At 43.5% G+C, this 283,996-nt stretch overlaps 5 protein-coding genes, 2 long non-coding RNA genes and 1 pseudogene across 7 annotated transcripts; 7 read left to right on the plus strand and 1 right to left on the minus strand.

The window, feature by feature from the left end:
* Window positions 1-62,158: 62,158 nt before the first annotated feature.
* On the minus strand, window positions 62,159-217,410 carry TMEM215 (transmembrane protein 215). Its single transcript, XM_009944411.2, has 2 exons — window positions 216,630-217,410; window positions 62,159-62,226 (listed from the first exon to the last, which is right to left on the minus strand). Exon 1 carries the CDS (start codon window positions 217,353-217,355, stop codon window positions 216,633-216,635), a length of 723 nt encoding a protein of 240 aa, XP_009942713.2. The 5' UTR covers window positions 217,356-217,410; the 3' UTR covers window positions 62,159-62,226; window positions 216,630-216,632.
* Window positions 166,934-205,786, plus strand: LOC104338373 (atrial natriuretic peptide receptor 2). Its single transcript, XM_009944410.1, has 23 exons — window positions 166,934-166,987; window positions 167,940-168,036; window positions 170,689-170,821; window positions 173,195-173,318; window positions 175,204-175,308; window positions 175,912-176,014; window positions 177,845-177,990; window positions 180,340-180,412; window positions 182,648-182,795; window positions 184,261-184,347; window positions 186,639-186,782; window positions 187,645-187,766; window positions 190,429-190,570; window positions 194,053-194,101; window positions 194,990-195,094; window positions 196,911-197,030; window positions 197,825-197,918; window positions 198,729-198,816; window positions 199,577-199,716; window positions 200,773-200,925; window positions 201,794-201,892; window positions 204,984-205,075; window positions 205,622-205,786. The coding sequence occupies exons 1-23, from the start codon at window positions 166,934-166,936 to the stop codon at window positions 205,784-205,786; spliced, it is 2,583 nt and encodes an 860-aa protein (XP_009942712.1).
* Window positions 217,411-228,627: 11,217 nt separating the features above from the next.
* LOC142358888 (uncharacterized) lies at window positions 228,628-229,070 on the plus strand. The gene is made up of 2 exons (XR_012761928.1): window positions 228,628-228,867; window positions 228,941-229,070. It is a non-coding gene; the product is annotated as an uncharacterized LOC142358888 (long non-coding RNA).
* Window positions 229,071-246,614: 17,544 nt separating this feature from the next.
* Window positions 246,615-251,613, plus strand: LOC142358887 (uncharacterized). The gene is made up of 4 exons (XR_012761927.1): window positions 246,615-247,101; window positions 248,093-248,242; window positions 249,564-249,752; window positions 251,251-251,613. It is a non-coding gene; the product is annotated as an uncharacterized LOC142358887 (long non-coding RNA).
* Window positions 251,614-254,487: 2,874 nt separating this feature from the next.
* LOC104337242 (E3 ubiquitin-protein ligase Topors-like) lies at window positions 254,488-260,239 on the plus strand (annotated as a pseudogene).
* Window positions 260,240-265,132: 4,893 nt separating this feature from the next.
* LOC142358935 (E3 ubiquitin-protein ligase Topors-like) lies at window positions 265,133-268,552 on the plus strand. Its single transcript, XM_075411683.1, has one exon. It carries the CDS (start codon window positions 265,156-265,158, stop codon window positions 268,153-268,155), a length of 3,000 nt encoding a protein of 999 aa, XP_075267798.1. The 5' UTR covers window positions 265,133-265,155; the 3' UTR covers window positions 268,156-268,552.
* Window positions 268,553-270,663: 2,111 nt separating this feature from the next.
* On the plus strand, window positions 270,664-274,083 carry LOC142358937 (E3 ubiquitin-protein ligase Topors-like). The gene has a single exon (XM_075411685.1). It carries the CDS (start codon window positions 270,687-270,689, stop codon window positions 273,684-273,686), a length of 3,000 nt encoding a protein of 999 aa, XP_075267800.1. The 5' UTR covers window positions 270,664-270,686; the 3' UTR covers window positions 273,687-274,083.
* A 2,111-nt stretch (window positions 274,084-276,194) lies between these two features.
* On the plus strand, window positions 276,195-279,707 carry LOC104338360 (E3 ubiquitin-protein ligase Topors). Its single transcript, XM_009944397.2, has one exon. It carries the CDS (start codon window positions 276,218-276,220, stop codon window positions 279,215-279,217), a length of 3,000 nt encoding a protein of 999 aa, XP_009942699.2. The 5' UTR covers window positions 276,195-276,217; the 3' UTR covers window positions 279,218-279,707.
* The last annotated feature ends 4,289 nt before the right edge of the window (window positions 279,708-283,996 follow it).

A 283,996-nucleotide genomic window follows, 5' to 3' on the forward strand; every position in this document is an offset into this window, starting at 1 on the left:
GAGCAGAGACTGGGTTTTGAGAGTCTCTAGCAGAGTGAAACATCAGTTTTGAGTGGAATCTGTGAGTATTATGGTAAAAAAAAAAAGGTGCAGTTGATACACTGCCACCCCATATATTTTGGGTATTTGGAAGCATGTGACTTCTGGCTTTGAGTTTCAAATGACATAAAAAGTACATTGGCATTGAGTATCGTTACTACTAACCACACGCCTTGCTACCTGCTCTTACTGATGCAAACGTCCTGGTTTCTCTTAAGATCTGTGTAAACTTGTGTTTCACTGCCATAATGTCACAGACATGAATCAGAGCTCCTTGATGACATCATAGCCATGAGACTCACCTTTGCTTAGCTAACTGGCGGTGGAAATGTCACGCCTGACTTTCAGCTATGCGCAAGACAGTATGTGTGGTGCGGGGGCACAGAAGAAGGGGGTGAAATACGGGCCTCTGTGACAAAAGGAGGCTGATCTCTAACAACAAAACGAAGCCCGTGCCGGGATTTTAAAACGATCATGTCACAGCTTGGAGCTGCTCTGTGAAAGCTCCACCCGCCGCTGTGCAATGGCAGACTTGATGGCTCGCGGGCGGCAGAACTGTAAAAAGCCAGGAAACCATCAAATAAGCACAGCTGTAACCCATAAAGTCCCCCTTCTACCCTGCAGCAAATCTGAAAACAGTCTAACTTTAAACGTCCCTCCTCCTGTTGTCCACAAACTGCATGAGATACGAATAACTTGGGTCTGGTGACTGGGAACACCAAAGATTCAAGCCCGGTTGTCAGACCCTCTGCTAACTCCACAGTCATTAGTTTGGCTGCTGCTGCTCAGAAAAACTTTGCTAAGGAGATGTGTTTGACTGAATTACACAGAGCGAAAAGACTGGGCATAGACCAGCAATCTTGGAAGGCTGTATAATCTTCTGAGATCATGAAGCAGAAATTGATAAAAAGACAGGAAGAAAACTGAACTTTGCAAAAAAAAAATACCTAGCATAATAAAATAATAATAGAAAGCCTTTTGTCTGCAATATCATCCCAAGGGTTTCATTGTTTCCTCTTGCAAACAATGTTATCTGGAGAACAGATAAAATTTCCATTTAGTCCAAGGGCTGTGGCTGTCTCCATTTTACAGTCATCTGTATGCTACAGGAATAAGGGGGCAGCACAGAGGAGTTGTATTTTTGTTTAATACAAATTTCCTTGGACCTGAAAACCTCCCCTAAGATGAATGCTTTAAAAGCAAGCGTATTTCTCTTTCATTTTGGTAGAGACTAGAGTCGTCAGTGATGTCATAAATTTGGAAAAGGACCCTCCATCTCTCCTGCCAGCAGTAAAAAACATGTTTTGTCCTATAACCACAACCGGTTTTAGGTTTCACATTAAGATTTGGTCAAAACATGTTTAGTGTATCTGAGCATTTCAGTGAAAAAAGGCAGCTGACAGTCAAAGATTGCAGTGACTGCTTGAAGCAGAAATGTACACACACAAGGACACACATTCATACCCCTCATTTGGGTCTCTTTCTTTCAAAGTACATATAGTCACTGACCTCCTTTGTCTCTTCATCTCTGTCTACTTAAAAATGTCAGTCAGTTTAGGCTGTGTAAAAGACTTCTATGCCAAGTCTAATGAACGTCTCTGTCGTACTGAATATCACCTGTAATAAGTTCTTCAGGGTGGTTTACAGACAAGATCACCTTCTTGTGGCTTTGAGAAGTGTGCCCAGGACAGAAGCAACTAGTACTGACCTTACTAGAATGGAGCATCATCAGCACATGTGGGAAAGCAATTATTCTTTTACAACAAATAAATGCACAAATAAAAACAAGCCTTAGCAATGTTAAAGGGTTTGTGGGTAGGTTGAAAAAAACACCAGGGAGTAATTGCACATCTCTGCTCTGTTGTTTAGTCTTAGGCTGTGTAGTACTTGCCTTGTGCTCGGTGAGCAATAGGTTGCATGAAAGCTCTTGTGACTCACGGCTACTCACGTGCTTGTCTCTTGCCCACCTCCTTGCTTACCCTTTACTGCATCCTAGTCCTTTACTGGTGGATCTAGAAACAATTTCTACTGCAGCAGCACCTCCTCCCTGCTGTCTCCCAGGCTCCACCCATGCGGATTAGGACTGTATTGTGCCAGATATGCATAAACTAGAACAGACACCCATAGTCTTTGTAGCTTGCAGTGTAAATAAGCAAGACCTGCAGAAAGCAGGAGGCAAGGAAGAGTTATATTCCCCGTTAAGAAATGAGGGATTTAGTGATTTGCTTAAAGTTGTGCATGTAATTGCTGTCAGAGCTAGGAACTGAAAACAGGACTCTGGAGCTCCCAAGTGCCAGAATGAGGAAACTAGGCTTGTGCAGCATTTGCTCAGCTCTGACAAAGGAAATAAAAACATACCTTAAAAAAGAAACCCAAGGGTTTTATGTTAGTTATATATAAAAAAATCACACACAAGTAAAATTCCTCCTTTCTCAAACCCAGATTCTGTGTACAGACACACACGAAAAGGAATTCAGAGTTTAAGTGGGTGAAGATTGGTTTATTCCCCTGGTGCTGTACCTATTTACATACAGCTGAACTAGAAGTATTATGTCTCTGACAATGTACACCATTAATATTTTTGTACATATGCATCTGCACCACAATCTCCAACTGTTGTCTATTAATCCATTTTTCAGTTATTTAAACTTTTCACCTTCCTGGTGAGTTCCTAATGGAACAGATTCCTAATGCTCTGGTTTCTGGTTTCTGGTGTGGTTGTTTTTTTGGTTTTTGGTTTTGTTTGTGTTTTTTTTGGTAAGGTTTGAACAGATTGTCCAGCACTTTGAGCAACAGCTTTAGGAATAATTATATATCAGTGGGACCAATCCTTTTGCCCTTCCTCATTCTGAGGTTCCTCTTTTCGTTTCAAGCACTGAATCTGCCAAGCAAGACACTACTCAGCACAAATACAGTTGGCAGGAGGAGCTGTTAAGCAGAAACAGGACTCCTGTCCTTCAGCCAGAAGGCGTTATGATTTCTGTGACAAAGAAGATCATGTTGCACTGTTGTTCCTACAGTTGCAGTAAGAGGAACACTCAGTTCTCAGAAATATGTGATTTTATTTTAAGCAATTTTGCATTGTAGAGAGAGGTGAGCTAACACTGCATCTAGGCTCCTGCAAAGAAAAAATCAGAAAAAACCCCGTGAGAGTCACATCCTCTTGCCCCTTTTGGTCTTTAAAAATACAGCTGGAGGGGGCTGGGAGTAGCACACCAGCCAGCTGTGACTGCTGGATTGTACCCACACAGGTCAGTCTGAAATTAACCACCAAAAACATCTCTACAGGACACAGCCATGGAAAATGCTGATTAGATGCTTGAAGTATCAACATTCAGGTTTATTCTAAGTTGCACCTTCTTGTTCCTACAAGAACAAGAAGTTCCTTCCAACTTCACTTGCTCGGTGCAGTGGCAAAGCAGGTGCTAGCAGATCTATACCGTGCTATCCAGCTCCTTAGATTGAATGTATGGACACACCTTTATGACCCCAACTTTTCTTCTGAAATAGGATCTAAATCTTCAGAGACCTGGGAAAAACATAATGGAAAATGCAGAGTAGATGCAGTAACATAAGGCAGAGCATGTACTACAAAAGAAAGACAGTGATGTGACAGCTCCTACTTTACTAAGAAATGGATTAGAGAAGAGGGTAACTGACATTATCCAGAGGCAACACAATTCCAGGTGCTTGTGGAACAACTGGATATTTATCCAGCGAGCAAGAACTGAAGAAGCTGAGAGATGTAGAAAACTTTTCAGGAAAGAAAAGCACCACAATGAAAACTCCTGCAAAGCTCGTGAAAAACTAGGGGGGGGAGGGGAAGTGTCCAAGGAAGCAGTCAGAGCAGGAAAAAACACTGCAAAAAAGGTAAATGAAGACCTAGTCATTGAAGCAGAAACTGCAGGAAAGTGGGCAAATGTAGAACCTTCTGCCAAGTGACAATCTGCAAAAGAAGAAGTTGGCCAATCAAAAGCAAAGATTGACAACATCCTCAGGTTTGGGTAGAACAACACAGAAAAGATACAAAGAAGTAAAAGGCATAGCACTTCCAAACTGAGTTAGTTCCACCTTCATACAACATCCAATGAAATATGGGAACTTCATCAAGATATCATTAATATCACTCCAATAGAAATGTCAGAAATACAAGCTGCAATTGAGAAGATGAAAAACAATAGAGCAGCAGTCAAAAAAGTCCTAGCGGTAATGCTAACAATATGTGACATCCACCACTTAAAAGAAACCATGGCAGAGCTTGGCAGCAATGCCTGAGAAAGAGAAGAGAACCCTCCAGCACACTGGAAACGTGAAATTGTTGTCAAAATATCACAAAATGGGACTGTAGGGACCATGATGTCTGGAAACGAGTGATCAGCTGTATTTATTCTGAAAAGTTTTCTGCAAGTGTTGCACCCCATGGGGTAAAAGCAGCAGTGGATGGAAAGTTTTAGGAACAGTCTGTATAGACTGTATAGACCTGATACATTGACTTAGCCCATAGTAGATCTGGGCAAAATGGATCACTGGCTTTCAACAAAATAGCTTGAAAAAATCTTTGCTGTGAGGTGTCTTTTGGTCCCAGAGAAGCTCAGCTGCTGTCGTTAGTAACAATAAGGAATAGAAAAGTGAATTGCTGTATCAGAGAAAGAGTAAACAGTGATCTGGCATGAACACTCCCACAAAACATGGCTGCGTTTCCCTTCCATTGATATTAGGACTTGCCGTGGATGGACCGTGCATGTGTGTACTGACAATAAAAATCATAGTGACTGTGGCTTGGCAATAGTTGCTGAGGTGACCAAGACTTCACTGCTGACATGCTCCTGAACAACACGTCCAAGGAGCGATGAATAAAAGTGGAACACCTGAAAAAGAAAAAAACAGGTTAAGCAAAGCTCAGATTCAATGATGTCAAAGGGATTATCCTTAAAAACTGGCTCCTCAGCAGACAATATCAAGAAGATAAAAATTCTGCCTGAGTAGTACTGTAACAGCTAACAGAAACCGAAAGAAAGATGTGAAATTAAGAACAGGGAAGATATCTGCAGTATTCACTCAGCTTAACATAGCAGTCTCCCAGCGGCACAAGGAAAGGAGAATGTGTAGGAGAAAGCTTTAAGAATTTTTCCCAGACAGGACAGATACCTGACCTCATCTGTAGAAGAGACAGAATGAGCAGGTAAGGAGAAAGCAAAGCTAAAGAGACAAGTTCCCACACCGAGCACTGTTGGGGTTGATGTAGCTTGACAGTTAGCATGACTAGGCCGCTTAAGCAAAACACTTAGCATAACTGAACAGGCTGCTGGAAAGGACAGCTAAGAATAGCCATTGAGAAAGTTCTGATAGTGCACATGATGTGGGTTAGCAAAAACAAGATGTGTTCAAGGACGTGGAGGCGGCCTGTTGCTATTAGCGTTAGTACATAGTTACCAATCATAAGGGAATACGGGGTGTGTGAACAGCGCGTGATTTATGTCTGTAGCCTATCCGAATAAGCGTGATCGCGTGTGCAGATATGAAAAATGTATATAACCACGCAAGCAGACCAATAAATCGAATCGACTGTGCATTGTATCAATGTGTGAGAGTCATTCCTGTCCCTGCATGGATGCTGAAACTCGGCAGAGCACCAATGTCGTTTAGGAGGACACACTGCCTCTCCACTTTTGATAGAACAGATGCCCCTAGGTGCAGCTCATTGCAACAACGTGTCACAGTGTCCAAGTTCTCAGGAGTTCTCAGAAAAAGAAACGAAGGGTAGAGGTTTTCATGGCTGATTAGAGTACATGCACCATACACAGATTATTCTTTGGAAGATGTAAAAATAACCATACTAAAATTTCCATCCTTTCTGTCCAGGTGATGGCAGACAGTTGTTCTACCATGGCTGTGACCTGCGATCACACCTATTTCATGTGTTCAACATATCTAGTAGTTCCTTGAAAGGTGTAAACCACTGTGCAACCTCAAGTTGACTGCAAAGCACATGTGCAGAACTAAGTTCCTAAATGCTTTGAAAGGCCTCTGGGAAAAGCTGGGGGCAGAGAACCACCAGAAGAACAAATGCAAGTTACTCCTTGCTGTGCTCTTGTTCTCTATGCGCTTGACAGCAGGCTGGCTGTATTTTTCCCATGGCAGCAGCACGATGCATGTTGCTACTTTTGTGGCGAGTCCTGTAACTCCTTGTTCACATGGCAGATAACAGATCCAAATGAGACTTAAATTGTAGCTATGTTAGTTGACTGTGTTGGCTGCGTTGCTCCACCAGAAACAATGTGAGTCTGCTGCTTGTCCTGGAGGACACTTCCATAAACACACCTTTAGTAAAAACATGCTCTCCTTCACTGCCTCTCAGCCAGCTAGGCTACAGAGCACTATTGGTATGGATGCAATGCTTTTGCATCCACCCAACTCCTTTTCCCATCCATTTTGCAAGGTGACTTTTCTGAGTGACTTTTTGGTAACTCCTCAGAGTAGATTTGGGATGTGTTTCTCAGCTTCTCATATCCATTTTGCGATCACTTCAGTGCACCAGGGTAGTTAACTCCTTGTCAACACACTAGCATTTGTAAAAAGGTCCATAGTTTTGGGGAAAGGTTATATCAACCCTTCTGCTGGTGCTGCTTACCGCTGGAGCTCTAAGTCAGTAGCAGGTGGAGATTCTTGCTGAGTTTGCATAGTTTGGCTCAAGGATATGAGACTCCACTGCCTCCTCCAATATGGACAGGAAGCATTTACAGATGGTCCCAGTAGAGTCTTCAAAGGGTGAAGCAGGAAAACACGTGGTGAACATGTGGACTTGAGGTGGGGGGTGGTTCTTCTGTGAAGGATGTTTTTTCTCTGTCAGCTTGTTGTGATACAGAGAGCAGACCTTGAGGGAATAGTGGGGCCATGCCTACGAGTGCAAGCTCTGCTTGCACTGAAGCAACAGGCAAAGCTGCCATTGCAACCATTTGCATTGCCAACAGCTATAAGCCACAGATCAGCTTTAGTGGGACAAACATGGTATCATAAGGAAAGGCAAGCAAGTTTTCTAATGAACATTCCTTTGGCCTCGAGTTTTGTTGCTTTGTGGAAGCTTATGCAGCAGAGGGAGGAAGAAAGGGAACTCCTCCTGCTTTGATTCACTGCTTTTTGCCAAGGGCTAATTAGCACTTATATATTGCAGTTGTATAATTGAATATCCCAAAGTTAATTAAATCCTTGCAATCCATAGAACTCCAAGCAGTTGGGTTGCCGTATTTAAACATTGTATTTAATCAGTCAGTAGCGAAAGGAAACTCTTGTTTAGAACAGAATGTTTTCTGAATCACTCAGCCTCTCCTTGTGTCTTCCAATACCCAGTTTCTTAAATGAGAAGCTCCTTCCAGTTTTCAAGCAGGAGTCATGTAAAGATTCCTTCTGCTTGTCCTTCGTGCAAACAGGACCACAGGATTCCACACTCTTTGCCACTCCTGACTCTGCACTGAACATAACATGTACATGGAATTAATTTACGTCTCTGGCTCATCCCATGCTCGAAGAAGCAAGCTATTCCTTTCTTTCTTCCCTGATCTTCAGCTCAAAGAGCAAAGCTTTGCCTACTGCATGTGTGCAGAACTATTTCTTATGTATTCACATGACTTCAGCTTCTTCTGCACAACCGGGTTTCACAAGGAAACTCTGTGCCATGTTGAACTGCAACAGGATTCCAAGACACCAGGAAAATGTGAAAACTGCCGAAGTGCCTTAGAAATATTTTCTATACTCAGTCAAAAACTGGGAAGGTTAGGAAGAGGCTGCAGTTGTTAGAATGAAGAACTGTTGTACCCAGCAGAGTGGTGAACATCCTTCTTTGTGACGTGTCATTTTCCTCCAGCAAAGAAACCATCCTTTTTTCTTCTTTTTGTCAGCTAAGGATAGTATTTTAAAGAGCATGTGCATTAGCCAAAATTGACTCAGTATTCTCAGAAGTGAGAAGAGGAAAACAAGCCCGAATATTTTCTTGTGCAGAAAAGTTAGAAGTCTGTTTCTCTGGATATTGTTTGTCTCAATGATGCAGTCACTTTGGTATGAATCTGATTAATTTCATGAGAAAAGTAACAAAATATTGGCTAATGTACACTACTTCTATTGTGCAGAAAAGTAGAGAAAATAATTGAAAATGGCTCCTCCTCAGTTACCCTGGGTGGCTCTTGAGTGTTGGCTAGAATGAAAGCCAACAAAAAATAATAATTTTGTCGCTAAAGCATCCAGACATGACTCTGAGTTCAGACCAGGAACAGAACAGGGAGGAAGGGAGATGGCACTTTTTTCATGCTCCAGAGCAAAGCCACACTCTGAGCAAAAAAATGGATGGGATGATCTTCAGATTCCGATTCTTTGGTAGGGAATAAGATGTCTTATAGGAACTGTAATATTCTGATATTTTGCTTGTGGTCAACAGAATTTTTGAAGTACTTGGAAAATCAGAGATACATGCAAGTAAAACACAGAGCAGAGAGGACTCATGCCACATGAGACAGTCATGACTAGAGTGAGCTGCACGCCTTCAGCACTGAATTATGAGCAGGTCAGAGGTAATGAGTGTAACAAATCACAGTTCCACAAGTGCTTTTCATGCCATTTAACATCCTGCTGCTGCATAGTTCAGTGAGGACATGGAGCAATTGCACAACAGGTGAATGCAGCAGGTTTCCCTCTGACTTCAGCACAGATTTATGTATGGCCTGGAGTCATCTGCAGCCTCAACACATTTGAGTTGTGTCTGGAAAAGCACTAAAGCATCCAGATGCTTAATGGATGCTTTAAGTCTGCGGATAGGGGCTAAGGATGATGCATACAAATCCTTGCTTCTCAGGCTTTTCTATAAGGCTAATTTGGCTGGAAGCACAAATTGCTTCTGTCTAATGGAAACAACTCCCTTCTTCTTCTTCATCACCCCATCTTGAAGTTACTCAAAAAAATTCAGAAAACCCTGGAAGAATTCCAGATTTCCAGTACTGGAGTTCTTTTCTTTGAGTACATTTATTTTCTTCTTTGTATTGGAAGTCCGAATCTCTCTTTAGTGCCCTGGGTCCTCTTTCTCCAAAATGAAGTTAAAGTCTTGCAGAGTCTGAGGTACGCTAGGAGCATGTAATTGCAGCCTCTTTCTAGGAAATGCTTCAGAGAGAGAGTGCTGAGAAAACTCTTAGTGTGAAAATAACAATCTCACCAATATACGCCCTCACAATCCACAACTGAGCAACTTTATGACTAATATATTCTAGAATCTTTATTTGATCCCCATTTAGCCCTAGAAGTTAATAGCCAGAGTTCCAGACACATCAGAAACTTTTGCAAAAACCGTTGCAAAAAACAAGATTTTTTTTTTTTTTAATAAAAGTCTGTTACATTCAAATTCTCTTTCCCAGTGTGTATGGCATAAACCTTTTCAACAGAAATAGATTCTACAAAACCAATCTCCCTTTGGACTAGTCTGAACTCAGGTGGATACGAGGGGCAAACTGTCAGGTTAACGTTTCCTCAAATTTGAGGTATGGCATTTTCTTCCTAATTTCTAGGTGGAAAATTTCCCTCTAAACCAAGAAAAAACGACTTTGAAGATCCAACTCACATTTCTCATGCACTCAAAAACAGAATAAATTTCAACAAAAAAAATTGAATTGTGCCAAATATAGGCATTATTTGAAAAGAATGGGTCAGTTTCATGATGCTGATGTTGATAAGGGCTAAAAACTTCCACTTTTTGCTGAAGTGAAAGAGTGAGAGAAAACAAAAGCTTCAAGAATTAAAAAAACTTGGGTTTTTAACCTTCTGTCTCACATGGTAAAAGATGTAATTGCTTGCAGGGTATTTGAGAATATGTAAATCCAGCAGAAAGTTAAGGTCTTTGCATGTTTGATACCAGTGCTTTCAAGATGGATTTCAATAAGTTGTTGCAGTCACACTACAATGAAGTGGTAGGGAAACAAGTACAGAGAAGTTCAAAGCCCACACCAAAACTTCTGGGTCAAAATAGAAGGCTGTATGAAAGAAGGCATGCTGGAATTTTTGGCCTGTCCAGGCTTCGCTCTGTTGAAAGATGAGCATACCAGTAGTTTCCACTCATACAAACCATAAGGTAGATGATGAATGTCTAAGCATTCCCATTCTCTAGTATACCAACAACTGTACTGAATGTTAGGTATATCTTAGTTTTCCTTTCATTTCACTTATAAAAATAACAAGGTCAGCTTGTGAAGAGGTGCAGCAGAACCTTCATGTCTTAACTAAATGCTAAGGCAAGGTAACCTTTTGCAGTCACAGACTGGCAGAGGCAACTGAAAGCATTTTGTTTTGCAGATTGCATGCAGACACATCATAACCAACTTAATCGTGTTTGCTTTGGAGTGGGAAGCAGCTTTAGGAAACTTAAAGCAAATACTAGAGCCAGGTCTTTTGGGAATTTTGCCATTTTCTTTTCCATGAACTTGTGCAGCGTTTTCCCAGTTTCACTAAGGGCAAGTTTTGTCCATGTGGAGTTAGGCACCGCCATCTATCTGACTTCAGTTTTAAAGTACTGCTTCAAGTCCTAGAACGGGGCTGTGTGGGGAGTTCTTTATAGGGGGCGCGGAGTGTGTCCTTGGGGTTCTCCACAGCAACGTGTCTGAGATGTTTTTAAAAAGAGAATTTTGCTGCTTTGTGGGTTTTTACTTTCCTGGATGTCTCATTGCAAGTAGTTCATTCTCAGACATACATACACCATCCTGAAAGCTGCCACAGCTTAACCTTGTGGCTTTCTTAGAATACCTTCTTTAATTTTTATAACTCAAATGGAAACTCAAATTCAAATCTATGATACCAAGAAACAACTTACTTTAAATGTGGTTTGAGGACTAGCCAGCAAAATGGGTTTGGCAGGGTTATTTCTTCTCTATTGATCACTTTTGCCTCTCATCTCAAACCCTCAACCTACGGGTCAGCTTTTTCTTTACATCCTTACTGTTGTTATTCTGCTTCTGCTCTAATATACCTGGACTAACCCTAGAATTAGACTTCACTCGGTGATACCCAATGGAACTTGTATTTCTGTTTCTTGGAATCTAAACCTACTGTCCTGAATTTACTGCTTGATCCTCATTGCCGCCATAGCTCTTTAGATCCCGCTGTACTAGGTCAAAAAATTAATCCCAAGCCATTGGCATGGGTTGAAGTGGTACCCTGCAGAACAAAGTTTCTAACTGTCCTACTTGAAGGACCTTTAGGCCAGAGGTCCTGGAGGACAGGAGAGGTGCCCGAGGACTGGAGAAAGGCCAATGTCACTCCAATCTTCAAAAAGGGCAAGAAGGAGGACCCAGGGAACTACAGGCCGGTCAGCCTCACCTCCATCCTGGGAAAGGTGATGGAGCAGCTTATCCTGGAGGCCATCATGAAGCAAGTGGAAGAAAAGAAGGTTATCAGGAGTAGTCAGCATGGATTCACCAAGGGGAAATCATGCCTGACCAATCTGACAGCTTTCTACGATGACATGACTGGCTGGGTAGAAGGGAGAGCCGTGGATGTTGTCTACCTGGACTTCAGCAAGGCTTTCGACACGGTCTCCCATGATATCCTCCTAGGGAAGCTGAGGAAGTGTGGGCTGGATGAGTGGTCGGTGAAGTGGATACAGAACTGGCTGAATGGCTGAACTCAGAGGGTTGTCATCAGCGGCGCTGAGTCTAGTTGGAGGCTGGTGACAAGTGGTGTCCCCCAGGGGTCAGTACTATGCCCAGTCTTGTTTAACTTCTTCATCAACGACCTGGATGAAGAGTTAGAATGTACCCTCAGCAAATTTGCTGATGACACCAAACTGGGAGGTGTGGTAGATACACCAGCAGGCTGTGCTGCCATTCAGCGTGACCTGGATAGGCTGGAAAGCTGGGCAGAGAGGAACCTGATGAGGTTCAACAAGGGCAAGTGCAGGGTCCTGCACCTGGGGAGGAAGAACCTCATGCACCAGTACAGGCTTGGGGTGGACCTGCTGGAGAGCAGCTCTGCGGAGAGGGACCTGGGTGTCCTGGTGGACGACAGGTTAACCATGAGCCAGCAGTGTGCCCTGGCTGCCAACAAAGCCAATGGGATCCTGGGGTGCATCAAGAAGAGTGTGGCTAGCAGGAGGAGGGAGGTTCTCCTTCCCCTCTACACTGCCCTGGTGAGGCCTCATCTGGAGTACTGTGTCCAGTTCTGGGCTCCCCAGTTCAAGAAAGATGAAGAGCTACTTGAGAGAGTCCAGCGGAGGGCTACGAGGATGGTGAGGGGACTGGAGCATCTCCCCTACGAGGAGAGGTTGAGGGAACTGGGCTTGTTCAGCCTGAAGAAGAGAAGGCTGCGAGGGGACCTTATAAATGCCTACAAATATCTGAAGGGTGGGTGTCAGGAGCATGGGGCCAAACTCTTTTCAGTGGTGCCCAGTGACAGGACAAGGGGCAATGGGCACAAACTGAGGCACAGGAAGTTCCGTCTGAACATGAGGAAGAACTTCTTCCCTCTGAGGGTGACGGAGCACTGGAACGGGCTGCCCAGGGAGGTTGTGGAGCCTCCTTCTCTGGAGATATTCAAGACCCGCCTGGACGGGGTCCTGTGCGGCCTGCTGTAGGTGACCCTGCTTTGGCAGGAGGGTTGGACTAGATGACCCACAGAGGTCCCTTCCAACCCCTACTATTCTGTGATTCTGTGATTCTGTGATTTACGGTGGCCTGTACTTGCAAATGCCACTCATCATTTACCCTTAGAGGTTAGACTTCTGTTTTCTTGCACTCTCATTTCAACCCTATCCTTGGGTCAAGAGTAGGTTTAGGAACCTTGTGGGGAAGGCATTCTTAATTTTTTAACTGAGAAGTCCGGTGGCTGCTGTCCCTTTCCTAAATGAATGTAGAGTCCACTTAACCCTGGCAAATCTTCCTCAAGCATGATCTCAAACCCCAACATCTTGTTTAGGGTCAGACTTGCCTCAGTGATACCCATAAAATGACATTCCTAATTTTATCACCAGCAAAGCAAGCAGCTGTTGGCCTAAATTTACTTTGGGCAGCTCAGAATGCCACAGTGAATACACCCCCTTGCTTCAGCTTCACTGAATATAACCCTTATCTGGACCCTTGCCCATATTCATGGACAGAAAACTATGAAAAGTTTCTAAGAAATTGTAGGAAAGAAATCTACTGTCTTAAATTTCTCTTTCACTTTGGCTTTAGGTAATAAGTTTTCTCACCCCAGGCAGACTGGTTGCCAGAGAGAGACTTAGTATTATTCCTAGTGATGCACTTCTACCATGGAAAAATACATCTGCTTACTTCCTGTTGTTTTTTCGGTTACATTCAGTAGGTTTTCATACAGCAAAACTTAAGCCCAAACTAGGCTAAGAAAAGAATTTAAGGAATATGCTACCAGTTTAGGCCAGTGTTTCACTTCACCCAGCTTTTGGTCTTGAACAGTGGCATAACTGGGGAAAACATGCAAGCTTGGCCCCTCTTTGCAGTCCATTCTGCTTATACTACTCTCCCAGCATATCCACTTGCATTGTGGATGGTCAGCAGCACTTCCCTGTGTCTCATAGAGCTCACTGACAGGCCTGTCATCCGAAAATTTGCCCTAATCCCTTTTTGAAACTCTTCTGTTGTTCTCATTTATGGAACCTTTCAATTTTTTAAATGCCTGTGTTTTCGTTTTGAAGGGTCCTTAATTTCTATGGACTGTGAACTATGAAGGGCTTGGTTTGCTCTATTTTCTTTTTGAGTTGTGCCACACAATTTACTTTGGCTTCTAACACACTACTTTTCAAAAGCTCCCTGGCTGCTTGTAGGTTTCTTATTTTTTTCTGCCTTAGATGTTTTCATTTGCTTTACCATTTGCTCCATTTTCTGCAGTTCCTTTCTGGAAATTGAGCAGTTTTGTGCTACATTTATTTGGCACAACTCGTCTGCTATAAGGCTAACCTTAATGCTGAACCTTTCAAATGGAGTTCCTACTATGGCTCCTAATTTTGTTATTATAAGACCTAAGAGTTACTCTCCTGAACTTGTTCTGTGCAGTGTCCTGACTGGCATGCTGATTGCTGCTTCCTGAACTCTGTTCCTGAATCTATGCTTGTTCTAGAGCCAGAGGTACAGTATGGAACAAAATTTTAAACATTTTCATTGAAAAATGTAGTGGCTGCTTTCATGAACTGAATGTGGATCTGCTTTGCAGTGGCACACTTCTTGTTGCTCTACAGCTCCAACCTTCACAAACTGCAAACTAATCTAAATTCCAGCCATATCCTAAGTAATAACATCATCGCTATTTCGCTGAGAAGTCTAATGTCATTTGCCCCCAAAATACTTTGTGATTCACTCTAAAGAATTGATTTTGAGAGATCTTTACTGAAAAAGATAATTGGGGAACGCAGCAGAATGAATACAGTTATTGAATACTAATATTTTATAAAAAAATAACCAGGAAATATAATTTTATATACAGAAGGAAAAGAATCTTAGTAACTAAATTCATAGAATGTTTTGTATATCAAGAATGATAATTAGTATTTTTAAAGCTCTGTCTTTCCCTTTTGCTGAAGCAGACGTCTCAGTGTACCTGCTGGTGAGAGGGTGAACATGCAGTGAGCCAGATGACAGAATAGGTTTTTCATGGTCTAATCACTGTTATTGATTTGTGTTATCATAAGTGGCTGTACTTAATTTATTACTCTCTTTTTGTCTGGGTAAGACAGATCTATGTTTACCCCCATTTCTTGTGTTTTGTGCTTATCCTCACCAATGTCATTTTGTTTTGTGGTCAATTATAGATGGTCAGCTCTTCTCATTCTTCTGTCTGCGAGCCTCAACCTCCCCAGTGCTATCTACATACCCTGTGAAACAATAATCCTCATTTTCTCCCTGAGAAACCTCATAGATACATTCCTCAATACCCCTGAAGTCCATTATTCAATTGCACTCTAATTCTCACTGAATAGCTTCTACTTTACTAAACTATAAAGATCTTGCTTTATCCATAAACACTTGTCTTGTGGAGAAAACACATGGAACAGGTTTTCTAAATTTTCTTGTTAAAAACTTCAGGGATTACTATGCCTAAAACTACATTTGGATTTGCTTTCCCACTGACCTCTTACTTTGATCCAGACCTGCCACGCTTTGGTGGCATCATTCTTATGGGTCATGGCCATTCCTGTTGCGACTCTCACATTGCATTTCCACTGCTACAGCACCTAAGCATCTAATGGATTTATTCCCCTGCACTCTTACAAGATCCTACACTGCTGCCTTGAGACTTGAGTTGATTTTCCATGGTTACAAAGGAAATTTGTGCCAGCGCAAGTAACTGTTCCTTATCTTCTAGATCTAAGTGCCTCCTGTTTCAGACAACTTAACTCATTTGAGTGACTTTCATGAAGAGTTAGAATGTACCCTCAGCAAGTTTGCTGATGACACCAAGCTGGGAGGTGTGGTAGATACACCAGAAGGCTGTGCTGCCATTCAGCGAGACCTGGATAGGCTGGAAAGTTGGGCAGAGAGGAACCTGATGAGGTTCAACAAAGGCAAATGCAGGGTCCTGCACCTGGGGAGGAACAACCCCCTGTATCAGTACAGGCTTGGGATGGACCTGCTGGAGAGCAGCTCTGTGGAGAGAGACCTGGGTGACCTGGTGGACGACGGGTTGACTATGAGCCAGCATTGTGCCCTGGCTGCCAAGAAGGCCAATGGGATCCTGGGAAGCATTAAGAGGAGTGTGGCCAGCAGGTTCCCTCTACAATGCCCTAGTGAGACCATAGCTGGAGTACTGTGCCCAGTTCTGGGCTCCCCACTTCAAGAAAGATGAGGAGCTACTGGAGAGAGTCCAGCGGAGGGCTACAAGGCTGGTGAGGGGACTGGAGCATCTCTCCTATGAGGAGAGGCTGAGGGAGTTGGGCTTGTTCAGCCTGAAGAAGAGAAGGCTGCGAGGGGACCTAATAAATGTTTATAAATATCTGAAGGGTGGGTGTCAAGAGGATGGGGCCAAACTCTTTTCAGTGGTGCCCAGTGACAGGACAAGGGGCAATGGGCACAAACTGAAGCACAGGAAGTTCTGTCTGAACATGAGGAAGAACTTCTTCCCTCTGAGGGTGACGGAGCCCTGGAACAGGCTGCCCAGGGAGGTTGTGGAGCCTCCTTCTCTGGAGATATTCAAGACCCGCCTGGACGAGGTCCTATGTAGCCTGCTGTAGGTGACCCTGCTTCAGTAGGAGGGTTGGACTAGATGACCCACAGAGGTCCCTTCCAACCCCTACCATTCTGTGATTCTGTGATTCTGTGACACCTAGGAGAAGGGACCCTGGTAGAACTGTGCCCTTGTTTTGTGACCAGGCATGGAGGAAGGACCCTAGAAGGATAATATCTCTATGTAATTAATAGCCTCAAGTTGCATCAAAGGAGGTTTAGATTACATATTAGGAAAAATTTCTTTGCTGAAGGAGTGGTCAGGCATTGGAACAGGCTGCCCAGGCAAGTGGTGGAGTCACCATCCCTCGAGGTGTTCAAAACACATGTAGATACGGCACTTGGGAACTTGGTTTAGCAGGCATGGTGGTGTTGGGGTGACAGTTGGATTTGATGATCTTAGGGGTCTTTTCCAACCCATGATTATATGATTCTATGATTCTAATTTTGTTGCTTTTTACTCAATGCTGTCCTTTGGCAATGCACCCATTGACTGCTGCAGGAGCCTGTTCTGTAGTCAGCTCCCTGCACCCAGTGAACCATTATCATGAGCACCGCAAAGATGTCTCTGGAGTCGACTGTGACTGTGCCTTCATTTGATGGTCTCACTCTGTACCAGATTGCTATGGCTAAAATCAGCACTATCAAGTGGTGAAACCTTCAAGTGAGTTTGTCTTTGGGTTTTTTAGCAGTGGTTGGTGTTCAGTTAACACAGTAATTTAACCACATTATATTGACTGAAGCATTACCAACATGGGAAACAGAAAACTGCATGCAGTCAACTTCAGTTATCTTTTCCTGTTTGACATTCAGTACTATTGGGCTCAGAGAGGCAACTAGCTGCTCAGTGCTGTGCTGTGCCAAATAATGCTTTGAAAGAGCATAAGCTAACACAACCCCTGACACCTCTGTTGACTTTTCCAGTAGCACTTTGGGAAGTAAAATTGCCTAAATGTGAAGTGAAAGTAACTCAGTACTGCCAGGAAACAAATGCTCCGGTATCACTGTTACATTTACATGCTGTCTTCTAAACAGGGTTACTGGGAAGTGGGCTAGGACCCACCAGCTCTTCTGGAGAAGTCACAGTGTTCCTGGGAACACGAGTCTATTCCTGAATGCACACATGTGTACCTCTGTGCACAGGCAGGGCATTCACAACCTCCACATTCAAACAAAACAAAAACATAACCAACATTCATACAGTGAGATTCCCATGGATTTACGACTCTGAGCTAGGAAGCGATGTCACATGTTGCTTTGTCCCCAGCTTTTTAAGTAGGTATATGACTTTTGATACTGCACATATCTAAGTAAATTGCAGCTATTCATGTACTTATCCCTTCCAGTGTCTATGAGACAAGATTTCCCTTAAGATTTTCAGCTCAGCTCATCTGACTGAAGCACTGTGACCCCTCTCGAAAGAGCAGCTGAGTGCTTTTGTGCCTGTAATTTAACTCATCTCACAACCCCTCATGCACCAGAGCAGTACCGCAGCCCCTTTTGCACAGGCAAGAGCAGGAGTGCTGGGGGGTAAAAGCCCTGCCTGACAAGTCCGTGACATAGGTGAGCACCTTGCCCATGTACCAACCGTGTGCCATCTTCTCTAGGTACTGCATAGAGACTCAGGACAACTGCAACAGCATGCGGTGACCAAGCATGTGTCAGGTGAGGTTTTGATGCAGTAGCCAAGCCTGGGCTGGGCTGAGCTGCAGTAGTATTTTGCTGAAAAATTGTCAAAGGGCTGTTAGATACTTCTTTATGTCTTCTTTCCAGGTACATGGATGAGGTATGAAAAAACTGTGTGCTGGCAAGTCTGGCTTTGGGGATAGAAGAGGTGACCTTTGCAGTTCAAGACCAATAAAAACTCCTTATCCCTGATTGCTTTCTTATTTTTATAAAACACTGGGCTACTTAAAGGGTTCATGAACCAAATTTCCTCCTGCTATGATATATCTTGTCCATCACAGTTTCAAGATATTCTTCACAATAAAATGCTTAAAGACAGTTAGATGTCTTTCCAGATAACACGACAGCTGCCAGAGGCAAAGTCCCAGACTGTCTAACTCCAGTGTGAGCTTTCAGAATGAGCCTCTTCTGCTCCTTGAAGCTCTGGGTTCCCCCAGTGTCAGGTTTGGAGCATCCAGAACTTATTTAGAAGACAAGAGAGTTTAGCCCTGAACAAGCAAGCCGTAACATATTTACACAGTCAGATGCAACAGCCATGACTGAAAGGTTGGAAACCCCTACAGCGAGGGAGCTGATTGGTGCTTTCAACACATTATTTAAAAACAACCTTTGTTGGTTTTGTAGCTTTTGGATACACATACAGAAGAAGACCAGTTAAAAAAATAAAATTAAATAAAATCTGAAAAATTTCTGATGAGGCTTAGGCTCTTTCGCCTCCATGCTTTACTCCTGACTAACAGGACTCACTCACAAAGCATTTGATATCCTTGCTGCTCTGGACACCAAGAGCTATTTCAGTGTCCATCTGTCCCTGGAGATTTCTCTAGGTCTTCTGACACATCACCATAGTTGTTCTGCTAATACAATAAGCCTAATTTGTGCCAGACTGGGATGTTCTTCTTAATCCTACTAACTGACTTTCTACTTCTCTTCTTGTCATTACTGTACTCAGAAATCTTCAGGTGTGCAGTAGTAGGGCCTCTTTCCTCATAACATCTTAGCATTTCTTTGGCAACATGAAACGTGGATGTTATTTCATCTGCCTCCTTCAGTATAATAAATGCTGCTGAAATCCCACGGAAACCCTTCAAGAACACCTGATAAAACAGAAAAAAAAAAAAAATCACAGAAATGTAGAATCATAGAAACATACAGTGGTTTGGGTTGGAAGGGACCTTATATCTATAAGTCTCATATCATTTAGTTCCAACCCCTGCCATGGGCGAGGAGGACACCTTTCACTAGACCAGATTGCTCAAAGCCTCAGCCAGCCTGGACTTGAACACTTCCAGGGAGGGAACAGCCAAAATTTCTCCGGGCAATCTGTGCCAGTGCCTCACCACCCTTATCATAAGGAATTTCTTTCTTGCATCTAATCTAAATTTAGCCTCTTTTAGCTTGAAGCCATTGCCCCTTGTCCTGCCACTCCATGCCCTTGTAGAAAGTCCCTCTCCAGCTTTCTTGTAGGCCCCTCCAGGTACTGGAAGACTGCTGTAAGGTCTCCCTGGCACCTTCTTTTCTTCAGGCTGAAAAACACCAGCTCTCTCAGCCTTTCTGTGTAGGAGAGGTGTTCCAGCCTCTATCATTTTTGTGGCCTACTCTGGACCCGCTCCAAGAGGTCCATGTCTTTCCTGCGCGGAGGGCTCTAGATATGGAGGCAGGACTCCAGGTAGGTCTTACCAGAGTGGAGCAGAGGGGCAGAATTCCCTCCCTCACTCTGCTGGCCATGGTGCTTTTGATGCAGCCCAGGATCAGTTGGCCTTCTGGGCTGTGAGCGCATATTGCTGGGTCATGCTGAGGTTCTCGTCAACCAGGATGTCCAAGTCCTTCTCCTTAGGGGTGGTCGATGGAGTCGATGGATGGCATGAAGGAGACCAGGAGGGCAAAATCCCTCCAGCTGTAAGTGAAGACCAGGTTCGGGACCTCCTGAGAAACCTAAACGTACAGAAGTCCATGGGACCTAATGAGATGCATCCCAGAGTCCTGAGGGAACTGGCTGATGTAGTTGCCAAGCTACTCTCCATGACATTTGAAAAGTCATGGCAGTCAGGGGAAGTTCCCAGTGACTGGAAAAAGGGAAACATTGTGCCCCTTTTCAAAAAGGGTAGAAAGGGAGACCCTGGGAACTACCAACCTGTCAGCCTCACCTCTGTGCCTGGGAAGATCATGGAACAGATACTCCTAGAAGACATGATAAGGCACATGGAGGCCAGGGAGATGATTCGAGACAGCCAGCATGGCTTCACCAAGGGCAAGTCCTGCCTCACCAACCTAGTGGCTTCCTATGATGGTGTAACAACAAGAGTGGACAAGGGAAAACCAATGGACGTCACCTATCTGGATTTTTGTAAAGCCTTTGACACAGTCCCCCACAACATCCTTCTCTCTAAATTGCAGAGCCATGGATTTGATGGGTGGACCGTTCAGTGCATAAGGAATTGGTTGGATGGTCGCAGCCAAAGGGTAATGGTCAATGGCTCAATGTCCAGATGGAGACCACTGATGAGTGGAGTCCCTCAGGGGTCCATACTGGGACCGGTGCTGTTCAATATATTTATCAATGACATGGACAGCAACATTGAGTGTACCCTCAGCAAGTTTGCAGGTGACACCAAGCTGAGTGGTATGGTTGATACAGCAGAAGGACGGGATGTCATCCAGAGGGACCTGGACAAGCTGGAGAGGTGGGCCTGTGTGAACCTCATGAGGTTCAACACGGCCAAGTGCAAGGTCCTACACCTGGGTCGGGGTAATCCCCAGTATCAATACAGGCTGGGGGATGAAAGGATCGACAGCAGCCCTGCTGAGAGAGACTTGGGGGTACTGATAGAAGAAAGGCTGGACATGAGCCGGCAACGTGCGCTGGCAGCCCAGAGGGCCAACCGTGTCCTGGGCTGCATCAAGAGGAGCGTGGCCAGCAGGTCGAGAGAGGTGATTCTGCCCCTCTACTCTGCTCTGGTGAGACCTCACCTGGAGTACTGCGTTCAGCTCTGGAGCCCTCAGCACAAGAAGGACATGGAACTGTTGGAGCGGGTCCAAAGGAAGGCTACAAAAATGATCCGAGGGCTGGAGCACCTCTCCTATGAGGACAGGCTGAGAGAGTTGGGCTTGTTCAGCCTGGAGAAAAGAAGGCTGCAGGGAGACCTGATTGCAGCCTTTCAGTACTTAAAGGGAGCCTATAGGAAAGATGGGGACAATCTTTTTAGTAGAGACAGCAGTGACAGGACGAGGGGTAATGGTTTTAAACTAAAACAGGGTAGGTTTAGGCTGGATATAAGGAAGAAATTCTTTACAATGAGGGTGGTGAAACACTGGAACGGGTTGCCCAGAGAGGTAGTGGAGGCCCCATCCCTGGAAACATTCAAGGTCAGGTTGGACAGGGCTCTGAGCAACCTGATCTAGTTAGTGGTGTCCCTTCTCGCTGTGGGTGGGTTGTACTAGATGACCTATAGGGGTCCCTTCCGACCCAAAACTTTCTATGATTCTATGATTCTATGGTCTCAGTCCATTCTCTGCCTGGCTTGTATTTGTGCTTGGGATTTCCTTGACCCATGTGCAGGCCCTTGCACTTGGCCTTGTTGAATTTCAGAAGCAAAAGAAAGATAATAAATAAATAAATATCTGTTATAGGATCCAACAAAATGATGAGAGAAAAAGCAGCTTCTGTGTTTTTTTTTAAACAAAGACTTGTAGATGTCTACTCCAGCAGTTACTTTCCACTGGCTGTTTGGTGGTGAGGTAGAAATCCACTTACTCAGACAGAAAACAATACAGGAAATCGCATGTATTAAGCACAATACCATTCTGTGGTTATTTTTGTCTATTCTATCAGGTGTTATTCGGTAGGTGTTATATGGTGGCATTTTGGCTTTTTATGCTGTGGGGTACTTTAATAATCTGTTATTCTGCAGAGCTGTTCTGTCAGTTTATACACTTGTAAATGTGTTTCTGAAATGGTGGAGAGCTAGCTAAAATTAAAATCATATGTCTTTCCAGTTGTAGCCAGTAAATGAGGATAAAGGCATTCCTGAACCCCATTAGGAGATCCCTGTGGTATTTCAGACTTCTTGAAATTGCTGTCATCAAGCCTGTCCCTACTAAAGATCACTGTAAGCTCACTCTTACAATTGTCATTACTGCAGTACAAATTGTATTAGGAGGTGTGTGGTCACAAAGAAAGTGAGTGCTCTCTCTTGCTTCTGCAACTCTGAAGCAACAGGCTGCCCTCCTGTAAATAACCTGTGCTGTCAGACTCCTAGAGCCAGGTAGGCAGCCCATGGGTATGGGAGAAAATGCCGATGGAGTCCTTGCTCAGGTGGAGGCTGCTATGGACTCAGACCTGTGTTCAGGAGAAAGCGCAGAGGCTGGGTGGAATATATCAGCAGGGACAGAGAAGCAAGGGGAGCAGGCAGCAGAACTCTGGTGTGACTTTTGGACGTTAAGCACATGTAATGTATTCACAGTCACCACAAGAGCAAGGAAGTAAGACTATGAGTCCAATAGAGATACATAACGTCATGCAACTGTCTCATTTGGCCACATCACATAAATTTTGTACATTTTTGCAGACTCTGTAAGATATATCAAGTTTACAAAAGTCCCAGCATCATCTGGTAAATCACCCATCATCACATTTGTTACTTACACCAGAGAACAGAAATAGCTTTCATTTTCAAAATGAGTATGACCAAGCAATTACTTGTGGTTATTGCAAGGTCACTGTGGACTTCCCACACACAGAGCTACACTGTAGCGTGACTTTGAACCACACAAGGCAACTTTGTGCATCTGAATTCCCAAGGGCTCGGGTCACGTTAGCTATCAGTTCCTGTATGAGTGCTGCTACTATGGTCCCTACCTACAGGGCAGGCACCCTTGCAGCTTCAACCTTTAACCCTTGTTCTCAACTGTGCAGACCAGTAGAATAAGAAAGGTTAGTCAAAGTGGGCGAAGTGTTCCTCCCCACTCCCCTCTAACTGCTTGAGCTGGTGGGAGGGGAAGCAGTTTTCCTGGTAAACCTGGAGGCTGTAGATGCTGAGAGCTATAAGCCGTGGGTAAGGATGGAGGGTGTGGGGTGTAAGGGAGGAGTGCCTTCCCTGCCTCTCTGTGCATTGCCCTTTTCAAAAGGCAGCTGTTCCCAGGGCGACAGGTCTGAAAAATATTTGAGGTAGTCCTCAGCCTGCACCCCACTGCCAATCAAGCTTGTCAGATATAAGCTTTTGTCTGTGGAAACACAACTGAAGGACAACCTCTGTCCTAATCTTCTTTTCAAGGTGTCTTGTTGAACCACAGTTCTCCTCTTTATATATGAGGGTAATGGCTGCTATTGATACTCAATACAGTGAATAGCTGTATGCATGCAAGTAACAAAAAGCTATTGTAAATATAAAGAAATAAGAATTTTTATTGAAGGGTGTGATGCTTTCTCCTTCTTTTCCCCGGGGAACCTAGTGTATATTCTGGAACAGAATAATGATCCTTTCCTTCATTTTTTTAGACACTAAGCTACATTTTAGTGTTTTTTGATTCTTACTGACTGAAGACATTTTCTTGCTTGGGCTGTTAAAAGTATTCATCTAATGGTTTTCTCATTAGCCACCATTACCACAACTAAATGGATGCAGTTAAGACTTTCACCATATTAAAATTGCAAAGTAAATGCATTGGTTAGTCTTTCATCCCATATGTTGCCAAGCTTAAACAAGAGATTGTTCTTGTGAAAGAAAGCCTGCAAGGCTGAGATCACAGGAAAGGTAAAACCAAGGGCCACAGGGACTCTAGATTACACACAATATTAAGAACAACAACCAAACTTTTAGAAAATGATTATAATCTTTAGGAATATAAATTAGTTACAGAATTGTGCTTCATGAGGTGCCCCTTTGTGCATGTTTTCAATCAGAGTATAGCAGAAGTGTTCTTCAGGGGAAAGGGTGAAAGAATTATCTACCTTATGAAGATCTTGGGCCTCTCTGAGGCTATCAGTTAGTCCTGGGATGTAGGAATACCATCTTCTGTGGGGCTTTTTTATCATTCTGGTGAAAGGCTGAAAGGGTGAGCGTTGGCAGGCAGGATATTGTGTCAAAGATACATAGCAAAAAGATCCCATGAAGCAAGGGCAGGAAAAACAGAGGTTTCAAAATACAGCTCATTCCCAAACTACAGTTTCTCACATACATGTTGTAACTTCACTTTCTGGGAGGTGTTCTTTGCATGAAAATTGTTTGTGCCCCTGTATCACCTGCTTTGTACAGACGCTGCTTTCCAAAACACAATTCCTTCTTCAATTTCTAAGTCTTGCTGTGGTCTAAATGCTATCAATACCATAGCCCTCAAAGGTGGCATTGAACAGTGTTCTGTGCAGACCATACAATGGCATTAAGTCTAAGAAATTAAAAGTACGTTAAGCATAATCAGAACTGTGCTTTTAAAAAGAATGACTTTTCACATCTCTGCAAACAAGAAACCATACAGGTGTGAGGCACTTGAATGACAGCTGTCAAGTTCAAACTGAGGCCTCAATATATGCTTGGGGGTACTGATGTATGAAAAGCTGGACATGACCCAGCGATGTGAGCCCAGAGACCAGAAAGCCAACTGTATTCTGGGCTGCATCAAAAGCAGCTTGGTCAGCAGGTACAGGGAGAGGAGCTCTGGAGCCCTCAGCACAGGAATGATATCGACCTGTTGGAGCAGGTACAGAGGAGGGCCACAAAAATGATAGGGGGGCTGGAACACCTCTCCTGTGAGGAAAGCAGCCTTCCAGTATCTGCAGGGGCCGACAAGAAAGATGGGGATAGGCTTCTTAGCAGAACCTGTTGTGATAGCACAAGGCGTAATGGTTTTAAACTAAAAGAGGGTAGATTTGGACTGGATATAAGGAAGAAATTTTTCACAGTGAAGGTGGTGAGGCACTGGAATGCTTTGCCCAGAGTGGTGGTAGATGCCCCATCCCTGGAAACATTCAAGGTCAGGTTGGATGGGGCTTTGAGCAACCTGACCTAGTGGAAGAGGTCCAGCTCATTGCAGGGGCTTTGGACTAAATCACCTTTAAAAGTCCCTTCCAACTGAAATCATTCTATGATTCCATGATTCTATATCCCCAAAGGCTGGTGGTGTTTGGGTGCAGAATTTTCCATTGGAGCATTGCTACTGCAATGAACTCTGAATTTAGCTTCGTATACAACACTGAACTCTCGTAAATCTCCTTTGGATGCAAACTCTTGGTCTGGGCCCATCCCTGTTGAGTGGTGCTGGCAAATCTCAAGTACATCAAATTTGTGCTTGGTGAACCTCATGTTGATTTCTACTGTTTACTGGAAATGAAGCCAGTGGCACTCATACAGTGACAGCAAACTGGCGTGGCAGTTGCTGTCGGTGACATCACTTATTTTCTGCTTTTGTGACTGCCAAACTGTTTCACCTGTAAAACCACTGTTTTGGGTGATGATACAGGAACTGAAATAGTCTGTGAAATTGTAAGTCTGAAGCACTCTTGCCAATACAGTGAAGATTTTAAGACCATGGGGAAAGAATGAAAAAAACCATCACACAATGCCATTTTTACATTCTGCGGTGCAGTGTAAGTTTGTTTCTTCTGGCCCTAAATAAGAGATGGGGCAGTTGCATGTGGGTCACTGAAGCAAGTACCTATCCTTTCCTACTGGGGTGGCATTCAGAGACAGCTATCACAGGCTTGCTGGTGACTGCCAGATCTCTTGTAAGTGATGATTATTATTAGAAGACTATACTGACTAGTGAGTGTGTTGGTCAGAATGGGAGACGGTGGTTTGAGAGCTCTGGTAAAAAAGGAAGTAAATCTGTTCAGGAAAAAATAAGTGTGCGAATGTAGACAAAATTATGAATGATGCTAGAAAGTTAGACAACATGAGTGAACGGGGCTGTTACAAAGAGAAGAATCATAGAATCATAGAATGCTTTGGGTTGGAAGGGACATTTAGAGGTCATCTAACCCAGCCCCCCTGTAGTGAGCAGGGACATCTTCAACTAGACCACGTTGCTCAGAGCGCCATCCAACCCGACCTTGAATGTTTCCAGGGATGGGGCCTCCACTACTTCTCTGGACAACTTGTGTCAGTGTTTCACCACCCTTATCGTAAAAAATTTCTTCCTTATATCTAGTCTAAATCTACCGTCTCTTAGTTTAAAGTCATTTTCCCTTGTCCTATCACAACAAACCCTGCTGAAAATATTTTCCCCGTCTTTCCTATAGGCTCCCTTCAGCTACTGAAAGGCTGCAATAAGGTCTCCCTGCAGCCTTCTTTTCTCCAGGCTGAACAGCCTCAACTCTCTCAGCCCTTCCTCACTGGAGAGGTGCTCCAGCCCTTGGATCATCTTTGTGGCCCTCCCCTGGACCCACTCCAATAGCTCCATGTCCTTCTTGTGCTGGGAGCTCCAGAGCTGGACACAGTACTCCAAGTGGGGTCTCACCAGAGTGGAGTAGAGGGGCAGAATCCCCTCTCTTGATCTGCTGGCCACGCTTCTCTTGATGCAGCCCAGGATACGGTTGGCCTTCTGGGCTGCGAGCGCACATTGGTGACTCATGTCAATCTTTTCATCCACCAGTACTGCGACTTCTCGGTAGGGCTGCTCTCAATCCCCTCATCCCCCAGCCTGTATTGATAGTGGGAAAAATCTTCTAGCAAAGTCCTTCAGGAGCATCACCACCGCAGGGTGAAGAGATCATCTATAGATGCAAAGCTGCAGGTGCTGGGAGATGCCTGCAACTCTCTCACTTGCCTTGTCTTATTTGTGAGGGTTTTCCCACTGCCACTCACATCGAAGTGCACAGGCAGAATTGGTCACAGGAATATCGAAGCAGGTGAGGCAAGCTACTAAAGTGCTATGACAGTGGTAGGTGGCTTATCTGGGGCTCACGCAGAGCATAGTGGAATGGAGTGAGGCATATTCTCTAACGAAGGACAAGAAAGCATTTTATGGTGCAATACATACTGGTAGCCAAAGTAAGAATCTCAATTCTCTTTCACGATTTTCCTGATTCCCCCTTCTCTTTGACCATTAAAGGACTTTGTATTGTGGGAAATCCAATTAGAATCTAATATTTACAATTCATGTTCTTACTTCTTCCTTTTTGTAGTTCTTGTCCACATGGACAGATGTGCCGGTATTGCTTAGTGAGTGTTTTTAAGTAAACAACGTTAAATCCGTTTAGATCCTTTGTGAATATCTAAATATGAAGGATGGAGAGCCTCTGATGTAAACTTTCTAATTCTCCCTTCACCACCTGGAATGGCCTCAACAGGACAGACAGGGCAAAACCCAGCACTTCTAGACTAAGATTTTGTGTTCGACTCTTGCTCACACTCTGTTCTTCTGCTTCGCTTTTCTTGTTGTGCCATTCTCCCCCAATAGGCTTAGGAAGTATCATACACTCAGAGCAAGAGTGTTTGATCCAAGAGAAAGCATTCACTGCAAGGAAAACCGTCCCTGTCTAAAGAACTGGTGTGTGAGTGAAGATATGTAATGCAGTTTCCTATTTAGCTTCAAATCAACATTATGGCTATTTACATATATGATACTGTTTGTCCTGATAAGAATGTAGCATGCTGCCAAACAGAAGAAAGTAGCATGGTTTTGTTTCTAAACGTCTAAGCTGCTATTTTTTTGGCTCTCTAGAGCCTTCGGGATTTCCTGTTCATTACTGTATCCTGCCTTGCACAAACTACAGATTTTTTCCATTTTGTTATTTAAAAAGAAACTCCACTCAGCCTGCTTTTCCTTTTTTGTGGCTCATCACACTTCTTTCTATGAGTCCTTGCAGAGGGGAATCCTCTTGCAGTGAGAATGAAGAATTTCAAAGCAATTAGGAGGTGCGTGGTTAATCTTCATGAAGCTTCACAACTGGTGTCTCTTAGCTCTACTCTAAACAGCTTCAGGGTAAAGCTTTCTGGTTTGGCTTCTGCTGCTTGTAGGTTTAAAGTCTTTGTAGGAAGCTTTAGGTTCCTGAGCTGGTAGCAGAATACATGTTCAAGCTGATGAGTACAATGAGCAGCGTTGTGGAAGTAGGCAGCAGGCAGGTTGTTGAGATGACTTGTGGAAAAACTTCAAGCCTGACAGAAACCCATGGCATACTTTCCAAAAACAAAACCCCAAGAAAACCTCGCTGGCTTCATGGTCTGACCTTTCTCCCTTTGCAAGCATCATGAAAAGCAGGGGAGAAGATGACTCTGCCTACCACTGGCTGCAGAGCTGCCCTAATGGTGGTGACAGGGAGGAGACATGGGTCTGAGTCATGCTCTGGTTTGTTTGCAAGCTGTGGTTCAGGGTGATCCTTGTGCATTGAAGCTTGACTTCAAGTGGCGTGCTCTCATCATTTGCAGTTGTGTCAAATGCCTTGCAAAGGCTGTAACTTTTTCCCTGTTCCCAGGGAGGGAGGGAAGTGACTGCACTACTACACCCAGACACAGCTTCACAACCTCTAATGAATGCAAATGAGAGGTCAGCCATAGTTTGCATGAAACTCCAGGGCGCTTTCTCCCTGTCCCCTCACTTTAGGGCACTGAGACCACACGCATGTTTCACAGACCTGTGTCCAAACCATTGGTCAGCAGTCACTCCCCTTCTCAAACTGCTAGGCATTTCTAGCTCATGGTCCCCCAACTTTAGCTGCTGCTCCATAAGTCCAGTGTTGACGCAAGTGTCAGCTTACCCCTGAAGAGGTGACACTGCCTTGTTTAACTTCAACTTCTTTCATTTTATCTAGAACAAGCATTTTCCTTGCCAGAGTTTATTTTTTTCCTCTTTTTCCACTCTTCACCCCATCCCAAAAAGGACTGGAGAGGGATTCATTTCCAGCTGTGCAGGAAAGGAAAGAGAGCAAAACAATTCACAGTGCAGCCAAATTTCAACTGAAAGATGACATTGCACTTACTGAGCTGTAAATGCAGACGAAATGCTGTTCTTTCACTAAGGAATGGGGAAAAGAAAAGCTTAACTCTGTCAGAACAAGTCAAGACAGCTGCAGTATCATTAATTTAACAGCATTCTGCGTCATAGTATGGAGAATACTTAGTCCAAGATTACAAGACAAAAGGGCTGCAGCAGGAGGAAATTGCCACCACTCCTGGGCAAGAGCTTCTTGTTTGCATTGGGGTTACAAGAAATGCAGTCTTACACAGATGGGATTCACACGACAATCAACCCGGAAACAGCAATGTCACAGCAGAAGGGAGCTAGTGGAAAGGTATATACTGTTCGTCAACCAGACATGAGGCAACACTGGGGAAAACTGATCTGCATTTACAGTTGTAATTTTGCTCTGAACAAATGTAGAGCTTAATTAATCCTGATTTACACTGAGATCTGCCTGACCTAAAAGTGTCTCTTTTTCTCTTTTTCCAAGTTTTAAACCATGAGAGCATCAGGAAAATCAAGACTACAGCAGGCCTTCATTTCCGCCAGGTCTTTCTATCCACTCCTTGGTTAGGCTCTACCTTAACAAAGGGGGTACTCGGCTCAGAGTTTACATACCGAGTGGGGATTTGACCACCTCTTGGAGCTCAGTTCCCAGTCTGTGGTTCAAGGTAATCTGCAGGAAATGGGGAGATATCTTTTCAGTCAAAGCCTTCCCTTCCTGTCCCTATAACTGGGCCCGTCATTCCTCACCTTCTTGGCTTTTGCCAGACTCCTCCTGTTGCTCCAGGTGCTTTGCAGGGACCACGTTGGTCAGCTGTGTGAGACATCTCCGTGACCCTGATGCAAGAAGCATTAATCATTTTTTATGTAGAGGTCGGTGTGCAAGTGCAGGCAGACCCAAATGACAGTGGCTTAGCCGAGGGCATAGGAGCCAGTGGATGGCCATGCCACAGCAGCTCTGAAGGCCACCCTGCTTTGGGCAGTAATCTCTCCTGCCTATGGGGACGTATCTACGGTTCTGCTTCCAGACCAACTTCCTTGCTTGTAAGACAGCATCAGTTCCCAGAAAACTGCACGTGGCTGTGGCTGAAATACCAAGAGTGTGATTCTGTCTCAGGGATTTGCTGCCTTCATGCTGCGCTCCAGCTGTGCTTTTATGGCAGATGACATCAGCAGCACTCCTCAAGCCCAGCATATAATATTCTCAAAGCAATACAGAAACTAATCAATTCCAAGTGTGCCCCTAATTTCCTGACACAGCTTGTATCTGCCGTTACTTTTGCACATTCAGGAACCAAGCCTTCTTCTTTCTCCTTATCCTAAGTGGTCTTGAAGTAAGCAGCATTAAATAAACATGCAAGGTTGTATATATTCCCTACAGACTGCATGGGGTTTTTGCAATGTGGATCTCATTAGGATCAAATGGACTAAGGGAATAGCAAACCTGGAACTGAGTAATAAAATAATCATGATAGTCCTCGTGTAAGTCAAAGCTTTCAGAGGAATTTACCACCAAATTCAACATTCCAAAAATTGTCCTTTGCATGTGCAACTAGAGCACTTTATCAGTTTCACAGCCTCACTGTCTCACACTGAAGACAAACTAACAGGGGCAGCAAAAATCAGGAGCCATCAGTCTCATGTCAGTCCTGCACTTACTTGATCAATACTGACCGTGTCGATAAGAAGCCTTTTCAGAAAATTCAGCAGTTGCTAGATCATATCCTAAAAAAGAATCCCAACCAAGACTACATCCTTTTTAGGGCTGATTTTAGATCCAAATCCATTTGAACCACTCTTAAGAAGAGTTAAATACCTTACAAAGATTTTATACCGGTTTTAACACAGTAAGAAATGGATTTGGTGAAATTGGTGTAATTTCACCAGAAGTATATTGTGGTACTATGACCCTGATCTGATTGCCCATCATCACAAAAGGCAGGTTAGCCACATTTTTTTGGAGCATGACACTCAGCTGTGAGCCTCTTTCTGCCAGTGAAGTTTTTTCTTGAACTCCAGAGACAGCTGTAGCACAAGATCATGTATTGCTGCTACCATTGTAGCCTTCACAATGATATGCAGCAGCAGGCAAAAGCGGTTAATAAACTTGCTCCAAAATTGAGATTGAAAATGGAAAGAGAAATATCAGTCCGACATGAATGTTGGGTTTTTTTTCTGTATTTGTTCTATCAAATAGCTACATTTCTCTTGCTCATGCTGTGTCCCATTCAGCTGTTTGCTTGAGGCTACACTGAATGAATGAACATGAATGAAGCTCCAGGAAATGTATTTTTCCAGAGTTTCTACTGTTCACAGTGGTGGAAAAAAGCTTAAAAATGTGAGTAAAGTGATTGCTACAGTGTTAGCAACTATAAAATAAAGGGAAGCCACTACATACAACAAAAAGTTGTTCAGAATGTTTTATCCTAAGCTGAATCCAGCCATCCTGAGGGTCTCACTCAGGATTTTAGGGTGTTTTGGAATGCTGACTGCTGCAGCAGATGGGGTGATGCTTGAAAAACCTGGGGAGACCAAAGGAACACATCAACCCATATCTGCTCTATTCGCCTTCCAGTGTCCCTGCCCATAGTCACTCAGAGTTAAGAGGGTGCTTTCCATGAGGCTATAATACATTCCTAAACAACCCACTCTGCACAATATATATTTGTGGGGTCAGTCTGCAAACATGCTTTAATTAATGTCACACAGCCTGAAGCCTGGAATTTTTCCTGCAATTTTGAGGGGTTCCTGATGTCATGATCTGGGGTCACTCTGCACCATGAAGTATTGATGCAGCCTTCTACATAAATCATGCTATTAAAGATTCCTTTACAGCTTTTGGATTCAAACATGGATCTTCCAGTCCCCGCAATCACAACACCTCCAGGCCAGCTGTGAATTCGGTGAATTACCTCAAGCTATTAGACGCAGCATTGTCTCCTTCCAAGTAACTAATGGGGAGGAGGAAATAGATGTTTTCCAGACTCCTGGTGTGAAGTAAGAGTTGGCTCCTCTCTGTTTCAGTGCAGAAATGGCTGGAGAGGTACTCGCCCACACGAACCTCGGTTAGGTGACGTGATGTGCAGGCTCCTGGCCAAGGGGGCAGCCTGTTGCACAATTTACCCCATGTCATTTCAGCACTAATGAAAGAAAAGGGTGTGGGGGTGTGGGGGTGTGAGACTGAGACCATGCAGCCACTAGCAAAGGTAGCATGACCTTTTGGCAGCCAGTGGCTCTTGCGGGGAAGGTGTGTGAAGAATAACCCCATCATCCAGCACTGGGCTCCGGTTGCGATGTACCAGCTTCTAGGAAACTGTTGCAACTTCATTGCATTTTTTTTAAAGTCCATTCCCGGGGTTTGCATCATGATGGGTAACATAATTTGTCAAGCGCTTGTTCCATGTCCACCATGGGTTGTGAGTACTCCTGGGCTGGGATTTTCATTCTGTCACAGTCACCAAAATGCCTTTGCTTGAGTGGGAAAATACCATTGACCACAGGGAGGTCTGATCCCCTGACTGAGACCATTCCTCATTAGAAAGATAAACAGTAACCCTGGACACACCAAAGGTTTCTGTGTGAGGAGGAGAAGGAAGTCTCTTTCCCTTTCACTGGATTTACCAATACCTTTGTGAAAAACACTGGCAGATGTTTTAACTACACAGGCACAGCCCAAAATCACATCCCTCATACCCACCTAGGTGATATAACACCTCTTGGCTTCACGAAGATCATGCATCAGCCCTGAGGAGAACACCACCCCTTTATCCCTTTACGAAACAGTGCATCCAAAGGGGTGATAAGAAGGACAAGTGGCATATGGATCTGGAAGTGTGACCTCCCTGCCAGTCACAAGGAAGTCAGCAGCAATGGTCTAAACCTGTGAGGGACACAAAAGCACAAGGCATAGGCAGGGGTTAAACTGGTAATAACGAGGAAAACATGGCAAATATTTCTGTGCACTTCAGGTACAGCAAGGCCTAAATTTGAAAAAGAATTCATTGCATTCTGTAGGTCAAGCACATACATAGCTGACCTCCAAGGTTTCGTCACTCTTCTACACTTACATTAATTTTTATTCCAAAATCACTATTTTATGAAACGCTTAAACAGTCATTACACACATTACATTGTCTTCTGTTCAGTCGTTCATGAATGCACTCAAGCCCTAGGCTACGCTGTATATTAAACCTTGGCTGGGCTTACTCACTCCTCCCTATACCTTTCCATTTTTTGCTGATGCTATAAGTTTTGGATTTCTTTCCCTGCAATCTTATTATTTTTAATCAAAATAAATAGTTTCAATGTATCCTTTCTCAAATAATGCAGACTATCTAAAGAATGCTAGACAAGTTATTTTAATTCACTTCCTTCTAAAACTTCCATTGTAGCTGGAGCGTGCTTTGAGCCACTTCTGAAATTCCTCCTAGTGCTTTTGACCTTGAATATTTTGCTCTATTTTATTCATTGTTTCCTTCCTCAAGAGCTACCAGTCAGACTTTTCAAGTTTGAGGTTAGCGCAGAGAAGACGTCTTCGTGTCTCTCAGGGGAGGACTGCTCATTAGCATCATTGTTCTGCCCTTGTGCTGGAGCACACCTGCAACATCAACAAGTACCCAAGGGATCTCCCATGGTGGGACAGGTCATCGAGGTGAGACCAGGCTTAAGACTTTTCCTGTCATTAATATACACATTCAGCATCAAAATGTTGCTGGCATAGATATTTCAGGTCACTAAAGATAGTCTCCTTATTTTCTTCAAAGGCAGAGATGTGCTGCAAGGCATCACAGACGATATACTGATACAGCCTATGTCAGTCAGGGTGGCAGAGACTTTCAATGATTTCATTAGGCATTACTCGTGTCCAGTCTCCCTTTTCTTGACGTTATCATTAATTCAGTAGTAACATGTGAGTCTCATGTCAGCATGTTCTGTCTTTTGGATCGCTGTTTCCAACAACCCATTTCTGGCTGTAAGCACTTTGCAAACCTCTGTATTCCATTTTGATATCATTGTCTATGGTTTCATGATCTGCTGCAGGGAAACTATGGACAGACCCCAGTGATGCTGAAAAGATATTTGGGCCATCTAGCAAGGACAGTAATTGATTTGATTCATTCCATGCTTAGACTGCAGATAATGTTTGCACGTCTTTGCCATTCCATACCTAAATAATCTTTTGCCTTTTTAATAAATATGAAATTATTATATCAATGCATGCACAGTTTTTATCTGTGCTAAACAACCCCCACCCTACATGTGAAACACACCAAAGCAACAGAGAAGTTCTAAAACATTACACAGTTCATTTGAAGAGTGATATAAAACTGTGCAATCTAGGTAAGTAAGTAATGTTTAAGGGAAGACCAGAGAAAAAACAAAAACATCCCAACTTTGGGCTGCCACTGAATCTAAAATTCATGAATGCTTTTGCTGAACTTCAAAAGCAGCATCTGACTTGGGTTGAACACAGGCCTGTTGTTGAAGACATAGCGCATGCTCTTTTCAAAGCACAAGCTCCTGCTTGCATTGCTGAGATGAAAAAAAAAAAAAAAGGTGTGGTTCAGTGTTTACAAAGATTTCCCATGGGATTTTGTGCTTGTCTAAAGCTGAATTTGGGGTACAACTGTTAAGAACCCTGTCCAGGTAGGAGGTCATAAGGCTGAAGTAATTGCTGATTGCAACTTGGTGAAAATGCCAAGGACAAAGATTTATGAATCTCTTAGCAACAACATTCAATTCAATTATAAATCGTCATCTCTGAAAGTTTTGTCTGTGAGTTTCCTGAGATTTCTGAATAGATGTTATAACATTAAGGACTCTGATTATATAGTATGTTTTTAAAGAAATCTGTACATTAGTGATGCTTCTTCATTAAAAAGTGGAATTGCTTGTAAAGACACAATGTAAACAACTAGAAAACAAAGGTGGCCACTACAGTAAGCTACTCATTGATGCGACCAGTCACCTTCACAGAGTGCTTGGCAGGATGCAACCCAAGCAACAGCCCAAATCTGGAAAATCTCACAGTTTATACTATGGACAACTGCAAGTGTTTCATGATACTAACCACAACTTTGTGACCTCAGAGGCAGACAGCTTGGAGACAAGGGTGGGCAAGCGAAAACCCATGGATGTCATCTATCTGGATTTTTGTAAAGCCTTTGACATGGTCCCCCACAACATCCTTCTCTCTAAATTGCAGAGCCATGGATTTGACGGGTGGACCGTTCGGTGGATAAGGAATTGGTTGGATGGTCGCAGCCAAAGCATAATGGTCAATGGCTCAATGTCCAGATGGAGACCAGTGACGAGTGGAGTCCCTCAGGGGTCCGTACTGGGACCGGTGCTGTTCAATATATTTATCAATGACATGGACAGCAACATTGAGTGTACCCTCAGCAAGTTTGCAGGTGACACCAAGCTGAGTGGTATGGTTGATACAGCAGAAGGACGGGATGTCATCCAGAGGGACCTGGACAAGCTGGAGAGGTGGGCCTGTGTGAACCTCATGAGGTTCAACACGGCCAAGTGCAAGGTCCTACACCTGGGTCGGGGCAATCCCCAGTATCAATACAGGCTGGGGGATGAAAGGATCGACAGCAGCCCTGCTGAGAGGGACTTGGGGGTACTGATAGACGAAAGGCTGGACATGAGCCGGCAATGTGCGCTGGCAGCCCAGAGGGCCAACCGTATCCTGGGCTGCATCAAGAGGAGCGTGGCCAGCAGGTCGAGAGAGGTGATTCTGCCCCTCTACTCTGCTCTGGTGAGACCTCACCTGGAGTACTGTGTTCAGCTCTGGAGCCCTCAGCACAAGAAGGACATGGAACTGTTGGAGCGGGTCCAAAGGAAGGCTACAAAAATGATCCGAGGGCTGGAGCACCTCTCCTATGAGGACAGGCTGAGAGAGTTGGGCTTGTTCAGCCTGGAGAAAAGAAGGCTGCAGGGAGACCTGATTGCAGCCTTTCAGTACTTAAAGGGAGCCTATAGGAAAGATGGGGACAATCTTTTTAGTAGAGACAGCAGTGACAGGACGAGGGGTAATGGTTTTAAACTAAAACAGGGTAGGTTTAGGCTGGATATAAGGAAGAAATTCTTTACAATGAGGGTGGTGAAACACTGGAACGGGTTGCCCAGAGAGGTAGTGGAGGCCCCATCCCTGGAAACATTCAAGACCAGGTTGGACAGGGCTCTGAGCAACCTGATCTAGTTAGTGGTGTCCCTTCTCGCTGTGGGTGGGTTGTACTAGATGAACTATAGGGGTCCCTTCCAACCCAAAACTGTCTATGATTCTATGATTCTATGAATCTATAGGTTCTTACTCCAGCCCTGACCAACAGGGACCCAGCCTGGTGTTCAAGAGCTGCTTGGGGCTCACTGTGCTCTCCTCTGTACAGAGAAGACAATGCTGGCCACCTCTCCCTCCCAGCTGCTTCCTACCTGCAGCTCAAGTTGTTGCACTTCTCTTCAGCATTTCTTCCCACTCCCCTCAGACCCTGGATTTCTCCACACCCTTCTAAAATGTACGTTTTCAGTCCAGTTAACTGCATTGTCACTTGCTCTAATCCACTGACCCTTTGTATGACCCTCTGCGAGAGCCAAGAAGTCACAGCAGGGAAGTACCACAGCAGCATGACAGTTCCTTTCTTAGGAAGCAGTGAAACCACAGTTTGCTTCCTATTGCCTCCGAGAATCCCTCCATTGGCTTTGCTAGGTCCCCTGTTCCATCTCCTGGGGAGGGCTTAATCTCTTGAGTTTTTGTATGAAAATTAAAATTGTTTCCTCCCATCGCACTCCTTACCACAGGCACAAACCTACTGATTGTTGTACTGTTTGTAACCTGTTTGCAGGTTTATGTGCCATTGCACCTTCTCCTCTCTAAATTCAGCACCACTAGTTGTCTGCAGGAGAATCCAGGTAATATTTTCTAATTATCCTGGGGCTTTTGTTTGGCTCTGTCTTTCAAAAAGTGAAGAGGCCAACGCATGTTCCTGCCAAGGCCTCCTAAGTTCCAGGTAAAATTTGAGGCATTTGACCCTCAACTGAATCTGTTTACTTGTAAGTGTCTTCTCTCACTATTAACACCTCCTTCAAGCTCTCCTAAAAACACTGGCATAAAATCAGTCCTCTGACAGTGCAGTTCAACTGGTTTGCTTTTCTGGAGTGAAAAAAGCCATTGCTGTTTGTCAAAAAGTGCTTAAATGCACTTGCACTTCACAGAAATAGGACCACTAGACCTTGTAGATGCCTAGGAAAAAAAAATGCAGTAGTTTTAATGACAAATGGGAGGTAAATGGTGCTGGCAAAGCGATCCCCATCTCTAAACGCATGTCTCCTCTGGCTGCAAAAATCTACCTTTCACGACATTTTCCTTCTGTCCTTTTTTTTGTAGGCAAGCAGCTGGTTCCAATTAGCCTGCAGGAATGTCATCCCCAAGCAGGTGCAGAAGAAAATGTGCCATATGAAACCTGCAGCCTGCAAGATGAAGAGAAAGGAGTATCCTGCAAAGATCATCAAATAATGATGAGTAATGATCCATTTCCTACTTACATGATCTATCCAGAGACATTATCTGATTAACTTGTGTTTTTTCAGCTTGCTTTTCAAAACAAATGTGTTTTAGAGCACAGAAGCCACTGGACTGACACAGGGAGAATGTGTGTTACACTGTTTTTCTTCTTAAAGTGATATTATCAACAAAATACAGTCTTCCCCAATTCAGAAATAACTGTCTAGCGGCAAAAGCTAATTCTTTCTCTTGCTGTGTCCCCTCCGAGGTATTAAAAGTCCTATAACCTTGTTGGCATTGCCCTGTGCCACAGACACAAAACATCTTTAATTATGAAAATGGGATAATTGAATTAATTTCCACAGACATTTAGCTTCCAGTCTGTTGTTACTCTTTCAGACATACAAAAGGGCCTGTGTGCCTGTCATCCAATCTGGTTTTTGGTCAATACTCGATCATTTTCTCTAATAAGAGGTAACATCCCTCCCAGTAAACCTTGCATTGTTAATCATCAGCAAAGTCACGCTAAGGTAACACATACTTAACAGCAGTGGATCCAAACGCACTTCATTTTGTGAAAGAGAGCTGAGCAGTGGGACATGCCACATATATGTTTAATATATATGGGAATGTACTGAACAGACAAAAGGAAGTCTGTTCCTTTTATTTTGTATCACTTATGAAAATGTAGATCTTTCAGACATAAGATACAGATTTTATGGACGGCTAGCTTGAATTAAACATTGGAGAGGTAGAGTGAGCAGAGGATGGGAGAATCCATTTTCAAAACTGAATGAGTTAAAAAAATTCCTTAAATATTATTTCACAGAATCACAGAATCACAGAATGGTAGGGTTTGGAAGGGACCTCTGTGGATCATCTAGTCCAACCCTCCTGCCGAAGCAGGGTCACCTACAGCAGGCTGCACAGGACCTTGTCCAGGCGGGTCTTGAATATCTCCAGAGAAGAAGACTCCACAACCTCCCTGGGAAGCCTGTTCCAGTGCTCCATCACCCTCAGAGTGAAGAAGCTCTTCCTTATGTTCAGATGGAACTTCCTATGCTTCAGTTTGTGCCCGTTGCCCCTTGTCCTGTCACTGGGCACCACGGAAAAGAGCTTGGCCCCATCCTCTTGACACCCACCCTTAAGATATTTATGAGCATTTCTAAGGTCCCCTCGCAGCCTTCTCTTCTTCAGGCTAAACAAGCCCAACTCCCTCAGCCTTTCCTCATAGGAGAGATGTTCCAGCCCCCTCATCATCTTTGTAGCCCTCCGCTGGACTCTCTCCAGTAGCTCCTCCTCTTTCTTGAACTGGGGAGCCCAGAACTGGATACAGTACTCCAGATGGGGCCTCATTAGGCCAGAGTAGAGGGGAAGGAGAACCTCCTTCGACCTGCTGGCCACATTCCTCTTGATGCACTCCAGGATCCCATTGGCCTTCTTGGCATTTCCAGAATGGAAAATCATAATGGCTATTTTCTGCCTATGTGTTCAACTTTCATGTATTATTTCTCATGTTTGAAATAGGCAGTTTTCAGAACAGAGGTGTGCATACCAATTTTAATTGTCCACAGGCATAAAAACTGCCAAGTCTAAGAGTGAAAAAGACAGGAGAAAAAAAGAGCAGGAGAATTTGTAAGATAAGAAAAATAAGCATAAAGGAAGTTTTCTTCCCTTGCAGATGGTAAATAAGCTAAAGAACAGCTGAGAAATAACAATCTTTTCTTCTGATTTCACAAAACTTTGATATTTTTCCCCCTGGAAGCTCCAGATGTCTTGGGAGCTCCCGACAGCCTCCCCAGGGCATGGATCGGTCAGGCTCAAGTGTCTGAGCTCTGCAAACATGCCCACATCCATCTCTCCCTTGTAAGAGACTTCAGTGGGAGATCAGAGATCACATACAAGCCTAATAAACAGACAGGCATACTTTATGCATCATCATTATTCTGCAGCTTCAGGAAACCCGGCTTGGAAAGTCATGCTGAATCTCCCCAAAGACAGCTTTTCTGTTTGTGTGAGTAAACCGTCCTGCTAACAGAAGTGTAATCTAGACATGGGCCAGAGTCCTAAATGTAAACTGGCTCTAGGAAAGGTACGCAGTTAACATATTGGTTTCAGTGTGTTTCTCAGGGTTAAACACTGACTGCCCTGTGAAAGAAGTTACGGGGAGTGTCTTGTCAGATAACCATTTGATTTCTATTTTGAGCCATGGCATTTTGTCAGCTGCCCAAGGATTTATGCAAAATGTCAGACAAATGCTATCAGACCCAAACAACTGATGATAAACCTTTTTCCAGACCACTTTTGGAAGAAGACCCTAAAACTCACAATCATTCTCAGAATCATGCTCTGGGGACCAAAGGACAAACTGCAGACTAAAAGATTTTTCTCCAATCTCCTCCTAAATAGGCTGCATTTTGTCTGGGGTGGTTGTCCATGACCATTGCTTGAACACATGAGGATACCTGCAGTTCTGAGCTTCCATTGCCTGCATGATGTCCAGACTTACAGCAGTAACAAATAGTTGCTTGCTTTCAGACCCTGTACATTGTAAGTTGCAAACCGCTTAGACATTACTGTCGGATCCTGCTGCTGTTCCTATTAATTTCACTACTTTTCTCTGTGACAGCAAAATCTGCCTGGAAATGTGCTTATTTCAGATACACCTGGACACACAGGATTTATCCCTAGGTTGAAGAGATAGACACTTCTACAGTGGCATAGAGCTCATTATCTCAGAGAACACATTCACAAACAACAAAAACGAGAAGAGAAACAAACAAGTACGTTTTACATTTTCTACTTGTAAAGCATTTTCTTTTCCTAAATGGAGGTTTGATCATCTTTCCATTGACATCAATAGCATGTTTGCTATTGTTTCAAGATGCATGTAGTCAGGCCTCTGCTCTGAACAAAAAAAAAAGATGTATGTGATGTGAAATGTTTGGGCACAGGTCTTCTGCCTTGCCAAAGTATTTTAGCTATGTTCATGAGACTGTTTTAGTCTCATATAAGGTAATACTGTCTTTTTCTCCAAGAATCTATTGCTGTGTTTTAGCTACACATCCGGTCTTTCAATAACCAACACAGGAACTACAAGGCAACCTGCACAACTGCTCCCAAGAAAAGTCATGCCCTGTATGTAACCCTTTGAATACTTACACACTGGGGTCAGCAGTTGTGCTTAATACCCGTGAGATATTCCACAATGACATTTAAGGTCGTATGTATTTTCCTGCTTAGAAGCTAATCCTGTTACCAGATTTCTAAGAAATACACAAGCACTTCCTCCAGGATCCTCCATTCTTAGAAAACAAGTTATTGTTGGCTATTATTTGTCAGCAGGAGAAGATGACCCCTGTCATAGATGCTGCAGATAAGGAAAAGCTTCTCTTGGGAGAAGGAGTAGCTGTGGGACAGTCCGTCCAACAAGAGGAACCTTTAAACATTTGAGTAATGAACACTGAGGCTGTCCAAAGCCCAGTTTTGCAAAACAGGAATGGAGTAGCAAAAGCAAGGAGTGTGTGATTTTCTCAAGGCTGCACACAACTGTGGCAAAGCCAGAGAAGTGGTCTGCCCGACAAAGCAGGACGATAGCAGGTATACCTCAGGCATGCAGTGGCATCGCCTCACTGCTTGTTTCTCCCTCCAAAATCTCTAAGGGAGAGATAGAAGGGAGGGTAGGCCAGCCCTGTCCAAGGCTTTTTCCCTCCAGACTTCTGCCTAGTAAAGAAAAGTTGTGAAATAATTATCAATGAGAAAATAAAATGTCTAGTATTATCACCCAGCCCCAGCTGTCCAAATAATACAGGAATATTAGAGATATTATTAAAAACGCTGACTTGAGTTCATTCCTGGCGTAGCTTCACCATGACCAATGGAGGCAGAGCTGCAGTAGCTGAAACTAACTTATTATGTTCAAAAACCAGAGCTAATAAGGTATACAAAGTGTCATACTACATGGATCTCACAGTTAGAATGGATGTCCTTAGCTTATAAAAGAACAAATAAATCTGATAGATAGGGTGAAGGCCAAAATCTTTAGTGCAACTAAAATGGCACTCAAAGCAGACTATTACTCCATTGGTCAGGCTGAAATCCCTGCTCAGCATCAGCTTCACCTGGCTGGAGGAGCTCTGGCCCACGCTCTTCCAGCAGGAGTGACACTAAACTGATGGTAATAGTTTGTCTGCTTATCAGATAATGCCAATGAAGGTTTTTACATGCACTCTTTGGATCTAAGCTTCAGTTTTCCCGCAGCTGAATCTCTCTTTGAAATTACACAAACAACCTCTCAAATTTCAGATTAATTCTGTATGTGGTTGTGATCTGGCCCATGTTCATCTGAAACAGCCAGCTCTGGCTCTCCAGAACATACTCATGATGGAGACCTTGTCAGTGTGCTCCCTCGCTAGTCCCAGCAGCTAGGGTGCAGTGCCACAAAACGGAAGAAGGAATCACTTGTGACCTTGACTGTTTCTAGCTGGTATTCCTGTTCCACTTGTGCTGCAGAAGGGACAATGACCAGGCAGAAAATAAGCGAGGATTTAGTGCTGTGCGACAGGCACACAACTAGCTTCACAAAGGCTCTGGATTGCTGCTCTTAAAAGTAACGTTGTGAAGTTATTCACAATCAGCACAGAGGCTTCATATAACAGTTCAGAGCAAGGCAGAATGGCTGAGAGAGTTGGAGATGTTCAGCCTGGAGAAGAGAAGGTTGTGGGGAGACCATATAGCAGCCTTCCAGTACCTGAAGGTGCCTATAGGAAAGCCAGAGAAGGACTTTTTACAAGGACATGTAGGGGAAGGATAAGGGGTAATGCATTTAAACTGAAAGGGGTTACATTTAGATTAGATATAAGAAATAAATTCTTTGCTATAAGGGTGGTGAAACACTGGCACAGGTTTCCCAGAGAGGTGGTAAATGCCCCATCCCTGGAAACACTCAAGGTCAGGTTGGACAGGGCTCTGAGCAATGTGATCTAGTTGAAGATGTCCCTGCTCATTGCAGGGGGTTGGACTAGGTGACCTTTTAAGGTCCCTTCCAACCCAAACTGTTCTGTGATTCTATGACTCTATGCCCTCAGCCTGGCTGAGGTGGGAAAACCAGTGCCAGTCCTGCTGCCCAGACCCAATGCTCCCACAACACCTCTGGTCTCACTGTCTCCTGCTGCAGGATGACAGCAACCCAAAGTGGAAAGCAAAAGCTTTCGTATTGGTTTCACATTTCTATTTGGTTAACATTCTCCGCAAAATCTAGTGAAATCTGGATCCATACACAGGATTGGTGGGGCTGCCCCTGCCTCAAGGTTGTTCCTCAACCCCGAAGTGAGAACTCCCAGGTGTGGCTCAGGACAACCTCTGTCTTGCCACACTTCTCCCCTTCTGCCCACTGTGAGGCACTTCCCTACTCTCCCGGCACCACTTGCAGCCAAATTGCTGGGTTTTGCCCTGTTATCGGGGAATTGTCATGGTGTAAACTTTCACTTTTTAACAGAAATATTCCAACATCCTCATCGCAAGGTCGCGTTCCCTGTCTTCCTGAAAGATCAGCCTGACTCAGGGAATATCTCACCTTGCACCCGTTCCACCCCACTGAACCTGACAGGTTTTTCCTAAAAGGTGGCCAGAGTGCTGAGCTCGGGAAGGACGTGTAGTCCATGGAAGGGCAGAGCTGCTGGATGTCCTGAGTCAGAAGTCCTGGGCGCACATCAGCAGCTGGCCAGTTTGGCATCTGTTTTGAGTCAATGCTTATCTGCTCTCTGATCCCAGGGTTCAGTTCATCTTCGGCCCAGAAGATGAAAGGGAGAGATGTTGCAGGACAAAAATAATATTCTGTGTAAAATGCAGTTGCTTTTCCACATACAGCTTAGCTGGAACAGAATGGAGTTAGGTGTCATAAGAAACATCTGCTTGTGTTGGAAACAAACTGTCACGCTGAAGGATAGTACTTCAGTATTTCACAGAAGTGTCACAGGATATGTTTGTATATACTAACTTCATTCTTACTGCTTGGTACCACAGTTTCTGGGGTGTGGGGGATGGGTTAATTTATTTTCTTTTTTCTTTTTTTCTTTTTTTTCCTTTTTTCCTTTTCTTCTTTTTCCACCTTTTTATTTTTTCCCCTTTTTTCTTTCTTTCCTTTTTTTTTCTCTTTTTTTTTATTTTGTCATGGATGGAGCTTTAAAAACCTCATTGTGATGGCAGGAAAATCCTGGCTTTGGCAAGCCCAATGGCTTGACAGGGCAACACACGTGACCTAATTTTACACACAGCTTTGTGTCTCTTGTTTAACAGCTTGCAAATGAGTGCACATGAAGAAAAACAGCAGCCAGTGGAGTATGAGTAATCCAGATGGGGATGCAGTTTGTCATGGGGATGAAGAGAGCCTGCTCGCAGCATGCACCACACACGGCAGCAGCCCACAGCGTGGGACTCCCCTGTTGGAAGTGGATGTGAGCTGGCCGTCACACAGGGGCCAGTGGTGGACACACCGATTTTGTTGGGTGGGAGTGGGAGCAAGGGGCATAGAGGCTGAATACCTCCCTGCTGCCAGGTCCTGCTCCTTCCCTTCAGCTCCTGCACCTCCTCTTGTGGTGCATCTTGTCTTGGCTTTTTCAGTTGCTTTTTCCCCATTTGAGGGCTTAGAATCTTCCTTGGGAAATGACAATGGCTGTTGGCATTTCATCCATCTTGAGTATCAGGCACCCACAATCAGATGTGATCCTCCCCTTGTGCCACTTGTTAGAAAAAGAAATCTCACTCTTCACAGCCTTTCTGCACTTGAAGTCTCCTCTCATGTTGCAAGTCCCAGCCTTGCCCCTCTGGCTTTCTACAACCATACAAGTTTATTATCCTAGATAGGCTTTGTCCTGGGATCCAGCTTGTCATTTCAAAGAAAATATAACTTAGGCTAAGCTCTTTTAAGCAGCAAACAACCCCAAACTAAAGAAGAGATGTGGTGAATACAGAAATGCAGTGTTACAAGAAAAGAATGACCAAGAGTATCCCAAAACTACTCCACAATATCTGTCAGTAGTGGTCCATTAGTACATGCTTTTGGAGTGCCACGCAGGGGACATGAGTAAAGAGGAATATTTCAACATATTTTCAGACTTAACCTCTTACAAGTTAATGCCAGCGGCAATATTAGTCCATTATTAGTCTCTGTCACCAAAGACACAGACTAGTTTTCTACTGTGAGGATGCAGTATTAGATAACTCGCCAAGGCACATGTGCGCTGACCTCTTTTGCTGCCAAACCCATCCATACCCAGGACCTGCTCTCAGCCACCCTGATCTTCTGCAGGACCTACATGACTCCTACAGAGGCTCAGAGCTCTCCAGGATGTGGATGAGCTTTTCTCCGGTCACCAGCTGTTGGCTGTGGGCCCTATACCACACTTTCGTGTTCTCAGGGGTGTCTAAATATAAGCTGAGAAATAGATCCTCCTTACCAGAAATTTCCAAATTATGTTACCTGTACACTGCAACACCCACCATATAATGAAATTGATGGCTGTTTGCAAAACAGGTGTATGTATTTACTAATTTTTAAACTTAGCATTTCTAGAGATCATTAGAATGTGGGAGATAAAACAAAAGACTTAGATTAAGGTTCTGTTTTTCAGAAACCATTATACTGAAAAGAAATACAAATACTATAGCGGGGGCTGATTCCAACAAGAGTGCTTGCAGTACTTTAACCTTTCTGTTTTCTTATATTATGAGATTCAGATAAGGGCTGTTGTTTCCACAAAGCATGAGGATGTTAAAGAGGAAAATTTTTGACTGATCACAACATAGGTCTCATGACATTTGTCATTCATTTGGCAAATCTTGGATCCACCACCCTTCAGTCTCTAGTGGGTTTCTGATTAGGAGTGATGGGCCACCAGGCACAGTGGGGTGCTTTTCCCAGCATTGGTTTTAATCCCTTTTTACATATTGATTGCTTTGTTTATGTTAAATTAACTCCGGAGTTCAGAATGTTGCTCTGCTTATTAAAAGACTCTGGCAATGAAAATGTGGTAAGTGGTCCACAACGAGAATTTGAGGACTGATGTCCAAATGTCTCTTTGTTGTATTTTTAGGCCTAAGACACCCAGCTGTCCTGAGACTAAAGCTATATCTAGGGATAGTAAGAGAGTTATGTGTTGGTTTAAGACTGTGATAAAAAAAAATCTCAAGCATCATTAGTATCATTTCTAAACGCCATTTAATTAAATTAAAAGCTGCTTCAGCACTTGTCTTTGGGTCTTTTTAAATATATTTAAATTAATGTTGGGCTAGCTAATTTACAGCTAGGGTCAGAAAATAAAATAAAGTGTTAAGCTGGAGTTAGAAGCAGACAATACATCATTAAGCTGAATTGAGGAATAGTGCAAGAGCTGGTCCCCTTACTACTTTCAGTCCACTAATATTTGGGGATCAAGAGGCTCATTTAACATTTGGGTTATGGTTGAGGCCATAGGGTTATGGGAAAGAGTGGAGAGAATCACAAAGCACATGCACTGCAAGCTGCTACCTACACGAGGCCGTGGTGCAAGACCAGCTTTCTGGCTCCCCAAGGGTCTCCAGGCACAGCAGGGCAAAACTAAACTGAGGGTTAGGAGGCGCTTACTGTCAGGCCCAAAAGAGACCCATAAGCTATGTTTATAAGTGGGTTCAGCAGGCATGCCATCCTACCTTGTGGTTAACTTCTGATGTGGGTTCATTTATTGCTTTCAGGCCAGATACTTATAAGGGTAACTTGGTTATGTTTAAGATTGAGGGCTAGCAGCAGGGTCCAGACTTGCGGGGTGCACTAGTAAGGAGTATATTCAGAACAGACAGCCACTCTAAAAGCACAGTTGGTTCCAGTATTCACCCCCAACTTACTTTTAGCCATTGGAGTCGGTGGGTGTTAGCGAAACTGGAGTTAGAAATATGGCTAGGATTTGCACGGAGATAAACTGAAGCTCTGGAGAAGCCACCAGAGAAGCCAGTGCTGCCAACGCAACTTTTGGACAGTAGAGGCCCATCTCAAGGCATGCTTTGAGCTGCAGTTGATCATGACCCCAGACTCATCCCTGCTTTTGGGAAGGCATGCGACTCTGGTACAACTCCTCTTCCCTGGCTCCCCTACGCCAGCTCCTCAGCAGAACTGCCTGGGCCACTGGAACCAGGAAAGAGTCAGAAAGAGCCATGAGGCTACTGGGAGGGTGGTGGGTGCTCAAGGTCAGGCTCCAGAGCAGGAGAATGCAACAAGAAAAGCCATCAGCCCAGGTTCAAGCACTGTCCACAAGCTGCTCAACTTTGTCTCTTTGTGTTTTCTGATTTTGGCTTTTGCCACCCTCACCTTCCCTCTTTCCTTTTCCTAACAGAGTATCACCAGTAATCTAGAACACAGCCTCACCCACCCCATAAACCTAGATCTAAAAATATGCAGCGATTCACATAAGGTCCTAACTTCGGCTACCAGGGTTTTCTCAGCCTTTTTTTTTTTTTCCCCATTTTTTTCTCCCAGTCTTAATTACAGCCCTTGTTTTAGCTACAGTTTTAGATCTGGTCTGGTGACCTCTGTGAAACCCAAGCCTCAACACTATCCTATGTTGAGGATTTTTAGAAACTGAAACTCTAGTTCAGTGACATTAAAGAAGAACTTCACATTTCCTCCCTGGTTTCTTCCTTCAAATATCACAATGCTGCTAATTCCAACACTATCAATACTCTAAATCTGAACCCTAGGCCATTGATACCTGTGAACCTCAGGTGAAAATAGCTTGGGAATAATGGTAATACTAACCTTCAACATACCTGGTGACCTATTTTGAATTTCTTCCTCTATCTAATTATTTGCCTGAACAAACACCTAACGCTGTTCTCAATTTAAGCCATGCAACATCCATGAAAAGCAGATTTAAAAGTAATTGTGGGACCAGGTGTTACTGCTGCCAGTCCTAGAGCAAGATTGTCTGTGAATTTTAAATCCTTTTTTTTCTTTAACTTTTTAGTGTCCCTTTCTTGACCCTAATCCCACTATATACATGAAAAACAAAAAAGTAACTGGGGGATTACTCTAAACACTGCTGTCACCTCAGTCCTTCAATTTTTTGAAGTCTGAATCCTAATTATAACCCCCAGACTTAGCTTATGGACCACCTAAAAATGGAAGACCTAAAAGTATCCCTGTAACTGATGCCTATTTCCTCTCAGCTTCATTTGGAAACCTGTCTCGAACATCCTCATCAGAGATGACCATTCATTTCTAGCTGCCTACATCCCATTCAGATGCTTGGTCATTGTCCTGTAACTGGTGATTTTCTGAATGAGAAAATGTGGACCCATGCTAATGCCAGTTCTCAGCACAGCACGGCTGATCCTTCCTGAAGTCCCTATTTCTCCATACCTCTTGTTTTTCCCCATTTTCCTAACTCCTAAAAGTAGCTCCAGGGAATTGTGAAAATACGAAATTCAAAATGTTAATGTACTCTTAGGACACATTCAAGCAACAGCCCCAAATGCAGTCTGCTCTCATGTCGTTCCTTCCCCTATGTCCCATCCATATTTCCGAGACTGAGCCCTCACCAGAGCTACAACCCTTGTCCTAGTTTTGGTCTTAACGCTAGGTCTCTGAGCCTTGTGAAATGTTCAGCCTAACATTCCCAGTTTGCACAAAGTAAAAAGTATTAGCACCCTTGTGAACATATTACCTTGTATTTCTTCACTGGTTTGCCTCCCTGAAACCCTAACACTGGTCCCAAATTCTACTCTGATGCTGGCCATAGTCCGGCATCACCTATAAATGTAAGGCATGTCTGCTTTCTTTGAGAAAAGTGACTAACCAGGTTCTCGCCCCTAGCCTCAGAATAAATCTCATGACATCTGAGACCCCCAAATCTAAGAGTTCAGCAATATATTTTTGGTCTATTATTTCTTGTCAATTGTTTTCCCACACTCGTACCTTCAATTCTCATTCAATGCCTTGCTTTTCATGCAACTGGGGCTCTATATAACATAATAATGTTTATGTTAACCATGTAAACAAATTATGTAAACCACTATACTCTTGGTGGGTGCTTCCTTACAGTACAGGAGCTTGCACAAAGTGAAAAGGGAAAGAAGGAAGGTTGAGGCATCCTAGTCGTACGGTTAGAACAAAGGGAAAGCTCTGCCGCATATCAGGAAGTCCTTCTGGTAAGAAATGGGGAAACATAAATTGCCCTTAGGTGGATATCACCAAAGAGAGAGATCCGCAGAGGTCCAGCACTGCTTTTTGGCTATCTGCCCCCTGGGAACCTGTGACCCTATGAACAAAGGGTTTAGTGTATGACCTTGACATAGTTAAACAGGCCACAACTCAAAAGAATTGAAAGTACACAGGGAGTGTTACTTTTGCAGTGCGTATGACAACTTAAAGTCACACAAAATGAGGTGTCAAATGTATTTTTAAACATATTGCAGGATAGAAAAAGCATTTTCTTCTCAAATTTTCAACCACGTGCTTGAAGAAGGATACGGTATTGAACTGTATTGAGTGGCCTTTACTTCCCTTGGCAAGAGTAAGACGGGAAATAGTTTAAAACTTAGGGATATCAGAAGGACTGATTTTGGAACTACTGTCCCAGCAAGCCATTTCATTTCTCTGAAATGCTGAAATATTTTGACTGGTCCCATCCAGCTACATGCAATACTCACCTAAAGCTTTTGTGAATCTGATACAGGTTACTTCATGGGGAAAAAGCAAATAAGCGTTTGCAGTGGATACTAAGAAAAGGTGGTCTTACAGAATTTCAGATCAGGCACCGGAGAGATGATGTAGTCCAGTACAGGAAATCTCTTTCAAATGTTCCTTCCCTCAGGACAGAAGAAAAATTGCTTCCTTTTCCTATGCCCTTGTCATCCAGAGGTCAGGGAGAAAGTTTAATGAAAGAAAGGCACCCCTGGTTTACTTGCATTTAGTACACTTAGCGTGCTCATGTTTGAATTTGGGCTGTGAAATATGTCTTCTCTAAGGTCAGTGCTAGAAAGGTCTCTATATTGTCTGGACAATAACATAAGCTTTTGCTTAGACAGATGTCTCATTGTGACGAGTAATTTGCAGCATATTTATACACTTTCACTTATTTCGTCAGTGAGGTACAGTTTACCAATCATTTTTAACCACAATGAAAACGTTGTGGTATTGCCCATGGCTGTTAAAAAATGTAGGTTTTTTATATCAAAAATGTCAATGATGACTGAGTTTTTGTCATTCTCTTCTGTTTGGAGGCTCTCTTGTAAATCGTATTCAGGAAAAAAGGCCTGTTTAAATTTTACATCTTGAAAAGATAAGCTGAAATTGAAAAGGAGAAGTTACCAAGTGTAGAGATACAGACACATAGGAACATACAGAACAGATACATAGGAAATTTAATTCTGAATCAGAACTAAGGGTGTCCTGTTGTGAGTCTTTACATAGGCTTGTTTGTTATAGAGAAACAAAACTTTGTCCGGCCTGTTCATTAATGTGAGGAAGAGCAGATCTTGTCTTTCCACTTGGGATGAAAATAACATCCCTCAGTGGAAGAGTCTTCTCCTGTTGTCATAGCATGTGGGAGAGTCTGCCTCCATTCTGGATAAGACTGTAAAATAAAGACCATTGCTGTTCCACATCTTTCTGTGAACTGGAGATTCAGGTTTCTGTGCAGGCCTGGAGGCAGCACCCTCTTGCACATGTTCAGCAGACATCTTCCTTCTAGGCTGGAAGTGGGTCTGCTGCAAGAATGACATTCTGCATTTAGGCTGATATCCATCAAGTAAACCTTGATGTCCAACTCCTAGGGGTTTCAATGGGAGATGGAGGCAGAAGCAGCTCCATGTTTTTGGACTTCATTCTGTACCTGAGTTTATACGAGTCTAAGCTTTTCCTCTGGGAAATTTTTTATTTCTGTTCCCAGTCACATCAATAGGATGACATCACTGCACCTACACAGCCTTTTCAGGCAGATGAAGACAGAAGATAAAATTTCTCTGAGGCACAGCCTTTCTCTTGTACACCTCAGTGCATCAGCTCCTATGTTACAGCAGTGTTGGTTTTAGTTCAGCTGGTCAGGTATCCAAGACCAAAAGTCAAACCTGGACAAAGACTGGGTTTTAAATAATTCTGCTGTTTGGGTGAATTGTGATACAAAATATTTATTTGAGTTTTATTTCTCTTTTTCTGTGCTGTGTTTACACACACACACTTCAAGAAGTTTCAGATGCCCAGGAACACAAAAGGCTTATTTCAAAAGTCATTGGATTCTCCTTCCTTGTTTCTTGTAACATTGTGTTTGTTTCCTGGTATCCAATGCAGCCAATAGATGGGCCAATACTACAATAAGACACGGTTCTTCCAGATTTGAAAGGAAATGTAGTCACTGCCAGCTTGGAGATATGTGCACATTTGCTAAAAGAAACATCCACCAAACCCATACATCTTTGTCATTTCAGTTAAATACTTTATAAGTCAGACATCTTGTCCTTACTGGATGTCTCTGCATAAGCTCTTTGTTCAGTGGGCCGAAATGGTCCCACGGCTGTTTGTAAGACTCTGCAGAGCAAGCCTTTTCTTCTCCATCTGGGACAAGAAAAACAGGCATGACCTGAGGATCCTTTCCCTAATGTCAAGCAACTCAACACACGGGATGTTTCTCTGAGATAATCTGTACATACCTTTCTTGTTTACACTACTATCCTCTCCAAGTAATATCATGCAAAGAAAATGGGAAAAACCTACTGAAAAGGCTTTCATGCAGGAATGGAAGCTTTTTTCCTAATGATCCCCAGAGTGGATTCAATGTCAGTGACTTTTCAGTGTTTTCAAGACAGAAACTAACAGTGATAAGGACAACAGACGTACTCCTCCAACTTACTGAAAGAACTATTTTGATTCAAAACACTTAGGCTGCATTTATAAACCACTTACTGGGGCTTGATTTCCGTTGCTTTGATGTCAATGTGCTTAGTTTGAAACTCAATGTAAATCAAGTCCCCTTTCAACCCCAGGAAACATGGGGAAGGTGCCAACAGTGGGAAGTTCCTTGTGGGCTTGTTGGGAAGAGTGGCAGCTATATCAGGACAAGTAGAGAACTGGCCTTTGCAGGTCTGGGTGGGTGGATGTGATGTCAGTAAGAGGGTCTCAGTATCTGAGCCAGGAGACCCAGAGGAAAGCTGAGACACCAAAACTTGCCTTTGAGAAGGTTGATGTATCCTGGGAATTGAACCTTGCTTTTCTCAACAAAAGAGGCCGATCTGAACTCCAGCCACAGCTTAGCCATCCCTATGAACCCTGATCATGAGTATATCCAGATTAACTTCATTAAGACCTGCCAAATACTATCCCCCCACTGACCTCTAGCAAGGTCTTCCCTGGGATGACAGCAGTGCCGAGGTTGATAGCTCCTTCCTGTCTTCTGCCAGGTCAAATACTTGGCCTTGTCCAAGCTGTTGTAAATGACCTTTAACAGCCAGAGTACCGTGACAGCTGAACTGAGTAACAAGATGTTCTTGCCCAGGCTGCTGATGTTTCACTGAAGAATTGTACATAGAGCAGGAGCATGTTTACCTTGAACAATTGCAACAAGCAGCCAGTCAGCACGGTGACCTACTGTGAACCGGCCCAAATCCCACTTCCCACGGGATGTGATGTATGTGAGAAGGAAAAGGGGCCGGCTGCATGAGATGTTTCAAGGAAGCAAGTGCATAGGCACACGTCTCCAAATATTTGATACAGAGGAGGTGGAGGTGAACACCTTAGACACCTCAACTCTGTGTCGGTCAGGACGAATTCCTTTATAAATATGTCATGCCATCCTGCTTTTGTAAGCCTACAGGTTAGAAGGGAAACTCAGCCAGAATGGAGGGAAATCAGAACATTCCCTGTAACGAGGATAGGACCTAAATTTACAAAACTCATGATCCCTTAGGGAGCTTGGTTTCACAGCAGTACACAAAGTCCCCTAACCTCAGTGAACTAAAACAGACTGTGGGGTCTGGAGCCCACTAGAAAATTCTGTCTCAGACCAACATGACAATATGAAAGCACTGGCGGCGAGGCTGTACTTACCCAGATCATCTGGCGTGCAGTTAGCCGGAGAGGGAGACCATTGTTTCTGCCAGGCTGTATTCCATGTATCACACGGGAGTCACGGCGCTCTGTTTCCCATCAGGAGTGCGGGTTTAGGCTGGGATATGTGCTTGTTATCGTGACAATACCATCCTGTCATTAGGAGATCTTCAGCAAACAGACGCTCTGATGGCTTCTTTACAAGCACGGAGGTGAAAACCACAGCAGTAATCTGCCACTCACTTCTGTTTGCTTAGATGCACTAGTGCTGATTATGCCTTCAGCAGGGCATAAATCCTTCTTCGCCCTTTTGTGTTTCCACATCCACAGAGGCAGAAACAAAGTTAACAGCGTCACGTTTTTGCTATTAGTCTTCGCTGCTGGCATGGAAGTACTTATAACTTTACATCTTAATGACCATGTTCAGACCCTAAGCCCCCAACTATGATGTCTGCCAGGTTTATTTGTACTATAGGAGCCCAGGAGCATCTACCACTTCGCAGCAATCTCCACCCACAAATCTGATCAAAAGCCCAGGGAAGTGATCACAGCAGTGGCCCCATGCTCTTAAATACGAATTAGTGGCTTTTCTGGCCAGGATGTCATCTCAGATTTTCAGGGCATACCCAATAGCAGCTAATTGCCTTTCAGCAGGTTGAGAGGTTTTGACAATTAGACAAAACGTCCAGAAATGAGTTGCTGGGGGAACTACATCAGTTTTCTATTCACTTGTCTTCTTCACAAGCTTGTGTGTTTGGGTGTACAATGGATATCCCCATTCCAGACCATTAGGTGACTTGTGACTATGTTTGGTCCAAACATTCAGGAAATGAAAGGTTTTACAAGCATTATATAAATTGCTTTATTATTTGCAGATGTTCTTGTGGCATAACAGATACTGTAAACATGGCAGTTATTTATTAACTATAGACTAATATATCAACTATACTAATTATAGACTACAGTCTATAAACCACAGACTAACTATTAACAATTAAATTCAGACTAATATATTAACTATATTAACAATTATCTATGATACATCAATTTCTATGTAATCTGATATACTGAACAGATAACACCTCAACAAGCTTGAAACCTCTCACAAGCTGCAGCATTTAACATTGTGCCCTTACAATCACTAGCAAAATTACAAAATAAGTGACAGAATAGCTATAAACCCAACCAAACAAAATCCCACATACATTAAAAATTAAAAATCCCACACCTCTGTGCATAGGTGCATGAAAAGCCTCTACAGCACTCCTGCACAAACTGTCCCCCAAATAATAAACCAATTCAAAGCTTAGATCTGATTCAGGTGCAATCTCTTTAAACCAGGTGTGGGCTGTAAAGAACTGTAGTTAGCACACTGACCTTGCTTGAAAATTCAAACCACTGATGACTAGTGTGGAGTGTGGGTGACCTTATTTTAAAGGCTCAGCAAGTTCATTTCCACTTGGAAAGCACCAGCAACACCTGTGGGTGAAATGTCATGAGAAGGAGGTGTCTTAGGTGAAGAAGTTTGACCTCTTGACCAAGTTGCCCTGGGATGGAATTAGGTCATCCGTATCAAAAGCACAGCTTGTTATCCTGACCAGTGTGGTCTTGCTGTTTTGCAGTCTGTCCCTGTTTGAGCCCATTTGTGGCTTCTTATCTCTTTTTTTATCTTTTGACCTTGATTTTTACTTTGTGCTTCATCCAGCATTGCGCATGGTGTGGATCTAGCCCATGAAAAAGACTCCAGGGCACTGGGTTTATACAAATAATCCCTGACAGCAGCAGAAGACTAACAACTCTGCTGACTGAAAATGCTGCCAAGCCCTGAAAAATCAGTGTCAGGCCAGAGGACCCCTCAGCTCTCCCCCCAGCACACACCTCTGCAATGGTTTCTTTCCTGATTGACGTAGGAGATGCAGGTTAATCAGGCCTTTAGCTTCACTGGTCTCTAGACGCTGACCCCATCTTAAATACTAGGATCAGTGAGGAAGTCTATGAGTTACCGCTTAAAAGTAAAAAAAAAAGCCAGCCAAATGAATGCAAATCATACAACAAAACCAGGTTTTGCACCAACAGGTATATTTTGATACTCCTGTGAATATTCCGAAGCTGGAAATTGCCTTTTTTCTGGCTCTTCAAACAGTTCCATTGCTGCATTGTGGTGGCAGCCCCTGAAAAATCTTCTGAAGTAGCAATACATTAACTCTTCCAGCACAGCTCACTAAAGACTGAGGAGCTCTGAAGAAAAAAATAGTATTTTTTCCTTTTTCTGGCTATGCTTTTTGCCAAACTCGTATTCCAAACAGGTAGTTAAATGTACTTCAACCAGACAAAGAGTCCCAACAAACACACACTCAGCTTTTACTTCCTGACATGCTCTGAATTGCTTTTAGTCCCATATTTCTGTACAAACACACCTAGTGGCTAAATTAGAGGATACGAGCTACAGCAAATTACAGAGCCTGTTTAGACTCACAGGCCCGCTCCGCATAGTTAGGGGGAGGTTTGCTTTGAAACAGTTCCAAGTTTTCCCTCCTTGGTCTGCATTTTCTTTTTCAAATGCCCTTTTTGCCTTTCTATTTATGCCTCCCTCTTCCCTTTCAGCACCTCAGCAGCCCCAGTTATGTTGCAGGAGACAGCACAGAACAAATGTCCTCCATCTGAAAAAACAAAATAAAAAGGTGTCCAGCTGACTTCCTGCACTGGTCTCTCCCTCTGTTCCCCAGCCTTCTCCGTCAGCCTCCCCACAACCTGCAGTTTTGCCCTTTTCTCCCAAAGCCTGTCTCCGCTGGTGCAGCAGCATTTTGCAGCCCGGCAGCCCAGTGCAGGTGTATGCGCAGTGTTTTCCGCATGTTTGGCAGACGGGAGGGCTCTGGCCACAGCTGCTGGACTTGGCTGGCACGTGCCACCACCAGACCCCTCAGCATTCGTGGTGGGACCTGCAGTGAGGAGGGACAGGAAGAGACTCACAGCCTCTTTGCTCCTGTCCGGACTCATGTTGCAACCACATGTTCAAGTGCAGCCCAGTGCAGGTCCCTTGGTGCATCCCTCAGCAGTGGTGCTTCCTCTGATTTGGAGAGCCATCCATCTGCTTTGTGTTCACTGCAAACACGAAACTGCTGGTACTTTTCTGAACACCTGGTAAAATCTACATAGCAAAAATACAGAAAATTGCACTGTAATTCCAAATTTGAGAAGCAGCTACTGGACATTATATGGAATTCTATTTACAGGATACAGTAAAAATAACTGGTTTAAGTGGTTGCAAGCCAGATTGACTTTACCAGAAATGCAATTTCTATTAAAAAAAAAGAACGTGCAGTCTTCATAGCTCATTCTTTTAAAATATTTTTCCCATGAAAATGTAGAATAAAGACATAGAAATAAATATCTTTATGCATATCGTAACCATGGGAACTTCTCTAGAAACAGCAGGCAAAAATATTCTTCTTGTAATTTTCAGTAGGCTGTGGGTCTGAGGCAAACTTTAAGTTACTTTTTCAGCAGGTTCTCAGCTATGCCAGAACACTAAATGCAGCTAGAAGTGTTCAAAGGCAATTTTCAGTATTGTCTCTTCCTAAGAGTATCAGTATCTGAGGTCTGAACCAGTCACAAGTTCATTTAGAACATCCCTAAGACAGCTCTAAGTCACAGTTGTTTGCACCCAGAAGTTTAAATATCAGAGACAGCCAGAAAATCCTCACATTTTGGAAAACTCTACTCCTATGACATTCTTTTCTGTCAACAGAAGAAGCTTTTTTCCTTGCCTTGTATCAAGGAGTTGCAAAGCAAGATGATTTGAGCAGAGAAGTCAAGCCCAAACTGGACCTCAGAAAAAATGTTGCTGAGCATTGTCATCAGTCCAAACAGAAAGACTCTTATTTTCCTTTTAGACCACGACTGCAAGAAAAGCCACGTGAGTCCAGTAACTACATGGAAGAACAACAAAAAAGAATCATTGACAGTCAAACATAAAGCTATGGTCTTGAAAACCAGATGAGAGAAACCCACGAAGAAATTAAGAAATAAGTAAGTGTGGTCAATTAATGTTAGTGGGGGCAATGGGTTTTGTCAAAACTGAAAGCAACAGCATTTTTCCAATAAATTATTTAAATCTGTCTGCAAGGGCTGCAATAAGCAGGGGCAACACAGAACAGAGTCTACACTTTACCAAATGTGAATGCCACCTTCATCATTTCAAAGAACCAAGGTGTGAAATTAACAAAGGGCTCCAAGAGTGGTTCCTAAAACAACAGATGTGCACTCATGCTTGTTAATAACAGGGTTTCCATAAGACAACTGCCAAATGGTAGCACTTCACATATATCTGCCAGCTCCACACCCACAAATTGACCCGCTACATGTCTAAGGGATACCATTCACTGAGCTTCAAACTCACATGGGTCAGCGGGCTGATGCGTAAGTGGTACCATCTGCATACACTTAAGAGTTGCAGGAGAAAAACAGCTGAGAAATTAATGATACAAATAAGCTAGACACAAGTAATTTATTAACCCTGTATCTGCAAGCACATGTCTCCCTCTTGAAAAGTAACCCCTTCCTCACCAGTGTGTCCCCTTGGATCCAGAGCTCCCAGGACACTTGCAGGTACTAGAAGGTCTGCAAGTGTTTGTGACGAAAAGAAACAAGGAAAGTACAGAATATACATGAAGGTGACTGATTGTTACTACATGTGTACATTCTTTGCATGAAAATAAAGGAGAAAAACCCCACTAAGCAGTGGGTATAGCCTTCTCACAGATCATCGCTTTTTTGGATTAGGATTTCATGTCACCAGTATCTTTGTCAATTGGATCTCATAATCATCTTCCTTTTTCTTCAAAAGTACTTAGTGTTCTCAGAAATAGCTATCAAATGAAATTATTTTCTAATTACATAACAGGGTCATAAACTGCCCATAATGATAGTTTGTTCTACGTTGCTTTCATAAGTACATAGGTAACTTTGCCATGTCACTGTGCCCCATTCAAGTATCTCACCCACGGCTGTTTGTACTTAGTTCACTGTCATGAAAAATGAGATTTCATTGCCATGAGTTTAGGGGCTCCTGCTAAATCAGACTCCCTGGTCACCTTGAATTTTACCATCGCAGGAAACAATCGTAGGTGAAACATGGTATTTTGCTCCACAGAACATTATATTCTTTCCAGGGCTACTAATTGCTAAGCATGAGAGAGTGGCAGACCTGCTAGTACTGCTCATGGACGTACAATCCAAACCCACTTGTCATTTTCTCAAGGACAGTGGGAGTATATACACGTTTGATAGGATTATGTAAAACCTGATGGACTTAGTTCAAGAGCCTTCTCCACCTGGATGAGGAAGAGTGAGAACAGAGCAGCAAACAAGTTGTGGTAGACGACCAGTTTGAGGAAGTGACTTCTTGATGTGCGTGGGAAGGACACGGGGCATTCGGTATTTTGGCACTCCCAGGCCCCTGCTCCAGTGGAGGTAGAAGGGACGGGCAGGGGGGCTGCACATCTGTGCTGTCCGCTTTCACACATCTGGGCAGGGACTCGTGAAGGGCCCTGTGTTCACTTCTTTGAAGCCGACTCAAATTGAAAACATGTAAGAAGCTGTGCCACTTTACCCATGAGAGAACGGAGGTCAGAATAAAATCGTGTGGGGGAGAGAAAAGTAAAAGGAAGGAGGGAAAGGTTTTCTCCTTTGACCCCCATCCCTCTTCTTCTTGGTTTTCAATGCTCTTTTCTCAATTTCTGCGAAAGGTGTATTAAAAATGGGGAAGGAACACAAGAACTGAGATGAAAAGCAGACTTTTCTTTGTTTTTTGAAAAGTTAAGAGAAAAGAAAAGTTACTTTTCTTTTTTTCTAAAATGGAAAAAAGGAATGTTTTCCTGAATTTGAAATGCTTTCACAAAACAGAGTTTTGGCAAAGCAGCATTTCTCAAAGATGTTTTCAGACAAAAAATATTCACAAGCTCTAACAGTGATAAAAACTTTCAACACCTGTAGCCAACAGTCTCTCCCGTGTGAGCTGTGGCAAGGACCGAAAAAGCAGGGGTTAATGAGCTGAACTCCGAGATGGACCCCTTGCAAAACCTGCTACTTATTGCAAAACATGGAACAACATCCTTGAATCAGAGAGAACACTGTGGGAGAGGGATGCTGATCTGCAGACTGGGTACCAAGTCTATGTCTCCGGCAAGCAGCCATGTGCACAGCCGCACGACCTGCCAGCAGCAGCATCTCCCTGAAAATAGAAGAACGCTGCACCTGTGTCCTCTCCTCTCTGCTGTAGAGGTAGGGTCATTCGGTAATTATTGACTGCTCTACATGCAACAGAGGAGCATGAATAGGTCCTGATTGTTTCTTTTCTTCTAGTTGCGGATAAAGCCTGCACTCTAGTGGATTGTCTATATAGGAAAGTGTAATCTATTTATTGATTTGTGAGGTAATAAAGACTGGATTTCCAGAAATGCTGGTGTCTGGTCTAGCTCCACCTCTTGAGGACTTTGAGGGCAGCAAAGTCCAGTGGACAATGAGTGCTTTTTAAAGTCTTACCCCCACCCCAACCCCAGGTTCTCCAGAGAACCTCAGAGATTATGGCTGTTCTAGTGTCCTGGGCTCTGCATTGGGGCCTGATTAGACGTAGCTAGCTGTCCATATTTACACACCAAAAGACAATTTTCTATTGATTCCTCGGCTAAGGAGGCTCAGGACTATAATTCATTCTAGCAGAAGTATTACACATAATAGACTAGTTCTTTGGCTATTCTGGTTATGAATAGCTCCTCTCAAGTTCACGGAGTCTGTCTGATAAAAAACAGATGAGGATCTGGTCCACCAGGCTCATTAAAACACACCCCTGATTAGACCCAGGCAAATCACTCATACTAAAATATTTGTCTGACACTTGCAATTTGCTTGTTGTGCAGTTTGAAATCTGCTCCTGGCAAATTTCCACACTGAAGTAGCATGGTTTGCTCTTTACGGGTCTGGTTTGAAACCAAGTATGTCAACGTAGCTCTTTCTGTTGACTCCACATGGCTTTGGAGCAAGTTCCAAGCCTCTCATTCATGGAGGGTTCATTCCCGTACTTAATGGTAAACATGTTAGGTTTAAAAAGCACTGAGGATACTAGGAAGTAAACATACCCTTTGCTTTAGGCTTGTCCCTAAGTCCTTTGCCATATCTGGGCTTAAAACATTTACTAATACAATGGGGAGCTGGAGACAGTCAAAGTGAATTTATTTTAAAATCTGAATACTTGGGGAACCTTTGTTATACTGTCCCCTCAGCTCTTACTGCTCCCTAAAACCACAATGTCAGGCATGCATAATGGGGCTCAAGAGCTAAGTGTTGTACTATTAAGTATCATAAGAAATGTTTCCCTGTGTGTTTCTCTGCACTTCACTTCCATTAAACAGTGGGCAGGAACAATATTGTTCCCATAGTGTGCAGGTATCACTGGCAGCGGTACCCCCCAGTTCCACCTTCCAACATTTCAGCCCTGGCACAAGTAAAAGGCATTTTCAACAACCAGTACCCTCTTTGTTTCCTTGTTTGTCTGAGTGTGTGCAGTCACATACTTGCCCTCTGTGCATGATGGGAAGACTTAGATGACTGTTTCTCTTCACCAGCACCTTTAAGGCCTGTCATCCATGCTCAGCTGAATTCAATAGAGCGTGTCTCTATACTCTTGCAAGTTGATGAAAAAAGGCATCAGGTAGAAGAAAAAAGCTGTATTAATTCCCTCTTTAAGAGAAAAGGAGCAACCCAGTTTGCTCCTTTGCCCTCATCCCTTGGACAGAGAGGAGTCATCAGCAAGCAGTTGTTCTGAGCATCCCACAGACCCAGAAAAACTAAGCAGAGGTCATGTTTTATTTGTCAAAGGTTCTTTGTCACCTGGAGTCTCATGTACCCGTCTAACAAGACTTCTGCTTAGTTTTAGGCTTCCCTGCAGACAGCTTGTGCAAAATACCTGTCTTCCATGTAGGTGTTAGTGTTTCACACAGGGTGAGCTGCGCAGTAGTTCTGATAGCATTTAGGCAAAAATTAAAAATTTGCAAAACAGAAATCACCTGAAAGGGGGGCTACTGGAGACTCATGTTACCTCAGAATGTAGATTCTGCACTAGAAAACAGCAGAAAGTTAAAACTTGAGACAAGTTGGACATGACTGGAAATAAAAATACTAAAAATGAGGTCAACATGAGTTACTGGAGATCACGCCACACAAAGTGTGCTGTTTATTAGCCAACTGGACTTTTCCTTACGGTGCTCCAGGTTTTGAAACTGCTCTTATTTCGAAGTTCTCTGCTGATATGCTAGAAAGTGTAGAATTCTTCCAAGCTCCAAGCAATCAATGGGTAACAAAAAATCACATCTTAGATGTCCCCATCTTGCTTTGTGATGTATAGACAGCTGGATTTTGGCAACTGTAATAATTAAAATGATGAGATTTTTGTATTTAAATCTGATAGATCTCTGACAACAGTAACACTACCAAAACTATAGTACCTACTGCTGAAAAAAGGAATTGCAGCGGAAATGTAAATGAAGGCAGCGTTTAACAGATAAGATGTTGCACTGACTACTTATGTCATCCTCAGACTAAATACAGCAGCCCGTCTTTTTTAATGATCTGGCCTCTTCTATTTAACAGAATTTGAATGTTCATTTGTTGTCGTAACCTGACCTCTCCAGTATTAATTTTCTCTCAGATCTGTGGAGCTAGGGAGAACCTCAGAATTGTGCTGTTGACAAGCGCTACCGTGGTCACTGCAGGGAGCCAGGAATTCAAGGAGCAAAGTCGATGTAATCTGCTTGTATCTGGCTCCATGCAATTTCCAGTTGCTTTATGCAAAGCCAGTCATTGTTTGCAATTCATCGACTACAAAAACAGGACTGAGAGGAACAGGCAGGTCAATGTCCCAAACAAGATGGACCGTGTTTTTAATCAGAAATGTTGAGCCCATTATCACTTATGCTGCAGGTTCTCACTCAGCTGATAACAGAATCAGCCACCAGTACACATTTTCTCAAACTTTGAATGACTGCCAGGCCCCATCAGGTAAATGTAACTGCTTGAGCAACTCTCTTTTTCCCCCAGACTAATGTTTCCTATCCTTGATCACTTGGCTCAAAACAGGTAATTAGAGATAATTTTTCCAAAGCTGGAAATATTCCTTTTCCTTTTCCTTCCATTCCTTTCTGTCAGATTACTCCAGCTGCTATTAAATGGCTTGCACATGGTGTACAGGGGCTCTTTAAAACACATCACCAAGCTGCAGGTAGACTTCAGGTATGTGGGCCAACTCGCCTTTTATCTTCATTCCTCTAATGTTGTGACATGATCTGATAACGCCATAGACTCTGGGATCTTCTACTGGGTAATGACTCCCCACCAGAAACCAGCAAGTTTTCCAGTGCCATTCTCAAGGATCCATCATTGGACCTAGGGTATCTTCAAAGAGGAAACACTCCTCTGAGCCCTCTTGGAGGCTGGATGCCAGCCAGCTTTGGAGACCGGCCGGTATTATTGTTGAGCAGAGGAAGCACCAGGGTGCTGGCCCCTGTTGACATGAGGCTGGCACATCTCACGCAGTAATCGACAGCAGATGGGGACATGCTGTGGCGGGCCCTTTGTGAGGCTGTCTGGAAGATCTGCTCCAGCGCGCGGCAAGGTTTGAACAAGGCAGGGCTGAGTGCTTCGTGCTCGGACTGAAGACACAGGGGCCAGCGGCGGAGGAGAAGGTCCGCTCTCATCACTCCTGTTCACACCGTCTCTTCCCTACAGACAGGCCATAAGCACCACCAGGGAATACGTTACTTGCAGATGGGTATTCTCTGAAAATTAACAGAGACAAGTTCATGTACAATTCTGAACACAGCCAAAGTTTTTAAAAAATTCTTACTTTTGTAAAAATTGTGTGCAATTACTTCCCCCTCTGCTGTCATAAACAGGAGAAAAATGAAATGTTTCACAAACCTTATTTTCAGTGAAACTAGTGCAGTTTTTGATTTGGATATTTCATTTTTACAATAAAACTTCAGCTGGGTTTTTTTTTGTTTTTTTAGAAACAAAACCAGAAAGCTGTTTCTTTCAACAGCTGTTTTCTCTCAAGGAAAATTATCAGAAGCTTCTGGTCATCTTGTGTTGTTGGTGGATTATATTATTCATAAAATTAATGATGTGGATTAGAAATCCTTATTGATACCATTCCTTGCAATTCTGCCCAAAATATCAGGTGAAACCATTGCTATCAGCATATTATAAGAAGAGTTTGCTGATCTCTAACCAATGCGTTTTGTCTTGTTTGTATGCAGGCTTTAAATACCACAGGGTAGTCTCTTCCCACCCGTGCAAACAATATAGTGAGGATCTTCTCTTGGCTGAGACTCCAAGTATTTCTGTAATATATTATAAATTGCTGTTATCATACATATAAGTTCTTTTCAACATGGGGAAAGCTTCCATCCACCTGGGAAGAGATGTGCTGCTCCGGTTGGAGGCTATCTCCAAACAATCCCATCTGATGAGGTGGGACTGCCCATGAGGGATGCTTCCTGGGCACTGGAACTGCAAGACAAGGACCAGCTACTAATTTCCCCAAACACAAGCTCACAGGCCCAGTGTGGCAGAAGGGGAGGACTGGAAATGGTATTTTAGTATTTGGGATATTTAACATGCTTTTTGTCAGTTCTCCAATTAATTATATAGGGCATACAAACACCCCACCAGCAGTCTTCTGACTGTTGTTTTGTTGTTTCAGCTCTCAAAATGGTTATTTTAAGCACAGAATAGTAGCCCATCAGTCTTGCTTTCTGGGCAAATCTTGCCTCATTCTTTAAGCTGATTTTTCCCTTCCTGGGGAGAAGAAACCCCATCCCAAAGAGCTAGCATAAAACCTGTGCATGCGTACCTTGCCAATTCTATCTTTAAACACAGCTTTTTGTTAGTCAGGAGTTAGGCATCCTGTGGGTCTTCCTGCGTAGCAGTGACTTCTGCAAACATGCAGAGGAGAGCAGGCTGTCTCTGGCAAACTCTCAAGCGGAGACTTCATGGGTACACATGAGATAATAAAGCAAAACTCTACAGGTATTAAAGAATTTTTGAAGATGTGAAGAAAGTGGTGTGTCCTGATGCTGCGGTGAAGCAAAATCCCTGTTCTTTGGGTGAGAAGGGCACTCATGCTCAGGGTCAGGGCTGAACTCCCAAATGAAGCCCATGCCAGTAGTCTGCAGGCAGGGGCTTAAACTCTCATGGCTCTTGGACTAAAGGATGGGAGGAGTAGATTGAAGAGATGCCACTGTTGCTATGGCCATACGTTTTTCTCCTGCTGCTGCTGGTCTCCTGTCCAGGAAGAAATGCCTAGTAAAGTTACATACAAGTTGCAGACTTAGAAGAATTGTTTATTGGTTACAGTCAGGGCCAACTGGAGATAATCAGCAGCTCCCGAAAACAGCCCTTTACTTCCCCTGTCAGCTCTCTCTGAGCTGCACACAAGCCACAGTTTGCAGTGGAGGGGGAGCAGGAGGAAGAGATAATCAGAAGCACATGTAGGCATTAACCACATATTTGCTGAACCTTTTTGTAGGCAGTGGTTCGGGGAGACTGCCTGGCTAGAGGAGAGAGTTGAGAAAAATAGCTCAGCATTGCTGAAGCTTAAGGACTTGCACTCTTCCCTCACACGCAGCAGTGTGGTACAATTTGCTACAAGGGGAGGGGCAAAGCCCAGCACCAGCCTTGGTCAGTGGCTTAGCATGGGCAGCTGCTGTGGGACCACCATATCAATTGTTTCTGGTGAAGAAGCCGACTCTGCTGATCACAGAATCACAGAATCACAGAATCACAGAATAGTAAGGGTTGGAAGGGACCTCTGTGGGTCATCTAGTCCAACTCTCCTGCCGAAGCAGGGTCACCTACAGCAGGCTGCACAGGACCCCGTCCAGGCGGGTCTTGAATATCTCCAGAGAAGGAGACTCCACCACCTCCCTGGGCAGCCTGTTCCAGTGCTCCGTCACCCTCAGAGGGAAGAAGTTCTTCCTCATGTTCAGACGGAACTTCCTGTGCCTCAGTTTGTGCCCATTGCCCCTTGTCCTGTCACTGGGCACCACTGAAAAGAGCTTGGCCCCATCCTCTTGACACCCACCCTTCAGATATTTGTAGGCATTTATAAGGTCCCCTCGCAGCCTTCTCTTCTTCAGGCTGAACAAGCCCAGTTCCCTCAACCTCTCCTCGTAGGGGAGATGCTCCAGTCCCCTCACCATCCTCGTAGCCCTCCCCTGGACGCTCTCCAGTAGCTCTTCATCTTTCTTGAACTGGGGAGCCCAGAACTGGACAGAGTACTCCAGATGAGGCCTCACCAGGGCAGTGTAGAGGGGAAGGAGAACCTCCCTCGACCTGCTGGCCACACTCTTCTTGATGCACCCCAGGATCCCATTGGCCTTCTTGGCAGCCAGGGCACACTGCTGGCTCATAGTTAACCTGTCGTCCACCAGGACACCCAGGTCCCTCTCCGCAGAGCTGCTCTCCAGCAGGTCCACCCCAAGCCTGTACTGGTGCATGAGGTTGTTCCTCCCCAGGTGCAGGACCCTGCACTTGCCCTTGTTGAACCTCATCAGGTTCCTCTCTGCCCAGCTTTCCAGCCTATCCAGGTCACGCTGAATGGCAGCAAAGCCTTCTGGTGTATGTACCACACCTCCTAGTTTGGTGTCGTCAGCAAACTTGCTGAGGGTACATTCTAACTCTTCATCCAGGTCGTTGATGAAGAAGTTAAACAAGACTGGGCCCAGTACTGACCCCTGGGGGACACCACTTGTCACCAGCCTCCAACTAGACTCAGCGCCGCTGATGACAACCCTCTGAGTTCAGCCATTCAGCCAGTTCTGTATCCACTTCACCGACCACTCATCCAGCCCACACTTCCTGAGCTTCCCTAGGAGGATATCATGGGAGACTGTGTCGAAATCCTTGCTGAAGTCAAGGTAGACAACATCCACGGCTCACCCTTCATCTACCCAGCCAGTCATGTCATCGTAGAAAGCTATCAGATTGGTCAGGCATGATTTCCCCTTGGTGAATCCATGCTGACTACTCCTGATAACCTTCTTTTCTTCCACTTGCTTCATGATGGCCTCCAGGATAAGCTGCTCCATCACCTTTCCCGGGATGGAGGTGAGGCTGACCGGCCTGTAGTTCCCTGGGTCCTCCTTCTTGCCCTTTTTGAAGATTGGAGTGACATTGGCCTTTCTCCAGTCCTCGGGCACCTCTCCTGTCCTCCAGGACCTCTCAAAGATGATGGAGAGTGGCTCAGCAATGACATCCGCCAGCTCCCTCAGCATCACTTCACAGTGGTCTTGCAGAGTAGTTTCCAGTCCAGCCTAATATGATATTTAGACTGGATTTACGCTTTTCTTTGTCTCACCACCTGCACAAAGTGACTGAGGGCACTAGTTAATCTCTGAGACATCAAGAGAGTTAGTCAGAGGATGGCAACTGGGAGAAAGCTCCTTCCCTCCCTTTGCTTTTAATTCTCATTCAGAACTAAAATCTCTGAACAGGGATTGTCTACCACCTTGTGCTGGCACAGAGCTTAACACAGCATCGCTTGGATTTCCACTGGGGAAATGCATTTTACACCTACAGTATAAACAGTCATTGAAAATTTCTGCTCCTTTTACTTCCACAGTCAAGCAAAGGCAAGGCAAGTATTTCCTCTCCCAGGCCTGCTAGTGAGAAAACACTTGGACCGCCACTGGTGACCCCCAACAGGAATGGTAAACACATCTCTCATCCTCTTTCAGGAGAAGTATTTGGTGACTGTGTTCACCAGCAGGTATTTGGACACCAATCTGCTAGGTATTTTGATACTGGTCCATCTGCTAAAGGAATATTTCTACCAATTCCCTTGGTTTTTAATGTAGAACATCTGTGTCTTCTTTCCTGAAATAGTTTGTCTTTTTTATTTCCTTAAAGTAAATCAATGAATGAAATGTCTGCTTTGCTCCTGAGTTTGCTTTGCTGCTGTCCAAAAGCTTTGCAGGCAGCTTAGCACACGCACAGCAAATAATCCCAGATTCTCACACACACAAACACACATGCAGACCCATGCATATGCACATAAAACCATTACAATTAATTTCATCTGAACAGAGTGTCTCATCTCGGACTTCAGTTTCAAGAAAATGACCCGATGAACTCTAGATTACCTGAGTCAGACAGCTTGTCTGACCTACTGCAAATAATTTTCCTGTGACTGAGAATGTCCTTGGGCCTCTGTGTCTTCTCATAGAATAAAACTGTTTCCATCTGCATGAAAATGTTGATTTTTGACAGATTTCTCCTTTGGACATTGTCTAAAGAAGACTGGTGAATATTTAGAGCATCCTGCATTCCTCACCTGCGGTAGTATGCTTCCAAAAGGGTCAAGTTGAAAAGTCTTGGTAAAAATCTTAAATTACCAAGAAAACCATCTTATATACTTTCCTTTACTGAACTGAAACCTGAATCCAGCAGTGAGGTTCAGTGGAAAATAGTCCTCTGACTGTTTGTTAAGGCTTTGGGGCATGCTTTGAGATGTTCTTTTAGGTGGTATTACAGGGGATATGAGATTGCCCATGAAAACAACAGGAAAAATGAGAGATGACTCAGTTGTGTGCTTTTTTAATTCTCCTTCTGGCTGACCCATTTAACTTGGGGAACTATTCTGGAGTACTCAAGAAGATGCAGGATTAAACCAAAAGAACTAACTAGTGCTTTCCTTTCAACTAAAGGAACAAAACTTCTTGTCTATTCTCAATTTTACCCAATCCTGGAAGATGAAGTCCCGATCTTTAAATTAAGAGGTCTTCTTCTCAGGAGGATGGGGCCAAACTCTTTTCAGTGGTGCCCAGTGACAGGACAAGGGGCATTGGGCACAAACTGAAGCACAGGAAGTTCCATCTGAACATGAGGAAGAATTTCTTCCCTCTGAGGGTGATGGAGCACTGGAACAGGCTGCCCAGGGAGGTTGTGGAGTCTCCTTCTCTGGAGATGTTCAAGACCCACCTGGACAAGGTCCTATGCAGCCTGCTGTAGGTGACCCTGCTTCGGCAGGAGGGTTGGACTAGATGACCCACAGAGGTCCCTTCCAACCCCTACCATTCTGTGATTCTGTGATTCTGTGATTCTGTGATTCTGTGATTCTGTGATTCTTCTCTTTGTTAGCCATTGTTTTTTTTACCTCAGCAGGCAAATTTTATAAATACAACCACTTCACAGAATGAAATATCACACATCCTGGAAACACAAATAACTTTCATATATCTAAGTCATGATAAGAAGTACTGTAAATGAAATTTTAACAAGATAACCAGTGTTTTGCTTTCCATTAATCCTTGAAGCACCTCCCTCTGGGATAGCTTTGGAACTGAAAATGCATTACTGCACATCTCATTAATACCATGTGCTTTCCCTCAGTAAAAAGAGCTTCTGTCCTATGAGTCTCTTGGCACAGGGATCCAAGCTGGGCAGCTGTAGTAAAAGCAGCCCATTTGTTTCCTTCTGTCTACCCTCAAGAACAACCCTGAAAGCACTGAGAGGGGATATTGCAGCATCAGGCTGGACACATCAGGAGATAGTTTTGTTACGTGGGTTCACACATAACCAAATATTGTTCACCTGAGAAGATAATGATAAATAATTAGAATTGACTTCACTGTAGAATCACTTGCTACAAAATACAGTTTAGAAATTCACAGATTTTGAAGGTCAAACAGGACCACATGCTCACCTTTATTGGTTTTCAACTTAATAGTAACCATGGTGCTTGATGGACGCTAACAGTAGACTAATAAGTTGGTTTTGAGAAAAACAATATTTTCCAGGATTAAACCCATCTTGAAGACATACAAAAGGTATAGCGCTAGTCTTCATTACTCATGCCTTCATTACACCCTGGCAATCAAGTGCTTTCTTTCTAGATTTATTACCTTTTAGCATGCCATACTAACTAGTGCCCGCCTGTAATTCACCAGTCCCTGTGCAGATTGTGAAAAAAGTGGAGGAAATTAAGAAGGTTCCACAGACACCGAAATTAGCAGGGGCACCCAAACTACTGTGCAGAGGAGTTATATGGCCAATTCATAATTTCCTGCACTAGTTTGGAATGGGTCCTGCAGACAAACAGCTGGGCTGTATTTCAGCAATTAAAGGAGCAGGGCATGATTAACCTTTACTGGCTCAGAAACTGATTCCCAAAGGCTTCAGTTGCTTGCCTCTGAAAGCAATAGCTTTGCACACCAAAGCATTGTGGGCCTGAGGGTATGTGTGTCAACATGTTTTTCAGCCCAGAGGCCAGATGCCCAGCAAATTTATGTCAGAAAAGTTCTCCTGAAGTCAATGCCACATTTCTCTCTGCGCTGTCATGTCTATTTTAAAATAAAAAGAGGATCTGGGGCACAACAAACCTTTTTTCCTAAACCCAAGCTACCTGGACTTTTCCTTGCAGGCTTATTGCTGTTTAGCTAATCTTAGGCTAAAAAGAGCATCACACACTGAACAGCAAAATGCTGGTTCCAACATTATGTCAAGTTCTCAGCAAAAAACTTCCTAACTGCTAAGTATTTCCTGGCAGATTCAAATAAACAGAAAGGTGGGCATTTGTAAAAAGCATTTTAGGCAAAGTATCCCATAGGCAGAGCAGATTTACAACATATGAGCTAGACAGTGGGGCAAGTTCCTGCCAGACATGGTTGCTGAGGCTTAGGACAAACTGCCTGCTGACTTCCGCAGAGTTTTCTAAGGCCTTACATCAAGTTCAAGCACTGTGAAGGCCAAGAAAGCACCCTTCAGATTTTGTACTTTCAAGTCTCCTTGTCAGATGTTGCTATTTCTGGCATTCCTTATGCAGTTTGTACACCACAAGAAACAAATACTTGGGGAAGTGTTGATGATTTGGCTAAAATTTTTCATATTTTTGAATGGAGAAAAGCTTAAAATTTGTATATCCAAACCTATACAGAGGCAGGCAATTTAGTAGTGCTTTTATTATGGCTGCCAATTTGTTGCAGAGAAGTTATGAAATTAAACTACAATAAGGTTAAGGATTTATACTTGGAAAGCAGAGTAGGTTTCGTGCAACCTGATGCACTTCCACTCTTTCCGTCTCTCCTGAGCGCAGACTCTGACACAGCTTGGAAGCTGGTTATAAATCAAATCTACAGCTGCTTCATGTATCACATGATGTCTGGACTAACTGGTACAAAGTGGTACTAATCGTGCTTCTGCTTATGTGAAGAGCATTAGCAGAGACAATTTTGTCATCTAAAACATCGCGATTACTGTAACAAAGAGTTGAAAAATCTGGATTAGGTTTTTGAGTGTTCGAGAGAAGGTTTCAAGAGAAGAATGCCAGGTTCATGTTCCAGTGAGTTAGAAAGGCTATGAAGCAAGTTTATCTGTCTCTTAGAAGTTTATGTGACTCCTAGATATTTATCTAACTCATAGAAACAAGCAAACAATACCAACATACAACATCTTTTTTTCAAAGTGAGACAGAATTCACATATAAGAATATAACCTGGAGGTATTTATGTGGCTGAAAAAAGTACCCACATACAGGACGTGAACCGACAACAAAGTAGTCTAGTATATGACTTATTGTGAGTAAGTTTATCAAGATTTGACCACAGCTGATAAACGATTTGCCTATGCATGTAAATAGATAGGAAAAAAAAAAACCAGAACAACCGCTTTACCACAAGAAAAATGTGTTATGATGGCAACTCTATGCTCGCTGTCCAGTGTTGTGCAAATCTCTTGTAATGTAACTCTGATGATTTGTGTATCTAAATACTTTGTGAGGGTTGCACTTATTTCTTTTGGTTTTCTGAGAGCAGAGTCCAATAAAACACTCATATGGAAGCTGAATAAGAAAACTGTGTTATTGGAAACACACAAGTGGAAATCTGAAAATAAATGTGCCTGTCAATACAGAAGCAAAATTTCCAAACTGGGTTCTTATTCACTGCTTTGTATATTATAATTCTTTTCATTATTGCTTGGGATGTTAATTAGATAACTTTGCACAGATGCATAAAATTCAACTGGTCATAGCTCTGGGTTTTTTTACTTTTCTCACTCATAATTCACAAACTTTAATGAAAACAAACGTAGTTATGCATGCATTTAATCAGAAAATACAAAAAAAGTATAGATGAAACCCCAAAACCTGATGTATGGCCCACAGATCTTTTGTAAAGGTCAAGAGCAACAGAATTCTGTTCCCTTACTCAGAAGAAGGGCCTCTCTGAGAGTGGGCAATGCCTGATGTGGCTTAGACAGGGGAAGTGTGTGCATGCCAAGGACCCTGAAGTCACTGCTTACTTCAAAGCTGTAACTTGAGCTTCCCCAGTGACTTTGCAATAAATCAAATAAAACAGCCTGAGGGAGCACGGGAGGCAGGCCAGGCAAGCAAAAGACATGGGGGAAAAAGAAAGTGCTGTGACAATGAAATGTCCAGGAGACAAAGCTGTCCTGCTACGGGTGCCCAGTCAACAAATGTGAAAGTATAGCAAATGGCTTGAATGGTGCTTGTTTTCTGCATTCAAAGAATTGAACTGTGGCATCCCCAAATATGGTTAACACTCACAGAGCTTAGCAGTAATGTGGGCCATGCTGTGTAAACTTCTTCATACATGATTTCTTCCGAGTCACACAGTCCTGATAATTTTATTTTTTTAAGTCATGCAAGCAGATGTCACACAGAGTCTAGCAAGTAACTTTTTATCAGCAACATTTATCTCAGCTTAGGTCTTCCGAAGTCAAACAACAGAAATGTACAGTGTAGGAGGACACAGGAGAAGCTGATCGAGCTATATGAATTTTGAAGATCATGAACCTCTCTTATTTAAGACCAGATCTTGGAGCCCTACTCACCTAGAAGCGAAGCATTGGACTTGGATTTACAGATGATTGCTGCAAACCAAGACAGTATACAAACTTACTGTGCTGGTAGGTTCATGTCAGCCATCTGACAGGATGCTCTTACCCTTCAATGAGCATGAGAAGAAAAGTGTCCTACCCGTGACTGAAGAAAGTCTACGCATACACACACTGCAGAATAAAAGCAGTTGCTCAGTGACAACTGAGGCCAAAAGATCTATTCAAACTGCTTTGTACATGTAGGTAATCAAATGCTCCAGGAAGATTCCTTATTTTGCTGTACTGAATAGAGTTCGTTGAGTAATCTAACACAGGTACTTACATGGCACATAAAAGCATCTATCAATTGTTTAAAGTATTTTGCCTCCCAAGCTTGCTGTGAGGTTGACAACTTGTATTATAGCCATTAAATTCATCAAGGATGACACTGATTTAGGAGGGACAGAAGGATCCCAGATCCACTGAAGTTAAAGAATGCTTTTGATCCAAGCAGAAGTTAAGAAGTTCCTTGAAGCAATGCAGAAAGCTAGAGGACAAAAAATGACTGCAACAACTTTTCTCACAAAGCAAGCTGTTGCCTCAATCACTGGGTATTTTTCCATGTCTAGAACTGTACTTAAAACTACATTTGTAAAATTCATCTGATGACACCATGAGGCCAATTTTTGGTCCATTTACATATACAGAAATATAATGATTTCTACTCATAAGAGTGTCCAGGATTAACATTTGTGAGCAAACAAGTTACTGTTATTCACTACTGGCCATTTGTCATTCCAATATATACAGAGTTTGTCAATTAGTCAGGAAACAGGCTTAGCTCCCTTTCGCTTATGTTGGCAGCAGCACACATAAAGACTCTTTGCATTAGCTCATATCATGTCTGATATGATTTGCAAAATGTGACTTCTTCAAAGAAGTCATTCTGGGGTGCATTAAGAAGAGCGTGGCCAATAGTTCAAGGGAGGTTCTCCTCCCCCTCCACTCTGCCCTAGAGAGGCCCCGTCTGGAGTACTGTGTCCAGTTCTGGGCTCCCCAGTTCAAGAAAGAGGAGGAGCTGCTGGAGAGAGTCCAGTGGAGGACTACAAAGGTGATGAGGGGGCTGGAGCATCTCTCTTATGAGGAAAAGCTGAGGGAGTTGGGCTTGTTTAACCTGAAGAAGAGAAGGCTGAGAGGGGACCTCATAAATGCCTACAAATACCTTTAGGGTGGGTGTCAAGAGGATGGGACCAGACTCTTTTCAGTGGTGCCCAGTGACAGGACAAGGGGCAACGGGCACAAATTGAGGCATAGGAAGTTCCAGCTGAACATGAGGAAGAACTTCCTCACTCTGAGGGTGATGGAGCACTGTAACAGGTTGCCCAGAGGGGTTGTGGATTCTTCTTCTCTGGAGATATTCAAGGCCCACCTGGACACAGCCCTGTGCAGCCTGCTGTAGGTGACCCTGGGGGGGGCTTGACTAGATGACCCACAGACGCCCCTTCCAACACCTAACATTCTGTGATTCTGTGATTCTGTGGATAACTGTTCGTAATGATTGGATTCAAAACAATACATTTTCTATATATTTTCTATAATCAAAGTGGGATGAATCTGCTCAACTATTATTAAATGTCAGCTGCACACCATTTGCAAGAAAACTGGGTTTCACCAGAATTTTGATACAATTTTCCTTTTCATAGCTTCTGTAGGAGCACTGGCAAAGCACATTTTCCTGACACAAAAATACTTTAATGGAGCAAAAATATTCTGGGCTCAATTCAACCGAAACGAACTTCCACAGTCTCTTCAGGGTTCACAATGAATGTCTCCTTGTTCAAGAGACAAGCTAAATGCTCTAGAGCATTCATGCCAAGCAGGCTTATTCATTACACATTCATCTTTTCCCTAGTGAATCTTAGCCTGGGTATCTACACTGCCTTGACACCCCAAAGGTAAGGCTATAACTGACAAAGCTGACCCATGTGAATTTACTTTGTTTTCTGAAAACGGAACCTTGAAGATCATCCAAGGGAACAGCTAGTTCAAGGGGAGTTAGTTTTGCAAGGAGACCAGCCTTATAGGCTTGACTGTTCTTTCCAACTGGAAGACATGATGAGAAAGGTTTAGTAACTTTAACTTATGTAAAAATTAATAAGGATGTTGGGGGAAGGAGAGTCTGGAGATCATAAATACTTCACTACTGAGTGTTAGGAAAAAAAAAAGAGTAATGAGTGGGTAGGCAGTAAATTATTAAGCTATCGTTCAGCAAATCTAGACAGGGGAATTAAGTAGGAAAAGAGTAAAATTCTTAAGAATTTATTTTATTGACTAGTTTCCAACTTAGAAGAAGGTTAGAACTTTCCCCTTAATTTGGGGGCAAAGGTTGTAGCTGGTTCTCTTCTTGTAAGGGATTGCTGATGTGTGTTATTAATCATCTTCTTCAGTGCTGTTACAAACCTTGGCAGACCTGCATAGCACGGTGATGACTGAAAAAGACCAGTAGCGCTTGATGACTGGCCAAAAACTCAGCATTACCTGCAGCTGCACAAGGTGATTACTGCTGATCTAGACATGAATAGCACAGGCATCAAGAGACACAGGATCCAGGGCACTACCAAGCACCGTCTCACATGAAAGAAGGAAAGCGGTACCATCAAAGAGAGTGAGCCCTGCCACCTCACGTGCTCTCCTAATCCCTGTTGCTGGCCAAAACACCTGCCCAAGATAAATGGTGTTGACTGGTTGCAGCCTGTGAGCTGCAGACCTACACCGAGAAGTCACTTGTGGTTACACCAGATGTGTCGCCTTTTAAAGATCAAAGGCGTTTCTGTGGGTGGAAGGAGACCATTTTCACTTCCTGTTCGTAAATGACAGTGGAAGCTCCCTCCCTGGCCACCAACAGCAAAATTTGGAAGCTGTCCAGAGAGTTGCAATGAATGCCCATCACACATTTCCCAGCTTCCTTGACTTACTTACCCCAGGTGGCCAAGATACTGTTTAGTGAGAAGGAGGCCTGGTGACTCAGTTTTCATAATAGTGACCCCTTTGCACTTCCACTGGTGCACATTCGCTGCCACAAGACAATGCCACGTTCACCAGTGCTTGTGTATGCACCTCCGTGAACCCTCACACTGATCTTGCTGGAGGTGCACCATCACTCATCTCTTCTAAATTCAGCAGGCAGGGTACATTTCTGGAAACATATTCATCCAACCAATGTCAGACACCCTGCAACAAGGTTAATGAATCCCGACAGTCAGCAAAAAAAAGGGCTGAGACACCCCACAGCTTGAACAGGAGACTGCTGAGAGCATCACAGCACAGCTTGAGATGAGCCCTGGCACACTGTGGCAAACCATGGTTCAGTCTTTAAGAGGTGACCTTTCCAACCAATGTCCTTTGCCTCTTCAGCACAGCTCACAGTCTTCATTCCTCCTTCACCACCCCACCATGCCAGTAGAAGGAAATTCAAGTCACGCTCTGAGCTTCTTTAGAACAAAATCTGGCATAGCAGTGAAAAACCATTTTTATGGGCTTTTTAAAATAAGACACTGGATTTTGTATTGAATTGGCTGAGACATGCATTCTTTTTTGCTGAGTGGACGCTAAATGCAGTAATTCCCAGCAGAGGAAGGGAGATGACAGTTCAGGGCAGTAACTTTTCAAACTTCTGCCTCAGTATGCCTCTGCTCTTATTTTTAGTACCTTGAGTTCTCACACTTGCCTGTTCTCTTTTTTTTTTAGTTTCCCTTTTTTCTTAGGTGGGTGGCATATTGCTTTCTTCTTATATGTACAAATATTTTTAAATGCCAACATGATTTAGAAGCTCTTGGAAACGATTCTCTGAGAGTGCATGGAATATTAGCTGCTAAGCAGCTATGCTCATTTTCAAAATTGGTCTGGGACTTTAAAGTCAGTGGTAACCATTTGGAGATGGTTCCATGAAACCATATATGCAAGTAAAATAATCTAAAGCTTCTGAAATAATCTGTGAAGAAAGAAATAACAAGTAACATATGTAATAACAAGGTAGGAACTAATGTTGAAATCAGCAGAAAGAAAAGGATATTTGGTCCAATTCCACCATTTCAGGACATGATTTTTAAATCTCAGCTCAATTTTTTGATCAAAGACAGTAGCAGGGAAGCCTGACATCAGTTGTTCTTAGATGCTTGACATTTTGATGGGAGCTTTTACACGGTACAGCAAACTCTATGAATCACAGTGCTGAAATAAAAGACAGAGAAAATACGAATTTACTAGTCAGTCTGAAGTTCTAAGTATTTTTTGATAGTATTGTTTCACTGATTTAAGTGTTATTATGCTGCTGAGATTCTTTGGCAGATCTACTTACTTCCCACTGGTCAAAGTTAAGATGAAGTCTACGCTTTTAGGAGGGAAAAATAAAAAAAAAAGAACTACTGTCTGATACTGCAGATAGAGTTTACAAATTTTCTCGAAAACATCTTCTCCCAAAAGAAAAAAGTAAAATGTTGAGATTCTTTCTGACATACAATAGAAGATAAATGGTTGAAAAAAATAACTTAATCTGAATCTTCATTTTTTGCTTTAAAGCCACTAAAAAAATTTAAAGCCAATTCTTAGTCAATTGAATTTAACTTATTACAGCTGAATTCATGATCTGTCAAAATACAGTGGGAACTCAGGAACCTGAGCCCTATTTTCAAAAACATCTGTAAGTCTCCACCCAAGTGATTTTCAATCTAACTTACGTACATGTAACAATTTTTTACAGAGGCTTAAATTTCAATGCTTCTCAGTGTAGTGGAAGCTTCTAATTTCTGAAAACCCAAGACTCTAAAAGCTGAAGTGGCCCAAAAGCCTTTAATGACTTCCAGCTTCAGGGTCTGACTTTACACGTGAGAATGGCTAGAATAGCTCCCACCACTTTCTTAAAGCTAGCCAGCTGCCCCAGAGAAGACACAGCTGCCTATGGAGCAGTCGATGCTCTGCCACGGTTTACAGGCCAGCACATGAAGGTAAATCAGAACTAGTTTCCACTCCCTTTAAAGGTCTGTGCTGTCATGGGTAGTGCAGCTGCTTGCACAAGCAGCTGATCTGCCTCAGCAGCGGGGTGGTGTGTGTGGATGGACAGCTGGGGCAGGAACTGCTGTAACCATCTCAGCGTAAGTCAATGCTGGTTGCAGATTTGAGGCTTCAGGCACGTAGGAAAATTTCTCCCAGCTTTTCCGGTTTGTATTAAAAAGAAAACAAAACATTTACTCTTAACTGTGATATTTCTACCCAATTCTGAATATCTACAGGCCGTGCTTACTCACATGCATCTCTAGGTATTCAAGGTGATAACAGACTTGATATCAGGCAGTAACAAAGACAGACAACAGCTACCAGTTTAGTTCTGTTTTTCTGTCCACTTCGTTAACTTACTGCAAAAATGAATCAAAGCACCATGGCTACACCAATGAAAAATGCCCTGTTCAAAACCATTTCTATGGAGAAGCAGGCTTTCTCATAAGTCTTTCAATGGGAAGTATGCAATCACTCATTCTTACACTGGGCAACGGCTTTGCTTTTGATCTTTGATCCTATTGTCCTCAGCTAATGAGAAGCCACATTCTGTTTGGAAAGCATGGCAAGGGTTTATGCCATTGTCTTGTCTTGCAAGTCCCATAAAGTTTTAAATCCTTAGCAGCCTGAAGAGTGGTGACACGTGTTCAGAGCAAGTTCTATGCTGTTTTTTGTTTTAGTGACTGGAGTTTCCCTTTCCGTTCTTGTACATAATTTTCTTTCAAAAGAATAGATCTAGAAAGGTTTGGTTTACACACAAAAAGCCCCTCTTTTAAGTACATATGTATGCACACAAATGAGCACATGCCAGTAGGCCCAGTCATCACCATAATCTTAGGACTGACATTTAAAAACTGGCCAAGAACTCCCACTGGCAATGACTGTCCTCAGCAATGTCCCAGGAGCCTGAAGCACTGGGCCTGGAGTGAATTGTGTCTTCTCCTTCACCTGGTCAGCCCCAAGCATGCAAGTCTGTCTCCACCCTGCATATCTCTTAAGCACTTCTTGAGTTTCCTGGCCCAGTAGTGAAAAACAGCTGCTGAATCCTACCTGAATTGGCATTGAGTCCTTTTGAGATGATGAATCTGACAAAGAACAGCCATCCAGGCTAGCTGTCCTCCTTGCCAGAGTGGATGAAGCATTGTGGCTCCCTGATACTATATTTTCCCTGGAATTCTTTTCTTTGGAAAATTCAGATTGCAAAGGCTGCTTGCAGACAAGTTTGCCCTGAGTTTTGACCACTTAGTTACACATGAATAAAAAAGAACCCGTATAAGCAGGGATTTAAGCAAATAATTTTTTCTGATGTTGCTGAGCAAAGAGGAAGTTTGGTATCTGAAGATGAATCTAACCACGAAACATGGTGCAAAACATCTGTCTCAGCTTTGATTGGAGCCTAGTAGACTCCACATCTAGAAAAGCCTTGACATCCAAAAAGGAGGCTGAGGCAACACAGACTTCGCACAGGACCGCTTATTACTATATTGTCCTAAAAAAGCAAGGACTCTCATGCCGTAAAAGGGACTTCGTGCCATCAAGAGAATTGAAGAAAACCTAATCTTTTGTATCATGTGTAAGTTACTTGTCTCAGAAGCTCGAGAAAGTGAGAGACTGTTACTGTTAGTCAGTTTTCAGTAAGCTGTGAGCATTTAGGTGCTCAGGGCTGTATAGATACCAGCACTATATCAAAATAAGCAGTCCCAGCAGGCTGCACCAGCTGGTGGTGATGGAGAAGGGCTTCACCATAATGACCTGCCTGAGTTCTGTGGTGAGTCAAAAAAGGTCTAAATGGGTGATTTTTCTCTTCTGTATCTTTTCATTCTCTTCTCAAAGTGTTGACTTGTTCCATGCTACTCAAATTTTCTATTGTGGTGCTTTTCTTTCCCTTTATATCTTTACCTCTTTCTCCAGCAGTGACAAGATTCCCACACTTTTAATGCCATCTTTCTCCCCCTTTGCTTTAAACTTCCCCCAAAACAAACCAAAAAACCTCCAAACACAACCAAACTCCAAAACCTCCCTATATAAATAACAGCTCCAATGTGATTTCATTTTTTTCTTCTCTTTTACCAGATTTTTTATTATTCATGTCTCTTTCCTGTTTCCAACACATTATTTGAAGTGAAAAGGCTGGCATAGGCTTTAGGAAAGACACAACAGATCAAAGCAAATTCTTTTGAGTCTATGCCTGTGCAACCAACAGAAGTAAACCAGCTTAAGTTAGTGCCTAAAATGAATTTGGAGAACTTGAATTTAGGATGGAAGAGGTTTTTCAGTGATAACAAAGCAGATATTGTATGGAGTTGGAGACATACAATAAAAAAATTGGCATTTCAAGCCAACATTTCTGCGGTGTTCCTTCTCAGCTTTAAATTGTGGCTTTACAAAATGCTCCTGAACTCTTAATAAATACTGTGAATACCTAGCACATATAAAATAATCAATCACATCTTTTTTCCTGCTTTTTCCTGACCCGAGATGTTAAAAAAGTCTTCCTTTAAGATGATATCTAGCAGTTTCTACCATCTTTATACCACCTTTCCTCTACAAGTAGATTCCTAAGTTCCCTAATCACCTGCCGCAGCTGTGACAGACTTTAAAGTTCACCTTCTTCTTTCCAGACACCTTCTAAATAATGGCTCAAGAATTTACTTGGGATGGGTCCCTCTCTCACACACCTTGCTTCAGGTGCCCATTCTACACCTGCCAGGAAGCCCAGCAGCTTCAGGCAGGTGGGTCAGTCTCACCAGTGTCCTCACGAATTTTGTGCTGCGCTTGCTCAAATTCCCTACCCCTCCATCCCTGAAGAAACAGTCAGCATGGCTCTGGCACCCCTGAGTGGCAAATGGGACTCACAAAGGTCGTGCTTGGGCTGTTATCTCTGCCCAAGCTCTCTTCATCTTTGAGATGAATCCAGTGTACACAGGACGGTTCAGGGATAGAGATGGTCTCTTAATGTGCAAGCAGAAAGCTCAGCCAACCAAGGATACTCATCAGCTCTAGTCCTTGCTGTGGCTTCACTTCCTACTGCTCACTGAGATGTCCAAAACACAAGTGTGTGTGTGTGTATATATATATGTACATATACACATACAGGTGTATAAATGTAAATCTGTATACCTAATACTACAAATCAAGGCAAACTCAGGAGTGTTTTTAAAAACTAAGTAATTTAAAGATAATGAGGTAGTAGATAAAATGTATAAGACTGTGCTATGCTGTCAGACAGGTGAATTAATGAGTGAGATTATGCTGTATTTGGATGACAGAAGAATAATACCTACTTTTGTGATGAGTTTGGTTTTGAAAAACCATGGGTATGATGTTCCTGGGCAAGGTTTCCCTGTAAATAATTTATTTGGTATAGACCTCTGTATGCAGGTTAACTTCAAACTTATGCACCCTCTAAACAGGGCTGTAAATCCTGACCATGCCCTGGCTATGATCCCCAGGGCTGAAATGAGATTCTCTTGCTTTGGTAGAAGTGCTTTTTTGACATCACTCTGTATTCTGCATATTGTGCATCTGCTAATGTACTGTAACAGACCTACCATCACACTGTGTTTTCAAAGGAGGGAAATATGAGTAAAGCAATGAATCCTGCATGCGAGAGAGGTTTGTACATTCTGGGTTGTATTTGTTTCCTCACGTTTCAACAAAGTTATTCAGCAAAGCTAACAGTGGCCATGTTTCTCTGGTCTGTGGGGAAAGATGGTCCTTCCAGAGGAACAGTCAGAGCCTGGGATAAAAATAAGTGACCCAGAAGCATTCTCTGTCGGGAGATATATCTTTCTTTAGCAGAGGAAACCCAGGGATATGATATCCGCCAGGCTAAAGTTTGCCTTTAGAAGTGCTCCAAGGATGAGAAACCTCTCACTGCTGGTGCTGATTGTATCCTCGAAAATATAATCCTTCCAAGCTGGAGGACTATGGAAAACAGAAAGTGTCATTTTCACAGATGTGTAACTATCTGACTCATGACACTGTGTATTGAAGAGTGTTTCCCTACTGGGATGTAGGTAGGTACGGTTCCTAAACAGAAAAACTGCAACATACCCTCATTAAACATGTTGCCTGCACTAGGGGCTCAGAAACATGCTCCTGCTATTGTAGCCTAACAGTCTCCATACAAGCAAACTCTTTTTTTGCCACCTCTCTGACAGACTACAGCTTAGACTTGCCCATTGCACTGTGGGTGAGGCAAGTGGATGCTTACTCAATGTAGATGCTCACGTAAGTGTGGAGCTGCCAGTCTCAGAAGAGTTACAGAAAGGGCCTAGCATTTAACTGCTTGTAAAAGGTGCATTTTGATTCATTGGTTATTTAAGCAGCAAACTCTTGCACAATGTTAAGACACTGAAAGTAGACAGTGTTAAGCTGCTGTAACAACAGGCATTAAGAAAGCAAGAGCTTTGTGCCTGTAGCTTAGTGACATCAGCAGAGTAACTTAGGGGAAAAAATATGTGCCTGAGATACTGGTGGGACAAGGTCAGTGCGGTCACCGAAGTCTCTAAGAAGAGGTTCTTAAACTGCTTGGAATATGCATTAGACACACTCTTGAGCCAAACAAAACCCAAAGAAAAAAAACAAGTAAAAATTAAAAAATTGTCTTCATTAATTCTGTTTGCTTGCTCGTAACTCAGGAAGTACCTCAAATCTTTTTTCCTGAGTTGCGATGTCCTGGGACAAAGTAAGCCACGACAAAAACACTCTCAAACCTTGGCCAGAACTATAGCATATGGAAGTCTCAGGAGTTTGTACTAAACACTGGGGTAAACAGCTGTACAAGAAAGCTGTACTTTTAGAAGAAGTCATTTTGGTCACCTATTGTAAAGGGAGGCTGGGTGTACTATGGGAAAAGAGCCCATAGAGTGTATAGAAACACAGATGGATTGCCACATACCTTCTTGCTGCTTTGGAGAAAGACAAATAGTCATACGCTCCTTTGGAGCTGCTAGGTCACTCTTCCTCTTTGCTCATTTTGAAGTAAGCTGGTGTTACTGATCCTCCGCTTCTATTCCTGCTGGTGTAATGAACAGTGTTAAAGACCCCTGCCAAAAATATCTTCCTTTTGGTCAGTTACTGCAGTTTAGATATCAATGCTGGCTTGATCTTCTCTGTAGAGATCATGACTTTATCTTGATAGATGGGAAGATGAACCATGCTGGAGGCAATACATTGCGTTGGGAAATGTAAGAGGAGGTACAGCACTGCCCCATTCATGCAGAGATGTGCACAGAAACACCCTGAGAAATCGTTATGTTAACTGGCCTGCTGGCTTATGTGCCACAAGGCTGAGCACTGCTCCAAGCCCTGCCTCATTTCTGGGTACTTCCCTTCTGGAGTCCATCCTCTGCTGATTCTTGAGTGTTTATTTCCCAAGATGAGCAGGGAAAATGGCACCTCCTCTCTCCAGCCTGTAGTGAGGAGAGCTCAGTCTCTCTGCCCAGCTCCACGTAGCGCAGAGAGGAGATGAGGATGCGGGTAAGGAAAGGTGGGTATTTGCTGTTTATATCCAGAAGCCTAAATGAAAGGTGGAAAAAGACTGTTGAGTGCTAACCCATTGGCTTTGGGACAGGAAGCCAGGGGAAGATAGCATGCACGTTAGGGAAAGGTGGAAGGATTGTCCCATTCTCAGCACCGGAGAAGATGGCTGAGAAAATAGTTCACAATTCCCTTAACGGACAAGGCGTTGGAAGCCCTAGAGGACTGAGAGTCTCTTCAGAGAGCATCCATCTGTGGGATGGTTGAAGTGATGAAGGAGCACAGAGAATTTTTTTTTAAATCTTGCAAATCTCCCTGGCTTATCAGGCTATGCAGAAACAGAGCAAAATCAATAATCTATCTAGTGGGCGAAGGTGGCAAGGAATGAGATCTGCATTCTCCAGTGTCCTGTAAGAAGTTTAATGGCCACAGAAGTGGGAACTCTGGGAAAAGTATGCGAGTCAAAGGATGGTGACAGCTACCACTGAAGGAGCATCAGATGCATGCCGGACTCTCTGATATACCACTGAATTGGAAGAGTTTGTGCTCTGTCACAAGTGCCTACCTTCAAACAGAGACAGAGACCACATCAGCAAAGAAATTAATGATGTGTCATCCATGGGTTTGCAATTGCCATGGAAAGCTCACTGCTAACGGTAAAGAAGTGCTGGAGTTCAGCGTTGCCGGAAAAGCAAAGAGATGTGAACACTACGAGTGTTACCTCCGACTGAGGGAGGGCAGTGCACCTGGGAGGAAAGCACGTTCAGGGAAACTTTTGGTTTTACTGAAGAGTTTTCATTTTTACAGCTGATATGCTTGAAAGTTCAAGAAACTGGTTTTAATGAAGTGGCAGGTGACAAAAGCCTATGAAAAAGAGAAGCAAATGTTAATGTTTTTGGTTGTAGACCATGATGTTTCAGAGATAGAGTCAGGGAAGTTTCCAGAAGTGCTGTGCTTCATGATTAGCTGAGGAACTTTAAAATAATGTGCACTCTTTAGGATATCTAAAGATATTATAGATATAATTTTCCAATGCTAAGGCTTTATTATTTGTTATTTTATTTCAGCTCAACATGATCAATGCGGCATATAACTGTTACAACAAGAAAATCCCATAAGGTAAAGATTAACGTACAAATGACGTGACAAATGGAAATATTATTAACATAATGTGCTACTAATATACATAAGATGCATGAATAACCCTTCAATAAATGATTATATTGTACTGAGTGAAGAAATTTTGTAAAGTTAACTACAACTGAAGTTTTGGCTTATACAGTAACTATCTTTTTTCTGCTAGATAGTATTAAATGTTAAGTGGGATATCTAGTGGTGCCTAGAGAAAGAAAAAAAATGAGAATGAAAATGCATAAAAGGAAATCTTTAAGAACCTTTCTTAAAGAAAAGTCTTAGAGCAAGAGTCCACAAAAGAGTATGTTATTCCATCAACTGGTAATGATCAAACTGGTAAACAAACTGGTAAAACAAACAACTTTCGTATGCATTCAGTGGCTTAAGATAGCCATAGTGCAAAAAAGAATCTGTGTTCTTATAGATAAAGAGAACTTGACATTTTTTCCTGAAAATATATTTTTAATAGTGTTTTTTTCTTTAAAACTGCGGAAACTCCCCCCTTTTCACCGGTTTCCTTATAGACCTCAGAAATTGAGTTCATATTAGGTGTTTGCCATCAAGCCAGCTCTAGTGTTTACTGATTCTTTAGTAATGTTTTTAATTCGAAAAGCAAAATACGGCAGAAAAAATAGTGATGTTTTCCTTAAGACAGGATAACACTTTCAGAAGACATGATGCCACATTGACATTGGAATGACACTGAAACAAGTTCACAGAATCACTCTAAACCCATTAGTATCCATACATTAGCACAAACGGTGTCAAAATCTCACTTACTATTTTCAGTGACAATCATATGTCTAGTTTTCACTTACAGTCACCACTACACAGCTATATCATGACACAAATGGTAATCCATGTTCACCCACTTCATAATACGAAACTTTTCCATTAGACAAAAATGGGACATTCAGTTGGCCACGGCTCTCACCGCTTAGTGCCTGTATGGCTATGATGGCTATTGGAGACACTGAGACTCAGCTACTTTTGCATAAAACAGGATTATTAATACTGCTAGAGAGTACGGCAATTATAGGAATTCCCTCTTTTTTTTTGGCCATTCTAATATTTCACTGACAACATACTGCTAAAGAGGGAACCAAGCACCAGAGAAAGCACACAATAAAAAAAAAAAATCTAGCAATGTGAGCATTAATATTAAATATCACTTGTGCAAAGTGTGTATGCTAACCACAAAGCAAGCACAAAATGCTTCTCATCAACAATGTATGTGACATTCAGTGATGACTTCCCATTTGGATGTACGAATTCAGGATCACCACAAGGCCCTGGGTAACTTCACTAAGTTCTGCAGCACAGAAAAACATGTCATGCTACACTGTCACCCCTTTGTTTGTGTGACAACTTCTGGTCACAGGCTGTGAACAAACTATGAATGTAAGGTGTCCTGCATGGGAGGCAGAAACCTCTACGTTGGAAGCTTCAAAAAGATGAACAAACTCTCAGCTGAAGTGACAGCACATGGCTGGCCGCTGGCAGGGTTACCCGTTGAGTGGAGGATCCTCGCTGTCAGTGCAGCTATATGTGAGGTTCAAAATCAGCAGCATGAAGGGGAATGGAAGCACTCACTGATGTCCTACACGGTATAGCTTTCTTCTTCAGCACAAACAAGGCCCTGCAGAGCATCCCACAGACAAAGCACCTCTTGTCTTTGTTTGTGCTAACCTTCTCTGCCATGGCCCCTGGCCATCACTCCCTCCCCCCCTCCTTTTTTTTTTGTTAGAGCATAAGATTTTTAAACCCTTTGAAACATGTCGTTTCCAGATGCAAGCTCCAAGTGCCCTGTCAATAGCTTCCTGCCCCGCTCCTAGGGCTGAGCAGCGGAAGGCACAGACACTTCCCCCCAAGAGCCCTCCATAGCTCACTGAAACTCTCCAGAAACTTCTCGCCTCCTGGCAGAAACCCTTCTGCACCCCCTTGCTTAACACGGTGAATCACCAGGTCACTAGGATCCCTGTTTTTCCACTGATTAGGTGTCTGGGACCGACATTTCCTGTGGTCTTTCTAATGAGCTGGTACTAGAGCTGTGTCTCCACTCCCCACCTGCAGCAGCACGTAACATGAGAAAAACATCACGGGTCTGAATGAAACACCGCATTACAACATGAATAAACTGTGTCTCGAGCACCAAAGGATGACAAGGTAATGTTAATTATTTCTGCACACTACGACAACTTAAAAGCACAAATGACAGCACCTTACATCAAGTACCTGTTAGGAGTCTTTGAAAGCATGCCAGACTTCTCACTAAGCCAGGCCAAAACAGATTAATAAAAGAAAACCAAACAATAGTTGCCTCCTGTGAGTTTAAAAGCAGAGAACCTTTTTTTTTTTAAAAAAACTGTATTAACCATCAGGTGTAATTACACCACACAAAAGGAAAAGCTTTAAAACATGTTACTTATGTACAGAAAATGAAAACCATAAAATGTTAGTTCAACCTTTTGTTCCCACTACTTCTTTTCTTTGGTGATGGAGGTTGTTTAAACATAAAAATTAAGTTAGAGCAAGGTTGGAAGGGTAAGTTAGTGATGAAGTTTCAGCTTAGTAGGATTTCAGAATAGCTTTCTGACATCCACAGGCCAGATGCATCATGCTTAGTCTGTGTGTACAGCTGAGCATCCTCACGCACACTGACCGCGAACGAGGTGCCCTGCATGGCACCCAAGGATCTTCACAACCTGTGAGCTTGACAGCACAGTCGAACCGAACCTCAGATGGGCTTCGTGCTCCAGGCTGTCATGTGGGTTTGTGCTCCAGGACTGCTGCCGTTTGATGCCTGGTGCTGGAGGATGGTAGGCTGGGCAGAAGCTATTGGCCAGCACAGCAATACTGGTGGCTCCATGGCACCCAGGGCAAAGCCAGTAACCATGCATGTTCTTTTGCTCAGACCATCTCTAACTTTTCTAAATGACTGGGGCAAACAGACTTTTTGCCTGTTCCTTACTCTTTGAGTGTGGGGGACCCTGCACGTAGGACGCAACGGCATCATGCAGTGGTCAAAATCAAATGTTGGTGGAAGAAAAACATCATTGCATGTAATCCGCAAATGCTAAGGACACGACACCTCTGTCAATAACTTCTGACTGTCTGATGTGAATTTCGTAATATTCTTGACATGCTTTGTCTATTGTATACCCAGGTACATGAGCTGTTTTGCAGCTTCTTCATCACATTCTGCCAGCAGTTACAATTACTTTAGCAGCATGTTCAATACAATAATCTCCATGGAGAGCGAAAAACCAACTGACCATGGTCCTATGCACTGCATAACATGAAGTAACAGTCATGCACTGGAACCAAACAACTTCCATCAGGACAGAGGCAAACAGTTTTGCCAGTGAGCAAAGTTATCTGTTCGCACAAATTTCTTCAGGGAAATAGCAGGTCACTCGTCTCTCAAAGACTTCTGTGGAAGGTGAGCAAGCTCAGTCAAACAGTGCAGTGGTGACTGGAGAACACTCTCTCCTGAGCTACACAGCAGGTCCAGCTGGCAGGTCTGGAGTGCAGGTTGGGTCTCCAGACCTGGTCGGGATGCCTACAGTTTGCCTTCGAGTGGGGTTATATTCTCCCTATAATCTGAAGCTGCAGCGCTTTTGAGTGAAGGTGAAATCACTGGCACATCTGCAACTGCTAGCTTCTGCAGCATCCCTCAAAAAATACCATGTGTGCCCACTGCACATTTAGGAATCAGTATAGAGAGCTGATGCAGAGTCTTTCTAATAATGGCTAATGAGGTGAAAAAATAACAGAAAGATGAAACAATGGGTTCTTACATAGGTACCGATACAGAACTAAAAAGCATGCAGATTTACATTTTCAAAATGGATTTTAAAAGCAGGAATAAGGGCTTGCCATTGCAGTTTCACACTTCTAGGCTTGCTGATCCAGAATGACTTCTATTTGTTCTCTACAAATTTATATATATAGAAAATATATTAATGTAATTAAAATATCTACATGAAGAGTTGAATACACATATGTTCCAGCTGCCATGGCCATCCAGAATTTCTGCTGAACTAATCCATGTGTAGTCAATGTTGATCTCTGAGGGTGAGCCAAGGACTTTATGGATGGCGTGAAAAAGACCCAAATAACGTTTGGAAAATTCCAGGTAATGCATAATCAGAGCAGTAAGTGGATATGGTGTGATGGCAGAAGCACCTCAATCACAGAAAAAATATGGCAAAGCCATATCTGTATTATGAAAAGCAGATTTAAGTAATCTAGGTTATACGGAAAAAGCATAGTTTAGCAGAAGGCTAAAGCCAGGGCTCCAGTTCAATATTACTAAATAATGCTCACTCTCACTTTACCCTAACACTAGCCAGAAATTTCTGTGACATGTCTTTCTTCATCTAGCAATGCATCTGTTTAATGAGCAGAGCAACCATGATGGCAGCAGCAGATTCTGTCACATAACTCGTGCCTGAAGGCCAATGTGTTCAGGTGTTGTGATCACAGCTAGATGCACACATCCCCTTTCTGGTTATTAGGTAAAAAGGATCTGAGATGCCTAATTATGCACGTGGGCATGTTTGCATGGTTGTGGGCATAGGCAGAAGAGTGGCAGGTTTGGGAACACAGCTCTGTTAGACTCAGTATGGGTCTCCTGCAGAACCTTGATAACTTTACACTAATAACTTTTACATGTCTGGGAATATCATTTGGACACTGGATTGTAAACCACAAAGCAGTGCTGGGACAATTCGTAAAAGTAAATAAAAGACACACAGGTCAACCTACACGACCCACAGTAAAGATGGCCCGGTTTGCTCTCCATGCAGAGGTCTGTTTCAAGGCCCTGCTATGCCACTGACTAGTGTTATCTTTTTTAGACAGAGGGTAACAGTGAACGCTTTGACAAGATGGAGCCAAAAGAAAAGACCTTACAAAAAGGACTCTGTTCAAAAATGGATTTCTTTTCCCCGGTTTCAAGAGAAACAATAGCTATTAGCTGTTATAGTAAATCACTAGTTGCTAATTTATGAAGGCTTTCAGACCCTTACAATTATCTGTGTGAGTGATGGATCCCATTGTGCAAGCTGCAAAGCATCCTGAGCCCACTCCAGTAAAGCTATTAAGCATGTGCTTCATATTAAGCATGCGAGGGAACACAGTAAGATCAACATATCCACATTAAGCCAGTGTTTAAGTGCTTTGCTGGACTAGGGTCAGAGTGCGTAGCAACTTGCAGGATGGACTTCTATGGGAATTTAAGTGCTTTTATCCGAAAACAACTGTCCACAATGGAGATTTGAAACTACAGTATATTCCCAGGCATATTAAGCTACCTTTCTGTGTACCTTTTGGTGAAAAACGTCTTCTAAATCAGCAGAACTACAACAATGTATCTACAGATAGAACCTGATGAATGGCAGTCTCCTGTTCAACTAATCGATCTACATCTGAACTGGAGTACCAAATAAAGAAATTCAATCCAACACACAGCACAATCTTCTTTTTCATTTGGGAAAGCCTTGGCATTATCCATCTATCACACCTAGATTTTATATGGCCTAATTGGTGTCTTGGCAGCCAGGAATCTAAATCCAGCTTCAGGAAGATGAGGGAAAAAACATACAATAAGAAAAGTGATAAAAGAATTATATTGTCACAGCCAGCTTATGATGCAGAGGAAGGGGACTGCAACTGTTCACTCCTCCCCTCTCCCTTCCAGCAGCCACACTGACAGATTTGTCTACACTATTTTTTTGAGTTTTTCCTCTTTCTTTTTTAATCATTTTAACATGACATCAGCAAATCTCTTACATTTCTGCAGGATTTTCATGACCTGTGGCAACTCACTTGCACTGAGGTTAGTAGATGGTGTGTCCGCAAGCACAAGATCTGAATCAAGCTGTCTTCTCTTTTAAAACCATAAACCCCTCTGAAGCCAATGTTGCTGTGCATATGCTAAGTAAGTGGAGAACTGACCCCACAGTATACATGCCAAAGAACGAGTGACTGAAGGGGGCAAGATAAAACTGCAGCTGGAAAAGAAAAGCAAACATATTGTAGGTGGAAAAACAGTGATGAGTGCAAGGTCCTAGCCAGCTTGCCCCCTTCTTCCTGACTCAGGAAAGAAAATAGTGTTGAAGTCGTAAGGTCACAGACAGAGGAGAAGAGAGGGCAAGAGCCAGATCTGGAGCTGAAGCACTTCCACACTTCAAGGGGTGCTGTGGCAAAAATACAACTGACAGACGATTGGGAGGGGAAATGAAGCACCACAAAGGGAAATTAATAAATCAAAGCAGGCAAATCTTTCCCTAATGGTACAATATTTCACAAGCTTTAGTCCACACATCATGGAGCGCAAACTTTTATTCATTCTTTGTTCTAGACACCTGCGGTAACATTGCCCTTCTTTAGCACAAAACTTGCTGTGAAGCTCAAGTTCTGTTCATCTACACATCGAAATGCTTTTTTCATCATGAAGTCTTCTGCATCTGGACATCTGGCTGTAATCTTTTGCTCTATGAATGCAAGGAGTACAGTGAGATGGTACTACCTGATCGTTCTTATAATTTGTAGGGCAAACCTATTACAAGCATAAATCAGTGTTACTCCTCTGAAGTGAATGAAACAAGGTAGAGTATCTATCTACAAGGAATAATGAATCTGTTTTAACGAGTATGTTTCATAGTGGAGGAATAAACCACATTTATTTTTCATTAATGGGATAGAAGCCCTCACTAAACATTACCTTCCCCTGTTTGCCTCTCATACTTCACCAGCTGTCCCTAATGAGTGTGATGCTTTGAAAATGTTCCTGCTGTTAGCCTTTGATTTCCCCCAGGCCCCTGACCCCTTGGTGAAAGAAGGCATGGAAACAGAGATGAAGCTGTATCTCTTCAGTCCTATGCAACTTGAGGAGTTAAAGATAAAAGCTGTCACACAGCCACAGAAATGAGGAAATAAGGAGTATTGACAGGAAGGATCTTGTTCCTCTGAATCTCCCTCCTACAAAAAACAGAGAACCCCTTGCAATTCCTCCTCTTCGATGCAGACCAGAATGCAGACCAGAATGCCTGCCTGCATCAAACGAGGTGGTCAGGGACCAAAAGACATAATCCAGGCAGACTAGTTACGAATGGGCACCAACACAGCCAACAGAAACAGCAAGCCTGAACTCCTGGTCAGCTTTTGTTGACATTTGAAGACAAATACACAAGCAGAAATGAAGCAGAAGTTTCAGAATGCCTTTTCAGGGGCGAAAAAATGTAGCAGTGTTGAGAGGAAGATGGGAAGGAACACTGGCCACTGACACCATACACATGAAGGAAAGAATTACCCAATGGGGAAAATATATTGGTATCAAGCACCGAAGTTTCATACACTGCAAAGAAATGTCAAGGTGCTGCAAGACAGTCCCAGGTCTGCTGGCTGTGCCCCATCGTCTCCCTGGGTCGTGAAACAGAGAGGTATGTCAGATGCCCACCTTAGTTGTGCACAAGGTAACCCCTGTCTGTGTGCCTAGGAATAATGCTCTACTCTCACCCTCTTTACTCCTCTCTCGGTACTGTGAGGTGTGACATCAAGTCACTTCCACATATACGCAACAGGGGAAGATGACGAGGTCAGCTCCTTGGTTGTTGAACTGTCACTAGAAGAGTTCACTTTCCCGTCTCCTGGTCATACTTAACATATTATGCATGCACAGATACACAGTAATGATCACTACTGTGTTGTTACTCTGGAGCATACTCTATCTAGGAATTTCAAAAGGTTTTCAAATGCGACAGACAAAACCATTCTTACTAAGGGTTTCAGTACATAGACAATGAGATGGAAGGGACTGTAAGGAGTCATCTAATGTATACAGCTGCCTGAAGGAAAGACCAATGATTCCCATCATTCCTGACAGCCTAAAGAATTTTTAAGTATTTTTTAAAGTATTGTTCTATTCCCTTTTACCATCCTTCTTCCAGACTAAATAATTCTTGTTTGTGTATCTTTCATCAGCTACATTTTCTAGTTTGTTCTCATTGGCCTCCTTCAAACTGTTCCCAAATGATCAACATCCTTTTCTAGACTCGTCCAACAATGTGACATAGACAAGGTGAAACTACGGGTTTTGACCGTGGAGCGGGGGAGTCAGTGTTATCTTTTACCTTAAGCAGTCAGAACACCTGATTTTTCTCCTCTGAGCTTTACTACTGATCTATTTGTTTGTGAAGCAAATAGCTTCACCATTGGGCATCTACAGCTGACTGTCCATCTTGTTTATCTGTGTTTATCTAGACTTTTAACTTTCCTGGAGAGGAGCTGTAGAATGCCTTTCAGTTCTTGGCTTAAACATCTCAAAATTATTTATAAAAAGAATTGGACGTGATACTGGTTGGCCTCTTTATTTTTCCAGCTTTCCCAGAAATGAATATCTAGGCCAGAATCTTCAAGACAGTGTGTCTCACATCAATGTAAATCATTCTTATCCATAAATAATGTTATTTTCAGGCTCTGGTAAAATCTCTTAAATTTTGTTTTCTCAACTGAGATCTCTATCTTCATATTAAGACAGAAGAAAATATGCAGGCAGGCAGTCGTAAGCTGTTCCATTAGCCATTCAGTTTGTAGTAGTACAACTATATAGGCTGAATTTTTATGTTTTCCTTTGAGAATTTGAATTGCATTTGCACTTGTATCCTAGACTCAAGTGCACAGATAGGTTACTGCACAAATGTATTATCTACAAACACGAAGCTGCTCTGTGGGGGTATAAGCAACAGTGCCACTCTCCCCACAACCTCTCTTCTTCTTTGTCCTTCAGGAAGCATAATTCTCCCCTCTGGACTGACAAATCTGCTGCTCCTGTCTCCCTCAGAGCTCTGCAGGGCTGCTACAGAATAGCTACTTTCATTCAGACAGGCTCTTCTCTTCTCCCTGAGAACTGATACGGCTGGCACTGCATCCGGGCTCTGCTGGACTTCCAGCCTGCCATGTCACCACTTAAGACCCCAGGATGTGAAGGAGCTGGCTGAAACCATCACTAATACTTTAAAAAAAAGTTTTGACACTGAACCCCTGTGGTATATCTGTCCCATTGTTCAACGTTTTGTCCACAGGTGAAACATTTTCAGTATTTGTGAGGAGCATTAAATCAACGAAGCCGAGTTTCACTCTGTTGAATCCAGTAGATGAGATGTAAAGTTGAACCTAGTAGGTGAGACATGAAAAACAAATTAAAGATTGTAAGATCTGTGATCAACTACTGGAAATATCATCTATTATCCCAAAAAACAAAGGCCATGTTTCAAAATGAAATCAAGCTGTATTTCAAGACATGACTTCACTTTTGTCTCGTTGAAGAGACATGAAACAGATAATCTCTTGTGTTTCATGCCATACCTACAGTTACGGTGCATTTTATGTCCGCAGCGAGGACTGGAATGAGATCCATGCATCTGGTAAGACCTGACCAAACTCAGACATTGCAAGCTTTTCTTACACTCTGCATCTGAATTCCACTCCTCTAAAGGAGTCAACAACATCACTACAGAACAGCTTTTTTAAAAGGGACCCAGTACTTTCCTCATTTTCTTCCAGATTAATATTGTTTGTCATCATATGAAAACATCTAGTGGTCCTAACCCACTGCACAAAAACAGGGGAATATCTAACTATCAAAAGAAAGTAACTATTTGTGTTTAAGATGTCTGTTTTCTTGCAAGATTTCACATTTCTTCCTAGCAACTTGCATTGAATATCATATGGGGTGGGCTAACAGATGTGTAATCACCTGGAAAAATATGCTGCCATTTAGTGCTTTTCAGCTTCTCTGCAGAAACAAATCTGGACTGTGAGAAGGACCAGAATGGGTCTAGGTCAGCCACAGCAACAAAGCAGGGACAAACCCTCGTGTCTGATAAGTCCAACATGGAGCTGCTCTCCCACTCTCCCACTTCTCCATTTAGAGTCAGGGCAATTTCACCAGGAAAGAGTCCTGGAAAACTCCGTCTTTTTATTTTTTTTTTTATTTTTTTTTTCCAGGATTATGCAGGGACAGCAAGGGGAAAATTCTAGAGAAAAAGCAACAGTGTGTGAGCCAATGGTCAGCTTTGCAGAAGGCACATGTAATTCTTTCCCTCTACTATTCACATACAGTAATTCCCCAGCCACAGGGTTATATTCGCTCACATCATCATGAGGAGAATGACTGTAACAGATTTCAACAGTCTAGTAGCCAACGGAGCGACTGACAGTACTGGGGAAAATGTAAGCTAAGAAGACAGACTAGCCAAGTAATGAAAAAAAAAGCAAGCTGTGAGATACATTACTGGAATCCAGACAAGAAAAATGTCTGTTCTGGCACCACTACAACCAAACAACAATAACAGGTTATGACCCATGCTGTACTTGGGGAATTAGGCACACAGCCTTTGCATTCAGCATTCTCACAGGGGTATGAGGTAAGGCCATGCCGTGCTGGTTCACAACCTTCTGTAACTCATCAGGTTATGAAATACAAATTGGCAGATGGAGAGGGAGAAAACGGGAAAGGAATGGAAACTTTGGCGAGGGCGTTCCCATCCATCCCTCTCATGCCCTGATAAAGCTCTTCAGCCACACACTGGGACATTCCTCATCTATTTTATTTCTGTAGAGAGTGTATTGTATGGTTTATATGTCATGTTTCATTGAAGCTGGTGGGGAGGGACTGGAACATCTGGAATTCTGGGCAGCTATTTTGCAACACTTGTTGTTTGAAGAGGGGGAAACGCTGTTATCAGTTACCTCTGCATCATCATGTCAGACCCTGGCATTTTTTAAACCCTCTTTCTTATATGTTGAGTGGAAAGATGTATGCTTTTCTTTCTTTCCACTGTTAATATTTACATTTATGCACATATATACAGAGAAAACATGCAGAATTTTTAAGGACCATTGGAAAGTTTTACCATCCCTCTTTTTTTGCAAAAGATGTATATTAGAATATTAATATAGCTGACAATTTTTCTTTTTTTTTTATTTTTTTCCACTGCTGGAAAACCAGTTGCTGGACCAGCTTCCATATTCCTAAACCTACGTTATTAATTTACTGTACAGGCATTTGATCACAGAGCCCTGTTTTTAAAGTGTGCTCCATTTTTTGTATGTAGTCTAAAACGTAGCTCTGCACAGTCAGCACGAGACACAGAGAAGGTTTACATTCTGCTCAAACCCAAAAACCAGGTAATGTTTAAGTAGAATACAGACATTATCCAAGCTCTCTGTAAAGGAGTTTTGAACTCACCTGCAAATCTGAATTTAACTTAGGCAGGAATCCAAGGTACTGAGGTATTATACCCTTAAACCACAATAGGGACAAGATGATACACAGGAAAATATATGGTAGCAATTTCACTATAAGTTGAAGATTTTTCAAACTGTCTTTCTAATAAATCACAGTCTGATCTCTGGCCTCCCCTCTCCGCACACACACACAGACACACACAGACACAAGCATCTTTTTGAGAGTGTTACTCATTTAGCAAGGATGGCTTATTTTTTTTCTCTCTGTTTTAACTTTTTCCTGAAAATCACAGCTTTTGGAAGCTCCTGTAATGCCACACATTTTCCAGAGCATACAGCTGGAGAGTGTCAGGAGGTGTAGCCTTCCACGAAACAGGCATCATGAGTGAAAAAAGAATGACGTTCCTTAATGTTGAAGCACTGGAGCTATGTGGTCCATACTATCATGGTTTCTTCTGCTACTCTGGCATCATGAAGCCCAGGCAGATAGAAATCTAACCACTTCTTCTTAATGGGAATTTTCTCTCTTAATAGATCCAAAAGACCAGCGCCAAATACTTCCCAACTGAATGCCTGCAGGTAAGCACTGCTAAGGTGAGCACACTGCCCACTGATGTAGCTCTGTCGACCTTACTCCCGTGCTTGAGAAATCATGCCCTTGTCACAGTCCAGACTTCAAACGCAGGACAGACTGCAATACATCCCTTCTCCTTGTACTGATCTGTACCCTACTTTACACTTCACTGAAACTATGAGCGCTCGTTAAAAAAGATCAATCAATTTCTATGGATTAGTCACATAAATAGCTCCTTATCCACTTACATTCTGATGCACAGCATATTGGCTCTGATCCAATAAACCCAGAAAATCTCAAATGCTTTAATTCATTCATCAGAATTTACCAGAGGGATGGATGAAAGGATCTGTGTGTATAAGGACGTTGCTGTAATATTCTTTCCACTTTAAACCAGTCTTAATATTTACCTGTATTTCTTGTTTCTTAGTGCATGTTACACCAGCGTGGGCTCTCTCTCCACACTCAAATCAAAGAGCAGGTTAGCTGTAGTGCCCTCTGCTTTACTGTAAAAAGGCTCTGGGACTTCAGTTATCTCATGTCTGTGAAATCTTCAAATTGCAAAAGAAAGAAGTAAAGCATGTGCTTTACTGATGAGTAACCACAAACATTATTTCTGAGGTACCCCAGATGAACTGACAACTTGGTCTGGGTGGTCCCAGGAGCATGTGAGTAAGGAAGGTCTTTCTTTTCCTCTTTCTTCTCCATCTCTCCTCTGTTGCGATTTGGCAGATGTCTCACACAAAACTGACCACAGGTGCTTAAGCATATCTGGAAACTGGCCTAAAACTTCAACATGAATATGTATTATTTCTTTGAACAGTTCAATGCTTATTACTATGTGTATCTAATTAATGGTAGATTTGGGATTTTCTTCTGCAAAGGCTATCTAGAAATTGGCCCTGAAAGAATCAAAAATGCAGGTTGCCAGAGTTCCCTTCTACCTTGATGCTGGTAGTCCTCCCACTCCTCTGTGAAACAGGACAGCTTCTGTGGATTCTCTCATTCAGCAAAGTGACTCTATTCAACATGGACAATAAAGGTCAGCTTAGTTTAAAAGCTCACCTGCATGTTCAGTATGAGACATGATTTGAAGTCCATAAAAAGATCAAGAAGATCTTGTTATGATCATGAAAGGATTCCCATCAGTTTTTGAATCAACCTTTAAAAAGGAACATTGCCTTAAAGAAAGCCCAAATTAAGCCTTTTGGATCAGTAAGATGATACCAAGAACAGCAGTAAGGCTGAAGCTTAGCCACAGGTAAGTATATCTTTACCTGCAAAAGACACTGAAAAACGTTCTCTACTCTATTCTTTTGAAATGACCACTTTGATTTTGAGATTACTTTTAAACCAACCAGTAGGTATTATCCACAATATCCAGACATCACAACAATGGTGCTGAAGAAAAATAACCTGTGGTCTTTCCTCAAAAGGAAAAAAAGGAAGGGAGCAATGGAAAATGGGTGGTTGTTCATCAAAGAGTAAAATAGCTGTTCCAGTTTATACCAGTGGGCTCCACATGACTTCTTACTCCCAGATCAGGGGGAAAAATGGGAGCAGGAGAGCATTATCTAAGGACTCTTGACTTGACTCTTTAGGAGAGAAAAGTAGTAAAAGAAATCCTAAAGCTGAAGGTAGAACTCTATTGGAGATACATAGTGAGAGAGACATTAAAAACCTGGCACTAGTATTTCATATAAATATATTACCATTTTCTGCGTTTGTATCAGTCACTGTCCAAAACATGAGTATGACTGGACTTGGCTAATATTCAAGTACAATGAGAAATTTTATTGCAGGTCCCCCAAAATTTTCATCTTTTGGTTTCTAAACTAACAGATGACAATCTGAGAAAAACAGTACTTCTGCTGTTAGTCACTGTGCAAACAGTTTTTAGTGTTTACTACATCGTCTTACATGGTTAACAAAAAATGACGTATCAGTAAAATTTACATGTGAAAGTAAATAAAGGGTTATATTCCCACCTGAAGTCACTCTGATTTAGGTTTTCAGAAATCTGTCTTGCAAGATGAACAAACTTTCTGCTATCCTTCCCTTTTATTTGCTTTATTTTTTTTTAATGCCTATAAATACTATTTCCTCTTTTCAACATCTTTCACTCAGTTTTACTGTTCTCCTGGTTTTATTCTCATTTCAAGCTGTCCTCTTTCCCTGCGTTTTCTCAGTCCCAACATGCCTATGGACTTGCAACCTTTCCCAGTGCAGTGTTGAATGCTCCATTTGTAAGCATTAGAACAACGCTAACAATTTTCATGTTGCTAATATCAGGCATGATAAGTAGCTGATATTTTAATGTTTGGAAATTGAAGACAAGAGAGGTGAAGTGACTTGCTGAAAGCCACATACAGAGCATAAGGCAGCACTGTGAATCCAGACGTCCCTGTTTTCTTGGTCGCAATTGTTCAAAGAGTTATTCAAGACACTTAATTTTGCAAAAGCCTCAAACTCAGTGGGATCACTGTGAGTGAAAATTGAAGTATGTATCTAAATAGGATCACGGTCATATTCTGTCTTAAAAATGTGTTTTCTTTGGGCATATGTACTTGGCTTGATTGGAACAGATTTAGGAAGGACTGGAGTAAAGTGCAAACAGAGGATGATATAATGGCTTGAAAACATTTAAGAAAATACAGCATTCAAAACGCATCAGTGCAAACTAACAAAAGCTGGGAAGACTCAGAAGCCATCCAGGCATGGATTTCATCCTGATCTGAAAGACAGCCAAAGGTTTCCTCTTGTTCCAATTTCCTTTCTATTTGTTTTATGGTGGACCAAAGTAAGAAACCTGTGGCTTGTAGGTTAAATGATGGAAGATCAAACATTTTTGAATAATTTTTGTTTAGCTTGGTCCTGCCTTGGTTTTCAAAAGATACAGTATGAGGGTATGGCATCCATGTAGGACAGGAGAAAACCCTATTCACCACTTATCAAAAATGCTTAGCTCTTCTCAAAAAAAAAAAAAAAAGAAAAAAGTGCAAGGTGTTCCAGTTTTTGCATTCCTCTGAAGTCCCTTCACCCCCGTCACCCGCTATGATATCCTTCGTGGCACCAGGGACTGCCTGCATTTTGGCTGAATCGGAGCACTGTGCGTACTGCATGGCTGTCCTTTGCACGTGTGCTCACTGCCAACCCCAGCTGCTGCCAGATGCTTTCTACCTGCCAGCCCACATCACTGGGTACCTCTTCAGTCAGCTGCCAGTTTCTCTAAGGCTGCGTGCCTCTATCTTGTCTTGCAAGTTTGGCTGAAATCAGCCTCCAAGCTCAAACACCATTTGTCTGCCTTGCCCCTTTCATCATCTTTCCAAAATAGACAGACAATGCGATTGCATAAGTCTTGTTTCCTTTGGAAGCATAACTAAAAAAGAAGCTCTGTGCAGAGTGGCTTACAGATACATAACCATAAGGTGAAATAAGCAAGCCAGCATTTTGGACAAACCTATTAGCATTTGAGAGGGACAAAACTAGTGGAATTCTATATATATTAGCCACTTTCAAATCTTTTCAAGCCATATTCTTACATGGTGTAAATCCAGACAGCTCTGTTAATTTCAATGTAATTTTAGCCGATGCTCCACATACCACAATTTAGCAACGACCCTTTTCCCTTATTTTTAAATTTTGTTGTGTAAAAATACCGAGGAAGGCAAGTTTTCTGACAAATATTTAAAGGTCGTAAAAAAGGGTTAAATTTTCAAGTCAGATTCTAAAGCTTTTCCATATGGAGGGCAAGCTGTTAAAGATCAAATCATAAAACAGCATCAACTTAGTTTTCAGAGGTTTTTCCTGTCTAAGCCAAAGTATAAAGCCAAGTCACAGCCCAACAGATTTTACTTTGTTTAGATTGTATTTTTTTTCCTGTGCCATATAACCTAGTCAGTGAAATGTGCCCTAGGAAATGCTTTGTACTCTCTTTAACTTCATGTTGCAGCAGAACCGCACCAGTTGATGTCAACAGAAATTCTGAAGCAAAGCATGATTTCTGACTGTGTGGTAGGAGTAGCCAGTGGTAAAAACATCTAAGTCCTCCAAACAAGATAGGGTTCAGACAAGACTGTTCTTTTTAACTTGACCTGGCTTCTCCAGTTCTTCCAAACAACACTTCTCAGTGCACTGTGTTGGGCATGGAGGTTTTATCACGGGATTAGGCTGACCAAGCTGGAAATGGGGTCTATACACTGGAGCCATTGCCTTGCTCCATAAGCTTTTGGGCAGGTGACATGGCCCACTGAAGGACTTGTTAGCACACAGCTCATTAATTGTCATGTTCAGATGCTAAACAGTAATGTGGAGTATCATACTCACTAATTGCATGTAGAGGTTCCACAGCAATGTTCTTGCATTTATATACACAAGACCCTTTATAAAACTAGGGCCAGTACATGGCCACTCCAGCAAAAAGCAGAGCCCACTCTAAAGAAAACCTTCAAACTAATTCTGATATCGATATTTAAAGACCATCCTTTCTCAATTTTCTTTTTTGTTATGTTTTATTCTTTAAGCTTTACCACGTGTGTTTTGTATTTATTGAACAGGATTTAGCATTAGTTAAGGATAACTACATTTATGAAATCTGGGGGCTTGTTTAGCTAGGATTTAAAAAATAATTAAGCAAATTTCATAGAAATATTGGCAGAAACACGTGTCTCAAACTTTTATTTTTGATATCTCATAAATCTTTTTAGACTTCTCACCTCAAAAAAATGCAAAGAAAAGAAAAAGCCTCAAAATTAGACTAAGTGGACTTATACTTGGAATGAATAGCTTTTTGGCTGGCATATAAATTTCTGCTGTGACTTTAGGACATGCAATATTTTAAACAGATTTCACAGTTGAGGATTTAGGCAGTAAAAAGAAAAGCAAAATCTTGGGAAACTAAAGAAGGAGTAAATTTTGACGCTACTAATGGCTGAATAACTTTTTTTTCCCATCAAGAAAGCAACTGCCAATTTATGTTCCTATAAAACTAAACAAACTGCTATTCAAGTACACAATACCAGGCATAAACAAGGGCATCAGTGATGAATGACTCCAGGATACCATTTATTGTCACAGAAACAGACGCGGGTGTAAAACCCAGTCTTTAGTCAGGTTTATTATGTATATTTCCTGATAGCCTGAGCAAGTGGACTAAAGCAGTAACAAAAAGTCTCCAGTGCATGAAAGCAATGTGTGTGTATACACATGTCGTATCTCACAAGCTCAAGCTGGAAAACATGACCCATCTGCAGACCGGTGGTTGAGAAAGCAAACGACTCAGGACATACTATTATTACAAGCTTTGTGATTTTAAGCCGGGTTTAGATTTGTGCAGGCCCTGAAACCTTCTGAGGCTGGCCAAAGTACAAAAAAGGTAGCTAACCCCAGCCAACTGGTACTGTTAGCCACATGCCCATAGTGCATTGCTCCATGCCCATTGCACAGAGCTGGGCAGAGGGAAACAGATATAACTGTCAGCAGCTCATGTCTGTTTTTCCAAAGATCTCTAGTCCCCAAAAGTCCATCAGCACCAGCAGACCCAAGCCTGCTCTGGCAGCTCTGCACAGATTTTGCTCCCTAAACAGCTTGTAGTAGGATGCTTCTTCAGCTTTCTGTTTTCTCCTCCTATATTCTGTGAAAAGAGAGAACTCCTTGTCCTCTTCTTTCCCAGCTTTCAAAGATCTCCACTATTTGGTGGAGATGCATGGGTCCTGCACTTGGGTCACAACAACCCCATGCAACGCTACAGGTTTAGGGAGGAATGGCTGGAAAGCTGCCTGGCGGAAAAGGACCTGGAGGTGTTGGTCGACAGCCAGCTGAACATGAGCCAGCAGTGTGCCCAGGTGGCCAAGAAAGACAACGGCATCCTGGCTTGTATCAGGAATGGTGTGGCCAGCAGGAGTGCCCCTGTACCCGGAACTGGTGAGGCCGCACCTGGAGTATTGTGTTCAGTTTTGGGTCCCTCACTACAAGAAGGACATTGAGCTACTGGAGTGTGTCCAGAGACGGGCAATGAGGCTGGTGAGGGGTCTAGAGAACAAATCTTACGAGGAGCGGCTGAGGGAACTGGGGTTGTTTAGTCTAGAGAAAAGGAAGCCGAGGGGGGTACCTTATTGTCCTCTACAACTAACTGAAAGGAGGTTGTAGTGAGGCAGGTGTTGGTCTCTTCTCCCAGGTAGCTAGTGATAGGAAGAGAGGCAATGGCCTCCAGTTGCACCAGGGGAGGTTTAGATTGGGTATTAGGAAAAATTTTTTTGCTGAAAGAGTGGTCAGGCATTGGAAGAGGCTGCCCAGGCAGGCGGAGGAGTCATCATCCCCGGAGATGTTTAAAAAACGTGTAGATGTGGCACTTTGGCATATAGTTTAGTAGGCATGCTGGCGTTGGGTGGATGTTTGGACTCCATGATTTTTGAGGTCTTTCCCAACCTATGATTCTGTGATTCTAACTACTGAATGTTTCTCTATGTCTGCACCCTTCAAGATGCATTGTATGCTGCTGGGATGCAATTTTTCCCTAACTCCCTCTACAACAACAGCTTTTTGGAGTTGATGCAGCTCTCCGTTTCATCCTAGATACTCTCAGTATTTGACTGAAATTATTAAGGAAGTGGACATGGGGCTGTGCTCTTGGGGCATCTACAGGGTCAATTGTTAAAATAGCAGTGGTGGTGCTAGTGGGAACACTGAAGGCAGAAGGCAATTTCCATCACACTTCATCTCAGTCCTGAACATACATGATTAAGTGGACTCTTAGGAGCGACAGCAAATGAACCAAGTGAAAATGTTGTGGTCTATTGAACAGACAGGCTACATTTCCTGTCACCTGCTGAAAGATGCCCACAGCTGCCAACTTTTAAGAGAAATAAAAAAACCTAACCCTAAAGCAAACAAAAATCCTCTAATAACATACCATGTGTGGGTGTCTTGCAGTCACATGCTGACTTTTTAAAGAGGCAGATTTGTCTGACAGCTACTTTCTCTCTCTGATTGTGGGCTGTGGTCTGGGGGGCCACGAGCATGATTAGAAAGTGATATCATTTTCTAGGGCCTGCCATTCTCCCCCACACTCTAATACAAAAGAAGCAAAGACCTTCTGCTTTACATCTGACCTTGACAAGGGTGTTTCTCATTTCCTCTCCACTTTTTCCCTCCTAATCCTTCCTGAAAACATGTGCCTGCTGAATAAATTCGATCCAGTGTTTTTAATTGGCATCTTCCTGATGTTTTTGCCTGTGGTTGAATTTTACACGTGTAAGGTTCTTTTATGATGAGGGAGAGATGATTTCTCCTTTGATAATGTACCAGCCATGATCTTTCCTCCTGTTACCATTCCCCATCCCCATGTTTGCCTGGAGTGTAGCTGCTCTGCCGGCTAGGATGGTGTGGTTTGATGAATGCCATACTTCAAACACATGCCAGCAAATCAATCTTCCTCAATGATGTGCTCAAAAACAGAGGTAAGAACATAATCCTGTTTAGGCAAGCATTTAACAAAGTCTCTTTTTTTTCTGCTTAGGTGGGTCATTTTGACTTGGAAATGAGATATAGGCAATCATTTATTCATAGAATTCTTCCACTTATATCTCAGAATAGCTAAATGACAAAAGAAAATCTGCACAGCTACAAGGAGAATTAGGTAATTTCAACAATCACGCAAATCAGACTTAGCACAGGGACAACGTCCTAGCAGTCTCCAGTAGTGCTGTATTAGGTTCCGTGCTGAAAACACAAATATCTTCCAAGTCTAGCAGGCCACTGCTTAGGAGTTTAAGTAACATCTTTGCCTGACCACTTTCCCTCCTGTTAATCAAACTAATTTTACACAATGACTGAAAGCAGAAGATAAAATATTTGTCTTTCCAGATGAAACTAGTCCTAAATTTCAGAACTACAGTGGTCTTCAGTAAAAGCTGGAGTATTTTTTGCTTGCTTTTCCCTTTAACTATTTGACTGTGTATTGGGACTGGCTCATATGGAATTAATTTTCCCCACAGCAGCCCTCATAGTGCTGTGTTTTGTATTAGCAGCTAGAAAGATGTTGATAACTCCAGTGTTTTGGTTACTGCTGAGCAGTGCTTGCACAGCATAAAAGCTGTCTCTCCAACATTCCCCTCTCACCAGAAGGCTGAGGGTGGGCAAGATCTTGGGAGGGGACATAGCCAGGGCAGCTGACCCAAACCGACCAAAGTGGTACTCCATACCATATGATGTCTGCTCAGCAATAAAAGCTAAGAGAAAGGAGCAGGAGGTAGGGTATTTGCTTTTATGAAGTTTGTCTTCTGGAGCAACTGCTACGTGTACTGAAGCCCTGCTTCGTGGGAAGTGACTGGACATCACCTGCTGATGGGAAGCAGAGAATAAATCTTTTGTTTTCCTTTGCTTCCATGTGTGGCCTTTGCTTTCACTTTATTAAACTGCCTTTATCTTGACCTATGATTTTTTTTCCATCTTACTTTCTCCCCTCCTCTTCCTGATGAGGATGGGAGTGATAGAGCGGCTTGGTGGGCACATGGTATCCAGCCAAGGTCAACCCACCACAGACTGCCACAAATCAACTAGTACTGAAATCCTGGAGAAACGACTTACTGACAGAAACTATCACAAAATGAAAGTGTACTCATTTTTAAAGTTGTAACTGTATGTTCGCTTCCTGATTCTTTTTAAACTGCTCTCTTTATGCATCCTCCACCAATAAAATGTCACTTCTCAGTAATGTGCACTGTTAAATGTCACATTAGCATCTGCTGACCTTCTTGTATTTTCAGGATATGGCTGAGTGCCTGCTGTGGGCAGCCTGCAGTGGGACACACACAGGGCACAAGTAAAAGACCACTTGAACAATGAAGACATTAAATGGTTCATAGAAGTTCACTTGTGGTTTGAGTAGGAAAGGTAGACCAGAATGATTGTGATACAGATGCAGTAGACAGCTCCCTTCCATAGAGGCACACTCCAGCACAGAGACTCCAGTTGCTGACCAGGAAAGCCAAGTCCTGCAAGACTAACACAGAGGAAGAAAAAATCATTTTGTCAAAAGATCAAGGAGACATTCTCAGTCATAACTCTCACTTAAAATATTTTCTTCAAAAGGTTTTGATCAGACTTGTTTTCCTTTCTAAAAGGTTTGTTCCAGGAAGTTTTCAACCATGGCAGGGGAGAATAATCAGGCTCTTCTATCAATAAAGAGACATTTTTCTGAGTAATACTACAGGGAAAGCAAGCATCACAATGCTTCACATTTTATTCACTGGAGCTGTAGACACAATTGGGGGGAAAAAAAAAACAAAACCAAGTCCAGCCCTCTATCAGGAAACCCTATGATATTATGAAAGGATAAAAAACCTGACAGAATTCAACAGGCTAATTTAATAAAAGGCTGTTAGAGGGAATTCTTTAGACTGGCTTAATAGTTGGTTTCCTAAGACTGCTGAAATTCCATTCTGTTGCAGTAACTTCCTACACGTAGAAGAAATCTTTATTCTTATGTAGTCTTATCAATTTCACTGTTTTCTCATTCTTTATTAACAGAACACTAAATGAAAACACCACAGCAAAACTGCTTGGGGAAAACAGCAGTTTCTAATCATTCCTGCTCCTTGTACCTCACCATATCACACAGAGAGAAAAGTAGCTTTCAGACAAATACGCCACATTAAAGAGCCAGCTTGTGTTTTTTTAAGATACTCAGAGGCTAAATTTTTAGGGATACGGAGTTGCTTCGGTGTGGGCTAAGCAGGGAAGAGAGGCATTGTGTTCCATTAAATTTGGCATAATCACAATGAAAAGGTGGCACTGGACCAAAATTTCAGAGAATCCAAAATTATCCTGCTGACTCCCCAGATCCTGATAATGCACTGAACTCTGCATTGCCAGGGTCATACAAAGAACAAAACTTTTGGAATCCAATCTGTGTACATCAATCCCTTAAATGTCAAACATTCAAATTCAGTATAGGCTACTCAGGACAGGGACTGACTGCCACAGAACTTCCACCTCAGCTAGAACCTCAGAAAGATACTTCTATTTGCTGTTAGCAACCAGGCTTCCAAAAATGGTGAACATGTCCACTTCATCCACTTTATGAAATCAAGCCTGTATTTCAGCATGGCTCCCAGAGGACTCTGAACAGTGCCAGCTGGCTCTCTGGTGCCACCCCACAAAGGCTCAAGATTTTGCCCAGTGAACTGAATGAATCACCCCAAAGGCTGCATGTCTGGAAACATTTGATCAGACTCATCCACAGACTAAGGAAAAAAAAAATTAAGAACCTGAATTGGATATCTGAAAAAGTAACTGAGTGGTTGGGTCTTCATTCTGGTCTTATGCTTGCCTCTCATTCCTACCTCATTTTTATTCTACTGCAGTGAGCCAACAACAACAAAAAATGTCAAGATCGTCATGACTAGATTCAGGCATGTCTCTGTTCATTGACAAGTTCATAAAGCAAAGTAAGAATGAAACAGCTGCAGCACTTATCAGAACAGAAAACTCTGTTTCAAGGAATGTATTCTCTTTTAGAAATACATTATCTCAAGTACATCTTAGAAAAAAAATGTGTAGATTTTATTCTGTAAAAAGCCAGTGCTCAGCTTCCATGTTTCAAAAATTTGGGGCCAGCACTGATCACCATGCACACTGTGAAACACTGAGTATAGACTCTTATTTTAGCATAGGGAAGAATGGTCCTTAAAAGGCAATATTGAAAAAGCAACAAGGGTAAGATTCATCCCTAGGAAGACAACCAGCATAAAATTAATCAACTCATCACAGACAAGTGACATCTATAATGCTAATCCTAATGCTGACCCTAGATATCTTAGTGCTTCTGAGTTTGGATTCTAACTCTGCAGACTCACAAAAGCAAGCCAAAATATCCTGATTGCTGGCTACCATGGGAAAAAAAACAAACCCACACAATAATACTTTGATGTATGACCAGTACCTTCAAATATGAGGAGGAAGCCACTGGTCTGTCACTGATGAGAGCAAAGGAGGTAACTGTGGTATACTCTGCATAAATCTATGAAAAAACTGAACACACTTCTCCACTTTGTGCTGGGAAGTAGAAGAAAAAAGTAGTTCCAAAAAGGCAAAGCAACATGCACTAACCTTCTTCTGCCTGCACAGTATCATGTATAACTCAATAAGGAAGAACTGGAGGGAGAAGTCAGCTATTACGCCTGAACATCAGACATGGGATCTCATGTCCACCATGGAGCTGACTTTCTGCAGAGATATGAATGAGTTAATGAATATCATATTGCATATAGTCAGGTTCTATTTTAGCTGCACACATTTATTCTTCATGACTAGAGTAACTGTCTTCATGTCAGGAATCTACCTGACAGAGTAACCTTTTAATAAGAAAAAAAAAAAAGAAAGAAAAAGGCAGAAAAGAAAATTGAATTTTTAGGCCCTTCAGGAACATAAATTTGGGCACTGAAGCCCTGTGAGTAGAGCCTGTGCAGCACACTGACTGCTGTGCTCCAAATGAGATCACCACTTCTCCTCGTCCTGGACGGGAGGCAAATGGGTGAGGTGAGCCAGAGGGCAGACAGATGTGAGCCTGCAGTGGAGAGGGGAAAGAGGAGACAAAGAAGAAATAGGCAAACGTGGAACATGCACAGAGGACTGAAGCACTGTAAATTATGCTCTTCAGCAATTTTTCTTCCCCCCCGACATCCCAGCACCTTCAGATTGGATTGGCCAAGGCTCATTACAATGTTGGCAAATGCACTCTGTTTTTTGAAAGAAAATTTGAGCAGCTGGAAGTCTTAAAACATCAAGGGACAGGAGAAAAAAAAAAAGAAAAAAAGCAAATCTAAAGTATCTGGATTTCAACAGAGGCTTGAATGTGATATTCACGAGGAATAAATGCCATGCTGTCACAACCAGTGAGTCAAACCTGCCATGCCTGACTTAACTGATGAACGCAGCCTGAACCTAAAGCTTCAGGACAGAATAAAGGCCTGCATTCAGCTGAGATTCTGCTCTTCGAAAGCTGAGACGTGGCTGCAGAAATCTGTCCTTCGGATCCTTGAGCAGGTCAGAAAGCTTGGCTGACCACAGACCAAATCACTTCTCCAGCTCATACGTTCAATATCAAGAACCTGTAAGATCGGGCAAGCATTAAAATCAGGCCTTTTGGGGAATGACAAAAATGGTCTTATCAAGAGTAAGACTATCAGAGTCCTTGTCAGACCAGTATTTCTTTGGTTTGGAACTTTGCACTGACTCTACCAGACACTCCCAAGAGATAGAATTCTTGTAACATTGTGAGATACCTTGCCCCCACTGGCAGTTTTCTTAACCAATGGCACATGTACATATTTGCACTCTCAGGCATGAAGAATGCTATCGTGGAGTTTTTATCCCATTTTGCATGATGATGCATGCTTCCTTTCTTTGTGGTAGTATCAGACCCTTCTCAAATCTGCTGTGCCTGCATACACAGTGATGTCTGTAGCAGTAAGATTCAAAGTAACTTCATGATAGGTTTCAAGGTTTCAGACTTGCAGTTTATGTCATTTTAACTGACCCCAACATTATGAGAATATTTAAATAGGACATCAGGGTGACCTACTTTACCACGTTCATTTTTACTTCATCTTCTATAACACCCCCTTTTCTCTTCCTCTGACCTAAGCAGTTCGGTCTTTTTCATCTTTTCATAAGGAACAGCTTGTTCTCTTCAGAAATAAACCATTGACTGTCAATATGAGAAGAAGTTGGGGCACGCTGAGAACATACTGCAAGGCTGAATGACATAATTACAATTGCTTTCACCTCCAGTTTCTTCCCAGTTCTTTATGTTCCTGTCCCTAATATTTTAATAAGATGCACTGAGCAGACATTTTCACCACTCTGTCTTTAACAATGTGGAAAAGGCTATGGTTGTGTTTGCTCAGCAGCAGTACAATGTCTGCATGGCTTTTGGGTGTAAAAATATTTTCTTGAAACACCAGAAGTTAGATAAAGCTACACTGTAGGACAGAACTTGTTTGCTGCTGTGTTAGAATGACCATCTGTACAAATCCTCTATTTCCTCCACACACCTAGTGCTGTGACTCACAGAGATGAAAGCAGAACAGTGTCCTTCTTCCAGGAAACCTCCTTGGCAAGAGATTTCAACCTCTGGCATAATATCACTACAAGGCAACCTATTAGCTTGCAAATCCAGAGGCTAGCACATCTGGATGACCTTATAGGCCACCTAAGTTGAAAAGATTTCCTAGAGGAAATGGCTGAGGTGCTGTCCAACATGCTGGTAAAGCTTCAAACTGAATGTCAGAGGCAACCCCAGTCTTGACAACCCCTCTCATACAGTCACCCAAAGGCTGTTCCCATTTTCAGTCTTTGCTTACTTAAAATAATCTCTGCACACCTGTGTTGCTCAGAGTCAGGACTCGTCAGGACTTACGGAAGTGGCCCCAGAAAAGCAGGGGTCATAATCAAACCTCAAAGTGTCCTTGAAGATATCTGCCTCTCCCAGAGCTGGTGGAGCACAAAGCCTCGTTGAGGCCTCGTGGCTGACCCACCAGTGGTCTGCTGTTGACACCCTGCCTGCCACTGCATGACCAGTCACATGAGGGAAGCAAATAGTCCCAAACCCTGGACACCAAAGAAGGATGGGCACAGACTTTCACGCGATCCGCTTGTGATGCCAGTGGAACTGTGTGGGTTGCTTGAAACTTAATGTGCCTGTCAGCATGTTGGTGGCTACAGATCACTTATTTTAGTGCAAATGTCACAGTGGCTCCATTGACAATAAATTATCACCCTGGATTTGCATTAAGGAGATGAAGGACAGAATTTGTGTATTTTCTGATTTTTAGTTTAAATTCTGGTTGCAGAACAAACTTACAAAATGCTCCTTGCTGAGCTGTAAAATACCATAGCAAAAAGTTTTCTTTTTCTCTTTTTGCATTATTTGTAGTTTCCTCATTTAAAAAAAGAAAGACCTTTTTTCCCTGCAAACACCTGATGTAACACAGGCTGCAACACAGGGAATAAATACATTCATTACTGCCATAGCTAGCTAAACACTGCTCACTTGCTCTTGTGCCATAAAGAAAACACAGTTATATTCATTCACAGAGAATGACCGCATTCATGGCACTTGGTACACTGCTATTTTTACTTCAACCCTATAGTTAGATTGTATATTTTCAACAGTAGAAAGCAGAGAAACTTTCTCAATGGAATCTGTTTCCTATTTCTAGGGACCACACAAAATTAAGGACACTGTCCAGCAATGATTTGAGAGAAATAGAAAATCATAGGATTAGAAACACAGCTTGTGTTTTACAAAAGGCTATTTGGTGCACTACAGATAGAATATTTATACAGCTAGTTCTTTTACGTTACTTGATTGGTTTCCTACAAAATGGACAACTCTATGTACTAGGTTAGTGCATTCTCACATGTTAATTAATACTCACTGCATGAGTGAACGAGGGTGACTACTACACTGGGCTACTTACCTTTTGAAATTAGACAAACCATGATGTACTAGGGCTGCTCTGACCTGTTTGGCAGATTTCGTCTTCAGCAACGAGACTTGAATTAGAAGTGCAAGTCTCATAAAGCTAAAGCAAACAAACTACGCAGTCCCCAGCTGGAGTCCTGCATCCAGCTCTGGAGCCTTCAGCACAGGACAGACATGGACTTGTCTGGTCGCTTTTTAAACAACACTTCTTCCATGCACAGGAGCAATGCATCCCCCTGAGAAAGAAATTTAGCAAAGGAGGCAGGAGACCTGCATGGTTAAACAAGGAGCTTCTAGCGGAGATCAGGCAGAAGAGAAAGGTGCATGGCATGTGGAAAGAGGGACAGGCCACTTGGGAAGAGTACAGAAACGTAGTGAGAGCATGCAGGGATGCGACGAGGAAGGCCAAGGCTCACCTGGAATTGAAGCTGGCAAGGGATGTCAAAAACAACAAGAAGGGCTTCTTCAACTACATCAGCAGCAAAAGGAAGGCTAGGGACAACGTGGGGCCGCTGCTGAATGAGGCGGGTGTCCTGGTGACGGAGGATGCGGAGAAGGCAGAGCTAATGAATGCCTTCTTTGCTTCAGTCTTCAGTGCTAAGACTGGCCCTCAGGAATCCCAGGCCCCGGAGGTAAGAGAAGAAGCCTACAGAGAGGACGACTTTCCCTTGGTCGAGGAGGACTGTGTGAGGGATCGCTTAAGCGATCTGGATGTCCACAAATCCATGGGCCCCGATGGAATGCACCCACGAGTGCTGAGGGAGCTGGCGGATGTCATTGCTGAGCCACTCTCCATCATCTTTGAGAGGTCCTGGAGGACAGGAGAGGTGCCCGAGGACTGGAGAAAGGCCAATGTCACTCCAATCTTCAAAAAGGGCAAGAAGGAGGACCCAGGGAACTACAGGCCGGTCAGCCTCACCTCCATCCCGGGAAAGGTGATGGAGCAGCTTATCCTGGAGGCCATCATGAAGCAAGTGGAAGAAAAGAAGGTTATCAGGAGTAGTCAGCATGGATTCACCAAGGGGAAATCATGCCTGACCAATCTGATAGCTTTCTACGATGACATGACTGGCTGGGTAGACGAAGGGAGAGCCACAGATGTTGTCTACCTTGACTTCAGCAAGGCTTTCGACACAGTCTCCCATGATATCCTCCTGGGGAAGCTGAGGAAGTGTGGGCTGGATGAGTGGTCGGTGAAGTGGATAGAGAACTGGCTGAATGGCAGAACTCAGAGGGTTGTCATCAGCGGCGCTGAGTCTAGTTGGAGGCTGGTGACAAGTGGTGTCCCTCAGGGGTCAGTACTGGGCCCAGTCTTGTTTAACTTCTTCATCAACGAGCTGGATGAAGAGTTAGAATGTACCCTCAGCAAGTTTGCTGACGACACCAAACTAGGAGGTGTGGTAGATACACCAGAAGGCTGTGCTGCCATTCAGCGTGACCTGGATAGGCTGGAGAGCTGGGTAGAGAGGAACCTGATGAGGTTCAACAAGGGCAAGTGCAGGGTCCTGCACCTGGGGAGGAAGAACCTCATGCACCAGTACAGGCTTGGGGTGGACCTGCTGGAGAGCAGCTCTGCGGAGAGGGACCTGGGTGTCCTGGTGGATGACAGGTTAACTATGAGCCAGCAGTGTGCCCTGGCTGCCAAGAAGGCCAATGGGATCCTGGGGTGCGTCAAGAAGAGTGTGGCCAGCAGGACAAGGGAGGTTCTCCTTCCCCTCTACACTGCCCTGGTGAGGCCTCATCTGGAGTACTGTGTCCAGTTCTGGGCTCCCCAGTTCAAGAAGGATGAAGAGCTACTGGAGAGAGTCCAGCGGAGGGCTACAAGGATGGTGAGGGGACTGGAGCATCTCCACTACGAGGAGAGGTTGAGGGAACTGGGCTTGTTCAGCCTGAAGAAGAGAAGGCTGCGAGGGGACCTTATAAATGCCTACAAATATCTGAAGGGTGGGTGTCAGGAGGATGGGGCCAAGCTCTTTTCAGTGGTGCCCAGTGACAGGACAAGGGGTAATGGGCACAAACTGAGGCACAGGAAGTTCCGTCTGAACATGAGGAGGAACTTCTTCTCTCTGAGGGTGACGGAGCACTGGAACAGGCTGCCCAGGGAGGTTGTGGAGTCTCCTTCTCTGGAGATATTCAAGACCCGCCTGGACAAGGTGCTGTGCAGCCTGCTGTAGGTGACCCTGCTTCGGCGGGGGGGTTGGACTAGATGACCCACAGAGGTCCCTTCCAACCCCTACTATTCTGTGATTCTGTGATTCTGTGATTGTTGGAGCAGGTCCAGAAGAGGCCATAAAAATGATCCGAGGGCTGAAGCAGCTCTCCTGTGAGGAAAGGCTGAGAGAGGTGGGGTTGTTCAGCCTGGAGAAGAGAAGGCTCCAGGCAGACCTCATTGCAGCCTTCCAGTATGTGAAGGGGGCCTACAAGAAAGCTGGAGAGGGACTTTCTACAAGGGTAAGGAGCATGGAGTGATAGGACAAGGGGCAGTGTCTTTACACTGAAAGAGGGTATATTTGAACTGGATATAAGAAAGTTATTTTTTACAATGAGGGTGGTGAGGCACTGGCACAGGTTGCCCAGAGAAGCTGTGGCTGCCCTCTCCCTGGAAGTGTTCAAGGCGAGGTTGGATCGAGCTCTGAGCAACCTGATCTAACTGAAAATGTTCCTGGTCACTGCAGGTGGTTTGGACTAGGTGACCTTCAAAGGTCACTTCGAACCCAAACTATTCTATCATTCTATGATTTGATGATTTCACTGTTTCTTTTTTTTACAGTGGCTCCTGAAGGAGTTAGGCTCATAACCTCAGGGTTAGGTTCATACCTTCAGGGTTCCCTTATGATTTTATTATGTTATTTATTTGTTTACTTATACCAAGCAATTACTGTGCAATTAATGAATGACAAAACATCAGGAGCTCTAACTCACTCTCAAATTATGCTGGTATAAATCCTTTTGCATTTAATCTCAAGGCAATTTTAGCAAAACCTTGATCTGTTCCAGGATGACAGAATACTGGGCCTTCATCCTTTGGATGGGACTGCATGAAAGCTGTGGTATGGTTGATGATGTTTTCAGTATGCTAGCCAGATTAGGTAACCACCCTGTAACTCCAGTGGCACAAGTTCTTCCATAGAAATACATAGGGCTTTTAGAAAATACTTATTTCAACATGAGGTGCAGAAATGAAGAAATCCCAGGTCTCAGTCACCAAGATATCTGTTATATCAGGTCTGAATACAACAGAGTGAAAACTTCGCCTCTGAAGAACTTGAAGATGTTTTCATCCGTCTGACAAGAACAAAACCAATCAAAAAATGAGTGCCACTTTGATATATATTATATAAAGTAGCATACTTTAGTGATGTATTTCTTAAACACATTTCAACATTTCAGAGAAGGGTAAACTGTTATTCAGAAGAACTAATTACAGGTTACAAAAGTAATTTTCTGGTAGCCTGAAAAGAATTTGTTAATATTTGTTCAAATACATGGGTTTTTGAATTGTAAAATGCATACTTGCCCTGTTTTTTTTCTAGTAGCACTCGTTATTCTAAATATGCTGTATATTTACATGCATGGTGGGAAATCATGTAGAACATGTCTTTGCTGTCATGTTGCAAAGAGAATATTTACTTGATTTTGTAAAGTAACTGGAGAAGAGAAGCAGGAAGTGTGTGGAAATTGAAATGAGCCTTTAGAAAAGAAATGACAATCCATTGGGACATCAAAAATATCTCAGGTGCACACCAATTTTTAGCTATGGGTGTAGATCACTGCAGGCTGATGTGAGCTAGCTGGCCTAGGGGTAAGAGTAAAGATTCTGCTGTCGTACTCTTGCAAATATAGGAAGTATGCTAAGTCAAGCAATGAATGCTCTTTTACAGAACTATTTCCTTGGTTTTACTAACCCCTAACAAATTAAAACTTTGATTCTATTGAAATCAGAGAGGAGCTAAGATTTCACCCAGTATCCCCACCAATCTGCAAGTTCAAAGGACCAGGAAGTTTGGGATCCCCTGGGTTTTTGGTCTTTGAATATGGAAATATAAAATAGTGAGCACCAGACTTGCTGCTTGCATCCCAGACAGTCTGTGACCCCAGTAGTCTTCTGGCAACCTCACCCACTCACCCTTACCCCAGCTTCTTTCATGTCTGTTGTATGGAGCAGAGCAGATACTTTTCCTACCAGGAAAAGCTTGCATGGCAGTACTGGCTTGTTCAGGTCCACCTAGTGAAAGAAGCTCCAAAGGACATATCTAGAGGAACAAACCCGTTTGCTGTGGCTGCTCTGCATTCCCCCTTTCTCCCCCTTCCTCTTCAAAAACTACGAAAATATTGAATCCCAGTGCTTTTTATTTTCAAAGAGGTGGAAAGAGTTGTGGGGGGAAGGGGAGCCTTGGCAGTCGGCAAAGCACCGCGCCATGCTCTGACGGGAAGTACTCATCCAGCAAGCAAGGACAATAGCTCATTTGTGCCGGGCCCTACCACATCACTGTCATACAGGAAGGGTATCTGAAGGTCACAAGGAGCAGACTACTGCCCAACTGTATTTTCACAGGGGGAGATGTAAACCTGAGGGATTGAAGGAACATTACACACTGGACCTTGCTGGGAGGCTGGTCATATACAATAACAAATTTGCAGTTAAAGAGCACAGGGGTTTAATGAGCTTCCCTTATTTCAAAGAAAGCCCTTCTCCTCACTCAAATTTGGGTTTTTTCTTTCTGACTCACTGCTAGAATACTACAGCACCTCAGTTATAATCTTAAATGAGCTTCACAACTAGCATAACAAATAATTATTCCATTGGACAATTATGAAACCCAATTAATTGGATTTCAAAGGAGAAAAAATAAACAACACCCGAATACTTGCTGTTCCAGCCTACAGAGTAATCTGAATGCAGGCTCACTGAGTATTTTCTAGGCCTCTAGAACAGAATTGACACCTTTGTGACGTTATTTCCTTCTCCCACTAGACTCCAGTTGCAGGACGTGCCATTTGCAATTACACAATCTTGTGGGCAGAACCACCTTCTCAAACTGTTTTCATCAGAATGACCTGTGGATGTCATGAGGAGAGAAAAAAACATTCTCTATGTTTCACAAGAATTTCAGAAGATATATGGGGAAGATATACAGTCAGCAGTACAGAAATACAGGTGTGAAAGGACTTGCCTGCTTGGGCAAGTTTCATTTCATGCAACCAACAAGAAACTGTGTGCTAGATGTTCCTTCTGGAAAGAGTCACAAGAGAAGTTCCCCATATTTCCTGCATACTAACAAGTCAAAAATGACACTCTCCCAACACAGATGGAAGACAGTAATACAGAACCAAAAGCCTCGAATCACACAGTGATATCATAAGGGGATTGGAACAAGAACAAAACCTTGGAAATCTGCAAGGACACAGAATTAATTAGGTGAACATGTGTAGAAACTGATGTGCAGGCCATACTGCAGAGGAAGGCAATTATCCCTCCCCCCTTACCTCTGAAAAACTGTCCCTCCTCTTTCGACCTTGGGGAATGTTTTGTTCTGACTAAACCTGACAGAGTAAGGCCAAGCAGCAGCAGACCATCCAGGTGCCTGAGAAACTTAGTATCAGCAGCAGCAGTGGCAAACCTGGCAAAGCACCAGTGTACCATCAGGCGCATATGCATACTGTGGCAGTGCCTCTGTCAGGCTTCTGATCCAGCATGCACAGTGTGCAACTACAGCACAAATCAGTCAAATGGTCTAAAGATGACAAACAGTTGCAGCCTCTCTTGACTAATTTATGCAGCTTCCTCCCAGAGTGCAAAACTTGGTGTCTTTCATAGTGGCTACCAAGTACTGCTACAAGGACTGACAACTTCTGCCTTTAACCATCCGCTCAACAAAAAAGAAACCACTTCAGCATAAACTGTACTTTTCAGTCCTGAAAAAGCAAAAGCTGACATTACTTCAGTGACAGGCTGTGGTTAAATGTATGCCTCTACAACATAATTGACACGGTACATGTGCAAAACAGAATAGGTAAACTCCATGACAGGTTTTTGGGAATACAAATGTGAAAACTCATGACAGCCTCCAAGCAAGGAAACAAACACAGGATTTTGTCAGATAGCTCTTGTTCAGTATCTTCCAGGCAGAAGCTCTAGGCAGCAGAGATGTCCTTTATGTATTCAAGGACAGACCATCGACAAGCTTCTGTTGTGCATGCAGAATTAAGTGCCTGGCTACGTCTGGCTGGTGACAGACATTCTATCTTGGTTTTCTTCCCAATATCAGATCAGCTCTCCCAGTGACAAATCAGGCCCAACAGGGATTTTGGAAGTAGGTTTCTTTCTCTTGTAGTTTGGCTGAATAGTCTCAGACAGCAAACATTTTTGCCTTTCTCCTCCTTCCTAACTTATTTCCACATAATCCCAGATATGAGGGGAAGGAAGCTCATCTTTTCATGTGACATTATTCTCCTCCTGAATTTGACTGAAGTCAAGAGGGCTCTCACTAGGCTTTGCCAAGGAGGTACAGAAGGGTGGCCTAGCACTTCTCCAGCCTCGCTTTTCTTGGGACAGCTCAGTAATACACAAAATAGCCTATTTACTTCACCCAGACCCTTACACTGGTTGCAGGGAGAGGTCACCTGATGGTTCAGGTCCCCATAGGGTTCTCTTTACTTGGCAACAGCCATCCAACAGTTCTCCTATTAACTTTAGGGCCCACTGCATCACCTGTATGGCAACACTAATGGAAGAGAGACTCTGCTTCTGAACAGCAACAGGCTGGTAAACAGTGTGATTTCATCATTAAATGAAACTCTGAGAATGCCTACAGTTCTTCAGGCTCTTTCTTATGTGTCTTCCCACTTTTCTTTGTAGAGGAATTAATTTTGTTTAGGAGTGTTTAATTTGTGGTACTTTCACTTGAGAGCTAAACATGATGCTCAATATTTCAAGTGACTATCACTTCCAGCATCTAAATCTATATACAGGCATGTCAAACAATTAGAATGTGTTTTTGGTGTTTCAGACTCCTAGAACTCATTCTGGCTCCCTTTCCATTCATTTTTGTTCTCTCCCCATAGATTTATAATTATAACCAGTACAGGAGAGTTTTGGTTACATTAAAACATTATAAAACATTAAAATATTATAAAACATTAAAACATTATAAAACATTAAAAAAATAGAGAAAATCAGATGGTGGGGAAACACAACCACCTGGCTTAGAACAGTCCTCTAAACCTCTACAGAAAAATATCCAGATCTCCGCTTTTTCATGTTGCAGATTTTGTTGATTCACAGTCATTACTATTCCCTCACTGGAATGAAGCTTCACCTCTAGTTTTGAATTTCTATAAAATCTGACTGGTATTCATGAATTATTAAAAGTAAAGACCAATTTAACGAATAATTTGCGATTATCTCAGCAAAAACATCTATATCAAGGACTGGAGGAGCTGGGAGGGAAGGATGGGTCCAAAAGGAAAAGTTTAGGTTTGACTTTGAAAGTAAGAGCCTTGCTCAAGCTCAACTGGCATGAGAATAATTTCACTATTAGCACTGTTGTCTTAAACTAGACATGAGAAGGTCACAGAAAACGTGAAGGCCTCAGCAATGACACCTCACAGAATACAAAATTTTTGAAGCATTCCTAAGACCCTACAACTACATTATTTTCTTCTTTTTTTTGGACTCTTCATACTGTTATCATTTGTTTGCATATTTCAACCTATAGTACTTGTTTTATAGCTGTCTGAAAAATCTTCCATTTCAGGTGTATTCAAATGAAAAGAATTAATAGTTCTCTGCACACACAACCATATTTTACTTATTTATTGAAGAAATTAAACTGGGAAACAAAAGCAAGAAGAGCAGTAGAGTACAATTAACTCCATGCAGTTTTACATAGGGTAGTACACCACTGAACAAGAACCTCTTCAAAAGCCTTCACTTACACTTACTTCACTTAATTTGAAGAAAATAAAGAGAAAATCTATTTCTACTAAGTTCTCAAGGAATTATTTTTCCATCCATTTTTTGTGTAGGAATTGAGAGAGGTAGAAAATTTCATGCAAGCTTTTCCGGATAAAAAAATGGCAGATGAGGAACTAATAGTACTGGTTCAACATAAGAGACTTCCTGGGAGGTTTTAAGTTACAGAGGAGAAAACTGGTCTTATTTTCTCAGCTTTTGGTGAACCTTGGCAGCATATTTAAAAATTTTTAGGTACAAATTAAAGAAAACTTGACAAGCACAGAAATCAAGTCCTCAGTAAAAGAATGTGAGATTTGGAAGAATGAAATTCTAGTATTTACATTTATTAATTATTAATGTTACTGTATCACACTACAGTCATAATCTCCAACTATTCTCTAAGTATACTCCACAGTTTTTTAAAACTTTGCCTAAAGCAGCTGCCAGTACCAAGGACATGATATGAGACGGGATGGCCCACTGGTCTGAATAATTTCTATGAACCAGTGCCAACTATACAACAAGAAATGCTAACCCCTTTAATTGCAAAGCTTTTAATTTACAACATATTTTGGTATCCTCATGCAACTTTATGGACTTCACTGTGGGAGGAACAAACCGCTGTCAGGGACAAACACCCTCTGAAATTGGCTGTTTAGACCAAGAGTAAAATTGGCCCATGTTATTGAGAAGCTATACTTCACTTTTAGCTGACTGGAGTATTCCTTTGAAATTTACTCTACCATGAAAGTTTTGAGGAGGGGATGAAAACTAATCACAATTGCATTGCAGTGAGATTACTGCATGACTTACTTGGGTGGCAACATGAAGCACACGGCCAGCAAGGGTGAACTTCATCTAGAAAGTTTAGAAGTTGGAAAATCTTCACAGTTATGGAAAACCACTGAAAAGAGCAATAGCATAATGTTATGGCTTATCTACAGCAACACGCTATCAGCAAAAGAATCACTAAATACCCAGTGTTCCACTTTATGATAGTCTCCGTATGCTCAGCTGAATTACACAGGCTTTGAAGGTATGCACTGCTTGAGATAGAAGGAAACAGAGTATTTTATTGCTTTGGGGTTAAACATTCTGTAATCCCTGCAGGTCATGGTTAACATTTAAAGTCTAAACCAAACCCTGCAGAAAACAAAGCAATTCACTCCGGGGCTGACAGTCTGCTAATCCAACAGCAGAATTCCAGAATTACTTGAATGTGCTTAACTTTGAACACGAAGACTTCTTCTGTGCAAGAGCACACTGTGATAGAATCATAGAATCACAGAATCGTAGAATCACAGAAATACAGAATCATAGAATCATTAAGGTTGGAAAAGACCTCTAAGATCATCAAGTCCAACTGTCAACCTAACACGACCATGCTTGTGAAACCATGTCCCGAAGCACAATATCTACACGTTTTTTGAATACCTCCAGGGATGGTGACTCCACCACCTCCCTGGGCAGCCTGTTTCAATGTTTGACCACTCTTTTAGTACAGAAATTTTTCCTAATATCCAATCTGAACCTTCCCTGATGCAACTTGAGGCCATTTCTTCTTGTCCTATTGCTAGTTACTTGGGAGAAGAGACCAACACCCACCTCACTACAACCTCCTTTCAGGTAGTTGTAGAGAGCCATAAGGTCTCCCCTCAGCCTCCTCTTCTCCAGACTAAACAGCCCCAGCTCCCTCAGTCACTCCTCTAAGACTTGTTCTCTAGACCCTTCACCAGCCTCATTGCTCTTCTGTCTGAGCAAAAGGATGGACTCAGAATTTTGTTGATAGATTGTTATCCCTTTAGATGACATATTATTGTCACAGGAAAGGGAGTTTGATGCAAGAACAACTGCAAGCTAGCTGGAAGTAGCGTGGTTCAGAAATACAGTACTGGTGAAGCACGACAACAGCATTTTTGAAACAAAATATTATTGCTTGGGGATATCCGTATTCCTCACAAAAAAAAAAAAGGGGGGAGAGAGAAGGTTTCCTCATACAGCAGTGATGACTTCCATTTTATCAAAGCCTGATTTTCTATGAAGACACATTTTGAAAGAAAAGTTTCAATCACCATAATCACTGATAACTAAGCACACATGTAAGTACTTCTCTGATCCAGAGACTAAATGAGACTTTCATTCAATTCTTTTCTTGTGTAGCATTACACATCAATACTAATGGTATACATTAGTCTAATAAGAATCAAAGGATAATCTGGTTTTTAAACGATCTTCTATCCAAAAAGAAAATCCCATCACACACTGTTTATCTTACTTAACTTTCAAACCCATCTATGAGGACTGTCTGGTTTAATCATCATTGGAATTAATTCAAAATGGAAAACAACTTCACAATAACTCAAGTAGATTCTTTTCTCTTACTCAGGTTAATTGTTAATTTTTAGAAAGCACCCAAAAAGTGTTCAAAACACAGCCCAAAGTACAGCAGTGTACATTTTTAGAGGGAAGACACTGAACTGCTGCTGGTATCCCAAGACAAACAGGAGCCAGACACCATGCAAACCTCTGTGAATCTGGGCATTCAGGTTTTACAGCTCGCTCAGGGTCAACCTCTTGAGAGAGAAAGAGGTCTAAAATCTGAGCATCTCATCTGCCTGTCCCAACATTTTCTTACGAGGAAAAAAATAAACCATGAAACCAAGGAAAATGTTAACTTGGGGGCCTGCAACTTTAATAAGTAGTGCCCCATCCCTCAACTAGACTTATGAAAACAAGTAATACTGAGCCGTATTTTGCTGTCTCTTCCTAGAATAAAGCACCGTTTTGCGTATCACAAAATTTGCACTCTAACTACTTTGTGATGAATCTGACTTAAATTACGGCTTCTCAACTGTATTTTGTTACCTGTGGCACTGAATTTGGGCATCTGTGAGTAAGACATCTTTATTTCTGAGCAGGTGATTGGGGACAGAATGACTTTTCGGTTCCTGGGAGGCTGAACTAGTGCAGGACGTGTTTCTGTATAGGTCATCAGCAACTGAATTCTCAGAGAGGAGGAAGAATAGTGATGAAGTGGTCAGCCCTTCTTGGGATGTTGTTGCTACCTCTGCAGTTCAAAGGCTCCAGATTCCCCCAGCCTTTGTGGAGTCTAACCCTTAACTTCAAAAAAAAAAAAAAAGCAAGGGAGGAAGATATCAACAAGACACCACATTGTGGAGGAGCCAGGATGCAACTCCTTACACCTACAGTGAAAATTCCCACCCTCACCATGATATGGGTGAACTGAGCAGGCAACTCTTAACAGCCTTTCTTCCTTTTCCATGCCTACCAGTTTTTCTAAAACATCTCACCTGAAACACACAGCAGTGCCAAGTTCACGGACAAGCAGCACTGCAAGTTCTTTCACAGGGTCACCAAGAGAGATGCAGGCAAACAGCAAGGCATTGAGATCTAGTTTCCAGTATTCCTGGAAAAAATACACTGGCTGCATTGTGTGTTCCCTGGTCGAGGCCGGCCAGCCTTGCCCAGATTTCTCTGCTTTCCAAGAAACGGCATTTAGATACTCAGTTTTATATACACCTTCTTCTCTGACTGACTCTACTATACACATCGGCATTCAGAAGCTGAAATGTCTCTCCCGACTGTCACCAAGGCAAGTGGACAGGACTTTATACTGTTCTTTCACATACTAAACCTACTTTGCTCTTTTGCAGATTTCTCATTTACTCTTAAGGTTGTAAGTTCAGACGGAGTCACCAAACACATACACAATGCGTATGAGATCAGATTAATGTCACGATGACATCCTTCAAAAGGATGTCAATGTAAGGCTTAATAGTAAACCAGCTTAAAATATAAATGGGAAGTTAAAAGTGAGAGCATCTAATTTCTGCTGTCACTTCTATAGTGTTTAGTTTCCCCACCTGTGTCTGTCAGCACTGCCACAGTATTTTTCAGTTTCAGAGACCATTTTCCCTCTTTTGGGTAGATCAGTCTTTTGGGACCCTTAGGTATGCACGAAGAGAGAGCTGAAGGAGACTGGGGACAGTTAGTTCAGGTGGGTTAGAAAGCAGATGGTGCTAGGGGTAAAAAGAACCAGCACAGACCATTACCAAATTTGTGCGCAAACCAGCACTGAATTAAACTTTTTCCAGTCAAGTTCACACCCAGCTGCCTACTTGGAATAGGCATTAGGTACTGAAAAAAAAAAAAGTTTTATAAAAGATACAAGGCAAGAGGAAGACCCTTCCAAAAACTAGACAGTTATCAACATGCACACATGGATGGGGCCTGCAGTCTGACAGCTTGTCCCGACCTAAGTGGCCACTATTGCATGTCTGTATTTGCACACATGTGGTTTGTGGCCGCTCTGCAGGGACATCCAGCAGACCACCCTTTGTAAAGCAGATGTCAGCATTTACTTGCGTCATTTGCTGAAGCTCTTGGAGGAAGTTTCCCGTGCAACTGTTCCAGTGTGTGCATCTGTGTGTCTTGGATGGGGTGCAAGTCATCTATTTTGCCCTGAGCATGTTTGCATGTCTCTGCGTACCAGCACTGCAAAGTGCTACACGGAGCTGTCTCGTGCAATCTGAAGCCTAGCTCATGCAGCGATCTCCCTGTGGGTGGTCTAGGACATATGTAGGGAGCCTGCTGAATATTTTGTGGCTCCACCCACACAGCACTTGTTGCTGTATTCAGTCTTAGGCTGGAAGGCAGATCAGGTTGTCCAATGCCAAAGTAAAGGGGCTTAAAATCGGGAATAAATCTATTTCGGCTCTGAAAAGAGTTTAGAGAACATTTCATATGCAACAAGAAATAGAGGCTAAGGGAAAGAAAAAATCATCTATTGCAGGAATCTGGAACTTCTTAGCACAAAAGGAGAATAACTGAGTTACTTCCAGAAAAACAAATGGCTTCTCATTATGCGATTTTGGGAATGTCTATAAAACCACAGTTTTTCTGAGGAGTGGCTCACCTCTTGCCTTTCAGAAATCTGGTTTTCCTCAGAAGGCCTCTGACACCAAGCCCCAGTGTTTAAAGGGAGGGTTTATGTGGCACAGAAAGCTTTATGGAATTCCCATATATTAAAATTCTCACTTGCCTATGTAGCTAGGAGCTAGAGTTTGCAATTATTTTTTTATGCCTTCCAAGCCGATAACATTTTCTCAAATTCACAAGACACCCATCCGTCTGCCACATGATCGCTAATAAGTTTAACAGATTGTTTACATTACAGGAACAAGTCACATCTGAAATATTGAAGCCACTTTCCTCTGACAGGTTAATTAGAGAGGGAATTTCTATACCCAGCTACTAAAATGTTTTTTTCAAAATATTGGAATCTTATTTCCTCTCGCCAAAAGTAGATCATCTAAAGCCCATAAATGGGGGTTTTAAGTACAAATTTACTTATTTTTCATTAAGAGGTTGAAGGTCTTCCAATATCGTGCTTTGTTTGATGGCAAAAAGCCAGGGGTGGTTGAATGGAAATGGTCTGTTCCCTGACACAAGAAGGTAAGGGAGTAATGAGAACAGAGAAAAGCAACACAGACAACAGTTCACTCTTCAGCTCAGTCCCAGACTGATGTGCCTTCCAAGCATCTCCTGTAACCTCAGGGAAGGTTACAAAAGGGAAGCCTTGCCTGAAATTATTTTATGTGCTAAACAGCAGTGGTCACTGCACTCACACAAAGATGAACAGATGAAGGGAATCAGAAAGGGAGAAAAAATCTCAGAAGGGAGAACTTCAGTTTCTCACTGAGCAAAACTGTAGTGGTAAAAGACTTGAAGTTTGATGGATATACAGTTGTTTGTACATTGCTTGTTAGGCTTCACATGAAAAGTATTTGATATTTCTATCAGATGTCTAAAAGCCACTAATGGCTGCAAATTAAGCAAAGTGAGAAGTTAATTATTAAAAGGGACTTTTAATAAACCACAAAAGCTGAAAGATGGAAGAGGCCATTTCAGCAAGCCCAGTGCTCATCCTGACAGTACATTTCCAGAGCTGTGCCCCATCCAGATTTAAATGACCAGACAATGAGATTGTCTCTGTTCTGTAAGTCACGCCAGAATACACAGATGTAACACCAACAGACGCACAGATGCTGTGGCAGCACAACGCCAAGCATGCAGAGAAGTTGGAAGAAAACTATCATCAGATGAGTGTGAGCAATGGAGAGAGGTTGGGACCCTTCTCAGGACTTGGGTGAACTGTAGGAAGAGAGCCACTATTCTGGCCTCTGCACAGAGGCTAGATTTGGAAAGAAACATTCTCACCCAGTTTTTACCCCATTAATACAGAGAGCAATGAGAGTGATAGAAATCAAGAGAACTCACAAGCAGCAGAGTATTTCACTTCCTGAATTTTCATCCCACCAGGATTTTTTTATTATCTGTACAGTGCACAGTTTTGCCAACCAGCAAGTACTCTAGGACATAAATCCCAAGCTGAAAAAAGAACTGAAGGTGGAGCTTGCTTGGAGGTCACCTTGTGTGGTGTAACAGTGCTGGGTCGGTCAAGATGCAGCTGATGCTTTCGTATCTGTGACTTAACAACCCATTTGTCAGAAGTTTCAGGGAATGTTTTTGTCCAGACTTTGTCCAGGCAGTTCGGACACAGCAGAACTTCTCTCAGTTTGTCTTTCAGTCTTGTCTAAGAAAAGGACAATGCCAACATTGGTTTTGTCAGTAGAAGCAAGTTCTGCAACTTCAACCAGACCACTATCTAGATGTCTCACACAGGCCAGAAAACATTCAACAGCTTCAAGACATTCCTACTGTTGATGCATTTACCTGTGTGTATGGCAGTTGTTTCTGGGAGTGTATACTGCAAATCCTCACTTGCAAACTGTAAGCTGCGTTACTATTCCTTCCCAGGAATAACATGGCTGTCATCTTACCAGTAAAAGGAAATGGTGGGAAGGCACTAGAGAAGTCAGAATTTAGGTGATTTTAGCTACATCTAGATGAGAAAGTTGCCATCAGAGACAGCTTGGCTTTACCCTAAACCCCCAAGAAGCTGGCTAACTCATTCTGAAGGTAGCAACTAAAGAAAAGGCAGCTTTCCATATGGTTGGAAGCAGTCTCAAGGAGAATATCCAGAACCTGCACTACCTTCAAAATGCAGATGAGAGCTCATGAGTCCCTGCTCACGGCAGGGGGGTTGGAACCAGATGATCTTTAAGGTCCCTTCCAACCCTTACCATTCAATGATTTTATGATTCTAAGAGGACTGCTTCCTGCCTTTGCAGTTCCTCCCAAGGCACCCACTGGGTGGTGTATGCTCTAGAATAACCCAGTCTACAGGGTTTATCCCAGCAGCTGAAGATCCCTTCATTCTACACATAACAACATCTCCTTTTCTGGTCTTTCTAGTGCACTCTCCCCACTTTTTGACTCTTTTCCTCTGCAGTGGAGTTGATTGCTGCTTGACTTGTACCATAGCATCAGCTAAAGCTATAAGGTTTCTTCATCCAGGAGCTCTGGAGAAGGCTGTTTGGAAGGGGTTCTTGCCCTCATTTCATGACAGCTTTTTATCCATATTAATACTTTGACCTTCAGGGAGCTGGAGGGAAAGGGAAGAAAGGGGAGTGTTCTTGTCAACTCAATTAGAGGTGCTCATTGTAACCCGGACCCAGCACAGTGCTGCTCTGCATTACTGCCACACAGATTTCACTTCAAATTAAAGAGAGAATCAGAGCTTCTCATGTCATTTCCAAATGAAAACCAGGTGTTTCAAACCCAGAAGTGCCATGCAAACACTGTATCATATTTTGTCTGAAAAGGTTAAAAAGCTACAAAACTCTCAAAAAAAATTGACTTGCTTACCAGTTTGTGAAACAAAGAACATAGAGAAATAAGGACCTTGTTTTTTATTCTTTGTAAATCAGCATCTGAGAGGACTCTCTGTCTAAGAAACTGACCTAATCTTTTCCCAGAGTCCTCAGTATCATCCTTCTCTGGGAAGTTTGTCTTAAAGCTGATTTCAGGCAATAAATGTTACAAAGCTCTGCAGAACTAACAGTTTTTTCAAGATGTTGCCCTGTACGCACATTAGATATACTGGACACCTATGCAACTGAAAGTAGTGTAAGCAAAATGCCTGCACACAATACGAAGGACACCAGCACAGAGCAAAGAAAGTCTGGGATCTTGTGCCTGTTCCCAGAGATGAGGCAAAAGGACTTGCAACACTGTGGCTTTGCTCTCTGAATAATACGGAAAATGGTATCAGGCCTCTTTAGCCATGTCCAGGGAAATAGTTAAATAGCCACAGCCCTTGGATGAAACAGAGAATGTGGGTATAGAACACAGAAACTGAGTTCTGATAGAGAAATTGGGTCCTTTAGAGCACACAGTGTCTCCCAAATACTGCAGCATGAAAACACAACAAAATTGCTGTTTTCTCACTATTAGAGTGGTATTTCTAGACACAAATATCCTCCTGAATGGCAATAAACTCTGATTAATCAAGTGCACATCATTAAAGCAGTCAGATTAAATAACAACGCAAAACGGAGTTTAAGGTCTTTAATAAACATTTGTTTGCGATCTAGTTACTTGGAGGATCAGAGTTCCATGACATTGCATACAGTACTGATGTTTCAGTGCCCCAGATGACATACTTTATCCGATATGCTAGAAAGCATAATCTTGGATCCTTGTAATTCATACAGGAAACTTAACAGCAACAGAATACTCACCTAATGCTGTACGTATGTAAGTCTATGAACATGAAATCGAACAACATGAACAATCGCTGAATAAAAGTTTTACCTGAGTACTGTCATTCCTACGCATTACTGGCTACACTTTTCTCTGAATGTTAGTACTTTCAGGGTGGCAGTGTTCTTCTGTTTTTGCAGTTTGAAGTCAGCATTAAGTAAGTCAGAGTGTGTTACTCTCCTCTGCTTTCTGGATTATAATTTCCTTCAGAGCAGTCCTGTAGAGAATTAAACAATTTCAAAGGAAGTGGAAATTAAACTGATTAGCAAAAGAACATGATCTTCAGAAGTGAATGTTATCCTCACTTCTCATCAATCTTGATTTATTCCCATTGTTCTTTTCCATTCCACAGTTATGCAAGTACCAAAGACTAGTATCCACATCCCAATCAGCTTTATTTAAAGGTGCACAAGCAATCAGCTAAATCGCTAAGGGATATTCACTATCACATCATTAATCAAATAATTATTTCAAATTAAGACAAAAGGAGCCCCTTGAAAGGGAGAAAATCATGGTATTCAGAACAAAGCAGAAGGGGTGCCTCAGTGTGCAGTGAAAACTGCTAATCCGTACGCTCCTATGCAATGCCACCATAAATGCATTTCTCTTTAAATCTTTAAAATAACTCCAATTCACTCAGGAAGTTGCAACATGACTTTCTAGAAATATTTTATTGTACAGATACCTGGAAGTTAAGGCAAGAAGCCTATTTTCTGAGTAAGCAGGACATATTTTCAGAAAGAAATATCAATATTCCTCCCAAATTAAAGTCTTATTTTAATACCAAGGAACAAAGACATTATACAAATGTTGCCCCATTTTAGCAAAAATCTTTGCCTTTTCCGACACTAAATCTGCTATTTTTTAGGTCAAATCAATATTTTCCACACCGAATAAATGCAAGCACTCTGTATAATGAATGCTGCTTGCTACCTCAACACTACGAAGGGTATCAAAAGCTTTTACATTGATTAAGTACTCTTAAAGGAGAAAAAAAAAATACATATGCCTCTTCCCCTTACCAAAGATTGCTGCTGAATGCTATTCAGCATCATGAAAGGGACCTAGCTGTACAGAGTCATTAATATAACCATTAAGAACTGCTCTAGAGTTTTCTAGCATTAATTTCCTTCTGTAATGACACAGCTGCCTTCTCAGTTACATGGTGAAAAGATAGAAAAGGACAGAAAAGCATGGAAATGTTAGGATTGATCCCTCTCTCAAATAAAGAAGTAAAGACACTGCACATTTGTCCCTACACTATTCCCCTTCCTTTCTCCCCCTTGAAATCTCTCTCAGAGACTTGTCCCTGTCAAACAAGCTCAGATCCAATCCTTTATAAAAATTCTGCTATGCTTTAAAAACAGCTAATTCATAAGCAAACATGTTGGACAATTCTCTGTATCCATCTATGAAACTTGCCTAGCCACAGCCACGAAGAGAAGCACAAAGAAGAACACAATTTCTGCAAAACCTAAAGTCATAACAAGTAAATTATTTTTATAACATGATCTCAGGCTGGTTTCTGGATGAGTTAGCAGAAAACAGATTATGAGGTAAAGTGAAAGCCTTTTAAATCTGCCTCAGTGCTGGCAACAGGTTGAATAAATTAAGTACTTTGAGTAAAGGCATGCCCCAATCTAGATCCTAAGTGCATTATCACTTAAGCCACGGGGCACTTCATGAGCCACACTGGAGTTTTACTTCAGTGTCTGGGAGCATTGCTTAAACCATCTTGGCTGTTTGCTGTGGTGGGTGGTTCAGATACATTTCTAGGAGAGGCTAGACATGCCTGCTTCTTGTAACAGTTGCGGCTCATTTGGAAAATTCTGCTCGTTTCTGTGCATCTCTGTGAGGGTCTGGCCTACAACACCTAATGGTGTCAAGAGGAAAACTTCTCTGACTTTAACAGTAAGGATTAAATCATACCAGCTGCCTGGGTTTTCCTTTTGCAACCACAGTACTGCCTTAGGTCTATTTCCATCACTGACAAAAGTTATTTTTCTTTGTACACCAAGGGTAAAGCATCAATCTATAACCATGTTACTGACTGTATGTACCAATAAACAATTATGCTTCATGCCAAGGATAAATGCCTAGTTTTCACAAGCACTCTCATGACTTGAAATTCTGCAGCAAACCCAAAAAGCAGGTTTTTGTTTGGTTTTTAATGGAGCCAGCTCTACCAGAAAAAAGCCAAAGCTGTCACCTATTTGGATAATCTTAAATTTCCAGGATAACATTATATGTTATGTAATAAGATAAAATATACTTGGCCCAAACCTGTACACATGCAGCCAGATAATCATCTTGGGTAAGTCGTGGCAGCAGTACTGAGTTCAAACGAGTGTTTTATTTTCATCATCTGCTGAACTGGTCCAAATAATGGTAGTTTTAAACATAGGCACGGTAAGGTTCAGGTTAAGACTGCCGGAAAACTCAAAGAGGCCATGGTTGTACTATCTGATTTGCTGATATCACAGACCCGAGCTAAGGGATGATTTCTGCTTTCTGGCATCTGTTGCAACCCATAAAGCCTAAAAAAGTGGTAAGCTGTACCCTCCAGACATCTGCCCTGCTTCCTGTTTACGTCCTGACTTTTCTCATCCTTCTGTCTTCTCCCTGAGGCAAAAAATAGTCCTGTTTCTCATCTTTGGCTAGCAAAGCTTTGTTCCCAAGGCTGAAAAGTCATCAGCTGGTTCTGATTAAGAATTACTCCATCAGGTGAGAGGACAGGTTTTCTCACTTGTATAATGTGGCAGAATAGCCTTGCTGAGAAGAAAATTTTGGGCACACTAAGCCAATGAGAGTTTTACCAGTTTTATTAGGATCAAGATTCAGCAATATGTGTCTGTTCTCCACGTCTAACCCTTAACTTAAAATGAATTTTTTGTAAGTGGCAAAATTGATGTTTCCTTCCACAGAAGGGAAAAAGTTCATACTATTTAAAATTGCATAAGATCTCATAGTTTGGACAACAAGGATAGCAGTGTTTTCTGGTATTTTCAAGCATTTGTGCTCAAACATGATCTTCAAGTGGTAGGGAAAAGTTCAATACAAAAATTACTGCATTCCATTAGCCAGAGCGAGCAGATTTGGAAAACTCACTTATTGACTGGGTTACACTTCCAGAACAGCCAAAACAATGTTAAACTAGCAGCCACTGAGAACTCCAAAATAATTGGTTTGGAGCTTTTCAAGGCTCATTTTCAAAAAAGTATTAAAATATTAACACTAGGGAGAATATTCAGAATTCTAACGGGAAATATGTAAAAATTAATTAAAATGCAAAGAACTTTGGAAATGCCAACTTCTGGAAATAGGGTAATTGCTAACTACAATGGTCTGGAAGAACTTTCTGCATAAGAGGTAATTCCATTAAAAAAAATTGTCTCTAAAATTCCTTTTCATATTGATCAATTTTGAGAATTGTTTGCTGCAGTGCATTAACCACAGTACAACTGTTCTTATTCTACAGTGAATCAGCATGAAATTTGCCATCAGGCTCAAGGGATAAGAAATGCTGAAGTTCACAGCCATACCAAAAAGCAAGTGATAGATATTTAAAAAGCAATTACACTATTTTTAGTGAATAGAATAGAATAGAATAGAATAGAATAGAATAGAATAGAATAGAATAGAATAGAATAGAATAGAATAGAATAGAATAGTTCCACCCGGAAGGGACATACAACAATCATCTAATCCAACTGCCTGACCCGTCAGGACTGACCAAAAGCTAAAGTCTGTTATTAAGAGCATTGCCCAGGTGCCTCTTGAACACTGACAGGCAGGAGGAATTGATGACCCCTCTAGGAAGCCTGTTCCCGTGTTTGACCACCATCTCGGCAAAGAAATGAATGCTTCCTAATGTCCAGTCTAAATCTCCCCCGATGCACCTTTGAACCATTCCCACACATTATGTCACAGGGCCCCAGTGCGAAGAGCTCAGCACCTCCCTCTCCACTTCCCCTCCTCAGGAAGCTGTAGAAAGCCATCAGGTCCCCCCTCAGCCTCTTCTTCTACAAACTAGACAAACCCAGAGTCCTTAGCAGCTCCTCACAGGACATGCAATATTAATTTGTATTTAGTGAAAGTTAGCTTAAAATTAATTCCTTTTCCCGGAAAATCATATACATGTTTTATAGACTAAAGTTCATTCTAAATTCAGATTAGTCACTTGCTACAAATTCCTCACTGCTGTCCCCAAATGACAGAATAAGCAATCTCAGTTAAATAGAGTTGCTACTGAAGTCTTTTATGAAGATGAAATTTCTCATAGAATCATAGAATCATAGAATTGTAAGGGTTGGAAAGGATGTTAAAGATCATCTGGTTCCACCCCCCCTGCCATGAGCAGGGACATCTTCCACTAGACCAGGTTGCTCAGAGCTCCATCCAGCCTGTCCTTGAACACTTCCAGGGAGGGGGCAGCCACAGCTTCTCTGGGCAACCTGTTCCAGTGTCTCACCACCCTTATGGTGAAGAATTTCTTCCTAATATCTAATCTAAATCTGCCCTCTTTTAGTTTACAGTCATTCCCCCTTGTCCTATCACTTCACACCCTTGTGAAAACTCCCTCTCCACCCTTCCTGTGGGCCCCCTTCAGGTACTGGAAGGTTGCTATAAGGTCACCCCACAGCTTTCTCTTCTCCAGGCTGAACAGCCCCAGCTCCCTCAACCTGTCCTCCTAGGACAGGTACTCCAGCCCTCGGATCACCTTCCTGGCCCTCCTCTGGACCAGCCCCAACACATCCATGTCCTTATGTTGGGGGGTCCAAAGCTGGATGCAGTACTCCAGGTAGGGTCACACAAGAGTGAAGTAAAGGGGCAAGAGCGGAGTAAAGGGGCAACTAGTTTGACTGATTTGAAGTCAGCTAATTTGACTTCAGCCTCGTGAGTCGGTCAGTCACCAGTGTGTCACCTTTTCAAATTCCAGGAAAAGTATCTTGCTGAGAAGTCAAATGACACATTTGGGAGCTTTCAACTTGAGGATGATGCTGCTACAAATTATAAAGACCTGTTTTTTCTGTAGACTTCGCTTCCTCGGGACTGCTAACCTGACTCAAACGTTCCAACACCTACAGCACGGAAAACACACCACATCTTTAAGGACTTAATTTCTGATAGGTGAAGAGTCCTCTCCCAGCCAGACAGCATGCAAGAATTTACATGCTGTGCTGCTGGGTCCAGCAGTCCCGCTCATTGGCACACTGTTGACGTCAACATCAACAGAGAGGTTTACAACCACACAAGAGCAAAGTTGGAACATTGTGTCCTCCAAAGTTCTACAGAAGTGCTCAAAACTCTCCTACACGCTTGAAATAACCCTTCTCCTGCTTCATCCTTTTCAAGAACACTAACACAAGAGAGATGACAACAGGGTTTTCTGCAGCCAAACAGTACCCTGCTTTGTAATGGCTGTGCCTTCTAGAAGTCAAGATCCTGCAGGTTAAAGTTTTATCTCATGACTTTTCAGCAGCACAGGATCTTTGCAATCACCATTATCTAAAGAAACATTTTCAAGACTTCTTAAGTCACTTGTGACTGCAGGCTGCAACAGGGCGTATGTGAGCCATTAGTACATTTGATAAAGAGTTTGAACAGCCAGCAGTTTCAGCCCTTCACTGACAGCACCCACAGGACACAGTACGAAGCCTCCCTCTCCACTGTTATCTTTAAAGGCAGAATGATGCAGATGCACCTGCCTTATGCAGAGAAACAGCTAAGGCACTACACACACTCAAGAGGACGTGGACAGATCAGGCCTGTACTACACTGTTTCACAGACAGTTGCTTAAAGAATGTCAGATTATTACAGTTTTTTCCACTGAAGAAATGTGTTAATTTATAAATCCCTCCCCTGCAAATCTCCAAGGAACACTGGGTCCAATTCTAGTACCCACTTATCTCCTTCATGTGCAACCCTTCATCCCAGATTCCAAACATGGAACAATGGGGGAAGAAAAGACAAGGCAGTTTTTCAGATGTCAGCCAAAAATTTGCACTTGTCAGAAAATGAGAAATACCACTTAGCTTTTCTAGTGAAACTTCCATCTTAAGGTGCACTAAGGGAGAAAAAAATAATTTTAAGCATAAGAATCTGAGAAATTCTTCAGAAACTTAAAATGAAGCAACTCCTTAAATAGTCAGCTGAATCATGACCACATGGGTTGGTGAATGGACTGAAAATTATTAGTTCAATGCAAGTGACTGTGAGTTCCTTGCTACCTCTGACCCTTCAGCTCAAAATTGCATCACTGCTTAACGTTCATTTATATGCCTGCCTGCTTTTTTCACACTTGGAATATCCTTTTGTCTCACAAAGAGTATTTCCTCCCAGCCTCACTGCACATCAGTGCAAGACAGAAAAACTAAGCAGACAATGGAACAGTGGAAAAATGCCTTTGTCACCTTGTGCTGCGTCACCCCTCAACTGAGATAGGAGAAAGCCTGCATTGTCACATGCACATGAGTTAAATGATGTGTCTTTGCCTCTCATGCTCAGAAAGCAGGAAGGCTAAAAGCTGGTGAGAAAATCACAAAGGTCAAGAAATGAGATCCAAAAATAACTTGTTATGGGGAAAGCCACCTACAGGGGACTCCATCATACATTTAGTCATGGACATAACAGACAGAATAAAAGAAAATCAGCTGACAAGCACTATGGCAGCAGAATAAGTATCCAGACAATAAGTTTTAATAAAATCAAACAGGACAATTCTCTTAATGCCATCTCACAAGTCTTTGTTGCATGTTCTTTTGAAGTTATCTTGCATGGTGTTCACTGAAAGTATTTCAGTAACCATCAGCACAAGTAACAAGCACCACAGCAGGATATTTAACTCCCATTCAACACGAAACTTTTAAAGTAGAATGATTTCTGCTTAATCAGTTCACGTTTGAGTCTGTGGTTTCTGCAACATGTCGCTCTAGGCCATCAACCGTAAGAAAATTCTTCACTCCTTGTTCTCTGGACTGTATTTTACCCAGAATGAAACCAGGTCTTCATACGATTGCCCAAGATATAAAGTTCTAGCAGTTCATGCAAAATAGGATGCATATGTCCCATACTATGTGAGGGGGAAGGTCCTCGTGATTCCAAGATGAAGTGATGAGAGGTTTGTGGGTTGCAAACGTAATGTACTATTTCATCCATCCAAGCCTTTTTCCACACATTTATCAATATTTTTCATGCCTTAAGGAAAGAGAGGCACAAAGAAGCAATTTCTCGTCTAGCAAGAGATATCCGAGTGGTGTCATCCACCCAAACCCAGCCCATCACAAGAAACCTTGCGAGCAGAACATACATGGGGGCAGGTAGGAGGGAGAAAGTGGGAATGGGACTCCTACAAATCACTACATCTGGCAAGATCCTGTCCTCCAGATGTCTAGGAAATGAGAAAGTGTTAGATGTCTTATCATGCATATTCCTTTCGCTAACTGAGCACAATTAGCAGAGTACCACACCAGCGGTTTGCACAACTTGCCACACTGTCTCTACTGAGTCCTCACATCCGCTCTCACCTATCCAAATTCATCGTTTCTTCTTGGGTCAATTCCAGTTTCTTCTCCTGCCAAGTCAAAGTCCTCCACCATTCAGATCTCCTCTTATTCCTTGTCATCTTGCAAAGACATTTTCAATGCAAAGCCCTATCTCTGGCCTTAGCACCTCCACTCCAAAACGTAGAATATTCATTTTGCCTCTCTCCTACTGTTATTTTCCCAGAGGGTCTCTCACTCTGGGCATCTAGTCCTTAGTAGTCTCCATACACACAGAACCTCAGCTGCTATAGCTTGATATTCAAAGCATCTTCCCTTTCTCTCTTTATAAACTGGTCTCAATAGCAGGATCATTGGGACCCAAGAGAAACTCCGTGAACACACCTTCCACAGCTCCAGGTGCAGTTGCTGGAGTCTGTTGAAGACAGAATGATTATGTTTCACTAATGGAACAGTATTAGGGCCTGGACCATCCCACCATCTCTTCTTTCAGTGAGAAAGCTTGCGTTAGCACTAAGGCCTCCATTCTATAAAAGTTAACTTCCTTCTCAAGGTCACAGCAGAGTCATTCCAAGGAAAAAGATGTGGCAGATGGATTTCTGACTTTTAACATGGATAAGACTTAGTATTTTCTCCTTTTATCCTCTACTTAAACTGTTGCTGTGCTACAGCTGAGGAAAAAGACACTTCCCTCTTGAAACAGGTCCAGCTCTTCTCTTTTCTCCAATGTCCCAAACTGCACTTCCTAACACCACCTTGTGTCCCAAACAAAATCTAAGCCTGGAGTTTATCTCAGAGCATTGCACCAAGCTGTCAGTTAGAGCAGTCTGCCAAATCTGTGGTCCGCCAGGGAAGAACACAGAAGGGACTTCACCAGTGGTCGAGTCACATGATTTGAGCCATGGGGATAAGGACGGAACAATATATTTTCCAGTATATTGGCCTCAGTATGCTGTGAGCTGTGAATACTTTTCAGTGCCTTGATTCACTGCAAATGCAGAGATTACTGAGAAAGCGGAAACAAGGCAAGCTGAGAGTTTTCCCATATGGTCACCCAATGAAGTCCTGTTGCTCTTTGGCCTTTAGGTGCCAGAAAGCAAATTAACTGCAAGTTTCTCTCTAAGTCTGAACTTCTTACTTTTTTATCATATGAAGGCAAACTCCAAGGATATATTTTGGAAATACTAGGAAAACAGGAAATTATAAACCATAAATTGCAAAGAAGAAAAGAAATGGGGGTTCTTGTAAATCTGAGACATTCCCAGAGACCGTAGATTACTGACACAATAACCCATATTGGCTATATCATCTGTGTCAATGGGAGTAGACATTCCTAGAAAACAAAGCAGTCTTTAGGTTTTAGCTAGAACAACTTTGATTCGATAATCATAAATGTTTGTGTGTTTTACGAGACAAAAGGAAAATCAAGACACACTTTTCACATCTGAAAAAGCAGGCAACTCCGTTTTGAGTAATTTGGGGATTAATAAATTATCGAGACAGTTCAGTGTAAAATACTAGCAGTGTTGAATAGTCAGAGGCGTGAAGAACCAAGCTGCTGTTTAACACAGATTCCAGCAGATACAGAGAGTAATATGTACATAAACACAGACCTGCAACATATGGCATGCGTCTCACAATAGTCCCTCCATATCTGATGAGAAAAATTATAGTGGCACAAAGCAGGCCTTAAGCCTTGGAAAATAGTTCCTTTTCTAAAGGGACAGCAGAAACCAGGGTTGGTTTCCTTCTGAAGACCAATTTACAAGCTTGGTCTAGGGGTAAAACTGCAGAGGGTAAGGCAGAGGTCAACCACAGCATACACTGCTGTGCAGATCTAGGAGATGGATTTTTAATCCTTGTCATGTACCTCTGTTACCCACACACATGTAAGAGGCAATCACAGTTCTCAGGCTTTGATCTTCAGTGAGCTCAGCAACAAGAGCAACAAGCTCCACAAGACGACCATGCGCTGTGCAGAAGTGGTTCTGGGTTCCAGTTTTAGAAATGCTGCTCTTTGGCATGTGGGCATGCCCCAGGCTGGCAGGCCTTGGCCAAATTCAGGAAAGTTATGCGCAGAAAAGCTTTTAAATGTCATCTGCTCCTCTCTCTTCCATACCTGTCTTGAATACACCAAGTATGTTCTACAGTTCCAGACAGCACTCAGATGTAGGTCTGGGCAAAGAGACATACAATCATATAGGCTTTCATTTTTCATCTAAGTCTTGCCCATTTTCACAGTCTAACCAGCCTCCTCTCCCAGGTTCTTGGTGCAAGAGGTTACTGGCTGTGCTGCACAGGGGCCACAACACCTTCACCCACTACCAGCATTTTTCAGTGGAACCAGTCCAGAAACTGCTATCTAGCAAGCAGCTCTTCTGATCAAGACAGATTTAAGGGCAAGTCCTGCGACCTCAGCAATCAGATTCTTTCAGGACACTTTGATCCAGTATCACCCATTCCAGAGCAACAAGCTATTGAACAGAGTAAAACCAGAAGCTATTGAACAGAGTAAAACCAGAAGACCGTCAGAGTTTCAAGCACTATGTATGAGCATATATTCAATGCTCTGCATTGATGTCCTGCAGTGGTAGGTCTAGATATAGCTACAGAAGTGCCTCTACTCTCAGAAAAGTCAGCGAGCTGGTAGAAGTTTAGGATCACAGCAGAATTCATATTTACAACAAATATCAGGGACAGGTGTAAGAGAAGTGGAAAGTAAGACTTCCTGTTAGGGACTTTAGCCAACAGAAAAGGCTAGCATAAAAAGCTGACCACACTTGCTGTATGAGATATTAGAAATAATAATTGTTTTCCTTCTTCCAGCTGACAAAATTCTGTAAAGCATAGTAACAAATAAAATACTGCTGAAAACTGAATTATATGGCCTTTGCACTAACGAGAATGAATGTCTCTTTCAGGGAAAAAAATCAATTAGGACATCAGTAACAACAATATACGCATCAGCGCTTACATTTCCCCAGATTCTTTACCTAATTTGTTCCCATTACCAAATTTACCAGATTGGAAACAGAACACTGAATTGCTGTAGAAATTGGAATGAATTTTCTTCCTCTGTTTGCCACTCATGTTGCTGCTGTCTTCTCACCTGATGGTCATAGGGTTGCTCTTTCAGACCTTGAGTGTTCTCTGGTCAGAATGCAAAGAGTAACATTTGCATATTCTCCAAAGGAATTTTAATATTAAGACCTGTGCAAATATACTTTCAGGCTGCTCTTCTTCCATTTATGCAGCAGGGTAAAAAAAGTCCTAATCTTTGTTTCCCGTCTATAAACGTATTCCCTGACCCTGTTTCACAACTGCTTATTCTTTTGCATTTGGACAACAACCACCACAGCTAAATCTAAAAATTCCCATTGGTTCCTGTGGACGTGAGATTAGGCTCTTGAAGATCATCTCCAAAACTGGTCTTCAGGTCTTTGCTGAGCCAGTGTTACTCTCTTGCTGTCAATGTCACACATAAGTTCAATTTTAAATGTTCTCTGGGTACACTTCAGCATGATCCCATGACTGGGGAGTTCTCTAACAACTTGACAGCGCTGCCTCTTTCACGGCAGCTCTGCGGAACACATTGAAAATGAACCCAGAGATCCCCCTCTTCCTCCAGGCTCATCCCGTCCCGCACAGGGCAGCAGCTGGGTGAGTGATCCGTCATGCCTCTGGCATAGCACTACAGCCTATGCCGCGGCTGCGGCGTGCCAGAGTGGGAAGCAGGTGCCACATTTCTACAGGAAGTGCCAGTGCCTTGGCATGAGCATCGCAGCCAGCAAGTCTGACCATCCCAAGCATGCGGCCGCATTTCCAGGCCCCCTCAGCATCGCCTGAAGAAGCTGTGCTATTCTTGCAGGTGCTCCTGGGCAACTGTTTGGAAAGCAAGTGTTCTGCTATATGGGGCCCTGGGCAGCGAGCCACCACTGAAGGTACGTTTGGCATGTAGGCCTGCTGCTAGAGAGGAGATTAAAGCATACTGCTACGAGTGGCGAAGGAAGATGAGACTCCCACGTGACATTACCCTCGCAGGCAAGTGGCGAGACGGCTTCAGATCTGACTTCCAAGACAAGGGCGGCAAGGCTGCTACACCACTAGAAACTGAATTATCATGTATGCGAGCCTGACAGGACATTACACCCAAAAGATGGCTCAGGGAGAGGGAAATGATTCAGCACAAACACTGAAAAGTCTGTGGTTCACCTTCCCTACAGGAATCCCCATGAAAACACTCTCTGTCCCTTCAGCTGTGTACAGGAGGCTACCAGTGTGGCTGAGAGGCAAAATGTCTGTAACACAGCTATGACACCAGATGAATTTAATAAAAAATTTCAGGGAAAACCAAAAAATCACAAACTATACTAATGAATAGTCTGTCCACAAATTTAAAAAAATGCAGTAGATTTCTTCATGAACTCCTTTACAGTAACAGTGCACATTATTACTCAGTTGCATCCTTGAGTGTGCTTGACTTAGACTATGCATTTGTCTCTCTGGTCACTCTTCACTAACTTCCTTCTAAATACACAAACTTTCTTCTGTAATGGCATAACTTAATTCACAATGGGAATTGCCTTCTTAAATTTTATCCAAAACAAGATTAGAAGTACATACCAAATAGCAAACAGTCACAGTGGAAAGACTATGAGCTGGAAATTCTATGCAGGAATGAGACTTCGAATATTTGTGAAATAGAAGAATTCAGCATAAGAGGGAGATAAATTAATTATTTATATTTACAGTCAGAAAAGCTGTGGTTCTAAAACAAAATTTTCTGGAAAAATTAAGCTCCGCATTGTGTGTTGCATTGCATAATGCTCCAGGAGAACACCTATCTTAATTAAACACCATGTTTTTTTGGTGTTCTATATAGATCTATATAAGGAATAAATTCTTTACTATGAGAGTGGTGAGGCACTGGAACAGGTTGCCCAAAGAAGCTGTGGATGTCCCATCCCTGGAAGTGTGCAGGGCCAGCTTGGACGGGGCTCTGAGCAACCTGGTCTGGTGGAAGGTGTCCCTGCCCCTGGCAGGGGGGTTGGAACCACATGATCTGTAAGGTCCCTTCCAACCCAAACCATTCTATGATCCTATGATTCTATTTCTAGGGGAAATTTAGTTAGGTCTAGCCACAGATTGGTTTGAGCTTTTGACGATTAATAAATAACCTGCTCACATTTCTGAAGTCACCGTATACATTAGTTACTGCTTGCTGTCTATGAGCAAAAAAACTGTCACTGATCCCTTAAATTCGCTGCCATTAATTAAATTAATTACCAGCCACAAAAGCAGGTATGCAGTTCCAATATGACATCTTTGATTACCCAGTTCAACTGTTTTCATTAAAACTTCCGCGTGCTCAATATCAACAATATAGTTAGGAAAGAATTCAATGAAACAGCATCCAAAAGAATGACACACAGACCAGCTAAACTGTGAGACAACAGAGCTATCTCACTGAATCCACTCCCCATGTTAACAGACTAGCAGAGCTGTTTCCTGGCAAGACTGACAGCATTTGGAAAAAAACAATACTGACTACAAACACTGCAACATTTAACCCTCATACTCAAGCCAGAGCCAAAGAGATGGTATCAACTTAATGCCACAGGAACTTCAGTTGTGGTACCATTTTACAGTCACTCTGTTGCATGTGTTTAAAAAAAATACACATCAATGTTTAACCATAAAAACATTTTGTACCATTATTTAGTACAAGCATTGAATCAGAAAGCTGCAGTAGGTGAGGAAGAAAGCAAACAGTAGGCAATGGCAAGTAACCCGAGTCTGTCTCTCAAGTCCCTCATAGCGGCCTGGGTGCAGCCAGCTAGGCGCTTTCCCTTGGAAACCGTCTGCTGAGGTCGTAGAGGGCCACGCTGACCACCCCACTCTGCCTGGCTGCAGGAATCCCCACCGCCAGCCAGGAGCATTGCTCTCCGGGTGTACAGCACAGGAAAGCAGCCCTTCAGGCATCAGCATTTATTAGCGATCCTTTGGGAAGCTAGTTATTAAGAAGACAGCATATAAACAGTGGGGTTGAAAACGGGACCTCCTGATGACTCCAGGTAAAGCAAAAATGACGGGACTCCCTATTCAGTATCACAAATCTGTTTCAGACACATGGGACAAACCACTATTTGGAAAGACTTGTGTCATTGCTAAGGGTAAACAGCAACAATTCATACAGGAGGGAAATGCAGTGAAATGATACTGCCATAAGACAATACTGGCACCCAGTGGTTCTTAGAAGAGGTCTGTTTTTTTGTGAATTTTTGCTCTGGGTTGATTTGGTTTTGGTTTTGTTTTTTATTCTGTAAAGAAGCATTTCCTTTTGAAACAGAATCTTGATGCATCTCCCACACTTTGTCAGCTAAGACCAGAGTATAGACTGTGACTTATCCCTAAACAAGAATGCAAAAGTTTTGTTTCAACTTTTCTTGATTCAGTTTTGGCACTCAATAAAATACTTTATTGCAACAAGAAATAAGAAGATGCATTAGTATTTCAGTCCAATATTTTATGCTCTACCAAGAGCTAGATAGAGCAGAGGCCTTCAATACCCTCTGATTCTATCCAGGTTCCCATACCAGGACACCTTGTTTTGTGCAATGATCTACCTCAAAGTTAGGGAATTAGTTAGTGCTAGTAGGCCTACACTTAACTCACACTAATGCCATGCCCCATCTTATTGTTTACCTAAGAAAGTATTCAACACAAGCCAACACAGTCCCCTAAACTTTTTTGTTGGTGCTATGCTAAGAGAACTGGATTATCTTTGGTCTATGCAAACGTTCTACTAACATTATAAGGAAAAACTCTGGAGTATGAGTGAGAATAGGAAAAATGCTTTTAGTCCATTATTTTTCACAGAACACATACTGTTGTGGCAAAATAATTTTTCTTAATCTGCAGTGGCTGACTTATGTGAACAACACCTGCACAGTCACAGAAAACAAGCAGTGAAACAAACTGAAAAAGAGATCCACACAGCAAGGGCAAAACATGGAAAATAAAGAGGGGAGTCGTTTTGTGGACATGGTGACAATCCAAGATTTTTTCCACTTCTTTGAAGCCTTGTGAGCCTGTAGATGTCACCTGAAAAACCTGCACTTATAGACACTCAAGGGAAAAGTCAAGAAAACGCTTGACATGCAACAGCTCCTTTGCATTCCAAGAAGCAATCCAAAGCCTGCCTCCCCTCAGACAGTGGAGTAGTCCAAAGGACAAGGAAAACAGATCTTGTGAGGGGACTAACAGGAGTGTGGTGGAGAGAAAAGAAGAGCACAGCCTTGTTTATGCAGGACTTAAACAACAGCAAAGGGAACACAGCTGGCCAAACCACATGGCTTTGCAGTGGAAATCCAGGAGTCAGTAGAATAACGTACGGATTGGGCACAGGAAAAGGCTCTTGAAGAAATATGCTAGCAACAGTAACAGGAAAGAGCTTTCCTTTGGTCTACACCGAACTTAGGCTGAATGGTCTGGGTCACGCACACACACGCTGCACAGAAGAATGAACTGCCTCTATTGTCCATGCTGCCACTCTGACCTAGGACTGTGGGAAAGCAGTTCATCCAAGGTTATGCTTTTGTCCTCTGGGGCATAGTGAGCAAGTGAGGTCGTAGATTCTTGAGTTTTGTGATAGGGACTTCTCCATCCAGCCACAGCATCATCTTTCGGTTGGTAGAGACCTGAGCTGGACTCCACGTATCAACAACATAGTTGTAAAACCTTCTGCAGACCATGACCAGCTTAATGGGCTTCTGCTATATTTCATTTTAACCATTTTGTACTCAAATTCTGGCTTTTTAGACATCTGTCTCAAAGTAAGTCTCCCAACAATGTATTGGTTTAAAATTCTAATCCCTCAATGCATGTAGGCTTATTTACAAATGTAAACACATGCTTCACTCAGCTGGAATCTTCACCGAAGCAGCAATGCAAATAAAATTACACAACTCACATAAATAAACACTGTAAACTTCACTGATGTTCCTGTATTTGCAACAGTTGTCAAATCCTGATATACCTGGGCCTTACGCCAAAACAGAGAAAAGACACATGTAATTATCACTTTATGCTGCTTGGCCAAACAGTGTAAAACTGGATGGTTCTGTTGATTTAGAGTATGATCAGAGAGCACAGTTTACAAGATGAGACTTGTCAGAGCTTGAAACATCCCCCTCTATCTACCTACTCAGAGTTTCCAAGGAAGCACTTGCACACTGGTTCACATTTGGCTCAGCTCAGCCACATACAGTTCCAATTTATTTCCGTGACAAAAGAAAGAATACGATAACCCCCAGGTGCATTGCAGGAAAATGGCTTAGACTTTGACCTCCATAACAGTAGATAATGCAGTTGCCACTGGGCAAAAGATTGTAAGGGCCACTTCATCAAGGTGTGTTGTATCTCTTCAGGTTTTTTCCTCAACCAGTCACACCTCCTTGGGAGAGAGATGAGTTTTTTATTTAACTGGAAAAACAATGGAATAAATACAATGGAATAAAGTAATTTTTTTTTCACATTTGACCAGTTTTCAGGATTATAAATTCCACTGCATTAAATATCATTCAAACACAAGACCAGATGTCTTCATGTTTACAACACATTCTTCTGGCACGGCTTGTCAAAACACTGTTGGAAAATCTGAATATGAATGTTTTCATGTAAGTGGCCTCCAGTGTCTTTGTTAGACCAGGCAGTTTGAAACCTTGTAGTGTTAAATTAAGAACCCAAGGGTCCGTTCTGACCACAACATCCTAATACACTCTTTAACTCAGATGCTAGTGTACCTTCTATCTCTCACTCTTTCTATACCCAGGAAAAATTAACTGCACTAGTTTAGGCAGGTGCTTAATGAAATGGATTAACTGATGTGCTGTTTTCACTTTTGTAGGGAGACAGGGCTGAGACAGTGGCAGTGAAAGAATGGTGGTATGTTCACGTCGGTAAGGGAAGAGCACTGCTAGAAAGCTTTCCAACTCCCAGCGTCAGACTGAAGGCAGTTCTGGGTGACAAGTGAATATGACACCATAACATGTCCCTCACTAAATGCTGGATTTCAGTTTCCAGAGGTGAGAAGGAGCCACAGCCCATGCTCACCCTGGCCTTTACTAAGGTCTCCAGTGTCCTTCAGAGAAAGCTCGAGGACCATTATCTCATTGCCTGATTGATCAGGCACTCACGCAGTTTTCATGCCTTTTTATGACAGCACAGGTACACTATCCCTCCTCACTTCCTCCAGATGAGTTTTGAAACAAATTCCAAATGACACAAAATAGGCAAAAATAAAATTCCTTATCTTAGAAGGGAAAAGAAACACAAATGGGGCTAGGAAAACTAGATTTTAACAGGATGTGCTTAGTGGCTTGAGTGGATGTGATAATTATAAACATAGGATTTTGCTTCATTCAGATACAGTTTGTCTTCTATACTTGCATATTTGTTGTAAAAGCTTGGAAAGGGATTTTCTTTTGTTAGAAAGATGCGGGTCAAAAAAAGAGATTAAAGAAACTAGTGTTTTCAAGGGAACACATGTCTTACTGCTGCCTCATGACGTGGCCATTAATAGCCAAAATGCCAGTACTTGAGGTAAATTTGCAAGGATTAACACAATGGAGAGCTGCTGCACATCTGAATTTAACGGACAACCTGTAATCTTACTGGAGCATTTATACTTCTACATAAGGCAAGTGATTAAACAGATGCCATGAGCTCCGAAGTCTCTGTTATTCATGCAGCTTTTTTCCCGAGAAATCTCTTAACTTTAACATGTATTTCTAATTATAGTCACAGCAATTACCAACACAGAAAGAATTCTGTAATGCATGGGTTGCTTTTATTGCTCATTCTATGATCAAGGCAGGTCGTCCTTGTTCAGTATTTGAAACTTGGCTTTATTACTGAAGCTTGTAAGGCCACAATTCAGAAGGCTACTGTTTAGAAAACCACGGCAGTTTCAGGAGCTCACTGTGAAATGCGTACTGAATGTGCTATCAGCAATAAGTGATGGAGCAGACATACTGAGCTGGAGAAGAAAGTATTACACGCTGAAAAAGTCATCAAAGGAAACCCACTTTCACAGAAACTGTTATGATAGCAGGGATTGGACTCAGTGACATGACAGTGATGACTTTATGTCAGGACCCTCAGTGGCCACAGCCTTGCTTCAGCCTGTGTTTTGTCCCCTTCATGCCCTAACTCCAAACTGAATCTTTCCGAAATCCAGTCCCTTTTTCTTGGAAACAATTTAATATACTGAATGCAAGTACTGCCTTGGTTCAGCAGGGTCACAATACAGGCAGTCAGTGCTTTCCACTCTCCAGGAAAGTGACAGCCCGTCGGGCAGTGCAGATGGGAGATCAAGGGAACAGCTCAGAGGGCTGATACTTTCTCCAGACGTCTTCCCAATGGGGCATAGCTGTGGGGCACCAAGTCAGGTGCAGAGAATGAGGACATCACACAACTAGCCAGAAACAAGAAGATCCTCACTTTTCTAAATTGAACAGTGGCCAGATCTGAGGGAAGGCATGGCTGAAATTGTCCTACAGTAAGTGGCCTGGCACAAACCTTGTGTGAACCCCAGACCACCTCCTGGCCTTTCTCATCTTTCTGGCCGTGTTTCTTCAACCCAGCTGTCTCTTCCAACCCAGATACTTCACAGCCCATGTATCCTGCAAGCCGTGGGCACAAAGGAGGAAAACAAATCTATCCTCGGAGTCACTCTTGTGCTCTTCAATGCAACTCTGCAGGAAAGGCAATCTGCTGGCAATTCAGTGAGCCTTGCAATGTCAGTTATCTCTGCCAAGCACTATGCCATAGACTTCAATTAAAGTTATGTGGTTCAGTCAAACATACTAACATGACGAAATAAAAAAGTTGACTGCATTTTAAAGTTCAAAATCAAAATCTGAGAGTTTCCAAGGCTGCCACATCCTGTAATGAAACAGAATTCAGATGATGTGCAAGACACAGAAGTTGGTTAAGCGCTATTCAAACAACTTACTGTACTGGTTTTATCTGTAAAAAACACCTCTGAACACTCCCTCTTTCAAAATAAACTATGAATTCTATATATTCAGAATGACTTTCTGGTAGCTGCTATTCAGTGCAAGGCTCACCAAAACTGAATATATCTGTTTTTTCCCGCAGTGCTAAACTCAGCACCCAAGAGAAATTCGAGAACCTTTGTTCTATCTATCATTTACTCATATCTGCTGCTTCAGACACCCTTCAAAGGCACATGACACATAGCATGTTCCACATGCCTACCAGTTCAAGATATTTTTTCTGTCCTGCCCTTCCTGGTAAAGGGTAGGAAAAGGAAGAGCAAGCGATGGGCGTAATGCAGAATGAAAGAGGATGCACATATAAATTTGTATCTGCACATATAAATATGTATCCACACACATAAAACACATAACCATGTGTGACTTCCCTTTGATGTGCGTAACGGTTCTGCTTGCAGAAGCTTGTAGTATCGATGCTAACCCACTGTTTAGTGTGACAAAATTGCCAAGCTGCGCACACCCAAGAAACTCGTTATATTGACCAAGTTTGGTTGATTTTTTTTAACTACACTTGGATGTACAAATCAAACAATTGTTCAGATATACTTCTGCGTGGACGCATGCATGTCTAATGCATGTAGGGAGTGGAAACATTTTCTAGACATAATCAACGGGGCAAATGAACATGAAACCTTAACTTTCCGAAAAAGTTTTTTGAACAGATTCAAAGCAGCATTTTAAGTTACGTTACTTTTGCCTTGTGACTTCTAAGGTGACAGGCTGCATCTGGCCTAGCTTGGCAGGAACTGAAAGCTGCCATTATCTAGCAGCTGCTTACCGGCCCATATGAAATGAACTGACACAGTTAACTTGACCCAAACAGGGCTAGAGTCAAGAGAACTGGAATACCTCTTATCCTTACATAGAGCACAAGGACAGGTGACCACCAAATGCTGTAATTCTGTTCTGAAGTGCAGTCAAGCATCAGTCATGCCTATCTAACAAAGGCATTTTAAAGTGTTTCATTGAAAGATTTCTGGAATATTTTGTCCAGTGCTGATTTTCACATTTTTTGAAGTGAGAAATCACAAACTAAATTTAGCTGAAATTCACATGTTTACAAATGACATCATAGGCAGCTACTGTCACATAATTAATTCTACCAAATGGTACAAGGAGAACTTTTGTACAAAGTTTAGTCACACTCATAACTGTTTTGCTTTATCCCAACAGAATCTATTAAGATACAGAAGCAATCTATTTCTCAACAGTTTCCTTCTCTTTTCACTAGCCGGGCAGACAGCAGGCTCTCTATACTCTAGGCATACTAACTGACTTTCAAGGAGAAGCTTAGTAATGTATGCATAATCCCATGCAGCACGCAGTTCTTTATATTTTACATTCTTCTTACATCTCCAGTGATCAGAGCTTGCCAAAAAAGAAATCAGGTTATAAGACAGACAATGAAATCTTTGCTTTAAACTGGCATAGAAAATCTATTACCTTTGTTCTCTTGGGATTAATACTGCTTAGCTTGCAAGTGCAATACAAGGAACACTACACACATCTGTACTTATCATTACTCATATTTGTCAAATCTCTTAAGTTATTTAACAACCCAAACCGTGTTATAATAAAATTCAAGCAATGCTGAAGGACTGTAAAGTCAGAAACCATTTGTTGTGCGGATGGCTAACAGAAATGTCAATACAGCAGCTGTGTTTCCCCAGATGCTTAAGTCTCTTTCTTTCTTTGACAATCTTCTGCTTCTCCAAAAGATATATCAGGACTTTATACCACCTATCAGTGAATAAGGAAAAGACTGTTTTCTTAGCACTTCTCTGAACATTAATCCATACTTTTCAGTGCACACCTAATCAGCATGTAACTTAGAAATTCCTATGAGTTTAAGAAGTATATTATCTATATAGAATTGAATGCTGCACTCAAAGAGTTGCAACAAAAGAGATGTCATCAAGGGCTTGATGTCCAAGTGGAGACCAGTGATGAGTGGTGTCAGTACTGGGACTGGTGCTGTTTAACATCTTTGTTGGCAACATGGACAGTGGGATTGAATTCACCCACAGTGAGTTTGCTGATGATACCGGGTGGTGCAGTCGACACACTGATAGGAAGGGATGCCATCCAGAGGGACCTGGACAGGCTTGAGAGGTGGGCCAGTGTGAACCTTATGAAGTTCAAGAAGGTGAACTGCAAGGTCTGGCACATGGATAGGGCCAATCCCAAGCAGAAACACAGGCTTAGCAGACAATGTATTGAGAATAGCCTGGCCAAGTGAGTGCTGGTTGATGAGAAGCTCAGAATGACTTGGCAGTGTGCGCTCACAGCCCAGAAGGCCAACCGCATCCCGGACTGCATCAAAAGCAGCGTGGTCAGCAGGTCAAGGGAGGGGATTCTGCCCCTCTGGTCTGGTCTGGTGAGACCCCAGCTGGAGTCCTGCATCCAGCTCTAGAGCCCTCAGCACAGGAAAGACATGGAAATGTTGGAGCGGGTCCAGAGGAGGCCACAGCAATGATCTAAGGGCTGGAACAGCTGTCCTGTGAGGAAAGGCTGAGAGACCTGGGGTTGTTCAGCCTGGAGAACAGAAGGCTCCGATGACACTTTACAGCAGCCTTCCAGTACCTGGAGGGGCCTACAGGAAAGCTGGAGAGGGACTTTTTACAAGGGCATGGAGTGGTAGGACAAGGTATAATGGCTTCAAGCTGAAAGAGGTTAGGTTTAAATGAGATATAAGGACGAAATTCTTTCCAGTAAGGGTGGTGAGGCACCAACACAGGTTGCCCAGAGAAGCTGTAGCTACCCCCTCCCTGGAAGTGTTCAAGGCTAAGTTGGGTGAGCCTCTGAGCAACCTGGTCTAGTGGAAGGTGTCCTCGCCCACGGCAGGGGCATTGGAGCTAGATGATCTATGAGGTCCCTTCCAACCCAAACCATTCTATGATTCTACGGAAGCACAGACTATGTGAATGTAGAAGACTGCATATTCAGAACAATGTATTAAACTTAGATCTAGTTAAGTATTCTCAAGTTACTAGAAAAGTTCTGCACTTTTATGCCGACCCCCCTGGAACTTCACGCAGTTGCTTTACATGAGTTTTACTTGCATCACACAACCAGCGGGGTACATGCAGCCATGAATTACAGACTCCCAATAGCTCTGCACAGCTATGAAATCCTGATGTACCACACGCACTGATCTTCTCCACTCTGTACCACAGCCTACAGCCCTGCCTCGAGAATGTCAAAGTTACTCTGGAACAGAAACAAGAGCGAGTAGAAGCATCTAAAGACAGTTACATGGCTGTTGCCTTTAACAATCCTGAGCAATCACTGCTACTGACTCATAAAGTGTCAGACAGATCACTGCTGCTAATGAATGACCATTCATTTTAATAAAAGTTTTCTGAGTTTCCCAGAGCAATATATTCACACTGCTTCAGCGTGGTAACGTTTTTCACATGTGAAACCCAGCTTTGCAATTTGTTCTCACAACACCAACACAGGAAAACACCAGACCTCATTTAAGGAAACCACATTCCCAGAGCAGCCCGGCTCACCCACAGGACAGCCGTGGAACACCGAAGCATGGCACAACCAGGGAGGCTTAAGAATTGTCATTGAGATCCTTGCTTTACTGAGCAATTCTTCCTCTTATTTGGGACATTTCTCTGGAAAAAGGACAGAAAATAGAGAGCCAAAGGACTCTCTAATAGTTGTGCTAGTAAAAAATGTGTTTACAAAGGAACTGGATAGAAGGCACTGCTGCTTCTGTCATGTCGCGTTCCTTCAGTTCAGCAATGCCATCTGGGATAAGTTACTGTATGTTTGGTATTGGACCTATATTTGTCTCCCGTGAAGTGCATGTTCCTGATTTAGTATTTTTTCCTATTTGGTTTAGTCTACTGGAACTGCCACAGCTGCTAATGCTCCAGAAATTCCAGGAAAAAAACCAGAACTTCTGAACCTATGGCCTTTCTTTTTCTCTGAAAAAACTCTCGCAAATTAGACCACACCACACAGTATACATTCTTTTGCATGAGGAAGTTTTACAGCATGATAATAAGCAGTATGCATCTGGTTCCTGTAAGCTCTATCAGCTTGTCTTTCAACAGCGTGAGCAAACAAAGAAAACAAAGATGTGTTTTTCACTTTTCTATCAGATACGGCCGCATAACATATGCGGCTATCTAATCTGAGCGCAGACTGACTTCTATGCTGTGAATTATGCTGCAAAGCACCAAAAAAACTGGGGAAATCAGGTCAGAGATCCAGGGTCTCTGCAGCTAGCCTTGAACCCCTCCTCAGACCTCAAGCAGCTTTGGCCGCTGGGGATGGTCAGGCATTTTCCACCGCAAGCATATGACTGGCAACCTTGGGCATGCCGCTGAGCACCAGACTTCAACAGAAGCAGAAGCAGAAGCTGTGGCGAGCACAAAGCATTCACAATGCCCGGGTATGATTTATTACCCTTTCTTCCTTCGCTGCGGCCCACCCAGCCCTTTACGACCAGAGGCAAACAGCACTTCTCTGCTGCACGTAGGTAGGGAAGAGGCGGCAACAGCAGTGGGGACCCGGCATATAAGGGCAGCACGGGAGGACAGGATGGAGGACAGCTGCCAGCAAGGCTGCCTGTAACTCAGACTCCCCAAAAGGGCAACTGCTGCCCGGGCAAGGAGGCCGTCAGGAAGGCGAAGGGAGAGAGTTTTGGAGGGCCCGCAGCAGCCACGTTGCAGGCAACTGGCAGACTGGCCCTGCAGCTGCCCCACACCATGTCGGGAGGGCCAGAGGTGGTAAACCCCTGAGGGGCTGCCCGCTGCCCAGCCTGCGGCCCCACGCGTGTCCCCCTGACCCGGCCTTCCCGCCATCGCCGGCCGCACGCCCTGCCTCCCTGAACCTCCCCTCGGGCCGGCCGCTGCCATCTTCCCGCGTCACCACAGGCCGCCATCTTCCTCCGGGCCTGAGGGAGCCCGCGGCAGCCGATACGTGATCCAAATCCGCCATCTGCTGGTGAGCGCGGGCTGAAGCGATGCTTCGTGAAGCCGTGCTGCCCTAGAAAATCCCGAAAGAGCACTGAATGCGAAAATGTGGGCTTTTAGTTTGTTTAGCTTTCGGACACTGTGATTTCTCCTACACGCAGCAACATGTCTTACAGATCCATGGGATTTGGCGTTTTTGGCAAAAGGGAGTATGCCACAGCTGCCGGGTTCCCTTTGGCAGCACTGCAGCCCACAGTGTCCAGACTCCCTGCCCGGCTGGGGAGCACAGAAGCTCTGCCAGGGGCTGTCACAGGGAAAAACCACACAGCAGCAGGGTCTACAGCGTGTGGCATGCCCCAAGGCCCGGGACATGGCCAGTGGGCAGCATAATGTCCCTGGGAGCCCCACAGGGATGGGGGTCTCACAGCCCTGGTGCTGCCTGGAGGACGCTGCACCTCCAACGACACCCCCCAACCCACCCCCCGACCCCCCGTGCTGGGGCTTCCACTGCCCACATTGTCTTCTCCTCTGGCTGTCACCATGCTGTCCGGGTGAGAAACATGAAGGCCGAGAGCAAGCCCTGTGGATCTGGGCAAGAACCTGTCACCTGATTGCAGGGCAGCTTGTTAAAATGGAAGTCAAAATCATTTTCAAGTACAGCAAAACAAACTGTTTGAAAAATGCTGGCTGGCTGGTACTCCCTTTCTTCTTTGCAGGAGGTTCCAAAGCTGAGATCCTAGCTTTTCAGCTTAATGGGAGCCCTTTGCACAAGCCATTCTCATTTTTAACCTGAAGAAATGCTGTAGCTCTGAGAAGGAAAGGAACTGTACTGATCAGATCTCTGTCTCTGGGCTGGAGCTCCCCTCTGCAGACCTGTAGCTCCAGGTATGCAGGTTGTTTGTGATGCTGACATTTCTCCATTAAAAGCAAAAGTGACTTCATCAGTAACAAATACAGTCTCGTTATTTCAAGTAATTGCATGTTAATTTGTACTGAATGAAATCCAATAGCTGAACAAAGAAACATCACCTATGATTATAGATGACTTTAAACTAGATCTTCTATGATGATTTGAGTTTGTAACCAGCAGATGGCCATTACAGATTGTTATAGCTGGGATGTACTTCTGGTAACAGGGAGTAGTAACTCAAAGTTCTGGCTCTCATATCAGATGTAGCTTCCATTGTTTACATTTGAGTATTTTAGTTATCATTCTGTCAGCAAAAAATGCTGCCAAGGAAACCAAGAAATCAGTCCTGGAAACCAGCTGATTTACCAGCCAGGACTGGTAAATTCTTGACAGATGTTTCTAGATTTTCACATGCAGTCCTTAGTCATTCCCTGGAAAGTCTGGCTGGTGCCATATAACTAGTTCAATGTCTTACATGTTTTTGAATGTTTTTCTTTGCTGCTATTTGTCGTCTAAGAATTAAGCAGATAAGAAGCTTTGAACTAGTTTGCAAGGAATAAGTTTGCCAGGAACTTTCTGCAGCACTTTGGAATTGGTCTGATTTGTTTGGCTTTGTTTTGACTGGACAAATCATTTGCTGCCTTCATTCTTTAATATCTAAATTTTGGTGTTGACACATCTCCTAATTTTGTTGGTACGTGGTATTTTCTTCAAGCCAGCACTGTAACTGAAAGACAAAAAGGCTATGTAACATGCATTTCCTTCCCAACCATGTAATTCAACATGCTACCACATCTCTAAGAAGCTCAGTGTTCTTAAGAATCTGTCGACATTGTATGAATGAAACAACATTTTCATCACAAATACTTTAAGGTGTTCCTACTGCCAATCTCCTAGGCATCACATTGATTAAAGAAGCAGTGAATTATACAAATTGCACTTTTGATGCAATACAAAGCTGATGTGTGTAATTTCTTAGATTTTTCACATGAGACTTCACAAGAGCTACACTTACTGAAAAGAACTGCATTTGTGTTTATGATAGCATGGTATTGTTTGTTCTGTTTTAATGGGCGTGTGGAATCTTGAGATGTTTGAGTCACCAAATTATGTTCCTTATACTTACTTTCACTTCTTCAGTATTTTGTATTTCACAGTTGCTACAGAAAAGGGTGTTTATTTCTTAGTGGTATGTTCTGGTTGTGTGTAAAAAAGCCCCAATGCATCTGCTTCTGTATCAACTTTTATATATGTCCAACAGAATTACATACTTCATGACTCCATGTTTATATTTTTTAATGAAATAATTTTTGTCTGATGATCTGCAATGGCTTAGTAGATAGTTGCTCTTACTACACCCCATGTGTAAATTTGAATTTCTTCCACTTTTCCCAATGAGTAACTCAAAGCATCAAGGGACTAGAAGAAGGTATTCAAATTTTAAACATATCAGCGAGAGCTGAAAGTGTGCTATTGTTTCACAATACCATATACCTTTTGTATGTGATTCCTTGTTGTGTCAGTTACTATTGAAAAATAAAATGGCAAGATGGAAAGTGAAGCTTTAATAGATAAAAAACAGGAAATGCCAAGAAAACTGGTGGACTTCTGTGGACTGAACCAAAAGACTAAACTTCCACATCTTCTGCTACTCAGCAGAATTCAAGCTATGCAGAATTCCAGTTGGTTTCAGTACAAGAAATGGCATGCTCGCCAAGGACTGAACTATGGCACTCACAAAGTATCCTTAGCCTGCACTGTGATCTCTAGCAAGTTACTGAACGTTTCCATGCCTTAATTTCCCATCTTTTAGCACAGACCTTAAAAAAGGGCAAATTTTATTAAGATTGTCCTTTAAAACATGTTAGGCTATTCTGAACTATATCACAGAGCCAGTTTTCAAGATTTTCTCAGAATGTTACCTCATGTATAGACTTGCAGAATATTAATAAATGTCTTAGGATGGACACAGACATCATCCACGTACTACAGTGGCTGAGCAGTGGTTAGCAGCCATGGCTTAAAGTAGTGGTATTGCCTTATAAAGTGGAAAGTATCCTGTTTGAAGGACAAACTCTATCTTGTGCACTGCTAAGTTGACTGCATACTCTAAAGAGTTATGATCTGAACCCACCAGATCATACCTATTATATATCTCTATATATCTATCTATTAAAATAGAAGGGATTATCAAAACAGTCACACCAGCCAAGAACTTGAAAGGCAGGATCAGTTGCCCTTAATGGATATTGTCAATTGTTTATGAATGAATTTCTGCCTGCTTCAAAATAGGTAACTGGGGCCTTGCTATTTTGTGTTTTTAAAGGAGACAGTGACACTAGAGTCATTATTAGAAGGCTGAAAATGGTTACAGGTAAAGCCCTATAAAACGCAAGGAAGAGAGTTTTTTCTTAATTCAGCACTGCTCACAAAGTATAATTTCTTCTTAAAAAGCAACAACTAGAAGTGATATGAAATTACTAAGAAAATACAACATCCTAAGGAAAGTAAGTTTTCAAACGAGGCTCTTGGAAAGTATCTAGGGCTGCAGCTTGCTTCCTTTTTGGGAAAAAAGGGGTGTTTCCCAGGAACTAAAAATTGGCTGCTAAGAAGGAGTGAAAATAGTTGAGAACAGACACATGATATCTGTGAGAATCATAGCCTAATTGGAAGCAGGAACACCTGAATAAAAACAATATTGGTATCCTAGAAGCTGAAAATTGTGTTCAGTATCTCTGGCATTTGAGATAATTTTTAGGAAAGAGGCCAAGCAGTTATACTGGATACTGAGTTTTATTTAATGTCAGCTTGCAACAACTGTCTGTAAACACATGTACACACACCTGTAAGGAGTCCAACTTATTCTTACTCTTGCTCTGTAGCATTACTAATTCATCATGTATTGTTACAAATAGTTTCTGGAGAGCCAATCAAGAGTCAAATACACAGCCATTTTTCACAATTCAAGTGGATTTCTTACCTGAACATTTTCCTGCAGGACTTATGTTGAATGCTAAAGTTTTCATATGAATTTTAAAAATTTCAGTGTGCAAATACTTGCTATAGTTATGTACCATATCTCAGCTTAGTTCAGAACTGAGGAGCCAGCACAGCTCAGCAGCAATCAATCTTTCACCTTTGTAAAGAATTTTTTCTGATCTCAAGGTTGCTATTCAGTCAGTTACTTGCAACCTAGTTTCAAAAATAGGAAGGATGAAGACCAGCAAAGTTCAACAACTTGCACTAACATGGAGCAGGTCTACCACAGAGTTTGAACCGTGTGTCGTGTCTGCTGGTCCACAATGTTATATTAGTACAATATCATCTACATTTTTGAGACAAAGTTATGGAAGTAGCCCACCAGACCATTCAAAATCTGTTCGTGTAAGATTATCAATCTTCTTTAACTTTTCACTGGCAATGGCATCCTTGGAACATTTTAGTTTCAGTCACCTGAGCCAGTGGTAGCAGCCTGTGGACTGATATGCCATTTCCCACCTCTGTTTCTTTCCTCTAAGGAGTTTTGGTCTGTCCACTATTAAAGACATCCCTTAATTATCAACTCTGACAGATCCCTCAACTGAGACTAGGCTATGAAATTTTTAAGACTCAAGCTTTTGAAATGGCAGCTCTAGGGATCAAAATACCTGGATCGTTTAGTTAAAGAGAAAAAGTCAAGCGTGTGTACACAGGAAAAAAAAAAAAAAACTTACTTTGCAAAAGCACTGAGTAGATCTCCTACTTGTGGTAAATCAGGATCCATTAATTACGAGGCATTTAAGAGTCCTGTTTTAAGAAACTGTCATTAAGTTTATGTTAAATATCTGCATGAGTGCTGTAAACGGCTTCCTTGGCATTGTCTTAGGAGGGATTCAGTAAAACTGTAGTGCTGTCACTCAGCTATGCTTGTAGAGAGGTGGAACACAGTTTCAATAGCAGCCAAATTATTTGCCCTCCAAGTACAGTTGTTTTCTGTAATTAAATGTGATGAGCCTGGGTGTGTTTTTTCCTCTGGGAGAAAGAGTCTTGTCTGTTTGTTTGTTTTCACTGATGCCGTAGGGTCTTCAAAGCAGATGGTACAAAATCACCACCTTCTTGCCTCTTGTAGTTACTGACCATGCCCTCAGTTTTTGAGGTACCCCAGTGTTTCCCGGGTCCCCTGTAAATCCAATTTCCGTTGAAGAGAAAGTCAGAAAAATATGTCCCTTCCACTAGTCCCCATGTCCTAGAACTCATTTTCCTCTTTTCTGCAGAAAATAGCTTTTAGAGTAAGTGCTGCTGACAATCTTTTAAGCAGGTGAAAAATATATCTCTATCGGTTTGTCTGTCTGTCTGTCTATCTATCTGTCTATCTCTTAGCTTTAAATGAAATGGTTAAAGAACAAGATACAAGTGAAATTCATAAGACCTAAGCTGAAAACTGAGGTCTTTTAAAAATATATGGCATTGTCCGAAGAAAAGACATTTAAGCTAGAGAGAGAAAAATACTGGCAAATTAATTTTACAAGTGTTTTTTTACTATATTTTAAATGAAGATAACAAAAATGCTGAGAAGAAAATTGAGTTAATCCTGGAAATTGAGATAAGCTTTATTTTCACCCTAATTTAGCAAAGTAATAAAGTCCAACTGCTAATAAAAAAAGAAGTTGGAAAGTCCTGAAATAATTATAGTGGCACAGCTCGGACAGCTTTGACAAAACTGATTGGCTCATGAAGCAGGAAACAATCCTGAAGTAAATTGCTTAAATTTTTTTTTGGTGTACTGAATGCCTAACGCAGTTTAGGGAGGGAGAAATTCAGTTTACAGTTCTTCAGTCAACACTAACTCAAGGCTTGTGAACCCAATAGAAAGATATGAAAACTTCCATTAAATGGAAGTTTCTTCATTATAATTTATCTGCATCTTAAATATCTACTGCTGTAATACAGATTTATTCCTTATATCTATTCCCTTTCATTCAATACTGTGACAAAGCCAGAATAGAAAACTTGTTTCTGAAGAATTCACCTTCTTGGTGGTGTTTCTCTGTGTGGCTCTAACCATCAGTATTGTTACCTCTAACAGGTGAGGCACAATTCACCAGTGAGGCAAAAGTGAGATTCTCCAGTAACAGTAAATGGATGTCACATATATAGAACTATGTTTTTGATTCCTGCTGTCCTAGGACCAAAGGAGTTAAATGCATGTATTCTTGAACTAAGTAAAAGTAAGTATTAATAGAAGAGAAACATCTTGGCTGATGAAAACACCGAAAAAAATGAATGTTAAGAATAGTAACATTTACCCTTGCTAAATCAAAGTTAGTGGGTTTTCGAAAAACTATTACAGAAAACTGATGAAGATGTATCTGTAAAACTGTTGCATGGACAGAGTTCCCCACTGTGACACCCTAATCATGCATGGTCATTATTGTCTTTAGTTACAATTTTGATTTTTCTTTACAAATCAGGTGGAAACTTACACTGATCTTTTGTTGTTGTGTCTAAATGTCCCTAGTGTGAACCTGGGTTTTTCTTCTCCATTCTAAAACCGAATCCCTTAGTAAGAATACAAGGCACAGGCAGGGTCAGGGATTTGTAAACACAGGTGAAAAATCTATGTTAAGTATGTGGCTAGAATTTCTTTTACCGATAAGAAAACATAATTTGCATGGCATTGCTTAAAACACATTAGAATAATAGAAGCTACTTGCTTGGATTCTGGCAGTTTGCCCTGAGTGCTGAGGCTTCTGTGGTATCAACAAGTGTCTTTTTCACTATTTCTTGTAGATCTCAGACAAGCCAATTCTTTCAGCACACCATGAAGAAAAATGGAGACTCTGCATTCACTACAAAAGAAAAGGCAGCAGCAACAAATATTGATGATAGTTCTCATGTGAGACAGAGAAGATGCCCTCAATGGCATCACAAGGTAAGTCCTGACATGCTTGGCTCTTGTCATTGTTATTTTCATACATCTAATGAAGAGTAAATATATATCGCACAATTCTGAATAGCACTTCCCAATTCCTCCCTAGCAACTGAGACTCATTCTTCCTTTAAGGTCCTTTTGTCCCTCTCAACTGAATCAGACCAAACTGGTATTGACACCCTTCATCAGGGAGGGCCAGTAAACCCTGCACCTCTACCTACTTCTTTGCTTGCCTGTCAAATGTCATTTTGCATGAATTCTCATTGCCATCTCCCAGTACTTATAAAATCCCAGGGCCATCTTGCAGTCTCTGCTGTACCACTGGCCAATATTCAGCAATTCTGTTGCCTCTCAGCTGATTTCATCAGCAATTAGGGTTTACAGTCAGGAGAAAGGGAATAGCATAATAGGGCAGTAGGAGTAAGTCTGCATCCCATCAAGATCACTTTCAGCCCAGAAATCCAGTGAAACACATTTGTTTAACACAGAGGTACACGCACTTCCCCACTGTGTGATGCCAGGCACCTGTAAACCTTTATCGTCACAGCTCTGGTCTTTGATCCTGCCTGCTACTCTTTCCTTTGCTTGCTATCCTGGATACTCCTTGCTCTGTGCCTTGCTCCTTTAATAACATACATTTTGGCTATTTAATTTCTCCACACAGTCCTATTGGTCATACAAGTCCAGGGGAACTCTGAAATAAATTTTGTTTCCCTCTTTCTTCTTCCCAGGCTTTAACATTTATTCCCAAAAGCTTTTGTTGGGCAGACTTACCAAAACTGTTTAACTCAGGCTTCTGTGCAGTTACAATACATACATTACAATACTGCATATATTGTGTGAATGTATTATGTGATTCTCTTATAGAAACATGACTTCTTTTTTAAATAAAAGCACCTCCCAAATACACAAGAATGGAGTGAGAAGTGTTGCTTCTTGAGAAAATCAGAGTCTGACCTGCTGGCTACATGCTGTGAACACAGAGTTATACAGTGAAATGGTGCTGCTAATGATAGGTTGTGTTCATTCCATGGCTGGAAGTAAGAGTGATCTCAGACTGCTTTTAAGAGAGAAGAGAATCCTCTTTGTGAGACCAGAAAGATCAGATTTTAAATACATCCTAGTGATAACACACACAGACATACCTGTTTCACAATAGCTTGCAAAGTCAGTTAGATTTGTGGTGGGATTTTGCAGCAGAACAAGGTGTAAATTGGTTTGAGAACCAAACTTATGCATTGGGTATTTGTCAAACCACTGGTACCTCAGAGCGAACAAAAATAACCACTGAGTTATTTAAGAGAATGATGTACTTGTGTTTAACCAAAGCCACACAAGTAATCATCTCTTCAGCTTTATGCTAGCCACAGGTCTCCAGTGGAATTTCAATTTATATCTCTTAAATAATCAAAGCACAATTTCAGGAGAGAATTTGACCCTGAGGGAGACAGGAGGACTGGAGAGACTTGCTAATAGTCATGTGGTAAAAATAGTCTTTTCATAAGCCCAGCATGAAGCACGGAGAGTGCCTTGAAACCTGCCCTAGCTAGTATCAGAAATAGACGAGCCAGAGATGAAAAGCATCCTTCTGCTCAAATGGAAAGGGAAAAAAAAACCCAAAATATCTTCTATAATGGTTCTCATGAGTCACTCCAATGTGCTAATGAGTTCATCACAAGCCACCATTTAAAATGGCATCCCTTTCTCACCAGTACAGAAGCACACCAGTTCCCTGGAAGTTCAGGTTCTCATGCACCCCTTCTCTCCTTAAACGCAGAGTATACTATCATCAGTCTTATTTGAGGGCCTGTAGAAACCAGTCCTCACAGTGCAGGTGTGTATTTGCTACAAGAAAAGCGAATAAGCCTCATGATCCCTGGGAAGCAGCACTTTCTCCAGGAGTTGGGAGAAGAGTGATTTCTTTCCTGGTTTTGCCTGTACAGCATATCTAGTTTCCCTGCCCCTTCTGCAGGCATCCTGGCTTTTTAATCCCCTGTTGTCTGACAGTGTAGGCGACTTGTCCTACTTCTTGCTTGGAGGGCTGAAGATTTTGTGTATCGTTCTTCCAAATGAATTACTTGCATCTCTAAACTTTCCCATTAGGCATGGAGCTGCTTATCCAGCTTCCATGGGATATAAAGAAGGCACTAATAAGGTGTTTTTTTTTCTTCTCACTGAAGTCTAGGGAATGAAATATATACAAGTCAAAACTCATCTCCTGTTAATGGGATAAACACCCATGGGTAATGGGCATGAGGAGAGGCCTATTTTTTTTTATGACTAGGGAAATAGTGATATTGTGAACCAATGCAACAATTTCTAGTGGTCAAGCATTAACAAAAAGCTATCATCCTCAAGAGACTGAAGTGCCTGTATAAATTTCATAAAAATTTCTAAAACCATAGCCAGTCTGAAACAGATATTTTGAAGTAGAAGTGTGCCTGGAAATCAAACTAAATCAGTGATAATACTGTTCATTTAAAAGTACCACAGAAACCCCAGAAAATCCAAAGATATCGATAATGTCTGTGTTTGAAGTTAACTAGGCACAGAATTCTGTCCTGATAATTACCAGCTTACTATGAAACCAATTTCTTGTTTGTTTGTAAAAAGTAAGTCCTTTACAATAATCCATACTTGCAATTAGAAACAGTTTAGAACAAGATTCTCTAGAGAGGTATCTCTACAAGGTTTTGAGCAAAGCATTTACATTTTCCTTTCTGGGTAGAATCTTGCTTTGTTGCATATTTACTCCTGCTATATTTTTTTCTGTTTTCTTACTGCAGCATTACAGCTAAGGTGTCCGCCAGCAGCAAAGGCAGACTGTTCCACAAGGGAGATCCAGCAGCCAAGGGTGACAGCAAGGCAGGCAGAGTAGTGTCACCCCAAGCAGGACTCAGGTCCACAGTGGCTGAAGAGGGCAAGCATGGCAGGTCTGGAGCTCATGAACAGGGTCAGCCAGAAGTGGAGACTGACAGATGAGTCCATGATGATGAGACAAGTGCAAGGTCAAGCCAGGAAGTCAAACCCATGTGTCAGGGTCAAGATTCAGATCAACAGGTGCCTGGCCAGGTACAGGCATAGGTGCAACGTAGCTCTGGCAGAAAACTTGTGTGACAGCCCAGCCTAAAAGCAGCTCCTAGAGAACAGTGGAGAGCCCCTGCAAGGCCTTCTCAGGCAGCTCTCCCTTACATGGCTTCAAGGTTGCAGAGCTGTACTATCAGCGTTGGCCCTGAGACCAGGCAGTGTAGCTTACAGGAGAGAGAGATATGCTCAGGGCCCTGATAGCCTGTGTCAGGATTGTGAGTGTTTCCTTTTATTCTCACTGTACGTAGACTTACACACAAAGGCAAAAAAAAAAAAAAAAACAACAAAGGAGATTTTTCCAAGAAGTTAGTGGCAGTAAACCATGGGGAGATTCAGTGGGCATCAGGCCTCTGGCTGCTCTTTATGACTTTGAGAATCTCCTACTTTTGGAAGTCTAAAACCCAAGAAATTATTATGTAGGAATCAAATTATAAGGGAAGTGAGGGGTCTAGAGGGAAGTGTAAGATGAGAAGACACAGCTCAAGTCCTAACATTTGTCAGAGCAGAGCAATGAAATACTTCATGGCAGATTTATACTGAAACCCCATGCTTCTTCTTAACTACACTGCACTAGACACCATTAAGGACAGCACTCTGGAGTGTGCTCTCTGAAGGGAGATGGATATCAAAAGGCAGAACAAAAAGCTAATTAGCTAGTAGCCCTAGGCAATACAAAAGTGAAATAGTAAAAAATAAAAATATTGTTTATAAATACTGACTTACTATGCCTACATTTCTCTTTGCAGTGTGTTCTCAAGTTCTCCATTGTGGGACTAGCATATAATTCGAAAAGCAAGGACATGTGTCAGGAATTTCAGTCAATGTAAATATGAGCCTTAAGTCAGATGATAGTTTCATGTGGCTATACAAAAGGATAACTTATTTTATCCCAACAGGTAAGTCACATCAGGTATTTGGGTTTCAAATTCAGAACAGGTTTATTTTCTATCTCTTCTTCCCTGTCAGCATTTGAGGAACTGTTGCTTGTGTCAAAGCTACAGTGCGAATGGTAGATTGATCTCTGTTTGGGCGCTAAATGTGGCAGGAAAAGAAGTTGCTGGCTCCCCAGTGCTTTCTGATGGAAGGAAGGCATGTCTGACTTCAGCAGAGAAAGTAATGTACCCAAAGAACCAGAGAATCCTGAATGGCAGAGGAACCTTTCCAGGTTCAGTAGCGTCTGAAAATCATCAGCTTCTCCCACTAGACTAGTTCTGACAACTAGTCAGTCACAAAACAGTCTACAAAATGGCATTATGCCAAACTGGACATTTACTAAGTTTACTCCACCTGAGGCACAGATTTTAAAAGCTCATCAACAGAAAGCCTCCATCAGCAGAAAGACTGGGATGTTAAACAAAGACTGTTTTTCACTTGTTGCTGGAAATGTGACATTTGTTTTAATTACACTATAAAAGTGGTCTCGTGATTATGATCCTGGGCTGCATTTGGGCTCACTTGTTTGCATCCAAAGATCCAAGGAGAAAGCGTTCATTCCTACTGTTGAAATACCTGTTCTGCTTAGAGTTATACATTTGCTTTAAACACTCTTTATTTCTATATTATGTACTGAAATTGGGATAATTTCTTTTCCCTGTGAAGAAATGTGAGAATACATTTGTGTAAGGCATCTTGATACATAGTAACTGGCAGAAGCCAGAATGGCAAAGACTCCAAGCATGTAAAAAGTATACAGAACATGCTAACTGTTGTCTGTGTAGCTGGGATAAGTACTGAGCTGAAATTATAGCAAGACAGAAGCAGGTGGGACCATCAAGAAAACTTTATAACAAGGAAGGGTAGTGAAGCATTGGACTACACCATGAATAAGGGATAGAGGCTCCACTACTAAGGTCATTAAAAATAGGTTAGGCAAACGTCTGTCTAGCCTGAAATATGCAGAAATAATCATGACTTGAGGAAAAGAAATAGTTTGGACCTCTGTTTCATTTTGGGGCTGGTCCAAAGAGGTGATCCAAAAGGTTAAGTGATCACTTACAAAAGGCCGAGAAACACCCTGTCTCAGTGACCTCTCAGTGTCTCTTAGGATTTCCTGATTGCGTGAGACCCCAGAAATGTGGAAGCAATTGTGGCTTATGAGGATGTCTTGGGCGGGAGGGGGAGGAAGTAAGGGAGTGTGCAATGTCAATGAACGTGCAGTGCTAATGTGCATAAAAATATGGGCAGAAAAAAAGAAACAGAAAACAGAAATGAGTCACGCAGTGAGAAGTGAGGAGGAGAGGAAAAACCCAGTAAGATAAAATGCAGATTTCACTTGCATGCTGCTAAAACCAGTGGAGTGACCAGTGGATCTTAGGAGCATGATGCAGATAAGAACAGAAATGCCCCTCAGCTGCCATCTGTTACTGACACCCAGATCCTCCACAGCAGATCCTAAGAGCAACCAAGTTTGCTCTTCTTAAGAGCTGCAGTCATCTATAACATTTCTGCCTGTGTGGGAGGACGGAAAGATGGGAGGCATTTGAGAACATCAATGATGTTCTGCTCAGTTTCTTCCCAAACAGAAAACTCAAATTGTTCTGTGTTGAATTGGGACCAACTCTTCTTAAGCCTTTCAGGCAGTCATCCTATCAAATTGAAATTCATTCTCACCTTCTCAGACTTGCTGAATGCCCTTTGAACAACTACAGCATTGACATGCTGCATTATAGTAACAGGAACCCGATGATTTATTCAGGCAAAACCCTTGACGCAGAAAACTCTTTTAAGTTATGTACTTAGGCTAGGATTTTCTAAAGATTAACCTGGATCACTTGGAAAGTGAAGTTCCTGGTGACTTCTCTGAGAATAGGAGTTCAATTTTCCTTATGCAGTCTCTTTAGAGATTTTCAGTCAGATGTTATATCAAATTATTAAGACCAACAGCACTTTCAGCTAGAGAGCAACACTGTTACCTGTTATTTTTCTAGCTGTGAGTATTCTTGCAGAATTCCAGATGTCATCATTCTTTCCACCATCTCTTTAGAAGCAGAAAAATTTCAGATTGCTTTACTTTATGAAAATCCTGGAAAGTTGGTTTTCTTACACAACAGCTCATGTACTGGTCAATCCTCTAAACAGAGAATAGTGTGTATTTTGTGACATATCCTAGATGACAGTCTTCATACAACCTGTAGGGAGTATACATGATACTTTTGGATACTTTTTGTTTCAAGTTTTGATGTGTTTTCTAACATTTTTGAAATTAATTAAATATTGAAGCTTATTTAGTGCTGCAGATCAAACCCAAAGTGCAGCAATAGAACAAGCTTTCCTGTGATGCCCCGTGAACTAGAGTGGACCCGAGGAATGCATGTATAAAAGCATAAATTTGTTAAGCATTCCCAGTAACTTGAGAGTCCAGTGAAGACTACCTGCCACCTTACCAATGAATACCATTTGCATTTTTGAGGTTTCTATGAGTTTGTGAGGTATATGTAACATCGTAGGTGGTAGTCAGAAGAAACAGTTTCATAGCTGTAGTTTTCAATGTCCCGAATTACCTTTTTACAAAACTTTTCCTCCAGTCTGTCATACTTTCATACTGCCCCCCAGCTCTGTTGCTTTGTGTAAACTATGTAACTGTTTGCTCCTTCTGCTGCAGTTGAGTTGAACTGTCATCAAAGATTAATCATCTAACATTAACCTTTCAGATCTTTAGTAACAAATATGTAATCACTTCTTTTTTATTTTATGATTACAATTCTTCTAGCCCAAGGCCTCTTTCTTTGGAATTCTCTCAAACTTCCAGTATTTGGGAGAGAGAAATTGAGAGATACTACAACATTAAGGGACAGTGTGTGTGTGCTTTATGCAAGGCCCAGAAGCTTGCTGTCTGCTCTTCAGCATTTCACCAGACCCACACCTGTTGTCTGTTCAGCACTCCCAGCAAACTGAGGCCACTCGGTACTTCTGAAGCTACTGATCTACTACAAAACTTCTGACAATGTTTAGTCTTTTCATTAAATTGCCAAGATTACTGGAGAAAATCAGTTGTTGTTTTTTTAATCTTGCTTATCCAGGCTGAGATGCGGTCTGAGTGTCACTGAACCACATGAACACACACGTGAGTTACTTGAATAAGAGTGTGTTTGCACGCAGAACAGATGAGAAAAGACAAAGCGGGGGAGGAATAAACCGATCCAGGTAAAACTAAGGCAGCAGAGTAATATTTAAAAAAAAAGAGCAGTTGTAACCAGATCAGACTTTTGATCTAATTGTCCAGTTCATCTCCTAAGCAGTGGTGAGCTTGGGGGACCAGCACCACAGGGAGAGCACACAAGAAGCCCACGCTGGAAGGCGTCTTTTGATGCATATGCTTGTTTGTGTCAATGTGGAATTACAAGAAAAGATCAACACCCTTTGTCTGCGGGGCTGCATTCCGTAGGACGGCAAAGCACTTTCTGCAGGCTAAAAATGTGTAAATAAAGGGTTACGGTGACCCAGCGGAGGTGTGATCTGTTGCTGTGCTGTGGTAACGTGACCATACGCCAAAGTCCTGGGAATTTCCTGCGGCTGCCCAGTCCATCACTGCTGTTGGGAAGGGGACGGGTAGAAGTCCACCAGTTGCTGCCACCAAACTCCCAGGTGCGAACCTGAGATCAGCAGGTTGTCCGCCACTCTGCTCCTCAGTGCTTTGTCCGTGGCAGCTGCGTGCCGAGAGGAGCCTGCCGTCAGCCGAGCTGCGCACCGCAGGCTCTGCCTGCCGCTGGTCTGCAACGGCACCAGTCGGGGGGAGTGTCAGAGTGCTCTGGCCGTGCCCGCTCACCACCTCTGCGGAAGCTGTGCAGGTCTTCTGTGTCCCGGCAAGAAAAACACTCGGAATCCATGCCATTTAAAATACTTTTTATTAGTGCTAACTCTATGAAAGGGAATATATTATCTTATACACTTTAGATGCTAGGAGCCGGGAGTGGTGTAACATTGAGCAGGATGCCACCCCATGCGCAGTGAAAATACTATGCGTAGGAGAGTTTTATGTTTCAAGAAGTTTTAACAGCTGTTTTCACAAATGACAGCACAGTTCTGATAAATGGTCTCTTTGGAATTCCATCATTTTGAAATTTCAAATAAGCCCTGGTAGTGATTTTTCGGGATTGTTTTTTGTTGAAGTGTCTTGCTAGAAAATTTAATCTAATTGAAAATGAGGTAGTTTTAACATCTCTATTTGAACTTTAGCTTGTTATCAAGACAAGAACCATCTGGAAAGTTTGAATGCCAGAATAAGTAAATATCTACAAGGCTATTTGAAGATTTCATCACAGTAATTTTTGTTTTGGTATATTGCTGGAATTTGTTTTCCTAAAACACTTGACAGCACATAATTAGCAAGTTTTATTCAGCAATATTTTAACCGTGATTATTATTGTCTACGAATATTGCGTATGTGTATTTTAGTTGTAAGATTATTATAAAAATATTCATACAAGTGCATGTTTTTACCAATATCTATAGTGATATTGCTCATAAAAATTTGAAATATCTTTATTTTCCCTCTGTTTGGTAGTAGAAGTTATTACTAAGTTAATGAATGAAATGAAAACCATGTAGCTTAAGGGACCATCTGAGCACAGGCAACACAGCAGAAATAAAATCCGTAAACATAAAGTTATTTGATAAACTTCATTTCAGTGAGTAGAAATTTCCTATTTTTTTCATATTAAGAGATCCTTCTAAGAGAAGAAGCCAAAGAACTGTGTTATTGCACTAAGCCAGTAAAGTGGCAGTAGGCAGAATTCAGTTAATCTGTGCTAAACTGAGTCTCACTGAGTTAATAAACTCATTTATAGTATGATGCAATATTAAGATGTTAATGCAAATTATGTGAATGCATATAACTTACAAACAGAAAAAGAAGCAAATGCAAAGCAAAGATTATTAGGTTTAAGTTGACCATCTTCATTCAAATCTGTGTCTGATTTCCTTTATATAACTAGAGATAGATAGAGCTAAAGAACTCACTAAGCTGTCAACCCTTTCTTTTTACCAAGGTCCACATAGCTATATTGCAAAACCTCACTGGTTTACTTTTTAAAATTTGCAGTGCTTAAATGCAGAGGTGGTAATGTCCTTCTCAAATAGCAGGGACAGATTGTTAAATCAGATAATCACCAGCTATTCTGATCCATCCATCTTTAATTCAGGATTCCCAGACCAGCTTTATGTACATGGCCACTCTCCAGGAATTCTGAACTTGGTGATAGACTAGTAGCTATAACGGTAATATATGATCTTTACAGTCCTTGAATCATGATACTAATGTCATGTGAATATTTGACAGTCCTATGAAAGAAAACAGGATCAGTCTGGTAATCTTTTGGCTGCGGTAGGGTCTAACAAGTTGTAATGCTTAGCTTCCCTGCCAGCAAATTCCTCATTAATCACACGATATCCTAAAACAAATCACCAGTAAAGCCACTCCAAGATGTTAATATATGTAGAGTTCTTTTAAGCAGATAATTCTAGTCAAAAAAGGCACTTCTTTTTCTACCATGTAGCCAAGCTGAAATACTCTAAAGGCTTCCATGTATTGAAACTTCTGATTTGGGTGAAAAGGTCATGAAATGTTGTGCCTTCCTGTGCACAGAAAGGCACAACATGAATGAGGTTTAGGATTTCACTACAAACATAAAATTCCAACCTAAAATGTTTGTATTCATTTATACAAATACCTCTTTTATGAGTGAATCCAAACAGATTTTTTAAATTGATCTACAACACCTTTCAAGATGAACTGGGCACACATTGCATTGTTTTAATGTAATTTTGATGCAATAAATAGCGAAGTCCAAGAATTTTGACTGAGATTCTTAATGTCAGTGTGGGCTGAGAGCCAGAATTCCAGAGAAGACATGGGAAAACATTCAGGAGAGATGAATCACAGCTGAAGTTCTGTGTTGGCAGTGACTTCGGCAAACAGAAATAGTCACGGACTTGTCTATGTCTTTACCGTACCTGCACAGCTAGAGAGAGGTCTGTTTAACCTGTGTATGTAGCAGGACACTTCTTAAGTAAAAGCTGTTGTGCACTTCCAGGGATGGAAAGACTGAAGTTACAGGGTCTAATACAATACAGGTTGGAAGGAACCTCAGGAGATCAGCTAGTCCAACTTCTAGTCTTACAGTTTATCTTACATAGGTGACATTTTCTTGCCTTGGAGTTTATAGACCTCTGCTCCACCAGGCCCAGCTGTGTCTCCATGTTTATTTCCACAGTATCGATTCATATGCCTAAGGGTCAGAAGGTGCCCGCGTTTGACAAGACAGTGAAATAAAATGCTCCCATTGCTATTCCAGTTTTGAGCTGACAGGGGCACCGACTTCAGTGGTCTGAAAGCAGGGCTGTCCCTAAGAAAAGTGATTATTTTTCAGAGAGGTCCAGCACATTTGCAGAGGAGTGTTTCCACCCTGCACTGAGAAGAAGTGGGGTAGAGGAGAAGAGGGAAGGAGGAGGCAGAACAGCTGCAACAGCTGGAGTCGTCAGGATCAGCTTGCCTAGCAACCCCCCTTCTTAGGCGAGGGCATTTAATCCAGTAACAACAGCAGCATCAGAAGCAGCCCTGACACTTGGTGAGCTGGGTGCATGTTAGGGAGCATGAGATCTGTCAACACACCAGCCTTAGGGCTCCGAAACCTCCTCAATTTATTGGTAGGTAAACGACATACATCTGCTTACCAGAACTTACAGCTATTAATACCAGGCAATTGTTGAATACTATTTTAGTCATGCAGAAAACAAGAGTAATAGAAGAATATATTGGAAAAATCAGTTGTATAATTCTGTCTTATTCCATAAATACTGTGATAAGTAATTGTATAACCTGGAAGATTATTATCCTCCAACAATATGTAGAAAAATAATAGCAGATTATATGAACAGAAACTGTGATCTTTTACTAGAAGTGGAATAAGACCAGCATGTGTTATCATAACATATTCTGTTTTGTGCATATATACCCTAAATTGTATACTTTAATACAGGATTAATATACCTATGATAATGCATAACATATATACAGGTATAATGTATATTCTGCTGCGGTTGCAATTCAATCTGTATGCTATTATGATGCTGTATTCTACCTGTAATAGGCTTTTGCAATCTTGTCTATAATTATATATTTTAACATTTACATAATGAACAGTTAAATTGTGTTATTAAAGGTACAACAAAAAATGACTCATTCAAAGAGTTTAGATCTAAAAGATTAAAAGAAACTGAGCGCTGTAGAGCAGGGGGTTGCCTTTTTAAAAACAAACAAAAAAACCTCTTTAAATAAATGTCTTTTTGCATCTGGTCCTAGAACCACCTGCCCTTTGTAGAGAAAACCTTTTACAAGAGAAGGATTAGTTAAGTCCTCTCATTGTTTCATGGCTAATTTCTGGATAGATCAAAATAATATACTGGTTGAGTTTGTATACCCCTAGAAAGCTGTCATTTTTTTCTCCAGAAACTGGAGAGTGTGAAATACGCCAGGCTACTTTTCTGCATTTGGTTAGATTTCTTTAGAAGAAATATAAACTTTGGAGATGAAACTTATCCTTCCCCTGTTCCCATACTTTCTTTTTTGGAGTTTGTTCATATGCTTTTTTTCTGGCAGGTGATATTCGTGGAGGGGTGGCATGATTTAGATAACAAAGACTATGACTGTTGGCCCCTGGAAAAACCAGATGAATATAACATGCTGGACTGTGGAGGTGAGTGAGTCCTAAAGCTGATCAAGAAAGATCATCTCTTGCTTGGGGAATGGTTGAAAACGCAAAATTGAAGTACTTAGAATAATATCTAGCTCATGATGAATGTTGTGCATGGTGGAAAGCATCTAGTCAGTGACAAGCACTCTTTCTAGAGAAATAAGTGGAAGAAAATGAGCAGAAGATACTTCAGAGCAATTATTTGTCCAATATTCATTGGTTCCAAAAGAAAAAGTAACAGCAACAGCTGAATCCCTTCCCCCAGAAAGAAACTGAAAACATTTTACTTCTCATTAGAAAACCAAATGCAACTTAATCCAAACAAAGCAGGCAGACAGCTCTGCATTGCAGCAAATTCTATTGAGTCATTGCTTAAATTTTGTAGTATCAGTTCCAAAGTCAACTGTGTTTAAACCCTCTAGCCAGTAAGCAAAATCACTGATTCTACACATTACGCTTTTCCACTTTGCTCAATCTGAGATCTTTAACCACTTAGTCCAGTCAGTTTCAAAAACGAATTCACATGATGAGATAGATAAAAATAGAATATTTTCTTATGTTGGAAGTTGGTTGTTTGAGATAGATTGAAAAATAATTGAAGAGCAACTGAAATAAGGGAAATTCAACTTAAATAAAAGAAAAATAATTTATACTGTAAAGGTGATCAAACAGTAGAACAGATTGCATGGAAAGGTTGTGGTTTCTTCATCCTTGCAGATTTTTCAAAACCGCACTAGACAAAATCTAGAGCAACCTGTTTTAAGTGTTCCTTGAGCAACACAGGGTTGGACCAGATGATTTCCAGAGGTGCCTTCCAATTAAATTGCTCTGTGATTTTGTGACTCTGTAACTGATAAATAACTGATGTAAAGGCACACTTTTGTTTATGTTGTAAAAGATAAGACCAGAGACAATGTGTTTCAATAGGGTTTTTGGAAAAAAAAAGAATACCTGAGAAACTAATACTGCTAAAACACTCCAGGAAATATACTGCTGGGTGACACTCTGAGCTCAATATTACAGTTAAACATTTTCCAAAGAGTTCCATTGGAACAGTGAAATTCAAACACTATCTAGATGATTGTCAGCTAAGACTTTTATCTCTATACGAATTTGTATTGCTTTAACATCAGAACAACTATTTATCAGAACAGATGACTTGTTTAAAGCTATTCTTACTAATATATACTTTCCCTTGCAGTACAAGGGAAACCAGTATGAGTAGGTGTCTTAACTAACATATACCGTTTACAACCAGTTTTAGAACAAACTCCAGGCTCTATCCTGCCTTTCTCTGTGGTGCTTTCTTGTCATCTTCTGGGCATTGCTAAAAGCAAAACAGGAGGCACATACTGTAGCCTTGTTGCTGTGGATTTAACACAAGATATTCAAAGCATTTAGATGTTGGAGTATCTGTTGTTGAAAGAAGAGTTTTGTTTATCTTTGTGAGACCTTTAAAGGGAAGTAGAAAGTAATTGAACTGAAATTTATGCTGACCTTTTGCCTTCGTTCTCTCACGTTCTCTGGAGCTCAGCTCTCTTTTAGTGCAAATCACACTAGCTTTCTTTGTAAATCTTTGTGTTGTAGTTTCTCTCCTAGAGTTAGCATTTATAATGAGTGTTTACTTTTCAAAGGAAATGTGAAATCAAGAGGTTATTTTGCAATTTGCTTCATTATAACTGCAAGGGAATTATGTTTAAAGAAAAAATAGCAGCTTCACCAACACCGCAGCTGAAGCATACACTTGTAAAAACAACTTCAGAATAATAAAAGAGTTGATATTTGAACAACAACAATAAAATCAGGATGTCTTGAAGGGCAGATTTACCCATCCTCTGCAGAAGGGATTTAAAACTTCTTCACAAACTGAGAGCTACACACTTGCATGATGTAAGTAATCTGAAATAGTGCAAATTAAAATCTTCATGCAACAATATGGAAAGAGGTAGATGAATGGAGTGGGAAGATTTTGATAGTGTTGTTTGAGAATATGGAATAAAAACTTCTCCTACCTCTTATCTCACTTCATCCTCAGGCTCAAAACAGGTAATAAAGTGTCCCAGGGACAAGAAAGATGACTAGGATAAATCATCTTTCCTATTAAGGGTGTGGAAGATGTCTGAGTAGCACACCTTCCACTGTCCTCTGTTCCAGATGTGATATGGTTTTATAAAATGAGAATGCTTTCTTATATATATAATTATTAGTATATAAAATTTATGTCTCATGAGGGTAAGAGTTTTGACTGAATTTCACGTGTGCTAGAGTTGTCTGTTCTTCCATACAGAGGTGTGTCTCTGAAAGCAGCCAAGAATGAAGAGCAATGTTTATTGCATGATCAAAGAGGAAAGCAAATATGTCAGGACAAGCAGCACTGCATTATACTGGGAGAAAAGTTACTTTAGATAAGATGATCAGATTTTTTGTCACGTTTCTCCAATTGCTTGATCTTTTCTAAGTGAGTGTCAGAATTGTTCAATTAATGTGCATTTGTGTTTACCGGTACAGCCACTAAAATGAGCAAATGTTTGGGGCTCATAAAAAGCAATAGCAACAACAGACAAAAATCAATACAGAGAAAGTTTTACATTTGTGAGTATCTGTAAAGTAGAAAAGTATAGCAAGTATGTTGGCGCATGATTGTGTTGTTTCTAGGTCTGGAGATGGCATGGGTGCAAAGGCCTCCAGAAAAGGCTGTGAGTGGGGAATTCTTCAATGTGACCTATGCAGTCTTTGCTTCAGATGGCTTCTATCAATATGCAGTGCAAAACGGAATCCTTTCTCACAGGTATTACCTCCTATAAAAATGCTCTCATGGTCATGAGTATGTGGATACATTTTCAGTAACATAATTGGAACACATACTCTGGGGCTCTTTGATAATTCCTTGCATCTCTTGAGGTCTCTTATAGCTCTGTTTGTCCTGATATCACTCCTCTGCAATGGCTTTGCTTTCAGACCAGCCATTGTAGCACGTTTGCCCGCATGGTCAAGGGTAGGGCATGTCATCCTTTATCTGCATTACTATCTCAGTGCAACACTGAACATTGCTCCTTGCCTTCTCTACACAAGGAATTTACAACTGAAGTTTAAGCACAAGTCCCAGACTAAGTGTGTCCTATATGCATTTTAATCATAAGCGTGTTTGAAATGTATAACATGGATAGGAAAAAGAGGCTGGCCCAACCCTGAACCTATTGAATTAATTTAGGAATTTCTTTTGCTTTTTGTGGGATTTAAATCAGTTCAAAAGCTTATATATCATCTCAGAGATTGTGTTGGTAACTGTAGACAACAGAAGTTAAATACGGAATACTTATGTGTACAACTTGAGATTACTAAAAGGCTAACACACCCTAATTTTACACTTTTGTCTGTACATAGCAGTTTTCCATCCACATGCAGCAATGTCTGGGACAGAGGCTGCAGCTGTATTTCCCCACTTTCTGTGCTGTACTTGGTTAGTGTAAGAGATCTTTGTGGAAAACCTCACATCTTTCTCTTCCAGTCTGAGTGTTCACATTGCAAAGTTCAGATTATAAAAGCTATTATCCCAAGAGATTTTTTTTCACATTGAAATATGATCTGTAATCCATTTGCAGTGACATAAAGTTGATATTGTATTTTGATTATCTGTGTACTGTGGTTACCCAGTTTTGTAAAATTTATCACATTTTCTGAAATTGATGGCTATTAATCATTCCAAGTACTTAACCATAAACCAGTTTTTTTCACTGCTTGGAAATGAATCTCTTTTTCTAGTCTTTCCAGGGAGACCCATTCCCTTAGATCAGTAAGGAATCTGGAAAATTCTTCTCTTTGTGTACTTACACCTTTGTGTATTTACACATAGCTTGCACATAGAGACAGATGGCAAATATTTAAAAAGAGAGAGATCTATGCTGCAGTTTTTCAAGCAGATCAAATTTGCACCTCATTTTAACTAGAAGACTAACTGGTTGGCTCTTAAGCTTATAGTGGCTGACCTAAATATGGCTAAAGCTGGCAAGTCAACATATGGGCGTCAGCATAACTGAGTGAAACCATGATGGAGATATTGAATGAAAAGTACAGAATACAGGATAAATTTTGAAAAGCAGCCATAAAGACAAATACGTGATGGAATTAGGCACCAACTTGCTCAAGTATTTTTTTTAACTCCCAGCATGGGCTCAAAGGCCAACAGATTTAATATTTTAGATGTTTAGATGTCTTGGAGATTGATAAATTTGCTATGTTTGTGTTTATTTCTTATAATACAGTCTTCTGTGTTAAGTCTACTCATTACTATCTAGTCCTTCTTTCATAAACACAAACTGAAAAATAAATCCTGGTGTTCTGGCATTGCTTTTTATATAGAGATCTATCACAAGTGCATAACATTTAAACTTGACCCTACAACTAAGTCTGGCTATGTCTACTGACTAAACCATGTTTGCAGAAAAGAATTTTATTTTAAAGCCAAATCAAATGAAAGCGTAACTGAGAAAAAAGTGGGGAAAAGTGTTGTGTCACACATTTCCAGGTTACTATGTTCATCTTTCAGGGATGAACTTTCAAAAGGCCCACCTAGTTTTACAGAACAGTCTATCCATAAAATCCACTCTTTGCTCTCAATTTTTGGTTTGGGGAATTTTATCTGCTATTATTGTCCAGTATAGTTGTTTTCCTTGGCTGTTTGGGTTGTGGAGCAAAATCTGGAACTGAATGATATGTATGAATCACATGCATAGATGAAGGTATATAACCGAAAACACTGAGAATGAAAGTAGCCAGGGACACATATTTCTGATAGTGGAAGCAGAGTAATGGTGTCTTCTTCTGTGCCAGATGTAGCAGTGCCAAGTAATCCCCTCTGGTCATGAAGTCAGTCTGGGGAGACAAGTGGAGGTTGGTACCTGCTTGCAGCATAGTGTCTGCCAGAAGTCCCTGCTGCATGGCAGTAGACAGTAGTCTTGTTGACAGCGATCTTTGTGGACCTCTTCAACCAGAAGCAAAATAAAAGAGAAAGAAATAGTGTAACAGTGTTTATTTCGCTGCATATGTCTCTGCTGCTATTTTTTCTGTGCAGAATAAAGAACAGGCTCTCATGTGCTTGTTGCATTTTTGGGGAATGAGGAATGAATATGAAAGTTTTTTTCTCTCTCTGCTGCTGGGCTAGCAATGCTACTGCTGCAAAGGAATTCTGTGAGGAGCAAGAATGCCCTGCCAGCTGGAAAGATGCAAATGGGGAGAACTGCTGTGTCCATCATGCCAACATTCACTCCTGTCCTTTGGCCTTCATGGTTAGTATAACGGTGCAGCATTATGTGCTCTGTTTTTGCTACTGGGCAAGACATTATTGTAATAATGACATTCAAGTTTATGAAGTCTTTCCGTGATTACAGTTAGAAAAAATCTGTAGTTCACTAAAACCACTGTGGTGATGTCTGTCAGCCTTACAATTTTTTGCACTGGATGCTGAGGCTGCAAAGCAAATGGCTGGATTTTGGTACAACACAGTATTCAGAATCTTTCATTGTGTTTAGCGGGGGCAGTTTCATCTCTTTCGGATTACTTGACTCAAATCTCTGTACAGTCAGTAGACGAAGAAAGACAGATGATTTCATTCTAAAGGAAGCAGGACAAATTGTCAGTTAGAGCTGTTACTATAACTGCAGCTTACAGAAGGACCCTGAATGATTTGCTTGAATTATTGAAGTTGAGTGGGGTGAGTATCACGGGCTGTGACTAGTAGAACTGAAGCCTGTATACACGTGTCCTGAGATGGACTGATTTTTCTGTACTAGATCAGAGCCAAAAAAGGAATGCAAAATCAAGAGAACAAAATTTGTTCGTGCAATGTAAACAGGATCCATTCTTAGCTTGTCTGCTTGGCTCATTATAAGAGCCTGTCCCTCTTTGAATGAATATTTAAAGTTCTGACTCTAGTAACACAATTTGGGACACCTTTTGTTTTTTTCTTTTTCTGTCTGTGGGGTAAGCCATACGCTGCATAATAACCTTCACGCAGTTGCCCAGTCTTTCAAGTTGATCTCCCTTCTGGCAATCTGACACATTCTTCATGATCAAAGATGGTGTAACAGAAAACCTAATCTATGTGTCTTGTGGCTATTTAATGTACCCTTGTGTGTGAAGGCTTAATGTTTCCACAAGAGCTCTAGCTTACTTCTTGCCAGTTCCTTCTGAAGGAGCTTTTTTATTAATGACTCGCGGGGGGCCTTAGCTGATACCAGGATTTTGGTTTAAAAGAGGAATCCCTGCAGGAACGATCACATCAAAACTTTTGTCTGGAACCATAGTAACAAACTTCAACATCCCATCAGTGTGGTGACTTCTCCATTACTTCTTACTTTCACAATTAATTTTGCTTGGAAGTAAGGTGTGGAAAAGGTGAAAGCATGAGGCCAACATGCATCATCTGGCTTCTTTGTAATACTGAAAGTATTTCAGTCCCTGCTTAGAAGAAGTCTGAGCAGGTTGGCTATCATACAGCAGGAAGCACATGAATATCATTGCGTGAGATTGTACATACACTTCAAGGCAAGCTTTTTCCATCATTCAAGAGGACATTTTGCTGGGGGGTTTTCTGCAGTGTCATGACTTTTAACATATTTTATCTTGGTTAACATGAACTCCATTTCTTTTGGTTTGGTCTGTGTCTTACAGTACATTGAAAAAAGCACCTGAAGAAATATCTAAAGTTAGGAGACAGACTTAGTCCCTTCAAACAAACAGAAAACATGCAAGATCTTCAGACAGCGAAAATAATCCTGTATGGTTGCAATTACTGGGAGGTTTACATCTTCACAGTTTTACTGAGAAATGCCTTGCAAACAGGCACAGAAGAAGTGCCTTCCTCCTCATTAAAGAAAAAAAAAGTTGCCATATCAAAAATGAAACTGCAATAGAACCCCTTTAGAAAAATATAAAAAGTGGGATATGAGTCTGTTTCTGGTTCTAATACAGCAAATCCTGAAAAAGTGTATTAGCTTCATAGAATTACTGCAGTTAAAGTTTGGGACTACATTTTGGATCATGTATTTTAAAAAATAATATTTGTTGTTTTTGCTGTTAGAGAACATAAGCCATTTTAAGAAAGTAAAAGAAGAAGAGCTAGGGTTTTCATTGTGTCATGGTTTACTGACATAATCAATATGTCTGTTAAAGGGTAGAGGAGGAATATGTGGTCCATGGATCCCAGATGACGGCCAGATATTTACTCACACTTTGTCTACAGCGGGCAAAATGAGCCAGAGAAACTGGACTGCCAAGGTAAGGTATATTTATTGCACACAGGATTTTACCTGGTTTGCTCTTTTCACAGGCTACTTGCTAGTAGTTTAGTGCAGTTTGTGTACATGTTCCTCATCTCATTTTTTTGTCAGTGTTATGTGTGTAAGTGATACATATGGATGAGTAACATCAATTCCCAACTGACTTGACTTGGAAGTAACAGCTACTCACACTACTGCTTCTTAGGTAGTTAGTAGAAACAATGAGGATGGAAGAGAATATCCTAATCTGGCCCTTTAAGGCCTACACTAACAATATATTGCACTACTGACTGGACTGTGTTGCAGGTTAATATGGTCGTTGGGGGACTTCTACCCAGCAGAAGTAACAAGGAAGCAAACATGGCAGAATGCATAGGCTTGGTGAAAAGAATACACACCAGGAGGGGAATCAGACCTGTCTTTCCCACAAGAATTGTCTCTCTTGCTTCTGTTTGTCTCCCCAAAGACACCTGTCCTTCCCAGTTCTGAGAAAATGCACACATTCTTTCACAGACACCACAACTGGACAATTGTTGTTATAATAGCCTACTGTATGCAAGTGAAGTTTTGATGCTTGCTGCTTTGTTCATTTGTTTTGCAGGTTGTTTTAGTTCACGTGGGTGTGACTTCTCTCATTGCACACATCAGAGTTGGGAGAATGCAAGTTGCTCTGGAAGCAAAAACCACAGTCCTTCCTGCAGTAGGTATGATACAGAATCATAGAACCGTTTGGGTTGAAAGGGACCTGATAGATCTAGTTCCAATCCCCCTCCTGTGAGCAAGGACACCTTCCACCAGACCAGGTTGCTCAAAGCCCCATCCAGGCTGGCCTTGAACACTGCCAGGGAGGTGGCAGCCACAGCTTCTCTGGGCAACCTATGCCAGTGCCTCACAACCCTCATCATAAGAAATTTCTTTCTTATATCTAGTCTAAATCTACCCTCTTTCAGTTTGAAGCCATTACCACTTGTAATTACCCCCTATAACATGAAGACATGAGAAAATTATTTACTGATGGCAAATCTCAATACTTTTATCATTTATGCATGGTTACCAAGAGTAAAAGGGACTCCTACCCTCCCTCACCACTGAAAATACACAAAAGTCTTCCCAAGATTCTTCTTCACATAACACTGAACATGTGAAATATGTTTGAGCTTCTAACCTGTGTATGAATCTAGAACAGTAGGAAGCCACTCCTGTCGAATAGGTAAGGTCAAATACCATGACCAACGGCTTCAGGTACTACAAGGCTTGTCGGCATTGGATGAGGATGTGAAAATATTCTTCCAGCTAGCATGTTGTGAGGATCTGTACAGTCTCCATCTGATGGAAGCAGACTAGCTTTGAGCATACAGCAAAGGTAGAAACCCATCTTGGTTCCCTCGTTGACATTAAAATTCAATTGCTTCCAAAGACATCAGTGTTCCATTCATTTTAGTACAGCTGTACGCAGAGAAGCAGAAATAACCATAACAATGCTCTTAGCAATGTAAAATTTTAAAGGTGGACTTTACTTACTAAATTAAACACACAATCTGAAGAAAAATATTGGGTAATGTAGGAATGTCATCACAGTACTCTTGTTAGCTACTGTTCTGGAAGTTTGTGAATATATTTCCCAATAGCATGAAAAAAAAAAAACCAAAGCAACCCCAGTGTGGATGGAAGTATTTAGCTATAGAATTTGCTATTCATTTCAAGACCGCTGCAGCTGAGTTTTCTAGGAAACATACAATTTATCAGAAAAGAAATTTTAAAAATGCAGCTCTAACCCTGAGGCAGAAAGTGACTTTTGTGATTATCTTGGTATTATACTGGAGTCAAATGGATTGAGGCAGAATTATTACTAAGCAGTGCTTTTTTTTTTTTGTTGAGGCTTTTTAAAAAAAATATATTACATAGTGATAGAATAATACCTTCAACTCGTCTCAGAAGGCTGAAGTATAGCATGATATTAGTTCAGGCGTAGAGGTAAAATTGAAACACCATTCAGGACATGGGAGAAGGAGTTTTGTCCTCAGGGCTTTTGTTTTAAATCCCAGCTGATACTGCTGATAATTTTTCCAAGACCTCGGAGAAAAAGAAATCCTTGACGTATGGGTTGCAGAGTTTCATTCTACAGTACCCAGTGTCTTCTGCAGCTGCTGGTGTGGGGTCAGTGGCTTCCGGGGATCTCAAGGGCTGGATAAAGTACAAAGCATACAAAAGATAATGCCGGCCTTGAGGAACCTTAAGTCTCAGAAAAAACAGATAGAGAATGAGAAACAGAGTAGTGATGAAGTGGTTTGTACACCAAACATGTCAAAGTCTCTGATGTCCTTAACACTTGAATCTGATCAAAGCATTCCTGTATCATTTTAAAAATTCAGATTATTCTTTCAGCTGCTGGGGTGCTATCTCTATTCTTCAAAATTCATTCTTTCTGGTACTCTGAGGTTTCTGAACTCATGAACCGTGTGTTCTGAATACAGTCTTGTGGTTGGATGAAATTGCCTTAAAATATTCTGATATGTGTTTCATTTTCTAATCAGTCTGTGGAGATGGCTTTTGTGAGGAAGAAGAAGGCTGCTCTATCTGTCCGGCAGACTGTGGGGAATGCCCACTGTCTGCTGATGCTAGGACAGCAATTGCCTTACCAATATGTTTAGTCTGCACTGGCTTCATTTTGACAGTCATGGTAAGTACCCTTTCTCTCCTCTTCTGTTTCCTTTCTCCTACTTCCACAATTGGGTTAGCTAGACTGGAGCTCTCTCTTAGTAGTGGGATAGATTTTTCTCTGCACCCAGAATCTGTGTGCTGTGGAAGAAAGCAGAAGAAAGGGAAACAATCTTTTTGTCTTCTTTATGAGGGGAGGCTCACTGGGCTAGCAATTTTCATCCAGTAAGAGAGGACTGAAGAGGAGTGTAACAGCAGGATGGATATATAAAGGTGAAGGAGGAAGAGGTTTTTCACAACACGGGAACTAGGTGGTCCCCGTAAAGTAAGACCACACTTCACATAGAATAAAACTCTGTTATGAAATTAACTGCTTCAAAACCCTATGGAATCTAGAAGTATAAATGAATGAAATCAAAACCTAATTAGGTAATCTCATAAAGGTATTAGCCCCAACAAAGGCCATTAAATCTGAGAGTCCAAATAGAATTTACAATGGAAAACATTCAACTTGGAATATTCTCAAAAGACATCATGAGAATAGGATCTTTCTTTTTTTTTTCTGTTTATTTGTTTTGGTTTTTTTAATAGACTCATTTTCTTAGTGTAACTGAATCAGTTTGGTTCAAAGCGATTAATTTTTGCATAATGGTTATCAATTATTATAACAGACTCAGGAAGGAAAAAAAAAAGAGAACGAGGAGAGAAGAGTGTATGAAAATCAGAGAAGTAATTTTGGATACCTTTGAAAGAAAACATCTGTAAAAAGAGAAGACAGCATGCTATAACTGCTTATTACTTCACAGTGCTTCTGGGAAAAAGGATCTGCATTCCTTATGTGTCTGCATCTTTACATCCTGTAAACTGGCAGGCTCAGGGATTCCTTCTTTTCCATCTTGTACTGCAGTTGCAGTGAGCATCTGCGGTAGGCAAGTGTGCTGAGAGGGAATAAGCAGAAGGCTGGTGGCCCACTAAGTCCACAGGGCAGTTGTAATGATGTTTTTATAGCAGGTGTCTTGTAAAATCATATGATTTGATAGAAATGTGTAACTGGACAGATAAGAATTTCAGACAGTTCTAAACAACTGGCATTTTAGAAAGAGCAATGGAGTTTCTTGGCCTTGCGTAGGTTTATCTAAAAAACCTTGTCGCAAAATTTATCTATTCTTTCTGGTATTTTTCTGTAGACTTTGAGGTTTATTTTTTTCTTCTTACATTTCTGCATACTTATTCCTGCTAACTTCTGCAGTAGCATCTTCTGGTTTTTTATCTTTTATTTAGGTGATAAGTAAACAAGATCTAGAAATAATCCTTTTTTCCAGTTTGGTAATTAATGTCATGTAAAAAGAACCATCTGGGAAGCTAATGTCTTTTTTAATCATTCAAGTAGAGGAGGGGACTCCTTTGATATCAGTGTCTGTAGCAAGCTTAGTGGCCACTTCCAGCTAAAATGTCTTTGTTCAGTGATACCTTTGCAAGATAAAATGTAGATGTCTTTTCGCAGAAACCTTTTGAAATAAATGGGATGACTTAATTTCGATTCAGTAATCTCTGTACTTGTCATCAGTTTCTACCGAAATATTGATACAATCTCCACACCATGTTCCTTGTGTATTACCTGGGCTTTGTTACCTGTTTCAGTGAATGCATAATTCCTAACATTAAATACCACCAGAAAATGGTATAATGATAGTAAAATACTGCTTTGGTTTGACATTTTGGCATTGACTGCAGCTATAACAGCTGTAAAATCTAATCTGCTGCTCTCTTTTTGAAATAGTGTTTATATTTTCTGTGTTAGATTTGCATGTCAGCTTTACAGAAAATTAGCTATTAGATCAATGCCTTCTTTACAAAGTAGGTGCAGAATCCCTAGCAAGTATTTTTTGTGCTAGAGTATTTGACAGAATATGACCTCATTTGTGGATTGGGGGCTAATTCTATCACAGGATGTAAGATTCAGTGCTCGTTATCTTGGGGTTGGTATGTAGTGCGTTATTGTCATGCACTTACATAGCATAGGACATTTCCATGACATCAGGTGATGTAAACTACTCATCTGATGTCCAGGCTGAGATGTAAAGGTAGTGCATAAGAAGTATTAAAAATCATGGAGAGTTTGTAGCCAATGCAAAATATGACATATAATTAGATTCTAGATACAGAATGTGCAGTTTTTAAGTTCAGATTCTAAGCCTGTTATTAATACTTTTGGTTCTAATGTTACTCACAAAATATATGTTGGATGCTGAAGCAACAGGTTTTTTTTTGGATACTTAGAAACTTTCGTATTTGAAAATAATAATCTCTGGTTTAATTCCTTCAAAGTCAGTACAGCTACAACAGGAATGAATTTGACTTACTTTTGTAGTGGTTTCAATATCAGAAACAAAAGATGTTGTGGGATGAAAGCTGGATTATAGACTTCGCCTGCATCAAACAAGGTTAGTAAGATGTCATTTTGATACTATGATCAGTTTCCTTATACAATTTTGAGAAATAATCTCAATTGTAGGTACATCTTCATGTTTTAAGGGTCTTACAAAAGGTGAAAATCGTATCCAAAGTTTCATCTGTGTAACCTCTGGGAACAGATCGCTGATATTTTTGTTTATAGAAATTTTATATGTCAAAGTTATCTGAAATAGTTTCCTTATTTTTTATGGTGATTTGTCAATTAAAAAAGACAGGCCTATCCCAAAATAAACAGATAACCTCTGGACTTGGACAAAATAAATTACAGTAACTTCAGTGGGTATATCATTCTGTGTAACTGGTCTCACTAAGTTGCCCTGGATTTGCACAGATATAATGAATGGGTATAATAAGATCTTAATTTTTCTCAGTGTATGCTATCTGTGACAGACTCACTTCAAAAAGTAGTTCATTGTGGCCAGAGTTTTATTTCATTTTACCTTCTGGATATAAAATATTATTTAATTGGTTCTAACTAACATGTTAAGTATAAAATCAGATGTTATTATATGCTTTACTATGCTGCATTTAAAACAGGTATAGGTTATTTACTTTGCTGTTCATTGTTTTAGCATTCAGAAGGAAAACAACGCCTAGACTTAGAAAGGGTAAATCCGTAGAAATCAGCTGAAGTTGATAGATCTGTGCTGATGTACACTCTCACTTTCTGTCTCTGTGAGGAACTGCTAGAAATATGTCTTCTTCATCTGTGTTACATCATTGTGTTGTTAGTAGAAGTGTCAAGCATTGTTGTATTAATATACAGTAGACGTACTTTCAGCCTTGGATGTGAATATCAATTTCTGTGTGGTTTTGATGTTATATACTCATTGCTGTAAAGAACAGATGATGGCTTAGAAATTAAATAATAAATAAAACCAAATTTCAATACATATTTTTGAAAACAGAAATGGAACACTCAAGGGAAAGTGTCTTTTAATGTAGCAAAAAGGAACATGAGCAAATTTTCAGCTGATAGTGAATTAGAAGAGGTCATAAACATCACAGGGGAGGAGAAACAATAGAAAGAGGCTGAGGGAAATTAGAAGCATGATCAAAAATAACGCATTAAAAATTAATTTGAAAAATCCAAGATGAAAACCAGAGTTTTCCTGAAGAGGAGCCTGCGAAGCAACAATACTGTTTAAGACCTTGGAGTGATAATTAACAACTTCAGAGTAATGAGAACTGATAATATGGTGAGATTTGGAAATAGACAGTATGTCTTCTCTGGACTGAGCCATCCAGGGATACCCATAGCTGCCTGAAATGTACAGTTGCCTAAATGGAAACAGATCAGTAGCGCTGTACCCAGGGTATGTAGCCTATACTGTGAAAAATTAGCTTTATTTTTTTAAGATAACTCCTTTTTTGATGCATTGCACCATGTATATATATCTCTACACACACACTCTTATTCTCATCCCTATCTCAGGGATGTCTAGTATATTTTTGAGTGGAATGCTGTAGAAAGATTCCAAATGTCAACACAATTTTGAACTGCATATGAATAGTACTATGGTGTGGGAACATGGCAGTCCTGATGCAAGGTGAGATGCTGAATTTCCTCAGCAACACTTCATAGGATACTGATACCAATGAGAGTTGAGAAGTTTCAGCAAATCTGAAACTAATTGGCTAAATCTGGGTTTTAACTGGAGATGATGAAATGATATGTAATTCATTAAATTTGTTTTTAAATCCATTTTGTTACCTTGAGCTGGTCAGCAGAGATTAAAAAACATACATTGAGATGACAGGTTTTTTCATCTGCTTGTATTGTTGCTCTTCTCTTTCCCTCTGGTGTCAGAATCACTTCCCACACCCCTGTACTTTACAGTCTTCTAGGAGATCCAAATAGACTTGTTAAACTATGCCACAGGGCTTGCTCTGCTTCCCTGGGTTCTGTCCTCAGCATCTAAGCAGCAGCAACAGCTAATGACCCCGAGAGCAGAGAAACAAAACTTGCATCAAATCCTGAGGATTAGTGGGAAAGACATCTAGCAATGAAGCACCTCTGGAACTTTTTAAACTTTTTAAGCAGCAGTCACATTCCAAGCAATGTATTTCTGTCTTAAGTATTAACAAGACCAGCCAAGATGCAAAGATTTGGAGAATTACCTATATTTGTCTGCCTCTGGACTCTCTACCTTGGCAATCATATGCACCTTCAGGTGCCTTTTCTCATCCAAAATCCCATTTAGATCGCCTAGTATGGAGAGTAACAGGAAGCATGATGAGTGCTCCCCCAGCACCCAGTGACTCCAATGCCAGCTGTATCACTGCTCTGAGCTCCTGCACAGCAACTGCTAACGTGTCCAGGAAACAGTACTTCACCCAGACTGGGAGATAGTAAGTCAACATATTAGTCATTTACTGCAGTACCTACTAGACAATAGTTTCACCTTGCTTTATGGTTCTTGCCACTTTACTGTTGATAGGTAGTACAAAAGCTTGCATTTCTGTTCTTAGGCGAAATTCAGTAAGTAAATATCATCATCTGACTTCTGTACCGCATACTGACTGTGGAATATCTTATATGCCAAGCCTGTGGTTTGGTTGTAATTTCTCCTTTTCTCTTGGTGAGTTGTTAAAAGGCTGTGACTGCATAACGTGTCTTGCACCTGCTAATGAATGACCATCACTTTTCAAATATTTTTGGAACCAAGGCTTTTATGCAGCTCTTTTTCTAAACTGCAGGCAGACACAGCTAGGTTCTTTGCACTAAAAAGTGGCATCCTATACAGTAGCAGATTGGAAATATTGTCCTTAAACCAGCTGATGTGACTGAAGATATAGAACATTTCACCTCTGCATCACGTTATAAAGGTGCATATCATATAACTATATGGGCAAACACTATAGCCATATCCTGCTATCCAGAAATCAATTTTTCCCATAAAAATGATATAGATAGAGGGCAGGGGCAGAACATGTGCAAAGATGGAAGTAATACCTACCATTTGAATACACAGGGCAGGATCTGTGCTTTGCAGGATAGAGGATCTTAGGATCATTGGCCAGTGGAGCACCTACCTTTTCAGCATAGATCACTGTTCTGGAAAATCACAGCCACTTCATTGGTGAGACACTGTGTCCAGCATAGATCTTTTACAGTAAGCATTTCTACTGCTTCTTTCTGAATGATGACATTTTCATCACCATCATCTTCCTCTGATGAATCAAGGTCAAAGACATTAATCTAGGGTAAAAGATGTAAGAATGGGGCATTCAGTCTCACTGGCGAAGGACCTACATCTGCTGTACTCTGTATTTATATGGTGGGTACCGCTTAAATTCCTGCATGTATTGTCACTGGATTCCTTTATTCTTCCAAGGAAAACTGCTTTGCTGTCTATCTAACTCAGCTGCTTTGTCTCTGAGAAAGCTTTGTCCCATGAGAACAAAATTATGTTAAATCTTGGTGATGGTTCTCCGTAACAGTAGACAGAAACAAGGGATAGCAGGCATGTTGCTGTATATGTTTCACTAGCTCTGACATTTCCTTTGCTGCTGCTCCATCATCCAGCCACTTCAACTGACTCTAACACTCTCACATTCCAAATGTTGTCCACAGATGAAGGACGCTTGATTATAATCACTGACACATCCCTTATCATAGAAACGGGGCCCTGTCACCTATCATGTACTCAGATTCAGATTCACATGCACATATGGACATGCTTCAATTCCGTGCCTCATCTCTAGAGATATGAAACTGCCCACTGTAGAAAAAACTATGAAGTCCATTTTTGTAGTCTGGCTGTCTTATGAAGTTGGCCTAAAACTCTATAAACAGCATTTCATTCTGTTTCAGCGATGGTAGAACAGTGGCCATAAAGAAAATAATGAAGAAGGCATTCACACTGTCCAAATCCATACGTAAAGAAGTCAAGCAAGTGAGGTAAGAAGTGAAACCTGAGAAGTGTATGTTGTTCCATTTTTACACTGGTTGTTTAGGGGCTACAGTCTGTCCAAATGTGACTGTAAATTCATATTCTTCTTTCTTTCAAATTTTGCTTTGACACCAGAACAAAATCTCCTTATGCCTGTTTTTTCTCTCTGCATTGTGAGAAAAAGCACTTGGTTTTCACACATGCAGAATCACACAGAATGTTAGGGGTTGGAAGGTACCTCTGTGGTCATCTAGTCCAAGCCCCCTGCCAAAGCAGGGTCATCTACAGCAGGCTGCACAGGACCATGTCCAGGTGGGTCTTGAATATCTCCAGAGAAGGAGACTCCAAAACTTCCCTGGGCAGCCTGCTCCAGGGCTCCGTCACCCTCAGAGGGAAGAAGTTCTTCCTCATGTTCAGACGGAACTTCCTATGCTTCCGTTTGTGCCCATTGCCCCTTGTCCTGTCGCTGGGCGCTACTGAAAAGAGTTTGGCTCCATCCTCATGACACCCACCCTTGAGGTATTTGTAAGCATTTATTAGGTCCCCTCTCAGCCTTCTCTTCTTCAGGCTGAACAACCCCAGCTCCCTCAGCCTTTCCTCATAGGACAGCTGCTCCAGTCCCCTTATCATCCTCGTAGCCCTCCGCTGGACTCTCTCCAGTAGCTCCTCATCTTTCTTGAACGGGGCAGCCCAGAACTGGACAGAGTATTCCAGAGAGGGCCTTACTATGGCAGTGTAGAGGAGAAGGAGAACCTCCCTCGACCTGCCGGCCACACTCCTCCTAATGCACCCCAGGATCCCATTGGCTTTCTTGGCAGCCAGGGCACACTGTTGGCTCACGGTCAACTTATCATCCACCAGCACTCCCAGGTCCCTCTCCACAGAGCTGCTCTCCAGCAGGTCTGCCCCAAGCCTGTACTGGTGCATGGGGTTGTTCCTCCCCAGGTGCAGGACCCTGCATTTGCCTTTGTTGAACCTCATCAGGTTTCTCTCTGCCCAACTTTCCAGCCTGTCCAGGTCTCAGCTGAATGGCAGCACGGCCTTGTGGTGTATCTATCACTCCTCCGAGTTTTGTGTTATCAACAAACTTGCTGAGGGTACATTCTAACTCTTCATCCAGGTCATTGATGAAGAAGTTAAACAAGACTGGGCCCAGTACTGACCCCTGAGGGACACCACTTGTCACCAGCCTCCAACTAGCCTCAGCGCCGCTGATGACAACCCTCTGAGTTCTGCCATTCAGCCAGTTCTCTATCCACTTCACCGACCACTCATCCAGCCCACTTCCTCAGCTTCCCTAGGAGGACATCATGGGAGACTGTGTCGAAAGCCTTGCTGAAGTCAAGGTAGACAACATCCACGGCTCTCCCTTCGTCTACCCAGCCAGTCATGTCATCGTAGAAAGCTATCAGATTGGTCAGGCATGATTTCCCCTTGGTGAATCCATGCTGACTACTCCTGATAACCTTCTTTTCCTCCACTTGCTTGTTGATGACCTCCAGGATGAGCAGCTCCATCATCTTTCCTGGGATGGAGATGAGGCTGACCATCCAGTAGTTCTCTGGGTCCTCCTTCTTTCCCTTTTTGAAGATTGGAGTGACATTGGCCTTTCTCCAGTCCTCGGGCACCTCTCCTGTCCTCCAGGACCTCTCAAAGATGATGGAGAGTGGCTCAGCAATGACATCTGCCAGCTCCCTCAGCACTCGTGGGTGCATTCCACTGGGGCCCATGGATTTGTGGGCGTCCAGATTGCTCAAGCGATCCCTCACACAGTCCTCCTCAACCAAGGGAAAGTCATCCTCTCTGTAGGCTTCTTCTCTTACCTCCAGGGCCTGGGATTCCTGAGGGCCTGCCTTGGCACTGAAGACAGAAGCAAAGAAGGCATTTGGTAGCTCTGCCTTCTCTGCATCCTCCGTCACCAGGACACTCACCTCATTCAGCAGTGGCCTCACATTGTCCCTAGTCTTCCGTTTGCTATTGACGTACTTGAAGAAGCGCTTCTTGTTTTTTTTGACATCCTTTGCTAGATTCAATTCCAGGTGGGCCTTGGCCTTCCTTGTCGCATCCCTGCATGCTCTGACCACATTCCTGTATTCTTCCCAAGTGGCCTGTCTGTCTTTCCACATTTCATGGACCTTTCTCTTCCATCTGAACTCCGCTAGAAGCTCCTTGTTCAATCATGCTGGTCTCCTGACCCCCTTTCTAGATTTCCTTTTCTAGTTTTCCAGTCACCCTACAAAAGCAGGAGGGATATCTGTGTAAATTGCTGGTGCACTGTGATTTCTGTTGATTTTCACAGGGAACTCGACCATCCCAATCTCTGCAAATTCATTGGAGGTTGTATAGAAGTGCCAAATGTTGCCATTGTGACAGAGTACTGCCCCAAAGGCAGCCTGAGTGATGTTCTGCTCAATGAAGATATTCCTTTGAACTGGGGCTTCAGGTAGAAAAAAACTTTTGAAATGCTAAATGACACAAGCTGTGCTATGTGCTGTTCAGGATAAGATGGTAATTTTAGACAAACTCTGAATAGATGGGCCTGCACTGTGATATGGAGAGAATGAAGAAGAAAGAAAGAAAGCGAATTCAAATATCCAGCCCAACTTGTCTTCTGGATTTTTGAGCAATCATATGTTTAGCACTCGTCATGCTAAACCAATAACTTTTCAACACACCTCTAGTTCTACCGGAAAACTGCTTTTGAACCATTTTCCCATGTAATTTAATTTTGCTCTCCAATATCTAGGACATCCCCATTTAATTGAAAATCACTGCATCTCTGTTTGTGAATAAATATTGGTGAAATTATTAGCATACCTACAAACACTGTATTATATTTACCAATAGAAAAAATGAGCTCACATTGTCAATGAAACTTCAGTGAAGGCAGCAACATTGCTTTTTGAGAATAATCTTGGGACACTCTTTCTACTTTTCCCTTACATTTGTCTTCAGCAAAGAAAAAGATTGTAAGGGAGGAAACACCCCCAAAAAAAGTGAGAAAGTTAATAAAAATTGTTTCTCTTGTAAACATTGAAAGCACTCTCAAGGACACAAAGGTACTGAGAATTTCTAGAAGAAACTCAACTGTCTTAAAAGAGGCTAAAGGCCTGTGGACTCAGACAACTGAGTGGGAGTTAAGGGCTTTCAGCAAACCACCTTAAGTGTGTTGGAAAAATGAGGATGGGGACACAAATTGAAAGATATTGCAGTGACAGAGAAGCTTTCTGTCAACTTCAGTGCTTTGGAGCCACTCTTGAGTGAAGGTTTCATGAAATACCAGATCATTGATTTTTGTCTTTCAGATTTTCTTTTGCAACTGATATTGCACAAGGAATGGCCTATCTTCACCACCACAAAATGTATCATGGACGGCTGAAGTCTAGTAACTGTGTGATAGATGACCGATGGGTTTGTAAAATTGCAGGTAAAGAGAAGATAAGAAACAAAATTTCAAAACTGTGCATCTAACCCAGTAAAGCATCTAGATTTAGGTATAGAGATCAGTGATGAGTGGTGTTCCTTAGGGGACAGTACAGGGACCAGTGCTGTTTTAACATCTTTGTCAGCAACAAGAACAGTGGGATTGAGTGCACCCTCAGCAAGTTTGCTTATGACACCAAACTGCATGGTACGGTCGACACACTGGAGGGGAGGGATGCCATGCAGAGGGACCTGGACAGGCTTGAGAAGTGGCCCTGTGTGAACCTCATGAAGTTCAACAAGGCCAAGTGCAACACCCTGCACATGGGTCGGGTCAGTCCCAAGCAGATATACAGGCTGGGCAGACAATGGATTGAGAACAGCCCTGCCAAGAAGGATTTGTGGATGCTGGTTGATGAGAAGCTCAACACAACCCGGCAGTGTGTGCTCACAGCCCAGAAGGCCAACCGCATCCTGGGCTACATCCCCAGCAGTGTGGGCAGCAGGTCAAGAGAGGGGATTCTGCCCCTCTGGTCCACTCTGGTGAGACCTCACCTGGAGTCCTGCGTCCAGCTCTGGAGCCCTCAGCACAGGAAAGACATGGACCTGTTGGAGCAGGGCCAGAGGAGGGCCACAAAGATGATCAGAGGGCTGCAACACCTCTCCTGTGAGGAAAGGCTGAGAGAGTTGAGGCTGTTCAGCCTGGAGAAGACAAGGCTCTGAGGACACCTTATAGCAGCCTTCCAGTACCTCAAGGGGGCTACAAGAAAGCTGGAGAGGGACTTTTTTTACAAGGGCATGTAGTGATAGGACAAGGGGTAATGGCTTCAAGCTGAAAGAGAGTAGATTTAGATAAGGTATAAGAAAGAAATTCCTTATGATGAGGGCTGTGAGGCACTGGCACATGTTGCCCAGAGAAGCTGTGGCTGCCCCCTCCCTGGAAGTGTTCAAGGCCAGGCTGGATGGGGCTTTGAGCAACCTGGTCTAGTAGAAGGTGTCCTGCCCAGGGAAGGGGGGTTGGAAGAAGGTGATGTATAAGGTCCCTTCCAACCCAAACCATTTTATGATTCCATGTTTTCACAGTCGACGCTCTTCCCAAGCACCTCCATGCTGACATTTCATGTGGAAATGATACTAAATGATACTATGTCAGCCTTCACTAGAAGTGCCCCATGCTGAAGCTAGTTTCATGTTACATTAACATGTCAAGTCATTTAACGCGTCATTGATGCACACATCATATCCCACAAATGATAGAGTCTATCAACATCAGTCTGAGTAGAAACTCTGTCTCATTCTCAGTTTCAATACAGAGAGAAAACCTGAGCCATGGACAGTGCTGTAAACGCATGGGATAATGCTGACTGATTGGTAAACAGAAGGTAGTTTCATGGAGAAAAGCAGACTCACTTCAGAGCTTTTCAGTCCTGTACACAAAACTGAATTGTATTCTCCCAGAGATGGAGCTATAGGTCTGGTCTAGTCTGGTACAGGAAGACAGCCTGTGGGGACAGGAAAACCACTGGAGAATCTAGTTTAGTTTGCAGCTTTCAAAGGGTATGAAAGCAATGATCATATCTTCTACTTCCTCCCCGAAGTAGTTATCACACTTTATAGCCTGCAATCATCTGAAAAACAGCAGCAGCAGATTTGTCTTTCAATGGTTCATCCTATGGCTAAGGCTCCTACACAGGACTGTGCCTGCTGCTCCAATGCTTTTAGTATCCTGCTGCCTTCAGAGCTGCCTACTTTGCTTAGAGATTGTTCTGGAGAAAAGCATAAAAAATGGAGGTAGTTGGATTACATCGACTACATCACTTTAGCACAGGTCCTCTGAATTAAATGGCATTTCTGTGAAGTTGTTCAGAAGTTAACTGGGAGCACTGTAGAGACTTCATGGTTTATCTGGATGTGGTAGTGTTAAACAAAACTCACAAATAACCAATGTGGGAGCTATTTGAAAAACTCCAGTGACCTCCAATACAAAGAATGGTGCTCTAGGACCATCTTAATTAGAGGACATTCCAGACAAAACCAGATATCTGCATCCTGCCTTCCCACAGACTCAGAAGAGTGCTGTTTATATCAGCAAGAAAAATGAGTCAGTTGGTTTTTGCTCCTCTCCGATGCTGAATCACATGTTGAGAATCTCTTCTGTGTTAGGCCAAAAGTATAGCTGCAAAGATGCTTCACATTTATTCTGCCTTATTTCTGAAGATAGAGGTGTGCAAGAAAGTAAAGCCCACCATCTGATTTTCAGTAGTTCTAGTCTGTCTAACTTGTAATTACTCTAACAACCTGCCACTATGGATAAGGATTGGGGAATGAGCAGAAAAGAAATCTGCATTTGCATGCTAACTCTTGCACTGAAGTGAGCCTGTTCTCTGAATACAGTTTTATAATATCATAGAATAAATCTGATTGGAAGGGGCCATGCAGTTCAGCTTTATTGATGTCATGCAGTTCTACCCAAATATTGGTTTCCAGATCCTGTATCTGCAATTGGTTTAGAGGGACACGACGAACAGATACACACTATTTTTAGACTGTGTATTTCAAACAGAGAAAATTAATTCCTTTAGACAAGTTGTGTTTCTCTCTACTAATGCATGTGTTTCAGAGAAGTACTCACTGCGTAGTTTGCTTCCTGTTTTCGTCCCTGTTAGATTATGGTTTGCAGTCATACAGAAAAGAAGATTCTCCTGAAGAGTCAAGCTCATACCAGCAGCATTTGATACAGATTTACACAGCTCCTGAAATCCATTCCCTTTCAGACTTTGAACCTAATTCTATGGCAGATGTCTACAGGTAGTTAACATTTCCTGTTTCTCGCACTTAATAATCTCAAATTGAGGAGTCTTTAATCACAATTAGGCTCAGTGTAATTCTGTGCTCACCCCAGGTATATGTTTGATTGTATTTTAAAAATGATTGATCCTGGAATGCAGAACAGCATAGATAGAACAGGATCTTCTTTCAAGGCAGATAACCAAATACTGAATTCACTGACCTTATATAAATGCAGAGTTGTTCTAATGATTTATAAGGAGTTACTCTGGACTGGTATTTTAAAAAGGTATAAAGAACTGCTATTATCTACTAATCCATTTTTTTTGCTCTTTCTTATGAAAAAAAGTAGATTATTTTCAATAATGGAAATACCTTAAAAGTTAATAGCATCAATTTTACAGGATGTCAAAATGCACATCTGTAAGTCATATTTCTATAATTAGTCTCAATACATTATTTTGCTGCATACACACAGTGACAATATTTGGTTTGCAGAGAAAAAATAGAGGTAGGAAAAGGAAATTAATGCACTAGTGAATAGCTCCATGCCTTTCCTTTCAAAAGCCTTCTAGCTTCTATCCAACCACTTTTCAGATAAACAGGATTACAACTGAACTCAGGATTTTAAAAAGTTACCCATATTTCCCAGTAATTTCTCCCATGAATTTTCTGTATTAAGTAAGAAAATTACTGTGTCCTTAGTGTATTCTGTTTCACAACAATGATACTTCCTCTGTCTGCTTATTTCCCATAGTTTGCTGAAAGCATTTGAAAGGACAAAATGCAGAAAGTTACCACATGCTACTACAAGATGTTTTGTGGCCTTTTTCTCTTACTTTTTCTTGCCACAGTCCCAGCCCAGCAGAAGTCATATATTTCCTGGTAACTTTGGTAGCTAGAAGAATGTAAAGAACTGGAATTCAATTAGAGATTGAAATGCTGATAGCGCCACACAGTTGAGCAGAAGGTAGCATGGTTGTTAGCACAGTTCATTGATGACATTTACCAAAGAGTAGCTATTAGTGCCTTTTATCAAAAGCTCTGAGTTTTACTCTGGCCTACACTAGGCCACAACAAATGCTTACTGCCTTAAGTGACTGTCGTGGGGCTTTTATTGAAAAATTAGTTGCAGAAACTGAAAATATTGTTTAAATCTTTCCCTTTTTTCAATTAGGATTCATCAAAAATGATATAGACAGAAGACATAATTTTATATATAAGATTTACTAGATTAATAAACATTATTCCCTTATAAAGAAATGTATGCATATACAATATGCTAGAACACTATTAATTGTTACCCATTCTATCAGATTGTGTAAGCAAGAATTTGACGTCTCAATAGTATTTATGTCTATAGGCTTAAACATGCCCTTAGAATTTGCTTTAAAATAGCTCAGCTAAAGGTAATTTGTCACTGTGTTTATAGTTCTGGCTGTTATTATTTGTCCTGTGTTGGTCTTTACTTTTTCAACATGGACTGCTCTGAGAAACTGCTATGCTCCAGCTAAGCAGTAATTTTAGGTTTGTCTTATGCATTGCAGTTTGTCATTGCCCTACAGCAAAAATGCATTCCAGAAAATGTTTTCTTGGTGTTTGCCTGGTTTACACATTGACCCTGCTCAGGTTAGATATCATTACTTGATTTTGACAGCAACCAGGCATCCTGAAGCCACTTCTTGCCAATGACTCCCCTTAAAATAGTGCTAAGACCTGATTTGTTCATATCGTAAATGACTACAATGAGCTTTTGACAGAATCAGTGAATGCTTGCTGAATCTGTTTTGCTGTCAGTCTCCGTGTCTGCAAAATCCAGCTCTTCTTTCGTTGTACTGCAGTTCATCCTTTCTTGGTAAAAACGAAAAACCAGTAAGAAACGAAATCAGAAAAAGGAGAAGAGCAACCTGCAGTCAAGGAAGAAAGATAGAGATGTGTCCTGTAGCATTAAAAAGGTTGTCTTTCTAACAGAGCTATTCTGTGCTTTAACACAACTTGTGATATGACAAGGTGCTAAGTTTCCTGATACATGTATGTGGGCTCACTGGCCAGGGAGCAGTGTCCCAGTCTTGAAATCCTCGGTTTTTATCTGTGTAAAAATTTCATTATTATTCCTGAAGGTATGGCCCAAATAAAAAATGAACAGAAACTGTAGAAGTGGGACTTGTAATTTTGTGTGCTCTTACACATGAATCACTTGCTTTTAAAGTTCTCCAGGGAATGTGTTGGTCAGATGGGAAAGCTAAAATGGAAATGAGAACAGGAGCATGAAAACAGCTCCTGTTTGAGCTGAAGAGGCTGTTTCCAGACACAGTTTCTCTTAGATAGGCTCCTCTTGATTTATAATCGTTATGTGAATTTCACTATCCACCATGTTAGGACTTTTCTGAGCAGTGCTGCTGAAGCTGAATGAAATCAATACTGCTTTATCAGAGGTACCATCATCTAATTACTCTCCTTGCAAATCTATTTCATCTTTGCTGTCTCACCAGGATTGCTGTTCCTTTCTGCTACCAAATCACCCCAAAATTAACATAAAAATCTCATCAGATTAATTTCTACATTATGTGGCATAGTTCATACGTATTATTTTATTTGCCAGTGTGGTCCTTGAGTGGACTGAAAGATAGGTAGACATGCCCCATTATACAACTAGAATGCCTTACAGAACAGAGCAACCATTAGCAATACAACAGATTGCAAACCAATATGCCCCATAAAAATAAATGTTATCAAGCAGGGATGCAAGAAGGCAGTTAATCATTACATAATTTCAGTACATAAAAAGGCAAAAGCATCTTTATCAGGATTGCTGGCTGGAGGCGGTACTGACTTCTGAGAGATCACTGTTCTGAAAGATCTCCAGTGAGCTGAATAAGGAGACTGAACACCTGGTTGTAAACCCATTTTTTCCATACCTCTGATGAACGTGTTTGACCTTGGTTCATCTGAGGAAGATGATAATGGTGAAAATATAATTCAGAAAGAACCACCAAAAATGCTTACTGTAAAAGATCTACTCTGGACACACTGTCTCATCATTGACTTTATGGAGATTTTCCAGAACGGTGATCTATGCTGAAAAGAAGCCACTCCTCCAGCTGATGAGCCTGATGAACCTGCTCTTTCCCCTTGATTACAGCACAAACTTGTCCTGTATATTTAATTGGTAGGTATCATGTAAGTGCTTGCCTATGTCCCCCCTGGATTCCCTTAATTCTTCCAGAGAAAATTGCTTTGCTGTCCGTCAAAATCAAATGTTCAGCAATCTGAGACTGATAACTGTGAGAGGACTGCTATGAAATCATCAGTGACAAATCACTGAAAACACAGAGTAGTAACAAGGAGTTACAAACAGTAAGCAGCACATTTGCCATCCTCTCTTTTGGGATGCTGGGCTTTCAGTCATAAAATGGGGAAGTATAAGAAATCATGGGAAGAGGAAACCACTGACTCCATTAACTGTTATTTCATTAAAAATTTGGTTTGTTTTTATTCTGCAGTTATGCCATCATTTTACTAGAAATTGCCACAAGAAGTGACCCTGTGCCAGTAAGTAAAGAATAACTTTGAAGTTTGACAATTTTGATTTGGTTTCTACTGAAGATACAAACCAAACTCTATGTGTAACTGCACTTTTGATTTATTTCTTGAGCATGCCTTTTCCTCTTGACTTTGTGGGTGCAAGCTCAGCTTCAACTCTTGCATCTACAGTCTTCCTTCTAGGACTTTGAAGAAGAGTGTATGACAAAAATAAGGCAGCTCCAAAACTGCCTATTGATTAGCTCTGTGAGGCTTAATGGCAGGGGAGTGGAGGAGGAAGGCATGCCATAACACCTTCCTTTTTCTCCCATTGTTCCTTTCCCTCTCCTGCTATGCACAGGCACTTTCAGTGGAGTCTTGCAGTGGTGAGAATATGCTAGAAGAGCAAATGAGCTGCACTCCATTAGGAAAATGCCTTCCTTGCATGTGTCGTGATCAGTGCTAAATGGCAAACACAAAAAATGCATCTGGAAGTTGAAACCAGATGTTCTGGATATATAAGCAAGTTCTATCTAAAATAACAAGAATTCTAACAACAAAGACCTGAAACTACCATTCTTCCATTTCGGACAATTTGTGCTAGTAAACCAATGTAGGCTTTGTGGTTTCTCAAAAGTTTCCCAATATCTTGCCAGATATTCATTTGATTAAAAAGTTGTTTACCTCATATAAACACTGAGATTAAAGTCTCTCAGCTCTGAAAAAGCTTTTAGAAAAGGCCACCCAGTTTAGACAGGTTATATCCTTTTTTTTCTTGTACTCTCGTATAAAAAAGATGATCTGGAAGCAATAGAGAAGACGTCATAAAAGTAATGATGACCACAGTAATATATTTCCAGTGGACAGTATGAAAAACACATCACTTGTTTCAACATTTTTTGATCCCTTTTTCTCTAGAAAGATGATATGCATTCACCTGAATATTCTTGGTGCCCACCTTTGGCAGAATTAATTTCAGGAAAGGCTGAGAATTCTTGCCCATGTCCCACAGATTACGTAGAGGTGAGTAAGATAAATATTGTTTACAAAAAATCTTTTTTGAAGTGAATTTAAGACGTCATGGAAATATTATGGCAATATCGTCTTTGATGAATGTAAACAACCCAAAAGTCCAGAAGTACATCTCAAACAAGGCACAATGAAATCACAGAATCACAGAATCACAGAATCGTAGGAGTTGGAAGGGACCTCTGTGGGTCATCTAGTCCAACCCTCCTGCCGAAGCAAGGGTCATCTACAGCAAGCTGCACAGGACCTTGTCCAGGCGGGTCTTGAATATCTGCAGAGAAGGAGACTCCACAACCTCCCTGGGCAGCCTGTTCCAGGGCTCCATCACCCTCAGAGGGAAGAAGTTCTTCCTCATGTTCAGATGGAACTTCCTGTGCCTCAGTTTGTGCCCGTTGCCCCTTGTCCTGTCACTGGGCACTGCTGAAAAGAGCTTGGCCCCATCCTCCTGACACCCACCCTTCAGATATTTGTAAGCATTTATAAGGTCCCCTCTCAGCCTTCTCTTCTTCAGGCTGAACAAGCCCAGTTCCCTCAGCCTCTCTTTGTAGGGGAGATGTTCCAGTCCCCTCATCATCCTCGTAACCCTTCGCTGGACTCTCTCCAGTAGCTCCTCATCTTTCTTGAACTGGGGAGCCCAGAACTGGACACAGTACTCTAGATGAGGCCTCACCAGGGCAGTGTAGAGGGGAAGGAGAACCTCCCTCGACCTGCTGACCACACTCTTCTTGATGCACCCCAGGATCCCATTGGCCTTCTTGGCAGCCAGGGCACACTGCTGGATCATGGTTAATCTGTCGTCCACCAGGACGCCCAGGTCCCTCTCCACAGAGCTGCTCTCCAGTAGGTCCACCCCAAGCCTGTACTGATGCATGAGGTTGTTCCTCCCCAGGTGCAGGACCGTGCATTTGCCTTTGTTGAACCTCATCAGGTTCCTCTCTGCCCAACTTTCCAGCCTATCCAGGTCACGCTGAATGGCAGTACAGCCTTCTGCTTTAATATTATTAATAAAAACCAGTCATTCTGACAAATTGAAAGTTTCAGTTGTCCCCTCAAATTGTCAGTGAAATAAATGACATTTTTAATATTCAACCACTGATTTTTGTGTATTTTCATTTTATTATAATGTGTTGAGTTCCATACATATTTTATATTAATAATATCTATTTTGCTTACTGGCAAAGGACTTTCAAATAGTGAAGTATGTGTCTCAAGCAACGTATTAGTTTGGTTTGCTTCTCATGCAGAAGTTCTATGTGTTCAGTAGCCTCAAACTGCCTAACAAAACAGAGTACACCCCCTCCCAGTTCAATTAAACCAGAACAACATTGTGGCATCCTTGTTTCGGCTTAAGAACTATGTAAGTCACCTTTGGTGGGTTTTAGTAACCTAAACGTAACAAACTTCTCATAAGCAGCACTGTATTTTAGCCAGAAGTTAATATTCTTAAGCAGTAGTTGAGTTTTTAATGTCTTGTGAATTTTGTGTACAAGTCCTCTGAAAACAGTATGTGACTCCAATGGCATAAGACTGTCTTCAAGCACAAGAGCTTAAGCAGTGCTTGGCAGAAGGAATGTGAGCACCCTATACATGATTCCCCCAGCACTATTTTCACAAGCTAACATTCTCCATTCTGTATAAATCTGTAGAACCCCGGAGACCTCAGAAAAGCTCTGCCTCTTTTCACCAGCTGCAGACAGGGCTTCACATGGACAGTTTGCACCGAGAAAATAGTGATATTAATTTGAAACACTGCCTGTGCTTGGAATGACAAAAGGCTGTTTGCTTTTCTCACTCTCTTTCCTTGCTGCAGTTAATCAGAAGGTGCAGAAAAAATAACCCAGCCCAAAGGCCTACATTTGAACAAGTCAAGAAAATGTTATACAAGATGAATCCTAATAAAGTTAGCCCTGTTGACATGATGATGACTCTGGTAAATTTAGTTTTTTAATCCAGTCCAAGTCAATCTGCTAACTTGCAATAGCTTTCACCTCTACCCTTCAGGTTTGTTTTTTGATCTCATACCCCTTGTTTGATGAGAAAGTCCACAGTCATTTCTTTCACATCTGGTGGGCTGATCGTAGCTGTGATTCTGCTTGAGACTCAGCTTTCCTTCTCATTCCATTTCTGTCAGTTTATCTTAATTTTCTCAGCTGCTTTGAGGCTGAAAACTTTTACTTCTTCAATGAAATGTTGTTTTGTTTTTAAAGCACTTGCAAGAAACTGTATTTCCTATTTCCAGTAGTGGTCAGTAGTGCTCTTAGGGTATTGGGGATAAAGAATCCCTGCAGGCCACAAATAACATCTTTTCAGATGCATTTTGAGCAGAGTATCTTAAACCCATCAGAAGAGAAAAGAGACTCCTGCCTCCACAGCCTGTTGCCTCACACAGAGCAAGGATGCAAAAAGCATAGCATAACATAGCATAGTATGATAGTCTATGCAACAGTGTTGTGAGCTTTTGATAAAAGATTGATATTTAGATACCTTCAGTTTACATGAGCTTATTGGCTTCTGCCGTCTTAAGAGTAAGTAAAAATCCCCAATCTAGAATCACGAATTTTCTTACGGAGAAATGTGATTTTTTTGTAAGAAAAAATTAGGTTTCTCAGACCTGAGCCTTTGCTTATCTGAATGTTTTCAAACCATTCAAATGCTTAAATCCTATCCAAGTATGACTCTGTTTCAGTAAAAGGATTATTTTATGCAATTCTCTATGTTATTTAGATGGAGAAATATAGCAAACATCTGGAGACACTTGTTTCTGAGAGAACCCAGGATTTAATGCATGAAAAGCAGAAGACTGATCGTCTGTTGTATAGTAAGTTATGTTGCAAAAATATTGCATATTCTTCTCAATATTCTTCTCAAATAACTGTGTATTTACAAACAGAAACCCTGCAATAGGTGACTATTTAATAGATAACATTTAGTTGGCAATGAATTAATGTACTTGTTCCTTGAAAAGCTGGAAAGATATTTAGCTATGTTTTATATTTTCCCCCTAAAAATCAGTGCTCTTATCTGAGAGCTATGACTCCAAAATCCATAGTGTTTTCAATTTGATCTTGCTTGGAAGTCATTCTGTATAGTTATAAATACTGGGGAATTGCTTTTGGACTGAGGTTACTTTTGATGGCAGCGTATCTTCTCGAATTCGGCAAGAAAAAGGGATAAGGAACAGGTATAACACATAGGAGAGAATAGGGAAAAAAAGGCTGTGAAAGTGCAAGATAGGAGAAATAATGAAGATCAAAAAAAAATGAGAGGAGATAGTAAACAAACCTAACACAGGAAGAAAACACTACCAAAGAGCTGACAAAGAAGGGGTTAGTAATATCCCAGGTCACACTATTAGAATCAAACCTTACACTTACTTGGAATATATAGATACTGGTTTGCTTGAACTGCAAGTTATGGGTCATCTGAACAATCTGGACTTGTTATCAGTGAGGTTTACTTTGAATTCTCATGTTACAGCAGAGCAGATTTTGATGCTAAAGAGTGCTTTCACCTTCAGAATATTTCACATTTACGAACATTGCTTTTATACCTTTAAACAAATGTGTTCTGTTTATTGTGTGCTATTATCCATGGCAAAGGAGTAACAACACTTTACTTTCTACAACAGGTATGTTGCCAAAGCAAGTGGCAGATGATCTCAGGCAGGGAAAACATGCACAAGCTCAAAGTTACTTAAGTGCCACCATCTTTTTCAGGTAAACAAAAGTGAAAGATAGGACTAGAACTGACTCCTACTGATGAAATTTCTAGGCTTCTAGTGGAGGTGCAGCTCCTAACTGCTACAGAATTTCTATCTAAACTGGCATTTGTCATACCAGGTAGCAACATTTAACTGTGCAAATGAGTGTCCTTCCAAATTCTCACACCCCTCCATTTTTCATTATCATTACTTAAATATCGAATGAGATTACCATGGAGCTCTAAGACACAGCAGCATGGCACTTTATGTATGTTACACACACACGCAAGTATGTTTCGTAAGATAAACTGAAGTAAAGGTTTCAGTATGCGTGAAGGAAACTTGTCTATCCCTAGAGTCTGCATGGATTTACAGTCTTTGACTTGTTATGTGTGCATGAAGCAACACATAAATTGCATGTCTTCACTTATCACAAATGGACAGATATTAAGTTCCCTTTTTTCACTTGTACATAACCAAGAACTGAACACTACTTAGTCTGTCACAGATTAAAGTCTAGCTGTAAAAAATGGTTTACTGCATTGGTAAGCAAAAAGGCTTAGGTTGGTCAGTCTTTTTAAATGGAAAGAGTCTGTTTTCAAGTTAACTAAATGTCTGAAGACAAAACTATTCTGTAAGATCCTTAGCGAAAGAAATGCTGAAATGGAGAAGGTTGAGGTAGTTCCACTGAGAAATTATTACTGTGTCTTTCGGATTGCCGATCTGCAATGGTTAAGACAGTGGATGAGTGTGTTCTTTTTGTTGTGTTTTAACAGTGACATTGTTGGCTTCACTCAGCTGTCCAGCAGTAGCACACCTTACCAAGTGGTAGATCTCTTGAACAAGCTTTATACCACTTTTGATGAAATCATAGATAACTATGATGTCTATAAGGTGGAGACAATAGGAGATGCCTGTAAGTTCCTTGAGCTGTGGACAGTGTTGGGGCATGGGTATTTCATCAGCATAGAGACTGATTTGATGCCAAGGAAGAACAGATGAAAGAGATTTGGAAAGTTTATTACCACTGTGAAAACCACAAAAAACAACTACAAGAAAAGTCCTAGCAGAGCCCTAGCAAACTTTAGGAACACTTTCCTGCATATCTTTCATCATTTCTACAGTTGATTAATGTTGTGGATGGGACAAATGAGTTCAGTAAACTACCACTGCTGTTTATTTGGTTCTTATGACCTGTTAAGTTCTGACACTAAACCACAGCAACAAATTAATGCCAGCTGGCAACTTCTGTTTCACAGGAACACAACTGAAAAATTTACCTTCTATGTGAGAATGTAAATGCCATTCCATTAGCTTTATTATCTCTCTTTTTTGCAAAGACCATGACAACCTTCTGTCTCCTAATACTCTGTGGAGGCTTGGCTGCCTCTTCTTTCTGGATTTTTAGGAAAATGGCTTTCTACTTGCTACCATGGGAATCTGCTGGGGTTTGAACTACCATTAAAACTAAGTTCCATCAAACACCTAGCAGAATCTAGCAGGATTTTTGGATGAGACATACAAGAAATCCTGTAAGAGATGTGGAAAAAACCCACCTGTCTCTTCCCATACACAGTAAGAGTCAGTGCAGGAAGCATAGGACAATGCCTGCTGGAATCATTGTCTCTCTTTATAATACCTGTCCAAAGACAAAAGGTATTGAGCAACCAGTTTCCCACTACCTCTCTCACGCCATGCATCCTCAATGAGGGGAGGGAGGAAGAAAGCATATGAGGGAATAAATCTTATGGAAAAGTAAGAAGGAAATCCAACATTTTTCAGAGCTATGTTAATTGCCCACATCAGCTGTTGCCCTATTCTTCATTTGTTTCTGGCTTTGTCTGCTCAGCAGGCACAACTGTGCTGTGGGATAGGAAGGAATAGGGCTTTATTTTTTTCTAACTTAGGCAGCATCCTTTGATAGATCTGTGTGTAATGCCAAAGGTTAACACAGTTGCATTGTTGTGTTAAGATATGGTGGTGTCGGGAGTACCCAAAGAGAATGGTATCCTTCATGCTGGTGAGATTGCAAGCATGGCTTTAGACCTTCTGGATGTCTGCAAGACTTTTAAGATCCCACACAAGCCCAACACCCTCTTAAAGATAAGAGCAGGAATCCATTCAGGTATGTTGCAAGGGCATAGCAAGAGTCCTCCTCTGGTTTAACAAATATTTCTGTAGTGGCATTTCCTCTTGTTTAAAAGTGAAGTTAATTTCTGATGTGGGATGGAGCACCTCATAGAGTTCATCCCAACAGAATAGATTATTGGATACTTGGGAACACAATGTGGAATGCAACATTGGCAAAACCACATGGTCCCAGTGCCTTTGCAGATGTGAGTGAGGACTGCCATTTTGTGTCTGTTATTTGTCCTTTTCTGCTCCTCTGTTCTCAAAACAGTGAGTTACTTCTTGACTCTTTGATCTAGCCTTCACTCTCAAGACTCCCAGCTCCCTGACCTAAGCTGTTGTGTGATTGCAGCTCCTTCTTGATAGACAGCTGTGGTTGGACATGTGCTGTGCAGCCTAGATCTACAAATTAAGCAGCTTACATTGTCTTAGCAAAAGATCATGTCTTCTATATTTTAAATTCCATGGGGCTGATATGAAGGAATCAAAATGCTCATTTTCTGCTTTCATGTGACTATTGAGTGATGCATAAACAACTCCAGCTGGTGGTATTCCTACCTCACTGCCTCTCAAAATATTCTGTTGTTGTGTTGAAACATGATTCTGCAGGTGCTTTAATTCACACATACTACCTGCATCCCATCATCACATTCCTCACTATTCTCCTTTGAAGCCCTTTTGCAATTCCCTCCATGGGTCTGGAAGGCATCTGTAAGTCAGATGTATAACCCATATAAGACAGTACTGATACTCAGTCTTGTTAATGATTGAGATATAAGGTAATGTAGGATGCAGCCATGAGGCTGTATGACTGATTATGTTATTTAAAACCAAAAAATATCTGGTTTTCTTTACTTTAACAGGGGCAGTTGTAGCTGGAGTTGTTGGGACCAAAATGCCACGGTATTGTTTATTTGGAGATACTGTGAATACAGCTTCCAGGATGGAATCTACCAGTGAAGGTAACAAGGAACAAACTGTGGATGTGGTTTTGACCACCCATTAATGAGTTCTGAAAAAATGTCATGCTGAGGTTTGAGTCCTGTCCTGTTTAAATGACTGCACACCCGGTAAGGACAGTGGTGATTTCTGGGTCCAGTCTGCCTGTGGGCAAATTATACCAGTGATATTCTCTACAGCGTTTGGAACAAGATCCCCTGTTCCTCAAGTCTCAAAGAGGGATTTTCATGGCTTTGATGCTCTTTACAATAAAAAAAGTGCAAGAATCAGAAAAAATGAGAGGTAAGTGGCTATGTCCACTGTGTCCATTCCTTCCTGGCACCCAGCTGAATTTATAGTAAAAATATGTTCATGGCTCCTCTTTTTTGCTAATAACTTCCTCTGTTGGAGAACACAAGAGATGGTATGACAACATGGGAGCTGTGTCTGTCCTTAACCAGTATAGAAGATTATGTATGTGTCCCCCAGCAAAGAGATTAGACAGAAATCTCTAGAGGTTAAGTCATGGAGGTATCCTCACTTCCGCTTCTTCCCAGGAGCTAACAGAGCTCCACATGTAGTTAGCAAGCTTCATCTTTAGCCAGTAAGAGCATTTGAACCTCAGTTTCTGAAATATTTTAGCCTAATCTACAAGAACTGAAAAAAAGAATGAGGGAATATTTCAAGGTCAAACAACCTTGATGGCTTGCTTTTGTTTCTTTCATTCATGAAATGAAGGTGAATAGTTTTATTGCTCACATTGCAATGCTTTTAAATGGATTTGAATTAAGCAAAATCCAAGGTATTTTCAAGTTTACTTTCATGATAAAAAGTGATGCCTTCAACGTCTATCACAATCCACTAAAAACAAGGCAGAAAGGCAGAGGAGTGTTCCAGCACGACAGCTTTGAAGGTTTAGCCTGGGGATTTGAGAATCAGCCAGAATCCATTCTGTCCTGGGTTCGGCCAGGACAGGGTTAATTTTCACCGGAATCCAGGAAGCGGCACAGCCGGGCGGGCTGACCCCACCTGGCCAAACAGAGCCGGGTATTCCACACCATGTGCCATCATGCTGGGTTCCGGTGGGGGGGAGCGGGGCGGTGGGAACTCACTCTAGGCAGCGGGCGGTGAGAGCGGCTCTCCCTGTGTTCTGTTTTGTTTTGTGTATTCCCGTTTTTTCTGTGTCGTTGTTGTTCCTGTTCCCTCTGTTTGCTGTTCTGTTAAACTGCCCTTATCCCGACCCACCAGTTTCTGCCTGTTTCTTTCCATTCTCCTCCGCACCCCGGCGGGGGGAGGGGCAGCCGCGTAGTGCTTTTGTTGCCGGCCGCAGCCAAACCATAACACATTCCTTCTCACCATTTTATACATTTTTTCAAAGCAAATGCTGTCCTGAGTGGAACACATATAACTTCATTTTCCTTCTGTCCGTCTCCCAGATAACTCCTTTCCTTCTCCTCCCCCTCCTCCTCCTTTCAAGCTCCTTGTGTCATCTCATCTGAACTGCTTTAAAACTAATGCCTTCAAAATCTGCATCCATCATTTCTCATATTTCAACTTTTGTTCTGTATGTGAGTCTATTTCTTACACGGTGCATCAACAATATAAACTGAAGTATAAAGACAGAACTTCTGATCTTTTAAGTCTCTCTTTTATGACCTTCCTTCTCTGGCCTTGTACATCTAGGATCTCAAATTACACGAACATGTTTTAACCCTAAGATGATCACTTTAAAATAGATTAATTAATTACTAGCAATGTAAATTAAAACTGCTATCAGCTGGAATCTGAGTGCTAGTGTCTTGTTCCCAAGCAGGATGCCCAGTTAAAATATCACGTATCTACTGGAAAGAGTATTTCAGAGAGAGGTATCTGGATACGTTGAAGGATAATATGCTACGGATAATTTGGGGAAAATCTTTTTAGCAAGGCCTGTTGTGTTAGGGCAATGATTAATGGCTTTAAACTAAGTGAGGGTAGATCTCGATTAGATATGAGAAAGAAATTTTTTACAATGAGGGTGGTGAAACACTGGCACAGGTTGCCCAGAGAGGTGGTGAATGCCCTATCCCTGGAAACATTCAAGGTCAGGTTGGACGGGTCTCTGAGCAATCTGATCTCGTCGAAGATGTCCCTGCTCATTGAAGGGGGGTTGAACTAGATGACCTTTAAAGGTCCCTTCCAACCTAAACCATTCTATAATTCTATGAATCTATGAAGCATAAATATCCTGGTTCACAAGGAGTGTTTTGTGTTTCAGGACTGTCAATAAAAAACTTTAAAAAAAGAAAAAAGGTATATATTACAAACCCATCATTTTCTGATACAAGAAAAATCAACAAGACAATCTTAGGCAGTCCTAATATCTCTGGGATCTTGTTCAGACAAAGAAGTGTAATGGTTTAGTCTGTGCTGCAGAACATTAAAGGCAAAAAAATCAAACCAGGGATTTTTTGGCAATTTTCCAAATTTTGGCAAAATTTTGATTTCTGGCAAACGTAGAAGTATTTAGAATTTGTTCTATATGTCCTCTTCTTTGGTTCTTCCTCCATCATCCGCAAAAGGCAGGCTAGCCAGGGTTTACATGAAAATAAGTTCTCAACTCAGGAAAAACCACATTGTTTAAAAAAAGATCGTGGAATTATTGTAATATTGTCTCTTCCCCATGTTTTTATTTACAGGTTTGGAGTTAAAGCAAGGATGGCAGTTTCTTTATGTTTAGACTTTGCTGAAAACTCTCTGTGCAAAGATAACGCTGGCTCTTTATTGACCAGGAGGTGGAACTATGTACGGTTTTCTTCACAAGATGAAAAGGGTACTCGTCAGTAACTCCAGCCAGGCAGCTCTTCAGAGTAGACAAATAATATTAGATGCAGGATGTGAAGAGTAGTGTTTGTTGACAGCCATGTATTTGTCCTGAAATGCCCTCTCAAAGTGGCCAGGATACTGGAGCTTGTATGTGAACTTTTCAAGTAACAGAGGAATGACAGCAAAGACATGGAAAAAGCAAGGGGCAGTTCGTTAATGAGTCTTGAAATCTTTGGCATGCAGAGGGGGACGGGGCTGTCCTAGACGCTTAAATTGTTATGATAATATGACAATTGTCTCTCTTTGCAGCTCTTAAAATACAGTGCAGTTCAAGTGCATACCAGCTGTTGGAGCAGATTGGAGAGTATGTGTTAGTATGCCGTGGGAATTTACAAGTCAAGGTGTGTATGCAACATTTATACTCAGTTTTTCAGAAAGGAAAGTGTGAAAGTACTCTGGAGTGTCTGAATTTTAACCCATGCAGTCCTCTATGTCTCAGAGTCCTTGGGTTAGACCATTTCCTGCCACTGAAGAAAGCAGGTTCAAGTTTTAAATCAGGACCAATTCCATGGGCTTGTTATGGGACAAACCGGATAATTCAGAGGTGAAGGACTTAGCCAAACTTGAAGTACCATGTGGCGTCACTTTGTCATAACCACTTGAAATCAACAAAAGGTCATTCAGAGATGTCATAAATCATCAGAAGAGTTCCATAAGAGGACTAGCATACTTCCAAACCCAGTTTTGGATGGACTTCAAACAATGGTTTTAATACACAGCACTGTGACTCTCTTTTAATGAAAAGTATTATGCCTCAGTCTTCGTGTGTGTAAAATGGCTGTCAGGCACATCCGTCTCTTTTTGGCACTTGCTTTCAGTTGTAATAAGAAGATTATTACACAAATAATGGGTAGTATTATAACCCCATGACTCATTTTCTTCCTTAGGGTAAAGGAGACATGGTAACATACTGGCTTGAAGGTAGGAAAGTCTCTGCCACCCAGAAGGCAGTCACCAGCACTTCTGTGACTCTTCAGGACTCCAACAGAGCTTCGTTTAGTATGATACCAGGTGTCCTTCCCAGTGATCTTCTCTCCAGTCCTGCTTACTAGCCACTCACTGACTCCAGCATCCATCCTGCTTTCAGTCCATTAGGCCATCCTGCTGAATTAGAAAGTAAGAAACGAGATAGCACACTCCTTTAGCCTAGTGAATGTATTAGCGCAGAACTTATTCACAGGTATCTCTCTCCCAGCAGTGGAGGAAAAACACAAAAAAGCAAAAACTCATCTGGAGGAGCTATAAATAAGACTGGCCCACCAGCTACTAAGACAGAAGTTAGCTCCCAGTGTTACTTGTTGGTTTGGTTTTGCTGGGTAATCCTCTGCCAGCAGCCTCCATCGCTTCAAAACCATCTGGCTGGACATTCCAGCCTGTAAGCTGGAAATGTCAGGAAAGAAGGAAACAGTGTAGTGTTTCTATCTAGTGGCATGATAAACCTTGTCGGTGTGATTGGTTTTGTGCTGTGAAAGGGAAAATTTAGGTTTGTATTGTGTTAGAAAGCAAAGCCCATTGAAAGTGGAGGATGAAGCACTGCAATCACAGTGGTTACAAATCGAAATGAGAATTTGTGCTCCTGCTTCTGTTTCAGCTCCATTGCCTGGAGCGTAGAAAGAAGAATTAAGCAGGAAGTCAGGGGTATTTCCATAGAGTCAACACTTAGTGATACCTGCCATCTTGGTACAGAGATCTGAAAATCCTGGGAGATAAATGAAAGACGTTGCATGCTGTTGTTAAACAGAAGAGCATGCATTACAGCTGCCCTTGTATTTGGCTGCTCTGGGATTTCTCCGAAAAACTGCTCTTAACATTAGCTCCTGTTATGGAGTTGGTTTGACTAAAGTGGTGGTGAACCTACTATTGCTGGCTAGCTGTCTGACTGAAACCAGGCAGCTCTCTGAGTCACTATGTAATTTAGGACACAGTTTTGAAAAGGTCATTCCCGAGCAAGCATTTCCTGTAAAGAGAGACCCATTACTACACGTAGAGTGATCTCTCGATGAGCGTGGTTCTGTAAACATTGCTGGTGTCAACTTTCTTTAAAGACAAAGCATATGTACAGTGGACCCTGTTTATACTTTTTAGGGTTTTATTTATGGCAATAAATTACCTCTCAGGGCTAATGTATTTTGAAAAGTTTAACCAGTCCAGTTGAGCTGATTAACAGTCTAACAAAATTAGATAGGTGAAACAGAGGAAGGAAAGATACCAAGAGTCACAGCAGTTCCATCATAATGTGAACTGGACTGGCCAAAGCTAACTTGGAGGAGGTGAAAAGAAAGGACTATGAGTGACGTAGCACCATTTACTCCTCCTTATTCTGCTCCCTTACCCTCCAGTCTGACCTGGATCAAGCACAAAAGCACACATGTAGGTGCACTTTTTCTGGTATAAATTTCTGTGGCTTAAACAAGCAGCTGACTTGTTGTCCATGTTCCCATGTAGCCAGCATACATCTAATGCTGAATATGTGCTGTGTGATAATAATAGGAGAGTCACACTATAGTCCTCCTTCAGCTTCTGTGGGAAGTAAACGCAGTGGTAATGTTAGATTCTTCAGAGATACCTAACAGAGGTAGAAAGCTAAATCCTCCGTAATTGTGGAAGACTTAGTTGCAATCCACAGAAAAATATAGAACATTCTGAGTGAAATTCTGTCTGAGAAGTCTGTGGGAATGCTGCCACTTGAAGGGTACCAGAATGTCAGCAAGGGACTTACTGAGCTGATCTTGTTACATGAGATTCCAATATAAAGTCCACCTAAATTTAAAAAAAATGAAGTTTTTAATTGGTGTCACATTTTTTTTCTAAACTTAAAAGATTCCTTTCTCTATGTTTGAATTTTATATTAGTACATGATAAAGTACAGTTACCTTATTTGTAATCTTAGCAAAATAAACATTTCCGTTATCCAGAGCCCAGAGATGTCCTTTAATATAACCATTTCCTTTACTCAAATGCTGCCTAGATATTGTGAAACTCTCTGCTTTATTATAGTGCTGCAAAATATATAATATAGTTTACACTATTCTTTTAAAGAGTTAGCATTTTTTACATTATTATTAGAAATGTGCATATCAGGGGGTCTTTTATTAAATGTGAATGTGAAAGCATGCGCTTTGTTATGTGTTCATCTGTAGCAGTACTACAGTTTTAACTCTTCTGCTTTATTATAGTATTGGTTTTAGAATTAAAAGATTTAAAATGAGTGTCTTCTGAGTTTAAAGTCTTCTAACTGGAAATGAGTGATGAGTGACCATTATCAAGCTTGTTGGATTGACAGCCTTCACTACTGACATGTCCTTAGGTAGCATTCAAATTCTGCTGAATATAGTAGGGAGACTCTCACTGACTCCAAGAGGCTTAGAATCTGGTGGTTATCTATGAAAGAGGTACAGCTTGACGAATACCAGTGTCAGCCTACTTCTCTGTTTTGTTGTTATCTCTTGATCCTCTCCTTGAATAGAGCATCTCCAGAATGAGAACTAGATTATTGTCTAAGGACCGTTGAATCTGTGGTATCCCTCCTGAGACTTCAAGCAGTAGTCCCTTACTAACGTCAGCTTGTCTGATGACTGTGATGATATGACTGTTCTTCCTCCAGAAGACAGAAGTACAGGGCAATGAACATTATAGATGCAAGTGGAAGTGTCCTCAGTCAACTAGCAAGTATAAAAGATTTATCTCAGGCATTTTGATAGATACAGTCAATGGCTACAGCCATATTTCATTGTCAACTAGCAAAGCAACAGGCAAGTTTCAGGAACATGAGCTCTATTTGGTTACACAGATATTTAGTAGAAGTTAGATACAATGCAGCAATCATTAGAGATTGCAAGACATAGACAATTCAGCAAAGGTGGCTGCAGCATAAAGCCTGTGAGATGTGCTTTGCTTTTACCTTCTGGGGATGGCATACTGCAGAGATCATTTTTTATCTGTATTGTAGTGGCCACACAGGCATACATACCTATATAACAATACATCTACGGAATATAGAGAGAATTACATGTTCATATTTATGTAAAAGATGTCTGTCTATAAATATAACTGTATAGGAAGAGGTTAGTGCAAATCTATACCAAGGACACAAAATTTTTGACAGTTGTTGCCCTAGGTTTGATTTCTGTAAGCATCTCAGTTTTTGAGCCCACCAAGGGAATACAGAGCCATGCTCCACACAGAACTTCATATACAAGGGCATGTGGTCTTTATAGCACCCGAAAACCAAAATGTTGTCCTATTTCATCACTCTAAATCTATATCCTTGTGTGGGGCAGCACTTGTGGCTGATGTTACAGTGAATTCAGATCTCCAGAGCATCCTGCTCTAGTTCCTGTCTAGGAAATGCATCAAGGAAGGTTGTTGTGGCTTACAATGTAGCTGCTGACTAAGGGCCTGATGACCTTGGCAAGGCAGAAAAGCATTTACCAGCTGGTAAAGTTGAAGTATGATAACCAGCACGGTGCTCATCTGTGACATGCTTTAAATCCACAGGGATTCACACCCCAGATGTGGAGTTAGTCAGATAATCTAGCAAGTATTCTTTTCTGAAATGGAACTCTATACAGATAAACATGTGATGTGTTCCTCCTTTCCTAGGAGATTACATCCCTACCAGAAAATGGGAAAGAAATTGTAATAATACAGCTAAAGAACTGAAGGTGATATGTACTGTATAGAACACTTCAGTTCTTCATTCAGTGCCCATTCATTGTCTACAGTCGGGGGAAATAATGCAGAGGATACTAATACTGCATTCATGATGTGATCCATGACTTTACGGAAAGATTGTGCATTTTTACTATTGTTTATTGCAGCTCCATCTACATACAGGTGAGGATGCAGGCAGGTACATTAAATAAATCACACAACACAAAAAGTGACTTATGAAAGTCTTTAATTAGATTCATAAACCTACACTATATTGTTTCAATTTGAATGTCGAGGAATAGATTGAATAACCACAATATTTAAAAAAATTCCAAGTGAAAAAAATGGTTAATGTATTTCCAGGTGTAAAACTTCCTAGATTTTATTCAGACCATTGGCACTGGAAAAAGACTGTGTCTTGCCACCAAAAAGTTAGTCTTTATCCCCTAGATTAGGTAGCAAACATCCTTTATTTAGGTTGTTATCAATATGTGCAGAGGGTGTCTAGTTCCATGGTTCATTTTGTGTAAACAGAAAAGCTACTTAGTTAAACCTGAATAATGAATTTATTTAAAGAAAAGTGGAATGAAGTCAGGTGTTCTTTGCAAACAGTGCAAGGGCATAGTATGAGTGTTTAGCCTGACTGTGAAGTCAGAGGATGCAGGGTCTGTTGAAGATCTATGTCTGAAGTACAGATAGGTATGAGGTTCCCCAGCGTGTAGAACATCTTTCTCTCCCACCACACTCAGACCCCCAAAAGTTATTAATAGCCCTTCTGTCTGAACTGACCTCAATAGTAAGAGTCTTCATTTTTTTACGAGTGTATTTCTGGGGCTGTCCTTTCAGACCAGCAAAAAGACAAGGCTATGAAAGATTATTCTGATTATTCTCCAGCTGGCTACCATCTGCTTTGCAGCTAATGAGTACTCAGTCCTCCTAATTTCTGTCTGAATTTTCCCCTGCTTCACACCAGTCAGTGTAAAACATTGGACTGTACATTACTGCATTCTAAATTGGAATTCAAAGATAAAATCATTTGCAATCCAACGTTCTCTCCAAAGAAAATAGGGGAAGATTCCCTCTTGTCCTAATTTACAGTTTACTAAAATGCACTTTCTGATGTCAAGATATAAAACAACCAGTCTGAAATGTGAGAGAGTGGATTTTGTAGAATTTGTTTTTGTGGGAACCCTAATGACTGAAACTTTCAATGAGCATGCATGAGCCTGCATGATGTTATTTAGTGTCCCTTGGTATACTAACCATGGTCCTCTGGTTCAGACAGGGAACCAAGCTACCCCATCTGTATTTGTACCTCACCTATCCACCACACGAGGTCTTATGCACATGTACATCCTTTTCAGAACTAACTTCTAATGCTGGATTTAAGTGTTTTCACACAAACAGTACTAAGTTTGACCTTTAAGCTCCACACTGAATTTTTACTGTTGCATCTTTGTGAATTTTGCCTTGGATTTCAATGGCAGTAGAATAGGTACTTCCTAGCCAGGGAACGCCAAATACAAAGCTGCTGTAGTAGCATCCTTATGTTCATGGCTGTGCATAATTGCTAGTGATTGTCACTGCATTTCGTAGTAAAATACAATGGTGTGCAAATAAGTGTTTTGATGAGATCTTAAAATGAATCAGCGTTCCTGGCATCAGATCACTACTACATACCAATTTTTTTCTGTAGCTCTTGCATCCTGCCTCCAGGCAGAAGAACACTCCCTGTCCCTACCTGAGGAGCCTGTTCAGAGTCAGCTGCCAAAAAGAAGCTACACATATGGAAGAATGCACTAAATATATTGCTTATGTGACCAGAATATAACACAGTTAATCTAACAAATTAATGAAATTCTGTCTGTGAAGCCTTTTTGGTCTCTTTTGTTTTCATGGATAATACCTGTTCTTCTGTTCTTGTCTCACTAGAACAAAGTACAGAGCCAGATTTTCAAAGTTTTTAACCCTTTTCCACTGCCTAAGTAATGAAACTGTAGACTGAAAAAGTAGTTGCCCTAAATCTGTCAGAACTGAGTAAGGGTTCAAGGGTTTTACCAGCAGTTTGAGGAGAAGTTGAATGCAAAGCACTGGAAAATTTGAACTTGTGATTGGTAACAGAACCAAGATTTCACTGGGGTTATAATGAAAGACAGTCCTGGGACATTTAAGCTTGGTGTATCCTGTTGGAAGAATGGTGTGTTGTTGAGACACAACTGAGCTCTTAGAAAAATTCTCTTCTAGAGGACAGCACGAATTTTAAATTGCAAAATAGGCTTGAGGCAGAACATTTGGGTGAGGTGTCAGAGAGACAGAGGAGTCCTCTGGGCAGATCTCAAATTAATATATTGCGATGCTTGTGCATTCCGTGACTTGCTATTGCAAAGAAACATGTAATGTTTGGTGCAGTGTTTGGAAGTAAAAAGATAAAGCATAAACACTTCCACACGCATCTGACAGTAGGATAGTCAGGGATAATCCTTGCAGCCATTCTGAACAGAAAATAATCTGTGATTTAAAAAACAATGGTAGCTGGATCTCCTTGCCTGGAAAAGACATACAGGGCTTGGAATTTGTCCACTGAAAGGACTGATAAACTAGAGGTAATGCTTACTGATGAAAGAGTGCCAAGGAGCATTAACAGTGAATTCTAGATCTGCTCTCTGTGTTGTTTCTAAAGACCAGACATAAAAGGGACCATCACACCAGAGAAGTAACAAACCTGTCAACAGTCATCCCAGTAGGGGTTGTGTGTTCAGACTGGCTGCAGCATAGGAATGGGCTCAACATGAGCTGCTTCGCAGCTGATGCCCCTTGCTGGGTGTGAAGAGTATGTCAAGAAAGCTCCTCTAGCCTACATATTAGGAAACTCCTCTGCAAGTTTTAATATGATTGATATTAGAAACTTACATAGGAACTTACCAAGACTCAGAAAATCTCCCATGTCAGAACTGCACTCTCTTGCAATATGGCTTTACTGGCAACGTGTTGAGATTCAAGTTTCTGAGTGCAAATTGTGCTCTGCCTATAAATAGACCAGTCCCTAAATGCTCATGAAAATCAGGGTGGAAGTGCCTTTGAGGCCTGACAGTCACCCATATCTAGCCCATCTCTAGAGCACCTTCAGTGTGAAAGGTACTACGCAGAGACGCAAAAACCCAGGCCTGTACTGCCAGAACCGACAACGTAGTTGGGTATCTCAACACAACAGCTTACATGGGATGGATGATGTAGGCTCAGATTCTGCCACGCTGGTCAAGAGCAGGAGCTCACTCTGCAAAGTCTGGAACGTACAGAAGAGCTGAGAGAGGGTCGTAGTGGCTGTTACTCTGCTAACTGCAACACAGTAAATAGTTCCTGCAGCCAGGACGGCAGAGAGGTTGGATCAGACGGCCAGGAACGGCCTGTGGAAGAGAACCACGTTCCTGCAGAATGCAGATTAAGAACACAACACTGGTCCTGAGGGACACGCACCCTGAGCACACTCACTGCCCACTCGTTCAGTTTCAGGCAGAAAGGAGCAACTATTGTTCCGTGCTCCAGGGGAGCAAACTGCACACTGAGTAAAACTCCAAATTTTCTGTTAAACCCTTTGTAATGATCAGCTTGTATGGCTGTAAAAAAGCTATTTATGACAAAAGAAATTTAAACAAAGCAACACAAAATTGCAGTGCATAGAGTTGATCTATGTATCACATTGTCTCTTAAGTGAAGGTAAACTCCACTGTAGCACTATGACAAATGCTACTCTAAAAATAAAATTTATATAGCTCAGGAACCTTCTCTGAATGTCCAAATCACTGGTTTTCTTCAAACGCTTATGTGTGCCCTGCCATCCTCCCTGTAGGACCAAGCAATATTTGGCAACTCACTTCAATAAGACCAGTTGTTAACTGCACAAACAGAGCTCCACTCCACTGCAACTGCATGCATTGTCAGGAGGACAGCATTGAGGAGACAAGTGTGATTTTGACCTAGACGTGTTCTAAAGGTAGCAAGGGCAGAAAGAAGCTCTCATCTCCAGCTCATCACACTCCAGGTCATGGTATCCTGAAGCCAAATTCAGACCCAGGACTAGAAGCTGCCTCTGAAAAGCAATGTGATTATCCCTGCTTGTTCCAAGATCAGCACTGGTCCTTGCAAGTTCTAATGGACCTCAGAAGAGAAAATATGAGCTGAATAAAAATACAGCCCCAGTAATCCTCTGGCCTGGGCATGGTATCTGTATGAAAAGCTTGAAGCTGCTGTCATGCCATCTTTGATCAAATACGCAGTAGATTTCTACTGGCAAAACTATAATGTATGAAAAAACTCACTTTGTTTAACAAGAACCCAAACAAATAAACCCCCTTTCATTTTTAAATAGTCGTATTCTTGTTTTTAAAATGGCTATATTAATCCACTTCCATTGCATTCTCTGCTTAAATAGCAGAAATGAAAGGAAAAATCGTAGAGACAGAAATTTCAGAGGCAGTAAAAATACATTCTTTAACTTCAAATTCCTACATGTTCAGTAAAAAACTTTAATGGATTATGGTGGATTAGCCTAGAAATATTGCTTAAACTTGTGTTTTTTTATGAAATCTCACCTCAGCTAAATTAATGGAGGAAGGACATTGCCTGTAAATATCATGTTTAAAACACACATTTTGTGTATCTCTCTTTCTATACTGTGGGAAATTTTCACTCCCATTAAACTTTCCTTTAATACAAACGTTTTCTCGTTTCTGCATGAAGAACAGAATAAAGCACGTCTCAGCTCTGTGTGGCTGTATCTCAAGTTATGTATTTACCATTCCATTTGTCACTGGAGTTTGCTAGCTTGCTTTGGAAAACCCCATATAACTTTTGACAGAGAACATCTAATCCGAGACAAAATGGAAAAACTTGACCTCTTCCTATACATATTTGCAGAACTGTACAAATCTAGGTTCCCAGCGGGCTGACGCTTTGCTCTCTTACGCAAGGCAAGCGATTGCTCACAACCCTGGCAGCTATTTGGTAGCCCGTTTTCTCATGGTGGGTCTGACCTTCAGGGATGCTGACACCCATGGGCACACGCTGAGACCCTCACCTGCTTCCCTTGGGAACAGAAAGTGATGGAAGATCCTATTCCTCGTCATGTATATCAGCAGTATTTTAGCTGTTGGCTTCAGAGGTCATGAAATAATACTTCCCAGTGCTACCAGAAAGCTGCTCTGTGCACTGCAGAATGCGGTCCTGCAGTGACTAAGCCTGCAGGAGGCAATCTGCCTGACAACAACAGAGTGCTTTTATGTAGAAGTCGGAGATGAACATGTCGGGGAGGGCGGTCTGTTTTTGTGGAATTCCTTTGCTCAGTGGATAAAACTTTTGCTGTACAGAGCACAAGTGTTTGTTTATTCCTACAGTGCTGTTGCTGCATGCCAGAGCAGCAAAGCTGCCTGTAATCACCTATCGAGAGGCTTTACCCGGTTCAAACCACTTAGTATTTTTTTTAATTTATCCTGATAGCATCCTGATGCCCCACCAAAGCCTGGCCACAGCGTTAACATAACACCGTATTTGGTCTGAAAGAAACCAAACTTGCTTTTGTAAACAGTCGTATTTCGTCCTTCTGGAAACGTGTTCAGAGACTCGTTACCTGTCATGGTTTGATGTAAGTTTCCAAACAAACTAGTGGATGCATGAAGTTTCCATTTACTTTCCAAACAATTCCATGGGCACTGAAGAACAGCTGATTTAGGTGGAAAATTCCTTACTACTTTCTGCACAACATCTCAGGGTGCTACAAAAGAAAGGCTGTTTTCCTTCTTTCCTATCCTGGTAATTCAATACATTTGTCTGGTACAACTTATGGTTGACAAAAACCAGCTAAGAACAGTTAAGACTTCCATCACAGAGGAACTTTTCAGAGTTGTGAGAGTTTAGTATTAGGAACTAGGATTTTGTGAGATGCTAGCAAATTACTCTGTGCTTCAGTAACCATTACCCTAAGAGTTTAACCCTTGCAGTAGCTGCTTAGCATGCACATTGTATCATACCACATCTCTATTACCTACATAGTAGAGGCCAGGTAAGATTTTTACATGCAGCATGGAACATGTAATTTACTGTTGAACAGAATGGCCAGGAACTGCGTTTCTGTATGCAAGCTGCAGGCTGAGATTCTGAATGGTTAATCCTCGTTACTCACTTTATATTTCTCTTGCTATGTATCCATAAGCTGTGAACAAAAATGTCTGTCAGACAGGTCCTCTGCTCCCTCCCCACAGCAAAGCATGGATTTGAGACCTCTGAGTGGACTGTAACCATTCATCACCCGCAGGGAAACATTTGGCATTTTAGAAAAGGCACATGAAAATTACCTTTTTTGAACAGTCAGACTCAGCTCTGAACACCACCTATAGAAGTCTATTCCGTAAGTGACTTTAGAGGTACTTGATCATACTTTTAAGACCCTGAGTCCACTGACATCTGCTCCTAGTCTCTGCAAGAACTGTGTCATGATCATGTTGTAATCTTCTTGTCGCGTATGCCAATAAAACGCAGAAGTGTTAGAAACATTCCAGTGAACTCAATAGCCATGGGGAATGAAGCTAAAACCTGTACCTTGCATGCTAATGATGATGGATTAGGCTTTGAAAACTCCCCTGAGCCTATCTGGCTCCTAGGAGACTCTCAGAAGAGCCCACAGTGTCAGCACATAGATTCCTTGAAGCAGAGGAAAATAAATTTTGCCAGGAAGAAGAAGGAAGAGCGACAAATCACTTCTACACTCCCTAACGTCACCCACCTATTGGAGTGCATGCTGACATCTCTCAGTCCCTCTCAAAACCAAGTGACACTGTTGCTAAGACCCGTTCAGCCATAGACCACCACATTCTTTCCTATGGACAGCTCCAGAGTTTTGATTCAGCTCTTGATCCCAGCTGACAGCTACTGCTGCCCCCCTGCCAATGTGTCTAGGGGCTCGGGTACAATAGGCAGCAGGAAAACAAAAGGGAGGGAAAGGGAGAGAACAACATTAACATGTAATTTCATTTTTCCAGAATGAAGAATTGAATTCTTTAACGTTTAAACATGCTTGTTTACTTACAGAAAGAGTATTTCAGGCACAAAAGGTTTGAGTATCAGTCACATACCAGGTTAAACTGTAATAGTATCAGGATTGTCCCATGCAGTGCAGTCAGCTATATTATCCCCTATGAAGACGCTGAAGTCGCAGTTTTTTGTATACATACATATATATAAAGTATGCACCTTTCACACTATGGTCTCCTGGTCCGAGTTGACTCCAGTAGGGTTTATGTAACAACAGTATTTGTCGTAAGGGCTGTTCTCCTTGTAAGAGCAGACAATGATACTGTCTTTAGGAGCAACAAAAATGTTGTCTTCGATGTCAGGGCAAGCAGCACTGTCCCTGGTGGGAGAAGAGCTCCTCTTCTCCAAGGCACTGTACACGCACCCATCTCCCACAAACACATTCCCCGGCATCTCTGGGTAACAGGTCTCCAGGTACCTCAGCATCTCCTCCTGCTCCACCTTTCTGATGAGGCTCTTGCACTCTCCCATGGTAGTGGTGGTGGTGGCAGTGGTGCAGATGGACACAGAGTCCTCACCACGCAGCGCTCTCCCGTCCTTCTGGTACGCTTTCTTGGCCAGCTCGTCGCAACTCCCCTTGCCGGACTCCAGGTCCGAGGGGGTCCTTAGCAGCTCCATGACATCCCGGTCCTTGACTTGCTTGCAGCAGGGGCACTTGTTCTTGGGCCATTTGGTGCAGCCGTCGGTCTTTCTGGTGAGGGCGATGGCGGCGATGCCCGGCAGGCAGATAGCCGGCCCGATGGCCAGCAGCGGGATGTCCCCCAGGGTCTCTCCCTTGATGCCGGACACGGTGAACATGAAGCCGAACACCAGGAAGACGCTGACCAGAGCCACCACCAGCCCCGTCCGGGGGTTGATGTCGTCGGGTCTCATGGTCCGCGCCATCCCGCCGCCGTGCGAGGGACCGCTCTCCCTCACCGGAGCGGGCCCTGGGGCCGGGGCGGCGGAAGGGGGGGGGGGGGTTGGGGGGGGCTGAGGTTTGCCGGACAGCGAAGCGCGGCGGCCCCCGACGGCTCGCACCGCTCGGCGGAGCCGCAGCCGCGGGGCGGGACGGGACGGGACGGGGCCGGGGCCGGGGCCGGGGCCGGGCGGGAGCCGTCCTGTCTCCTCCCTCCCCCGAGCCGCGCTCCGCCAGCCGGGAGCGGCCCCCCCCGCCGCGACCTCCCACGCGTGACGGCGGGCACGCGTGGGCACGGCCGAGCGGCCGCGTGCGCGGGGCTGGGAGGGAGGGAGGGAGGCAGGGAGGCCCAGGCGGCTTCTGGCACCCGGCGGCCGCGGGGGACAGCCGCCCTTCCTCCGCCTCCTCCTCCTCCTCCAGCCCCGCCGGAGCCCCGCAGCAGCCGTGAGTACGTGCACCGCCCACGGCTGCCGTGGCGCGGGGGGCTGCGGAGCCCGCGGGGGGGGGGGGGGGGGCGGGAGCGGGGAGGGCCGGGGGGTTCCCCCCACCTGATGGCCGCCCCGGGCAGGCTTCCCCGGCCAGGCGGAGGGGACCGGGTCTGGGAAGCCCGGGCCGCGCCCCCTCGACTGGCGTCCTTCCCCGGGGTGCCGCTACCGGCCCCCGCTTCGAAAGCCGGCTCCGACCTCCCTCCGCACGGGACCCCGCCGTCAGAGCCGCTGCCCTCAGAGCCCCCTCCCTCAGAGCCCCCGCCCTCAGAGCCTTTGCCTTCAGAGCCCCTGCCCTCATAGCCCCTTCCCTCAGAGCTCCCGCCCGCAGAGCCCCTGCCTTTGTGGGGCTGGGGCTAGTGGAGTCAATGCCCCTCCAGATGGAGCGCGGCCCTGCCCCAAAGTCTCCTTTCCCGAGTTAGGTGCAAGTGCAGAACTGGGCATTCGGAGATGCTGTGCTGCCGCTGAACTTCGTCCTGGGGGAAGCCCTCAGAGATACAGCCTCTCCCGGTGTTACCCCTTCCTGAGACCCCAAGAAGGAATCTAGCTGCTGGGAGGCATCTTGCAGGGCTTCCTTCCATGTCCAAGCCCTGCCGTCAGTCGGCTGTGATGTGCTGTCTCTATGGTTTGATGCACATGGGTGATGGCAATTCCAAGCCCCACCATCTGAATGAATGTACAAAAGGATCTGAAATGTGTGGGGATGTGGAAAGGCAGGCGGAGCGTTAAAAGCAGCAGCGTTGTCAGGCAGGTTATTCAACATTTAATGTGCCACGGACATAAAGGAATAGTAAGTGCTTTCACTTGGGGCACAGATACTGGGAGATGAAAAGGAGTGATACCAAAAAGTATCCAAGAAAATTAAGAGACTAAAAAAGGACATTCGGAACTAAATCGTGAAACTGTGGTTTCTTTAAGTTTTCCCATTAACATGATTCCCTTTCCTCATACTACGTACGCTTGGAAAGCTCAGAGAAGCCATTTTAGAAAACACCCAAACACCCCTCATCTATCAGCCATGAAAAGGCCGGAGTTGTACTTGCCCTCCCTACGGCCCGCATGAACAAAGCACCTCTGTGTTGTAGATTTCCAAGTTGCTTTGCAGTGAGCAAGCCAGAGAATATGCCTTCTTTAATGAGCACAACTCTTGCCTGACAGGACACTTTCTTCATAAATGGGGTGTCAAGTGGTAGCCTTTGCTGTCTTAATTTGAAGGAAGAGTAAGTGTGGAAGCAGAAGTACACAGACTGGGGAGAGGTGTTTCAGTCGGTGACAGTGGCCTGGTAAGTTTGTAATGGGCCATCATCATGGTTTGAACTTGTCCTCCAGAAAGCTGTCTAGTAATCCACGTTGAGCCTCTCACCTGTTGCTGAGTGGGCTGAAACAGCAATAATTTGGACTCTGTTAGGAATACCCTCTGTCTTGACTGAAAGACTTACAACCAAACCTTCAAGTCAGATTTCAGCACAATGTAACTTCTACTTTTGTCACTGTGGGGGATTTAGCAGGGTGAGAAACGACTGTAGGTTCTCAGCTTGTAGTTTCTGGAGTGAGAATTTGCTGCTTGTTTCCTTCTGCTGTTATTCAGATACACAGCTTTTATGTCCTCAGATATATGCCTTTTTTACCCCTCTGCTAAATTCTGGGTGAAGGGAAGTGATTAACCTTCAGCCAGTCTGTCCTACACAGCTAGAATGTTGTAATGGTTATGTTATGCAGTGTTCTGTTGGTAACTAATGCCGTGAAACTGACCATTCCTACTACCTGATATTCCTTCACCTCCCCTCGTACATTTCAATAGTCTATAAGATTTCCTGTTGGGTTGGAAGTTGATATTGACCAGTCTGATAGCTTTCTACGATGGCATGACTGGCTGGGTAGATGAGGGGAGAGCGGTGGATGTTGTCTACCTTCACTTCAGCAAGGCTTTTGACACAGTCTCCCATAACATCCTCCTAGGGCAGCTCAGGAATTGTGGACTGGATGAGTGATCAGTGAGGTGGATTGAGAACTGGCTGAATGGCAGAGCTCAGAGGGTTGTCATCAAGAGTGCAGGGTTTGGTTGGAAGCCTGTAACTAGTGGTGTTCCCCAGGGGTCAGTACTCAGCCCAGTCTTGTTCCACTTATTGTTCAACGATCTGGATGAAGACTTAGAATGTACCCTCAGCAAGTTTTCTGATGACACAAAACTGGGAGGAGTGGCTGATGCCTGGCAAGGCTGTGCTGCCATTCAGCGAGACCTGGACAGGCTGGAGACATGGGCAGAGAGGAACCTGATGAGGTTCAACAAGCGCAAGGGCAGGGTCCTGCACCTGGGGAGGAACAACCCCATGCACCAGTACAGGCTTGGGGTGCACCTGCTGGAGAGCAGCTCTGTGGAGAGGGACCTGGGAGTCCTGGTGGACGATAAGTTGACCATGATCCAGCAGTGTGCCCTGGCTGCCAAGAAGGCCAATGGGATCCTGGGGTGCATTAAGAAGAGTGTGGCCAGCAGGTCGAGGGAGGTTCTCCTCCCTCTCTACACTGCCCTAGTGAGGCCCCATCTGGAGTACTGTGTCTAGTTCCGGGGTCTCTGGTTCAAGAAAGATGAAGAGCAACTGGAGAGCGTCCAGCGGAGGGCTACAAGGATGGTGAGGGGACTGGAGCATCTCTCCTACAAGGAGAGGCTGAGGGAGCTGGGCTTGTTCAGCCTGAAGAAGAGAAGGCTGAGAGGGGACCTAATAAATGCTTATAAATACCTTGAGGGTGGGTATCAGGAGGATGGGGCCAGACTCTTTTCAGTGGTGCCCAGCAACAGGACAAGGAGCAACGGGCACAAACTGAAGCATAGGAAGTTCCAGCTGAACATGAGGAAGAACTTCTTCCCTCTGAGGGTGATGGAGCCCTGGAACAGGCTGCCCAGGGGGGTTGTGGAGTCTCCTTCTCTGGAGATATTCAAAACCCGCCTGGATGCAGTCATGTGCAACCTGCTCTCCGTGACCCTGCTTCGGCAGGGGGGTTGGACCAGATGACCCACAGAGGTCCCTTCCAACCCCTACCATTCTGTGATTCTGTGAGTCTGTGATTCTGTGATTTGCTGGAAAACAAAGGATGTTGCTTGGGAATAGCAATTAGCTGTAGCTGTATTCATCAACAGTCTTTCAAAGAAAGAAAAACTGCATCAGTATGTGACACAGAAATGTAAATATCATTAGTGGCATCAGTGGAGGGGAATAAATACCGTAAGAACTGCAGTACATGTCAGAATATTTAACAGGAATAAAAATGGCCCTTCAGATTTAAGTGACAGGGCTACTGAGATGAAAGAGGGACAATCTGCTTTTGAACGGAAAGCTGTTAGTGGGCAGAAAAATACTTACAGAAAATGTCAGGACAAAGGTGGAACTAAATGCCTTCAATTTGTCCTTTTGTGAGTGGTTTTCCAAGACAAACAGTACAAAAACTGTGTGCTTCCAGGGGGGGATAGAAAATGGCACCCAACCACCTTATTCCAGGAAAGCATGCTACTGTTGTTAGAATTGTCTTTCCAAGCTAGAAATTGAGAGATCAGCAAGTATCCACTTACACTACTGGGCAACAATGCAAATGGTGAATTTTTAGTAGGCATGTTGGTGTTGTGCGGATGGTTGGACTTCATTATCTTAGAGGTCTTTTCCAACCTATGATTCTATGATTTCTATCCTGTTCCTAACTAGAGAAAAAAATGACTCCTGTGACGTGAAGCATGGTTCTGCTGTGGTGACCTACACAAAAGGTTTGGATTAGCTAGTGCAATGACTGAAAATCCAAAGTATAAATTGAACAGATGATGATGGTGATTATCAATCTTTTATTGCTATTACCCATAACTCAGGCTGTTCACTCAAAACAAAATTGGAGCTGAATGTAGGGGAAAAAATGTGTTCTTGTAGTACACTGTGATTCTGTCAGCTCTTTTAGGACTGATCTAATTGGATTAATCTCTGAAAGAGACTTTTGGGAAGATCTAGGATTTATTAAGAGAAAGCTGTGAACGGATGTCCCTTACAAGGGCAAGCAGAATGCTGATATTGGACACGGGTCACGTGTCATGCTTCAGTAGGGATATTAAATGGTAAGCTGGTATGTTCTGGACTGGCCAATTTCAGCTTGCTCAACTTTAATTTTCCGTATGTACTCAGTCAGACGCAAAACCCTTTTCCTGTCCGACATAACAGTTTAGCGTAACTGATAATCAGGTAGTGTATGTATGTCGTCCTCTCAGTGTTTGAAACTCATAACTGAAAGCAGTGGCCACTGTTGGTAGAATACATAAACATTACTCAAGCTGAAAGCTGCTACAGAGGTGTCACCTACCCCAGCTCCTTATGGCTATAGTGTGAAGCTGGAAAACTGCAGATTAGAGCTGACTTCAAACTGAAAATAAAGAAAATAAAGAGCTAATTCAAAGTGCAGTGACTATTGTAGTGTTAATTGTGTCAAATATCGTGAGTGCCCAAAAGTGCTCAACCCACTTTTTTACCATCTTGATCCATCAAGTGTAAAATACGTACATTTGGATGGCTGCAAATGAGTGAAACGCTGTTGAGCACTAGCTAGGAAGGCGGGAACTTTAACTTGTCTAAGATCTGAGAGTCTTCAGCAGCCCTGGTCTCATGCATTGGTCTGAGCCAGTGCATCTTTATAGGAATAACTTACCCTTCCAAAAGGGTAGGATTCCTCTGGTAGGGATGACACCGTCTTTGTCTCCATTACTTTAGCACTTGCCACCTCAGCAATGTGTATGTCCTCCAGTCTGCATTTGCTGACCAGTTGTATTGATGCTCAAAGATCAAGAAGCAGTCAATCGGGTTGCTACTGTTTCAACTTTAAGTAATGTTTTGGCTCAATGGCAGGCTATTTCATAGAATCATACAATCATAGAATAGTTTTGGTTGCCATTCTTTTTCATCAGGGCGGGTGGGCTTTCTTTGACCTTTCTAAATTACCACGGAGCAACCAAATCAGGCGTCTAGATCAACAGCTTTGGACAGGCTACATCAATCCTCGTTTTATGTGGGTTTGATGGTATGCATCAGAAAAGAATCGACCAAGATGAATGTGGTGAAAAGGGTGCCAGCTGAGTGACACTTCAATAAATTTTCCTGTCAGTTCTTTCTTAAACTCTTCCTTGAACCTTTTGTTTTGCACATCTGATTGTCCACTTCAGTCAGTGGCCTTGTGTAAAATCAAAGCCTTTCTCTGACCAGGCAGTACTGTAAAACCCATGAAAAACTGTGTAGGATTTTTTTTGGCATCCTAGAGAGAGATAGATCTGGGAGGTGGAGTTTTGAATTAATAGGTCGCAACTGACAGATGGCCTATCTGTAGTATCTCAGCCATACTATACGAAGTCTCTACAACTCCTTAGTAATATCACAGGTAAAATTAGACTCTCCTTTCCACCTTCCAAGGCAATGCTAGAACTTGACACGACTTGATACTGCTTCTGAGTGTGGGATCATGTAAGTCCTATCTGTAATTTGGATATGAAATACATCTGACAAGTTCTGTGTGGATTGAGATGCTCAAGTTTCAAGCTTTTACAGCAATGCTCATGTGCACGCATTCGAGCCACAGCATTAGCTTGAGTAGACTATATCATCCTGCTGAGGTCACTGGTGCTTCAAAGCTGTTCAAAAGCTGGTTCACAAAGTCCTTCCACTTTGCTATCGACAGCAAGTACTCCTTGCTGAAGGTGGGTGCTGAATGCCACATCCATCTCCAAGCCTTCTTTAGCATTGTGTTTTCTTGGGCACACCCACAAAAGGAAATACTAATTTTTTTGTGCTGTGAAAACATGTGCTGTGATCCTCATACACCTCAATTTACAGATTGTTTTTTTCACATTTGAAAAAGCTTGTCATTCATCCAGCTGCTCATACCAAAGCTATGTTATTTATATTTCTTAGGGGGTCTGTCTAGCCAGACCCTATGGCTCTTCATTCCTCCTAACTGCTCTCAAAGCTCTAGACAGTTCTCTATCTCTTCATGTCCTCAAGCAGAAGTTCACCTGAGGGTGGATTTTTGGACTCTGGCTGTTGGCTGATGCCCCTGGGTCTTGATCTTTGCAGGCAATCATTTGTGCTTGACAGCTGCTTGCTGGCCAACTGGCCATAAGTCAGATGTGGAAGGACTCTGCTGACATGAGAGTCCGATCAAGAAACAAAAGGGAAGTAGCAGATGCTTGTGCTTTGTCATGGAGCCATCACACCAGAAGCGGGATTCAGAAGCCCTGGTTATGAGTCATGCACCAGTCTGGACGTGACCTCAGGGACTTCAGCAGGGTTGCTGTGGAACAGGTACAGGCTGTTGTATGAGTCACAGCATCAGGCAGTAAATTTGTACCATTGGAGCAAAACTCTGCCCATATAATTTAATGGGAACTTTGTCTTTCTGCATCATTCTGCCTGGCGTCCTTTTTCCCTTTAGGATACTTCTGATTACATATACTTTATTTCTTCTACCTAGAAGTACTCAAAGGATGCAATAATCTCAGGAGAGTCACCCACAAGTACTGTGTGTTATGCATAACAGTGAATAATAGTTATCTTGCTTTGTCCCGAAGAACACAGGAAACTGAAGCACACACTTCTTAAAAGAGGTCTCTAATTGGAGTCTCTTGTCTGTGGAGAGAGAGGGAGGGAAAATAACCCATGCCAGGTTGTCTTGACCTAACTCTACAGAAGCAGCTAATGATTTTGGATATGCTGAAACACCTTTAGAACAGTTTTAAGCATAATCATGTAGAAACGACCATATATTAGGGCACTTGAAATGACTAGTTCCCTCCAGGAAGCTTGCAGACACTTTTCCTGTCTGTTTAGGAAAAGTTTGTAAAAAACTAAGGGAACAGATCAAAAGAGTACCAGTATCTCATGTTACTTGCAGTCTCTAGAAGACTGGAACTTCCCAAGCCAACTAAACTTGAAGCAAATGAAAATGGGGATGGATATCATCAAGTCCTTCGTCTATAGCTCATTTAAACAATGAAAATAACTCTTTCTAAAAAATTATCCCATGCTGTGGATGAGAAAGAAACAGTGAAATCTTCTTCACAATAGTCCCGATTGCCTGCCCTGTGATTACTTTGTGCCACATCTGCATCTTTGCCAAGATGTAGCAGCTAATCCTGGAAAACATTTCCAGGCATATGAACGACAAGAAAATAATCAGGAACAATCAGCACAGATCCATGAAGAGGAAGTCATGCTGGACCAACTTGGTAACGTTCTACAGTGAAATGACTGGCCTGGTAGATGAGGGAAGAGCAGTGAATACTGTCTGCCTGGGCTTCAGTAGGGTCTTTGACACTGTCTCCCGTAAGATCCTCCTAGACAAGCTGTTGGTATATAGGTTGGATGAGCAGACAGCAAGGTGGATTGAAAACTGGCTGAATGGGCAGGCCCAATGGGTGGTGATCAGTGGCACAACATCTAGTTGGATGCCAGTGATGAGCAGTGTACCCCAGGGATCAATACTGGCTCTTTCAACACCTTCATTAATGGTCTGGATGAGTCAGAGCACACCCTCATGAATTTTGCAGATGACACAAGACTGGGAGGAGTGGGTGTCATCATGCTGCCATCCAGAGAGACCTTGACAGGCTGGAGAGATGGGCTGACTGGAATCTCATGAAATTCAGCAAGGGGAAGTGCAAAGTCTGCACCTGGAGAGAAACAACCCCAGACACCAATGTATATGCTGGGAGCTGTCCGTCTGGAAAGTAGCTTGGCAGAATAGGACCTGGGAGTCCTGGTGGACACCAAACTAAACATGAGCCAGCAGTGTGCTTTTGTGGCAAAGAAGGCGAGTGGTATTCTGGGCTGTATTAGAAGGAATGTTTCCAGCCAGTTGAGGGAGATGATCCTTCCCCTATTCTCAGAGCTGGTGAGGCCACACCTGGAGTATTGTGTCCAATGGTGAGCTCCTCAGTGCAACAGAGACATGGGCATACTGGAGAGAGTCTATTGAGAGGTCATTGAGATGATTCAGGGACTGGAGCTCCTCTCCTGTGAGGAAAGGCTGAGAGAGCTGGGACTGTTCAGCCTGAAGAAGAGGAGGCTCAGGGGGATCTCATCAATGTAGATAAAAACCTGCAGGGAGGGTGAAAAGAGAACAGAGCAAGGCTCTTTCCAGTGGTGCTCAGTGACTGGACCAGAGGCAGTGGACACAAACTGAAACACAGCAGCTTCCTCCTGAACTTCAGGGAACAGTTTTTCACTGTGAAGGTGACCAAGCACTGGCACAGGTTGCCAGAGAGGCTGTGGAGTCTCCATCCTTGGAGATATTCAGAAGATATCTGGACATGGTCCTGGGCAACCTGCTGTAGGTGACCCTGCTTAAGCAGGGTGGTTGGACCTCCAGAGGTCCCTTCCAACATGCACCAGTCTGTGATTCTGTAATGGCAGAGAAAATGATGAAGGAGTATGAGTGTGTGTGCGTGCATGGGCTGAGCATCGCTGTGTGCGGGGCACTGGGTGGAGGAGAAGGGCAAGGTATGCTTTGCTGGAGAAGAGGATGTAAGCAGCTCTCTTTGAAGGGAGTGAAAACTGCTCAGTGCACCAGGAGGTCTCTGGGGGAGGAGTGCAATGTGACACAAGGCACAGGGCAGCTGTGTCCTTGAATAATGTGAAATCTCATTTTTTCAGAAGGCAGCCTGTCTGATCCTTGTCAAACGCTGACGACTTCCCTCCCCCGTCTCCTCCACTGGGACTGCCATCACATGTCTGGAGGCACTGGAGCGGCTTGCTGCGGTCCCATGGCAGCTCCCCAGCTCTCGGGCACTTCCCTGGCAGCTCCCCTTCCTGCAGTCTTTGGGGATACCTGCCACTTCACCTGCTGCAGCCCCACCAGCCAAGTATCTCGGGGGGGGTTTCCTCCAGCAATGCCCTCCAGCAGTTGCGGGGCAACAGGGTCCCCTCAGAGGCCACGTCTCACCTCAGCCTGGCTAGCTGCTGGTGGTGGCCACCATGAAGAGCTTTCAGGACTTTTCTGCAGTGCCAGGGGAGAGTGATGTGGTACAAGACAGGCATCCGTCAGCTCTGCTCTCCCAGTAAGCTATATCCAAAGCAGGCAGTCAGGACAGCCAGGGATCAGACCAACAGCATGTTCGTGCTATGAGATTCACTTTCTTGTGTTTGGCCTTCAGGTGCACCAGAGACAGAGGTCAGGGAGTGACAGAAGTCTGTCCAGGGTTCTCTCCTACACTATGAGCTGCTGGTGACTGCATGCAGAGGAAACGCTGTTTGAGTTTGTACCCACAGGTACCAGTCGTTGAGGGGTTTTGGGGGAAGGAGGGGAGGAAATGGTTGTAAGGAAGGTGTTGCTGTTTTCCTCCATGGATATGCACCAAAGGGGTGGGAAGGGGTAGTAGTCTTAAGGTCTCTGTGATGGAGCGGGGAAAAGTCAGGAGATGTTCTGTTGTCCAAAGGAAAGTGCCTGTGCATCACCATGGCTCTTGCTTGCCACCGGCTGTCTGAAAATCAAGAGCTGTCTTGTACAGGCACCACTCATAAGAGCCCTCATTGCCTCAGTAGTGCCTAAACATGTACCTGATTGACCTTAGTGCCCACTGACTAACTGAGCAGTTATGGGTGCAGCTTCACTGGTTTTAGTATTTTTCTATGGACTCACTGCCTTTTCCTGAAGCTGCACCCACAGTACCAATTAACTAACTGAGGCGTCGCAGGTGGTAAGAAGACGACAACCACGAGCCAGTCATGCTACTGCTCTGTGTCTGGGAACAGTATTTAAAGGTAGGGTTATGCGTTCATTACGCTGGGACTGCAGCTTTGTGAATGCTTTAGGCATAAAATACATTATAGTATTTACTAGAAGAGGATATGTGTGACCACAAAGCGTGAAGGATGAGGATGGGGGAGGACTTTGCCAGTGTTACACACCTGTCAGTGTAATAGACTATTGTATTTCAAGGGCGTTCACTGCAGGAGCAGGTATTAAAAGTTTTTATTGCTGTACACTTGGACTGATTGCTGGTAAAAATGTTGGATGCTAATATCAGGTGGTATCAAATGGCTCCTGATTGCAGGCGTGGGTGTAAATACACTGCTAATTCACTCGCGTTCTGTAGAACAGACCTGTGTCTCTGAAGAAACAGGGAAGGATGCTGTAAAAACAGCCACATATTTTGTGGAGGAGGAGCAGAGCACAGGAAGGTGTCCAGCCAGCCCCTGAGAGTGAGGGGTTTGTGCAAACCAAGCCTCTGAGCCCAGGCTCAGCATGGCCAGACCTGGCCCCCTGCCCACACTCGCCTCCCATGCACTCTGCCTGGCACAGAGACAGCTTGGACAACCCGGGGCAGCTGCCTTCAGACAGGGATGTTGCTTACTGTCCCCACAGGTGGGCTTAAACTTGCCACTGGGTTTAGAGGCCACCAGTGAATATTTACTCATTGCGTTTATTGTTGCTGGCCCTTCCCTGCCCATCACAAGGTACCCACTTGTGAGGCCCCACCTCCACATGCAGCATCAGGCGTGAGGTGTCCTGTATCCTCCGTTGAGGAATCTCCAGCCCACAAAGAAGGTGTGTGGGCCACATGGTAGTCTCCCTGCTTGCTCTGCGGGCTGCTGCGAGGTATCGTGTAATGCATGTGTGCAAAATCTTTTAATTCACTTCTGCCAAAGAATACACCTTTCACTGACATGGTGATAAGGGAAGGCACGGTAACAGAAGTTTTGTAACAGGTTTTTTCTCTCTCCTGCAAAGCACAGGACTTTTCTACTGACTCGGGTGGTGTTTTGGATCCCCAGCGTACTGTGCATGTGAGCACTGTCTCTTCAGCTGGGCTTTGACATCCCTGCTGCCGGAAGCCCTATTACAGCAGGATATCTATCTGACATCCATCCCCAAGACCTGCAGTGCAGACGCAGCTAAAGGAGGAGCCAGTGTGCTCCCTGCTTCCTTGCGTGCCACACTGCGAGCAGACGGACGCAGCTTGTGCGGTGCCGCACTGACCCCCGTTAAGGACCCTTTGGTAGGCACTTCCTTGGGCTTCCAGTTGATCCCAAATGCCCACTTCCCAAGACTCATTTTCATTCTCCATTCAGGAAGCAACCTCCAGCTGAAGCCATGGGATGTGGGCAGCAAAGAATCTTCGACTAGACAGGTGGCCCATCCCAGGGACAGACGCTTGGCTTGGACACTCTCAGCCCACCTCCCTATGGAAAGTGAGTGCAGGTCAGTCCAGGACCCTTGTCTGCTGCTCTCATGATATCTGAAAAGAAGCAACCAGCCATTGATGTACACTGAGAAGTACCCAGTGCTTTGACAGCAAGCTGCAATGTGGCAAGATGAGTAATTAATTAGCCGCGTGCTGCCACAAGCATTTCCAGTCCCAGCTGACAACAGTCTAATTAAGAACCTCCCTGTGGTGTCTATTTTAGATAACCATTTACTTCAGTACAAGTTAACAAAGGCTTTTCTAATGGTTTATTTCACAGGCGACTCATTACATTAATTTACGGGGCAAATAGCAGGAACTTGAATAGACATTTTGAGTTCCCAGCCATCAAAAGCCCAGACAGTTTTGCTGAAGAGTGCTCTAATTTTATCAATGCAAAACACTTGCTTCCTTCTGTTTTTTTGTGTCGTGTCATGTCATTTGTTCTCAGACATTACCGTAGCCCAAGTCCAGAGGCTTTGAAAACTGAAGGTGACCTTGTAAGTGCGGGTTCTTAGGAACAGATTAATACCCTGGGACACTCATACATGAGTAGTCCAGCAGAGTCATTTGAGATGTTTGCAGAATGAGCACCGTGAGTGGTGAGTGCACCCCATTATCAGTGTCATCTGTTTTGGCATCTCAGTGGAGACTGAGGAACCAAACCTCATGCTACCCCTAAGGTCCCTGCATCTGTGGCCATGGGAAACACTGATGCGTGTGCAGCTCCAAGGGTTTAGCAGGATCCCCCACAAAATCTAAGAGAATCAGAAAAGGACCCTACATCCCTCAAATGGGAGACAGGAGCGTGCTTCCTTTCCACATTAGCTTTCAGATGTTAAGGTTGACCCTCCCTAACAACTATGCAAACATGGTTTGTCTTTGGGATGCTGCAGGAGTCTCGGATGTGGCCTGGACCAGGGTAGGGACACGGGTTAACACTGAACCCAGAGGCAACCTGGTTATCTCTGCTCCAGGATCTGTCCTAATGGGAAAACACGTGCAGGAGGATTTTACCATCCCTGACTGCCTCTGTACTGCCTCATGTTTACAAAGGGTAGCTGTGAAGGTGAAATATTTAAGTTTGACCCCAAATCAAGAGTGAGTGGATGAGAGCAAAAATGGCAGACTGGACCTTGTGTAGCAAGGGATCACGCAGCTTGGGAAGGAATGGGGGCTTTGAACAGGAGAGGAAAGCAAAGAACTCGAGCTGGAAAATCTCACTGGGGGAACAGGGCAGCACCGTGGCAGCAACAAAATTCTCTGGGTGGTTTTCAGCAGGGTACAGTTCTCCAGGTAACTGAGATCAGGTACTTCTGTCAGCACTAGAATTAATTGGGAAGGTCTCTTTGAAACGAATGTTTGAGCATCTCATATATTTTATTTTTCCTCTGTGGGGATACTAGCCAGTTCCCTATTTTCAAACACCGGTAGAAACTTAGATTAAAGCCTCAGAGATTAATTTTTCTTCCATGTTTTGTTGAAATTGCATTGTGGATTTCTTTGGAGAAATTGTTAAGGCTAGGGATGCCTCGCTACAAGTCATCTGTTTAGAGCCACCTGCTCAGAGGTTTACAGATCATCTTTGTTAATGAAGGGGAGTGTTTTCATGCTTTTCTTGCTACAACGCTGTCCCAAACTAGAATCCCTAGATTCTTGTCTAGGTTAACTCATAGGAAGTGAAAACTCAAAATCTTAGTGGGATTATCAATTTGCATTTCTCAGCACCTGGTTGTGTGTAATTTTTGCGTCACTCCCCCCTCATTCCCAGCAATTCTGCATGGGCAGAAATGGGAGCATTTCCCGTTTCATGGCAACAGAGCTGTGCAGTGGAGGCTCCACAAAGCCACATGCATTATGATTTTTATCCCCCGTTGCAGGCTGGTGGTAAGCTGCTTCTTCCCAGTCCTCTCTGACCCTTTTTGGATGCAAGCAGCTACAGTGAATATCAAACATGACTTTGTTTGCCGTAGCTATCTGTCCCCCCACCCTAGTCCTTAAGGCTGTTGGCAATTTCTCCGTTGGGGTGCTGGTGACCCAGTTCCCGAGTCTAAAGGCATCGTGGAGCATAGGGTAGCTGCAGTGCCCAGCAGCTCTGTTGAAGATGAGTGCTGACAGCCGGGAGGCAGCAAGGGTTGAACACAATTGCTTCTGAAATGCACACTGCGCACTTCTCCCCAGCAGATGCTTCTGCCATAGCTGTGTGACAAAGTGTGCTCTCGGCTCATGAGGCCAGACTCCTCGCAGGTGTAAACTGGCTCAGTGCTACTGGCTTCCATTTATTCCTGCCGAGGAGCTGTCCCTGCACTCTCTGCCAAAAGCCTCCAAGGACCCTATTAAGCGGCAGGCTTCTAGACCTTTTTTCTGAAGAGTAGCTTTATATAAGCAGCCTGTGCCACATTGATGCAATTTGCACTGTTGTCCTTTTCTGGCTGATCCTCTGAGCATTTCATTGTGGCCTCCTGAGGTCACCGGTGCTGCTGTGCTAGCTCCTACCTGGTGTGCTCCTCCCTCAGCTGAGCTCAGCCTGCCAGAATAGTAAATTTGTCTACCGGGGGCACTCATGCTGACTGCTGGGTGCAGCTGGCAGAGCTGCAATTGTCCCTCCTTTCAAAACCACCAGCTATTTGGTTTTCTTTTCTCAACTTTAAATACCTGTTTCCAAGAATACTGGGTGGTTACGAAGGATGCTGTGTGCAAAAGACCCCCAAGGATGTAAACTCTCATGTCCTTTGTGCTTTGGTGTGTTAGTGGATGGAGTACTTGGGCATGTCACAGTGCCTGAGAGTCTGTCTGGCCTCTGAAGCTTGACCCGCTGTCCGCTGCTGATTTTCCAGAGCAGAAAGTCTTCACAGGGCCATGAGTCTAGGCAAGGTCTTGTGGGTGAGCGAGGTCTAAACTCCAAGTGACCACAACCCTCTGTGCTACATATTTCACTGCACAGGCTTGCTCAGCCACAGCAGAAAAACTGAACAGTGCATTGTAGCTAAGTACGCAGCTTTGTCATCTTCAGACTCTCCCCAAATATGCGTCTTTGATTGCCAGGTATTGTCTTGCCTCTGGGTCCCAGATAGTTGCCTTCAGTTTGTCCCATACTCCTGGCTCCCTTCAGGGCAAGGCTATCTCAGGGTGCATGCAGTCTCCTGCTAAACATGCTGGAAAGAGGCTGTGGGCATCTAGTCCTTGGGCTTGAACTGGAGAGTATGATCCTATTTCTCTAGTAAGGGTACGGGTTCCTACTGCAAATCCCTGTCCTAAATCCCACCATATTCTGTCCAAGGGAAGCCACCAGCTGCCATGTCATCCCGTGGCTTGTTGCAGGGTCGCTGTCTTCAGCAAAGCACGTATCTAACGGTATTTGAGCATTCATTCAGACCCTGTCTCCCTGGCAGGGTCTTTTCCACAATTCCTACCCAGGTGCTAGCTGCAACAAGTGTAATCAGGCAGCGGGACAAAGACTTGATTAAAAATTCTCAGCAACATTTATTTGACACATCCATCCACTGTGATCAAAGTCCCTGTCCTAATCCTGTTGAATTTAATGGACATTTTGCTAATAAGGTCTCTCAGGAGACCAGGATCCGACTCTCCCTGATTTCTGGCAAGACCATTATAGCTTCGGGAGAAATTAAATCCCTTGCCCTACTCTTCCGGTGGGGAAAAAAGCCATGTATCATGCTTCCTCTTTGGGTGATGCCCATTTTCACAACTGGCAATTATCTGAGACAGTAGCTGATGCAGCATGTGTCAGAGGACTGTGGTGTTGCAGTTTCTCTCAGGATCGTATATTTAGCCCTGATTCTGGAAGACAGCTCATACTAGACAGAACTGAGCTAAGGTTACCTCCATGATTGTAGCCATCTGTTTCTAGTCCATGCAACCGCTGGTACTACAGAACCTGGCTTTGAACTTCCACTTCTTTTTATTTTTCACTAGCAGGCTTGGTAGAGAAAGGGGTGTTGAGATGATTTCTTTGTCTTCCCCAAAGATTTATATTTCTGGAATATGTCTCAAATGTACTTAGGGAAAAGGAATGAAATTCAGCAGTATGACTGCACCAGCTGAGCAAACGCTTTGCTGGTGGTAGCTCTTTCTCCCTTCATGTCAGCACTGAATTTGTTCTGGTATTGCTGAAATGCCTTTAAACACTTATTTGCTTCTTTAGAGTGAGCTGAGATGGTCACTTGTGTGAAAGTTAGCTTTGGGAAGAAGGCACTAAGCCTCTTACAGGAGCAAAGCTGTGCCTGTGTTTAGACTCATTCCATCACCCTCTGTGGCATTTGAGCCGATTCCTCTTTTTATGCCTATCACCTTCTCATTTCCTTTGGCTGGGATCCCTGTTTCTTACTGCTGAAATGTTTGGAGGGCAGGCAATTCTCTGGCTGCCTGCAGATGAAACGAGATCAGCTTTCGGCGTTGAGCTGTGTAACAGCTGCCCACTGTCACTACAGAGCCAGTTTTGGGACAGTGTCATCAGCTTTGTCAATCCATATGTCCCAGGGAGATTTTTACTGGATCAAAGCTTAAATGCACATTAACTGGATCAAATTCTTAAATGTGCATCTGAGATCTTAAGTGACAAACGGAATACCCATCTTTCATCAAACAAAACTAATTCATTGATGTAAGCTGAAAGTTTCCATGAATTCCAGCTATCCATAGGTACATGACGTCTGATAGGTTGTCCCATGCTCACTCTGGTCTGTATACGAATGTGTGTGAATGAGCAAGAAAAGTTTTAGTATTCTCTTTGCAAATTTAGCTTTGTTTTTTAATAAGGGTTATAATTGTCAGGTTTGTGCTTGTGAAAAGCATTTCACAAAAAGACCAGTATGAACAATATCAGGTCGGCAGAGCAAGCGTAAAAAGGCCTGGTAGAAGCTTGCAAAGGTGTATCATAGCTTTCTAATAATAAAAATGTCTCCCTCATCCTAGATGTGGGATGCTGCGTCCTGGAAGATGGCCTGTTGTTACCTAACAGCAGAGCCTCCTCCAGTGAGGGCGTGCCCTAAATTTCTTTTCACAATTGAATTCATTTCTGAACAGGGCGACAAGACACCAGGGCTGGTAGGTCAGCACCGCACAAGCTGCGTCAGGTCATGGGTGGCTTCTGCTAGGAGAATCAGCATCAGCCTGTCCTGTCTGCACGTGCCAAGTGGCTGATGGGCTGCTGAGCAGCATGTGGAGCTCAGACAGCTCATGATTTACATAAGTTTGCATAGACAGCAAGATAGATTAAACAGCATGTGCTTCCAATAAGTCATCCGCAGAGACCCTGCTCCTGAAAAGAAAGTCTCAGGGCTGAGTTTGGACATATTTCTCTGTGTCTAAACACAAAAGTATGATCAATTCAGCTTGCTTCTCTTAGCTGGTTTGCACTAGTTAAATTTTTGTATGATATTCTTCTTTCAGCCAAACGATGGCTTAACTTCATCCATTATCTTAATATTTCTTTAACTGACTCAATTTAAATAAGAAACTAACCACAGCTGGTGCAAAATTTGCTGAGTGATTGAGACGTGGGCCTGCTCAGTAGCTCATGGTCTGACATTAGCTCTAGGTCACTTCTCAATAGGCTTCTGAGGATCCACAACATGACAGCTGCCTTCAGGGTAGCCAAAGGAATGAAAAAATTAGTGCTTATTTATTTTATTTTAAATAACCTTCTCATGCTGTAATTAAACTAATAAGCATACCTTAGCCAGACGTGCAGCATTTATAAATCAGTATAAGTAGCTCTATTTCTCTGATAAAGTCAAGTGGTGTATATTGATTTGCATCTTCCACCAATCAGACTTGCCTGCATGAGAGTAATGCCTTGAAATTATCTTGTCTTTGAAAAGTGAATTTGGCTTATTTCTTTGCAGCACTAGGTAGCTTTTAATAGGAAATGTCAACCCAGCATTCTGGGTGCTTTTGGACCATGGGTTTCATTATGGAAGTTCCCATAATAATTTTTTCAAGGAATAAGCTGTTTTTTTCAGGCTGGATAAATTCCAGCTCAAGTAATTGCACTCAACCTTCCTCAGCTCCCCCAAAGGTCCAATTAATTCAGGAATTCTTAGCATAAAATTGTTACATGCTGCTACTGTACGTGGCTAAACAGCTGTTATACTTCCCCCCAATGACAAATCCATCTTAGTGGTACGTGAACTGATTCCCTTACACCCTCTGCTGTGGTGTGCCCAAACGATTCCAGTGTTCGCAGTGCTCCAAGAAAAAGCACATTGGTTATGCATACTTTTATCACGGTCTTCCTAGTCCTGCTAGCCTTGCTCGTCCTTCTTCACTGGCTTTCTCATTCAGATAAGAGAATGGGAAGAGGCGAAAAGTCCTGCTGGTTAAATTTGCTTCTGGATCTTGAACCGCCATAGGTGGGGAAGGTGTCAGAGCAAAGGGTGGCCTGTTGCCAGAGGTGCCAGGTGGACCGGGAGGCTTTGCTCACACGGCACATGTTGTTCTGAATACCTGAGAGGGCACGCGCTACTGAAGTAATTACTTACATCTGGGTTGCTTAGCAGACGCGTGACACCGGTGTGTTAGCTGTTGTCCCTCTATAGTGCAAGAGGGTTTTAAAAACCCAGAAAGTTAGTGGAGGTAAGAAGCCTACGACTGCAGTAGAGCCTGTTCTGCTTTTTCTGTTGAAAGCGTTTTTACCCCTGTGTTTTTCGCCAGGTCTCAGTGTGGTCATTGCAGCAGGAGTGCTCTGCTTTGATGCCCACCGGTTCCCAGCTCTAATGATCTCGTGCAGCTCCTCTGTTTTATGAAACCAGCTGCAGTGCTCACACCTTGCTAGCAGATGGGAGTCAGCTGTCCCACCAGGAGCTCACAGTTCATGAATGGAGGGCTTTACAGGCCTTGTCCAGCTTTGAAACACTTGCCCATGTCATAACCACTCTGGTAGCCGTTTCAGCATCAGGGTTGGAAGGCACAGCCTCTTGCTTTTGTAGTTTGAATAGCTGAAAAGCAGTGTGCTGCCCAAAGGTGGGACCTGTGCGCTACTGGGGCGGCAGCTTATGGCAGGAGGACTGGAACGAGAGAGGGTCTCAAGAAAATTAAGCCAACTATGAAAAGGATCAGAGGGGGGAAGTTTGCTGTTTGACCTTCAGGGATCCTATTGGGCATGCTGTAGGATTTCCAGTTGTGTGTGTCAACGCCCAGCGTCTGCACCCAGGTCTGCAAGATGCAGTGGGGACAATTCGTTTCGTGGTGATGCAGTAGGCCAGGATAATCCACACTTCTGTCCCTTCTGCGCCTGTGGATGCATTTATCTTTCAGCCCACGAGGGGCTCGGTTCACCTTCTTGCATTGCTCAAGGGATAGGATTTCAGCTGGCAGCTTCAGGGTCAGGCTGGCTTCGGCAGGCTGAGCAGCTCTGGGAGGGAGATGGTTCAGCACAGGGTGTCCTGCGTCGTTCTGTCTGGGGGGGTCTCACTCAGTGCCGGCTTACAGCTTCCTTCCTGCATGGCTGGCAGGGGTAGCTGTCATCCTACCGGACCCCTCTTCCGACAGTGACACCGGCGTCCTCTGGACACAGCAGCGGGGCTGTCGTGTGCCCGGCCACCGAAGAGCTTGCCTTTCCTGCGCGTGCTGCCAGCCTCAGCCAGCTCATGTTGTATCCAAGCTGGATCTGGAGAGGGTCACATTCATCACACATCCTTCCTGGGGAAAGGCTGTCAGCCCCAAGACTTTGCTTCCTCCAAGCCTGTTGACTTCCAAGACGTGACGTGGAGCAACTGACCCAAGGGTAGAGAACGAGCTAAAGCCATTAGGAAAACAGGTTTAATTGGGCAAATTGTCTCTCTCCGGAGTTCTTCACACATAAAAGTGGCATCATACCATCTTTTTCTTCATCTGTCCACCTTCATAAACACACCTGCAAGGCGCTTGGGTATGCTGATGTTGCAAAGCCAAAACATTTCCAATTTCTTGGCTCTAGGTATGTGGTCTGTTTGCTCTCGAAGAGCTTTGCGTCAGCACCCATGAGGTGTGAGATCAGCACTTCTCAGTGCCAGGAGCACTTTTTCCTGCCAAAAGGCAAGTTGGCCAAGCTGAAGTTTCGCTGGGTACACCCACGGACAGGTACTGGTCAGGTCCTTTGCTGATAGCAGTGGTTGTGAAGGAAGCTGGAATCAAAGACCTGCCCCTCCTTTCCCTGGGGAGATGCTTTGAAGCTGAGCCCTGCTTCTGGCCCCACACCGCATGTCTCTGCCCAGTCTCATACCTCCTGGATCCCAACTCTGACCCTGACCTCTGCCTCTGACCCCAGCGCTGACACACGCTTTCTGCTGTGCATCCTGGTGCCTGCTAGCAAGGTTCCTGCTTGCGCCTGCCCTGCTGTTGCACCCAGCTCCCTGCTCCCCCTGCTTTGCAGGGAGGCTGGCCTGCGATGCTCCCCGACTCTTTTTCTTCCCCACCTGATCCATAGGTTTAATTTCTCTCCATGGAGACTCGCAGAGCCTCATGGAAGTCTGTTGCTATGGGGGCAACCTGGTGACCGCTCAGCATCCTGAGACTTTTACCAGGTCTTTATGATGTGCCGTTGAGGTTTAACCGCAGCCAGCAACTAAGTACCCCACAGCCACTCACTCACCCCTCCCCGAGCGGAATGGGGAAGAGATTCGGAAGGGTAAAAGTGAGAAAACTCCTGGTCTGAGGTAAAGACAGTTTAATAGGTAAAGCAAAAGCTGTGTGTGCAAGCAAAGCAGAACAAGGAATTCATTCACTACATCCTGTGGGCAGGCAGGTGTTCAGCCATCTCCAGGGCTCCATCAGGCATAACAGTTACTTGGGAAGACAAACGCCATCACTCTGAACGTCCTCCCCTTCCTTCTATTTCCCCCCAGCTTTACATGCTGAGCATGACACCATATGGCACGGAATATAACTTTGGTCAGTGGGGGTCAGCTGTCCCAGCTGTGTCCCCTTCTCGTGCACCCCCATCCTACTCGCTGGTGGGGTGAGGTAAGAAGAAAACACCTTGACTCTGTGTAAGCACTGCTCAGCAGTAACTAAAACATCCCTGTGTTATCCACACTGTTTTCAGCACAAATCCAAAACATAGCCCTATACTAGCTACTATGGAGAAAATTAACTCTATCCCAGTCACAAGTAGCGCACAGGCTGTGCTCTTCACCTCACTATTAGATGCCTGCGTAAATGATGACAAAGTTCTGCACATAACCTCAAACCCTTCCAGAGGGGGTGTCTGGTCCTACCTCGTGCCTCCGTACGGATGAGCATCTGATTAGGGGCAGCAGCTGGCGTCTTCCTCTGTGAAGGAGAGGGGCTTAAGGAGCTGATGCTGCAGCACCCTGGTGCTGGGGGCTGATCCCAGGGACTGGCAGCTCTCAGGCCCCAGGAGGTGCCCAGAGCAGCTGCCAAAGGCTTTGGGTTATGGGCTCCTCAGCCAGAGCTTAATTTACTTTTTACCTCATGCCAGATAGGGAATCCCTGTGGGGAGCAGACACTGGAACCAGTCTTCCGCCCTGGGCCAAGGGTGTGAGCACATTAAACTTCTATTTTCAGAATGGCCTCTTGCCTCTGTGCAATAGTCACAAGAGTCCAGTGGAGATGCAGCTCCCCTCTTCCTCTTCCTCAGCTTCATCACTCTGTTATCTTGGTTTTCTTCGTCTCCCTGTCCTCTTCTCCTTTCTCCTTAGTGTCTGCATGACACAGATCCGTATGGCTTTAACAGAGTATCATTAACCTGAAGCACTACAGAAGGCTGATGCTTTCTTAAAGACGTGCCACTTTCTATTTTTACCTTCTCTGAACTACAGGCGCCTCAGACCAAGCTGAGGAGGTCTGACCCGCTGCTATGCTCTGATCTCGGCTGCTGCCTCCCTGTGCAAGTCTTATCCTGCCTTCAGAGATGGATTCAGTTCCAGGTAGTGTCTGTTCAGACTGTGGCCCCTTTACAAATCTGTAACAAAACTGCATCTAAAAATGGTAGGAGGAAACTTGCATTTTCAGATATACATGTGCAAATGAGGATGCGGGGAAATTTAAGGAAGAGTATGGGGTTTTGTTCTGTTTCTGTATTTCAGATTCCCTTCTTCCCCCACCCTCATCTATTTTTATTCCTACTTTCACAAGTGCTGCAACAAGTGAGATCACTTGCCTTACAACACTATGAATTTGATGTGGTACAACACGAGTGTGCTTGTACTCCCCTCCCAGCGCACTGTAAGTTTGTCTTGTTCTCATGGCTTTTTTAAGCAAGAGTCTGAAAATAATTTGTATCATAGGAAAAAAAAGGACTCTCCATTTTTTTCTCCCTCAATCTAGGTTGTATTTTCCTTATTTAATGTCTGGATAAGCAAATATTTACTGTTTTTATTTCATTTGGTAGCTTTTCTCCTCAATGATAGTGATATCCTTTTATGTAGTACTTTGGCATATAAATTTGGAGGGGGGTGTACTTTGCCTTACCTTGCAGGCTGATTGCAAACCTTGTCAGCATTTACCAGCCATTGTGCTGGCAGCCAGTTTAATCATGTGTCCATTGTAGGCACTGGAGGTCCAGCACTTCTAATGGGAAGCACATGGGGCTTCAAAGCTATTTGTAAGCTGCATCATTGCTATTTATATTTATAAATATTTGTTATTTACAAAAAATAAGTTATTCTGCCTGAGAATTAAAAAAATGTCAAACAATGTAGGATCCAGCTGGACACCCACCTTCCCAAACTCCAGGAATTCTAAAATTTAAATTTGAAATTAAATAAAAGTATAACTTCAAAATCTTCCTAAGTCCCCATGTTTCAGCTTGAAAGACCTTCTTAGCTTCTCAAATGTCTAAAGCTTAAAGCATGTGAATTATACTGGTGTGACTGAAAAACTAATTTTTTGCAGCAGTTTTTCACTTGGGTGTTCAAACTCTGAAGCAGAGGAACATAAGGCATAGAACCAGATTTGGGCATTTAGTATATTCTCCAGGGAAAACTTCTTACATAACCTAAACATATAAAATCAACATAGTTCACGCCTTGCAGCATCAGCCATGGCTGCAGAGTGTGTTGGCCCCTAAAAATGGGCAGGCAGTTCCAAACTGGCTGTATAGATGTCTAAAGTATATTTCCTTTTAAAAAAAACCAAACCAAGCCCCAAGAATTAATTGAACAGGAGGTAGATCTCTGCTGCTTACCTGGAAATACTCTGTGCTGATAGAAAGCTGCGATTGGAGTGGGACCTCATAATTTATTGCGATTTATTTCTTTCATGGCCTAACCATTCACAGATAGGTAAGAAAAAGAAGCCCTTTCTCCAGCTGCAAGGTAATGAAGTGACATGCACCAAAATCCTCATTTCCACTGTGTACAAGGAGCAGGGGGGAGCCCCAAAAGCCTTGCTGTGTGCAGGGCTTAGCTGTCGTGGAAGCAAGGCAGGACGCAAGTGACCACACGCCTTTCTTCTTCTCTCACCTGTGGTCTCTGCTGGACCTGGTGCATCCTCTTTATAAGAAGCTATTACGGTAGGGTGTCACTTCAATCCCTGTTTGCGGGTGTTATTTCACAGTCATTGGTTGGGGGTTTTTTTGCCATGAGATAATCAAGACATAAAGACAGATAATTTTAGGATGACTTTGTCTAAGGCTGCTGGTAAAATCATTGTGCCCTTTGCATTTCTGTACAAATTTCCAGGTAAATTCTTGAGTGCAGACTTCTGCTCTTATCTCAGGATATTACTGTGGTTCCTGACTTCCCAGGGATGGGATGCTTCTTCTGACTTCATCCCACCAGGCAAAGCATGGGTGTCTCAGCAGTGTTCACACCTGCCATGTAGCACCTATTCCAAGGCCCTGAGTTTCTGCACTTAGGGCAGTGTGCTCTGAACACATTGCATTCAAGCACCTGAGGCTGCCCAGGATCACACAGAGTGATGCCCTGTAAGTTTTGAAATGCCCTCCCAAAGGGCACCACAAGGAGCCGTGTAAGCACCATCCTGCTAGCATCGCTCTCTGAGGAAGAGGGAGTCATCGCTGATTTTATTCCTCTCCTTTTGAGGCATTAGGCACAGTCATTGTGTGGGTAGGCTGGAAGCTGAGATGTTGTGACCTAAAAGGACAATCTGCATGAAATTCTTGGAAGGTGAAAAGTTCTATATGCTTGGTTTTACCTGTTAGTGAGTGTGGAAGGTTTTCACTGCTGTCCTTGCCTGACTTTGAAAGCATGTGATTTAATTTCTTCCCCTTATCAGGATAGTTGCTCTCACTTTTTCTTCCTTGCCTTCCTGCTCTTGTGTATGGCTGCTGCTCCCGATGCGGCTTGTGTATACTTCGTACAACCCCTGCTGTCTTGCAATTCAAAACTGCCTTCGGTCTTGAGCAGAGCAGAACCAAAAGCAAAGCACATCATGGCCATGGAGCAACATTTCCTCATAGAGCAGCTTTGAAAGAACAACCTTGGTTTCTCACTTTGCTTAGCAGCTTTTGTTTCAGACCCTTTTGACCCATTTTTTTTTTTTCCAGGGCTTGAGAACTCATTGCCTTCTTTACTTAGTGTCTGTTGTATGGCTCGCTCTGTTCAGTGATTTCTGCTTGACCTTTCCAGTTTCTCTTGCTTCTTTCCGACCAGCCAGCCAAAGGCAGGTGTTGAACACGTTTAAGGCAGCAGGTTTCTAACGCGGGCACTGCTCAGCCAGCACATGTGCATCCCTGCAGCAGCATGAGGAATGATGGGAGGATGTACAGCTTGCTGGTAGAAGGCAGCTAATCTCAGAACCTGAAGGCTTTGCATAGGAGCGCCTGTGCCAGGGAATATTAAATATTACTCCACGTCCAGAAATAAAACTCTGCAGATACTATCCTGCTGAAAGGTATTTGTCTGTATCTTGCCTTCCAGTTGTTACCCGGAGAAGTCCTCAAGGCCAGCATGTAATTTTGCAAACATTTGATCACTTCTGTAAGTGACTGCATGCTGTACACATCTTGTCTTTTTTATTATGATGCTGTTCTATACTGTATATGTCCTTTCATGTCCAGGAGACTGAAACTGCTTAGAGAATAATAATTTTTGAACTTAAAGAACAGTTCTATTTTTAAATCAGTTTAATTTTATCCAGTTCCACCAAGAACCTGATGATTTTTAAAGGTAAAATATCTCACCAGATTCTAGGAACTGGGCAGCTTAAAGGAGCGGTTATGGAAGCTAAACCTTTACTGTCCAAGTTGCTGACTCAATTCCCATTCACATATTAGTGAGCAATGTTGCCATCTGACAGCTGCCTGCAGCTCACATCAAAATGAGATGGTGGTTCAAGTCCAGTCCTCGAGGCTGAAGGGAAACAGAAGGAAAGCAAAAAAAAAAAAAATGCCCTCTAATTTCTCCTGCAGTTTGGCACCCTGTGGGCACCCTTGGCTGCATGCCGAGAACAGAGATGGGAGATGCACACGTGGCGCGCTCTGCCGCACAGCCTCCCAGTCTCAGTGAGTACGGTCTCCCCGTCCTTCGTCCTTCACAGGTCAGGATGTGACTCATCTTCCAAGGTGCTTCTCAGCAGGGATGACCTAAATGGTAATCTTAAAATGTGGTGGGTGCTGGGTGCTTTTTTTTAGCTGAGGGATGTACACTTGGTGGCTCAATTTTATTTGAAAAGACTCATGTTGAAAGTCGTCTGTCATTTCTGCAAAAATGCATGCAGGTACTTTGGCATTCCTGAAAGTCCTTACATCTTCCAAGTGTAACACACTTCAGGGCTTTGCAGGAATAAGGAAATAAAACTCGACCTCTTAGATGAGTCAGCTCCTGTATTTGCAGAGGCAGTACCAGATTTGTAGATCGATACAGTGCTAACACGGTGCCATTGTAAGCCCACATGTGTTACCTTCAGAGCTTGCCTGTGATCAGAATATTGCTGATTTCATACCTTGATTTCAAGTTACTAAAAAGCTGCTTAGGCCCTCTGGGAGATAAGAAGATTGGAAACGAATGATTGGAATGGGCAACACAGGGAAAATAATCAAGGATGCCAGAGTTTCAGGAAACAGAAACTCCCTTGGGAAAATGTCTTTTCAATCACTGAGAGTTACAGCAGCCCACTGATAACCCCAGGGCCAGGATGAGACATTAGATTAAACCCATAAGGCGTGGTAGATGGCACAACCTGGCTGATTTAATGAGCTGCTTCAATAGGTATTATAACTGATGTGAATTAATCTCTTCACTGCATGACTGGATCTCATTGTTAGAAGTCAGACTGCCAGGTCTGGCAGACGGTGCAGCCTGGAAGATCAGCTCAGTAGGCAAGGCTAAGCCATTGGAAAGCATATTTTCTTAGGCAGAGATGTGGTTCTACCTGCTGCTTAAATACTGATCTGTTAACTCTAATTCGTGAGGTTGTTAGGGGTTGCTGCCCAGTCTTCAGAGACAAACAGAATTAGAGTTTGTTATGCAGTTGATCTCCTCTGGGTGAAAAAACAGAGCAGAAAACCCCACCTCACATGGAGTTTGCCCATCTCGTCACTCCCGTGTCCTCACAAGTTTTATTTAGAGATACACAATTCACATGCCAGCTGTCCCTTGCGAATGGTTAGTGGCAAATGCGACTCACCCCAGATAAGCACTCTTGATATTTCCTTCTTATGATAGCTCTGCCCTCACACAGGAGAAGCCAAACATGGCACCTCTCCTGCGCACAGGAGGATTTGGGAGCAGAGGGATCTGCAGTCAGTGTTGGAAAGGAGAGGTGTGGCATGAGACCAAGAAGTGAAGGACATGCCTTTTTATTCGACTTACAGTCCTACTATCACATCAACAGAGCATGATGAAAGGGTAAAAAAGGCAAGGGGGTTGATTTTTGCACTGTCATTTCAGACTGTTCAGGAAACTGAACATATTTTATAAAATACGTCTGTGTAGGCAGTTCAGCATGTTGGAATATGTTGGGCTTGGTGAGTGCTAAGAGAGACCTTCTTGATTCTTTGTTGCCTTTGTTCTCTTTATAAAGTAATTGATGAGCTTGTCTTTGAACAGTGAAGCTCACCTAACAATGTTGCAGCATTTAGACAGCTTTGTTGCCAGTTGCCTTTTTTCACGATAAATAGGAGGATATGAAGTAGATTGACTGATGCATAACGCTTAGGGTGAGGCACCAAAAGCAAGTCAAGAACGCAAACTGGAGACCTGAGTTGCTGATTATACTTCATATGTCAAATGTTCTTCTCAAAACCAACAGGCAGTAGACATGAACAGGAAAAATGTTTGTACTCTCGCACCATGCACAGGTTAAATTCTGTGTTGGTCTCTTCCTCTTCACATATTCTGTTTAATAAAGGCCATTGTTTAAGGTTAATTAGATTAGTTTCACACATCTTGGAAGCCATGGAAAGATGAACATCAGCAAACAGATGGGATGCTCAGGAGAACCTCACTTTCTATTTCTGGCTTTGAGGTTGCCCCATGCCAGTGATGTCTCTCTGTCTTATGTTCCATCTGAAAAAATCATTAATTAAAATCACTTTTTGGATAAAAGCTTTTGTCTCAGAAGACATAAGACCTCCACACTGTGTCTGTGCAAGGAGAAGTCGATGATCTTTGCCTGTCACAATATAACCCTGTTGCCCTACAGCTTCTGTACGTGCAATGCTGGGCAGAATCAGGGAGAAAAAGTACAGATGATGTCCCAGACTCAGACTGTGGTTAACACATATTTTCCCACCACTGCTTGAACTGAAATCATTGATAGATTTTGGACTTAGAATTGGTCTGGTGTAGCAAGATCCCCTTATAGCTCTTGCCCTTGGATGTCTGTATTCTCATGCCGCATAAATGCACTGATGGTTTATGTCTGATTCACATTTTTAAGGAACTCCCAAGAAATTAGAGAAGACAGCAGTAATTCATTGAGCTGCCTGCTGTAAGCCAGCTGAGGCTGGCCCAGGAGTGAAAATCAAGACAACTGACCATCCAGTAAAAATTAGATGGGCTGGGATGTGGTGGGAAACCTAGCCAGCCAATTTAAACTAAATACCTAACTCTTAGATGGCTTATGTTATGAGACACGAGGCCTGTCTTTGTTCTCATATGTTGGCCGAATCAGTTTCATACCAGCGTGATTCAACTTATCCATGCAAGTGTGCGAGGAGAATGAGGTCTTTAAATAGTTAAAGATTTGTAAACATGGAGCATAAAATAGGACCTGTCTTGTGGCTTTTAATTGCCATGTTAGTGCTGTGTGCTGCTTTTATGCCTCATTCAGGGCTTTTAATAGCAGTAAAATACAACATCAGCTCTGTTAAGAGTGAGGCTAAATATGATGACTGCTACACTGTAGACTAAGAGTTTGTGGCCTCCGTCCTTCTTACTTGCACTTCAAAACTTTTACTTTACTATTGTCAAAGGAACATTGTGTGAACTTAGCAAAAACCTGACTTCAATTTGAGTTTTTAAACTTGTGGCAAGGTGCGCTTAAACTTATTATAAATGCAGCAAAGTAAGGAACAGGATTTTTCTAATTCTTTTCAAAGACATGACTTTGTGTGCTGACCTGATCATGTCAGGAAAGAGAGTCAAACTTGAGCTGGTGTAGGTGGCCTCATTTTCTCACAGGCAAGTGGTTTCAGAAGTCTCTACTGGTGCACCTTGTCCCCCTGCAGGGACTGGAGACGTGCCTGAGTTGATGCTGACAGTTCTCTACATTCATATGCATACCTTCAGTCTTACTCTTTCTTTGTTTGGGCCTTTCACACAACACTAGCAGGGACAAGCATTTCTTTTACTGAAAAATGTGATCGTGAAAACATAAATTATCAGCAGGCTGCAGGCATAGCTTGCTTTAAAACGAATAATAGCTCACTTTTATTTAGCACTTGACATTGTCCATTTAATTAAGCACTGAAGTTTTATACAGGTTTCTAAATTGTCACAGTTTCATTGTCTGACTTCAACACCAAAAACCAACAGAGGTGAGCTATGTTTAACTCAAAAGAAGCAATAAAAGAACACAGGCTTGTTAAGCAATAATAGAGGAATCCTACCAAGCTATTTCTAAAATTGCTTCCTGAACTAGAAGTATGCATTCTTCAGATGAATATTGGGTACTGTTTTCCCAGAAGGAGCCAGTTAGTGTGTACTATCAACATTAATGTGGCTGAGAGAGATATGTTGGCCAATGACAGACTGCAGTGAGTGAAGTAATTTTGAGATGTAGCTGTGTATCTTTCTTCCTGTTGGATAAAGACTTCCTAATCTGAAATTATCTAAAGAAAAATTGACAGAGCAATCAAAATACTTATTCACAGACTAACTGTGAGTCAGTATTGCACAACCAGGTATTTAGATGAAAGTCTACTGAGATCTGTGTGAAGAAGTTGTGTTTTCCTGACCTTTTACTATTTTGAGAAAATTGAAAATTATATTTACTATCCATTCAAATAGAAAGTTAATGATGTGAGATACAACCACTTTATAAAGCATATTACGTTACATATTTGTATATACTTTGTGCTAATACATATTAATATGCATGTTGTATCTGGAAAAGTAATGAAATAGCTGTTTCTGAATTCTCAACTCTGTGCTAACATTTGTTGTAAAAACTTTCTTTTTATCCAGAAACAAAATTTCCTGTGCAGTATTTTTTTTTTTTTCCTGGAAGGAAGAATTAATGGACCATTCAGAAAGAAACAATCACTGCGAAGAAGGATGCAAATCAATCATCTGTGAGTGCCTGATGTCCCGGTGCAGTCACTTGTGCTGGGCAGCCTGCGGGGATGGAAGAATACCCCTCTCTGCCGACCTGCTTCGTCCCGAGGAAGGCAGTTTGCCATTGCCTGCCAGGAGGAGTGTCTCTCCTATCCCACCCCTCAGACCAGGATTATCCCTCTGTCCATCTTGCTCTCCAGCGTACGCCAGGTTCATGAAGAAAGACAAGGAAAATGTTAGAGGAGAGGACTCACCAGGGGTGGAGAAAGCACCTGGAGAGACCAGGGACTGACAGAAATGTCAATGGCTGTAATAACCACCTCACATTCACAGATGACTTAAAAGGAATGCAGAACAAGTATTTGCAAAAGACGAAATTTGCTCCTTTCTCCGTGAAGTGCAGGTGAGCTGGCAGTTCCAAAAAAAATCTACAGAAGTTCTGAAAGGAAATGAAAAATTTGTCAGTGGGTTTGAGAATATGGTTAGACTGGTCTTGGGACAGCAGGACGACTCTCCTGCTACAGACTGCTGGGGCAGGAGCAAGACCTGCATAAGCTGTGATAAGCTGACCCTGCTCCAATTCTATTGGGCCCACTCCTGTGAGAGCTGGATGGCATGATCATGAGCGGTTCTCTCCCAGACACATGTAATGCAAAGAGCTTCTCTGCAGAAAGAGGCAGATGACTGCAGATTTCAAGGGAACAAATTTATTTCTTTGCTATTCCAGCTTATTGTAGTGGTAGCCATTAAATAACTATGGCCTCAGGTTTTTAACCATCAGACTCATCACCTTTCAGTCTGGGGCAGTCCACTGTGATACTACAGGGTTTTTTTCTGTTAATCTCTTCACTCCTCCACTGTCATCCATTTGTAGCCCACCATTCCCATCACAGCTGTGGCTGTCTTTGCATAGTTTCAAAAATCTTTAGTAAAAAGTATACATTAGCTGTTTTTTCAAAGGCTCTTTAAAACCCTGTCTGGCCTGAAAAGTTGCCCTGGCCCAGGGCCCTCAGGAGGACTGCAGTCAGGTGCAGGCTCTCAGCTGGCTTGTGAGCACAGCCAACTTTCTTACCAGTTCTTCTCTCCTCAGCTCCTGCTCAGGGAATCAGGCACAACTGCATTTCCCTTCACTTGTTCTTTCTGCAGCAGTTCTGTGTAAGACTGTAAACTCCACTGGGAACAACTATCAAGGTCGTAGTGAGCTTAGTGTCTGCCACTGATCTGAAACCTACTGCAGATGTTTACACAGAGCATGATTTTTTACATAGCTTTCTTTCAATAACCTTAACAGGATTATTTGCCCCAAGTCACGGTAAGTGGTTTATATGGATCTGGGATTTAAGCTCCTAGTGGAGGTCTCCTTTTCAACTCCTTCCCCTTTTCCCGTGCTACAGATTTCTACCTGCTGTGACATGTATTGTCCACCCACAGTTACACCTGAAAAATGACAATAGAGAAGACAGAGTGTGTTGTCCTGTGCTTGAGAGCCTTTGTAGAAATGTGGAGTGACAGCAGGATGATTGCAGCTGATGAAAAATTATAAGGTATTGTTATCAGGCTGCATAGCTAGCAAATTATTTCTATACTTTGGGTTTAAATCTTCTTTCCTTTTGGGGTCTGTTGCTGACACTGAGCTTTTCGTTCATGATGAAAAACAGTATTTGGTCTTAAATACAGTTCACTTCATTATTTTAGTAATTTTGATTACTTTGCTACTAGAGTCAGCACAAGGATAGAGTCAAAATATTATTTGGAATAGAGGACTAAGAAAGTAACTCTACCAAAAAAATAGTATGTTCATTAAAAAATATATTGTGGTATTGACTGTAATCAGTAACACCCAAAGTGTGAAGGAAATAAACTCTGTGCCTGTCTGCTGGCAATTTTGTGCTTTCAGCTGCTGTTATCATTTCAAAATAATCCTCATCTGAGTGGAAGAGAATTCCTTCTGCTTTTCCTCGAAGTGACTGTTGTCCTCCTGTTCTTCAGTGTGATGTGTGCCACGGAGGAAGAAACTAAAGGAACTTACTGAATGCGTTTTCCCATTTTACCAAGTCCAGAAATCACTTTCAGAGCAATCCTGTATAGTCATGAAGCTGTACGGGGTTAAAAGATTATTGTGACATTATTATTAGAAATTGTTGCAGCAACAACTTGCCAAATGAACCGTTAAAAGCAAACCAGACTCACTGAACCACAATAAAATTCATTAAAGGCTGCTCGGGGCAAAATACAGTCTTTGAAGGTCTTTATCTTTTTAACCATTCATCTCTTCCAGTGTCTGTGGCAGAGCTCAGCACCCCTCTTTTTATCTCATTTAACTGTAAATAGCCATATCAAATACTGCAACTTCCTTTTTGTGACACGCTGGTTGGTGGTGTGTTAAATCGGACAATCTACTGACATGCAGAAACATGAATTGCGGGGGGGGTGTGTGTGCAAAAATGCCTTTTTACTGTTAAAGAAAAGGATATGTCCCTTCTGCTCTGGGAACTCTGCTTGCGTCACTTTGGCTGTTGCTTTCCTCCATGAACTCTGAGCACCTCTTTTGTGGTTGTTGACTGGAGGCTGAAGTTTCAGAGATGCTAAACCATTTTTAATTCAGATGACAAAAAAGGAGGTCCAAAACTGATTCCTGTATACGAGGACCCACAATTAGAGCCCACTGTGCAAAGTAGGAGCAGTAGCTTGCCCGTACCTTAGAGCATGTGCCAACACTGCCGTCTGGCTTCTGCAAAGGTTTTGTACGCTTTTGCTTTGCTTTAGCTGCTCGCGTTCATGCGTTATGCAGCTTTGTCAAGACCCCAGTGGCGAGCCAAGGTCCTGTAGCATTGACTTCTCAGGTATGTGTGTTCCCTTCCACAGGAACATTTGAAGTGGTCGCATCGTGGGAGGAGTGAGGGCAGACGGCTGCAGCAAACAGTAGAGGAGACCTGAAGTGGGAATGCAGCAAGAAAACTCCCAGCCGTTTCTGCAGACAGGGAACTAAAACCTGTCTGTCTAAACTCTTGGGGGATTTTTGGCAGCACCACAACTCAGACAAACTGGTCCAAGGTCTGTTCAGCATTTCTAATCACAAAGCACTGGTAATGTCCTTGGACAGGGTCATCTGACATGTCACCCTTCTTTGGGCTCAGTGTTGTCTTCCGCTTTTTTGCATCTCTCTCTTATGCTTCCATGTCTCATAGCATGCATACATCTCTTTTCCTCTTTCACCACAAAATTTGTAGCTTTTGGTTCTTGGTCTGTGGTGACCTGGGAGCTACTTGTAACCTGAAGTGCTGTCTTTAGGTTTACATGCATTTTATGTCTGGTCACCACTGGGATTTCAAGAGATTGTTAGGTTTCCATTTACCATGAACTTGTGTGTATTTAGCAAAATCTGTATTTATACAGCTTTTAGGTTACAGGTAGTATTTCATAAATACTAGAGAGGGTAATGAAAGTATATAATTATTATTAAGCAAGCAGAGGGCTCTATTAAACTATAGTTTGAACTTAAGTAATTCCTCCATTTTCAAACAGCATTTAATGCAGAATGAAGCAATTATGTTCCAGCTTCCTTGCTGGTGTAACTTGGGAGAAATTGATTATCATCAGTAAGTTAAAGTGGTTTAAAGCAGAATTTAGTTCACAGTTGCCTGGGTAATGATTTTGTTTCTGCTTTTGACTGTTTTCAATAGCCTTCGTTAAATAACTCAGCTACAACATTAGGTATCCTTAGATATTCTTACCAACCTTATAATTAACATGTATCCATGGGTACTGCCTCATGTTAGTGAGGCAAGGTCGTGTTTGAAGGAGAATCTTTTGTGTCTGTTGAAGCAGCTGTTAGTGTGGCTGCATACCTGGCTGAATCAATTAATCATTTCATTAAACAAAAGTCCTCTTAGCTATGCTAATCAAAAGCATGCTGATCACAATTTTTCCAAACAACCCCCTGAAACCTAAACAAACAAAACACTTCAAGACTAATAAACCAGGCATGCTCTGATAAATAAGCTATGCTTTATTAAAAAGGATTAAAATGGAAAACAAAGATCCGAGGGGGATTTCATCTGAATTATGAATATATTCCTTTAGGGTTGATAGCATTGGCAAAATAGCGATCTCTGGTGATCTCTCTGAATGGCTAATGCTGCCTAAACATTGTTATTTGCTGTGCCATTTGAATGTGACAGGAAACTCACACTTTCTGCTCTGCCCTGCATCTTTGTGGGCAAGGCGAGGGTGGTGGATGTTGAGCACTGTGAAAAAAAGACCTCGCGACACCCCAGAAGCAAGCTGAGGGGGTCTGCATGTGCTTCTTGACTCCCGCGAGCAAGCAGATGAGCACAAGCTGAACAGAGGGTTTGAGAAGGAAAAGGAGGTGGCACATGTAACATAGGTGACAACACTGTAAGTGAGCAGTTTCAGAAGCAGCATCTTCAGTGAGAGGTAGCTCAGTGTGTTACAAAATGAGAAACTGGCATCAAAACTGCATAGGAAGTAAATTTTTAATGCTGCTATTGACGATACACTGAGCTTGTATTTTCTTGTTTCTAATGACCAGGTATCTACTAAAGACCTTCTTAAACTACTTTCAGCCCGTGTCTGAGGAGCTTGATCCTGGACAATGATCCTTATCACCTTGTCTTCAAGACAATGCATAAAGTCGGGGCAGAAGAATCGGAGTGAAGATCTACTCCAATGTGGAAAACTGAGCTGAATCTAAACCTCAAGTTTCTGGGATTTCTCTGGTGACCTGGAGCTCTTTAGCATATGTTTTGTGATGATATGAGTGGCACAACACAGAGCCTTTTCTTGCTGAGGTGGCAGTTTCAAATCCTTGGGATGCACATGATTTTAATTCTTGCTTTCCTGAAAGAGCTACTCTTACTGGGCAAGTAGCAGAAGCAAGCAGAAAGGTGAGCTGCAGAGACAGAAACTGCAAGCTGTGTCCTCCCCACTAGACTTGAAGGAGGAATTTCCCAGCTTCTATGGGGTCTTTGATCCCGCTCCCATGTTACCTGGGATAAAAAAGCTTCTTCTTGCTGCTGCCATCATCCTGACATGGCTTCAGGCAAACGACAGGATGTGGAGCTGAGGATGCTTCCTAGATCCTTGACACTGACTCTGGCATGGTGCTGTGATAGCAGCACAGGAGAGAGAATAGGGAGAACAGACAGGGCAGGGCCGAGAAGAAAATGCTCTTGAGGCTCTCAGTTCTCTTAATACCTGCAGAAACATCACACAGCTTTTTCAGTTAGCTAAGGACCATGCCAGAAAAAGGGTGAGTTCTCTTTCTGCCTCCTTGCTGTCGCTGTGCATGGTCCTAGTCAGCAGCAGGGACATTCTCGGGCATTTTGTCTCTGTGGTGAGCCATCGTAGGCTCTGCCTTTGACTTCCAGGAACCAGAGACAACGGGCAAGTCTTGGTCCTCTGGGAGCTGTTGGAGAGGCACCCCTGAACACGCTGAGCAGCAGCTAACCTGAGGGGAAAGAAATTCAGCCAGTGCTGCCGCTTCCCCGCATCCTGGCACGGCCCCAGCCCGGGGCGCTTGGGTGCCTGGGGGCGATGCTGGAGGAGTCTTTTGCCATCTCGCAGCAGCTCACAGATAAACCAGCCCTGCGCAGTCACCAACACTCGTTACCCAGAAGGAACAAAGCCAGAATGGTGATTTCCTTCACGGTGGCTGCACAATGGTGCCTAGAAGGTTTGCAGCAGAGCAGGGCGACCCGAAGCCCTGCAGTGGCCGATACCTGCCCACTTGCATCTCCAGGTGTGTGCCAGTGGTGGCACCTGAAGCTGACGGTGAGAAGCCACAGCCTGGAGCAGGCCGGTGGTCAGAGCGGTTCTGACATGGCCGGCCAGCCCTGTGCCCCTCACTCCTGCTCACTGCTGGAGGTGCTGCCCAGCGGGCTGGGAGAAGGACAAGGTGACTGTGCCTGGCAATGTCTTGAACACAACCATGAAGACAGCAGCGCACCGAAGCTGAGCTCTTACTGCGTGGACAGCAGTAACAGCCACTCAGCTTTGGCTCAGAGAGAAAGTCGGTGGCGGGGCGGCAAGCCTCTCTGTCAGCACAGAAACCTTCGTAGGGGCACTGCCGGGGTCTGTGACAATTGTCGTGCATCTGCGGGGTGATGCAGCTAACACGGGAGGTGCTAAAACTCAGGAACTGAATGGTCTGAGGGTCCCACTGCCAACAGCGTGGGCATGGCCGGTGCCGTCGCTGCTGCTCAGGATGTGACGCTGAGGCCCCTCCACACTTCCGCTCCCACAAAGCTGTTGGTGGGGAAGAACCCTGTGGCTGGCCAAGGGACCCCAGAGGACCCGACGGCCCAGGACACAGGGCCAGGCCTCGCCAGGGGGAGGCTTCACCCCAGCTTCAAGAGGTCTGCGGGTGGGATCGGGTGCTGCTGGCCAGTGCGGGCCATGGGAGAGAAGCCACAAGACTTCTGCTCTTCCCAGTACCCCAGAACAGATCCATTTAACTTCCAGAGCAGCTGCTGCTTGGCTCGTAAGTGAAAATCCCTCTGTGAAGAGCTGGGGTCACCTTCCATCTCCTCATGTCGGTGCCTCCGGAAGCTCCAGAGATGGACTCTGGGAGTGGATCCCACCTCGCCCAAGAGCCAACACACCCACACAGCATTTAGGACAAGCAGCACCGTTATGGACATGGATCGCTGCTGTTGTGCCAGTGATGGGAGTGGGTCAGGGTCTTGGTGCTGGCAAAGGGCACAAGTGACAGTGTGGGACTCAGCCCCAGCCGCTGGGACAGGACCAGTATGTGTTCCCCCAGTGCAGCTACTGGGGGAGCCGGGGTGAGTAACGCGAGTGAGTCCTGGCACCAGCACGCGAAGCAGGGCTGCAGGCTACAGCCCATGAGCCTGGTGCTGCATGCTGGGGAGCCGGCATGGTTGCATCTCCCCCAGACACCAGGGAAAAGGCGAGGACGTCACTCCTGACACCTGGAGCTGGGCCAGGTGGCGAGCAGGGTACGGGGCACAGGCCCACGGCGGTGCCGGGGGAGCCCTGCGGGTGCGGAGCACCTGTTGGTAAGCGCGGCAGCGCATGGGTGTTCGCTCGAGGCTGGGCCCGCTGCCGCGCACGGGTGAGCGTGGTGAGAGCAGCCAGGCGGACAGCAGGGCCGCGCGGGCGCTCAGGCGCCCGGTGAAGGCACGTGGGCTTTCGCTCGCCAACGGCAGTCCGCGCCGGTTGCCGAGGAGCCAAGGCACCGTGCTCACGCTCGCTGCCTGTCCCGGGGTGCGACGCACGGCTGCTGCGGCGGGCGGCGCCTTCTCTGCGGCTTTCTGCCCCTCGCCGACGCCCGCTAGGACACATCAGCGAGAGAGATCCTCCTCCCAACGGCTGCTCACGCTTTATTTGCCTTCTCCTTCCTAAAGGCTACGCACGCTCCGTATGCCCAGCCGGCCACAGGGCTCCTCCGGCCTCCTGACGGACCCCGGCTGCCCTCGGAGGCGCGGCCGAGCTACCGCCGGCGTCCCGGGGGCTGTGCCGCGGCCTAGGGCAGCCCCCGGGCCGGGGCTCTCCAGCACCGCCGGCGGCCGCCCGTGGCCCGCGGAGGAAGAAACCCCAGCCAAGCAGCACCACGGAGGCCACCACCTGCGGGGCGAAGCGCATGGGCGGCGGCACCCCGAGCCCCTCCGCTCCCCGTCACCCGCCCGCGGGCCCGCCCTCCGGCCTCCCTCGGCCGCCCAGCCGACCCCTGCAGGCACCAGAAAGGACGCGACACCCTCCGCCCTCGCCCTCCTCCTCCCCCCGGCCTCTTCCGCCCGCCGCCAAGATGTCGCCGCCGCGAGCGGAAGTGACGCCATCCGGCGGCGCCCGCGCCTCGCTCCCGGCAGGCAGCGCGGCGTTCCGGCGCAGCCCCGCGGGTGGCAGGGGGAGACGGTTTCTGTGGCAGCGCCGCATCCCCGCCGCGTCCCCGCCGCCCATGGCGGAGCCGTCACGGCGGAGGGCGCTGGCCGCCGCCGCCCGCCGGGAGAGGAGCGGAGGGGGGCTCCCGGCGCCGGGCGCTGCCGGGCGCACCACCGGCTGAAGGTGGCCGCGGCCCCAGCGCGGACGGGCCCGGCGGCGGTGAGTGCGGGGGGGCGGGGGGTGATCCCCTCCCCGCCCTGCGCGCTCATGACGCCGCGGGCGCGCGTGCCCGTGCGGGTGCGCGTCGGGCCGCGTCGGCGCGCAGTCGGTGCCTGGCGGCCGGGGCCGTCGGAGGGCCGGGGCCGGCGGGTGAGGCGGGGGGCTCGGGAACGGGTGGGTGGAGCGGGCAGCGGCAGCGGGCTGGTGCAGCTCCGGCCGTGGGAGCAGGGGCCGCTTGGGGCCGGGGCACCTCCCGGCGAGCCGTGCCCAGCTGAACGCGGGCAGAGCGTGTGGGGAATGGGGACGGGACGGGGCTGACGGAGCCCGGGAGCTGGTGGATGTGGTGCCAGTGCGATTGCTTGTTTCAGCTTTGTTTCTGGAAGGGCAGAACGAACTGATCTTGTGTTTCTCGCACCCAAGTGCCGATCCCTCCTGGAAGCGCGTTGTCGGAGGGTGCCGTGTTAGTGATGAACTCACTGACCATGTTGAAGCAGCTGTGGGGGAGGAGACGGGGTCCTGCTTGTTGCCTTCGTACGTGCCAGCATGGCTCAAGCTCTGTGTAAAACCTGCAGCTCTGAGGAGGCAGAGCTCGCTGTGAGGAGAAGCCAAGCAAAGTCAGTGACGTTGTGCTGCATCTTTGATCTCCTGCTGTGACCAGGTGGCCCACCTAGTGCACGACGGAAAGGCTGTGGATGCTGTCTAACTGGACTTTAGTAAGGCCTTTGACACTGTTCCCCACAGTAATCTCCTGGAGAAACCAGCTGCTCATGGTTTGGATGGGTGTAGTCTTCGCTGGATAAAGAACTGGCTGGATGGCTGAGCCCAGAGAGTGGTGATGAATGGAGTTAAATCCAGCTGGTGGTCAGTCATGAGTGGTGTTCCCCATTGCTCAGTGTTGGGTCTGGTCTTGTTTAGCATCTTTATCAATGATCTGGAAGAGGGGATTGAGTGCTCCCTCAGTAGGTTTGCAGATGACACCAAGCTGGGCGGGAGTATCGATCTGCTTGAGAGTAGGAAGGCTCTGCAGAGGGATCTGGACAGGCTGGATTGATGGGCCGAGGCCAGTTGTATGAGGTTCAACAAGGCCAAATGCCGTGTACTGGCACTTGGGTCACAACAATCCCATGCAACACTACAGGCTTGGGGAGGAGTGGCTAGAGAGCGCCCAGTGGAGAAAGACCTGGGGGTGCTGGTCGACAGCCGGCTGAACATGAGCTAGCAGTGTGCCCAGGTGGCCAAGAAGGCCAAGGGCATCCTGGCTTGTGTCAGGAATGGTGTGGCCAGGAGGAGTAGGGAGGTGATTGTACCCCTGTACTCGGTAAAGGTGAGGCTGCAGCTTGAGTACTGTGTCCAGTTTTGGGCCCCTCACTACAAGGAGGACACTGAGGTGCTGGAATGTGTCCAGGGAAGGGCAACGAAGCTCGTGAAGAGTCTGGAGAACAAGTCTGATAAGGAGTGGCTGAGGGAACTGGAACTGTTTACTCTGCAGAAGAGGAGGCTGAGAGGGGACCTTATTGTTCTCTACAAGTACCTGAAAGAAGGTAGTAGTGAGGAAGGTGTTGGTCTCTTCTCCCAGTTAACTAATTACAGGACGAGAGACAATGTCCTCAAGTTGCAGCAGGGGAGGTTTAGATTGGATGTTAGGAAAGATTTCTTTACTGAAAGAGTGGTCAGGCATTGGAACAGGCTGCCCAGGGAAGTATTGGAGTCACCATCCCTGGAGGTGTTCAAAAAACCTATAGACATTCAGGACATGGTTTAGTAGGCATGGTGGTGTTGGGTTGATGGCTGGACTTGGTGATTGATTCTATGGTTCTGTGATGCTGTGATTCTTCGTAAAGTGTTCTCTGAGTGCTGTTGTTGGGTTTGGAACCTTGAAGGCGATGGTTACGGGTTTCTGTGTCTAGATGTTAGCATTTTCTGTCTCTCTGAGATAGCAATGATCTATTGTCTCTTTCTTTTGTAGAACATGACTTCCTCAGATAAGGATTTTTCAGAAGACAGTAACTTTTCGCCAAAAGCCAGCACCAGCAAACTGCCAACAGATGCGTCTCCTGACTCTAAATGCCCCATCTGCTTGGATAGGTTTGACAATGTTGCGTATCTAGATCGCTGCTTGCATAAGTTCTGTTTCCACTGTGTCCAGGAGTGGTCAAAAAACAAAGCAGAATGCCCCCTGTGCAAGCAACCCTTTTTTTCCATTTTCCATACGATTCGTGCCGAAGATGACTTCAAGGAGTACGTACTCCGCTTTTCAGAAAATAGCTCTTTTGCCAGCCCTGATGGCCGGAGATTTCGTTACCGTACCACTTTAACAGGGGAACGCCGCGCCAGTCGTTCCCCGTCCCGAAGGACGCAGTTCCCTCCAGATAATGGGATATTGTTTGAAGGCTTGTCCAGCGCACCCGTGCGGCAGAGAGCCGGAGAGATCCAGCAGATGATCAGGAGGCTGGCCTCAAGGAGACAGGCTAGCGCGGAGGGCAGGTCTCTACGGCAGATTCAGGAGGAGGACATGATCAACTTCCGCAGAGCGCTGTACCGTACTGGTGTGCGCATTCGGAGTATTCAGGATGGTGGCCGCTACCGAGACATTTCAGCAGAGTTTTTCCGCCGCAACCCTGCTTGCCTTCACAGGTTGGTTCCTTGGCTGAAGCGAGAACTTACGGTGCTGTTTGGTGCCCATGGATCTTTGGTTAATATTGTGCAGCACATTATCATGAGTAATGTGACCAGGTATGACCTGGAAAGTCAGGCCTTTGCTGACGATTTAAAGCCATTTCTGCTGAATCGGACTGAACACTTCATACATGAATTCATCAGTTTTGCCCGTTGTCCTTTTAACTTAGAAGCGTATGATCAACATGCCAATTATGACTGTCCTGCACCGTCGTATGATGAAGGAAGCCACTCGGACTCATCAATTATTACAATATCTCCAGATATGGCATATTCTCGAGGGCCAGATAACAGTTTGTCTGTGACTGGTCTTGATCAGGCCCCCTGGGATGATGAAACTCCCGGGCCTTCCTATTCTGTTTCAGAAGAGGTTCGTGCAACCATGGCTTCTCCTCTGGAGATGTCAGAAAGTTCTGATGAGGACTCTGCTACAAAGAGTCAAAGAACCAAACGGCAGCCTCAGTTACAGGCTAACGCTGACTCAAACGACAGTGACTCTTCATCGGACAATTGTGTTATTGTTGGGTATGTTAAGCCGTTAGCTGAGAGGACACCAGAAATGGTTGAGCTGTCCTCGGACTCTGAGGAGTCCATCAGAGAAGAGAAAAGGGAAGATGCGAAGAAACAGCAGCCAATGCAGTGTCGCAGCTGGAGTGACAGTGAACCAAGCAGGAGTTTCTCGCCACGTTCCCCCACATACAGGGAGGGTGTGGGTAGTGGTAGAAGCTGCTTATCTCCTGCAGCTGAGAAGACAGAGTCCAAAGATGAAGAGAAGAACAAGTGTAAGGTGAAAGATCTGTCTCCACGGGACCGGAACTGGAGCCTCTCTCCGGGGAGTGACACAGTGTGCTTCCCTTGGCATCACAGATTGTCCAGAAAGGGGAGGTCCAGGAGCCCACGGTCCTGTTCTCGGAACAGTCGAGGCAGTCGTGGCCATCGGTCTAGGAGGGAGCATCGTAGCAGAAGCCACCTTAAAAGGAGACCATCGAGAAGCAGGGATAGTAGCAAGCGTAGGAGCAAGAGAAGCAGCAGGAGGTCAAGGGCTCGTGACACCAGAGTCTCTCTAAAAAGCCAGAGAGTCTCTCTAAGTCGTGAGAGCAGTCCATCCAGAGAATTAAGCAGATCACCATCACGTAGCAAAGGCCATGGCAAAAGGCGATCAAGAAGCAGGGACAGCGATCGTTATTACATGAGAGACAATTATCAAAGTAGAGACCAGTGGGGTTACACTTCCTGTAGTCGAAAGGACCTTGGAGATGGCTATGACTCCTCCAGCAGAAGGAGGACTCAGCCTAATGCTCGTTATTCGAAGCAATCTGCTAGTCCAGAATACAGGATGCGATCATTTGTTGAAAAGGCAGATCCGCAGAGCCAGAGGGGACTCTGTGAGAGACGCTATTACTGTGATGAAAGATGCAGGTCGAGGAGTCGATCAAGCAACAGGTCAAGGACCCCTTCTGGAGGAACTAACAGAACGAAAAGTGAAAAGCCTGGTGGAAAAAGGAAGTACAAAACCCGCCATTTGGAGAATGCGTTTGTGGAGAGCACAAGTCTAGAAAGAGAAAATGACCCCGAGAAAACTTTCTCCAAATTCAGTGACTGCTACAAAAATGAAGATAGCCTTTCAGACAATCGAGCAAGCAGTGAGACAAAGCGTAAGAAAAAGACGAAAAAGATGAGGAGTCCAAGTGTGGAGATAGTCTATGAAGGAAAAGCGACAGACACAAGGCATCTTAAAAAGAAAAAGAAGAAGCATAAGAAGAAGCACCGGAAACATCACGTGAGTAACTCGTCACACTCTTCTCCAGTGGTGATTACGATTGATAGTGATAGTAGCAAGGAGCCACTAACTATGGAATGTGACAGCAGTATTACTTGGACAGGCACAACTCGGACATACGAGAGAGAAGGTGAGTCTCCATCTTCTTTTTTGGAAATGACAGGATGTGAAGATGTTTACAGAGTCGGTGAGAAAACTGGAGGAGCAGCCAAAAAGTACAGTATTCCTACCACAAGGGCAGACTTAGACGGTGACATTAGAAATGCTGATTTTGAACTTCGAGAAACATCGCCTGGTCGGAGGCTTGCCAGAGCGGATACCAGCAGTAGCATCCGTCACATAGAAACTCTAAGCAGCTACGTTGAAGAAGCACCAGCATCGCCTTCTGGTCAGCTGCCTTCCCCCAGGATGTCCTTCCTAGAGTGTCCAGAGAGACAACCACTGATACTAAGACTGCCAAAGAATCTCGTCAGCAGATCTTCTTGGTTTGGTTTCCCGGAAGAAAAAATGTAGCACACTTCCCATGGAACACTTCTTAAAATTGTGAATTTGTTTTGACTACTTTTTTCCCTTTGAGAACAAAAACAGCTGATGTGATTTGTGTATGTTAAAAGATGTCTGGGAAAAGTCTAAAACCTTTGACTGTGTATGCACTTTTAACTCACAGAAGATACAATATTGCTAGTACATAACTTTTAAAGTTTCTCAGAAGACTGTTTGGAAGTTGCAATTTCATAAAACCATCATACGATAATTCTTGTACTAGGTAAAATATATCCACAGAGTATTTCAAAGTTTTGTTTAAAACAAACAGCAAAAAAACAACCCAAACCAAAAGCCAGAAAATGCGTTTTATGGGGATTACTCTTCTTAGACAAGGGAAAAGTAGCTTGGTTCATAAGAAGCTGTTCAGGCTGAATTTTACTGTGCTTTCATCTACTTGTCTGAAGCTCATTTGTTTTCATCTGAATAAAGCAATAATACTTTTTTTTTGTTAAATTAATCTGAATGTGTGGACTGTGTGCTTTGCAAACATAACATTTATCTTTGCATTTTGGGTGTCTTACCTCTACAGACCGTTGGATGTTCGTGCTGTCAGGACTAGTCCAGGTTGGAAGGGACCTCTGGAGGTTGTCAGGTCGCAGCCTTCACTCGAAGCAGGAACAACTTTGATCACATTACTTGGGATTAGTTCAGTTTTGAATATTCCCAAAATGTTTTTTGGTTGTTTTTTGCCAAATTTGTTTTTGGTACTTCCCTTGTTGCAGTCTGTGTCTTCTACCTCGCATCCTGTTGCTGTGCAACTCTTGAGGAACCTACCACTACATACTTGAAGACATCCATCTTCGCTGTAGCCTTAACAATAGAGCATCTCCTCCTGACGTCCTTGCTTTAGGCAACATTCGTTCAGCTCAGCTCACCTCACCCTAGGTGTCCTGCTGCATGTATGTGCAAGGCACAGGGCTCAGGAAAGGTCTTGTTCTCCAGGTCTGGGCATTCTCCGTGTGCACAGCCGTACCTCTCAGGGCTGAATCAGGAGGTTGCCTTCTGCCTGTCCTGTATTACTGCCTCCGTGAGTGGTGGGTTTGACTTTGGCTCCGTTCCTGACTCTTCTACCCCTGCGTCCCCCGCGGTGCAGGTGGATGGGGAGTGGGGGCTGTGATCAGTCCGTGACACTGTCTCTGCCGCTCCTTCCTCTTTACGTTGTTCCTCTGCTCCACCATGGGTCCTTTGTACAAGGTGCAGTCCTTCAGGAACAGACTGTTCCAGCATGCGTTCGCTATGGGGTCACAAGTCCTGCCAGGAGCCTGCTCCTGCGTGGGGTCTTCATGGGCTGTGGCTGCCTTCAGGGCGTCTCCACCTGCTCCAGAGTGGGGTCTTCCACAGGCTGCAGTGTGGATTATCTGCTGCACTGTAGTCCCCCATGGGCTGTGGGAGGACTGTCTTCCTCACCAGGGTCTTCTCCAGGGGCTGCAGGAGAATCTCTGCTCTGCTCTGGTGTCTGGAGCATCTTCCCCTCCCCCTCCTTCTCTAACTTGCAGGGCTGTTTCTCTCATGTTTTTCTAACTCCTCTCACAGCTGCCCTCCAGCACTTTCTACCCTTCCTTAAATCTATTTTCACAGAGACCCCACCAGCATGGCTGAAGGGCTCAGCTGTGTCCTGCGGTGGGTCTGTTTTGGAGCTGGCTGGGAAGGTCTGTGTCTGGCACTGGGCAGCAGCCCCTGGTCTCTTCTCACAGAGACCACCATGCAGCACCCCCTGCTACCAAAACCTTGCCACGTAAACGCGGTACACCCTGGCCTGACAGATGTGGTTCCCACAAGTCTACTGTCAGGGTCTGCGCGTCACCCCTTGCTGCCCGCAGGCAGCTCTGCCCAGGTTTTCTGCTGCTGCCTCCACGCACCGTGTTGGGGGAGGGGGGGGGGGGGACACAGCTGAGCTGACTGACCGACTGAGGAGCACTGGTGGATGGGGAGGTGGCAACGGTTTAGGGACTCGTGCCTGCTGGTAGAAATTGAAATGCCATCAATCCCCAGGATCTCTTTCCTGGGAAGTAGGGAACTACAGGCTGGCCAGCTTCACCTCCATCCCGGGAAAGGTGATGGAGCAGCTTATCCTGGAGACCATCATCAAACAAGTGGAGGAAAAGAAGGTTGTCAGGAGTAGTCAGCATGGATTCACCAAGGGGAAATCATGCCTGACCAATCTGATAGCTTTCTACGATGACATGACTGGCTGGGTAGATGAGGGGAGAGCCGTGGATGTTGTCTACCTAGACTTCAGCAAGGCTTTTGACACAGTCTCCCATGATATCCTCCTAGGGAAGCTCAGGAAGTATGGGCTAGATGATTGGTCGGTGAAGTGCATAGAGAACTGGCTGAATGGCAGAACTCAGAGGGTTGTCGTCAGCGGCGCTGAGTCTAGTTGGAGGCTGGTAACTAGTGGTGTCCCGCAGGGGTCAGTACTGGGCCCAGCCTTGTTTAACTTCTTCATCAACGACCTGGATGAAGAGTTAGAATGTACCCTCAGCAAGTTTGCTGATGACACCAAACTGGGAGGTGTGGTAGATACACCAGAAGGCTGTGCTGCCATTCAGCGTGACCTGGATAGGCTGGAAAGTTGGGCAGAGAGGAACCTGATGAGGTTCAACAAAGGCAAATGCATGGTCCTGCAGCTGGGGAGGAACAACCCCATGCACCAGTACAGGCTTGGGGTGGACCTGCTGGAGACTCTGCAGAGAGGGACCTGGGTATCCTAGTGGATGACAGGTTAACCATGAGCCAGCAGTGTGCCCTGGCTGCCAAGAAAGCCAATGGGATCCTGGGGTGCATCAAGAAGAGTGTGGCCAGCAGGTCGAGGGAGGTTCTCCTTCCCCTCTACACTGCCCTAGTGAGGCCTCAGCTGCAGTATTGTGTCCAGTTCTGGGCTCCCCAGTTCAAGAAAGATGAAGAGCTACTGGAGAGAGTCCAGCGGAGGGCTACAAGGATGGTGAGGGGACTGGAACATCTCTCCTACGAGGAGAGGTTGAGGGAACTGGGCTTGTTCAGCCTGAAGAAGAGAAGGCTGCAATGGGACCTAATATATACTTAGAAATATCTGAAGGGTGGGCTTCAGGAGGATGGGGCCAAGCTGTTTTCAGTGGTGCCCAGTGACAAGACAAGGGGCAATGGGCACAAACTGAAGCACAGGAAGTTCCGTCTGAACATGAGGAAGAATTTCTTCCCTCTGAGGGTGACGGAGCCCTGGAAGAGGGTGCCCAGGGAGGTTGTGGAGTCTCCTTCTCTGGAGATATTCAAGACCCGCCTGGACAAGGTCCTCTACAGCGTACTGTAGGCAGGAGGGTTGGATTAGATGACCACAGAGGTCCCTTCCAACCCCTACCATTCTGTGATTCTGTGATTCTGTGATTCCCAGTGGAGGGGCAGAGGGTTGGACATTGTTTGGTGAGAGATCTACTGTTTGTGTATCTGCTTTGGTTTTCAAAACCAATGCCTACAGCCAGAAGTGCCGTGGCGGCAGGCTTGCTCTGACCCGGTGTTGAGATTTAACCCCGGCTGGCAACAGAGCACCCCAGAGCTGCTTGCTCACTTACCCCTGTATGGGATGGGGAAGAGGTTTAGGAGGGTGAAAGTGAGAAAACTTGTGGGTTGAGGTAGACAGTTTAATAAGTAAAGCAAAAGCCATGCACGCAAGCAAAGCAAAACAAGGATTTCATTCAGTACTTCCCATGGGCAGGCAGGTGTTCAGCCATCTCCAGGAAAGCAGGGCTTGGGAAGCAGTTACTTGGGAAGAGAAACACCATCACACTGAAGATCCTTCCCTTCCTTCTTTTCTTTGCTTTATATGCTGTGCATGATGCCAAATGGTGTGGAATATCACTTTGGTCATCTGGGGTCAGCTGTCCCAGCTGTGTCCCTTGTTGTGCACCCCCATCCTACTCGCTGGTGGGGTGGGGAGAGGAGCAGAAAAGGCCTTGACTCTGTGTAAGCACTGCTCAGCAGTAACTAAAACATCCCTGTGTTATCTGCACTGTTTTCAGCACAAATCTAAAACATAGCCCTATAGTAGCTGCTACAGAAAAAATTAGCTCTATGCCAGACAAAACCAGCACACCTGGCAGAGATAAAACAGGGCAATTCACAAAAGCAACGGAGGCTGAGCTGTGCCATTCTCTGCTCTCTCGGTGTGGTGGGCATGACCTTGGGGAAACAGCAAGCCAGACGAGAGAAAAAGAGAGGGAATAAGAGAAAATGAAAGACAAAGAAAGTCAAAGAGAGGGGAAGCAAGAGTGTGGCAGCACACCACAATAAGTTACGGCAGTCACAAAGCAAGCAAAAACAAGCAGAAGCAGCAGCAGAAGCACTTTAATGGTTAATCATAACATTTTTATATCCCCTTGTCCCCCACCCCCAGAGTCGCATTGGTGAGGGTCTTCTGGCATGTAGCTCCTTTGTCCTTCTGATTGGTCATCATGTGTCCGTTCACACGACCTTCACACTTATCAAAAAGTTGGTTTTCCCCATCCTGTTTCTTCGTTCCTTTCCTCCTGTTTTTCAAACAGAGGTGCACAAAATAATTAGCTCATAGATATGGCTCTATTCCATCAAGACCGTCAAGGCCGCCCGCGGCCCTGTCGATTCCCACACAAGAGCAGCCTCCAATTAAAGAGGAAGGATTTCTGAGACATGGGGCACACCAATTCTGAAATGCAAGCTCTGTGGAGGGCAAGACTTAGCGGGCTGGCTCCTTCCCACAGGAAAGCAGGGCCCTCGCCCGGCAAGAGCAGCATGCAGAGGGTGCTCCCCGTCTGCACGTCAGCCCTCGCTGCCCACAGGCAGCTCTGCCCAGGTTTTCCACTGCTGCCCCCACGCACCGCGTCGGGGGCGGGGGGGTACAGCTGGGCCGACTGAGGAGCACTGATGGATGGGGAGGTGTCAACGGTTTAGGGACTCATGCCTGCTGGTAGAAATTGAAATGCCATCAATACTCAGGGTCTCTTTCTCAGTGGAGGGGCAGGGGGTTGGACATTGTTTGGCGAGAGGTCTACTGTTTGTGTATCTGCTTTGGTTTTCAAAACCAATGCCTGCAGATTTCTTTACTGAAAGAGTGGTCAGGCATTGGAACAGGCTGCCCGGGGAAGTATTGGAGTCACCATCCCTGGAGGTGTTCAAAAAACCTATAGACATTCAGGTCATGGTTTAGTAGGCATGGTGGTGTTGGGTTGACGGCTGGACTTGGTGATTGATTCCATGGTTCTGTGATGCTATGATTCTATGATTCTTTGTTCAGTGTTCTCTGAGTGCTGTTGTTGGGTTTGGAACCTTGAAGGCGATGGTTACGGGTTTCTGTGTCTAGATGTTAGCATTTTCTGTCTCTCTGAGATAGCAATGATCTATTGTCTCTTTCTTTTGTAGAACATGACTTCCTCAGATAAGGATTTTTCAGAAGACAGTAACTTTTCGCCAAAAGCCAGCACCAGCAAACTGCCAACAGATGCGTCTCCTGACTCTAAATGCCCCATCTGCTTGGATAGGTTTGACAATGTTGCGTATCTAGATCGCTGCTTGCATAAGTTCTGTTTCCACTGTGTCCAGGAGTGGTCAAAAAACAAAGCAGAATGCCCCCTGTGCAAGCAACCCTTTTTTTCCATTTTCCATACGATTCGTGCCGAAGATGACTTCAAGGAGTACGTACTCCCCTTTTCAGAAAATAGCTCTTTTGCCAGCCCTGATGGCCGGAGATTTCGTTACCGTACCACTTTAACAGGCGAACGCCGCGCCAGTCGTTCCCCGTCCCGAAGGACGCAGTTCCCTCCAGATAATGGGATATTGTTTGAAGGCTTGTCCAGCTCACCCGTGCGGCAGAGAGCCGGAGAGATCCAGCAGATGATCAGGAGGCTGGCCTCAAGGAGACAGGCTAGCGCGGAGGGCAGGTCTCTACGGCAGATTCAGGAGGAGGACATGATCAACTTCCGCAGAGCGCTGTACCGTACTGGTGTGCGCATTCGGAATATTCAGGATGGTGGCCGCTACCGAGACATTTCAGCAGAGTTTTTCCGCCGCAACCCTGCTTGCCTTCACAGGTTGGTTCCTTGGCTGAAGCGAGAACTTACGGTGCTGTTTGGTGCCCATGGATCTTTGGTTAATATTGTGCAGCACTTTATCATGAGTAATGTGACCAGGTATGACCTGGAAAGTCAGGCCTTTGCTGACGATTTAAAGCCATTTCTGCTGAATCGGACTGAACACTTCATACATGAATTCATCAGTTTTGCCCGTTGTCCTTTTAACTTAGAAGCGTATGATCAACATGCCAATTATGACTGTCCTGCACCGTCGTATGATGAAGGAAGCCACTCGGACTCATCAATTATTACAATATCTCCGGATATGGCATATTCTCGAGGGCCAGATAACAGTTTGTCTGTGACTGGTCTTGATCAGGCCCCCTGGGATGATGAAACTCCCGGGCCTTCCTATTCTGTTTCAGAAGAGGTTCGTGCAACCATGGCTTCTCCTCTGGAGATGTCAGAAAGTTCTGATGAGGACTCTGCTACAAAGAGTCAAAGAACCAAACGGCAGCCTCAGTTACAGGCTAACGCTGACTCAAACGACAGTGACTCTTCATCGGACAATTGTGTTATTGTTGGGTATGTTAAGCCGTTAGCTGAGAGGACACCAGAAGTGGTTGAGCTGTCCTCGGACTCTGAGGAGTCCATCAGAGAAGAGAAAAGGGAAGATGCGAAGAAACAGCAGCCAATGCAGTGTCGCAGCTGGAGTGACAGTGAACCAAGCAGGAGTTTCTCGCCACGTTCCCCCACATACAGGGAGGGTGTGGGTAGTGGTAGAAGCTGCTTATCTCCTGCAGCTGAGAAGACAGAGTCCAAAGATGAAGAGAAGAACAAGTGTAAGGTGAAAGATCTGTCTCCACGGGACCGGAACTGGAGCCTCTCTCCGGGGAGTGACACAGTGTGCTTCCCTTGGCATCACAGATTGTCCAGAAAGGGGAGGTCCAGGAGCCCACGGTCCTGTTCTCGGAACAGTCGAGGCAGTCGTGGCCATCGGTCTAGGAGGGAGCATCGTAGCAGAAGCCACCTTAAAAGGAGACCATCGAGAAGCAGGGATAGTAGCAAGCGTAGGAGCAAGAGAAGCAGCAGGAGGTCAAGGGCTCGTGACACCAGAGTCTCTCTAAAAAGCCAGAGAGTCTCTCTAAGTCGTGAGAGCAGTCCATCCAGAGAATTAAGCAGATCACGGTCACGTAGCAAAGGCCATGGCAAAAGGCGATCAAGAAGCAGGGACAGCGATCGTTATTACATGAGAGACAATTATCAAAGTAGAGACCAGGGGGGTTACACTTCCTGTAGTCGAAAGGACCTTGGAGATGGCTATGACTCCTCCAGCAGAAGGAGGACTCAGCCTAATGCTCGTTATTCGAAGCAATCTGCTAGTCCAGAATACAGGATGCGATCATTTGTTGAAAAGGCAGATCCACAGAGCCAGAGGGGACTCCGTGAGAGACACTATTACTGTGATGAAAGATGCAGGTCGAGGAGTCGATCAAGCAACAGGTCAAGGACCCCTTCTGGAGGAACTAACAGAACGAAAAGTGGAAAGCCTGGTGGAAAAAGGAAGTACAAAACCCGCCATTTGGAGAATGCGTTTGTGGAGAGCACAAGTCTAGAAAGAGAAAATGACCCCGAGAAAACTTTCTCCAAATTCAGTGACTGCTACAAAAATGAAGATAGCCTTTCAGACAATCGAGCAAGCAGTGAGACAAAGCGTAAGAAAAAGACGAAAAAGATGAGGAGTCCAAGTGTGGAGATAGTCTATGAAGGAAAAGCGACAGACACAAGACATCTTAAAAAGAAAAAGAAGAAGCATAAGAAGAAACACCGGAAACATCACGTGAGTAACTCGTCACACTCTTCTCCAGTGGTGATTACGATTGATAGTGATAGTAGCAAGGAGCCACTAACTATGGAATGTGACAGCAGTATTACTTGGACAGGCACAACTCGGACATACGAGAGAGAAGGTGAGTCTCCATCTTCTTTTTTGGAAATGACAGGATGTGAAGATGTTTACAGAGTCGGTGAGAAAACTGGAGGAGCAGCCAAAAAGTACAGTATTCCTACCACAAGGGCAGACTTAGACGGTGACATTAGAAATGCTGATTTTGAACTTCGAGAAACATCGCCTGGTCGGAGGCTTGCCAGAGCGGATACCAGCAGTAGCATCCGTCACATAGAAACTCTAAGCAGCTACGTTGAAGAAGCACCAGCATCGCCTTCTGGTCAGCTGCCTTCCCCCAGGATGTCCTTCCTAGAGTGTCCAGAGAGACAACCACTGATACTAAGACTGCCAAAGAATCTCGTCAGCAGATCTTCTTGGTTTGGTTTCCCGGAAGAAAAAATGTAGCACACTTCCCATGGAACACTTCTTAAAATTGTGAATTTGTTTTGACTACTTTTTTCCCTTTGAGAACAAAAACAGCTGATGTGATTTGTGTATGTTAAAAGATGTCTGGGAAAAGTCTAAAACCTTTGACTGTGTATGCACTTTTAACTCACAGAAGATACAATATTGCTAGTACATAACTTTTAAAGTTTCTCAGAAGACTGTTTGGAAGTTGCAATTTCATAAAACCATCATACGATAATTCTTGTACTAGGTAAAATATATCCACAGAGTATTTCAAAGTTTTGTTTAAAACAAACAGCAAAAAAACAACCCAAACCAAAAGCCAGAAAATGCGTTTTATGGGGATTACTCTTCTTAGACAAGGGAAAAGTAGCTTGGTTCATAAGAAGCTGTTCAGGCTGAATTCTACTGTGCTTTCATCTATTTGTCTGATGCTCATTTGTTTTCATCTGAATAAAGCAATAATACTTTTTTTTGTTAAATTAATCTGAATGTGTGGACTGTGTGCTTTGCAAACGTAACATTTATCTTTCCATTTTGGGTGTCATTGTTTGGTGAGAGATCTACTGTTTGTGATTCTGCTTTGGTTTTCAAAACCAATGCCTACAGCCAGAAGTGCCGTGGCGGCAGGCTTGCTCTGACCCGGTGTTGAGAATTAACCCCGGCTGGCAACAGAGCACCCCACAGCTGCTTGCTCACTTACCCCTGTATGGGATGGGGAAGAGGTTTAGGAGGGTGAAAGTGAGAAAACTTGTGGGTTGAGGTAGACAGTTTAATAAGTAAAGCAAAAGCCATGCACGCAAGCAAAGCAAAACAAGGATTTCATTCAGTACTTCCCATGGGCAGGCAGGTGTTCAGCCATCTCCAGGAAAGCAGGGCTTGGGAAGCAGTTACTTGGGAAGAGAAACACCATCACACTGAAGATCCTTCCCTTCCTTCTTTTCTTTGCTTTATATGCTGTGCATGATGCCAAATGGTGTGGAATATCACTTTGGTCATCAGGGGTCAGCTGTCCCAGCTGTGTCCCTTGTTGTGCACCCCCATCCTACTCGCTGGTGGGGTGGGGAGAGGAGCAGAAAAGACCTTGACTCTGTGTAAGCACTGCTCAGCAGTAACTAAAACATCCCTGTGTTATCTGCACTGTTTTCAGCACAAATCTAAAACATAGCCCTATAGTAGCTGCTACAGAAAAAATTAGCTCTATGCCAGACAAAACCAGCACACCTGGCAGAGATAAAACAGGGCAATTCACAAAAGCAACGGAGGCTGAGCTGTGCCATTCTCTGCTCTCTCGGTGTGGTGGGCATGACCTTGGGGAAACAGCAAGCCAGACGAGAGAAAAAGAGAGGGAATAAGAGAAAATGAAAGACAAAGAAAGTCAAAGAGAGGGGAAGCAAGAGTGTGGCAGCACACCACAATAAGTTACGGCAGTCACAAAGCAAGCAAAAACAAGCAGAAGCAGCAGCAGAAGCACTTTAATGGTTAATCATAACATTTTTATATCCCCTTGTCCCCCACCCCCAGAGTCGCATTGGTGAGGGTCTTCTGGCATGTAGCTCCTTTGTCCTTCTGATTGGTCATCATGTGTCCGTTCACACGACCTTCACACTTATCAAAAAGTTGGTTTTCCCCATCCTGTTTCTTCGTTCCTTTCCTCCTGTTTTTCAAACAGAGGTGCACAAAATAATTAGCTCATAGATATGGCTCTATTCCATCAAGACCGTCAAGGCCGCCCGCGGCCCTGTCGATTCCCACACAAGAGCAGCCTCCAATTAAAGAGGAAGGATTTCTGAGACATGGGGCACACCAATTCTGAAATGCAAGCTCTGTGGAGGGCAAGACTTAGCGGGCTGGCTCCTTCCCACAGGAAAGCAGGGCCCTCGCCCGGCAAGAGCAGCATGCAGAGGGTGCTCCCCGTCTGCACGTCAGCCCTCGCTGCCCACAGGCAGCTCTGCCCAGGTTTTCCACTGCTGCCCCCACGCACCGCGTCGGGGGCGGGGGGGTACAGCTGGGCCGACTGAGGAGCACTGATGGATGGGGAGGTGTCAACGGTTTAGGGACTCATGCCTGCTGGTAGAAATTGAAATGCCATCAATACTCAGGGTCTCTTTCTCAGTGGAGGGGCAGGGGGTTGGACATTGTTTGGCGAGAGGTCTACTGTTTGTGTATCTGCTTTGGTTTTCAAAACCAATGCCTGCAGATTTCTTTACTGAAAGAGTGGTCAGGCATTGGAACAGGCTGCCCGGGGAAGTATTGGAGTCACCATCCCTGGAGGTGTTCAAAAAACCTATAGACATTCAGGTCATGGTTTAGTAGGCATGGTGGTGTTGGGTTGACGGCTGGACTTGGTGATTGATTCTATGGTTCTGTGATGCTATGATTCTATGATTCTTTGTTCAGTGTTCTCTGAGTGCTGTTGTTGGGTTTGGAACCTTGAAGGCGATGGTTACGGGTTTCTGTGTCTAGATGTTAGCATTTTCTGTCTCTCTGAGATAGCAATGATCTATTGTCTCTTTCTTTTGTAGAACATGACTTCCTCAGATAAGGATTTTTCAGAAGACAGTAACTTTTCGCCAAAAGCCAGCACCAGCAAACTGCCAACAGATGCGTCTCCTGACTCTAAATGCCCCATCTGCTTGGATAGGTTTGACAATGTTGCGTATCTAGATCGCTGCTTGCATAAGTTCTGTTTCCACTGTGTCCAGGAGTGGTCAAAAAACAAAGCAGAATGCCCCCTGTGCAAGCAACCCTTTTTTTCCATTTTCCATACGATTCGTGCCGAAGATGACTTCAAGGAGTACGTACTCCCCTTTTCAGAAAATAGCTCTTTTGCCAGCCCTGATGGCCGGAGATTTCGTTACCGTACCACTTTAACAGGCGAACGCCGCGCCAGTCGTTCCCCGTCCCGAAGGACGCAGTTCCCTCCAGATAATGGGATATTGTTTGAAGGCTTGTCCAGCTCACCCGTGCGGCAGAGAGCCGGAGAGATCCAGCAGATGATCAGGAGGCTGGCCTCAAGGAGACAGGCTAGCGCGGAGGGCAGGTCTCTACGGCAGATTCAGGAGGAGGACATGATCAACTTCCGCAGAGCGCTGTACCGTACTGGTGTGCGCATTCGGAATATTCAGGATGGTGGCCGCTACCGAGACATTTCAGCAGAGTTTTTCCGCCGCAACCCTGCTTGCCTTCACAGGTTGGTTCCTTGGCTGAAGCGAGAACTTACGGTGCTGTTTGGTGCCCATGGATCTTTGGTTAATATTGTGCAGCACTTTATCATGAGTAATGTGACCAGGTATGACCTGGAAAGTCAGGCCTTTGCTGACGATTTAAAGCCATTTCTGCTGAATCGGACTGAACACTTCATACATGAATTCATCAGTTTTGCCCGTTGTCCTTTTAACTTAGAAGCGTATGATCAACATGCCAATTATGACTGTCCTGCACCGTCGTATGATGAAGGAAGCCACTCGGACTCATCAATTATTACAATATCTCCGGATATGGCATATTCTCGAGGGCCAGATAACAGTTTGTCTGTGACTGGTCTTGATCAGGCCCCCTGGGATGATGAAACTCCCGGGCCTTCCTATTCTGTTTCAGAAGAGGTTCGTGCAACCATGGCTTCTCCTCTGGAGATGTCAGAAAGTTCTGATGAGGACTCTGCTACAAAGAGTCAAAGAACCAAACGGCAGCCTCAGTTACAGGCTAACGCTGACTCAAACGACAGTGACTCTTCATCGGACAATTGTGTTATTGTTGGGTATGTTAAGCCGTTAGCTGAGAGGACACCAGAAGTGGTTGAGCTGTCCTCGGACTCTGAGGAGTCCATCAGAGAAGAGAAAAGGGAAGATGCGAAGAAACAGCAGCCAATGCAGTGTCGCAGCTGGAGTGACAGTGAACCAAGCAGGAGTTTCTCGCCACGTTCCCCCACATACAGGGAGGGTGTGGGTAGTGGTAGAAGCTGCTTATCTCCTGCAGCTGAGAAGACAGAGTCCAAAGATGAAGAGAAGAACAAGTGTAAGGTGAAAGATCTGTCTCCACGGGACCGGAACTGGAGCCTCTCTCCGGGGAGTGACACAGTGTGCTTCCCTTGGCATCACAGATTGTCCAGAAAGGGGAGGTCCAGGAGCCCACGGTCCTGTTCTCGGAACAGTCGAGGCAGTCGTGGCCATCGGTCTAGGAGGGAGCATCGTAGCAGAAGCCACCTTAAAAGGAGACCATCGAGAAGCAGGGATAGTAGCAAGCGTAGGAGCAAGAGAAGCAGCAGGAGGTCAAGGGCTCGTGACACCAGAGTCTCTCTAAAAAGCCAGAGAGTCTCTCTAAGTCGTGAGAGCAGTCCATCCAGAGAATTAAGCAGATCACGGTCACGTAGCAAAGGCCATGGCAAAAGGCGATCAAGAAGCAGGGACAGCGATCGTTATTACATGAGAGACAATTATCAAAGTAGAGACCAGTGGGGTTACACTTCCTGTAGTCGAAAGGACCTTGGAGATGGCTATGACTCCTCCAGCAGAAGGAGGACTCAGCCTAATGCTCGTTATTCGAAGCAATCTGCTAGTCCAGAATACAGGATGCGATCATTTGTTGAAAAGGCAGATCCACAGAGCCAGAGGGGACTCCGTGAGAGACACTATTACTGTGATGAAAGATGCAGGTCGAGGAGTCGATCAAGCAACAGGTCAAGGACCCCTTCTGGAGGAACTAACAGAACGAAAAGTGGAAAGCCTGGTGGAAAAAGGAAGTACAAAACCCGCCATTTGGAGAATGCGTTTGTGGAGAGCACAAGTCTAGAAAGAGAAAATGACCCCGAGAAAACTTTCTCCAAATTCAGTGACTGCTACAAAAATGAAGATAGCCTTTCAGACAATCGAGCAAGCAGTGAGACAAAGCGTAAGAAAAAGACGAAAAAGATGAGGAGTCCAAGTGTGGAGATAGTCTATGAAGGAAAAGCGACAGACACAAGACATCTGAAAAAGAAAAAGAAGAAGCATAAGAAGAAACACCGGAAACATCACGTGAGTAACTCGTCACACTCTTCTCCAGTGGTGATTACGATTGATAGTGATAGTAGCAAGGAGCCACTAACTATGGAATGTGACAGCAGTATTACTTGGACAGGCACAACTCGGACATACGAGAGAGAAGGTGAGTCTCCATCTTCTTTTTTGGAAATGACAGGATGTGAAGATGTTTACAGAGTCGGTGAGAAAACTGGAGGAGCAGCCAAAAAGTACAGTATTCCTACCACAAGGGCAGACTTAGACGGTGACATTAGAAATGCTGATTTTGAACTTCGAGAAACATCGCCTGGTCGGAGGCTTGCCAGAGCGGATACCAGCAGTAGCATCCGTCACATAGAAACTCTAAGCAGCTACGTTGAAGAAGCACCAGCATCGCCTTCTGGTCAGCTGCCTTCCCCCAGGATGTCCTTCCTAGAGTGTCCAGAGAGACAACCACTGATACTAAGACTGCCAAAGAATCTCGTCAGCAGATCTTCTTGGTTTGGTTTCCCGGAAGAAAAAATGTAGCACACTTCCCATGGAACACTTCTTAAAATTGTGAATTTGTTTTGACTACTTTTTTCCCTTTGAGAACAAAAACAGCTGATGTGATTTGTGTATGTTAAAAGATGTCTGGGAAAAGTCTAAAACCTTTGACTGTGTATGCACTTTTAACTCACAGAAGATACAATATTGCTAGTACATAACTTTTAAAGTTTCTCAGAAGACTGTTTGGAAGTTGCAATTTCATAAAACCATCATACGATAATTCTTGTACTAGGTAAAATATATCCACAGAGTATTTCAAAGTTTTGTTTAAAACAAACAGCAAAAAAACAACCCAAACCAAAAGCCAGAAAATGCGTTTTATGGGGATTACTCTTCTTAGACAAGGGAAAAGTAGCTTGGTTCATAAGAAGCTGTTCAGGCTGAATTCTACTGTGCTTTCATCTATTTGTCTGATGCTCATTTGTTTTCATCTGAATAAAGCAATAATACTTTTTTTTGTTAAATTAATCTGAATGTGTGGACTGTGTGCTTTGCAAACGTAACATTTATCTTTCCATTTTGGGTGTCATTGTTTGGTGAGAGATCTACTGTTTGTGATTCTGCTTTGGTTTTCAAAACCAATGCCTACAGCCAGAAGTGCCGTGGCGGCAGGCTTGCTCTGACCCGGTGTTGAGAATTAACCCCGGCTGGCAACAGAGCACCCCACAGCTGCTTGCTCACTTACCCCTGTATGGGATGGGGAAGAGGTTTAGGAGGGTGAAAGTGAGAAAACTTGTGGGTTGAGGTAGACAGTTTAATAAGTAAAGCAAAAGCCATGCACGCAAGCAAAGCAAAACAAGGATTTCATTCAGTACTTCCCATGGGCAGGCAGGTGTTCAGCCATCTCCAGGAAAGCAGGGCTTGGGAAGCAGTTACTTGGGAAGAGAAACACCATCACACTGAAGATCCTTCCCTTCCTTCTTTTCTTTGCTTTATATGCTGTGCATGATGCCAAATGGTGTGGAATATCACTTTGGTCATCAGGGGTCAGCTGTCCCAGCTGTGTCCCTTGTTGTGCACCCCCATCCTACTCGCTGGTGGGGTGGGGAGAGGAGCAGAAAAGACCTTGACTCTGTGTAAGCACTGCTCAGCAGTAACTAAAACATCCCTGTGTTATCTGCACTGTTTTCAGCACAAATCTAAAACATAGCCCTATAGTAGCTGCTACAGAAAAAATTAGCTCTATGCCAGACAAAACCAGCACACCTGGCAGAGATAAAACAGGGCAATTCACAAAAGCAACGGAGGCTGAGCTGTGCCATTCTCTGCTCTCTCGGTGTGGTGGGCATGACCTTGGGGAAACAGCAAGCCAGACGAGAGAAAAAGAGAGGGAATAAGAGAAAATGAAAGACAAAGAAAGTCAAAGAGAGGGGAAGCAAGAGTGTGGCAGCACACCACAATAAGTTACGGCAGTCACAAAGCAAGCAAAAACAAGCAGAAGCAGCAGCAGAAGCACTTTAATGGTTAATCATAACATTTTTATATCCCCTTGTCCCCCACCCCCAGAGTCGCATTGGTGAGGGTCTTCTGGCATGTAGCTCCTTTGTCCTTCTGATTGGTCATCATGTGTCCGTTCACACGACCTTCACACTTATCAAAAAGTTGGTTTTCCCCATCCTGTTTCTTCGTTCCTTTCCTCCTGTTTTTCAAACAGAGGTGCACAAAATAATTAGCTCATAGATATGGCTCTATTCCATCAAGACCGTCAAGGCCGCCCGCGGCCCTGTCGATTCCCACACAAGAGCAGCCTCCAATTAAAGAGGAAGGATTTCTGAGACATGGGGCACACCAATTCTGAAATGCAAGCTCTGTGGAGGGCAAGACTTAGCGGGCTGGCTCCTTCCCACAGGAAAGCAGGGCCCTCGCCCGGCAAGAGCAGCATGCAGAGGGTGCTCCCCGTCTGCACGTCAGCCCTCGCTGCCCACAGGCAGCTCTGCCCAGGTTTTCCACTGCTGCCCCCACGCACCGCGTCGGGGGCGGGGGGGTACAGCTGGGCCGACTGAGGAGCACTGATGGATGGGGAGGTGTCAACGGTTTAGGGACTCATGCCTGCTGGTAGAAATTGAAATGCCATCAATACTCAGGGTCTCTTTCTCAGTGGAGGGGCAGGGGGTTGGACATTGTTTGGCGAGAGGTCTACTGTTTGTGTATCTGCTTTGGTTTTCAAAACCAATGCCTGCAGATTTCTTTACTGAAAGAGTGGTCAGGCATTGGAACAGGCTGCCCGGGGAAGTATTGGAGTCACCATCCCTGGAGGTGTTCAAAAAACCTATAGACATTCAGGTCATGGTTTAGTAGGCATGGTGGTGTTGGGTTGACGGCTGGACTTGGTGATTGATTCTATGGTTCTGTGATGCTATGATTCTATGATTCTTTGTTCAGTGTTCTCTGAGTGCTGTTGTTGGGTTTGGAACCTTGAAGGCGATGGTTACGGGTTTCTGTGTCTAGATGTTAGCATTTTCTGTCTCTCTGAGATAGCAATGATCTATTGTCTCTTTCTTTTGTAGAACATGACTTCCTCAGATAAGGATTTTTCAGAAGACAGTAACTTTTCGCCAAAAGCCAGCACCAGCAAACTGCCAACAGATGCGTCTCCTGACTCTAAATGCCCCATCTGCTTGGATAGGTTTGACAATGTTGCGTATCTAGATCGCTGCTTGCATAAGTTCTGTTTCCACTGTGTCCAGGAGTGGTCAAAAAACAAAGCAGAATGCCCCCTGTGCAAGCAACCCTTTTTTTCCATTTTCCATACGATTCGTGCCGAAGATGACTTCAAGGAGTACGTACTCCCCTTTTCAGAAAATAGCTCTTTTGCCAGCCCTGATGGCCGGAGATTTCGTTACCGTACCACTTTAACAGGCGAACGCCGCGCCAGTCGTTCCCCGTCCCGAAGGACGCAGTTCCCTCCAGATAATGGGATATTGTTTGAAGGCTTGTCCAGCTCACCCGTGCGGCAGAGAGCCGGAGAGATCCAGCAGATGATCAGGAGGCTGGCCTCAAGGAGACAGGCTAGCGCGGAGGGCAGGTCTCTACGGCAGATTCAGGAGGAGGACATGATCAACTTCCGCAGAGCGCTGTACCGTACTGGTGTGCGCATTCGGAATATTCAGGATGGTGGCCGCTACCGAGACATTTCAGCAGAGTTTTTCCGCCGCAACCCTGCTTGCCTTCACAGGTTGGTTCCTTGGCTGAAGCGAGAACTTACGGTGCTGTTTGGTGCCCATGGATCTTTGGTTAATATTGTGCAGCACTTTATCATGAGTAATGTGACCAGGTATGACCTGGAAAGTCAGGCCTTTGCTGACGATTTAAAGCCATTTCTGCTGAATCGGACTGAACACTTCATACATGAATTCATCAGTTTTGCCCGTTGTCCTTTTAACTTAGAAGCGTATGATCAACATGCCAATTATGACTGTCCTGCACCGTCGTATGATGAAGGAAGCCACTCGGACTCATCAATTATTACAATATCTCCGGATATGGCATATTCTCGAGGGCCAGATAACAGTTTGTCTGTGACTGGTCTTGATCAGGCCCCCTGGGATGATGAAACTCCCGGGCCTTCCTATTCTGTTTCAGAAGAGGTTCGTGCAACCATGGCTTCTCCTCTGGAGATGTCAGAAAGTTCTGATGAGGACTCTGCTACAAAGAGTCAAAGAACCAAACGGCAGCCTCAGTTACAGGCTAACGCTGACTCAAACGACAGTGACTCTTCATCGGACAATTGTGTTATTGTTGGGTATGTTAAGCCGTTAGCTGAGAGGACACCAGAAGTGGTTGAGCTGTCCTCGGACTCTGAGGAGTCCATCAGAGAAGAGAAAAGGGAAGATGCGAAGAAACAGCAGCCAATGCAGTGTCGCAGCTGGAGTGACAGTGAACCAAGCAGGAGTTTCTCGCCACGTTCCCCCACATACAGGGAGGGTGTGGGTAGTGGTAGAAGCTGCTTATCTCCTGCAGCTGAGAAGACAGAGTCCAAAGATGAAGAGAAGAACAAGTGTAAGGTGAAAGATCTGTCTCCACGGGACCGGAACTGGAGCCTCTCTCCGGGGAGTGACACAGTGTGCTTCCCTTGGCATCACAGATTGTCCAGAAAGGGGAGGTCCAGGAGCCCACGGTCCTGTTCTCGGAACAGTCGAGGCAGTCGTGGCCATCGGTCTAGGAGGGAGCATCGTAGCAGAAGCCACCTTAAAAGGAGACCATCGAGAAGCAGGGATAGTAGCAAGCGTAGGAGCAAGAGAAGCAGCAGGAGGTCAAGGGCTCGTGACACCAGAGTCTCTCTAAAAAGCCGGAGAGTCTCTCTAAGTCGTGAGAGCAGTCCATCCAGAGAATTAAGCAGATCACGATCACGTAGCAAAGGCCATGGCAAAAGGCGATCAAGAAGCAGGGACAGCGATCGTTATTACATGAGAGACAATTATCAAAGTAGAGACCAGTGGGGTTACACTTCCTGTAGTCGAAAGGACCTTGGAGATGGCTATGACTCCTCCAGCAGAAGGAGGACTCAGCCTAATGCTCGTTATTCGAAGCAATCTGCTAGTCCAGAATACAGGATGCGATCATTTGTTGAAAAGGCAGATCCACAGAGCCAGAGGGGACTCCGTGAGAGACACTATTACTGTGATGAAAGATGCAGGTCGAGGAGTCGATCAAGCAACAGGTCAAGGACCCCTTCTGGAGGAACTAACAGAACGAAAAGTGGAAAGCCTGGTGGAAAAAGGAAGTACAAAACCCGCCATTTGGAGAATGCGTTTGTGGAGAGCACAAGTCTAGAAAGAGAAAATGACCCCGAGAAAACTTTCTCCAAATTCAGTGACTGCTACAAAAATGAAGATAGCCTTTCAGACAATCGAGCAAGCAGTGAGACAAAGCGTAAGAAAAAGACGAAAAAGATGAGGAGTCCAAGTGTGGAGATAGTCTATGAAGGAAAAGCGACAGACACAAGACATCTTAAAAAGAAAAAGAAGAAGCATAAGAAGAAACACCGGAAACATCACGTGAGTAACTCGTCACACTCTTCTCCAGTGGTGATTACGATTGATAGTGATAGTAGCAAGGAGCCACTAACTATGGAATGTGACAGCAGTATTACTTGGACAGGCACAACTCGGACATACGAGAGAGAAGGTGAGTCTCCATCTTCTTTTTTGGAAATGACAGGATGTGAAGATGTTTACAGAGTCGGTGAGAAAACTGGAGGAGCAGCCAAAAAGTACAGTATTCCTACCACAAGGGCAGACTTAGACGGTGACATTAGAAATGCTGATTTTGAACTTCGAGAAACATCGCCTGGTCGGAGGCTTGCCAGAGCGGATACCAGCAGTAGCATCCGTCACATAGAAACTCTAAGCAGCTACGTTGAAGAAGCACCAGCATCGCCTTCTGGTCAGCTGCCTTCCCCCAGGATGTCCTTCCTAGAGTGTCCAGAGAGACAACCACTGATACTAAGACTGCCAAAGAATCTCGTCAGCAGATCTTCTTGGTTTGGTTTCCCGGAAGAAAAAATGTAGCACACTTCCCATGGAACACTTCTTAAAATTGTGAATTTGTTTTGACTACTTTTTTCCCTTTGAGAACAAAAACAGCTGATGTGATTTGTGTATGTTAAAAGATGTCTGGGAAAAGTCTAAAACCTTTGACTGTGTATGCACTTTTAACTCACAGAAGATACAATATTGCTAGTACATAACTTTTAAAGTTTCTCAGAAGACTGTTTGGAAGTTGCAATTTCATAAAACCATCATACGATAATTCTTGTACTAGGTAAAATATATCCACAGAGTATTTCAAAGTTTTGTTTAAAACAAACAGCAAAAAAACAACCCAAACCAAAAGCCAGAAAATGCGTTTTATGGGGATTACTCTTCTTAGACAAGGGAAAAGTAGCTTGGTTCATAAGAAGCTGTTCAGGCTGAATTTTACTGTGCTTTCATCTACTTGTCTGAAGCTCATTTGTTTTCATCTGAATAAAGCAATAATACTTTTTTTTTGTTAAATTAATCTGAATGTGTGGACTGTGTGCTTTGCAAACATAACATTTATCTTTGCATTTTGGGTGTCTTACCTCTACAGACCGTTGGATGTTCGTGCTGTCAGGACTAGTCCAGGTTGGAAGGGACCTCTGGAGGTTGTCAGGTCGCAGCCTTCACTCGAAGCAGGAACAACTTTGATCACATTACTTGGGATTAGTTCAGTTTTGAATATTCCCAAAATGTTTTTTGGTTGTTTTTTGCCAAATTTGTTTTTGGTACTTCCCTTGTTGCAGTCTGTGTCTTCTACCTCGCATCCTGTTGCTGTGCAACTCTTGAGGAACCTACCACTACATACTTGAAGACATCCATCTTCGCTGTAGCCTTAACAATAGAGCATCTCCTCCTGACGTCCTTGCTTTAGGCAACATTCGTTCAGCTCAGCTCACCTCACCCTAGGTGTCCTGCTGCATGTATGTGCAAGGCACAGGGCTCAGGAAAGGTCTTGTTCTCCAGGTCTGGGCATTCTCCGTGTGCACAGCCGTACCTCTCAGGGCTGAATCAGGAGGTTGCCTTCTGCCTGTCCTGTATTACTGCCTCCGTGAGTGGTGGGTTTGACTTTGGCTCCGTTCCTGACTCTTCTACCCCTGCGTCCCCCGCGGTGCAGGTGGATGGGGAGTGGGGGCTGTGATCAGTCCGTGACACTGTCTCTGCCGCTCCTTCCTCTTTACGTTGTTCCTCTGCTCCACCATGGGTCCTTTGTACAAGGTGCAGTCCTTCAGGAACAGACTGTTCCAGCATGCGTTCGCTATGGGGTCACAAGTCCTGCCAGGAGCCTGCTCCTGCGTGGGGTCTTCATGGGCTGTGGCTGCCTTCAGGGCGTCTCCACCTGCTCCAGAGTGGGGTCTTCCACAGGCTGCAGTGTGGATTATCTGCTGCACTGTAGTCCCCCATGGGCTGTGGGAGGACTGTCTTCCTCACCAGGGTCTTCTCCAGGGGCTGCAGGAGAATCTCTGCTCTGCTCTGGTGTCTGGAGCATCTTCCCCTCCCCCTCCTTCTCTAACTTGCAGGGCTGTTTCTCTCATGTTTTTCTAACTCCTCTCACAGCTGCCCTCCAGCACTTTCTACCCTTCCTTAAATCTATTTTCACAGAGACCCCACCAGCATGGCTGAAGGGCTCAGCTGTGTCCTGCGGTGGGTCTGTTTTGGAGCTGGCTGGGAAGGTCTGTGTCTGGCACTGGGCAGCAGCCCCTGGTCTCTTCTCACAGAGACCACCATGCAGCACCCCCTGCTACCAAAACCTTGCCACGTAAACGCGGTACACCCTGGCCTGACAGATGTGGTTCCCACAAGTCTACTGTCAGGGTCTGCGCGTCACCCCTTGCTGCCCGCAGGCAGCTCTGCCCAGGTTTTCTGCTGCTGCCTCCACGCACCGTGTTGGGGGAGGGGGGCGGGGGGGACACAGCTGAGCTGACTGACCGACTGAGGAGCACTGGTGGATGGGGAGGTGGCAACGGTTTAGGGACTCGTGCCTGCTGGTAGAAATTGAAATGCCATCAATCCCCAGGATCTCTTTCCTGGGAAGTAGGGAACTACAGGCTGGCCAGCTTCACCTCCATCCCGGGAAAGGTGATGGAGCAGCTTATCCTGGAGACCATCATCAAACAAGTGGAGGAAAAGAAGGTTGTCAGGAGTAGTCAGCATGGATTCACCAAGGGGAAATCATGCCTGACCAATCTGATAGCTTTCTACGATGACATGACTGGCTGGGTAGATGAGGGGAGAGCCGTGGATGTTGTCTACCTAGACTTCAGCAAGGCTTTTGACACAGTCTCCCATGATATCCTCCTAGGGAAGCTCAGGAAGTATGGGCTAGATGATTGGTCGGTGAAGTGCATAGAGAACTGGCTGAATGGCAGAACTCAGAGGGTTGTCGTCAGCGGCGCTGAGTCTAGTTGGAGGCTGGTAACTAGTGGTGTCCCGCAGGGGTCAGTACTGGGCCCAGCCTTGTTTAACTTCTTCATCAACGACCTGGATGAAGAGTTAGAATGTACCCTCAGCAAGTTTGCTGATGACACCAAACTGGGAGGTGTGGTAGATACACCAGAAGGCTGTGCTGCCATTCAGCGTGACCTGGATAGGCTGGAAAGTTGGGCAGAGAGGAACCTGATGAGGTTCAACAAAGGCAAATGCATGGTCCTGCAGCTGGGGAGGAACAACCCCATGCACCAGTACAGGCTTGGGGTGGACCTGCTGGAGACTCTGCAGAGAGGGACCTGGGTATCCTAGTGGATGACAGGTTAACCATGAGCCAGCAGTGTGCCCTGGCTGCCAAGAAAGCCAATGGGATCCTGGGGTGCATCAAGAAGAGTGTGGCCAGCAGGTCGAGGGAGGTTCTCCTTCCCCTCTACACTGCCCTAGTGAGGCCTCAGCTGCAGTATTGTGTCCAGTTCTGGGCTCCCCAGTTCAAGAAAGATGAAGAGCTACTGGAGAGAGTCCAGCGGAGGGCTACAAGGATGGTGAGGGGACTGGAACATCTCTCCTACGAGGAGAGGTTGAGGGAACTGGGCTTGTTCAGCCTGAAGAAGAGAAGGCTGCAATGGGACCTAATATATACTTAGAAATATCTGAAGGGTGGGCTTCAGGAGGATGGGGCCAAGCTGTTTTCAGTGGTGCCCAGTGACAAGACAAGGGGCAATGGGCACAAACTGAAGCACAGGAAGTTCCGTCTGAACATGAGGAAGAATTTCTTCCCTCTGAGGGTGACGGAGCCCTGGAAGAGGGTGCCCAGGGAGGTTGTGGAGTCTCCTTCTCTGGAGATATTCAAGACCCGCCTGGACAAGGTCCTCTACAGCGTACTGTAGGCAGGAGGGTTGGATTAGATGACCACAGAGGTCCCTTCCAACCCCTACCATTCTGTGATTCTGTGATTCTGTGATTCCCAGTGGAGGGGCAGAGGGTTGGACATTGTTTGGTGAGAGATCTACTGTTTGTGTATCTGCTTTGGTTTTCAAAACCAATGCCTACAGCCAGAAGTGCCGTGGCGGCAGGCTTGCTCTGACCCGGTGTTGAGATTTAACCCCGGCTGGCAACAGAGCACCCCAGAGCTGCTTGCTCACTTACCCCTGTATGGGATGGGGAAGAGGTTTAGGAGGGTGAAAGTGAGAAAACTTGTGGGTTGAGGTAGACAGTTTAATAAGTAAAGCAAAAGCCATGCACGCAAGCAAAGCAAAACAAGGATTTCATTCAGTACTTCCCATGGGCAGGCAGGTGTTCAGCCATCTCCAGGAAAGCAGGGCTTGGGAAGCAGTTACTTGGGAAGAGAAACACCATCACACTGAAGATCCTTCCCTTCCTTCTTTTCTTTGCTTTATATGCTGTGCATGATGCCAAATGGTGTGGAATATCACTTTGGTCATCTGGGGTCAGCTGTCCCAGCTGTGTCCCTTGTTGTGCACCCCCATCCTACTCGCTGGTGGGGTGGGGAGAGGAGCAGAAAAGGCCTTGACTCTGTGTAAGCACTGCTCAGCAGTAACTAAAACATCCCTGTGTTATCTGCACTGTTTTCAGCACAAATCTAAAACATAGCCCTATAGTAGCTGCTACAGAAAAAATTAGCTCTATGCCAGACAAAACCAGCACACCTGGCAGAGATAAAACAGGGCAATTCACAAAAGCAACGGAGGCTGAGCTGTGCCATTCTCTGCTCTCTCGGTGTGGTGGGCATGACCTTGGGGAAACAGCAAGCCAGACGAGAGAAAAAGAGAGGGAATAAGAGAAAATGAAAGACAAAGAAAGTCAAAGAGAGGGGAAGCAAGAGTGTGGCAGCACACCACAATAAGTTACGGCAGTCACAAAGCAAGCAAAAACAAGCAGAAGCAGCAGCAGAAGCACTTTAATGGTTAATCATAACATTTTTATATCCCCTTGTCCCCCACCCCCAGAGTCGCATTGGTGAGGGTCTTCTGGCATGTAGCTCCTTTGTCCTTCTGATTGGTCATCATGTGTCCGTTCACACGACCTTCACACTTATCAAAAAGTTGGTTTTCCCCATCCTGTTTCTTCGTTCCTTTCCTCCTGTTTTTCAAACAGAGGTGCACAAAATAATTAGCTCATAGATATGGCTCTATTCCATCAAGACCGTCAAGGCCGCCCGCGGCCCTGTCGATTCCCACACAAGAGCAGCCTCCAATTAAAGAGGAAGGATTTCTGAGACATGGGGCACACCAATTCTGAAATGCAAGCTCTGTGGAGGGCAAGACTTAGCGGGCTGGCTCCTTCCCACAGGAAAGCAGGGCCCTCGCCCGGCAAGAGCAGCAT

The sequence above is a fragment of the Opisthocomus hoazin genome, chromosome Z, assembly GCF_030867145.1.
Source record: "Opisthocomus hoazin isolate bOpiHoa1 chromosome Z, bOpiHoa1.hap1, whole genome shotgun sequence".
In the NCBI taxonomy this organism is placed as follows: Eukaryota; Metazoa; Chordata; class Aves; order Opisthocomiformes; family Opisthocomidae; genus Opisthocomus; species Opisthocomus hoazin.

Excerpts from the sequence above, each read along its gene's own strand:
- LOC104338373 (XM_009944410.1), top strand. The coding sequence starts at position 166,934 with ATGAGATCTGTCAACACACCAGCCTTAGGGCTCCGAAACCTCCTCAAT. Across the intron at positions 186,783-187,644 it reads CCTTTGAACTGGGGCTTCAG|ATTTTCTTTTGCAACTGATA; the intron begins GTAGAAAAAAAC and ends TTTGTCTTTCAG. Across the intron at positions 199,717-200,772 it reads GGAGACAATAGGAGATGCCT|ATATGGTGGTGTCGGGAGTA; the intron begins GTAAGTTCCTTG and ends TGTTGTGTTAAG.
- TMEM215 (XM_009944411.2), bottom strand. The coding sequence starts at position 217,355 with ATGGCGCGGACCATGAGACCCGACGACATCAACCCCCGGACGGGGCTG.
- LOC142358935 (XM_075411683.1), top strand. The coding sequence starts at position 265,156 with ATGACTTCCTCAGATAAGGATTTTTCAGAAGACAGTAACTTTTCGCCA.
- LOC142358937 (XM_075411685.1), top strand. The coding sequence starts at position 270,687 with ATGACTTCCTCAGATAAGGATTTTTCAGAAGACAGTAACTTTTCGCCA.
- LOC104338360 (XM_009944397.2), top strand. The coding sequence starts at position 276,218 with ATGACTTCCTCAGATAAGGATTTTTCAGAAGACAGTAACTTTTCGCCA.